Source organism: Phycodurus eques, chromosome 19 (assembly GCF_024500275.1).
Source record: "Phycodurus eques isolate BA_2022a chromosome 19, UOR_Pequ_1.1, whole genome shotgun sequence".
Classification (NCBI taxonomy): domain Eukaryota; kingdom Metazoa; phylum Chordata; class Actinopteri; order Syngnathiformes; family Syngnathidae; genus Phycodurus; species Phycodurus eques.
Window position 1 is genome coordinate 15,033,944 of NC_084543.1, and position 288,358 is coordinate 15,322,301.

Below are 288,358 nucleotides of genomic sequence, written 5' to 3' on the forward strand. Positions count from 1 at the left end.
TTGAAGCGGGCAGTGCAGCGGGAGACACAGAAGGAATACTGGAATAACACAAGGGGATCAGTAGAAGTGCAGATAGCCAGGTAATCAACTTACAAACACGAGTAGTTTCAAGAGTCGGCCTGTGTACCATGGACGAGTACGAATACTCTGGTGCTGGATCCCTGGATCAGGCAGGCATAAATACAGGCAGTGATGAGTGTTGATTGGGAACAGGTGCGCAGGCGAGGGGGTGGAAATTGCTGGGGAGAGAGAGAGAGAGAGAGAGAGAGAGAGAGAGAGAGAGAGAGAGAGAGAGAGAGAGAGTGGGGAGGGCGGGGCACAAAGCGCCACCCAAGCTCCAAAAGAGGAACTGCAGGGCACAGATCATGACACTAATAATGTATTGATTCAACAATATGATTACTTTTGTGATTCAATCAGACCATTATTTATACTGCACCTTTCATATTTAAAAAGCAACACAAAGTGCTTCACAAGACAAATGATAAAATACACAAACACATCCGTCCCACTCATCTGCAGTCTCTGACCCCCTGCGACACCCAAAACCTGTGTTTAAAAGTAGTCACCTAAAACAAAACAAAAAAAGATGGTGATTAAATACATAACATAGCTGCTGAGACATGGCTGAGCACAGAGTGCAGTGAAGAAACGCCGTCAGTAACAGAAACTGCAAGCTGACGGCCCCCTCTGTGAAGAAACACTGCTACATAAAAACAAATAAAAGAACAAACTAAATTAAATTTATCTAAGACTACTGCATAAGACAGAATAGCTAAAATAAACAAACAAACAAATACAAATATTAATAGCATACTTTAACAATACTAACACAAAGTAAAAATAAATAAATAAATGGTAATGACAAAAAGTGTTCAGTTAAACCCTGGTAACCTAAAAATAAATAAAATGCTATGTTGTTAAAAGAAGAAAATACAGTAAAAAAATAAATAAAAATATATATATATATATATAGACGAATTAGATTATATATTAGATAGATTAGATATAACAGAAGCGAGTCATAATCAATTAAATGCTGAACGAGGATGTCTTGAGCCTCCTTTTAAAAATATCAACGCTCTCTGCAAGGGTGAGTGATTTTCGTTTAGTGGTATCGAACTCCACTGTATCAGGCAGATTGCATTATTTTGACTCTGTTATGTAGTTAAAAGAATCAATCCAATTATTAGAAAAATCTCTCAGGGGAATGCAGCACAGTTTTACACCACTGCAAACTATATTCACAATAATTAACATTGTTAGAGTAATTGTCGGTGTGTATGTCCTTGTTTGGGCTTTCTGGACCAGTCTAATTGAACATAAAAACATATAGAGTTTACATGTACAACATACACTGATGGTTGTAAAAAGAAGGTTTATTTTTATGGCACTGAAACGGATTGATAATATTTTATTAGCTGTATGAAACACTTGCTAACAAAGTATTTTAATTAGACTGTGAAAGCTATCCTTAAATATAAGCACTAGATGACTGAACTTAATGTGATGATAGTTGAATATTTATTTGGCGCTTTCAGTGAGTTTAGCAGCAATAAGAGTTTATGTATTTAGCTACAGCGAATACCATATTTAGCATTTGCCAGCAGGCAGGACTCGCCCTAGAACATTCTCTAAACTGTCGAGTTGACTTGCAGCTCTGCAGCTGTCGTATCCAGAGTTGATGTCTCACTAGTGAACATAAACCAAGAGGACAGTTCAGAGCACAGCCTTTTTCAGTCAATAACTCAAACCAACATCTGCTGTCATATTTTCTGATTCAAATCAGCACTGCATCTTTTTTTCCCAGTTTGACTGAGACAACCTGCAAAATATGCAAATAAACTTATTACATGCTTTTTAGCTAACTTAATAATTTAATACATGTTACAATGAGCAACATAACACTTGGTGCCTTCCAACTAAAGCAAACCATATGCTGTTTGAAACAGCAATAATGCTGGGCGGGATGGGATAGTTTAAGTGTCCTGAAAAACTCCATTCAGTAGGGTCTGATTTTAAGATAGTAAGTAGTACACTCATTTTGTCCCGGTATTTCACAGCCAGAGCATGATCTTTATCTGACAGTTTAAACTTGAGATATGGCCCATATGTTTAATCGAGGCCTACATTTCAACCCAATCATATAATCTGAATTAATACTGGGCCTTTAATGCTGGTTAGTGCAATTTTTGACCTCTTTTAAATTCATGGAAATCTGTGTGTGCGAACAACAATTCACACAGCAAACACTGGCTAAATGAAATAAGCTTGCTTCTCCAATTCGCACTGATTCTGAACCCATCAGCATTTAAATGAAAATAAGAATTTGCCATCAAAGAGTATCTATCGAGGAGTGACGGGCTATAACAGGAAGAAGAGGTTGACAAACTTGTGACAGCCTAACAGGCACTGCACCTCAAAACATTTTTACATGGTATACTCAAACATTTTCCAATTGTTTAATATTCCACATGTCCCGTGATCCAATAACAATGTTATAAAATAACTTGATGGTACAATTTCATTACTCCCACTTTTAATGCAGACATGAAAATAAAAGCCAGAACAAAAACGTACAGAGAAGCTGCATTTAGCCACAATGGCCCGCGCCGTTGGAACAGCCTGCCAGAGGGCATGAGGACCACAGAGACCGTTGATGCTTTTAAAAGGAGGCTCAAAACTTACCTGTTTGGTTTAGCTTTTAACTCCATCCATCCATTTTCTACCGCTTATCCGAGGTCTGGTCGCGGGGGCAGTAGCTTTAGCGGGGACGCCCAAGACTTCCCTCTCCCCAGCCACTTCATCCAGCTCTTCCGGGGAGATCCCGAGGCGTTCCCAGGCCAGCCGAAGGACGTAGTCTCTCCAGCGTTTCCTGGGTCGTCCCCGGAGTCTTCTCCCGGTGGGACGTGCCCGGAACACCTCACCAGGGAGGCGTCCGGGAGGTGTTCGAATCAGATCCCCCAGCCACCTCCTCTGGCTCCTCTCGATGCGGAGGACCAGCGACTCTACTCTGAGATTCTCCCGGATGACCGAGCTTCTCACCCTATCTCTAAGGGAGAGCCCGGACACCCTGAGGAAACTCATTTCGACCGCTTGTATCCAGGATCTTGTTCTTTCGGTCACGACCTGTGAGGGTAGGAACGTAGATCGACCGGTAAATTGAGAGCTTCACCTTTCGGCTTAGCTCCTTCTTTACCACAACGGACAGATACAAAGTCCGCATCAATGCAGACGCTGTACTAATCCGCCTGTCGATCTCCCGTTCCATTCTTCCCTCACTCGTGAACAATATACTTGAACTCCACCACTTGGGGCAGGATCTCATCCCCGACCTGGACAGGGCACGCCACCCTTTTCCGACTGAGGACCATGGTCTCAGATTTAGAGGTGCTGATTCTCATCCCAGCCGCTTCACACTCGGCTGTGAACTGCTTCAGTGAGAGTTGGGGGTCACGACTTGATGAAGCCAACAGAACCACATCATTTGCAAAAAGCAGAGCTGCAATACTGAGGCCACCTAACCAGACCTCCTCTACGCCTCGGCTGCGCCTTGAAATTCTGTCCATAAAAGTTATGAACAGAATCGGTGACAAAGGGCAGCCTTGGCAGAGTCCAACCCTCACCGGGAACGAGTCCGACTTACTGCCGGATATGCGGACCAAACTCTGACTCCGGTCGACAGCCCGTATCAGGGGGTTCAGTACCCCATACTCCCGAAGCATCCTCCACAGGTCTTCCCGAGGGACACGGTTGAACGCCTTCTCCAAGTCCACAAAACACATGTAGACTGGTTGGGCGAACTTCCATGCACCCTCGAGGACCCTGCCGAGGGTGTAGAGCTGGTCCACTGTTCCACGGCCAGGACGGAAACCACACTGTCCTCCTAAATCTGAGATTTGACTTCCTGACGGGCCCTCCTCTCCAGCACCCCTGAATAGACCTTACCAGGGAGGCCGAGGAGTGTGATCCCCCTGTAGTTGGAACACACCCTCCGGACCACCACCCCAGTCTGACAATCCAGAGGCACTGTCCCTGAAGTCCACGGGATGTTGCAGAGGCGTGTCAACCAGGACAACCCCACAACATCCAGAGCCTTTAGGAACTCCGGGCGAATCTCATCCACCCCCGGGGCCATGCCACAGAGGAGCTTTTAAACCACCTCGGTGACCTTAACCCCAGAGATAGGAGAGCCCGCCTCAGAGAACCCACACTCTGCTTCCTCATGGAAAGGCGTGTCGGTGGAATTGAGGAGGTCTTCTAAGTATTCTCCCTACCGACTCACAAAGTCCCGAGTCGAGGTCAGCAGCGTCCCATCCCCACTGTACACAGTGTTGCTGCTTCCCCCTCCTGAGATGCCGGATGGTGGACCATAATTTCCTCAAAGTCATCTGGAATTCTTTCTCCATGGCCTCACCGAACTCTTCCCATACCCGAGTTTTTACTTTAGCGACCACAAAAGTTGCATTCCGCTTGGCCAGCCGGTACCCATAAAGTCCCACAGGCCAAAAAGGCCCACTTGGACTCCTTCTTCAGCTTGACGGCATCCTTTCGGGGATTGCCGCCACGACAGGCACTGACCACCTTACGGCCACAGCTGAGTCAGCCGCCTCAGCAATGGAGGCGCGGAACAGGGGATTCTGCCAGACGTTCCCAGCAGACGCTCACAATACGTTTGGGCCTGCCACGTCGGACCGGCATCTTCCACCACCATCGGAGACAACTCACCACCAGGTGGTGATCAGTTGACAGCTCCGCCCCTCTCTTCACCCGAGTGTCCAAGACATGCGGCCGCAAGTCAGTTGACACGACCACAAAATAGATCATCGACCTGTGACCTAGGGTGTCCTGGTGCCAAGTGCATGTGTGGACACCCTTATGCTTGAACATGGTGTTCGTTATGGACAATCCGTGATGAGCACAGAAGTCCAATAACATAAACCGCTCGGGTTCTGATTGGGGGGGCTGTTCCTCCCAATCACACCCTTCCAGATCTCACTGTCATTGCCCACCTGAGCATTGAAGTCACCCAGCAGAACGATGGAGTCCCCAGTGGGAGGGCTCTTCAGCACGCCCTCCAAGGACTCCAAAATGGGTGGGTATTCTGAACTGCTGTTTGGTGCATAGGCACAAACAACAGTCAGGACCCGTCCCCCACCCGAAGGTGGAGGGAGGCTACCCTCTCGTCCACCGGGGTGAACCCCAACGTACAGGCGTCGAGCTGGGGGGCAATAAGTATACCAACACCTGCTCGGCGCCTCTCACCGTGGGCAATTCCAGAGTGGAAGAGAGTCCACCCCCTCTCCAGAGGACTCGTACCAGAGCCCAAGTTGTGTGTGGAGGCAAGTCCGACTATATCGAGTCGGAACCTCTCGACCTCACGCACCAGCTCGGGCTCCTTCCCTGCAAGAGAGGTGACATTCCGCATCCCTTGAGCCAGCTGGATCGCCAATGTCCCTGGCTTCAGCCACCGCCCAGCTCGCACTACACCCGACCCCTATGGCCCCTCCCACAGGTGGTGAGCCCATGGGAAACGGGACCCACGTTACCCTTTCAGGCTGTCCCCAGCCGGGCCCCATGGGTGCAGGCCCGGCCACCAGGCGCTCGCCTTCGAGCCACACCTCCAGGCCTGGCTCCAGAGAGGGGCCCCGGTGACCCGCGTCCCGGCAAGGGAAACCTCAATCCACTTATATTTCTCCTCATAGGAGTCTTTTAGCCGTGCTTTTTCTGGTCCCTCTCCTAGGACCTGTTTGCCATGGGTGACCCTACCAGGGATGTGAAGCCCCAGACAGCTCCTAGGATCATTGGGACACACAAACCCCAAAATACTCTTAGTATACAATCAGTGTAAATTATCAGATGAATCGAATAGGAAAGAAAACAAATTACCATTTATGCGGTATAATGTTAATAGTCATGCATGCAAAATGTAGCAGGCTAGGTCTTGAGTGAGCTATTGCTTAATTATCTTAAATTGCAAAACCCAATGAAGATTAAGAGATTAATTCCTTTCTCTAAGGAACTACTTGTGAGGTGTCCAACACACACCGTAAACAGGAGTGAGTAGTTGCACCGAAAGCAGTCAGTTTCTTAATAAGCGTGTAAAGTGTCGATAATTGGCACAATGTTGCCTCAGTTTTTAATGCTAACTCATTCTCCTCACGGCTCCCACCCAGAAGAGTTGACTGTGACAGAACGACTGGATTAGGCCGCAATATTAGGACAATACACGCAGCCTGGGGTTCAGCCAGTTGAGTCACTGCCGCTGTGCAGACCAGCAGCGCAAGGAGCCGCTTTTGGCTGCGACTGGTGCCGGAGGTAATTAGCTTTGACAGAGATGATGAGTTACTAATTAAATGTTTATCCAAATCTGGCATCTGTCGTAAAACAAATGTCTGTTAGCGGCCTACAATCAGTGGATTATCACAAATAGCTCGGTTTGGGTCCTGCATGCGGAGAGATAAACTGCAAGACAACGGTGGATTCTGAGTACTTTTTAGGCACTCGGGCAGAAACTAGTTGACGGCAAAAGCACTTACTGCGTTCATGTTGGCAGCCTCCTGTGCCTCATAATGGCACTGATTATCTTTAGTCCACATTCAAACTGACACTCACTGGAAATTTTGTGTTGTGCTGTTGCAATTATTATTTTTTTAAATCTTGGAGTTATGACATCATCATGCATTTAAATATTAAATGCACGAATATGTCATTGGGACTCAGGAATCAAAATGTGTAGAAAGTGAAATAGGTGTGTGCATGTTGTGCGCTTGTGCCTCATCTGAGTCATCAGTATGATGTGTTTTTGCACAGGGAGACTGACTGATGATGTTGCTGTTTTCATGGAGGTACCAACTCATGGCCTTTTGTTGTTAAACCAGTCAGAATTCGGCAAGCAAATTTAGAGAAACAGTTATTGATTATATCAAATTTACAATTATTTAATTTTCAACAAATTTCTTTGGGGCCCCCGCCCTCTACCATAGAAATTCACAGGGTTTGTCTCAATATCAATCTAATAATCCTATACTAAAAGTCCATCCATCCATCCATTTGCTTCTCCTCACTAGGGTCGCGGGCGTGGTGGAGCCTATCCCAGCTGTCATCGGGCAGGAGGCGGGGTACACCCTTGCCAGCCAATCGCAGGACACATACGAACAAACAACCATTCGCACTCACATTCACACCTACGGGCAATTTAGAGTCTCCAATTCATGCATGTTTTTGGGATGTGGGAGGAAACCGGAGTGCCCGGAGAAAACCCAAGCAGGCACGGGGAGAACATGCAAACTCCACACAGGCTGAACCCCGGTCTCAGAACTGTGAGGCTGACGCTCTAACCAGTCGGCCACCATGCCGCCACTAAAAGTCCAACCAAGCTCATATCCTTGTTTTGTTTCTAAATACATTAAAAAAATTTGAAAATAAGTGCTGAAAAAATGCAAAGGCTGAGAATAATATAGTACTGTATTGTTGAGATATACTATAGTTTAAGGCTTTTTCTTCATCTCCTTTGGCCGAATTCTTTGGGGCGGGGCTAAAAACTAGCCCTGTGACATCAGTGGGCTGCAGCATATACTTTCTAGCATGAGGCCCTCCCCTACTATAAAAACACCAAGCGTCCTCATTCCATGCAGTGGTCATTCAACGGAATTGCCACTTCCTCATTACTTTTAACCTGAACCCATTACTACAAGTATACAGTGGGTACGGAAAGTATGCAGACCCCCTAGAAATGTTCACGCTTTGTTATATTGCAGCCATTTGCTAAAATCATTTAAGTTATTTTTTTTCCTCATTAATGTACGCACACCACCCCATATTGACAAAAAAAAAACAAAAAACGAATTGTTGCCATTTTTGCAGATCTATTAAAAAATAAAAACTGAAATATCACACAGCCTTAAGTATTCAGACCCTTTACTCAATATTTAGTAGAAGCACGCTTTTGAGCTAATACAGCCATGAGTCTTTTTGGGAATTTTTCACACCTGGATTAGGGGATCCTCTGCTATTCCTCCTTGCAGATCCTCTCCAGTTCTGTCAGGTTGGATGGTGAATGTTGGTGGACAGCCATTTTCTCTCCAGAGATGCTCGATTGGGTTTAAATCAGGGCTCTGGCTGGGCCATTCAAGAACAGTGACAGAGTTGTTCTGAAGCCACTCCTTCGATATTTTAGCATTGCCTTGTTGGAAGGTGAACCTTCGGCCCTGTCCGTCTGAGGAACTGAGCACTCCGGAGAAGGTTTTCATCCAGGATATCCCTGTACTTGGCCGCGTTCATCTTTCCTTTGATTGCAACCTGTCGTCCTGTCCCTGCAGCTGAAAAACACACCCACAGCATGATGCTGCAAACACCATGCTTCACAGTATTGGACAGGTGATGAGCAGTGCCTGGTTTTCTCCACACATACCGCTTAGAATTAAGGCCAAAAAGTTCTATCTTGGTCTCATCAAACCAGAAAATCTTATTTCTCACCATCTTGGAGTCCTTCAGGTGTGTTTTTATTTTTTTTATTTTTTAGCAAACTCCATGTGGGCTTTCATTTGTCTTGCACTGAGGAGAGGCTTCCGTCGGGCCACTCTGCCATAAAGCCCCGAATGATGGAGGGCTGCAGTGATGGTTGACTTTCTGACATCTCTGGAGCTCAGCCACAGTGATCTTTGGGTTCTTCTTTACCTTTCTCACCAAGGCTCTTCTCCCCCAATTGCTCAGTTTGGCCGCATGGTCAGCTCTTGGAAGGGTTCTGGTCGTCCCAAACGTCTTCCATTTAGGGATTATGGAGGCCACTGTGCTCTTAGGAACCTCAAGTGCAGCAGAAATGTTTTTGTAACCTTGGTCAGATCTGTGCCTTGCCACAATTCTGTCTCTGATCTCTTCAGGCAGTTCCTTTGACCTCATGATTCTCATTTGCTCTGACATGCACTGTGAGCTGTAAGGTCTTATATAGACAGGTGTGCGGCTTTCCTTATCAAGTCCAATCAGTATAATCAAACACAGCTGGACTCCGATGACGGTGTCGAACCATCTCAAGGATGATTAAAAGAAATGGACAGCACCCGAGTTAAATATATGAGTGTCACAGCAAAGGGTCTGAATACTTATGGCTGTAGGATATTTCAGTTTTTAGTTTTTTTTTTTAAGAGGTTCTGAATAATTTCCGTACCCATCCATCCATCCAAGGGTCGCGGGAATGCCGGAGCCTTTGCCAGCTATCTTCGGGCAGGAGGCGGGGTACACCCAGAACTGGTTGCCAGCCAATCGCAGGGCACATATAAACAAACCACCATTCGCACTCACATTCACACCTCCGGGCAATTTAGTCTTCAATTAACCTACCATGCATGTTTTTGGGATGTGGGAGGAAACCGGACCGGCGGCACGGTAGACAACTGGTAAGCACATCCGCCTCAGAGTTCTGAGGACCTTGGTTCAAATCCTGGCCCCAGCTGTGTGGAGTTTGCATGTTCTCCCCGTGCCTGCGTAGGTTTTTCTCCAGGTTTCCTCCCACATCCCAAAAACATGCAGGGTATTGAAGACTCTAAATTGCCTGTAGGTGTGAATGTGAGTGTGAATGGTTGTTTGTTTGTATGTGCCCTGCGACTGGCTGGCAACCAGTTCGGGCTGGACCCCACCTATCTCCCGAAGATTGCTGGGATAGGCTCCAGCACACCTGTGACCCTAGTGAGGATAAGCGGAATGGAAGATGAATGAATGAATGAATGAGAAAACCGGAGTGCCACGCAGGCACGGGAGAACATGCAAACCCCACACAGGCGGGGCCGGGAATTGTACCCGGGTCCCAAAGTTTAAACAATGATTCTACACGTGAGAGTACAAAGTCGGGAGTGTTTTAGATTGTTATTTTAAAACCTATTTACTCAAATTTGTGGACAAGATTCAGGCTGGTGGGCGTGGTCTTCAAGTCGGCACTCCCTCTTCCTACGCCCCGCCCCTGGGGTATTTAACTCTAAACTCACACCTTTCTCAGTTGAACTGGAGTAGAGTTGAGCTGAGTTGAGGCTACTTTTTCCTTCTGTGCTGGTAGCTCGCCAGCTGGGTGGCCTCCGGCCACCCCTCCCCCTTCTTTTGTTCCCTTTTTGTCCTCGGGCACCTCCGGGTGCCACCACGTGCGTGAATGCCCGCTCCCAGCTTGTTGGCGATCAAAGAAGTCGACCATACTGCTCCGATCGCTTTCCCTAGCCACGATTGTTCAGCGGGGCCTCAACTAGCAACTGCCGGCATCCCAGATGGATCCCGCAAGCCTCTGAGGGCCAGAGCTCGTCTTGCCACCAGGTCAACCGGCAGGGAAGTTATAAACGCATCCCAAACGGGACAACAACTTTCCTTTCCTATTTATTTTTCTTTTTGTGCATCTGATTTTTCTTCAACCGAACCTTCTTTGTTTCCGCCTGGACCACCCCAAAGACCGTGAGTCGACACTGCAACCCTTACTATGATGTACAACATCAGTGCGTAATAACTGTGGGGAAATTACTAGCTTCATACAAAATCACAACTTTGCCGCTTTCTCTCTGACTCAACACATTAAACACTCACACGCTCATTTAGTTTAGCCCAGCGACCACACACGATGTCCTAATTTTCATTTTCATACGCCTTATTTTCTTTCTTTCGTTTACCCTTTGTATTATTTTCTTGTTGTAGTTTGTAGTTGTAGTTGTGTGTTTCATTAAATATACCATAAAATTCCACTCGTGGTCGTATTTTGTGTGTTCTGAATTTAAGTAAACCTCTGTAACCTAGGACTCAAAATGTCATAGAGTGTAGCAACCTACAGATCATGAGACTGATTTAAAAAGGTTTGTCGTCGTTTCGCCTAAAGTTAAACTTTAAAAATTTGACGTGGTGCCCTTTTCGAGACATTACTTTGATTTTTAAGAATTAAATTAAACTTATGACAAACTGGAAGTAACACAAACATTGCTCCCGGCTTATTACTTTATCCTAAATTAATTACAATTCTTATTTCATACATAATCACTGCACTATTATGAACCAAAACAAAGCTTTTCAACCAACATAACCTCAAAAATGGTTCAGTTGTTAAGATTTGTTAACTTACTTTGTTATAACTTTATTTTTCTGAAGTTAAGCCGTTTATTTGAACATGTATAACTGTCTCTTTTTATTTACTTGCTCTTATTGTGAAATGGAGCCCTTCTTTAATTTACTAAATAATATATTGCGCGAGAGCAAGAGCAAAAATATTGTACAAGCAGTATAAAAGAGAGTAACAACTGCAATAAAAAAATCTGTAATATAGCAGGACCGTGAAGCAAGAATTGTGATATAGTGGAGGATTACTGTATCTGTATTCTGTAATCATATGTTGCAGGGACTCATCGTTCCAGGGCTGCGACTTATTGTTTTCATGACATGTGCATCCCGGGAATCACATCGTCTCAAGTGTAAAATGATCTATGATACAGTGTAGAGTATTTGCGAATTACCAAAAGCGCACAATTGAGATTGTTAGCACATCATTTTACTCAAATCAGATAATATAAAATGCAATTGTAATTGAATACACTGTAGCTATAGTTAAAAACATAACGGTACAAATAAATATTTATTGTATTATTATATCAATGAAGTTTAAATTTGCACCTGCGATGATGTGTGCAATAATTGGGCCTCGGGATGATGATCATCACCACCGATCACCCGTCATGTAGATTACATTTGAATTTGGCAAGGGCGCATTAATAAAGAGCAAGAAATCTCTAAAGGATTCACATTAGTGGCTTCACTGGACTGACCAGTAACCAAGCAACCGCCAGATGTCTCACACATACAAATGCTTAAGATGCCCCCCAACACCACACTCATCAGCGACCACCATGTATTAGGAGCAGGGGGCGGTCACCATTTTCATTCTCTACGATATTGCTTATACAGAGTTCAGAATCAATTGCATTAAAAATGAATGAAATGTGTGTTAAAATTCACTGCATGACGTTATTTGGCACAATGTATAAAATATTTAAAAAATAACACGGCTGACGCCACCTTAAAATAATTCTTTTGCATAACAATTAGTACTGTATATAAAGGTGCATGTCAATATTAGAATATCATAGAAAATCCATCCATCCATTTTCTGAGCCGCTTCTCCTCAGTAGGGTCGCGGGCGTGCTGGAGCCTATCCCAGCTGTCATCGGGCAGGAGGCGGGGTGCACCCTGAACTGGTTGCCAGCCAATCGCAGGGCACATACAAACAAACAACCATTCGCACTCACAGTCACACCTACGGGCAATTTTAGAGTCTCCAATTAACGCATGTTTTTGGGATGTGGAAGGAAACCGGAGTGCCCGGAGAAAACCCACGCAGGCACGGGGAGAACATGCAAACTCCACACAGGCGGAGCCGGGGATTGAACCCGGGTCCTCAGAACTGTGAGGCTGACGCTCTAACCAGTCGTTCACCTTGCCGCCATCATAGAAAATCTTTTAAAAACATTTTTTTTACACTAGTTCAACTAATTAAGGGAACCTGATACAGCTATGATATGATATGAAACAGATTCATTAAACAAATAGGGAAATACTTTTTCAATCACAATTTCTACCTAGTTTTGGTATTAAAAATATATATATTATAATGTTTAAATTTCTTGGGGTGGTAAATTTTGGGTTTTCATTAACTGTAAACTATATTATCAAATTATATATTGTATCATCAAAATTATGTAGATAATACAAAACTTCTATATTGTATCATCAAAATTATGTAGATAATACAAAACTTCTATCTGTGTGTCTGTATAGTATGGATTTAAAATTTTCAGTGGCGCTACCACAATACTGTAGATGCATATTGCTGTATATTGTATGTATATATAAAGGTAAATAACACAATGATTGATTTCGAATTTAAGGTTGGACTTCTGAGGTCGAAAAGCGATATTTCCTACTTCAAAAGGAGTCTTGAATGCAGGATTACTTTCCCATTCAAACAGTATAGTGCAGAGGTCACCAATCTGGTGCCTGCAGGCACCTGACCACAGGCCTTTAAAAAAATAAATAAATACCTCAGCAATGATGGTATATTTTTGAGTTCCTAGGAATGTTGTAGAAGTGATCATTGGAAATGTGAATGCAGATTTATAGAAATAAAGTGTTGCATCTTGATTTTTAGCTGTTTCCTACCTTGTTAAATCATTGTTGATAATAATTGTGTTTTTGTCTTCACATAGAGGAAAGCCATTAAATATTGATTATTACAGGTAATTTGAGCAAATTTGTCATTTCAGAAGTGTGTAAACTGGTCTTCACATTAACCATAGATAGCCTTTATTGTCATTGTTATGGTGCTGATACAACAACATTGTCCATCCATCCATCCATCCATCCATCCATCCATTTTACAAGCCTCTCATCCTCACAAGGGTCACGGGCGTGCTGGAGTCCATCCCAGCTCTCTTCGGGCAGGAGGCGGGGTACACCCTGAACTGGTTGCCAGCCAATCGGAGGGCACACAGAAAGAAACAACCATTCGCACTCACATTCACACCTACGGGCAATTTAGAGACTTCAATTAACCTACCTACCATGCATGTTTTTGGGATGTGGGAGGAAATCATCCATTCTCTTTACCGCTTATCCTCACTAGGGTCGCGGGCTGCTGGAGCCTATCCCAGGTATCTTCGGGCGAGAGGCGGAGTACACCCTGCAACTGGTGGCCAGCCAATCGCAGGGCACATATAAACAAACAACCATTCGCACTCACATTCACACCTACGGGCAATTTGGAGTCTTCAATCAACCTACCACGCATGTTTTTGGGATGTGGGAGGTAACCGGAATGCCCGGAGAAAACCCATCCAAGCACAGGGAGAACATGCAAACTACAAACAGGCAGAGATTTGAACCCCGGTTCCCAGAACTGTGAGGCAGATGTGCTAACCAGTCGTACACCGTGCCGGCACAACATTGTTTGTTTTAAAAAATAAAAAACTGAAAAATAAATATTATAAAAACAATACTTGGGCAAGACTACAGACTACTATGCAGTCAGCCACAGTAGAACACTGTTACATGTACAAGTAGCAGCAGAGTCAGGAATATAGTAAATGTAAAAGAATATCAGCAATATGGATTCAAACGGCATTACTGTGAGATCAGTGCAGTGATGGCTTGTGGGAAGATGCTGTTGTCCCTGAGTCTGTTTGTTCTAGTTCTGATGGACCGGTAGCGTTTGCCAGATGGCAGCAGGTCAAAGAGGTGATGGGCGGGCTGGGTGTTGACACCGGTGATTGCCCCAGCTCTCCTGAGGCAGCGGGATGTGAAGACATCCCTCAGGTTGGGGAGGGGGAACAAGATAATCTTCTGCACTGTCTTGACCACTCTCTGAACCCTCTTCTGTTCTGCCTCAGTGCAGTGGGAGAACCACACTGTGATGCAATTCATCAGAATGCTCTAGATCACAGGTGTCAAACTCAAGGCCCGGGGACCAGATCCGGCGCGCCACATGATTTTATGTGGGCCGCAAAGGCAAAATCATCTGTGTCAACTTCCATGATTCTTGTTAAAATCTGTACCAAAATTTCAAATTGTCATACATCTTAAATGATAACGTTGAGATATTGTAAGCATTTTTGTGTTACCAAACATTAATAATAGTTGAAAAACCCATTACCCTTGATTTCTGATTGCAAAACGAGTTCATACATTTATTAAAGATTAAAGATTTTTATGGTTTCACAGTCATAATGGACCTCTGAGGGAAACCGTAACTCCAATGTGGCCCGCGACAAAAATGTGTTTGACACCCCTGCTCTAGATCATTGGTTCTCAACTGTTGTCACCCTGGGACCCGCATTTTCCGATTGTCACTAAGCCACCACCCACTTTTAGAGAAGTGAAGAAGAATAAAGAACATGTACGGTGCAAAAATAGCCTTTAAAAGAACGAGTATATTTCTAAACTACACATGCTTATCTATTAAAAGCACCGTATGAAGAAGCTCAGGATGAACATGATCACTGCATGTACAAAAATTTATATCTTGGCATTGATCTCTTCTTCTTAGGAAAATGCAAGATCAATATTTTGTATTCATTTTAGGAAATGAAGGATGCAGACTAAATCAACCATAACAGCTTGACAGTCTGAATTGCTATAACAGCAACAATGTCATATACTGCCCTGCAGTTCCATTATCGGAGCTGAGAGGGCGCTTTGTGTCCTCTCTCTCCCCCCTCCCCTCTCTGTTTTCAGCACCTGTCTTCAATCAGCCTCATCATCACCGGTGTATATAAACCTGCCTGTTCCTGGAAATCCTCGCCTATGTATTGCAGCCTCTCCTAGCGGTACCATGGCCCACCTTATGTCAAGTAAGCTATACTGTTCCTCGCTTCTCTTGTTAACTCTTTCCTCTTTCCCAGGGCTCCCCTGTGTTCCTGACCCACATCATTCCTGCCACCAACCCAGCCGCCTGTTCTGTCCACTGCCTGCCACCTGTCCACGCTGCCACCTGCCAACACATCCAGGACCACCTCCATAACCTTTCCTCAATAAACTGTTCATCATTTTACATCTGCCTCTGCCTGCTCTTGGGTCCAGCTAGTCCCCCACGTGACAGAATACTTAGGCCACTATGGACCCAGCAACTCTGGAGGCTCTGCAGAACGCAAGAAATCCCTTCAAGAAATCACCGAAACGTTCCACTCCCTTTCGCAACATGTCTCCCTCCTTTCCCAACAGATGCAACCCATTCAACTCCCTGTAAGTACTCCTCCCGAGCCCGCAGCCACCCCGCTACCCGTACAAAGAACCTCATGTCCCTCCGCCCGAGCCCTACTCCGGGGACCAAGGTGCCTGTAGCCAGTTTATTCTTAATTGCTCACTCTTATTCAATCTCCAACCGCACAGTTATCCCACCGACCGTTCCAAAGTAGCATATGCCACTAACCTCTATCCATCCATTTTCTGAGCCGCTTATCCTCACAAGGGTCGCGGGAGTGCTGGAGCCTATCCCAGCTATCTTCGGGCAGGAGGCGGGGTACACCCTGAACTGGTTGCCAGCCAATCGCAGTGTCACTAACCTCCTCAGCGGCAAAGCAGCAAAATGGTCCACTTCATTATGGCAAAACTCCGCTCCGGTACTTCATTGATTCGATTCATTTTCTGCCGAACTCCGCAAAGTATTTGATCACCCAGTTCAGGGCAAAGAAGCCACCCGTTGCCTCCTCACGCTCACGCAGGGCGCTAAATCAGCAGCGGAATATTCCATTGAGTTCTGGATATTGGCAGGTGAATGCGGGTGGGACAACACGACGCTTGGGGGGGATTTTTTTCAAATGGCCTCTCCGACCAACTCAAGGATGAGCTGACGGTCCGGGACGAGCCCTCCTCTCTCGAGGATCTCATCGCTCTTTCCATTCGGCTTGATAACCGATTGCGAGAGAGAGCACGAGAGAGGAGGGTCCGCGTATGTAAGAATCCTCCCACTCAGAGCACCACGCCGTCGGCTTCTCACCCGCCTCCCGCACTGTCTACCGCACTTCCGTCACTCCCCGTAGCTACCACAGAGCGCATGCAAATTGGTAAAACGCGTCCAGACCCACAGGAGCGTCAGCGTCGAGTCATCCAGTGGCTGTGTATCAAGTGTGGTCAATCCGGTCACTTTATTTCCTCATGCCCCCTCCGATCAAAAGACCAGGCTCACCGTGACCCAAGAGCGTCGTTCACACTGCCTGCTCTCAGCTATACCGCCCTCTGATAAATCGCCACCCTCTTCCACGCCTGTTGACCTCTCCCGAGTTCCTGAAGAATACCATGATCTCGCGCCGGTGTTCAGCAAAGACCTGGCCATTTCTCTATCCCCCTACCGCCCGTATGACTGCACAATTAATCTGCTGCTGGGGGCCCCTCTTCCTTCTAGCTGTCTCTACAACCTTTCCAAACCTGAGAAAAAGGCAATGCAGGACTATATCCACGACTCTCTGACTTCCGGACTCATACGACCTTCCTCTTCTCCAGTAGGGGCTGGCTTCTTTTTTGTTGAAAAGAAAGACACCACTCTTCGCCCATGTTCACCAGTGCGCCCATTCTTCGCCACCCCAACCCCTCCCTCCAGTTGGTGGTCGAGGTTGACGCCTCGGACATGGGGGCAGGGGCTGTCCTTTCGCAGCGGGACCCCATGACCCAGAAACTTCACCCCTGTGCCTTTTTTCCCCCCCCAGTCGTCTGTCCCCTACCGAGAGGAACTGCGACGTAGGCAACCGAGACCTACTGGCCATTGTATGGGCCTTGGAAGAGTGGAGGCACTGGCTGGAGAGGACTGAACTACCATTCATCATTTGGACAGACCATAAGACTCTCTCTTACCTCCGGTCCGCCAAACGCCTTAACCCTCGACAAGCTCGCTGGGCTCTCTTCTTAACCAGGTTTAATTTCAGACTCTCCTTCCGTCCTGGGTCCAAAAACAGCAAACCAGGTGCCCTGTCTCGACTTTACTCACCCCCCTCCAGCCCTGACAAACTGGAACCCATCCTTCCTTCCTCGTGCTTCGTTGGAGCAGCAACTTGGCAGATCGAACAGGTAGTTTAGGAGGCCCAAAAGACTCACCCGGATCCCAAGACCGGGCCTCCAAACCGCCTATTCGTACCCGATTCCGCACGCTCTGACTTTCTTCAGTGGGCTCACAACTCCAAACTCACCTGTCATCCTGGCATCACTTGCACCATTCAGTTCATCCATCAGCATTTATGGTGGCCCAGCCTTGTTCAAGACACCCGGGAGTTCGTCCAAGCCTGCCCGCAGCTGGGCTGCTGCGTCCATTGCCTATCTTTAGCCGCCCTTGGTCCCATATCGCTCTGGACTTTGTCACCGGTCTACCTCCTTCTGAAGGTAACTCTATCATTCTCACTATTGTCGATCGCTTTTCCAAATCTGTCCATTACGTACCCCTCCACAAACTACCATCCGCCTTTGATACTGCTAACCTCCTTGTCCAGCATGTCTTTAGACTCCACGGTATTCCTATCGATATTGTCTCTTGACAGAGGTCCTCAGTTCTCATCCCTGGTACGGAAGGACTTCTGTAAAGCAGTGGGCGCAGCAGCCAGCTTGTCGTCAGGATATCATCTGCAGATCAACGGCCAGACGGAGCGGGCAGACCAATCCCTTGAGTCTGCCCTCCGTTGTTTTGTGGCACGCAACCCATCCTCCTGGAGCTCATTCCTCCCATGGATTGAGTACGCCCACAACTCCCTCACCAGTTCCGCTACCGATATGTCCCCATCTATGGCTTGCTATGGTTACCAACCCCCATTATTCAAAGAACAGGCGCAGGCAGTAGCCGTCCCCGCAATCAAGGATCATCTCCGGAGAATCCAGGCAGTGTGGAAAGATGCCCGAGCGGCGTTGAACCGGTCCGCCACACGCAATAAACAGCTCGCGGACCGTCATCGCTCCCCAACGCCCGAATACAAGGTAGGCCAATCTGCCTGGCTTTCTTCTCACGACCTCCCACTTCAGACAGAGTCCCGGAAACTCACTCCACGTTTCATTGGTCCCTTCTCCATTACCAAGATCATCAATCCCACTTCATATAAGTATGTATAAGAAGTCAGAAGTTCTTCTACTACCCGCTTTTCCTTAACAAATGTGAAAGTGCTTTACGTCGGCATTCATATTAAGGATGAATGATATTCAACCAATGGATAATTGAGCTAGAATTTACCTAGGAATCTAAAGTCATTAAGATTGAGTATTAATTATTGAGAGTTGTTTATGACAGAAATGTGAGGCTTTAGATGGACTGGGATTTGGAAGACTGAAACTAAAATAGTTAATTTTTGCTTGATAAAATAAAATGGAAAAAATGAAATAAATCAAGGGGGAACCAAAACAGAAGTACAACCCCAATTGCAATAAATTTGGGACATTGTGTTAATCATAAATAAAAACAGAATACAATGATTTGCAAATCATGTCAAACCTATATTTAATTGAACACACTACAAAGACACGATATTTCATGTTGAAACTGATCAACTTTATTGTTTTTAGCAAATAATCATGAACTTAGAATTTTATGGCTGCGACACGCTCCACAAAAGCTGGTACAGGTGGCAAAAAGACTGAGAAAGTGGAGGAATGCTCATCAAACAGCTGTTTGGAACATCCCACATGTGAACAGGCTAATTAGGAACAGGTGGGTGCCATGATTGGGTATAAAAGGAGCTTCCCTGAATTGCACAGTCATTCACAAGCAAAGATGGGGTGAGGTTCACCTCTTTGTGAACAAGTGCATGAGAAAATAGTCGAACAGTTTAAGGACAATGTTCCTCAACGTACAATTGCAAGGAATTTAGGGATTTCATCAGCTACGGTCCATAATATCACCAAAAGGCTCAGAGAATCTGGAGAAATCACTGCATGTAAGCGGGAAAGCCGAAAACCAACATTGAATGCCCGTGACCTTCGATCCCTCAGGCGGCACTGCATCAAAAACCAACATCAATGTGGAAAAGATATCACCAGATGGGCTCAGAAGCACTTCAGAAAACGAATGTCAGTAAATACATTTCGCCGCGACATCCGTGAGTGCAACTTGAAACTCTACTATCCAAAGCAAAAGCCATTTATCAACAACACTCAGAAACGCCACCGGCTTCTTTGGGCCTGAGCTCATCTAAGATGGACTGATGCAAAGTGGAAAAGTGTTCTGTGGTCCGACGAGTCCACATTTCAAATTGTTTTTGGAAATTGTGGCCGTCGTGTCTTCCGGGCCAAAGAGGAAAAATTGTGCAAAAAGATGCAAAAGGAAGTCCTCTAGCACTTCGAGCAGTTCGAAAGACTAATATTGCAATAGCCCGGTGCAATGACCATTGTGCAAAGGGCGCCGAGACTTCAAGCAAGAAGTGTGATAATCTGGGACAATGTTGATTGTGGAAATGTTGCAGATACTCCTCAATCAGTGTGCAATTGGAGCAGATGCTACTTTGGTATGAGTGGCCAGTATTGGTCACCAATAGATATGCAAATAGTGCAGCGTGACGAGACTACTACAGTGAGGGCACGAGTAATGTATAAATGGCCCCACAGAAATGTGACAACAAACTCAAGTCAAAAAATTGCCAGCATGTTGAAATGGAATTGTAGGTTAGCTGTTTAAGAAGTTGATTGCAAGAGGGAAGAAGCTGTTGGAATGTCTGCTAGTTCTAGTTTGCATTGATCGGTAGCGCCTACCTGAGGGAAGGAGCTGGTGACCGGGATGTGGAGGGTCCGAGAGGATTTTGCACGTTCTAGTCTTAGTTCTGGCAGCGTGCAAGTCCTCAAGGGTGGGTAGGGGAGGTACCGACAATCCTTTCAGCAGTTTTGATTGTCTGTTGCAGTCTGAGTTTGTCCTTTTTTGTAGCAGCACCAAACCAGACTGTGATGGAAGAACACAGGACTGATTTGATGACCGCTGTGTAGAACTGCCTCAGCAGCTCCTGTGGCAGGCCGTGTTTTCTCAGAAGCCGCAGGAAGTACATCCTCTGCTGGGCCTTTTTGAGGACAGAGTTGATGTTGGTCGCCCACTTCAGGTCCTGAGAGACTGTAATTCTCAGGAACTTGAAGGTCTCGACGGTTGACACAAGGCAGCTGGACAGCGTGAGGGGCAGCTGTGGCGAAGGATGCCTCCTGAAGTCCACGATCATCTCTACAGTCTTGAGCGTGTTCAGCTCCAGGTTGTGTCGGCCGCACCACAGCTCCAGCCGCTCCGCTTCCTGTCGATATGCAGACTCGTCACCGTCCTTGATGAGGCCGATGACAGTGGTGTAATCTGAAAACTTCAGGAGTTTCACAGCCAGGTGCGTTGAGGTGTAGAGAGAGAAGAGCAGCGGAGAGAGGACACAACCTTGGGGCGCCCCACTGCTGATGCTGCGTGTGGATGAGGAGGCCTTCCCCAGCCTCACCTGCTGTGTCCTGCCCGTCAGGAAGCTGTAAATCCACTGGCAGATGGCAGGTGAGACGCTGAGCTGGAGAAGCTTGGATGAAAGGCGTTCAGGGATGTTGTTGAACGCTGAGTCCACGAACAGGATCCTCGCCTAGGTCCCTGCACTGTCGAGGTGTTCAAGGATGAAGTGCAGTCCCATGTTGACTGTATCATCCGCAGACCTGTTCGCTCGGTAGGCAAACTGCAGGGGGTCTGGCAGGGGACCTGTGATGCTCCTGAGGTGGTCCAGCACGAGTCGTTCAAAGGACTTCATGACCACAGATGTCAAGGCGACAGGCCTGTAGTCATTTAGACCCGAGATTGTAGGTTTCTTGGGGACTGGAATGATGGTGGAACGTTGGAAACAGGATGGTACTTCGCACAGTTCCAGAGATCTATTGAATATCTGTGCGAAGACTGAAGCGAGCTGGTCCAGGCAGACTTTGAGGCAGGATGGGGACACATGGTCTGGGCCTGCCACTTTGTTAATCTTTTGTTGTTTGAAGATGCGTCTCACATCCTGTTCGCGGATGGTTAACGCAAAAGTCAGTGAAGTGATAGTGGTCGGTGGTGCGGCTGGGTGATGTGGGGTGTGAAAGTGTCCTTTTGAAATCTGCAGTAGGTGTTCAAGTCGTTGGCTAGTGTAATATTGGTTTCAGCTTGGGGGGATCGTCGCTTGTAATTAGTTAGCGATTGGAATGCATGCCAGACTGATTTCGAGTCGTTAGCGCTAAACTTTTTTTCCAACTTTGCTGCATAGTTCCTCTTTGCAATGTTAATTTCTTTAGCGTCCCACTTGGCTTGGCAAACCTGCTTCAGTTAGGCAGTGAACCACGGCTTGTTGTTGTTGAATGTGTGAAATGACTTTGTTGGTACACATACCTCTTCACAGAAACTGATATAGGATGTGACAGTGTCCGTATATTCATCCAGGCTGCCAGCTGAGTTTTCAAAGACACTCCAGTCTAAACAGCTTTGAAGTTCCATCTTTGCTTCATTGGTCCACTTTTTCACTGTTTTCCCCATAGGCTTTGCATGTTTAAGTTATCACCTATATGTTGGTATTAAATGAATTAAGCAGTGATCAGACGAGCCCAGGGCTGCACGAGGTATAGCACGGTATGAGTTTTTTAACGTAGTATAGCAGTGGTCCAAATTATTTTCCCTGGTGGGACAGTCGATGTGCTGCTTGTATTTAGGGAGTTCATGGTTGAGTTTAGCTTTGTTAAAGTCCCGGAGAATAATGAGGGGTGAGTCCGGGTGTTTTTTTTTTGTTTTTGTTTTTTTCCCAGACGAACAACCATTCATATTCATACCTATGGACAATTTAGAGTCTTCAGTGAACCTAACATGCAGAGTACCTGTAGAAAACCCACCCAAGCATGGGGAGAATATGTAAACAGAGGGAGGCAGGAGCCAAGATTCAAACCGAAAATGTCAGACCTATGAGGCCCACACATGGTAAGCATTCGGGCCACTGTGCTACCCACTGAGCTGACATTAGGAAGTAAAATACACTCAGACTAATCGTACAGTTGGGGAAGCAGGCTGGGAACTGTAGAAAAATAAAATAAGGAACAGGTTGGGGCTAACGCGTCAGGTGAGACCAATAACAAAATTCAAGAAGCTGAATAAAATAACAAAAAAACATGCCTCATGCTTGATTTATTAGACCACCTGTCATATACTTTAAACAAGGTAACAGGAATAGCATCATGAATTGCTTTAATGTGGACTGTTTTTAGTGAGCATGGTGGATCACCGGTTAGTACATCTTCCTCAGAGTTCTTAGGTTTCAGATTTGAATATTGGCTGAGTCTGCATGATTTCCCCATGCTTGAATGGCTTTTCTTTGGGTACTCTGGCTTCCTCCTACATTTCGGACACATGCATGTTAGGTTCTCTGAAGACTCCAAATTAAACGTTAAACTCATTGTAGTTCAGAGACCACATACAGCCTAATGTGATATCAAGCTTGCCAGTCCAATCAAATTATTATGAACAACAATCAGTTAATGTTTTCCTTTTGTTTAAAAGCAAGCAATACAGGTACATTAGGGAAATCTTCATATTTACCTAATGAGCTATCTTTTTACAAAACAGGAGCAACCAAGAAAAACGTAATTTCAGTTTATCATCTACATCTGCGCATTATAACTGAGCACAGTGATTGTAGTCTGTACAAAGACACAAAACTTCACAGGTATTAAAATTAAAATCTACTTTAGGAATTATTTACACTCCATTTCATTCATGTGCTGTGAGTGTGAATGTCTCTTTGCATACCTGCAATCTGATGTTCTATATCGGAGTGTGAGTTGAATTTCCCCTTGAGGGCCTATTATCAGTACAGTCCATAAAAAAAAAAAATCAAACCACAGAATATATATTTTCTAGCCTTGCATTACCTATAGGATTCCACTAAACCAAACTCTTTTGTAGTGAAGCTGTTGACTAAAATGAAATTGCACATTTTTAACTCCAATTACCACAGCAAGAACAGTATTCTTTAGAATGCAAAAACTGTCTGAAGCAGAATTTTACAAGTTAGTCAAGACTACAGTACTTTGTTTTGCCTGTACACATGCATCAATATCAAGAATCATGACCTGAGTAACAGCCAGTTTTAGAATTTCATTTCAGTGACTTTGCTTCAGTTGACACGGTGAAAGAGTGGTTACCACATCTGCCTCACAGTTCTGAGGACCTGGGTTCGAATCCAGCCTCGCCTGGGTGGAGTTTGCATGTTCTCCCCGTGCCTGCAAGAGTTTTCTCTGGGTACTCCAGTTTCTTCTCACATTCTAAAAACATGCATGGTAGGTATATTTAAGACTCTAAATTGCCCGTAGGTGTGAATGAATGCTTGTTTATATGTGCCCTGCGATTGGCTGGTAACCAGTTCAGGATGTACCCCGCCTCTTGCCCTATGATAGCTCGGATAGGCTCCATCATGCCTGTGACCCTAGTGAGGATAAGCGGTATGGGAAATGGATGGATGGATGGACTTTGTTTCAGCCTTGAGAATCTATGTATCATTTGGTCTTTCAATCTTCAAAAGTTTAAAAAAAAAAAAAAAAAAAAAAAAAAAAGGTGACTGATTATTGTATTTGTTTTTTTAATCTAACAAAAATATTTAAAATTTAGGATAGATAAAAAATACTACTTTTTTAAATATTTAATTAAATATTAATATTTAATTAATCTGGTTTATGTGACCCAGAAGTTTGCTATCAGGCATTTGTTTAGATATGTTAGCTCGTTACACAAATAGTCCAGACCAGAAACATGAGCCATCAAATTATCTATATCTATATATATCTCTATATATCTATATATAGATATATATCTATATCTATATATATATGAGGAGGAAATGAACCCTCGCTGCCCGCACCAAAGTCAGGGGAATCAGTGACTCCGTTCCAGCTCCAAAATTCAATTATACTTACCTTTTTTTTATCAGTGTAGTTAAATATAGTGCAATATATAAGTGAAAAAAAAACAGTTTTAAATAAATAAAACACTAAACTAAAATAGTTTATTGCTCATTAACTTAACTGAGGAGAGGACAGGGGAGGACTGTAGCTCCTCATTGAAGAAGAGCATTCTTCCATAATAATAGGGGGAAATTCTGATTCAGGTGTTTTTTTTTCTTTTGTCTGTTTCATTTCTAATTCATTGGTTGATTTTGGCACAACAAAACGATCCAGGGAGACTTTTCTTTTTCTGTTCAGAAAAAAACAAACTAGAAAGTGGGACGTCACTTTGTCATTTAAAAGATTAATTGCTCTGTTGGCCAATTTGCTGCACATTTCTTTTCATCTTTTTTGTAGTGCCTCGGTCACGCTATCACCAGTGAGCGCTTTCCCAGTTTTGTCAGTCTAATAAAAAGCAAAAAGATACAGTGCCTACCTTAATTGCATCGCATAACACACAGTCAATGACGGTTGCACAATGCACAGATCTTTCTGCTCATCTTTGAAACGTGCTTCCCGACACTATCTTTAGCAGTTTCTCTTTTTATCTTAAGTGCTATTCTGACTATTTGGCCCTTTGTTTATTGGGAAAAACAAAAACAAAAAAAAGTTCAGCGAGACGATAGCGCACCTCCTTCAGTCTTCATGCATAATGTGGCGGCTGCTGTTCACATTTCGATCTGGTGAATGTGTATAGGCAGAACTTGTCGAGTTGTTTTGACCTGATTACGCTAATATTAACCGTTTGTTGTTTTAATAAAAGAGACGTTACAATTCAATAAATAACAGCCATCCATCCATTTTCTGTACCGCTTAATCCTCACAATGGTCGGTGGCGTGTTGGAGCCTATCCCCACTATCTTCGGGCGGGAGGCGGGGTACACCCCGAACTGGTCGCCAGCCAGATGTGCTAACCAGTCATCCACAGTGCCGCCAATAAATAACATACATTCTGTAAATAGTATTTTTTTTTCATGAAAAAACAATAATTTCTGGACTTTTTATTTATTTTTATTTTTTATAATGTCAATCAGAAAATGAAAATCCTTGATCATTCAATCACAAATCTAATAGCAAGATTTGTGATTGAATGATCAAGGATGTGGAGGCAGAACCTCTGCCTGGAACAGATATCTGCCTTATGCCGCGGAGCAGACAACCAGTTTTCATCTTACATCCAAGTGTTATGCACAGAGTTAATGATCATCTCGCAGCCCGAGTAGAAGTGCAACATAGGTCCTTCCGTTCGTCCATACAAAGACCGTTCACAAACCAAAAATATGTAACGAGAGATACATTTTCTGTGAAAATGTTGTATGTAACCCGAATTGTTTGTAAACTGAGTCGTTCGTAACCCAAGGTACCACTGTACTCTTCCTAGATCAAACTTTTGACTTCCTGGCAGACCCTCCTTTCCGGAACCCCCAAATACAGTATATCTTACCAGGGAGTCTGACCAGTGTAATCCCCCTGTAGGTGGAACACACCCTTTGCTTCCCTTTCTTACATAGGGGGACCACCACCTCCTTCTGCTATTCCACTGGCGCTCTCTCAAACATTGCAAGGACATGTCAACTAAGACAAGTCCCACGTTCAAAAGTGTAATAGGCACAAGTCACTTTCGGATGGGGGGCATTTCTTCCAAACGCACCCTTCCTGGTCTCACTGTCATTACCGACATGAGCATTGAAGTCCGCCATAGTACAAGGGTGGCCACTCCAGCACCTTGTCCAGGAACTCCTAAAAGGGTGGTTACTCTGAGCTTCTGTTAGCTGCATTGGCAGAAACAACGGTTAGGACACATTGTGAACCCCAAATCGTGGAGCAATAAGTATGCCCATACCTACTTGGGGCCTCTCACTGGGGGCAAGAGCAAAATGGAATAGAGTCAAGCCCCTCTCTAGAGGCCTGGTTCCGGAGCCCAGCCATCGTGTTGAGGCAAGCTATCTGTAATCAGAACCTCTCGACCTTGCGCACAGCTCAGACTCCTTCCCTGCCAGAGAGGTGATGTTTCATGTCCCGAGAGTCTGCTGTTGGTCGGACTGTCATGGTCCCCACCTTTGGCCACCACCCAGCTCTGAGGGCACATGATCCTCTTGGCCCCTCCCCCTGGTGGTGAGTCCATGGGAAGGGTTACCCATGTTGTCTCTTCTAGCTGTGTTTCAAAAACATGTTCCAGTAATTTTGTTCTTCATAGGAGGTTCTAAGCCAGACTTTGTCTGTTCCTTCACCAACGACCTGTTTTCCCCGGGTAACCGTATTAGGGGCATGACATTCCCTGACAACTTAGCTCCTAAGATCATTGGGTGAGACACACATACCCCCCGCATCACTGTAAGTTGTCGGCTCAAGGAGGAACGTTTATCCATTCAAGTGCTGATCATAAAAATAAAATAAATCATGATGCAATGTGCCCTGACTCATAGGAGAAAAAAACAGAGAGGACATTTCAGAACTGCTGTCAATGAGCTAAAATGTCAACGTTTTTCAAATGAATTGAGTAGGAGCAGTATAAATTCTGGTTTACACATGGCTGCACATTATCCCCAGATACCAGTGTAGCTGGTTTTCATCATCAGGCAATGTGGCTAAGAGTAAGTAAACATGTATCAAAGGGCATCTTCTTGTTTATTGGGGAGAAATAAATCATGAAGCATTTGAATCTGTAACAATCCATGTTGATATATGACAAATGAAATTTTTTGACAGCATACAGAACTTTTTCAGAAAATGTGATGGAAGCTAAATACATAGTAAAAGAGAGAGAATATGTAACTATGTGAATAGGGGAAGTGAACCGATTTAAGTGAACTGACTTTCAATTAATGTGGAAATTTATGTGCTGAAGGAGGGGGGCATCACAAGAGCAATTGCATGATTTCATAATTTAGCATACCGTCAGTCTTGACTATTCATTAAAAACTTGCAATGCAATAGATTCATGAAAAGCTTTCTGAGACCTCAGAAAATGAGTGACTTTTTTGTCTCCAGAGTTTGTAGAACTTTTGGGAGAAAAAAAGTCTTTGCTTAGTGACCTCTGAAAAAAACTACTCATCTTTAAAAAAAATCTGTTAAAATGTGAGCTGATCCTTGACCCTGTTGTACCATCACTACCACAACCTTCACATTAAAGCTCCAGGAATTCTGCTAGATCTGCAAAAGCAAAGCAACTCCAGCCAAGGTCCACTTGGAGGGTTTTTCTTTGGTCTTCAGGTTAAAGGTCCAGACATATGTGGGCCCCCTTTGGCGGGTCTTGTAAACCGGACACTGATACATGTTACTGTTTTCCTGTTTGTCCATAGGAATGGCTCTGATGAAGATTACTGGCATGATGGGAGTGAGCTCTTTCAGGCGGGCGTCCACAATCAAGCCGGTCTGTCAGAGAAAGATGGGAGGGGATGACAATCTAGTAAAACACAGATTGACCGGTCAAAGAACTATAGGAAGTAATTAATTAGTGTAAAGTGCAGTGAAAGTAGTGTAGTAGTGATAGTTTTTCCTCCCCCTGAGTCTGCATTTAAAGGTTGGACTAATCCTGGTTGACACGATCCATGTGGGACACTCAGAGCACACAACATCGTCATACTGTTGAAGAATGTTTGAAAGTCAGCTGTGTTTGGGACAAAGTCAAAATGCCCTGCCTCAAAAAACATTCACTAAACACACTGAAACAGGGAGGTCTGTCTCGCTAATTAATCCTCCTACATTTAGTGCCTGACAAACTGAAGTTTCACCATGCATGCATAGAGGATTTCAGGGTTGTGTGTAAATCCTGATGACTTTGGTAAAGTCTGAGGACAAAAGCCTTAATTGAATCTGGAAATGATGCAAAACTTTATAAAGAAGCGGTAAATACCAGTAAGTCCATGTGGGGTAAATACAATCGATAACAATCTCCAAACTTGTGACTTGTGTCCTCACTGAAGTACTAAAATAAAATAAAATTGCATGGTCATAGAGAACCATAATGTATCTCGTTCAAATTGAACCCCCATCCAATGTCTTATGATTGGGATGTGGACAAATATGAATTGAGGCATCATCACAATTGTCCAAGACGCAATCAAACAAACTGAAAAAAAAAGCCTTAGAAATTGCAAAAATATCTATGACTTGCTTAAAAACTATTCAAACTTTATTTTACAAGCATAATTTGGCTTGGTAAAGCACTTTTCTGTTATGCGTAATTGATATTAAAGACCCTCTGCTTTGATTACTCTATAAAACTATTTGCCATTCATCTGTGTCCAATAATTAATTTGCAATTGTGACAAGACACATGTAACTTCCAAAATATAAATACTGACTTACTCTCCTGAAACAGGGGCAGGTTGTGACATGAAATGGTCTACCACCCTTGCCCCCTTCAGATTTTGAGACAGCCACAAGCTCCAGCCAAAGTATTGCATCTATTACATACAACTTGGCTCTTTTTAAGTCCATAATGACAGTCGTTGCCTTCTTTTGCAAATTCTTTCTAATTGTATTGCATCATAATTGGAATGTAATTGGATCGTAATCGCTTTCCGCAGGCTTAAATTTATCGTGTTGTTGCCAGTGTCTTGAGGTGGACTTTAGTGATGGAAATGTATGTGCACAATATGAACTGTTAACCCTAAATAAAACACTTAAATGTCTTTTGTATGACACTGACTTCATGAGATTATGTCAAACTCAACAACATTTCTTTTTTAGACCATGTTAAATGTAAACAAAATAAAATTGTAAATTAGTATGACGGTTCTCCACCATTTAGTTGTCTTTTACAAAAAAACATCTCGCGTCCTGGCAGAATTGAAATCACATTCAGTTACAGCACATTGCATTTAGTACTTAGCTTTCTTTTATGTGTGATACCCCTTTGAATAAGGGGTGAACTTTATAAATATATATGAGTAGGCTTATCATAAATCTTTGACTTTTATTGCTACACATCTGTGTCTTGTCGGAGTGCTGCTTACTCTCCTATTCACACTGTTCCCCGACACTGGCACAAGACTGGCCTTTGGCGCCGTGAGGAGGGCAGGGAGTGGATGAATAGTGACGGGAGCAGCGAGGAGAAGCTAACTGAGAGTCTATTTGCCTCCGTCTCTAACTTTAATGAAGAAAAAAGGAACCACTCAACTAAGGGGAGAGCTAAGTGTTCAAGTGCACACTCTGCACATTCCCCAATTAACAAGTCTACAGGGATGCAGCTTGAAAGCTGGTCAACACTCTGTACAGAGGTAGCATGCTTAGATAGACAGAGCAAAGAGAAGCAGAGTAATGCGCTGCAGCTGAATGCAAGCAGGATGAAAAATAGAAAATCAAGCCACAAATGGAGTACAGAATCCCTTAAGGGAAGAAACATCCAAGTTAATTTACTTGTGTAAGTTTAAGGTGCATCTAAAGGTGAATTCACCCTATGTCTAGTCAGACTTGCATACATAGTAAGAGTTTGGATGCAAAGAACAAACAGTACAAGGTATAAAGTGTGCCTCATAATCAATAGAATAATCAATAAACCCCTTAGCCGCGCAGATCGTCATTATTAATCTTACAAAAGACGTTATTGACAATATTATGTTTCCAATTTTATGGAAATCGTTTTGGGACGGACCCTAAAAAGGGTAGACTAAATCCATATTTTGTTTCATTTTGAGTTCCTGTATTGCAGCAGGTATGAAGGCAGATGTGAAAATACTTCTCTTCAGAAATATAAGCGAAACCAATGAACAACTTTAGCCTTACCTGTGTGTTCCAGCAGGCACCCTCCATGTATAGCCCATGAACATAAGCCCCTTCTCGAGGTGGTGATGTTAAGTCCTCACGGTTCTTCTTGGTAACATCACATTTCAGACTCATACTATCCAAAGCCCACTCATTCCTGTCATCCAAACATGGGATCACTGTATCACACCAATAATTTCAAGAATTCAAGCTGATATGCAAACAAGCCTTACAGTATAGTACCTGCGAGCCGTGGCTTGCATGATGGCGGTGAGGAAGGACTGAGGGTTGAAGAAGCCGGTCAGCCACACCGCGCAAGGTAAGACAAAGTCAGTCGTCCAGGCTTCTAGCTCCTTGATCCGTGCCAGCAGGTCAGTGAACCACAGAGTCAGGCCAGACATGGAGGGGTAAGCACGTTTGGTCCAAGTCTCTGGTACCATGTCCAGGAAAATAGAATTCTGGAGGTTCTCCATATCAATGGTCATGGTTAGTTCTCCCTAAAGGATCAATAAAAGACAGCAGTCAATAACGTCTGTGGTGATATCAATACAAAAGTGAAGTGTGATTGTTTTCACAGTTGAATTTGCATTGGTAGTGCAAGGGGGAACTGAGTCATAAGATGAAAAAGTTCCTGCGACTTATGCTACCAAGGCAGAATGTTTTCTTCGAGGTAGCAAAAAAGGGCCATGTTATTTAGCTATAGTCTGCAAACTGTCATAGTCAACAGGCTTTTTCTCAAGGCCAATCACATTATTTTTGTCCTTGCTTCTTTACTTTGCTGGCACGTCTGCGTCTGTGTCCCGTGAGCAGCGCCACCCACGGGACTTGGCCGCCCTGCAGTTCGAACTCTTTTTCTTGTTTTTTCTTTTTTTTTCTTCCTCCTTTTTCCATCAAAATCCACCAACTTCCCGTAAGGACCGGACCGGCCAAACATTCGGGAGATCTACCAACCTGCCTAAATTGTGTTCCACGAAACGCAACTCCAATTTGCGGTCTAATAAAATACAGATTGCTGCGTATTTGGGTCCCAAAAACATGCATGGTAGGTTAATTGAAGACTCTAAATTGCCCGTAGGTGTGAATGTGAGTGCGAATGGTTGTTTGTTTGTATGTGCCCTGCGATTGGCTGGCAACCAGTTCAGGGTGTACCCCGCCTCCTGCCCGATGATAGCTGGGGTAGGCTCCAGCACTCCCGCGACCCTTGTGAGGATAAGCGGCTCAGAAAATGGATGGATGGATGGAAATTAACGGTAATGGGAAACCCCAGCTCTATGCATTGTCACCGCGCATGCTCATTCTACCCTCAGATCACAAGTTCAGCGTCCTTTGCCCATGTTTGTTTGTCCTTTGTTTTGCTTTTCTCTGCATTGTTCTCCAGTAGATTCCCCTGTTTGATTTCATTAAATTTTCTATAAAAATCGATTACCTGTATCATTTGTGTGTTTGGATTTGACAAAAGACCTCTGGTTATCGAGAACTCTTATCTAATTCCTGTAGCAACCTTCAGATTATGAGACATAGAGGTTTTTCATCACCTTGTCCTGAAGTTTTACACATCTAAGAAGAGACGTTGTGCTCCTTTACGAGATAAAATAATTTGATTGCAAGGAGGAATGGCACAGGATCCCCAAATCCAGGTGTGAAAGACGTCTTGCATCATTCACAAAAAGACTCATGGGTGTATTAGCTCAAAAGGGTGCCTCTAGTAAATACTGAGCAATGGGTCTGAATACTTATGGCTGTGTGATATTTCTTTTTTTCTTTTTTAATAAATCTGCAAAGATTTCAACAATTCCGTTTTTTTCTGTGATTATGGAGTGTTGTGTGAGAAAAAAAAAGAACTTAATGACTTTAGCAAATGGCTGCAATATGACAAAAAGTCAAACATTTAAGGGGGTCTGAAAACATTCCGTACCCACTATATATATATATATATATATATATATATATATATATATATATATATATATATATACTGTGTCAGCATGTCACAACAGATAAGAGAATATGTAGTATGAGTAAAGAAACAATGGCACTAAAGAATAATGAGATAGCATGTGGGACAACAATGGTGTCCTTCATTGCTTCATTCCTTGCTGGAGCTGATCTATTGCTGATGTAAACATACCCACGTGACAGTCACAAAATGGTTTATGAGCATGATGAGGGTCAGGATATTTATCTACGATAGAGTACAACCATGAACATTTTTTTTTAAACTCATTCACTGCCAGCCTTCCCAGTTAACATGGATTTTTTGACTTCTAAAGCCGTTAATGGCAGTGAATGTTATACTAATCTTGATCTGCCAATTCACATATTGTATGAACACTATCGACCGACACACCACAGTTTATATTCTACTAGTCCCTGTTCATTTCACTATAAAATCAAGGTATGATTCCATTTGCTGGTAAAATAGACTCAATGGCTTTTAAATCACAGAGCGGATTTATTGGTGCTATTAATATGGATAGATCCTCAAAATCCCTGACAAATGGTTTTACACAGTTTTCTCCCTCCTTTTCTCTTTTAATTCAGTTGTTCAAATATGATTCAATGAGACTTGACACATATCGGTCTCAGATCTTGTTCCTTTGGACAATTTTCTAAACCAGGTCTGAGTCAGTGTTATCAGGAGCAATTCTTACTAATAATGTAGGAAAAAGCTTGGCTATGCTGGAATCGCAGATGTTAATGATCATTATTTAGAGTTTGGTGGTTGATATGGGTGGACAGTTCATATCTAGATCACTATTCATACAAATCATGAGCTCGTAATAATGTAATTTTTAAAATCAAATACTAGAGGTCAAAAGAGCATTATAGTGGACCCCCGCTATCTGCGGGGATAGGGACTAGGGCCGACCGCAAATAGCAAAAATCCATTAATAATTATCGCATATTATAGATACACACACACACACATATATATATATATTCTTGATTGAATTCACCAGATTATTCAATAAGCAGGGATATACAGCAAATAAGTGTTTTGGGGTTGGTCCACCCCTCCCCCCCCAAAGTAAAAATCATAATAATAATAAGTGTTTGAAAGTGTAAACAGACTAAATTAATACTTAACATTGATAGTAACTGCACACATTGTTCTTCATAGCTTGTTTTGCCCAGAAAAGCCTGCAATTGACTTTCTGTAATCACATGCGCCATTTTCCCCCAACTCTGTTCAATAATTTTTCTTTCAGTGGGATTATGCTGACTCTGATTTTAATAAAACAGTGGAGGGGCACAGGATAGGCCAAGGCTGTCTGTTTTTTCACTTAACATCGCATTTCTAAATGAAACCTAATCTCCTTGGTGGAGGCAACAACTGATTTTCATTCTATGAAATGCAAAACAACAGTGCTCATCGCTGTTTGCCTTTGCAGCAGAAGGAATTGATTGTATTTCACCAGAGATGAGCTTATTCATTATAACTATCAATAATTAATGTCTGCCTGCATTTTAATTATCTCACCTTAAGACCCAGGCTGAGCTCACAGAGGGAATGCCTGATTTCTTGGGTGAGAAGATTCATGCGCTCACACTCTTGCATGGCTACCACTTGATAGGGAGTCCTCGCCTCAGCCTTTCCGAGCAGCTCAGCCATGTTGAACTCCTCAGGGAGTTTCTCAATGATCTCCTCCAGCACTGTATGCACCTTAAAATATATGGACAACAAGAAATAATAACCATAATTAAAATTAGATGGTAATGAGAGAGCTTGAAGATGCTTGAGACATAACATTCACAAAAGTGAATGTTATGTGTCAACATTTTTCCAAGGCAACTGGCATTAGTAATTAGTTGGTGCATGAGGTGTTGAACAAAGGATACTAAGTCATGACATGATATCTATGGATTTTTCCAATTCAAATATCTGATCACAGTTTGGCAGCTAGCAAGCTCACTGAATACAAAAGCAAAGGCCCTCAAATGTTGAGACAAGCACACTTTTTTTTTTGAGGCAAAACGATCACACATTAGAATATGATGGTTAATATGAGAGCAGTGCTTTCGAGAACATTACAGGCATCATGAGCTCCAACTAAACCTGATTTACTTTAGTTAATCTAAGTAGACATGCTTCACCTGCTTATTTGAGAAATGGTTAACAATTGGGAAAAAACACTAGAGAAAAAGCTCTATGCCACCTCATATCAAGCATTTAAATATTACATATTATATAAAATTATATAATATTACTGAAGTACAAATAGTGGCATCAGGAATAATAAAAAAAAAAAATAGCATCGCTTTGACTTCAGTACTTGTTCATTCATTTTCTACCACTTATCCTCTTCAGGGTCATGGTTGAGTTGGAGCCTACCCAGCTGACTTTGGGCGGGGTACACTGTAGACTTGTACCCAATCAATCACAGGGCTTATATTTTAGTATGTTGACTATTTTTTTATTATTAGTTTTTTTAAATGAAAGTGCAGCAATAAATCAATGGTGTCAAGGACTATGTTGGGGGTATTTTTGACTTCAGTGAAATCCCTTCTACTGACACTTTTTTGTCAAAGAAAAAAATGACTCAAGTAATAAGTTTACATTCTCTGTCATCTCATATTTAATGCAAATGGTCTTGATTTTGGTAACGATGCAGTGTTAACCATAACGTCCATCTTGAAGGGAAGTGGAGGCAAAAAGACTGTCCAAACAACTGCCTGGAAGTTCATGTCATAATTTAGCATGGTCAGCTTGTCATGGAATTGAATAATGTATTTGATAAGATTAAAAATTTGAACAAATGTTGACAGGTAATTAGAAAAAAAAACTCTGAGCTCCTTAATAGTGTGGGAACAGCTAGATAGTCCACAATAATACACACTCTATTGCTTTTGAGGACAAAAACTTTATATCAGAGCAGCAGTGAACCAAAAAGGAGACCATAAAATGTCAAAATCCCTAAGCCCAAACAGCAGTTTTGCTGCTTTTTATTTCCCTTCAGAATGCAGTAACTATAGAAAATGTCACCTGTTGTCACCCTATATTTAAAACCAGGTGCAACTTAACAGAAACTAGCATGAAATTCGCATTTGTGGAGAACCATGCTTTATTTACGAGCTTAGGGTGACAGCTTGACTCTTCACATCAGAATCATTGCTTTTGTGTTTACGTTATCGTTTTATTGCCTTAAGCCTTACACACTGGAGTGGTGGATGAAGCGAATCAACTAAGGAGATATTTAACTGCAATTCATTATACTACAATTAGTTGCATTTTCTTTTCACATTACTTACTTTATTACTTACAATTACCTGTGGTTAACTTATTTTTATAACAGTGAAGAATGTTTCTGAATTTGATTATCTCTAGTTCCGTTGTTTACTACGGGCAAACTTTTTTTTTAAAATTGCCCAAAACAGACTGTGTTCCACTATATATGCAGTCGAAGTACAAATTATCCCATCTCTCATACAACATTTAAAATAATTAATCATATTTACCTTTTCCTCTCGTGTCATCCCTCCCCCCTCACTGACTCCTCCATCCCTGGGCTGCATCTCCAGTACAGTGTGAAAAAGGTTTTCGGAGGTTTCTGTGAGAAAGCCAATCTCAGCATTGGGGTGAAGGCCATACAGGTAGGGCGACTCGACAGGTAGTGTGTCATCAATATACTGGAGGACAATAAATCCATGTCAGAGCTTGTACTATAATGTACTACCTGGTAAATTATTCCAGACTGTCTGAATGTTATTTCCCAGTCAACATTCAGAGTAAAGATTTTTTCCTTGAACAGGATATAATTAGACTGATTTACCAGAACGGTATCTACTAGTTACAAAGAAACACATTTTTTCCATCTTTGACTCAGGGGTTTTTGCTTAACTATTGCTGACAAAGGACTGAAATAGAAACATGAATAAAATATCTGTCTGAAAACTTGACAAGCTGCTAATGAGGCAAGGTAAAAAGGCACTTTCCATCTGTTGGTCCATGATGAAGATCAATATGCTTTTTTGTTGGACGCGACATGAAACTAAAAAATCTGAACTCTGAGTTGTCAGTTTTTAATCATATTCTTTTGAAAAGAGGTCTTTAACACACAAACACTGTTGCCAGATTTTGATCAGCTTTGTATTTTTTTTGCTGATTGCATATACCGTCCTCTATATTTCTAAAATGAAAGTAAAGTAGCTGAGTCACTCCTTTCCTGTCCTGTGTCTCTTTCAAATATACAGCCCACGAAGTTAGCTCCAGATGGCTGTTTGACAGTGGATGGCCTGTCAGATGTATCATAAATAAATTGTATTTTCATTGAGTCTTTATTGTGTGCGGCAACAGTTGACAGAATGACCCAGCTCTATTCTGACTTGACCCCTGTCATTTATGGTTTATGCTCATAGATATATAACATCATACAGCAGGCAGGGTGAGGTCGGCTGAGGTGAGGCAGTAACTTTATGTAGTCTGCAGCTGTCACAGTGTGATTCTGAAGTGATATGAAAAAACGTTTGGCCTAATAACTAACTGTGTGTCGGTTAAAGTATAGATTAAGGATATAACCTTGAGGGACCTAAAAACCAATTGATATTGGTGTTTGGTTTAAACAATATGCATAACAATATGCATAATATATGTATACTGTATTTAAAGTCAAATTTAAATTTACAACTAAAATTAAAATGACTCTAGGATAATTGCAGAGAAACAACAAGACTGGGTGGAACAAGTAAGGCGTGTAGTTAAGAAGGCATAAAACACTGCAGTCTACGTCAGTAGTCTGGAATACTAATCACTGAAAAAGGTAATGATCTTTAACACAGTGTACTCGTTTACAACATGCAGGAAGTCCCAGCTTGGATATCAGTCACAGCGGTGTGGGGGGGGGGGGAAGAGAGAGAATGAAATTGGACATCCTCAGAATCAAACCAGGTCTCTATCATATGTGGATATGAAAAATCGGGAGGGTTTCCCACATTTATGTGCTTATAAATTAAAGTTATGCTGTCGTTACGTTAATCTAAGTACATCATATACATGAATGCCTTTTGTTATGCTTTGCTTTTATCTGAACATGCATGTTTCCATTGTCATTTATCCATCCATCCATCCATCTTCTACCATTTATCCAGGTCAGGTCGTGGGGCAGTAGCTTTAGCAGGGACGCCCAGACTTCCCTCTCCACGGCCACTTCATCCAGCTCTTCCGGGGGGATCCCGAGGCGTTCCCAGGCGAGCCGAAGGACGTACTCTCTCCAGCGTGCCCTGGGTCGTCCCCGGGGTAACCTCCCGGTGGGACGTGCCCGGAACACCTCACCAGGGAGGCGTCCGGGAGGCATCCGAATCATATGCCTCAGCCACCTCATCTGGCTCCTCTCAATGTGGAGGAGCAGCGACTCTACTCTGAGAGTAGGGGACCGAACAGCCCGTATCAGGGGGTTCGGTCACCCCATACTCCCGAAGCACCCTCCACAGGACTCCCCGAGGGACACGGTCGAACGCCTTCTCCAATTCCAGAAAACACATGTAGACTGGTTGGGCAAACTCCCATGCACCCTCGAGGACCCTGCCGAGGATGTAGAGCTGGTCCACTGCTCCACGGCCAGGACGAAAACCACACTGTTCCTCCTGAATCTGAGATTCGACTTCCCGACGGACCCTCCTCTCCAGCACCCCTGAATAGACCTTACCAGGGAGGCTGATGAGTGTGATCCCCCTGTAGTTGGAACACACCCTCCGGTCCCCCTTCTTAAAAAGGGGGCCCACCATCCCAGTCTGCCAATCCAGAGGCACTGTCCCCGATTTCCACGCGATGTTGCAGAGGCGTGTCAACCAGGACAGCCCCACAACATCCAGAGCCTTTAGGAACTCCGGGCGAATCTCATCCACCCCCGGGGCCCTGCCACCGAGGAGCTTTTTAACTACCTCGGTGACCTCAAACCCAGAGATAGGAGAGCCCGCCTCAGAGAACCCACACTCTGCTTCCTCATGGGAAGGCGTGTCGGTGGAATTGAGGAGGTCTTCGAAGTATTCTCCCCATGACTCACAACGTCCCAAGTCGAGGTCAGCAGCGCCCCATCCCCACTATACACAGTGTTGGTGGTGCACTGCTTTCCTCTCCTGAGATGCCGGATTGTGGACCAGAATTTCCTCGAAGCCATCTGGAAGTCTTTCTCCATGGCCTCACCGAACTCCTCCCATACCCGAGTTTTTGCTTCAGCGACCACCAGAGCCGCATTCCGCTTGGCCAGCCGGTACCCATCAGCTGCCTCAGGAGTCTCATAGGCCAAAAAGACCCGATAGGACTCCTTCTTCAGCTTGACGGCATGAGAGGCACTGACCACCTTACGGCCACAGCTCCGGTCGGCCGCCTCAGCAATGGAGGCGCGGAACGTGGTCCACTCAGACTCGATGACCCCGCCTCCCCCGGAACATGAGCAAAGTTCTGTCGGAGGTGGGAGTTGAAACTCCTTCTGACAGGGGATTCTGCCAGACGTTCCCAGCAGACCCTCACAATACGTTTGGGCCTGCCACGTCGGACCGGCATCTTCCCCAACCATCGGAGCCAACTCACCACCAGGTGGTGATCAGTTGACAGCTCCGCCCCTCTCTTCACTTGAGTGTCCAAGACATGCGGCCGCAAGTCCGATGACACGACCACAAAGTCGATCATCGAACTGCGACCTCGGGTGTCCTGGTGCTAAGTGCACGTGTGGACACCCTTATACATGAACATGGTGTTCGTTATGCACAATCCATGACGAGCACTGAAGTCCAATAACAGAACACCGCTCGGATTCTGATCGGGGGGGGCTGTTCCTCCCAATCACGCCCTTCCAGGTCTCACTGTCATTGCCCACGTGAGCATTGAAGTCCCCCAGCAGAACGATGGAGGCCCCCAGCAGAACGATGCAGCACCCCCTCCAAGGACTCCAAAAAGTGTGGGTACACACGTCCACCGGGGTGAACCCCAACGTACAGGCGCCAAGCCGGGGGGCAATAAGTATACCCACACCTGCTCAGCGCCTCTAACCGTGGGCAACTCTAGAGTGGAAGAGAGTCCAACCCCTCTCGAGAGGACTGGTACCAGAGCCCAAGCTGTGTGTGGAGGCGAGTCCAACTATATCTAGTCGGAACTTCTCGACCTCACACACCAGCTCGGGTTCCTTCCCTGCCAGAGAGGTGACATTCCACATCCCTAGAGCCAGCTTCTATAGCCGGGGATCGGATCGCCAAGGTCCCCGTCTTCGGCCACCGCCCAGCTCACACTGCACCCGACCCACTCCAGTGGGGGGCCCCGGTGACCCGCGTCTGGGCAAGGGAAAACGAAGTCCATTGTTTGTCGTCATTATTAGGGGTCTTTGAGCCGTGCTTTGTCTGGTCCCTCACCTAGGACCTGTTTGTCATGGGTGACACTGCCAGGGGCATAAAGCCTCAGACAACTTAGCTCCTTGGATCACTGGGACACACAAACCCCTCCAACACGACAAGGTGACGGCTCAAGGAGGGGCATTGTCATTTAAAATTATATAAAATAAATTACCTGTTTCGTCAGCCACTGCTTGTTGCAGACAAACTTCATTTTCAAAGTAAAAGACTTTGCATATTTAACTCGAGTCACTGTCAATCTTTATTACATAAAAAGATACAGTATGGCAATTACGTTAGATTACACACATCATGCATGGTCCAGTGGAAAACCAATGGAAAAGTTAGTGTTAGCCTTGTGTTTTATTTTACATTAATAATTAATTATTTATTTAATTAATTTAAGTAATTGTATTTTTCTAAATGAAATCAGAACCAGAAATCAGAACCAGAACCAGAATCATCTTTATTTCCCAAGTATGTCCAAAAAACTTTAAAATTTAGCACGCTCTTGTCTTAGTTCTGGCAGCCTGCAAGTTCTCAAGGGTGGGTAGGGGGGTACCGACAATCTTTTCAGCTGTTTTGGTTGTCCGTTGCATTCGGAGTTTGTCCTTTTTTGTGGCAGCACCAAACCAGACTGTGATGGAAGAACACAGGACTGATTCGATGACCACTGTGTAGAACTGCATCAGCAGCTTCTGTGGCAGGCTGTGCTTTCTCAGAAGCCGCAAGTACATCCTCTGCTGGGCCTTTTTGAGGACGGAGTTGCTGTTGATCGCCCACTTCAGTTCCTGAGAGACTGTAATTCTCAGGAACTTGAAGGTCTCGACAGTTGACACAAGGCAGCTGGACAGCGTGAGGGGCAGCTGTGGCGAAGGTTGCCTCCTGAAGTCCACGATCAGCTCTACAGTCTTGAGCGTGTTCAGCTCCAGATTGTGTCGGCCGCACCACAGCTCCAGCCGCTCCACTTCCTGTCGATATGCAGACTCGTCACCGTCCTTGATGAGGCCGATGACAGTGGTGTCATCTGCAAACTTCAGGAGTTTGACAGCCGGGTGCATTGAGCTGCAGTCGTTCATGTAGGCAAGAGGAGCGGAGAGAGGACACAACCTTGGGGCGCCCCAGTGCTGATGCTGCGTGTGGATGAGGTGGCCTCCCCCAGCCTCACCTGCTGTGTCCTGCCCGTCAGGAAGCTGTAAATCCACTGGCAGATGCCAGGTGAGACGCTGATCTGGAGAATCTTGGATGAAAGGAGTTCAGGGATGATGGTGTTGAACCCTGACCTGAAGTCCACGAACAGGATCCTCGCGTAGGTCCCTGCACTGTCGAGGTGTTCAAGGATGAAGTGCAGTCCCATGTTGACTGCATCATCCACAGACCTGTTCGCTCGGTAGGCAAACTGCAGAGGGTCCAGCAGGGGACCTGTGACGCTTTGAGGTGGTCTAGCACGAGACGTTCAAAGGACTTCATGACCACAGATGTCAAGGTGACAGGCCTGTAGTCATTTAGACCCGAGATTGTAGGTTTCTTGGGGACTGCATACTTTATAAATAAATAAATACTAAATACTTTAATTTATTATAAGATATTCAGTCAGTGTTCATTTAACTTTAAATGATAAACGCCGGATAACCACCACCACAAATAGATTCCAATCCTGTGGGAAACACTGACAGATATGAATCAGATGTCTACTGATGTGACTGCTGTGTAAGCGCATATCAGAAAATGGATACTTCATCAAAATGCACTAAACAATGATGTTCACATATTTTTTGGGACCTTTTTACATTTTGTGGTGGGGATGAATCAGTTGCCAAGGATTGAAAATGTATGTAATATTTTAGAGAACTGTAAAATAATACAAAGAAGCCATTACCTAACTGGCATTAATTCATTGCAAGAGCTGTTAAAAAAAACCCCAAAAAACTCCTGAATTACAAAGACAAAAATGTTTCAATTTAAGTGACACTGCAAGAAAGTTATTACTTTTGACAGAACTGCAACTACTTTATTGAGTGATTTTCTTATTCAGTTATGTAAGAGGGTAACAACTCACAAGGACTAACACATTCAATAAAAAGTCTTTTGACATACCATTAATGTTAAACTATTATTAGTACAGCGTCTCTGAGTAAATTTCTGCTCTGCAGTGCATTGCTGTTACGTTATGCTGTTTACCCGAAGGCATAATCAGATCAATTACTCCAACACCAAATGAGAATGAATACATTGAGTGGTGAATACAAATATTATCACACGGTATACTCTGTATATTACTGGATATTAATTTTCAAAATTTGGTAGCTAGGTAACTCTACTTCTGAGAAATATTTTTCCGGGACCCTTCTGGGAGTTTTATGCTATTGATTTAGTACTCAAATTTGGAAAAGGAGCTGATTTACAATTAAATTAGAGCAATTCTTGGCCATCATTAGTGTGTTGGATGGAGCTCTTGGCCATTCATCTACCTGTGTATAGCTGAGAAAACCCAAGGAATTCAGTGGTACAATTAACTTTTTAATCTAATCAGTTATAACAATTTGAGTGGAAGCAGCTCACTAAGAGTCACAGTGTTTGCTTTACCTGGTGATAGCTGTTGTAGTCCATGTTTCCAGGTAAAGGGAAACCCGGTGCTAGACACAGGTCTCCTTCCATCATCTCAGGCTTAATGAACTCCGCTAGGTAGGTCCCGCATAGATGGCGGTCCCAGTGATCTGTGATGTGACCCCCGTACATGATCTCACCAAAGAGGTAGCGTAGATCATCATAGGGGACCTGGGAATCAGACACACGGCAGGGTCATTGCTAATGCTTTCCCAAACAATAACAAATTGATTATGTTTCTTTGCAAAACCAACCCACACCTTGGGATTAGCCTCCAGGTAGTTGAAGAGGACATTGATTGAAATTGTGAGGTCTCCTGTGTTGAAAGGGTATGATCTATTCCATCCTTGAGGACCAAACTTCCTTCTCTCTGCTACCACAGCATGGAAGTAGCAGAGCGCAAAGACAATACTCTTAAACTCACTCTCCCGTGCACACGTTTCCAGCGTGTCCTATAAAAAAAAAGTATAAAATATTGTCACTTAATTGAAATCTACAACCTAGTATGAAAACGTCAGACCTCCTGTCAGGCTAACTATCAAAATTTATCAAAATTGTACTGAGACCATCCATCCATTTTCTGAGCCGCTTCTCCTCACTAGGGTCGCGGGCGTGCTGGAGCCTATCCCAGCTGTCATCGGGCAGGAGGCGGGGTACACCCTGAACTGGCTGCCAGCCAATCGCAGGCACATAGGAACAAACAACCATTCGCACTCACAGTCATGCCTACGGGCAATTTAGAGTCTCCAATTCATGCATGTTTTGGGATGTGGGAGGAAACCGGAGTGCCCGGAGAAAACCCACGCAGGCATGGGGAGAACATGCAAACTCCACACAGGTGGGGGCGGGGATTGAACCCGGGTCTTCAGAACTGTGAGGCTGACGCTCTAACCAGTCGGCCACCGTGCCACCTGTACTGAGCCCAATTTAATTTAATTTAATTTACAATAATTGAAATTCCTTACTGAATTTTTCAGTTTGTAGTTTAAATACTTAATTTATTTATTTAAAAAAAAAAAAAATTTTTAGGCCTGTCCTCATCCTGTCAGGCATTTTGAAAATGACGGCATTGTTGGATGCCTGTCAGAAGCCTAGAGCTGTGACTGAATTTCTTGCTATGGAAGGGGAACCACCATGAAACATTTTACAAAGGTTTCAAAATATGTATGGGGAAGCTGCACTAGGCTAGAGCACAGTCAAAAAGTGGGTGTCCAGGCTCAAAGGCAAAAAGACTAGAGCCTGCTTTGAGTGACCTCTGTGACAAGCAAAGGAGTTTGTGAAGTCATCAATTCCTTTGGCTGAACAACCATAATCCATCCCCCATACTCACCCAATGTGACAGATTATTGCCTTTTTGGACCTTTAAAAGAAGGAGTTAGTGGTCAGCACTTCTCTGATGACACAGTTTACGAGGCTTTTTATGCCTTTGTTTATCGATGGACTGTCAATATTGAGAAACATGTAGATTATATTGAAAAGTAGTGATGAAATCCCTACTTTTTGGGCTTTACTTCTATGTGTATATTGCCTTTCTATTGCAATAAATGAAGCTAGAGGAAAAGTGGGCTCATTACTTTTTGACTGCCTTTTGCACAAAACTGTACACATTAACAACATATATATATCTACATCCAGCATGGACCAGGATTATTGTACAAATTGTATACTGCATTAAAAAAAATGCCATCAAAAATGCTTGCAAAATTGCCCATGGAATTTGTCAAACCCATGTAATTTACAATGAAGAAATTACAATGGTGCCAAATTACACACCATGAAAGAGACGCACATCCTGCTAATTTATTGGTCAAATTCCAATTAACTAACTAACAATTGAAAATAAAAAACAATTGAAAATGAAACAATCAAAGAATGAACAAAGAATTCAAATATAAATTCAGTGGATACTCTCAGACCTTACCCCTTCAACCGAATTTGGTTGAAAACAGTTAGTCGCAGTTATCGCATAAACCTGCTTGTTAGCAGACAACACAGCAGCTATAAAAACAATAATCTTCTTGGCACAAGAAAGACCAGTGCTCTGATTCATTTTGTCATGTCACCAGCAAGCGCAAACCAGTTTTTGGGATGTGGAAATAGCAAAAAGCATGACAATGCAGAGCTGCCAAACAGTAAAAATTCACTTCCAGAACAATTCGTCCGAATGACAGTGAGACCTGGAAGGGCGTGATTGGGAGGAACGGCCCCCCCGATCAGAACCCGAGCGGTGTTCTGTTATTGGACTTCTGTGCTCGTCACGGCTTGTCCATAACGAACACCATGTTCAAGCATAAGGGTGTCCACACGTGCACTTGGCACCAGGACACCCTAGGTCGCAGTTCGATGATTGACTTTGTGGTCGTGTCATCGGACTTGCGGCCGCATGTCTTGGACACTTGGGTAAAGAGAGGGGTGGAGCTGTCAACTGATTACCACCTGGTGGTGAGTTGACTCCGATGGTGGGGGAAGATGCCGGTCCGACGTGGCAGGCCCAAACGTACTGTGAGGGTCTGCTGGGAACGTCTGGCTGAATCCCGTCAGAAGGAGTTTCAACTCCCACCTCCGACAGAACTTTGCTCATGTTCCGGGGAAGGCGGGGGTCATCGAGTACGAATGGACCATGTTCCGTGCCTCCATTGCTGAGGCGGCCGACTGTAGCTGTGGCAGTAAGGTGGTCGGTGCCTGTCGTGGCGGCAATCCCCGAACCCGTTGGTGGACACCAATGGTGAGGGATGCCGTCAAGCTGAGGAAGGAGTCCTATCGAGCCTTTTTGGCCTGTGGGACTCCTGAGGCAGCTGATGGATACCGGCTGACCAAGCAGAATGCAGCTTTGGTGGTCGCTGAAGCAAAAGTTCGGTGAGGCCATGGAGAAAGACTTCCGTACGGCTTTGAGGAAATTCTGATCCACCATCCGATGTCTCAGGAGGGGAAAGCAGTGCACCATCAACACTGTGTATAGTGGGGATGGGGTGCTGCTGACCTTGACTCGGGACGTTGTGAGCCGTGGGGAGAATACTTCGACGACCTCCTCAATTCCGCCGACACGCCTTCCCATGAGGGAGCAGAGTCTGGGTTCTCTGAGGCGGGCTCTCCTATCTCTTGGTTTGAGGTCACCGAGGTGGTTAAAAAGCTCCTCGGTGGCAAGGAGGGGGATGATGAGATTCGCCCGGAGTTCCTCAAGGCTCTGGATGTTGTCGGGCTGTCCTGGTTGGTTGACACGCCTCTGCAACATCGCGTGGACATCGGGGACAGTGCCTCTGGATTGGCAGACTGGGGTGGTGGTCCCCCTTTTTAAGAAGGGGGCCCGGAGGGTGTGTTCCAACTACAGGGGGATCACACTCCTCAGCCTCCCTGGTAAGGTCTATTCAGGGGTGCTGGAGAGGAGGGTCCGTCGGGAAGTTGAATCCCAGATTCAGGAGGAGCAGTGTGGTTTTCGTCCTGGCCTTGGAACAGTGGATCAGCTCTACACCCTTGGCAGGGTCCTCGAGGGTGCATGGGAGTTCGCCCAACCAGTCTACATGTGTTTTGTGGACTTGGAGAAGGCGTTCGACCGTGTCCCTTGGCTGGTCCTGTGGGGGGTGGTTCGGGAGTATGGGGTACCAAACCCCCTGATACGGGCTGTTCGGTCCCTGTACGACCGGAGTCAGAGTTTGGTCCGCATATCCGGCAGTAAGTCGGACTCGTTTCCGGTGAGGGTTGGACTCCGCCAAGGCTGCCCTTTGTCACCGATTCTGTTCATAGCTTTTATGGACAGAATTTCTAGGCGCGGCCAAGGTGTAGAGGGGGTCCGGTTTGGTGGCCTCAGTATTGCATCTCTGCTTTTTGCAGATGATGTGGTTCTGTTGGCTTCATCAAGCCGTGACCTCCAACTCTCATTGGAGCAGTTCACAGCTATGTGTGAAGTGGCTGGGATTAGAATCAGCACCTCCAAATCTGAGACCATGGTCCTCAGTCGGAAAAGGGTGGCGTGCCCTCTCCAGGTCGGGGATGAGATCCTGCCCCAAGTGGGGGAGTTCAAGTATCTTGGGGTCTTGTTCACGAGTGAGGGAAGAATGGAATGGGAGATCGACAGGCGGATCGGTGCAGCGTCTGCAGTGATGCGGAATTTGTATCGATCCGTTGTGGTAAAGAAGGAGCTAAACCGAAAGGCGAAGCTCTCGATTTACCAGTCGATCTACGTTCCTACCCTCACCTATGGTCACGAGCTGTGGGTCGTGACCGAAAGAACGAGATCCCAGATACAAGCGGCCGAAATGAGTTTCCTCCGCAGTGTGTCCGGGCTCTCCCTTAGAGATAGGGTGAGAAGCTCAGTCATCCGGGAGGATCTCAGAGTAGAGCCTCCTTCACATTGAGAGGAGCCAGATGAGGTGGCTGGGGCATCTGATTCGGATACCTCCCAGACGCCTCCCTGGTAAGGTGTTCCGGGAACGTCCCACCGGGAAGAGACCCCGGGGACGACCCAGGACACACTGGAGAGACTACATCCTTCGGCTGGCCTGGGAACGCCTCGGGATCCCCCCGGAAGAGATGGATGAAGTGGCTGGGCAAAGGGAAGTCTGGGCGTCCCTGCTAAAGCTACTGCCCCCGCGACCCAACCTCGGATAAGCGGTAGAAGATGGATGGAATGATGGCTTGGCAGCTGGGTGGGCGTGTAATAAAATAGCATGCACAGAACAGCTGTTCAATGTGGACTCACCGGTAATGTCAGAAGCTGGATTTTTTTTTTCCAATATCCGGAACAATCAGTGTTACGGCTGTAACGAGTCAACGTTGAGTGATTTTTTTTTAACAAAATACGGACGTCCCCTAACATTTGGCAGCTCTGACAATGGGATCGCCTTTTAATTGTGACAACTTGTCAGGCGCTTCAAGCCCCCATTAGTCTACTGGGATCATTATTCTAGACAGGCTAATATAAAACTTGAATGGCAATGTAATCTCTGGTGGGAAGAGACAGTTAAATAAGCATGCCACTAAAGCCTATGGAACCAAGGGTGCTGCATTCTAATAATTCCAGCAGTATGTCGTGGAGAGAGTGACGGTGAAGGCCACTGCGGCAGTGCCCAGGGGAGCTGACTCCCACGATGCACATGCTTGCCCACAACTACAGTGCATACTGACTTCTATCGCTACTGCATACACACTCCTTCTGGAGCTTTAATTAACATTCTGCACAATACTCCCTTTGCTAAACATAGCTGAATGAGATGCAAAGCATCCCTTTTCATGACCTGTGTACTCAAGAAAAATAACATGCAGTCAGATAATCAAGACAGACAGACCGATCACAACACACTGGCACACAAATACATGCAATGAAGAAGACACCGTTATACCTTTGACTCGACACAGATACGAGATTAAAATCAGAATGCATGAACAGCCTGCAATTCGACAGATACCGTATTTTCACGACCATAGGCGCACCGTATTAAAAGGCGCAGTCTCAGTTACGGGGTGTATTTCAGTATTTAACACATACATAAGGTGCACTGTATTATTGGGCGCAGGCATGGTAAAACATACGCTAGCTTAAAACATACGGTAGCATGCATGCACGCTAAAACAATGTTTTTAAAAAGGCAGCGGGAGTAAAACTGAGTTCGGTTGTACTTTATTGAAGTATTTAACAATGTACTCACATTATTTTTTGATCAATCCTCATCCACAAATCCATCAAAGTCCTCATATTCTGTATCCGAAATGAACAGCTGGGGAAGTTCTCGATCAAACACGGGAGGTTCGAGTCAGTCTCGTTGCCGTGCGAAAGCTCGAACAACACTCGAAGCAGACACGTTAGCCCAGCATCCACAATCCATTCACAAATTGTGGTGTAACTCGCCCGCCGCTGCCTCCTAGTCTTAGTAAAGCTGTGTTTGCCATCTGTCATCCATGGCTCCCACGCCGCTCACTCCACTTTGAATGTCCTGTTTACACGGATGTCTACCGGTTCTTCAAGCCTCCCGGAATGATGGCAAGCCCCGAGTTATTGCACTCTGTCAAATGGTGACTGTAGAGAAGTTTCTCCCGGCTGTTCTTTGCTCATTAATCTATTGTTCAAGTTGGTCTTCCAACTCGGGCCACCTCGCCTTGTTTCCGCAGAAACTCAGCTTCATCTTCTTGACTTGGCGAAGCTCGTTTTCCTGCTTCCTTCACTTGCAAACCATGGATTCGTTGATCTTGAATTCTCTCATGGCTGCTCGATTCCAATGTTCCTCCGCGTAACTGATAGCTTGCAGTTTACACTGTGCTTCGTAAGCGTGTCTCTTCGTAGGTGACATTTTCGGGGGTCCTTAGCCAAACCGATGTTGTTTTTCACAATGTAACACCCCGGAAATTCTCCCAGTCAGTCAAGCGATAAAAAAAAAACAAAAAAACAAAACAAAAAAATAACACCCCGGCGCTATATACCTACTGGGGGTGTGGCTTTAGCATCCTACTTCGCGCACCCTTCTCCTGTCCTCAGCCATGTCCGCTTTTCTTCTGTGTAAGCAGCGTGGCGGCAGGAAATGTTTAAAAAAAAAAAAAAAGTCAAGCGGAGCGCTCATCACACAACATTTAAAGATGTTGGAACTCGGTGCACACATAAGGCGCGCCGCATTATAAGGCACCCCCGTCCATTTTGGAGAAAATGTAAGACTTTTAAGTGCGCCTTATGGTCGTGAAAATACAGTAAATTAAAGTGATTAGTTCCATCAAAACCACATACCAGGCATTTTATCAGACAATAATAATCATTTTAGTCTGACTCTTTTGATATGAAACTAGTTAAAGCAGACATGCCCAAAGTCCGGGCCCCGGGCCAAATCCGGCCCGTGTTCATATTTCCACTGGCCCGAAGCCTCTGTCATAAAACCAATAATATGTGGCCCGGCAGTACAAAATACACGCGCAATTTTATATTTCACCACAGGATGGCAGTAAACTTGTGGCTGAACTCTCGCAGGGCCGTTTTGCGCATGATCTGTGTTTTGCCCATTTCTAAAATGGCAACTGGAAGTAAGAAAAGGAAAGTTGATAGCGAGGGCCGACGTTTCCAGGACAAATGGAAGTCTGAATATTTTTTCACTGAGTTTAGAAACAACTGCGTCTGCCTAATTTGCCAAGAGACTGTGGCTGTGTTCAAGGAGTTCAATATAAAGAGGCACGACCAGACGGAACATGCTAATTACGACAAGCTAACTGGGAACGAACGCAGTGAAAAATTGAAGCAACTGGAAGCTGGTTTAACGGCACAGCAACACTTTTTCACAAGAGCCAGTGAGTCGAATGAAAATACAACAAAGGCAAGCTATGAGGTGGCAATGCTGATGGCCAAGCACTGCAAACCTTTTACTGAGGGTGAATTTATTAAAGACTGTGTGATGAAAATGGTGGAGAACATTTGTACTGAGAAAAAGCAACAGTTCGCCAATGTTTTCCTGGCTCGTAGCTCTGTGTCACGAAGGATCGAAGAAGTTTCTTCTGATATTAAGAGACAGTTGGACGCAAAAGGAGTGGAGTTTGAATTTTTTTCGTGAGCCTGTGACGAAAGCACGGATGCATCCGACAGCGCTCAGTTACTGATTATTTTTTAGAGGAGTGGACAGTGAAATGAACATGCGTGAAGAACTACTTGACCTCCAGAGCCTTAAGGACCAAACAAGAGGGAAAGATTTATTTGCTTCTGTTTGTTCCGCCGTACATGACATAAAATTAAAGTGGAATAAAATCACGGGGATTATTACGGATGGCGCACCTTCCATGGTTGGCGAGCACAGTGGATTATCAACCCTAGTGTGTCACAAAGTAAGCGAAGAAGGAGGTAAAGCTACAAAACTCCATTGTATTATTCACCAAAAAGTTCTATGTGCCAAACCGTTTCCGTGGATCTCAGTGACGTTCCAGCCCACCTGCAGCTGGAGCTCATTGAGCTGCAGTGTGACACAGAGTGTCGCAGCCGGTACCAACAACTCCCTCTTGTCAACTTTTACCAGCAGCTGGATAAAGACAGGTTCCAAGAGATTCGTACATTTGCTAAGAAAATGTTGAGCTTGTTTGGCTCGACATACTTGTGTGAGAAGACATTCTCAGTCATGAACATGAATAAGAACCGCGTGAGGACAAGACGAAGTGACTCCCACCTGCGTGACATCTTGCGCATTAAAACCACCGCTTTTGAGCCAGACCTGCCCCATTTACTGCAGTCAAGATCTCAGTATCACCCTTCACATTAATGCAAACATGTAGTTTGTTGATTCTGAAGAATAAAGTTTGAGGTTGAGTCAAATTTCATAAAAATACTTTATTTTCCATTTCATTAATTTTTATTTTAACCTTCATTTATCCAGGTCAGGCAGTTATAAGATCTACCTAGCAGCAGACAGCATAGTAAAATAGTAAAATAAAAATATAAAAAAGCATTCCCCTCGTCGGTAGCATGTAAAATTAATGCTGGCCCGCATGACAATTTTTTTACGGCAATGTGGCCCCTGAGCCAAAAAGTTTGGGCACCCCTGAGTTAAAGGAACAATATACACCTTCCAGTGAAAAGGGCAACAAAAACAATGTAATTTCTCTGTCTTACCAGTGATTTTAGCCATGCGGGTGGGCTATTCCAGAGTTGGGGTAACATTTATTTGCTTGTGCAGAGCACACACGACCAGAACATTCCTTCAATCTTACATCGGTGTACTGTACATTATTTCAATACTACTTAGGGCAGCGCTCACAAGCATGTTGCCCTTGTTAGGCAGATAGTCATCGAGAAGAAGCTAAAGATCGTGAAATTGGACAAGGAGAAAGCTGAGCAATGACAGCAAAGACCTGAAGTGGAGAGCAATACAAAACTGATAAGGAAGAAAAAAGCTATAGGTCGAAGCAGACTGAGCACTATGAGGGATACAAGTGCCAGAATTAGAAAAAAGTGGGAAAGTGACTTTTGTTGTGTTTAATGTTCACATGTGCCACATTCACATCTGTTCTCCACGGATATGAACTGTTCCAGATTGAATGAACGGGCCATCTGCTCAAGGCTTCATTTTGGCAAATTGGCATCTTGAGGGCAAAACTGGAATAAGAACTGGCATATGCTATCTCACCTGCTACTCCTCAGAATCAGAATCATCTTTATTTGCCAAGTATGTCCAAAAAACACAAGGATTTTGTCTCCGGTTGTTGGAGCCGCTCTAGTACGACAATAGACAGTCAATTGACAGAGAACACTTTTGAGACATAAAGACATTGACAAAAAAAAAAAAAACAGTCACTGAGCAGTAAAGGGTTGCCAGTTATCTGGTAATGCCGGTACATTTTTTTTTTGACAATTGTGCAAAAAGATGCAGAGTCCTCTAGCACTCTGAGCAAACAAGTAAATACCTTGAAGAAACGTGGTGTATATCATCAATATTAAAGATGCCACAACAGTCAAAGGTTCCTCTCATATTTATTTGCTATATCCACTGCCTCCTGTGGCCAAGATTGACAGAATGATGGCAATAAAGAAGAGTTGTAGTGTCCAGTAAATGTGCTGAAGCAACCTAAATTCACAGAGGAGTTGAAGATAGCTTACGATAACCCAACTATTTGAAGACCCCTAAATAGCCAAAAACTTGAGGAGGAATACATTTGGGGGATAAGGACCTTAATTTATTTTTGATCAATTCTAAAAATTATACTATAGGTTTTATTTAAAGCCATTGAACCCCACTGTGTACCATATATATGGCATATTTAGTTGACACCCACATTGTTCCTGAAATATTTACTAGAACACAAATTGTTATCTTTTGATGTCATGTGCACATTTATTTGATAAAATAAATAATACAGTGTACCCCTCCTTGAGCTGTCACCTTATCGTGGTGGAGGGGTTTGTGTGTCCCAATGATCCTAGGAGCTAAGTTGTCTGGGGCTTTATGCCCCTGGCAGGGTCACCCATGGTAAACAGGTCCTAGGTGAGGGACCTAACTGTTGTTTGTGCCTATGCACCAAACAACAGGAGTCCTTGGAAGGGGTGCTGGAGAGTGCTCCTGATGGGGACTCCATCGTTCTGCTCGGGGACTTCAATGCTCACGTGGGCAATGACAGTGAGACCTGGAAGGGCGTGATTGGGAGGAACGCCCCCCCCCCCCCCCGATCAGAACCCAAGTTATTGGACTGTTATTGGACTTCTGTGCTCATCACGGATTACCCATAATGAACACCATGTTCGAGCATAAGGGTGTCCACACGTGCACTTGGCACCAGCGCACCCTGGTCGACTTTGTGGTCGTGTCATTAGACTTCCGGCCGCATGTCTTGGACACTCGGGTAAAGAGAGGGGTGGAGCTGTCAACTGATCACCACCTGTTGGCTCCGATGGTGGGGGAAGATGCTGGTCCGACGTGGCAGGCCCAAACGTATTGTGAGTGTCTGCTGGGAACGACTGGCGGAATCCCCTGTCAGAAGGAGTTTCAACTCCCACCTCCGATAGAACTTTGCTCATGTTTCGGGGGAGGCGGGGGACATTGAGTCCGAGTGGACCATGTTCCGTGCCTCCATTGCTGAGGCGGCCGACCGGAGTTGTGGCCGTACGGTGGTCGGTGCCTGTCGTGGCGGCAATCCCCGAACCCGTTGGTGGACACCAATGGTGAGGGATGCCGTCAAGCTGAAGAAGGAGTCCTATCGGGCATTTTTGGCCTGTGGGACTCCTGAGGCAGCTGATGGGTACCGGCTGGCCAAGCGGAATGCAGCTTTGGTGGTCGCTGAAGCAAAAACTCGAGTACGGTGAGGCCATGGAGAAAGACGTCCGGACGCCTTCGAGGAAATTCTGGTCCACCATCCGACGTCTCAGGAGGGGAAAGCAGCGCACCATCAACACTGTGTATAGTGGGGATGGGGCGCTGCTGACCTTGACTCTGGACGTTGTGAGCCCGTGGGGAGAATACTTCGAATACCTCCTCAATTCCACCGACACGCCTTCCCATGAGGGAGCAGAGTCTGGGTTCTCTGAGGCGGGCTCTCCTATCTCTGGGGTTGAGGTCACCGAGGTGGTTAAAAAGCTCCTCAGTGGCAAGGCCCCAGGGGTGGATGAGATTCGCCCGGAGTTCCTCAAGGCTCTGGATGTTGTAGGGCTGTCCTGGTTGACACGCCTCTGCAACATCGCGTGGACATCGGGGACAGTGCCTCTGGATTGGCAGACTGGGATGGTGGGCCCGGAGGATGTGTTCCAACTACAGGGGGATCACACTCCTCAGCCTCCCTGGTAAGGTCTATTCAGGGGTGCTGGAGAGGTGGGTCCGTCGGGAAGTTGAATCCCAGATTCAGGAGGAGCAGTGTGGTTTTCGTCCTGGCCGTGGAACAGTGGACCAGCTCTACACCCTTGGCAGGGTCCTCGAGGGTGCATGGGAGTTCGCCCAACCAGTATACATGTTTTTTGTGGACTTTGGAGAAGGCGTTCGACCGTGTCCCTCGGGTGGTCCTGTGGGGGGTGGTTCGGGAGTATGGGGTACCGAACCCCCTGTTCGGTCCCTGTACGACCGGAGTCAGAGTTTGGTCCGCATATCCGGCAGTAAGTCGGACTCGTTTCCGGTGAGGGTTGGACTCCGCCAAGGCTGCCCTTTGTCACCAATTCTGTTCATAACTTTTATGGACTGAATTTCTAGGCGCAGCCGAGGCGTAGAGGGGGTCCGGTTTGGTGGCCTCAGTATTGCATCTCTGCTTTTTGCAGATGATGTGGTTCTGTTGGCTTCATCAAGCCGTGACCTCCAACTCTCCCTGGAGCAGTTCCCAGCAGAGTGTAAAGTGGCTGGGATGAGAATCAGCACCTCCAAATCTGAGGCCATGGTCCTCAGTCGGAAAAGGGTGGCATGCCCTCTCCAGTTCGGGGATGAGATCCTGCCCCAAGTGGAGGAGTTCAAGTATCTTGGGGTCTTGTTCACGAGTGAGGGAAGAATGGAACGGGAGATCGACAGGCAGATCGGTGCCCGTCTGCAGTGATGCGGACTTTGTATCGGTCCGTTGTGGTGAAGAAGAAGCTAAGCCGAAAGGCGAAGCTCTCAATTTACCGGTCGATCTACGTTCCTACCCTCACCTATGGTCATGAGCTGTGGGTCGTGACCGAAAGAACAAGATCCCGGATACAAGCGTCCGAAATGAGTTTCCTCCGCAGGGTGTCCGGGCTCTCCCTAAGAGATAGGGTGAGAAGCTCGGTCATCCGGGAGGATCTCAGAGTAGAGCCTCCTTCACATTGAGAGGAGCCAGATGAGGTGGCTGGGGCATCTGATTCGGATGCCTCCCGGACGCCTCCCTTGTGAGGTGTTCCGGGCACGTCTCACCGGGAGGAGACCCCGGGGACGACCCAGCACACGCTGGAGAGACTACGTCCTTCGGCTGGCCTGGGAACGCCTCGGGATCCCCCCGGAAGAGCTGGATGAAGTGGCTGGGGAGAGGGAAGTCCCTGCTAAAGCTACTGCCCCCGCGACGCGACCCGGATAAGCGGTAGAAAATGGATGGATGGATGAAATAATATAAATATTATATAAAAAAATGTGACCAACCATTATATGGTTTTACCTGGTTGAAGTTGTCCAGGGCCTTGTGCAAATTGGCACGCATACCGGTTGGGGGCTCATTGGTTATCTTGACAGAGTTCTCCAGGATGCCTTGTGGAATGATGTGCCCCTCAGGGGTGGAGGAAGGCTCAGCACTGACAAAAACCCGGAAGTTCTCATGGCTTCCCTCGCCTTGCTGTTCTAGAAGTTTTTCCAGAGTACCCAGCCAGCGAGCCACCAGGTGGATATTCTACAGTAAGAGGGGAAAGAAACAGCAAGAAAGAAGACACCAGTTCAGAGAGTGAAATAGCAGTATGACATACTGGGTGTAAGCTAAAAAAAAAAAAAAAACACAAAATAAAGTTTTAGGCTCTTGATTGTGAAACTGCACATGTAACTTATATTTGTAATGACAACGAGCAAAAATGAGAAATTAAATTTGGTCAACTAACCCTATCACTCTGACTTTGAAGTGGCACTAAATTAAATGGTACACAGCACTTCAAACCAATTTTCAAGATGCTGACATGAAGCAACCGTTCTCGGTTGATACTTCAGCCTGACTTTTCTGCAAATTCATCTTGAGAGTACAGCCAGGCAGCAGAGCTGACTTGTACGATCACACAAGCTTGGATGAGCTCAATTTTCCATCTCAACTGTCTTGACACTTACAGGACATCCTGTGAATGATAAGCAGTCAGCCATGTCCCCTCACCCACCTCCCAACACGTTTAACCATGCAGCACTGCCCATTCCCTAAATCTAATTACAGCACTAATAACTCCAGTCATTAATTCATAAGCCTCTTTACTTTCTCATTTCCATTTGCTCTTCATATTTAATCTTCCTTATGATGGCTGAAGTTAGCCCTTTTTCCAGGCGAGGGGACACGACAGAAAGGAATGGCAGTTTGTCAGATTTTTGAGAGACATTGAACAAAAGGGGGTTAGCGTAAAGTTAGAGTATAGTATGAGAGAAAGGGTGTGGGGGCGTCAGGGACAATAGCTGAAGGAGACAAAGTGATAAGTAAATTTTTCTCTTAGTGTCTTAGAGAATATTGAATGGGTAGACAAATTAGAAATCTAAATTCAAGCACTTTTTCATCAGACTTGAGCACAACCCCTTCCTCTTGGCATGTAAATAGTAAATAAAGACGTCGACAGTAGAAGTGAGAAAGGGCCTCACAATTTGTAACAGTAATGAAACCATTCATCCTCTGGCTACAGGGTGTAGAAGTGAAGAAAGACAGATGCACTAGCGGGCCGACTACCAAACAAAAACACGCAAAAAGAGCAGCCTCTATTTTACAGCTTTTAAATTAAGTGTGCGTCCAGATGAAACGCTTTTGTTTCACCTCTTGATACTGCATCAAACAGTCATCTATTTACATACTGTAAAATTAATCTTCAAATCCCATCAGCAGCCACACCTGGCAAGCTATCTGATACACTGCTATCCAACGCAAACAGAGGGAACATAAAATCATGGATGCAACGGCTCGTCACACAAGTGAAGATCACAGAAAGGAAAAACTAAATGTATGTAGGTAACAAACTTGCCAAGGACCAATGCTATGGATAACTGCACAGCTGAGCTTCAGGACTAAGAGGGCAGCCCTGCATGGGCATAGCCGTTAGATATTGGACTTACACAAGAACACCGCGGTTGGTGCTGGACAGGATAAATTGGATTGTGGACCTGATGCAAGAGCTGTCAGAATGACTGGCATCGTCGTCTCAATTTAATTGTGTTCACAAATTTACAAAACACAGTACTTCAAGTGATATTTGAAGTACCATGACGACCAGGGGCAGAGCTAGGGGGTGGCCACTTGAACTCAAGCCCCAGATGTTTTTGAGGCGACAGTCTGAATTTTATTGTTAAGCACAACCAAGGACCCATAAGGACAATAAAAGCTTTGATTTGGTTTTTACTAATGTATACAACAAATCATCACCAAATGTGTGTGCCCAACACAAATGCCATCACAATCAACAGTGATGTCAATCGATTGTGTCCAAACAATCAGGCACATTTAAATTAAACAAAACAAATACAGTTTACTATAAATCTGAATGGCTTTCTTAAAAATATATTTTCTGACAGCTCCCAAAAATTACTTGGTTGTGTTATTTTGTATTTGATGGATGGCGATGGAGACCCAAATGTGTATAAAAACAATTAAAAAGTCACATTTTCATAATAGGTCTGGGAATACATTGAGACCATAGGTGACTGCCATCTCATCATCACACAGAGGAATGAGAAAATCTACCATGGAGAAAAAAATAACGAGTGAACATCAGGTTCATCATCAGCTCAGGAGACTTGACTAATGAATGCTAATGTTGGTCTGTATGGTCAGATGTGTAAATGAACATACACCAAAGCTACATACCAGAATACTAATTCAATTCTGTTTAAAGTGTTGGTCTTCCATCAACAGTAAAATTAAACAAATCTTGCCTGAAATTCAAGACCATGACGATTAGCAATGAGTGGATCACTTTAAATTCCAGTGTCAACAAAAGGTTTCTTGGTCTTCCAAAGTTGAGCCCAGAGACGAAATTGTGGAAGAGTGCTTTTGTAAACGTATTATTTCCATACTTTTTATAGCTCCACCTCTTTCTGCTACTGCCTGCTAATAGGGGGTGTTTAAATGCGCAAAAAAGCTGGCCAGTTTAGGCCACTGATTCCCACCGGCTGTTCTGTGTGGGATATTCAGCTCCAATCTGCTGGACTGATTGCCTCCCTATTGCCCCCCTACCCCATCCCCAAGAGGTTGCTTTCAAGGCTTCTGCATTTCTGTCTCTCTGGCCCATCTCAGCGAGAGCTGGTGTTCTGCAGAATAAATACCCAAATGTTGAAGGGTAACCAGCCAATGACCCAGCACTGCCCTTACGGACCTGCCCCTGGCATCAGGTGAGAAAAGGTGGAGTGTGAGATGAGAGCGGGGAGGCTGTAGACCTGGTAAGATGGACGACTAGTAGGGAATGGATGAATAGCAAATTGGAGGTAAAAATCAAAATCATCTTATACTGTAAGTTACATGAGGAAATGAAGTGGCTGTGGGTGTAGGAAGAGAAATCTGTGAAAAATCCAATATCAGGAGATACAACTGGTAAAATAAGTGAGATAATGACACCCCCGATGTTTTTCTTTCTCTGCTGGCCAGTGCCATGGATCTAGCTCTCAGCAGGCCGAAAGATATTTGATGATAAAGCGAGTGGGTGGTTTGTTGCCAAGGGGACAATCCCTTTTTAAGCCTCTTGATCTTGATTCTTATGCAAAGGTAATTAAACAACTGCTTGTCTGTGCTATTCTGATTTAATGGAGAGTTGGGGCATCCCATTTTTTCTCCTTATCTATCATCTGTGCATATAAATATATATCGTATTAAAATAAACGGTGGGTAGGGGGATAGGCAGGCGGTTTTTATCCGTCGATATTTCCCATTATAATTCCACCAAGATTTCCACTTAAAATGCTAACGCGAGCCTTACCCTCCTGACAAGAGGCGAACAGTTACCATGTCTACAGATATTGTACAACCCCAGACGCGGGTACTAGACAGACAGGCCAGTCTAGTACCCGCACTCTTTTACTACGACGCCACGCTGTTGTAACAAATGCAGAATGTGGTTTGGCATTGACTGAAAAAAACAGGGACGTCTATGAAAAAGACGTTGCGTGGATGGCAGCATATGTTTCTCCAAAACCTGGATGTACCTTTCAGCATTAAATGTGGACTCGGCGGACCACAGAACACTTTTCCACTTTGCATCAGTCCATCTTAGATGAGGTCGGGCCCAGAGAAGCCGGCGGCGTTTCTGGGTGTTGTTTATAAATGGCTTATGCTTTGCATAGTAGAGTTTCAAGTTGCACTTAAGGCGGCGAACTGTATTAACTGACATTGGCTTTCTGAAGTGTTCCTGCATTGATTTCTCCAGATTCTCTGTACCTTTTGATGATATTATGGACCGTAGATGATGAAATCCCTAAGTTCCTTGCAATTGTACGTTGAGGAACATTGTCCTTAAACTGTTCGACTATTTTCTCACGCACTTGTGCACAAACAGGTGAACCTCGCCCCATCTTTGCTTTTGAATGACTGAGGAATTCAGGGAAGCTCCTTTTATCATGACACTCACCTGTTCCCAATTAGCCTGTACCCCTGTGGGATGTTCCAAACAGGTGTTTGATGAGTATTCCTCAACTTTCTCAGTCTTTTTTGTCACCTGTCCCAGCTTTTTTGGAACGTGTTGCAGCCATAAAATTCTAAGTTCACAATTATTTGCTAAAAACAATAAAGTTTATCAGTTACAACATTAAATATCTTGTCTTTGTAGTGTATTCGATTAAATATAGGTTGAACATGATTTGCAAATCATTGTATTCTGTTTTTATTCATGTTTAACACAACGTCCCAACTTCATTGGAATTGGGGTTGTACTATTGAATGCCAGAGCCCTTCTTGTGATAGAATTCCCATCGACAATTTCATTCACTTATACATGTAGATGAACCTATGACAAAGGCAATGTCATCATATATGCTTTGTAAAGCAATAAGATAATACAAGTAATTAAAAGTGAATTAAAATGACAGGAAATCCTATATCATTTAAAAATAGAGTTTACTGTATGTACTGTATGTATGTGCATATGTACGCACGCATGTACACTATGTATGTAAGTACAGTGGATATATAATGTTTACACACCCCTGTTCAAATTCCAAGATTTTGTGATATAAAAAAATGAGACCAAGCTAAATCATTGCAAAACTTTTTTTTTACCATTAATGTGCTCTATAACCTGTAGAACATTTATTTTCAAGAGTGGAAGTCAGAATAGGCAACTGAGATAATGAATGTGGTTGCACAAGTGTGCACACCCTTTTATACGGAAGTGGCTGTGTCGTGTTTGCATGATTCATACCTGTTGGAATGTTGGCCATTAGTTTAACCTTGGGTTCATCGGACAATAACAAACTCTCCCAAAACGTGGGGAAAATGTGTTGTTGTCTGATGAAACCAAGGTTAATATTTTGGCCATAATTCCAAAAGGTATGTATTGCGCAAACACCAAAGCACAGGCCGTTTTTCTTCAGCTGGTACAGGTTATATTTAGGTCACATTAATGGTGGAAAAAGGGTTTTGAAATTGGTGTAATTTTTTACATCACAATAACCTGGTATTTGAACAGATGTGTTTAAACATTTTGTATCCACTGTATGTATGTACAGTATGTATGCTCGCTACTGTATCTGCATCAGCTGCCAACATTTTGTGTATGTAACAAATAAATAAATAAACTCACATTGCTGAAAACATCACAGATGTAAATATTCAGTGTGGTGATAGATGGGGTCACTTAAAAGTAGACCATTGTTTCAATTACATATTAAGAATATAAGACTGTTATACTGTACCTGTAGTATGACCCAATGGCCTTTCTTAGCTGCCAAGTCAAGGACTTGTTCAGCCATTACCTCCTGACCTTGACCTAGAGACACATTGTGGAAGTTCTTGTTGTCAAATGTGAAACCAAGCTTCTTTCCTGAAATAAATGCATACCAACATGTAAATAGGTGGGTAGACCTGAGGTAAATCCCACTAATCCAATGAGCTATTAAGCCACTTCCTGCTATCGCCCCAACAAACACAGTCACGCTTTACAAAGAGCGTAATAAAAAGCAGCAAGCAAAAATAAATAAAATAATCACTTCACGTGGAAAGTACCAGCGTTGTGCTGATAATAACCACACCAACATGGCAGTGAAATTGAGCTTCTAATCTAACTCCCAGTAAGACATTAAAAACTTTAATTCAAGCAGAAAGTAAATGGCTTCTTACCTGTGTTGTTAAGATTGAACAATGCAATTAGTTACCTACTAGAAGACAGATAGTGAGGTTCCTATCTCAGAAATAGTAGTCCCCTACTGAGGCCAAAATCATCTCATCAGCACCAGTATATTTAAAATGAAAATGATTAAAGACAGAAGCTGTAATAAAAATATGTCATTGTGGCGTGTAGTTCTGTTACAACCACTGTGATCTTTCTATAGCAATGATATGATAACCACACAGCATGAGGCTGCTGATATTCAATTAGCACACCTCTTACAGACAGTTTCAGGAGAAATCCTTCCGGTTATTACATTAGGGAAGGATTTCATAAAGGTTCAAGGTCTGTTTGCTTCATCTCGAGCTGATTCAATCTGATATGGATTTGTTTGTTTAACAGTGGCTTTGAGGATGAACCAAACCAAGGAAGTCAAATGTAATAGAAATGGGCTTGTGATCAGCATGTTGAATTATTGTAATACAAACACAGCAGACACATGGACAGCTTTCTTCAGGGAATCTGTCCATGAAGCTGGCATTAATATCCAGACTAGTATTTGGCAGCCAATACAGATGACAGTTGCTTTTAATGCAACATATTCCATGTCAGTACAACGGCTTTAGACAATATGTTGGCTAACATGGCTATAAAGTACATCCACATTATTCAGAAGTGTAAAGTAACTCTGAAGCCAATGGCATTTACTTTCTGCTAGCCCTTTTCAGCAGTGGTGTCATCTCATAAATATGTGACCTTTAGTATAATCCCTTCAATCTACCCAGTTTGATGGCCCTGATATAAAAGAAAATACACAAGGCAGATGTGATGGAGCAACTGCTCTTTCTCACTGATAATCTTCTGGAGTTGCAATCAGGGTAGCAAGTAGGTACGCCTGCAATCCAATGCAATTGCCTGCTTCACAAAAATCTCACGTTTTTCCCACAATATGAAGAAAGGACAGCTGTGTTCACAGTATGTATGCTCTGATAAAGCACCACATGCTGTGAAGAGGAATTTTACGGCTTATTAAAGATAAATCAGTGAGAGCATTACCGTGGTTCTCCACATCCTTCAAAGGATCAACTCCAGGAGAGAGGATGAAGAACATGGGCGTCGTCGGACCTGTCTCTTCAAAGGACAATGCAAAGTCCAGAGATCTGCCAATCACATACTTGCTTCCTAGTTTCTCCTCCACAAAGTCCCTGTGGAGACAATGGAACTATGTTATCGCCAGCACCTTTTGCTATCTTTGACAGATAAGCTCAAATAATAGTCAGTCTTCTATCATTTGGATATACAGTTATTGGAAGGTAAACCACAATATTAACTCTCATCAAAATTGGGCTGTCAGCTCCCCCCCCCATCTTTCCTGGAGGAAAACATTTCAACATTACAATGTGTTTACTGCACATAAAAAGATAGTCCATTTTGCCATTGGTCTTTGTTGATAGCAGTGGTTTTCAAAGTTTTTTTTTTTTTTACACCAAATACAACCCCCCCCAAAATACTTAGCGCTTCAAGTACCACCGTATTGACCAGCATCAAAATACAATAGCTTACGGCTCAAGTGTTCATAAAAAACGAGGCACAGTTTGTGTTCCTAAAAGTTTTATTATTGTAAACTACTTTAACATAATGCCCAGTTTGAACATTAACACAGAGCTTTAAATATACTGTGTGTATGTACAGTATATATATATATATATATTTATATATATATATATATATATATATATGTATATAAACTGTATAAATGTAATGATTAAATTTAAATGTATTAAACACACACACATTTTTTTTTTTTACCAAAACACATGTTTGAAATCAAGTAGTCATAAAAGATTGAATTCAAACATGATGAACTGACAAGTTAAATAAAACTGAACTATACTTAACAAATATACTGTCCCTAAAAAAAAAAAAAAAAGTCTAAAGTCTAAAGTCTCTTCCTGGCAGAGAGGTCTTTCAGCCCCTTCTGGTGCAGTACTCGTTTCACTGTGGATAATAACACACTCTTACCAGCTTCAGTCAGCACCTTCACAAGTTATTTTGTTATTTTAGAAAATGTGTCCTTCCTGAGTGGTATGATGGTTGGACATTCCCACGGTGTTTATATTAATTGTTTGAACAGATGAAAACCTTCAGGCATCTGGAAATTGTACCCAAGGATGAACCAGACTTGTACAAGTCCATAATTCTCTTCCTGATATCTGGGCTGATTTCCTTTGACTTTCCAATGATGTTACAGAAAGAAGCAGTATGTTTCAGGTGTAACTAGTTCAAATAAATCCATGTCTCTAATTAACTTAAATGCCAATAAATGACATCATCATCTCGATTATCCCATATTTTTGAAAGGCATTTTACTGTAAACGTCTGGCTTTGAAGAAAGTAGTTCAACATTGCTTAAAAACTGCCTTCTTTCATTATTCTGGCATTTAGCAAATGGAAATAATTTTGGTAATCCTAATTGAGCTAAAACAGGAAAGGTTTAGTTTTATTGCATGTCAGACTGAGAAAAAAAAAGTGTGAACTTTTATACAGTGTATGTAAACATCGCGGCACGGTGGGCGACTGGTTAGAGCGTCAGCCTCACAGTTCTGAGGACCCGGGTTCAATCCCCGGCCCCGCCTGTGTGGAGTTTGCATGTTCTCCCCGTGCCTGCGTGGGTTTTCTCCGGGCACTCCGGTTTCTTCCCACATCCCAAAAACATGCATTAATTGGAGACTCTAAATTGCCCGTAGGTATGACTGTGAGTGCGAATGGTTGTTTGTTTCTATGTGCCCTGCGATTGGCTGGCAACCAGTTCAGGGTGTACCCCGCCTCCTGCCCGATGACAGCTGGGATAGGCTCCAGCATGCCCGCGAACATACTGAGGAGAAGCGGCTCAGAAAATGGATGGATGGATGGATGGATGGTATATAAACATCTGGTTTCAACTCTCTTTGGTGTCCCTGGCACTATGCTGCTTCCCACGCAGAAAACAGCAAAGTAGATGACACTTGCTGCTAGCGACTGATAGAAGTCTGCTCATTCCCTTCTTGTACACAATGTCCATGTTGGTATTCCATTCTGGTCCATTGTTAAAGTATACTAACAAGTAGTGCACCAGCTCAATGTCCTCCCCCATGATGGTAATAGGCTCAGTGGTGGTTCACAATTTGCTCTTTAGTTTTGTTTGTGTAGAGGACTAGATGATTCCTGCTGCACCAGTCCACAAAGTTGTCATCTAGCTGTCTGTACTCCTTCTTTGATCCATCCTTTATTACACTTTACCACCAGTCATCAGAGAACTTCTGCAGGTGGCATGAGCTCGAGTTGCATTGGAAGTCCGAGGTGTACATGGTGAAAAGGAAACAAAACAGTCCCTTGTTGTGCTCCTACATCACTAACCACAAGCTCCAACAACCAAACTCACCAAGTGCACAAAAGAACATTTTGGTTGGTCACCACTATGGTTCCAGTTCTCAGTTCTTCATACCAAATATCAGTGTGGTATTTGCTGTATCTTATGAAATGCTCCTTTTTAGTTGCTTGGTTAAATCCTTTTAGGATATATATATATATTTTTTTGGCACAGCAGAGCACAATAAGGGTGACCATGGTCAGATCACATTAGTCTGTTACTTTGTGACTCCCTCTTCATTTAATGAGTTGTCATGATCAAAATTATTCAAACAAGGAGGACTTTCATTTTACATTCTCAATCTTATAATGCAAAACTAACAGGTTACTGCAGTTAGACGAAATGTTAATAACCCTTTCTAATTTATTTTTAATGCAATTTAATTTGTTGGGTGGGGTTGATGACTCACATAACAGTGCCTGCGATGCGAAATAGGATACTAAATGACAAGGATGGTGGTTGTTGCTTGTTATGGTAACATTACTTCTACTGGAAGTACAACAAATAACAATATTGGGCAGGTGAAAAGCTAGCTAACACTCCATGACTGTATGTCTTACAGATTGAAGTCCTAAACAACAATCTTGAGAAAGTGTATGCCTTTCACAAAACAATGATATGTTATTACTAACATAATAATATTCTACAAATTATTGCCATTGCGTAACATATAGAAATTCCCAATCTATATATCTTCTTCAAACTTTGGGATTATTCTTTTGTGTCAAAGCAAGAACATTGTTGACACATGATGGCCAAAAGGCTGAAGTAACATGTCATGTTAGTACTGATTATTAGCACTGGACTGCATACTACTGCTCCTAATATTCAAATCTGTTTTAAAGATTATTGTCCAACATCTAACAAAAAACATTTTTTGGCAACATTTTTTCTAGCAATGTCCTGCGTACTACTGTCCTTAAATTTCAAATCAGTTTCAAAGATTATTATCCAATATATAACAAAAAAATTGTGTACTTTAAACTATACTTTTGGCAACATTTTGTTGTGAAACAATGTACTGTAAATTCATTGGGAAGCCTGATAATGTTCAGTGATTAAGACTTCAAGATGTGCTGTTGAAGCTAATTATTGTGCAAGATACAAATGGGGTGGCAGTCAGAGGTGAGAAGGGGTATTGTATAAGTTCATACTTGGTGGCAAATTTCAAGCTGTAAAACCATTAACATTTTACCAAATAATGCAGGTAATTAAAAAACAACGCAAATTGGAGAGCAAAGGCCAAGGGATTATTGCACCTCTCACCTTACAGCATACGTCATGCGGTCAGGCCTAAGAGCCCTCATAATGCACAGCCTCTGGAGAGAGGTTTTGTTCTTCCACTCTTGTGGGAATTTCTCTTTTTCTGGACACGCAGACTCCACAAACTTCTTCCAGCGTTTGGCCGAGCCTTCGATGTCTCGGTCGAGGTTCCTGAACTCATCCATTAAACACAATGACTGGTAGTTTATGGAGGGAAGGGACAGAAAAACAAAAGTTAAACATGTTCAGACACATAGTGAAAGTTCAAAAGATAGGGTAAGAGTTTGTCATAGACTTGTCAAATTCTAACAGAATATCTTTGTGTGAGCACACGGTCAAATAGTCTCTTATAATGGATAACCTTTAAATTCCAAAGATATACGGTATTGTGATTATCCATCCATCCATTTTTCACTAGTGTTTATTAGTGTTAGGGGTAACTGGAGCCTATCCCAAGTGATTTTGGGTGAAAGGTAGGGTACAGCCTGGACTGGCTGCCAGTCAATCCAAGGGCACATAATCAACAAAAAAAACATTCACACTCACATTCACACTTATGGTTTTGGAGTCTTCGTTTAACGTACCATGAATGTTTTTGAAAGTGGGAGTAAACCGGAGTAAACCCACTCAAGCAGTATGAACATGAATACTCCTAACAGAAATGTTCCAATTGAGATCCAAACCCTATGATGTGTTAAACAATCAAGACTAGAGGTGTCACATGTCCATATGTCTCTAAGCATGACACGGTTTACATAATTTGAGTGCTTTCTAAAGCGGGGTATACACAAACTGATGTTTAACATCCTGACTGATTTTTAAAATGTGAGCGACTCCCACACATGACGAGGAAAAGCTTACTGCTCTTATAGTGTCTAGTGTACGTGAGTGTACGTATTCATTGTTAAAAAACTCCACACCACAGGATACGTACTCAGGATTATTTTTCAGAGACATCCAAGAATCGGGCCTTATCTGACTTTGATCCCAATGGTGGGAATGTGCTCAGATTGTGGCCGAATTATCGGTAGGTGTATACCCAACTGTACTTGCAAAGGGTAGACCAACTCTATTAATTCTTCAACTATTAGTTCCTCTAGGTGTAGTTGCCATATGTAACAATGTTTTTATCCGTATGGTGTAGCTCAGTAGCAGTACCATGTTTTTTCTCTCAACACTTCAGACAAACGGCTGATCTTATCTGAGAAACCACATGACACCATTCAAGCAAATTTAACCACTAAACAAGTCGACAAGCACTCTTTATGTTGATTGTTGCATACTGAGATCAGTCATACCACTTGGGACTTTCAATAGAGTGAAGTAAGAGGTAAGGCTGTATATGAAGAGGAAACATCCATACATTAATAAAATGGGATAATATTGGTGCACATAAGCAAAGGCAGTTGAAAACTAACCTTGAAAGTTCTCAAGGGATTCCTTGCCTACTTGTAGTATATTATCAATAGCATTAAACAAGCAAAGGATCAAGTTCAAGAGAGAATTCCATCAGTTAGCCCTTGGGCAGCCACATTAGGCTGAGTGCAGTTGAGGAAAGCTGTCTCCGAACCCCGTAAGTGGAATTTAACTTAAGATACAATCCATGGAGTCAAGATTGAAAAATTCATTAGCGTAAGAGGCCAAAGACGCATTCTACCATTACATTTAGTTTGCTGCTAAACAAATGTGACAAGACAGACAACCCATGCTCTTTAGGGCTAAATATGGAGTTTTTTTCTGACCTTCAACAGTGTAAAATTATTAAATGGGTTGACACAGGGCTACAAAGATGAGCAATGGTGAATCTGTCATGGTCTGTGTTTTGGTTTGGGTTGTGTTTCGTTTTGTTCCATGTTTTCCTGTGTTCCATGTTTGTCGTGTGCTCATTAAGCTGTTGTGTCCACCTGTTCTCGTCTGCTTTGTGTCGACCAATCAGCTCTCTCCAGCCACTCATGTCTTGTCCAGGTGTTCCTCGTTGCCTCGTCTATCTGTTTGTATTTAGTTCCCTGGTTTCTTTCATTTCTTGTCGGTTCATTGTCGTTGTCACATGTCTTTGCCATGTCATAGTCGTCAGTTGTCTTTATCATTGTGGTATGTCATTGTCAGGTGTCATTTTCCCTTTCTATTCCACGTCTTACTCACAGGTCATAGTTTGTTTCCAGTTTTAGATATTCGAGTGTTTCTTTGTTACTTTGATTTGATTGGTATCTGTTGTGGGACTTTGTTCAGTTTTCCCTTTTCTAAGATTAAATATTATTTTGAGACTCCCGCACTCCTGCCTTGCCTCCCTGCTTCCCTGCAATTGGGTCCACCATGTTCTTACCTTGTGTTACTCGCCCTCGCCCTAACCACGTACGTGACAGAATCACAGGCTGTCAGAAGAGACGTTAAGATGATATGGAGAAAACAGACTCCAATTATGTCCTATACGCTTACATAATTGATAGCAAAGGCAGCTGCAACAGATTTGATCATAGGAAGCAACTCTGCCTGGTACTAAAATAAGGTCTTGGAAAATTGTAGATTTCACTCAGAATCGTGCTAGGCTGTATGTTTTGAGAATTTCAACCTAAAAAGCATCTATGATGGGACCTCGAAATTCACAAATGTTAGTGTAGCCTTTAAATTATATTACATTAAAAAAACATTTTGTGCCAGTCTTTATGATAGAGTGATAATGACTTCTACCAAAAGGAAATGAGATTCAGAGCCCACGAGATATGATCAGTAGCATGTGGATTTAAGCAACGTGGCTGGTAAGATTTTTATAATTTAAATAACAGAGTTGAACTTTCGGACCAACTAAATACCTAATATGCCACAGTAGATGAGACCATCATCTTTTTTTACAATGCACCATTATATTTGTATCAATTTATTCTACCTGGAACATAGAAATGAACATGTATCTATGTACTGCATCTTATGGTACCTTGATCCCTCCCCAGGAGTGATTGGAAAGAAACTCCACTGGTGATGTTTCAGCAGGTTGGACAGGGTATCGCAGAAGGAAATCTAGCTCAACTGGATGTATTTCTTTGTTCCTTAATAGGATCTTCAGATACCACAAAAGAAAAAGGAAATGTTGTACAATATTTTGAAGTACACGCTGCTAGTTGATTTGGGTCTTAGGAGCATTCAATCAGTATAGATGAAACAATCCTTTTCTTACCTGGAAGGCGAGCTGAGCAATATATGTGAGTTTGTCACACTCAAATAGGCCTCTGGTGGTGTACTGGAAGACTGAAGAAGTGATGCTGTCAATTAAGTTGGACACCCGCTGCTTCAGATCATCGTCAGGTTCAGCCTTCACAACTGCTTTCTGAAAGACTACACTAAATGCCTGCAAAGGCAGAGGAGCAGGCACAGTCAACATTAGCGCAGTTCCTGAGATAGTGCTGATTGATCAAGTTATTTTTCTCAAACTTTTTATATAACTAATAAATTTAATACCAATCAACTACAATGCAGCATTCACCTCAGACATGAATAAAGAAACAGTGAACCCTCGTTTATCGCAGGTGTTACGTTACTGAAATCCGCTAAGTGGCGACCAATTATTTATTGTATAATTACATACGCTTATAGGTTTGATATATGCAATTCAATGCCAAAATGTGATACTTTAGAGAGAGACTTTATTTTTCTGTCAACTTGACGTTACCATCTACACACTCGACACAAGTCCATGCCTCTTCAAGGCGTGCTTTACTTGCGTGACATGAACAACAGCCCATGCGGACATGGTGCGAATAGGCTGTTTCCTTCCTAATTCATTGGCATCGTCAGTCCTGGCAATGTAGTAGGCGAAAAGCATTATAGGAACCCACAATCTATTGCGGTAATGTTTTTAACTACAGTACTGTAGTTGTAGAAAATCAAGCTAAACTTTGCTCTTTACTTCCATTTGTTCCTGTCGATATTGTTATGGGTGTGTGCATTAGTTATTTGTCGGGCCGAAGTTGGTAGTTGTGGATTTATTTAATAAAACTCTGATTGTGGCTTGTGTTTTAAAGAGTGGCAATCCAGGCATGTTCTTAGTATCCTCAAGCAATTTGATGATTTAGATGATTTCAAATGTATGAGTTAGGATTACTCAGCAGGGTTTCTTTTTCTGCTAAGAATAAGAGGTCAATGTGAGTTATTGCTGCCACATTAAAATCATGTAGCCAATAAAGCTAACTGTATCAGAGATGTGCAGGTGAGTAACTGACCTATTAAGAAAAATCAATCCACTGACTCTGCAGTAGGGGGACCGCAATATAGCGAGGGATTACTGAACAGTTGGCTCACATGTTCGACATTATACATGACATACAAATTAACCATTAATTGCATCCAAATAATTGAAGCACACAATATACTGCCTCAAAATCTCATTTTCCTTGTGTACTTCCACAAGAAAAATATTTTGATTTGGCTAATGTGTATTAGAGTGTGTAAGTTCATCGAAGAAACATTTCACTGATATGTTTCTGTATTGATATTTTAGATGAGATTGGGTCCCAATGACAGTCGTCTGATTTTGTGGAAGGTGAGCACCTTTACAAACGGAGAGCCATTTAGATGGAATTTTTTTATTTTTTGTTCTTGCTAAAGAAAACCTCACTTCAACAGTCTGTATTTTATTGGATTTCACCACAGTTCTGAAATGTGATTAGAAGTCAAACAACAAACAAACAACAAATCACTTGCAACAAACTGTTTGGCACTCGTGTCTGGTATTTCTCTGGAAAGTAGGATGTTTGCACAACTCTTGTTATTCTCTTCTGCTCTCTGTACTTTAAAGTAATTTCTATCAATTTAGCAAAGATAGATTTGGCTCTAACCTGGTATGATAAACCCACATCATAAAGTGTTTCCTTCTATACAAGTTGTCATACAGACTCAGTGTGTTTTCATTTGATTATGTTTGAAAATAAACTGAGCAGGGGCAGCAACTGTACTGGTGAGAGTTAAGGGTGATTGCAAGCCATATCTCAGACTGCCTCCTCTTAGAGGTTGCTGGCTGACAATATGAAAGACGTTAAGCTCTACATAACCACATTAGGGAGCCACAAACACAATAAAAGAGGGCAAAGAGCATAAAACACAGTGAGCAAATGGAAGGAGGAGGGTAGGAACAGAGGAGTGAGTGTTAAGAAGGTATCTCACAGGAGGGCCCTTGAGGGGTGTGGGAACATGGCCTGTCAATAGATGGGCTACCTTGAGAGAGAACTGGTACATGGGGTGGATTTTATTGAGGTCGTTCATTATGAAGTATAATAACGAAGCCCGTGCTGCTGCCGGTCTGTAGTGCTCCCGAGCCTCATTGATTTTGGCTTCTGTCACCTTAGATTCTTTTACCTACAGTAAAACAAAATCATACCCATAAACAACAGCATTAATCAACACACAAGAGCACACTTCGGTTTAAGAGATCAGCAAAATGATTTTTTTCACTCTCCAGTGAAAACACCATTCAGAGAAGCTTTTCCAATTTCACGGTTTCAGCCAAAATGATCTCATGGAAAGTGACAATTAGTACAACATTTGTTTTCAACACAAACAAATGTCTGGGCAATGATGCTTGGGAATTAAAATCCTCATCATGTCCTTGACAGAAAGTACACACTTACGTCATCATACAATTCTCATGCCCAGCAAAAACAAGTACATAGTACATTCAACAGTTAAAATTTCATAGTTTAGGAATACATGTACTGCTCTGGTAAAAGACCCAGTAGTTAACCTGAAGTCCAATAATTAGCCCGAATGAAAACATTACTGCGGCTTTCAAATTACATTGTTGTGATGACTCTGCCGTAATGTCTGTGCATGGGTTCAATTTCTTGTTTTATTTATTAACATATATCACACGAACATGTGCTTTAATTGCCCTAACCTAAAATGTGCTCGAAGTGTATCAAATACGTAAGTACACACACACACACATATATATATATATATATATATATATCTCCATCCATCCATTTTCTGAGCCGCTTCTCCTCACGCGGGTCGCGGGCGTGCTGGAGCCTATCCCAGCTATCATCGGGCAGGAGGCGGGGTGCCAGCCAATCGCAGGGCACATACAAACAAACAACCATTCACACTTACAGTCATGCCAACGGGCAATTTAGTCTCCAATTAATGCATGTTTTTGGGATGTGGGAGGAAACCGGAGTGCCCGGAGAAAACCCACGCAGGCACGGGGAGAACATGCAAACTGAGGACCCGGGGATTGAACCCGGGTCCTCAGAACTGTGAGGCTGACGCTCTAACCATATATATATATATATATATATATATATATATATATATATATGTATATATATATATATATATATATATATATATATGTATATATATATATATATATATATCTGTCTTGTTGAACACACACGCACACACACACACGTATATACACACAGCGACTGACTGGTTAGCACATCTGCTGCACAGTTTTGAGGACCGGGGTTCAAATCCTGGCCCAGCCTGTGTGGAGTTTGCATGTTCTCCCCGTCTCTGTGCGGGTTTTCTCCGGGTACTCCGGTTTCATCCCACATCCCAAAAACATTGCAGCCAAGGTTGATTGAAGACTTTAAATTGACCTGAGGTGTGAATGTGAGTGTGAATGCTTGCTTGTTTCTATGTGCCCTGCGATTGGCTGGCGACCAGTTCAGGGTGTACCCCGCCTCTCGCCCAAAGATAGCTGGGATAGGCTCCAGCATGCCCACGACCCTAGTGAGGATAACCAGTACAGAAAATGGATGGATGGAGGGATAGAGAGAGAGAGAAAGAGAGAGAGAGCGAGAGAAAGAGAGAGAAATTATAGAAAGCAAAGTAAAGAAATGGATTTATAAAAAAAATTGCATTGTTAGTGACAGTACTGATGGGGCGCTATTCTGAATTAATAAATTCTTTAAGTATTACCCAAGTACTACTACTGTCAGAGATTAAAATGACATTCCGTTGGGGATACAATAATCATAATTTAGATCCCCACCCAATCATACATCTCAATAAATACCTGCATATTTCTTATGCTTAAAATTTATTGTTGAGGTTAATTTAGTATATTTAGTGAGATATCAAGTTAATAAGGCAGCCCTATGGGGGCACAAGTCAGTGCAAACTGTAGGCCGGTCCCAAGCCCGGATAAATGCAGAGGGTTGCGTCAGGAAGGTCATCCGGCTTAAAACTTTGCCAAACAAATATGAGCGTTCATCCAAAGAATTCCATACCGGATCGGTCGTGGCCCGGGTTAACAAGGTCCGCCACCGGCGGCGTCAACCTGCAGGGCGCCGTTGGAAATTCAGCTACTGTGGGTCAAAGTCAAAGAAGAAGAAGAGGTGGAAAGCGGGTTCTTCGGCAGAAAGAGAAGAGGAAAGCACAGAGCCTAGAAATGAATGTGGGGACTTTAAATGTTGGGACTATGACAGGAAAATCTCGGGAGTTGGTTTACATGATGATTAGGAGAAAGGTTGATATATTGTGTGTCCTGGAGACCAGGTGGAAAGGCAGTAAGGCTAGAAGTTTAGGGGGAGGGTTTAAATTATTTTACCATGGTGTAGATGGGAATAGAAATGGAGTCGGGGTTATTTTAAAAGAAGGGTTGGAATGTCTTGGAGGTGTCTTGGAGGTGAAAAGAGTATCAGATCGAGTGATGAGGCTGAAACTTGAAATTGAGGGTGTTGTGTGTAATGTGATTAGTGGCTATGCTCCACAGGTAGGATGTGACCTAGAGGTGAAAGAGAAATTCTGGAAGGAGCTAGACGAAGTAGTTTTGAGCATCCCAGACAGAGAGAGAGTCGTAATTGGTGCAGATTGTAATGGACATGTTGGTGAAGGTAATAGGGGCGATGAAAAAGTGATGGGTAAGTACGGCATCCAGAAAAGGAACTTGGAGGGACAGATGGTGGTAGACTTTGCAACAAGGATGCAAATGGCTGTAGTGAACACCTTTTTCCAGAAGAGGCACGAACATAGGGTGACCTACAAGAGCGGAGGTAGAAGCACGCAGGTGGATTACATCTTGTGCAGACGATATAATCTGAAGGAGGTTACCAACTGTAAGGTAGTGGTAGGGGAGAGTGTGGCTAGACAGCATAGGATGGTGGTGTGTAAGATGACTCTGGTGGTGGGGAGGAAGATTAGGAAGACAAAGGCAGAGAAGAGAACCATGTGGTGGAAGCTGATACAGGACGAGTGTTGTGTAGCTTTTCGGGAAGAGGTGAGGCAGGCTCTCGATGGACGGGAGCAGCTCCCAGAAGACTGGACCACTGCAGCCAAGGTGATCAAAGAGGCAGGCAGGAGAGTTCTTGGTGTATCTTCTGGCAGGAAAGGAGAGAAGGAGACTTGGTGGTGGAACCCCACAGTACAGGAAATCATACAAGGAAAAAGGTTAGCTAAGAAGAATTGGGACACTGAGAGGCCCGAGGAGAGGCAAAAGGAATACATTGAGATGCGACACAGGGCAAAGGTAGAGGTGGCAAAGGCCAAACAAGAGGCATATGATGACATGTATGGCGGGTTGGACACTAAAGAAGGATAAAAGGATCTATACAGGCTCGCCAGACAGAGGGATAGACATGGGAAGGATGTGCAGCAGGTTCGGGTGATTAAGGCTAGAGATGGAAATATGTTGACTGGTGCCAGCAGTATGCTAGCTAGATGGAAAGAATACGTCGAGGAGTTGATGAATGAGGAAAATGAGAGAGAAGGGAGAGTAGAAGAGGCAAGTGTGGTGGACCAGGACGTGGCAATGATTAGTAAGGGGGAAGTTAGAAAGGCATTAAAGAGGATGAAAAATGGAAAGGCAGTTGATCCTGATGACATTCCTGTGGAGGTATGGAAGCATCTTGGAGAGGTGGCTGTGAAGTTTCTGACCAGCTTGTTCAATAGAATTCTAGTGCGTGAGAAGATGCCTGAGGAATGGAGGAAACGTGTACTGGTGCCCATTTTTAAGAACAAAGGTGATGTGCAGAGCTGTGGGAACTATAGAAGAATAAAGTTGATGAGCCACACAATGAAGTTATGGGAAAGAGTAGTGGAGGCTAGACTCAGGACAGAAGTGAGTATTTGCGAGCAACAGTATGGTTTCATACCGAGAAAGAGTACCACAGATGCATTATTTGCCTTGAGGATGTTGATGGAAAAGTATAGAGAAGGTCAGAAGGAGCTACATTGTTTCCTTGTAGATCTAGAGAAAGCCTATGACAGAGTACCCAGAGAGGAACTGTGGTACTGCATGCGGAAGTCTGGAGTGGCAGAGAAGTATGTTAGAATAATACAGGACATGTACGAGGGCAGCAGAACAGCGGTGAGGTGTGCTGTAGGTGTGACAGACGAATTTAAGGTGGAGGTGGGACTGCATCAGGGATCTGCCCTGAGCCCCTTCCTTTTTGCAGTGGTGATGGATAGGCTGACAGATGAGATTAGACTGGTATCCCCATTGGACCATGATGTTTGCAGATGACATTGTGATCTGCAGTGAAAGCAGGGAGCAGCTGGAGGAACAGTTAGAAATATGGAGGCATGCACTGGAAAGAAGAGGAATGAAGATTAGCCGAAGTAAAACAGAATATCTGTGCATGAATGAGCCGGGTGGTGGGGGAAGAGTGAGGCTACAGGGAGAAGAGATAGCAAGGTTGGAGGACTTTAAATACTTGGGGTCAACCATCCAGAGCAATGGTGAGTGTGGTCAGGAAGTGAAGAAACGGGTCCAAGCAGGTTGGAACGGGTGGAGGAAGGTGTCAGGTGTGTTATGTGACAGAAGAGTCTCTGCTAGGATGAAGGGCAAAGTTTATAAAACAGTGGTGTGGTCAGCCATGATGTACAGATTAGAGACAGTGGCACTGAAGAGACAACAGGAAGCAGAGCTGGAGGTGGTGGAAATGAAGATATTGAGATTCGCTCTCGGAGTGACCAGGTTGGATAAAAGTAGAAATGAGCTCATCAGAGGGACAGCCAAGGTTTGATGTTTTGGAGACAAAGTTAGAGAGAGCAGACTTCGATGGTTTGGACACATCCAGAGGAGAAATAGTGAGTATATTGGTAGAAGGATGATGAAGATGGAGCTGCCAGGCAAGAGAGCTAGAGGGAGACCAAAGAGAAGGTTGATGGATGTCGTGAGGGAAGACATGATGGCAGTTGGTGTTCGAGAGGAGGATGCAGGAGATAGGCTTACATGGAAAAGGATGACGCGCTGTGGCGACCCCTAATATTCACCTACATATAACCGCCACAAAGTTTTCGAAGAACCGGTTAAGTATGGTAGTTTTGGGTAATCCATCTGACAAACAAATATACAGTGATAGAAAACTGAATAAATGAGAAGCAACAATTGCCCAAAGAGTGAATATTTATTTAGATTGTTATTTACAAAAAATAGTGAGGTTTTTGTACTCCATAATTATTATTGGGTAGCCCTTGTATACGGTATGTATATTAAAAAAAAACTTCTTTCTTTAGTATGGTTTTTATAGCAACATCCATTCATCCATTTTCTGTACCGTTTCACCTCACGCGGGTCTCGGGCGTACTGGAGCCTATCCCAGGTATTTTCGGGCGAGAGGCGGAGTACACCCTGAACTGGTAGCCAGCCAATCGCAGGGCACATACAAACAAACAACCATTCACACTCACATTCACACCTACGGGCAATTTAGAGTCTTCAATCAACCAAGCATGTTTTTGGGATGTGGGAGGAAACTGGAATACCTGAAAACCCACGCAGGCACAGGGAGAACATGCAAACATCACACAGGTGGGACTGGATTTGAACCCCAGTCCTCAGAACTCTGAGGCAGATGTGCTAACCAGTACACCTAAAAGCAATAATATGAATTCATTAATGTAGTACTCATCATTTATTGTTAATTATATATTTGTCACAGTAAATATGCCCAGAATGTCTTTCAAGTAACTGAATAATATCAAATATTAATACCATTTTATTTTTGTGATAAAAATGAAAAAAGTAACTACTTTTTCCACAATGTCTGCAGCAGTGTGTTTTGTTGTCTCCAGGTTTTCCACGAGCTCGGTATCCCCCAGGAAGTTCCCTGAAGCTGACGACAAGCGAGAAAGCAGGTTGTCTTCCAGTGTCTTCAGAGTGATCTTGAAACCATTTTGCTGTTTTGTCAGTTTGGACTAAAAGAAAAAGAAATGTAAAACACATTAAATCATGTCCTTCATTACTGAACCATTATGCATGTTGTCAAGGCTCTTTTTATGTCCAATATTATCTGAAGTGGTTGTAGATGTTGAAGGTTCAAGTCAATATATGACATGAATACTGAAGGGCATGTCAAAGGCAGAACTAATCAATATCCTCGTCATTGCTTGCCAGATGCAAAGAGGGAACGGCTCTGGGCCAGATTAGCCAGCTTCCCGTTGGATGCGTATATCAAACGTCTGACAACCTCTGCAATCTAAACCTTGGTGTGACAATTCCAGCGAGAGTTAGTAAGGAGCTTAGGTTGTGAACCAAACCATATGCTTCCTGTAAATTTGCCAGAGAGAGACATGATTGTGATTAATTAATATGCATATAGAAAAATACGGCTTGGTCAGAATTGGCTTTACTCTGTACAACATTCACATTAGAGCTCTGTCCAAAAGTTTTTTCTGTATTTCTTCAAGCAAAAAGAATTTCAAGTTAGAAAAACTTTGACTTTTCAAAGTAAGGTGCTTTGTGTAGAGAACAAAGTCAAAAGCGAAGGGTAACGTTCTTTAATGCTTCATCCTTCTTTACCCTTCATTATGGTCGGTTGGAGCTTCTGCTTGATAATGACTGTGTTGTTGAAGTTTTCCCTTATATAGGTCTTTCCGAACTTAACATAATTGTATTGACAGAATGGTGGTCTACACCTTTATTTGGAGATCCATCCATCCATCCATTTTCTGAGCCGCTTCTCCTCACTAGGGTCGCGGGCATGCTGGAGCCTATCCCAGCTATCATTGGGCAGGAGGCGGGGTACACCCTGAACTGGTTGCCAGCCAATCACAGGGCAGATACAAACAAACAACCATTCGCACTCACAGTCACACCTACGGGCAATTTATAGTTGTCAATTACCCTACCATGCATGTTTTTGGGATGTGGGAGGAAACCGGAGTGCCCGGAGAAAACCCGCGCAGGCACGGGGAGAACATGCAAACTCCACACAGGCGGGGCTGGGGATTGAACCCCGCTCCTCAGAACTGTGAGGCAGACGCTCTAACCAGTCGCTCACTGTACCGCCGTATTTAGAGATTTAAAAGAAAAAAGAAAGAAAAACATTGGTTTTGACTGGCAACTGACTGAAATGGAAATTCCAAAATACAATTCAAAACGTGACATTTTTCAGAATGCTTGGTGTCACATAAGTCAGCCTATCGTGCAAGAGACCTCTGTTCAGCAAGCTTCAAAGGAACATTTCTGTGGCCTTATTATTTTCCTAAACTCCTGCTCCACTGAGCCAAATAGTAATCTTTAGGGCATGACCGATTAATTGGCTGGCTGATTTAATTGGCCGATATTAGCCCTTTTCAAATCAACAAAAATCAACAGATTTCCCCCCCCACCCATTAAACATTACAACATAACACAAAGAAAATGACATTCAAACAAACATAAAAAACAGCAAAAATTGGCCAATTCTTCCAGATTTTTCTGTTGTCAAGTAAAAAAATATTGTAAAACAATAAAAAATTTGTGCCTTTAATTCATGTCTTGATTGTCGTCAGCGCTAATGGATGCAAAAAGAAGTTACTTTAGTCATGTATTTTTTAACTTAATCGGCCGATTAATTGTTTATCTGAATTTTATTCTGCCAAATATGAGATTTGGCATCAGCCTCAAAAATGCCATTTCGGTCAGACCCTATTAATAATCAATACAATTAAATGCCAGTAGCTTATCTACGAGTTTTTTAGATTATGCTGCTTAATTGTTCTCTTTATGACATACTTTCCTCCTGTGGTGACTCAAGTTATTTTGCACCATTCCTAAAGCTAATTTAGCTTCGGCCTTGTATAAGCATCTGAATTTGTTATGACTCACTGCAGGCAAAAAGTTAAGCCTCTTAAAGAAGGGCATGTGATACGTGGCCTTTTAAGGATGGACCTGAATATGCTGGACAAAATTGGTTTGAATGGAGGACATTTAACTCGATGATATTGGCCTGTGTGAGTCAACAGTGACCTCCTACTTGCCCACACTCATTACTTCTCACGGGAAAATGCAACCCTCTCCCAAAATATGCCCAAAAATATCCAATTACAAGACTGAATTTAGCGATTATCTTGCCTCTGGCACTTGTAATTACCCCCTGCCAGGCAAAGAATAAACAATTAACCAGTCAGCAGAACACCCTAATTAGGATTTAAATATTTTGTAGGCAATCTATCATCTTTTAGGCAAATGAGTGCCACAGAGCAACCCTGTGAAGGTAATTTGGGAAGCGGAGCATTTTAACTCTCATTAACGAACATGGTCTTCGGTAAGAATTATGTAGGAGCAGAACAACACATAGGCACGCTCATATGCGCAGAAGGGAAGACCAGAGGAAGTAGTAGTTGTGGCAAAAGGTTGTGGACTGATCCCCCTGAGCACCCTCCAAAAAGCCAACTTGATATTTTAAGCTCCTTAGCCCATCTTTGGCGGGGTTAAATGAGTGCGCTTATGGCTCAGTAGCAACACAAACCTCATTAAAGGTATAATGGTGCAAAGTCATTCAAATGGATACAAATAGGTACAGCCAATTTGTACTTCACTATCAGATGATTTTTATCAGTCCACGTCGCATACACACAATGGCATTTCATTCTGCAGGCTGTGTTTTCATAAAGGTTACCCCCCGTTGCCACCCTTCTCAACTTTCAGTGTTAATTAAAATGATGAGTGAGTTCTTTATCTTTTTTTCCCCTTTCGCCTTCCCTTCCTAGTTATATGCTAATTAAACAAACTTCATTAAATAGCATCTCACTTCTCCACTTGATTTTTGCTTCGGCGATACAGAGTTGAACACCCCAACACATACACGCACAAGTGTATGCTTCAATTTATTAAAAATGCTGATTTATCCATGGATGAAAGCTTTGGGCTCAGAAAATTGCTAAACATACAGCTGCTCAACGCAAATACAATACGCATGCCTAAACAAAAAAACGGAATGACAGGATGGCGGTGTTAGCGGGAGGGTATATTTACATACAGTATACTAAAACCAGGAAAGTTTTTCCTGGTTTTCCCCATACATATCGTATATTGGGCGCCCAAAAAATATGCTGTAATTTGCATGTCACATCAATAGCTCGGAATCAATCATTGGTCTATAAGTAAAGAAGTACACGCACACACCGTCCGAACCATTACCCGAGTTCCCCATTAACTTCTGATCCCTCCAACATTTTAGCCACAAATGTTATAAGCGAAGACAAGAGTTGTCACACTTGTCTCTGCAACCGTGGAAATGTTTCAGCGATTTGTCTAATTGCCAAGGTACTGTAAACCCACCAGCCAATCCATTTCAAACACACTGACATGAATTGAGCAGGTTTGTTGATGAGACATGCGTGAGGCATCATTAGGTGCTGCAGCTTTGATCAAGTGAATTCTCACTTAATCACTTGCGTTTACATTCAATCCATGGACTACGCTGCAGACATCGTGACTATGTGCTTCTCATTAATCCTCAAAAGTACACCAGCAGTGACAGCTTAAAGGTACAGCTGGTTATCAACTGAGTGGAACCACAGTGTGTTACTGTATCCTCCTCTCTGTTCAAGGGTGCATAATCAGAACAGCCCCTTACATCCACAGGCAGATACACCTTCAATTATCTCAATTCATTTTGAAGAATTATACACACATATATGACTATAAAACATCTCAAGTCAAAGATGTGACAAGAACTCTGAAGGCTAAGATGTATTTTCATTTAGGGTTAAGTATTGGTTGATAGACTATATGATTATGTCATTTCTTTTATAAACTATTGGATCACATCACAGAGCCTTGCAGTTGTACTGGGTGAAATAAGGCAATGAAGAACACTGCATTATTTTGCCATCACAACCTTTTGCTGATGAAAATAACACTAATGCAAATCAGGTGTTACTTTATTTTTCAAAATATTGTCTACTTTTCTGAATAAATGATTTTGAAGCTGGCGAAATGGACTGCCATAAAAATTAGATTCCTGCTTCATCCCTCCTTGACCATCCATTAATTTTCTATATCATTTATCCTCAGTATGTATGTTAGATCAAGTGAAGACCAAGTTGTGACTGCAGTCCGCCTATATGTGTTAGCCCTGTGATTGACGTGATTTTTTTCCCCTGGTGTATCCCTCCTCTTACCTTAAGGCAGTTGGGATACTCTCCAGGCTCAATGACCATGCACCACATATGCCGTGTGTGTGTTTTTTAAATATATATATATATATATATATATATATATATATATATATATATTTTTTTTTTTTTTTTAAATATATATATATATCTATATATATACACACACTTACATACAGTGGGTACGGAAACTATTCAGACCCCCTTAAACGTTTCACTCTTCGCTATATTGCAGCCATTTTCTAAAATCTTTTAAGTTCATTTCTTTTCCTCATTAATGTACACACAGCACCCCCAGCCATAAGTATTTAGCCCCTTTGCTCAGTATTTAGTAGGATCACCCTTTTGAATTAATACAGCCATGAGTCTTTTTGGGAATGATGTTTTTCACACGTGGATTTGGGGATCCTCTGCCATTTAAGTCAGGGCTCTGGCTGGGCCATTCAAGAACAGAGAGTTTTTCTGAAGCCACTCCTTCGTTATTTTAGCTGTGTGCTTAGGGTCATTGTTTTGTTGGAAGGTGAACCTTCGGCCCAGTCAGAGGTCCTGAGCACTCTGGGGAAGGTTTTCCTCCAGGATATCCCTGTACCTGGCCGTATTCATCTTTCCTTCGATTGCAACCGGTCGTCCTGTCCCTGCAGTTGAAAAACACCTCCACAGCATGTTGCTGCCACCACCATGCTTTACTGTTGGGACTGTATTGGACAGGTGATGAGCGCTGCCTGGTTTTCTCCACACATACTACTTAGAATTAAGGCCAAAAAGTTCTATCTTGGTCTCATCAGACCAAAGAATCGTATTTCTCACCATCTTGGAGTCCTGCAGGTGTTTTTTGGCAAACTCCATGTGGGCCTTCATGTGTCTTGCACTGAGGAGAGGGTTCCGTCAGGCCACTCTACCATAAAGCACCGACTGGTGGAGGGCTGCAATGATGGTTGACTTTCTAGAACGTTCTCCTATCTCCCGACTGCATCTCTGGAGCTCAGCCACAGTGATCTTTGGGTTCTTCTTTACCTCTCCCACCAAGGCTCTTCTCCCCCGATTGCTCAGTTTGGCTGGAAGGCCAGCTCCAGGAAGGGTTCTGGTCGTCCCAAACGTCTTTCATTTAAGGATTATGTAGGCCACTGTGCTCTTAGGAACCTTTAAGTGCAGCAGAAATGTTTTTGTAACCATGGCCAGATCTGTGCCTTGCCACAATTCTGTCTCTGAGCTCTTCAGGCAGTTGCTTTGACCTTATGATTCTGGTTTGCTCTGACATGCACTGTGAGCTCTAAGGGCGTATATAGACAGGTGTGTGGCTTTCCTAATCAAGTCCAATCAGTATAATCAAACACAGCTGGACTCCAATGAAGGTGTAGAACCATCTCCTGAGTTAAATATATGAGTTTCACAGCAAGGCGCCTGAATACATATGGCTGTGTGATATTTCAGCAATTCTTTTTTAATAAATCGGCAAAAATTTCAACAATTCCCTTTTTCCCCCCTCTCAATATGAGGTGCTGTGTGTAAATTAATGAGGAAAAAAATAACTTAAATTATTTTAGCAAATGGCTGCAATATAACAAAGAGTGAAAAATTTAAGGGGGTCTGAATGCTTTCCGTACCCACTATATACATATAAATCCACAGTACAAGATTAGTAATAAAAAATTTACATTTCACAATTTACAATGCTTTCAGTTTTGTTTTCATTAATTTATTATTTTATTTATTTTGGGTACTGATTTTCGGCCGAAATATAAGATACACCTCAAAGTGTCAGTGAAATTCTGTACCACTGTGACTACATCCACACTAATGAACATATTGATACAGTTATTAAGTATTAAAATCCATTAAAACAAGATGATCTCTTGTCTATGTGCACAGTGTTGTGTTTTGTATACTTGGAGTGGGACAAAATATCTGAACTATACATTATCGATGCACCTTAATTCAACCTTAAAATTGTCACTGTCCGATTGCTGTAAAACCAAGTGAGTGATATTGTTTTGTGAATAACTCTTTTTTTCTTTTTTTCTCATCCCCACATTTTCAACCTAATACAGTATTATGTCACAGAAGAACTGCTAATTTCAAATATGCTAATTTTAGTATCCTTACCCTATTTTTGGATGTATTCCTTCACTCCTACAATATCAAAACTTAGTTTAAAAGTCACGCAGCACTAAATCAGTCAGTTGAGTTCACATTTAATCCATCATATAAAAGCAGCACAATCGACAAGCATTGAGTAAAGCAGCAGCAATTTACCTCAGCGATAGACTCACGTCCCAATAATTATCACACAAGTACTTTGAGAGCCATTAATCAAAGGCACCATCTGAAAGTTGAACATTCAAAGAGACTGAACCTTTACCCTCTTGTGATGCTTTATATGATATACTGTTTCTTTGTTGATGAATTCGTTTTCAGATGGGTAATGAGATGAGCATGAGCGCTAGGTTTAGTTTTAGGAGGACCTTGGAGCCCCTCGCCAAATGCCTCTTTTCATCTCCCCATAGCAGACAGTCTTATGGGAGAGGAGCTCAAGGATGCCACTGTTGAATGTTTTTAGTTCTGTGATAGCTCCTTGTGACTGTGACAGGTACCACTTTCATGTCTGAACACTCTTATGTGGCTGCGACATTTCACGTATTAGTGCTCTGTCAGGAACTCCACTTTGCAGCTAGATGGTTTGAGCTTACAGTGTTTTTCTGTGCCCTCACTGGCATCCTCACCTTCAGCTCCTCCAGGTCAGGTCTCTCCATGCTAACCACATCTGCCAGCAGCTGGTCCTCCAACCCATCTCTTGTCACCGTGAAATTTATCAAAGTGCATTGGGCCTGCAACTCCGGCTGGTAATGAGGACTGGCAAGTTTGGTGTGCAGAATGAGGCGGAAGCCTGGGTTGTACTCGCACTCCTTGTCCCCAATTTTTATATACCTGTTTAAAAAGGTGAGGTCTGTTAAATTAAAGATTCTGAAAGACTGATATGAATGTGACTTGTCTCATATCAACCGCTTTAAAGATGGTCATGTCCTTGACATTTAAACAACAGGCCAAGCAACATTCTTTTTTATGAGCCAGCAGATGAAAAATAAAAGAATAATCTTTAGCCCAGCAGTTAAATAAAAATACATGCACTTTGTTTTTTTTTTAAAAACAATTATCTCCTTTTTCACTTTAGCTGCTTCCACTCCTCTACTCGAAATGATCACTGTCAAAAACCATAAACTACAAGTTGGATATGTAATAGCCAAAAATCCCAATTTATGGTTCGTAGCTGGGTACTCTGCAATATAACGCCATTTACAGCGAGATGTCTGTAAAGTTAAAGTGTCACTGAAGCATTCATTGTCTTTTGATTTGCTGCTTTCCGTTTAAAATGTATGTTAGTATGGCTTCTCTGTCCTCCCCATCTCAGTGTGGGCCACCTTTAGTTACTCCTAGACCCTTTAGCGCTACTGATACTTGTAATAACTGTAGTTTATTTGCCATTTCAGAGGCAAGTATTAGTAGCACTTAGAAGAGCGGCTTGGCCCCACAGAAGGTATAGAAATTTTTTTTTAACCACTGTAACTGGACAGCCGCCTGTCGCCAGTGAAGAGCCAGTGAGCGCAGAACTTTGCCTTTCCTCGGCGGATCCCAAGCATCCATGGTAAGGTTGCTGGGGGGTGCAGCAGAATTATTATGGTATGAAAAAAACAGCGGGACGGTGGGCGACTGGTTAGAGCGTCAGCCTCGCAGTTCTGAGGACCGGGGTTCAATCCCCGGCCCCGCTTGTGTGGAGTTTGCATATTCTCCCCGTGCCTGCGTGGGTTTTCTCCGGGCACTCCGGTTTTCTTCCCACACCCCAAAAACATGCATGAATTGGAGACTCTAAAATTGCCCGTAGGTGTGAATGTGAGTGCGAATGGGTGTTTGTTTGTATGTGCCCTGCGATTGGCTGGCAACCAGTTCGGGGTGTACCCCGCCTCCTGCCCGATGATAGCTGGGATAGGCCCCAGCACGCCCGCGACCCTAGTGAGGAGAAGCGGCTCAGAAAATGGATGGATGGAATTTCCCAGTCAGCCCAAAACTAGATGTTATTTATTATTATTAAAAAAACAATGGTGAGAGCCCGTTTAAATGCCACTGGCAGTTGTTTCCACCATGCTACTTTTTGCTCAGCAATAGGCTGAGTCATTTACCGTAGTTTAAAGAGTGTACCATATAGCTAGAGCATGAGGCAGCTACACTTCGTGTGCCTTATCTAACATATTCCTGGTGTGCCTCTGTACTGTACTAAATGCTCCGTGCTCACATATCAGAATATGAATATATTTACAATTACACCTTGACTACCAGGCACTATTTCCTGCATGCACTGGTGACATGGTATGGGTAATAAACCACGTCTGTTGCTCATTGTTTTTTCATCTTATCTTTATTTATCAATGACAAAAATATATATATACACACAGGCTCATGTTAGCTTACCCTGTTTCTGTGCCTTTGCACTGGACAGTGCAATATTATAGTCCACAGTCTCCACTTTGCTGCTCCATTTTCCTGCTGCCCCTAGACTCCTATCTAATATAATTGGTCTTCTTATTGTCGCCAACAGCCACATGTCAAAAAGTAAATAAAGTTGATCCTTATTTCCCTTCTTTTTTGTTGTTATTAGTGCATCTAATTTCGACTGATGCATCCCATGAGGCATGCTTTTTTTGCAGTTTTCTGATGGAATACTGTTAAGTGGAATGCTTCAAACTGAGGCATATAGAAGCAATTACAGACGTTGCAAGCCATGTAGTAACTGTGCAATTGAAAGTGGGACTATAGCAATTAATTTGCAAGTTATGGTTTGATGGAAAATGTAATAATCATATAAATGATGATATTATGTTAAAAGGCTGCATTGCACATTTACAGCATACTTTGACTTCTCTATCTGCTCTTCAAAAAATAAAAAATAAATTCTTACCTGCCCTTTTTAATAGTTTCTCTTCCCAATAGAGGTCCAAGAACAGGATCCAAGTTTTCTTCCAAGTTCTCTATCAGAACTACATCGCCCTGTGCCAGTGCTCTCTCTATAGCATCCAGGTACCTTTCAATGTAAATAAATAGCAAGGTAAAACAACCTGTGAAGAAAATGACACTTGTTACTTTCAGCAGAAGAGCTACTCACCCTCTCTGTCCAATGCGGACGACATGCAGATGGTCACCGTATTTGTTCTTGATCCACTTGATGCCCTGCAGCTGAGGGTCCACCATAAGGGGCCAGCGCTGACAGGAAGTTAGAATGGTGGCATTCTCAGTGGACATCCTGTCTGCAGGTAGTCCCTCATTCTGCCATGTCGCAATGTCAGCATCGTCAGTGAGCATTGTTATGGGATCCAAGCCAGGTGTTACTGGTATGGGAACCTTCGATAAAAATATTATATAGAGATACATAGCGTGTAATACTGTAAAATAGGAGCAACACCAATGAGGAAGCTTTTACTGTCTAAATAAAAACACTGCTGCATGTTTAAAGTTTGCTAAAGACCACTTGATGTTCCACAGCACTACTGGCAAAATCTTCTGTGGACATGAAATGAAGTTGAATTGTTGGGGAGAAACACACAACGTCATGCATGGAGGGAAAATGGCACAGCACACCCACATCAAAACCTGATCCCAACTGTGAACCTGGTGGAAGCAGCGTGATGGTATGGTCGTGCTTGTTGCCTCAGGGCCTGGACAGCTTGCTATCATCAATGTAAAAGTGAATTCACAAGTTTATAAAGCTATTTAGCAGAAGAACTTGAGGTAATCTTTCCAACAGTTGAAGCTCAAAAGATGATTGGTGTAGCAACACGACAATGATCCAAAACACAGAAGCAGGCTAAAGAAGAAAATACATGTGATGGCATGGCCCAGTCAAAGTCATGACCTCAACCCAATTGAGATGCTGGGGAATCTTGCAGAACTGCTACAGTTTTGTAAAGCGTAATGGTACAAAATGGACCCTGATCACTGGGCAAGTCCATCCATCCATTTTCTGAGCCACTTCTCCTCACTAGGGTCACGGGCGTGCTGGAGCCTATCCCAGCTATCATCGGGCAGGAGGCGGGGTACACCCTGAACTGGTTGCCAGCCAATCGCAGGCCGCATAAAAAAAAACAACCATTCGCACTCACAGTCATGCCTACGGGCAATTTTTAGAGTCTCCAATTAATGCATGTTTTTGGGATGTGGGAGGAAACCGGAGTGCCCGGAGAAAACCCACACAGGCACGGGTAGAACATGCAAACTCCACACAGGCGGGGCCGGGGATTGAACCCGAGTCCTCAGAACTGTCAGGCTGATGCTCTAACCAGTCGGCCACCGTGCACTGGGCAAGTATGATATGCAATTACAGGATTTCGTTGAGGTTATTGCTGCCACAGAAGGGTAAAAAAAAAGCTTCTGCATGTTTAAGTATTTGAGACTTTGTCATTTATGGGGGGTTTTTGAAGGCAAGGCAGCAGTCTCAAACATTATATTTAATTCCAAAAACAAAGGAAAACAAGGACCATGGAAAAATCTAACTAAACAAAGTCCCCAAACTGATAATCAAAGTAACAAAAAAACACGTAAATAAACCTAAGACTGGAAACAAGACATGACAAGTGAAACTACTGGCCACTACGACGTGACACAGACAGTGACAATACCATTTGATAAATAAACGACAAGGACTTTAATAACCAGGATATTAAATACACACACGTTGATGAGACAATGAGGAACACCTGGACAAGACAGAGTGGCTGGAGGGAGCTGATTGGTTGACACGAGGTAGAAGGTTGACGAGAACAGGTGGACACAATAACTAAATGAGCACACAACACATGAAAAACATGGGACACAGAGAAAACATGAAACAAAACCAAACACAATCCAAAGCAAAACATAGAACATGACAGACTTATCTTAAAGCTCATTAAGGTTTTGCATTGTTGTTTGAGTGCTGTTGTATGTGTGTCTGACTAATAGTCTCAGAAGCTGGATAGCAGTGAGGCGATCCATGGCTTGGCTCTTGGGAAAGATGACCCCTGGGCAATAGACTTGGAGGTGGTTAGGGCACTATGGCGATTGAAATTGTGCATTTGAGTGGGAGATGGCCCATTTCTGAAAGGGGACGGTAGTATTATGATTGCCATCACTTGTTGTGTATGCAATCTCGGGCTATAATGCCAAAAAGCCTGGTTGGTTTTGTGTGATGGTCAGAGAACACATTTTTAAACCATAGCAGGGGTTCAAATCCAGGTTATGGGCATTACCCCTTAGAGTTACATTGCAAACGGTGTTACAAATGGAACCATATGCCGTGTAGCCATCTATTGTACGTCCAGTCGGAATGACTCTCAGGACAGGTGATACATTATATGATCAAATGTATGATGATATGATCAAAATATTTTTAATTAAAATGGAATTGCATGATTAAAAAGGAATTGCATGATTTTTGACAATAATAAATTAGACAGGTAAAAAAGCTACTCACTGTCAGCTGACTAAGATAAGGCCTCCAGGTTTCAGCCATTAGTTGTAACCTGTAGCGTTTGGTGAAGTACCCCAGGTAGGAAATGAAGGCAGTGATAAGGAGGACATCTCCACACAGAGTCCTTTCCTGTTTTCTGAAACTCTCAATAGCGTCTGCCCACCGTATGTTCTCTGATGCAAGACCTCCCACCTGAAATACAAGACACATTGTGACAATATTTCCAAAGGGTTTCCAGTAATTTTCTTCAATAAATTAATCTGTGGGACCTATCACGTAAGAGAGGAAAAACATATCCTCACAAACAAGTTTGCCACCTTCAGGTCCACTTTTAATAGGCTGTTATATCCTTTACTGCCTCTCTGCTCATGTAACAACACCTTTACTCTTTACTGCAGCAGCGATGCCATACACCTCCAGGGATCAACAATATTCAACTTCATATCCGAGCTTTTCCAAACTTAAGTGACGCTGCCCTTGGGCATCAACTGTAACTTCTCGACCATACATCACAGAAACACTGCACACTTCAGCATGTTTGCATTGATATTCGCGACTGACTGGAAGAAAATAAAAACACTCTTCCATTATTGCAGCTGTCAGGCTTTCCGGTACCAAATAATCATTTAGATTAACAGCGGCAACAGTCCTCTTGTTTGTTTTGTTCCAGTCAGCAGATTTACAAAAATGCATATGTGAGTGAGAGAGATACTCAACATATGGATTTGCATTTGAGAAACAGACAGTATATGTGTTAGCTTGTTTGAATGTATAGGGATTAATACAAATTTGTGCAGGAATAGCATGGCACATTGTAACTGTTAATAAAAAAATAGGGATTTGAAGGATGAAGGGGAAAAGTACTACTGCTACTTCCACTATGACTCCTTCTATTTAGAACAGTATGTATTTATGTGGCGGCACGGTGGCCGACTGGTTGGCGCGTCAGCCTCACAGGTCTGAGGACCCAGGTTCAATCCCCGGCCCCACCTGTGTGGAGTTTGCATGTTCTCCCTGTGCCTGCGTGGGTTTTCTCCGGGCACTCCGGTTTCCTCCCATATCCCAAAAACGTGCATTAATTGGAGACTCTAAATTGCCCGTAGGCATGACTGTGAGTGCGAATGGTTGTCTGTTTCAATGTGTCCTGCGATTGGGTGATAACCAGTTCAGGGTGTACCCCGCCTCCTGCCCGATGACAGCTGGGATAGGCTCCAGCACGCCCGCTACCCTAGTGAGGAGAAGCGGCTCAGAAAATGGATGGATGGATGGATGGATGGATGGATGGATGGATGTATTCATGTTTTAAGATTTTGCACCCGCCAACATTTTGTGCCTTGGGTGACTCGCCCTCTTGTCCCCATGCGCTATACCACTGCATGGCTAAACCCTGATTTGTAATGACATCAGGACAGCGATACTTATTAATACGATACTAATTGTGTGATCTCGCTGTAGGCTGCTAAAAATATTTACATAGAAGAGGTGACACCATAAACAAAGCCTTATCCTTATAATTATTTTGAATTTCAAGTGGAACAATGAATGTTTAACCAAATCCAATTATGACTGATCCCAGAATAACAAACAATTCTGCTTAGTGAGAATGGTACTGTGCAATATTGAGCTGTCGCTTTCCCCACATCTACACTGACTGACTGATTGCATCAGTTTGCATCCTTATTGCATAGAAATGTGTTGGACTCATGCATTGAGCAAAACGGATATGCTCACCAGGCGGTTTGCCAGGGAAATGGTGTGTGCGGTCGATTCTGCTTCCTGTTGGCACTTCAATTTTTCTGCAGTGGCTTTCTCAAACTTTGCTGTAAGCTTGGCCAGGTTCTCATTCAGGTGCTGGTTGGTATACCATCAAACACACACACACACACACACACACACACACACACACACACACACACACACACAACCACACACACACAGAATAAACATCAGCATTTGTTAAAAGTACAGCATAGACATACAGAGACAAATAGATCACTGTAGTCTGTAAGTGACACAAACTAGTGAGCGAGTAAAAAGTTGGGTAAAATTCATCATTCTATCCGCAATGGATTTATTTGTCACATGGAGGCAATTAGCACAAGGACAAACAGGATTATTCGGTGGAGGCACACTGGTTCAGAAGATTAGTTTGAGGATTGCTTATTCCCTCTGTATTCACTTTTTAGCGCAAATGATCTGACAGGGGGCTGAGAAATGACAAACAGAAGTCATGCTGGATCTTATTAACAGTCGTCACTGTAAACGCTGCAGGATTTGACGCAAGCAGCAGACAGTGCTGCAGCATCCCGGGCCGCCCAGAGCTTCACGCTCTGCTGGGGCTCTCCGGCACTCTGAGGTGGTGAATGTCAAGCGCCATAGAGAAACAATTATTTACAGCTGCTATTATCAATAGGGGTTTTAGGCTGATGGATTGAGTTTTGATTAATGAACAGTAAAAGCCTTAATAGCACTTGCACCAGCTTTGTATTGATGAAATGCTGGGAAGTATATAATTATTGGTTGAGCTCATGTGTCAACTGTCACTCAAACCTTGATAAAATAATTCATCTCCTGAATTGTTTCTTCAGTTTATTGCCTCTGGTTGTTTTGGTTTCATTTCTGTGGAATCAAATTCTTATTACCTCATATATCTACAGGGTTCATCTGCGTTTACGTATCAAGAATATTTATGCATACATTTCACAAGTCATTTTTCAGCCCATTTTTTGTTAAAACATCCACTCGAGACATTTGAGGAAGAATAGACTTTTTCTAAACACATTCCTGCCTACTGACGGTTCGCTACTCACAAATTCACCTGTTCCATATTTTTTCAGTTAAACCTATCCTCGGTTATTCACTGAAAAACTCACCTACGTATTTGTATTTTTTGTGCTCTTTCCATAACACCCTAATGCCACAAGATCGGTGTCAAGGAAGTATGTTTAAGTGATGCATCTAAATTGTTGTAAGATCTTTGTACGTCAAGGAAGAGCTAAATTTTGCTGAATTTTGTGAGCGGAAGTTAAAGAGAGTCTTTGTCTTGTCTATGTTTTGCTGTGCTGAGTGCCTATTAAAACGCTCAAGCTAACAAACGACAGAGGTCTCATTATTGCTTGACAGTTGGTACATGGAAGGGTTTTCAAAATCAAATAATCTGTAAACCTATTTTTAAGGGCAATGCTGTAAATTGATTTTTAAATTATATCTACAGTAAGTGTTTTGGGATCATAGTTTGTGGTATATTTACGGTTTAAACTATTAATACAGGTATTAGTCAACATTGTCGCATCATTTACTTGCATTTTTTTCCCTATTTCCCTATCACCCGCGAATAGCGGGGATTTACTGTAATACATGCTTTGGATTTTTCCTTTGCAAATCTTGATTTGTTGTCGTCATATACTAAAACGACCCAAATGTGCTTATTTGCTGTACAAATGTCCAATGCCAGGACTTACATTGATCTTGTTTTTGATGGTGACGAGCTTCCCTTGAGCGGCAGCCAGCTCTGCGTTGGCTTTACTCAAAGCCTGGCGCTTGGGCTCTACCTCGCAGTATACTTTGTAGAACTTGACTATGTTCAAAACCCAGGAGCAAAGGCCTGCTGCTGCGTTCGACTTTGAGGCAATGAGTTCTGGCTGAAACTCTGGATCCTGAATGGGTTAAAGACACACACTTATCAAATACAAAAAACAAATTGAATTTAGGTGACGAGCAAAGTATGTCAATACTGGATTGTGATGAGATGGGTGAGGTACTTGGCTGGCTACTGGCTACCATGCTAAAGAGCTGGTGTTGTGTTCTATCAAGGATAATGATAATAATGTCCCTTTGAGGGATTATAATGAGTATAATAGATGGACAAATAACTCTCAGAGGTCCATGACGAATGGTTTCAGAAGTGGGATGGTTATCTGAGAGGCCATGGGTGGCATCACTAGTTGACTGTCTCCATGCAACATTTCAAACTGGTGGTTTTCAACGCCAAACTAAGTTACAAATGTGGTCCTTTGCCCAGTAATGGGTTAAAGCTGCAGGTTCACATCAGAGAACCAACTAGCTTTATATATCATTATTTTGCACTAAATGGCTCCCACAGCAGTTTGAAGCATTACATAATTTTAGTTTGATAATGACTGCATTTGTTACTAAACACCTCATACAACTGGCTAAACCATCTATATTGGATATTAGTTTTACATTAATTATTAATTTGCTTAGTTCCAAAGTATATTACATTTCCAAGAGCCTCTTAATTCCAGAAATATGAAGCATCAAATAAATTGTCCAAGTAAAAGAAACCAATTAATTTTTATGCTTAAATCACTAACATGTCGCTGCACTGTATTTTCTTATCATTTTTGCATGTGGAAGAGGGAAGAACAGGAAAAATCCATACAACTCAGGACAGTAACATTAGAATCCATGCTAGTGCTAACAAACTGTTACTGTACCAATATTGCAGACCACTAACAAAGTGTGACATTATAAAAATACAAGTTGCTACTGTATTTTTAGGTTAAAGAAACAGAGGTTGAAGCTAACTGACGACATATCCCTAGACAGTCTCAAAATTGTAAATTAAAGTAGACATAAATAATACATATAAAGTCAACAGTAAAATGTAAATTACAATTATGTCAAGCAACAACTGTAACCAAACAAGCTGATATAACAAGCCAATTGCAGCAACAAAAAAAATACCGTGCATCAATTGATTTTCTTTATTTGATTTGATGCTAGGGTATGATATGATATGATAATTTTGTACTCTAATTGAGTGAGCTGCCTCATGCTATTACTACGACTGTGTATACAAATTCAATATTGGCTATGTCCAAAGAAAAAAACATACTCACCTGCAAGTAAGGCTGAATAGTTTTCAGACAAGCCTCTGGGATGTTTTCCTTTTTGAAATTTATGAGGGAATCAAGGAACGAGTCCACTTTTGCCATCATCAACTTTGCGGCCTTCCAACTACGATCCTTTGGGACTTTGCCACCAGACGACATTAAGACCATGACAGCCGCTGTGACATTGCTAACTGCTGCCACTGGAGAGCCAAATGACTTTAACTCAGTCAGATTGTTCTAAAGTGTGGGGTGGGATAAAGGGAATCATTGTATAATTAAAGAGCCATGAATGGTCTGTATGGTCTACTTGGTGGAAAAAAAAAAACAATGTGAAAAAGTAAAGGGTTGAGAAAAGAAGGGGATTAACCTGTACTGACTTCGAGAAGACAACAGAGAATTAAAATTAGGACATTTTACAGAGCTGCAGATAGTCTGTTCTGGTTGTTTGAACAGAAAGAACCTTTTAAATGTAAAGGGTGTTTTTAAAAATCCCACAGGCGGGACATAAACCTATATGGGTTTCAGGGGATGAACTAAAATGCCAGCAGAGCATAGAGAATACATTATTTTAGCAAAGATAAGATTCAATAGTCTTTAATCTCAACCTAAAGGCATGTGTGGACTAAACTAAAAGATAAAATGAAAAATGAAAACAAGTTTGAGTGCAGAGAAAAGTAAAGAACCAGTGAAATAAAGGAGAGTGACGCACTTTATTGAGCGTGTTAAGTGCGTCCTGTGCAGCGATGAGAGCTGGTTCAGCCTTTGTCAAGTCCTCTTCACAGTCTTTTTGTTTGCCACAAACCACAACAGCCATGGCTGCCACCTTCTCCTCTTCATCGTCAGCCACTGCTTTCTCCTTGGACACCTTCTCAGTTTCAACTCCAACCACCTGAGGGCGAAGACATTGTATTTCAGCTGAGTTACTGGGCGCACACTTTTTATAGCATGGCTTTTCATATGTTTTCAACATGGAGTTTCAGATTTCAAATAACACTGTCTGCACTGACAGAACACAACACACTCTGTGCAAATCGAATTTAAATCTAAATCTAATACTGCGAAAATTGACAAAGGTCCGCATAAAAAAATTCCCACCAAAATAGACTCAGTAGTAATTTTTGGCTTCCTTTCTGATGACAGACTTTGATTGTCAGCAAGACTTTGGCCCGCCTACTTTTAGGTCGAAAATCTGCCTGATTGACACATCAGCCTACAACAAGCACATTTCCTTGTTCCGTCATATTGCACGGTTCTTGGTTTCTTCACAAATTTGGTCTGTCCCCACTTTCGTCTGTGATTTTACTAATTCAAAGTGGTGAAAATAGTTTACAAACCAATCTATAAATCCTCTTGAATGCTCAAAACATCTGAGAAGCGTTGTAAAATTGCCTATTTCCTCATTCTGCGGAAGCGGTGCAGCGTAATTATCGCCTATATTGAAAGTCTGTATTATTATTTTTTTAAATAATAGTGAGGTTAAATGCATCTGAGTAGGCTTGTTTTGATTGGTTAAAATTGATCACTGTAATGCTTCGTTGCCGAAGGAAACTGCATGAGCCACGTAGGTAAGTGTCAGTGTCTGCTGTTTCAGCACCCCGAGTCCAGCCCATATTTGTGTGTGTGTCGAGTGCTTTGCAGGGTTGACGTGTTGGAGTCGAGCAGCTGCACCTTGTCATCTTAATTACACCTGACTGCTCTTAAGACGCTGTGGGACTCCAACTCATCCCCAGACTATCAACGCTCTACGTCGAGTTTGTAGCCTAGCCACCTTGCCTATATTTATGCTTCCTGAAAAACCTAGTGAGTTACCTCTACCCAATTCTTGTTCTTTTCCCCCAGTCTGTCATCTGCCCACCGACAACACAGACTCCCACCCTGCCAGACCGGTCCTCGTTGGAACCCTCCCAATGCCGGATTTAGTTCTCCGAGTTCCTATGTTTGCTTCCAAGATGCAATAAACTGTTAATACAATACTCGCCTCCCTGTCCTCTCTGCATCTGGGTCCAACTTGGAACCTGAATCCTGACAGGTAAGTGTGTGCAGATTCAGTTCTGCTCATTGTTGTATTTGGTGTATTAAATCACTCATGGCTCTAAGACTTTTGAGAGCTTGGGAAGATGACATAACACAGGCATTTGCTTGTGTTATGTCATCTTAATTAAAGGCTTTTTGTACCGTCGGTGGCATCGCGTGACGGTGTACCATTTTAATGACATCAAAATAAATTAGCGATCTTTTCTTTTTGTAGCTCATTAAATTACGGATTGAACATAATTTTGGGGTGCTGGTGTGTTGATGTGAGTGTGCAACGGTATATGATAGCAATATAAGGTGTAATACCAACTTGAACAAAGCGGTTTGGAAACTCAAACAAGATGACATTTTTGGGGATTTCCTGGAAAGTTGTCATCTTGGAGGTGGGGGGGATTCAGCCGGACAGCGACAATATGTAAAAGATGAGGAAATACTGCCATTTCATAGTATAGAACATTCCTTTGTCCACACCAGCTATCTGGTGAATTTGGTCTCTAGTTCTGTCGACGATGTCACACCAAGAGATTGCAGCATACAGGTATCGATTTTGGCAATATAAAAGGGGCGTTCCCAGGGCAATAAGTTGCTTACCAATTGCTCCAAAACGGAATGATATTATTAGAAATGACTGCCAGTTTCATTTTAGTCAGCAAAAAATATAGGCCATCTGGACGTTATAGGTCTTTTAATCGAGCAGTTATACACTATGCTCTGTGTATGATGCTGTGCAGTTTTATAGCCATTCAATCTACAACAACAATCATTACATTAGTTAATTGGTACAGGTTACAAATAGCGTGCACTCGTTTGTATGGTGGTGTAAGAATCCATTGTCACGTTGCACAAAAAGGGATGCTCAGTTACCACACTTACATTTCATTTACTTCCTTCATTGTAATCTGAGGACTCGCTGCACATCTTTTGAGTGTCAATCAAATGTTGTCTATCACAAAAGCCAAATAGTTGGATGGATGAATGGAGTTTTTTTTTTTTTTTTAAAAAGCAGTGGTTCCAAAAAATGAGCTGGAAAACTAAGCAGCAAACAAGTGAAGGGAGCAACAGTGGTGCCCTTTATTACTTGGCGCGCAAAATGCCATTTACCCTCTTCGTATTGGGGTCAGTGCAGAATATCTCAGGACAAATGCAACCAGCTAGATGGTACAAAAGGTTCTGCAAATGTGAAAATATCAACATCTGTGATGTTTCGCTGGTGCGTTGAAGTTGTGCGAATAATGTTCTTGCCTGGATCAGCTTGTCAGCATCATCGTTCTTCTGCTTGAGCTCTACTTCTTGAGCCGCGAGCTTGGCCTTGAGGTCATCAACCTGTCAAGACGATGAAACATGGAAATGATGAGGTCAGGAGGTGGAGATCGGCTGATGCTCCAACGGAAACTGGTGAGTTATGGATGTGTAAGTAGCTGATCTACAGTAGCTACCAAACATCTTGGAGTAGATTAATACCAGTCATACCTTTCTTCATAAAACATTATGGAAATCACAATTTAACATAAAATGTTGGTAATTAAAGCACAAATGGTCAGGAATGTTTCAAAGGCCAAAATGTTAGAGCTATGTTCTCAATCTGTCAAGTGTGGAGGGTATAAAAACAATATATTTGAGGTTATCAGGGGCCAATGCGCTTTTTCTATGCGGAGAATGTATTTTAACCTTTTATATAAAACACTAATGCAGTATATTAAACGGGCACAACATGAACATTGATCAAAAGGAAATCTTTCAGTGGGTACAAAGGCACAAGCAACATTGTTTTACCCATTTGCAATCAAACATGAGGGCTCCATGGTACCAAAGCGCAATTTGTACACTACAAATAGCAGCAGACGCATTGCATTAATAATAATAATTTTAAAAAAAAAACACACCCCTGACTCATGTCTATGATCACAATCAAAATTATACCCCAAGGTTGTCTTGTTCGTAATCATAATTATATTTCGTGTGGGCCTGGCATGCATTTTAATTTTGATTGTTGCAGTTTCCACTTTATAATGTACCAAAACTAGGATAGCCGATTCTATAGATTTTGTATTTCAAATAAAATTTGTTGCCATGTTTTCAGTGTGTAACTGTGGTGTCTTTTATTGTTTTGTTATATTCATTTCAGAGTGAAAATACTGATAATTTTGGCAACGATGACATGAAATGTTCATACTAATTAATAAACTATATAGTGTCAATGATGTTTCAGTTATGTATAAAGAACACAAAATAACCAAACCCACCTATCAGTGACATGTTCCTGTACTTTCGCTCACATGAAAAATTATTGTGTAAAATAAGTGTTTTTTTTTTTTTTTTTTTTTTCTTCCCTTCTCTCTCTCTCTCTCTCTCTCTCTAAGTTGTGTATCCAAATGGGATGTCCATACGTGGGGGGAAAAAAAAAATCCAAAATGTTGGTCTCTTGTTTTATGTTCATCATTTGATGACACATCGAAGACAATAGGCCTTACTGTTCCAATACATTTTGAGGGGACTTTACATCCAGGCAGCGATGGCACAACTTTGAGTGGTATTTTTCTGCTCATCACAACACTGGCATGCAAACAGGAATCCAGAACATTCAGGGAGTGATTCCCTCGATTACCCCATTCAAAATATAATTGACCATCCCTAGTGGCATGTCCACGAATAGCGTATTAAGGGAGTTTTGCTATCATGAAATTGAATCCATATTATTTGACAGTGTGGTCATTTTATTTTTGTTTGTATCAATGTTGGATTCAAAGTTATAGTGTCAAGGGATTTGCATGAGCTAGATGACAGGAACCTAAACATCTTTCCAAATCTCTCAATGCAACAAAGATGATTTGGCATTTTCGGGATGCTGGACAAATGAGCTTAGACAAAGGGGCTTCACCCTTTGCGGATAACATTTTGTGCCCTACAGGATTTGGCCCGGCACCATTCATGTGACCTTTAAGCTTATATCAGGACAAATCTTATTCTGTGCAAGAAGATAATGGGAAAAGTAGGAATGAATGGCATGCATATCTGGAATAAAATGGAAAGATTTGCGATATGAGCTGCTATCAGTACAAACACAAAGACACAATCAAACACACGTGCTCAGACAAAGGACAGCCATAAGGAGAAATTAAGGGGATTACAAAGTCCTCATAACTCCTCGACAAATAGGGTTTGCTTTACCATGTGACTCCATCAAAATGCTGCACCGGGGAAATAAAAACAGACTGTTTTTCATGCTTGTCTTTCAGCTAATTAAAAAACAGGAAATCAGTCCGCAGGCAAGACAGCCTTTTCAGATTGTGACAGTACTATGCAATGGATTCAGTCAAACAGAAGAGCACCAAGTGAGCCATCAACATGATGAATACGCTGGAGGAAAGTGTGAGGGGAGGTGGGGAAACAGGCCCAACTAATTGGCGCATGACATGGGTGATATTCAATACATGTGAGAAGGCTTTGTGTTTTTTTTTTTTTTTATACTATAGAATTTAAGCCTCTCCCCAGTTTTAACAAACAGCTTCAAACATCAATTTTCCGTCCCGCTTATACTCACTAGGGTCGCGGGTGTGCTGGCGCCTATCTCAGCTGACTCTGGGCGACAGGTAGGGAACACCCTGAACTGGTCGCCAGCCAATCACAGCAGGTTTCAAACAGTTCTCATTTTTCCATTCCTTACAACTAGTCCTTGACAAATACCCAAAATCGACACTTAGTAAGCAACAACTGCACCTTCTTATCAAATCAGATTCAAGATGTTATCTTACTGAGGGGTGTTTATAATAATTTAAGTAGTTCGCAAACTAAGTAAAATGTTAGATGATTGGGGCCTTTCAGTAAAATGTGTTTTAAATCTACACATCTGCCAAGTGCAGTTCCAGTAATAAAAAATATATTGTTCAGGTCAAATCTGCCATTTGCCCATCTGTTTATGGATTTACTACTGCTTCTGCTGTTTGGGTCGCAGGAGAGCTGGAGTCCATCCCAGCTGACTTGGGGCTTGTGGTGTCCGTTTAGTGAATTCATTTTGGTAACTGTTAGATATTACTGTATATCTTTAACCATTGTCTTAAACATCGCTTCAGCAACAGTTTTCACACTTTACACCAACCAAGTGCTACAAATGTGATCAAGGTCAATTTTCTTGAGAGATAACAGGTGGAATTTCCCTACAATTTGTACAAACGTGGGTGATTTGAGAAATAGGTTAAAGGGGTTAGACAATTCATCCAGCGAGAAGGCAGAATGTTTGCTTGATTTGTTCGGCTGAATTCCAGCATGCTGTAAAAAGATGGTTGTATGACTGATCATTTGATTCATATGAAAGTGAACTTATTTCTTGGTCTGATCATTGACTCCCTCCACAAGCTTAACAACAAAAGAACTGGAAAAACTATGTAATTTATGCCTCTCTTTCTTTTTCTTATCGACCTGATTGTTTGGATCCCATGCCCTATCCAGTGAATTAAATGGTAGGTATAGACAATAATAACCTACCGGTAGTAAAGATGGCAGGTTTTGTTTCTTTGCATCTTTAAAACATTTCACCTACAGGCGACATCAAAACAATTGCTGTTCACAGAGTTGAAAGTGAAAACACTGTATCATGCATGCCAAGTACGTACCATTCACAACAACGGCTTTTCTTTTTTTGCAGTACTTTAACCTGTCGATATTTGGGTTAAAAAATTTCGTTATGGGCATAATGTGTCTCAGCTGAATCAGTAATCAACACGTCACAGTAGATGCATTATCAAGGTCAGCCGCACACACAAACACAAGCCCCATGTTCCACTGTTATGGTTCTGAATGTGACATCCTTACATTTCTTCCATTTTGAAAGATGGGTGATTTACAGTGTTTAGATGGCAATGGTAACACAACCATTTTTAAAAATGTTCATTTTGAGTTTGTTTTCACAAGTTAGCATCCCCAGGTGCCAAAATGCTGCCGTTGTATAAACAAGGGAGCAAAACTGTCTTATTTTCCCCCAGCTCTAATGGGTCCTGTGTGTTCTCGGACCCTAAACCACCTCCTTTTCCTCCCATGTGAGAAATTACTTGTCACTGCTTGTGTCACACTTCCTGCCTTTTCTTAATGCTTGTGATCTTGTAACATCTTTTTTAGACTTTTGTATTTTGCAATTACGTTTGTTTGTTTTTTTTTTCCTTCTGTGGTGCTCTTTGGGTTGTATGGACTGCTTTCTTGTGAATTTAGATCATCAGTACTAGACTTTCCTGTCTTTGGTCTACACATATGGACTTGTTGGTGCCTCTTAAGCCTCTGTCTCAGTCCTCTGTCTCAACCCAATAAGTTCCAGCAGAAGGATGCCACGCATTTCATGGTGTACGCGGCCTGGCATTGTGAGCTGAGATTGGCTCCGACTCACTCGTGAGCATAAAGAGGACACGTGGTATGGTATAGAAGATGGATGTATGGAAATGAATGAAAATGAATAAAAACGGTGTTTGGCCGCCAACACTGGAAAACCAGTCTCAAGAGAAATGTTTTTGAACACCGTTTCTGTTATCGTTTGCATGTAAACACTGAAAACAAATGTCTGCTAAACACATACATTTGTTAGCTGTCAAAAATTTCGAAATCTATGCATATGAAGATTAAAAGGCATTCAAACAATGATATTGGGGGCAAAAAAACTTCAGCATGCAACAAACAATTGTTGCTGTAAACTTCCTATCTCCCGATGATGTAACTTCTGGCGATGCTGCTTCTGCTTGCTATCTATGCTGATTTTTAAGTGAAACCAAAAATTACAACGGTATTTAACATTTGTCTTATAATTTAGGAGACAAATGTTTATTATAAGATATTATTATATTATTATATATTTTATTATAGTTATAAATAATATCTTACCCTAACTAAAATGCATACACCAACTCCAAGTACAAATACGCACCAGAACATCTACAAAAAAAATGAATAAATAAATAATCAGAACATTTCCGATCTACAGTACAAATGGGACCGTGCTGTTTTTCTCTTTTCACATCGTGGCTCTTATTACATTGTGAGTATGTAACACATAAAGTAATGAATTCTACTGCCTGTAAGCTGAAATCACTGCAGCATTTTCCAATGTTATCATATCAATATTGTGTAACATACATTTCTTAAAATACTCCTATTCCTCTTATTTATTAAATCTACAATCCCAATTCCAATGAAGTTGGGATGTTGTGTTAAACATAAAAACAGAATACAATGATTTGCAAATCATGTTCAACCTATAATTGAATACACTACAAAGACAAGATATTTAATGTTCAAACTGACAAACTTTTTTGTTTTTAGCAAATAATCATTAACTTAGAATTTTATGGCTGAAACGCGTTCCAAAAAAGACTGAGAAAATTGAGGAAGGCTCATCAAACACCTGTTTGGAACATCCCACAAATGAACAAACTAATTGGGAACAGATGGGTGCCATGATTGGGTATAAAATGAGCTTCCCTGAATTGCTCAGTCATTCACAAGCAAAGATGGGGCGAGGTTCACCTCTTTGTGAACAAGTGCGTGAGAAAATAGAAAAGAGTTTAAGGACAATGTTCCTCAATTGCAAGGAATTTAGGGATTTCATCATCTACGGTCCATAATATCATCAAAAGGTTCAGAGAATTTGGAGAAATCACTGCATGTAAGCTGCAAGGCCAAAAACCAACATTGAATGCCCGTGACCTTTGATCCCTCAGTTGGCACTGCATCAAAAACCGATATCAATGTGTAAAGGATATCACCACATGGGCTCAAGAACACTTCAGAAAAGCAATGTCAGTAAATACAGTTCGGCGCTACATCCGTAAGTGCAACTTGAAACGCAAAAGCAAAAGCCATTTATCAACAACACCCAGAAACGCCGCCGGCTTCTCTGGGCCCGACATGTACACATCTAAGATGGACTGTTGCAAAGTAGAAAAGTGTTCTGTATCCACATTTCAAATTGTTTTTGGAAATTGTGGATGTCGTGTCCTCCGGGCCAAAGAGGAAAAGAACCATCCGGACTGTTATGGATGCAAAGTTAAAACAACTTGATGGTATGGGGCTGTGTTAGTGCCAATGGCATGGGTAACATACACATCTGTGAAGGCACCATTCATGCTGAAAGGTACATACAGGTTTTGGAGAAACATGCTGCCATCCAAGCAACGTCTTTTTCATGGACGCCCCTGCTTATTTCAGTAAGACAATGCCAAAACCACATTCTGCACATGCTACAACAATGTGGCTTTGTAGAAAAAGAGTGTGGGTACTGGACTGGCCTGCTTGCAGTTCAGACCCTGTCTCCCATTGAAAATGTGTGGCGCATTAAGAAGCGTAAAATACGACAACGGAGTCCCCGGACTGTTGAACAGCTGAGGCTGTACATCAAGCAAGAATGGGAAAGTATTCCACCTACAAAGCTTCAACAATTAGTGTCCTCAGTTCCCAAACGTTTATTGAATGTTGTTCAAAGAAAAGGTGATGTAACAGAGTGGTAAACATGACCCTATCCCAGCTTTTTTGGAACGTGATGCAGCCATAAAATTCTAAGTTAATGATTATTTGCTAAAAACAATAAAGTTTGAACATTAAATATCTTGTCTTTGTAGTCTATTCAATTAAATATGGGTCGAACATGATTTGCAAATCATTGTATTCCTTTTTTATTTATGTTTAACACAAAGTCGCAACTTCATTGGAATTGGGGTTGTAGTACCACTAGAGCAATAGAAACTTGTACAATTAGTATAATCATGCCTGCCTGTAGAAGTAGCATTCTTACTTCTGTAAAAAATGCGCACATTAATCACCAAAAACATAATTCACTTTTGAAGAAGCTAAGACACAACCTCCAAACAAATGTAGAGGAAAACACACAAATAATGTCCTCTGGGAAGTGGATGAATCACACACTCACACAGCATGTCCTACAGTCTTTTAGTGTTGTTTTTAACCCAAGTGGTCCTTGTTTATCATGACCACAGCAGCCCCTGGTGAGCTGCACAACCTCCTGCACTGAATGTTAAATAACAGTGCTTATGGTGGTATGGATGCGTCAACTGGCACAGTGTGCATTACTGGTGGCTTGCTACAGCAAAGAGTCTGCTCTCTAATTAAAAGGCTTCTCCATTAACGAATCCTCATATACTGTATGTGTGTGTGCGTGTGGCTGGGGTGGGCTGTTCTCATTCCTTGTAAAACTGTAGGGCATGAAGACAGAGGACTCTCGCTTTAAATGCAGAGACACCTCCACTTTGTACGTACTATACATATTTTTGCAGCAGTGTTATTTTGTTCAGAAGGACAGATTCTTATAAAACAATTAATGGAAAACTAAACTATGTGCATGTCTGTGCACTGCATTGCACAAACAAGCTTACTAAATTAAAGATTGGATTATCTCTCTCCTGCAAAGGTGCTGATATGATAACCATTTTTTTAAAATGTATTTTTATGCCCATTATTTTTATAGGGATAATTAATATGCATGTGTGTGTGTGCGTGTTTGTGTGAACCATATAGGCCAACATCTTTCTGCTGAGGAAACTTTTTTGCAGTAACGTTTTTATGCTTGCATAAAGATTGTCCTTTTTATGACAGTTTAAGTTTCTCTTCCTGGGTGTCTTATAACATTTAATGCAACAACAACATTACTGCATGCATGGAAATATGTATTTATGATTGAAACCTTCCTCTTTGCTTTTTATTACAATGCCGTATAACAGACTACTCACAATACTGCACATAATGTTGTTGTGGCTTTGATAAGGTGCATTCATCATCTCTTCCTCTGCAGGTATTTAATCATTTTAAATCACACACCCCTTTCAACTGTACTGGAAGAATGAGGCAAATTCTTCTATTTTTGCTGCAGACTAGAAAAAAATTGGATTTGACATTAAAAGATGAATACGAGACAAAAGAGCAACATATATTTGATTTCTGGGTATTTACAGCTACAAAATTTTTGTATTCTTCTTTTGTGATGGTTTGTTGTTACTTCTTTCCTCTGTAGTCTCTTGCCTTATGTGTGCTTAAGTCAACCTGTCTTTCACCTGCATGCCACCAAAAAACAACTGACCACCGTGACAGCAGCTTCATCCACAAAGTATTCACAATGATTCACCTTTTCCACATTTTGTAGTAATGACCTTATCCCAAAATGGAATAAATGCATTTATTTCCTTTAAATTATACAGTCAACACCCCATAATGACACGTAGATAAACAAATGAAACATTAAAATTTTTGCCAATATTGATTGTCCTTGATGTTTCTATAGCTTGCTGGGAGTCCACCTGTGGTAATTCAGTTGATTGTACACAATTTGGAAAGGCACACACGTCTATATATAGGATTCCACAGCTGAAAGTGCATGTGAGAGCACAAACCAATAGTGAAAGCAAAGGAATTGTCTGTAGACCTCTTAGACAGGATTGTCTCGAGATACATATCTGGGGAAGACGACAGAAACATTTCTACTCCTTTGAAGGCCGCATTGAGCACAGCGGCCTCCATCATCTGTAAATGCAAAACAATCCGAAGCATCAGAAATCTTCCAAGAGCTGGCAGCCTATCTAAACTCAGTGATTAGAGAAAGGCCTTTGTCAAGAAAGTGACTAAGAACCCAATTGTCTCTCTGTCAGGTGTCCAGCATTCCTCTGTAGAAAGAGGAAAAGCTTCCAGAGGGACAAATATCTCTGCAGCAATCCACTAATTGGGCCTGTACGGTAGAGTGGCCAGACGGGAGTCACTCCTTAATAATAGACACATTGGGTTTGCCTAATGATACCAGAACGACTCTCTCAACCATGGGAGATAATATTCTTTGAGACAAAGATTTAACTGTTAGGCGTGAATGCCAGGCATCGTGTTTGGAGGAAACCAGGCACCATTTATCACCTAGCAAATACCATCTCTCCAGTGAAGCATAGTGGTGGGAATATAATTTTTATTTTTTTTTCAGTGGCAGGAAAAGGGAGACTAGTCAGGATTGAGGGAAAGATGAATGCAGGAATGTACAAAGACATACAGGACAAAAACTTGCTCCTGAGCCCTCTTGATTTAAGACTTGGGTGACTATTTAACTTTCAGCAGGACCAAAAACCTAAGCACATAGCAAAGTTATCAAAGGAGTGGCTTCAGGATAACTGTGAATGTATTTGAGTGGCCCAGTCAGAGCCCAGACTTGAATCCGATTGAATATCTCTGAATAAAATTGACAATGGCTCCAACCTGGTTAGGCTTGAGAGGAGAGGATTGGGCAAAACTGCCAAGATTGTGGCATAATATTCAAAAAGATGTGGCTGTAATTGTTGCCAAATGTGCTTGACCAAAGTATTGAGCAAAAGCTGTGAATAGTTATGTCCATGTGGTTTTGTTCTTGTCACTATGTGGTGTTCAGTGTAGAATTTTGAGGGAAAATGAATTTATTCCATTTTTGAACAGGGTTGTAACTGTCATGAACGGAACAAAGGACAGCACCCAAAATGCACGACTCCAATTCAAATGGACAGTTTCAAAAAGAGAGGTTTAATAAACGGGCAGAGGTCGGTACACAGGTAGGTAATCCGAAAAGGCAACAGTATCCAAAAAACGTGAGGCAAAAAGGCAAGGTCAATAATCAGAAAAGGGTCTAGGCTTACTATAAGTTGGTGACGTGGAAACAAGGAATGCTGGAACGTGACAACAAGGTACAACGAACTGGCGACCAGAAAGAATGAGACACGAGGTTAAATGCATGGGGTAATTAGGGTAAACGAGGTGCAGGTGAGGAAGATGATCTCAGGAGCAGGCGTGTACGAGACAGGGGGAAGACAACAACCAGAACACACACCCATGACAGTAACATAACAAAATGTGGAATAAGTGAAAATAATTTCTAAATGCACAGTATGTGTTGATACCATCACCAATATAAAGGACACACCTAAGCAACAAAACACACCTGTCTGTCACTCATTTCCAATACGTTTTCTAAAAACAAAAATGTGTAGGTTAAAACAAAAGGTGCTATCTTCTGAAATGTGCATTAGATGCAGATGTAAATATCTGGAAACAAAACCTGAAAGGTTGATCTCTCGTATGCATCTTTTGATGTCAAACCCAAATGTTTTCGGTCTCCAACAAAAGTAAAGGGATCGGCCTCATTGTTCAAATGATTTTAGAGGGAAGTGTATATCGATTTTTTTTATGATGTTAAAAAATTGATCAGGTGCTGTAGAAGTGAAAGTGCATGTAGATAATATTGACAATATTGAGCTACCGAAGCTGTCTCCCATTTCTGTGCTTTATTGATGAAATACAATCTCACTTTATGAGCAACAAAATAAAAACCATAAAAGATCATGTAGAAATAATGGTTGTTTTGTGAAACAAAATAGAAGCTCTCCATGTTTTATATGAGAGAAAGATACTCTATTAAGCCACGTTTCCATCACTTGGTACTGTTCGGTTCAATACCGTTTGTTTAAATGGCACTTTTTGTCTTTCCATTCCATTGTAACATGGACAATGGCAGAGAATTCTGTCGGCCAGTCAGAGGACAGCAATGTGTTCACCCTCAGCAAGGATAACAAAGTGTAGCACTGCGACCTGTTTTTTTTTAAAACAAAGGGGTTCTGAAAAATGGGATGTTTCCCATCAGATATTGTGGGACCTTTAGCCATTGAAGATTAGTAAATACCGACCTGAACCGAACCAAAACATACCATTTGGCGATAGGGCTTGTACAGACTAGTCAAATTGTCGACTTTACTACTCCACAATACCGTTAAGAGCATGACGTCGACTAGTCGCTAATCACATTTTTGACTTGAAGAGGAAGCAGAGCACTTGCAGGAAAAGATGAGTTTGCTGTATGAAATTAGTCCGAGTGAGTCTGAATGTGCAGTTTTGTGAAGTGAGAACAAGTAAAGGGAAAAAGCCAGGCTCCTGCAGGACTTTGAAAAAGTGTTTCAGATGGTTTATGACGATAACATACATTTAGTCTTGTGACTTCATCACAAGGTTAATGAAACAAGAGGAATATTGGTAATGTACCTGAGCAGAGGTGCTGTTGAGCCTCTGCAGGCCATTCTCCAGCCGCTCCATTTTGCTGCTTAGGTCTTTACTCCTTTGGCCCAGCAGACTTTGATACAGTTTGATCTGCTCCAGGAAAGACTTTGGTGTGGTGTAGTTGTAGCGCCGCTCATTGGCCAGGTACTCTTTCGAGGTCTGATTGACACTCGTGTGAATGTACGCCATAAATTTACTGACCGACTCCTTCACTTGGGGCTGCAGACATGAGGACAAAGCACAAGCAACAGTCCCTTAGAAATAAATACAATACATACTACAATATAAGCAGTTCTTACTTCAATAGTGTCCACTTCCTGCAGGAACCTGAGGCTGACTGACTCCAACGCCTCCCGTGGCCACTCGTGGAACCAGTCGATAGCTGTACAGTTGACCAAGGCAGGGAACTTCCTGCTACGAACCCTCAATTTACTTCCAACTGGAGAAAAACACAAAGCCACCTAGCAATCGCACACAGAAAGACAACACACACACACACACAAAACGTATGACGTTGGATCCACCAATGATTAGTTCTTCTCTACAATCAACATGATAAATGGGAAACCGAGAATAAATTATTCTGAGTTGCATCATTAAGCAAATATACCCTCTGGCAGGCATGTGAATTAAAAGATTGTAGTGAGCTCTGGGCTATGTAGGACTGATTGGCGACTAACAGCTGGCTTGTTGTGAGGCCCAAACAGATGCTCCATCACGCTAAAGAAACAAACATACTGTACAGAAGGCAAACTCAAAGGACCCTCTGTTCATCATCAACTCGGATAACTGCAGACAAATCCTACATTATCTGAAACATGTTTTTGACACAGCGAGGCGCTTCAATCAGGAGGGAAGCCACAAGTTGCACACAAAGCATAAGAATATATAACCAATATCATTTTGTAATAATACATTGCTGGCTCCGCTGCTTGAGCTAACATTTTGAGGAAAAAAGTAAAGATCTAAATGTATGCTTTTTCTCATGTATTTATTAGTTTTCACTTTGATCATTTGCTATTCTATTTAAAAGGACATTTCATTAAGACAAAGTACACCTACAAAGTTTAGGGAGAGTGGAGAAAATAGCAAATATACATGTATGTAGAAGCTCTTCAATTTGAATTATATTTTCATTCTTGAAATATGATAATTATTGTTATCCATGAATTACCAAAAAGTAATCAATCCCTCTATTTTCTATACCGCATGTCCTCATTAGGGTAGTGGGTGAGCGTATCCAAGCTGACTTAGGGCGAGAAGTGGGGTATGGTACACCCTGGACCAGTCATCAATCAATAGCAAGGTTTCAAAGATAGTAAAGCACATTGTTATTTCTTGAATTAAGATGTAAATCATAGTTATTTACTTCCATTCCTGAAAAGAAACATTTCTTTTAGTTGACTGTTTTGGCTCACTGTTTTGCTTGATTAATTTCCGACTGCTTAAATGTGGGTATAAAAGGTTTAATTTAGTTAGCAATTCCTCATTACTGCAGTAAGTATTGTATTTGTTTTTATTTGACAACCATGAGTCCAAGGTAAGGTGTTTACAAAAATAACATCTAGTTTTGGGCTGACGGGGAAATTCCATCCATCCATCCATTTTCTGAGCCGCTTATCCTCACTAGGGTCGCGGGAGTGCTGGAGCCTATCCCAGCCATCTTCGGGCAGGAGGCGGGGTACACCCAGCCAATCGCAGGGCACACATAAACAAACAACCATTCGCACTCACATTCACACCTACGGGCAATTTAGAGTCTTCAATCAACCAACCACGCATGTTTTTGGGATGTGGGAGGAAACCGGAGACGCGGAGAAACAGCTGCCCCCTGCTCCAGTGTGTTCCACTAACATGTATATGTGTATGTGTTCACTGTGATGGGTTAAATGCAGAGAACAAATTTCGTGTGCATGCATGCATGTTCATGACAATAAAAGATGATTCTTCGTAAAAAACCCACGCAGGCACGGGGAGAACATGCAAACTCCACACAGGCGGGGCCGGGGATTGAACCCCAGTCCTCAGAACTGTGAGGAAGACGCTCTAACCAGTCGTCCACCGTGCCATGTTCCATTTACATTATGAAATTCTGTGAAGGACTGCCGACAAAAATACATATTGGTGGTTTGACTCTATACTCCCTGCAACATGTAAACAGGATTACAAACAGAATACAGAGTCATAGCTTTTTTTCCAATCTTTTTACATTATAAGAGCTACTTTAACAACATGAAGGCAACCACGACCCACTTGTAAATTGTATAGTTATATGACTGGTATCATTATTTTGTACTGGTTATTTACTACCTATTTATATAGTATATCTATTTTTAACATAGCAGTATATCTATTTTTAACTTAGCAGAATTCTTCTCAAACACTGGTTATGTCTATTCTATTATGTGGTAATTGGTTGTTCAAAAAAGGCAGAATGTGAATTTACTTATTTATATAGTATAATTTAATTTGTCAGGTTATTGTCTGCACAAATTAGTTAAACAATACATAATCTTGGCACAAAGTCAAGCACACAGCACATCTGAACTAATCACAATTACAGTTAAGGTCAAAATTATTGTGATGCTCGCCACATTTAGTAAAAGTACAATTGTGAACAAGTGAAAGATTGATTTTTTTTTTTTTAGCTGAGAATGAGGTGGCAAAAAAGGCAGTGAGAATTGGCTATTTTCAGTGTGTTTTACAGTTCAACAAAAATTACATTGTCCATATCCTGTCTCAATGCATGCATAGACAATGTTTAAAATGTATAGTTGATTAGAAGGCTCTAGATGACACGAGAAGTTACGAAGAGCCTTTAGAATGGTGCAAAAGATTGTTTCGTCAAAATGTTCAGGTAAGATCAAAATCTTATTAATATCCCAGCATCTTTTGCCACTTCGAGTCATTTCTAGCTATAAGCTACCCATACACCAAATAAAAATGCACTTTAACCCACAATGTGTTAAGGGTATGAAGATTTTTGGTCTTTTGAAAATTGTACAACAGAAAATAATTAGCTCCTTATCTATTCTGCCTTTGGTCAAGGAATATTTAGTATTTTGTAGTATGTTCATTGTTAGTAATGATTATTGTGCATAATAACTACTACTACAATACATATCTTTTGTTCCAACGTATCGCAGAGTTACACACCCATCGTATTGTCTCACTAACATTATTTTAAACTGTTCCTCCCATGTATTCAGACAGATCGTTTCACAGTTACAGATCCAGTCTTTACAGGCATGAGCCTGACAAGTGGGATTGCCTTCCTCATTTATTCACTCCTCTACCTCTGGAGTGTAGAGAGCTGGGAGTGAAACAGGGAAGTGGATATGGATGGTGATGGGGCTCCATGATAATACTGACAGGATAAGCAACTCCCCTAGAATTCCCGAGGCCCCGAGGGGGAACAAAATGGTTAAACGTTTGTGAAATAAACTCCAGCTAAACTGCAACTTTTTCTGGTCACACCAGTGATTTATGACAAAGACCGCCGCTTATGAAAGCATTTTGAAAGATCATTAAGGGAAAATTGTCTGGGGAGAGCATCTTGAAGCAAGACGTTTACCTAACTATGAACATGTTTTTATTCTGCAATCATAAATTAGGTGTGAGTTGAGATGCAGCATACTGAAACTATATTGGGAGGTGATAGAGATCATACAGGTTGTGGGTTCTGAGAGACAAATTAACGGCAAAGTTTCCCCAGCCTTCCCCGAGGAGAGCCACTAAGAACAACTTTCTCTGGATCATTAGTTGTGAAATGCACAGTAACAGAACACCCAGCTCTTTGTACTGTACGTGTCTTAGTATCTGATTAGTTCACCTTGAGCTGTCTGCGAACCCGGTCGATGAAGAACTTCCAGCAGTTTTCTCTTGTATCCATCAATCCTGAGCTGCGTACCTCTGGCCTCACGCTGCCAATGATGTTCTCCACCTCATCGTCTGGGAACAGGTCAGGAATCTCTCCTTGAATAACAACAGGATGCATATTAGTACCACAAAGACCACCAGAACGTATGTTACTGATTTTTGTATGAGCGTAACATTAAGAAATATCTTCCTCCTTTGTGGTTATTGTTTCAGTTGTTTCGACAATTGAAAATATAAATATAATTATTTTCCATGTACATGCAAAATTGCTTACCCCTATCCATGGATTGCCACTGCATTGTTCTCTGTGGGCTAGTTAGTTATCAAGACTATACAAACAGTTTCTATGAAACCTTTTTGAGGGGTAATACATGCTCCATGATTTTTTTCTTTCTTTAGCAACCAGCTTAACCTTGGAAGATGTCTGCACTCTCCTGAGAGCAGATGCTTGTTGTTGTTTTTGTAATATTTTTTTTTTTTTTTTTTATTGTAACAGAGTTCAACTCTCTTCTGTTTGGCTGCAGCAGCTGCAGCGCCACAGTACCTGAAGGGTGTACTATCGATACATTCACTGCAGTCTGTAGATGGGCTGACAGAGAATTGTCGCTTCCAGGAATACAATGGTAAGGACACAAAATGCGCCTTTTCTTTAACAAAACCTTGTCTTCTTAGTGAAATGTAGAGAAGAAAGAATACAAAATGAAAATGTCAGCATTTCCACAGTATTTGCTATGTAATTCAACACTGGAAACGTTGACTAAGCTTCAGTGTATATTTTTCAACAGATGACATATTCCATTTCATTCTCCTCTCTCTCTAGGAATACTCTGGGACACAATACGACTGAAAGGGACCGTGGCGATTATTGTTCCGTTTAACATTGATGGATGATAAACATTTTAGAAACTAGATGGATGGTTAGATGGATGGATAGTTAAATGATACAAATCCTCTCAGGTGTAGTTTAAAATTCACAGAGCTTTTTTTCCCTCCATAATATTGTCATATTTTCATTGTCGATGCATGTGAAGCAGTTAATGGGATTGGGAGGTATTAATATTGTCTTTATTTGTGTATAAATTGAACTTTTAGATTTGCTTTTGCATTGTTTTGATCTGATTTGGGATTATTTCATGTTATTCAAAATTCTGTTATCTTTTGTCATGTTTGCGCCTTCCTGTCTGGTCATAAAGCCATTGTCTTCACCTGGTCTTGTTAGCGTTGTTCCTCATGTCAGCCAATCAGCTCTCTCCAGCCACTTTTGTCTTGTCCAGGTGTGCCTTGCTGTCTCGTCCATGTCACACACACTATGTCGCCCATGGTTTGTGGTGGTGAGTGCGTCTTGTTTCTTTTTTCACTTTTTATCTCAGTTGTTTTTGGACTTCGCATTAAGAGCATAGCTAATTTTTCTGCTAACCCATACCTCTGTTTGCCTTTTTTTTTGTAAAGAATTACATTTGTATATCAGATTGCTGTGCACCCTTGCTTTGCCTTCCCTGCTTTCCTGTGCTTGTGTCCACCTACCATTTTTGCTCCGCTTCGCCACGACTCCTACTCATGACAGATGCACCGTATGATTCATAACTATAATATATTATTTGGCTTCTGATCAAGTCTTTGTATAACAATAATTTCATGTTCACTCTGGTGATTATATTTAATGGTGTTGTAAAGGTAAAAATAAAAATAAAATAGATGTATCCTTTATCTCAGTCCATACAAATTAAATGGGTTATTTTTTGCCCATACATTACTCCTCTACAAGTTTTTTTTAAAGGAAATTAGTTCTTTTTGTATTATTCTGCTGGCTAACAAACAAATGGTAATAAATACATAACCTTTTACTTTAAATGGTTCATCCACATGAAATCTGCTTGCCATTCCACCCAGTAACATGTTGTGAACAGTGTTGGAGAAATGGCACCACAATTATGTTTGCTGTGACATAGCTAAAGCCTTTCTCTCCTGCAAAACGTGGCAGATAGTAATTAGCGAAGCCTGCCGTTACCCGATGCCAAAAGATCGTTGACCAGAACGAGGAACCTCTCGTCTGCCACTTGGGCATCAGTCATTAGGAGCACGGTGCCAATATTCTTCACACCAGCTTTGATGTAGAGCAATGCCAGGTCACTCTGGGTGAGAGAAACACACAGAGTGTGTGAGTGACACATATAATGAGATTCTGCAGAAAGAGATTGTTAGGTTGTTATGGCAGGCATGCCATGTAAATTCTGGGCATGGGGTTTCTATAATGCAGGGATTACGTCTATAATTCCAACAGCAAATCATCCAATTTTAAATGTAAACAAGGCAAACATGAATGGACTGCATGTACAATATTATTATGACTTAAATTGTGACTTCAATTTGTTGCGCAGTAGCGCACTTACTTTGAGGTCTGTGATACCATAACCTTTCCTCAAGGTGATTTGGAAAATCTCCAGATTTGATATGAAGGCAGCCAGTCGGGTCAGACTCTGCTTGCCACTTCCGCCTACTCCGACCAGCAGTGCGTTACCCCGTGGAGATTCCAGGATTCGATTTATGCGGCAACTGCATATGGTGGTACAGACAGTCAGATGAGTGTAGGGGCGGAATGGGTGGAAGTGGAAGATAAAATGTAAGGACAAGGTATCCTGTAAAAGCAATCTGACTCATAAAGGAAAATGCAACGCAACAATTGAACATTCTGGTTCCTGTATTTCTCTTGGCTTTTCATGTTGTCCCCACTGTCTGTATTGGTCTGTCATTCACATTTACAAAGACAATCCTTAAAAAAACATTGGTCTGCCCCCAAATAGTTAAGTCAAACTATAGGCTTTTATTTGCACTTGTTGCAAAATGATGTAAACTAACGAATTGCTCTGTTCTCTTTTTTTAAGTTTTCCATGTGTGTTATTACTCCATCTGAAAATACAACTCTGTTTATTTTCACTGCATCCTAATAAGAATTATTTTTACTAGGACCCGACTGAAACTGACTTTTTGAGGCCAATGCCAATTCGGATATTTATAAAATTCCGATAACTGATTAAACGGCCGATTCATTTAAAAAAAAAAAAAAAAAAATATATATATATATATATATATATATATATATATATATATATATATATATATATATTATTTGTAAAGAGAGAGAGAATAAAATAATTTATTTTTTAGCCCCTTATTGCTTACAATATAGATGAATTACAGGCAGAACATTTGACTACTTTACAATACTTTGTCCTTTAGTATTTGTTTGTCTGAATGTCATTATCTTTTTTATTTTATTTTTATTATTTTATTTGTTAATGTGTAATAAAAAAGGGCAAAAATCAGCCGATCTTTGCTGATTTTAAAAGGGCTAAAATCTGCCAATTAAATATCCTTCTTTTGTATTATAATGCTGGTAAACGCCCCTGAGCTTGTACAATTGAAGAGCCTAAATATTCACTGAACTACCCAGGCAGGATCAGCATATGGCAGGCTGATGACAGGTTTATTATACTTGCATTAAAATGTGAAATTGAAAATTGTGAAATTCTGAAATGATGGAATTTTGTCCAATGAAGAACCAACTAAATGCCAGTAAGGGTGCAGATCAAGGTTTTCTTTCATGCCTGTGTAGGAGGCGGCCATCTTTGAAGGTATACAATTTGGCACTGATTCTGATATGCAACTTAGCCTGTGGCAGTCTCTACTGAGTGACATTCTAGCTTGCGTTGACTTTTTGTCAGCCATTGCAAATAACTTCTGACAGACCCATGTCTGCTTTTGACAGTCTATAAAACAAAATGGACCTATTCATCTTTAAATACCTGCAAAACCAGTCCATCTCCTTGACAGACAATTGAGAAAGTGACAGAAACGCTTTATCTCTATGCTTTTATTTATTTATTTATTTTTTGAGTCTCCCAACATTGTCCCTGGGGTTTGTAATCTTCCACTCACATGTGAGCCATGGCATCCTCAAACAACACCAGGTTGAGTGTGGCATTGACCTCATTGTAGCTGTCCAGTACCTCCAGCAGGCTTTTACGGAGGCTGCTCCAGGATTCCACAGCCATGTACTTGGCCTCCCCAAGGCTCCGGGCAAAGTGACAGTACAGATTCATCTTCCGGGTCTTTTCCAGACTCTCCTCCATGTCCTTAGGGAGGGACGCACACAGGCACACACACGACCCATGTCAGCATAACAGTAGTGTTAAGCTTAAATAGTCTGGACAGGGGCACCGCTGAATATCGCAGAGGGTGACCTAGTTCATTTTCACCGCAGCAACTAGTGGGCCCCTGAATATTTCACTGGTGAGATTTGGTTTTGTTTTTGCTGCAAAATTCTTCTGGTGCAATGCTTCCAATTCACATCTACAGTATATTGTGCTCTATTGCAAACAGCATTTACATAAATATAAATTGACTTCCTTGCTGCCCAAAGTGTCTCTAAAGAGTTGCTTGTAAAAAGAACTTGAAAGTAGGGTACATATTGCTCTCTAACAATGTCATTCATTTACAGAGGTTTCAAACTGCTTCATTGTCTCTTTCTGTGGGTGTGTGTACACATATACTATCAAGCTCCCTATTGTGGTAGGACTAGTGTGCATGTGATGGACCCAGGGAGTGAAGTGAGGCGAGCAGAGGACAGAAAACCATTAAAATGTTTTCCAATTTGCTGGGCTTGACAGCACAGGCCCTGACAGCCAGACCCCCCTACCGCCCTGATTAATATTCTCTACAATGCTCTCCTCACTCTACACCCCCTCACCCATTCCTTGAGCATTATTTTCACTCCTCCCATCTCTCTTCTTCGGTGTTGCTCACCGATGTCAAGGTCCAAGCCGCAGAGCAGGTAGCCTAATGACCTCCCCTCCCTTGTCTTGCATTTCAAAACTTTGTAAAAACTTACCTCAAAGAACTTTTTCACCGTGTCTGCCTGCAGCTTATCAAAGACTTGGAAGTCCTGCTCCTCAACAAGCTTGTCTCTGTAGACACGATTGGACTCGTGCAGGTAGATTTTCAACAGGTCCAGAGGGGTTTTGAGACAATCGCCAGTACTGAAGAGAATGCCCTGGGCAGGAAGGTAGAGAACGGAGCTGAGTGTTTCATTCCAATTTAAACCACAAAAAGGTGGGAAATGCACTAAAGGTTAGGCTTGTCAGAGAAGCTGCATAAATAACGGTGGTTCTTCGGTTTATTTATGATTATGACTCAGCAGTACTGCATGTGAAGATAGTTCTACAAGCAGGTGTCAAAGAACGTTTTGGAGGAGTCAAGCATCTCAAAGAGTGCAGTGACTGAGCTAAATGCAAACAACTCTTCAGTTAAATGCCAACAACTCTTCAGTTAAATGCCGATGAGCCCTGCTACCTATTTGATTGGAATCAATAGATTAATCAATAAGATTCATACATATATATACAAGCAATAAAAAACAATTTTTAAATGGTGATTTTGCAAGACCACAGAGACATTTTGGCTAACTCCCAGAGAATGGCAAAAAGGCAATGGTGAGTAATGTTGGGTTTAAATGCTTAATTGAGCGCATCTAGCCTCACTGCATTACTCCTAACCGCCACTCAATTGTCGATAAAACTATACCCCAGATGCATAAAGACGTTCAGAAGTGCATTGCTTATTTACTACTATACTTATTGGATTCATTGAGGGTTTTTTTTCAAGGTCTTCTAGTATTTTATTTAATCTATTGAATTGTTGAATATTTGTATGCTTAAGTTAAACATAATGGTTATTGTGCACTTTAAATATTTTTTGTTTTTATTAGATTTATTGAGGGTTTTTTTTCAGGATTTTCTAACCATAACTACAATGTGGCCCGCGGCAGAAATTAGTGTGGTATAGGATCAATATTGATATCTGTGGGCTGAAGCATGTGGCGAGAGCACACACAACCAGAGGGTGAACATGTGAACTGTACACAGAAAACCAGGGTTTGCTAGGTTAGACCCCAGGAATCTCTTTGTCAACATCCTCTTTTGTAATAATAAATGGCAAAACTGTTTCTCTCAGACCTAGAACAATTCCAATCAACAGAATCATCTCTAGGGAGGGCCAAGCCACTTGGGTCGGATCTGTCTTCATATTTGAGCCCACTAAATGTGACAAATGGGTGCTAAATCCATTGTGTAATGGGGCAGATGGAAGGTGTGTTTGTGTGTGTGTGGCAATATGTGATGATGTGTGTCCTGAAGATTCACACTTAGCTGAAATTATTGCCACTACTTGAGATCTAGATGTTTTCCTCGAGTATTGTATGAATCATCCATCTAATACTTTGACTTTTAATAGATCTTTTTTTATACATCATTTCACTGCCTAATGGTGTGAATAACTAGAGCCCACACTTTTTAGGTGTGCCTGAGCAAAACAAATAATGGTATGTTGGAAACGGTGTAATCGTCAAAGAAAAAAGATACCAACCACCTTTTGTTTGCAAGATTATTACAAGATGTGAAGGGAAAAAAACAGATTTATACTATACTTGTTTTTGGCATTTTTATTTTTGGGCACCAAGTAAGGGTGGGATAACATTGACATTCTGATATATTACATCGAAATATGTAAACACCACCTAATGCCAGATGTGACTACATGACATGTTATTATAAAAAAAAAAAAGAAAAACTAACCCTATTAAAACATAACTTAATATTTGGCAGCACAATTTTGTAGGTTCAAGATTTCTCCCAGCTGACCAGAAAACAATATGTAAAAACACATGTAGAAATACGTAATAAATAATTGATATTGTAGTGGTTGGCATAGCTGATGTCTGTGGAACTGGTGTGTACTCAGTTCCCACTCATTGCCCGGCATTGACTGGTGATCAGTCCTTGGTGTTCCATTTGTACGTGTAAATTGTACACTTGTATGTATTAAGACGTTTAAAACTTACGGTCCCATGTGGCGTGGCATTTCTGGATAGCATGTCTACCTCAGTCGGCACGGTGATTGACTGGTTAGCACATCCGCCTCACAGTTCTGAGGACCGGGGTACTGTGTGGAGTTTGCATATTCTCCCCATGCCTGCGTGCGTTTTCTCCAGGTACTTCGGTTTCCTCCCACATCCCAAAAACATGCATGGTAGGTTAATTGAAGATTCTAAATTGCCCTTGAGTGTGAATGGTTGTTTGTTTATATGTGCCCTGTGATTGGCTGGCGACCAGTTCAGGGTGTACCCCGCGTCTCACCAGAAGATATCTGGGATAGGCTCCAGCACGCCCGCGACCCTAGTGAGGATAAGCGGAACGGTAGATGAATGAATGAATGTCTACGTCACAGTCAAACGTACTTGTTCATATCTCATATTGGATGTCTGTGTTAAGGTTGCATGTTCTGTCTGGATTTTACACTGGTTTCCTCCCACATTCCAAAAACATCCAATCAGTTATGTAACGATTCCAAATTGCCCATTGGTGTGTTTGTCTGTACAGCGTATTCCATGTGATTGTCGTGAAAAAAAACACTGTATCATAGCTTTGATTCATAACCAGATACCATTACTTATGAGACAATGGGAATAGAACAATATAACTAATCACATAGTCTCGTGGATTTCATCTGACATATCTTGTTTGCAACCTGCAAACAATTTTCATTTTTAGGGCTCAAAACAGTGAGATGGTGAGCAGAACTGAACATCATAGAAATAGTGTCTGCATACTGTACAGTAGAGCACACATCTGTTTGGTGCAAAAACTGAAAGACAGCCGAAACACGAACAAAAAGAGAGAACTTGTATTCTTTCCCTGCCTTCCTCTTCTGAAAGCTATCTCATTCTGTTCTGTCCTTGATTCCTAAATGCTGGTTTCAATTCAGGGGAGGTGTGTATCTGTCTGTTTTTTTGCGCTGTGAGCACACTTAAATTCTAGCCTGACAGCATATCTGAGACCCCTCCGGCACCCCCACAACAACTACACACAATTGCCTCTCTACAAGTCATCATACAAATGTCTTATGTAGTCAGTACTGTTCGGTGACTGTGACTCTCCTACTCTCCTCTTTGCTCCCCATCTCTTTGAGGAGCTCATTTAAGCTAATGTGGACGAGGCTTTGGATATGACCAACTGTCATGACAGAGAACAAACAAACCTCTTTGTTCCCAGGTGAATGCCAAACTGTCTCGACTCTAAATCAGTCTGGAATGCATTACAATCGCTAACCAATTACAAGCGACGATCCCCCCCAAGCTGAGAACAATAGTAGACTAGCCGACGACTTTAAACAGCTTCTACTGCAGATTTGAAAAGGACACTTTCACACCCCAGACCCACACAGCCACACCACCGACCACAATCACACCTCTGACTACTGCGTTGACCAGCCACGAACAGGATGTGAGATGCATCTTCAAACAACAAAAGATTAACAAAGTGGCAGGCCCAGACCTTGTGTCCCCATCCTGCCTCAAAGTATGCGCAGACCAGCTTGCTCCAGTCTTCACACAGATCTTCAATAGATCTCTGGAACTGTGCGAAGTACCATCCTGGTTCAAACGCTTCATTATCCCAGTCCCCAAGAAACCTGCAATCTCGGGTCTGAAGGACTACAGGCCTGTGTTGGATTTATCTCACCAAACATTATAATGAATAAACACAAAAGGAATGAAGACGTTGGTCATTTTACTCATGAGGAGGGCGCATGGGAGATTGTTCAGGTTACAGCCTCTCAACACGCTCTAAACAATCTCCCCCGTCGCTCCTACATTTATTTGAAAATAGGAGGGTTCTACAAGACATAATATTCTAAGCATTAAGACACAACACAAAACATAGGACCAGACGACACCTGTCCCGTCCCCGACCACATCCGATCACGTCCTTGGTCAAGGCGCCCTTCCATCAAATGTTGCTGAGTCATCTTCTTGAAGGCGAGACATCTTTCTATCTAAATATTGTCCATAATACTAATGCAAGCTACTAATGCAAAATACTAATGCAAGCTAAGCAAATAAATGATAACTACTAAAATATATCTAACAGCCTGTCACCTTGATATCTGTGGTCATGAAGTCCTTTGAACGCCTCGTGCTGGACCACCTCAAGAGCGTCAAAGGTCCCCTGTTGGGCCCCCTGCAGTTTGGCTACTGAGCAAACGGGTCTGCGGATGATGCAGTCAACATGGGACTGCACTTCATCCTAGAACACCTACGCGAGGATCCTATTCGTGGACTTCAGCTCAGCGTTCAACACCATCATCCCTGAACTCCTTTCATCCAAGCTTCTCCAGGTCAGCGTCTCACCTGGCATCTGCCAGTGACTCTGCCAAACTCCTAAAGTTTGCAGATCACACCACTGTCATAGGCCTCATCAAAGATGGTGACGAGTCTGCTTATCAACAGGAAGTGGAGCGGCTGGAGGTGTGGTGTCAGCCACAATCTGGAGCTGAACACGCTCAAGACTGTAGAGATGATTGTGGACTTCAGGAGGCATCCTGCGCCACAGCTGCCCCTCACGTTGTCCAGCTGCCTTGTGTCAACCGTCGAAACCTTCAAGTTCCTGGGAATTAGTCTCTCAGGACCTGAAGTGGTTGATCAACATCAACTCCATCCTCATAAAGGCCCAGCGGAGGATATACTTCCTGCGGCTTCTGAGGAAGCACGGCCCTGCCACAGGAGCTGTTGAGGCAGTTCTACACAGCGGTGATCAAATCAGTCCTGTGTTCTTCCATCACAGTCTGGTTTGGTGCTGCTACAAAAAAGGACAAACTCCGACTGCAACGGACGATCAAAACTGCTGAAAATATTGTCGGTACCCCCCTACCCACCCTTGAAGACTTGCACGCTGCCAGAACTAAGACAAGAGCGTGCAAAATCCCCTTGGACCCTCCATATCCTGGTCACCACCTCTTCCAGCTCCTTCCCTCAGGTAGGCGCTACCAAACAATGCAAACTAAAACAAGCAGACATTCCAACAGCTTCTTCTCTCATGCCATCAACTTCTTAAAAAGCTAATTTACAATTCCATTGCAACATGATGCCAATTTTTTGTCTTGAATTTGTTGTCACATTTCTGTCGGGCCAATTATATATTAATCGTGCACTCACTGTAGTAGTCTCACCACGCTGCACTATTTGCATATATGTTGTTGACCAATACTGGCCACTCATGCAAGAGTAGCATCTGCCCCACTTGCACACTGACTGAGGAGTATCTGCAACATTTGCACAATCGACATTGTCCCAGATTATCGCACTACTAGTCATTTTAAATTGCATACATTCCTTTAAGTCTCTGCGCCCTTTGCACAATGGTAATTGCACCGGACTATTGCTATATTAGTCATTCAAACTGCTCTAATTTCTAGAGGACTCTGCATCTTTTTGCAAAATTGTAAAAAAAATAAATAAATAAATTGTACTGGCGTTACCAGATTACTAGCAACCTTTAGCAAAGTATTCTCTGTCAATTGATCGTCTGCTGTCGTACTAAAGCAGCTCCAACTACCGGAGACAAATTCCTTGTGTGTATTTTGGACAATACTTGGCAAAATAAAGATGATTCTGATTCTGAAGTGGTGTTGGCTTGGGGTACATTATCTTGAGGTGTTTTACATGCATACAAGTTAAAAATAATTGGCCAATAATGTAATTATTTGACATTATTTGTCTCTTTATGGAGATCAGATAGTGCTGTTAAGACTGCATTAATAAAGTTACTTGAGTTGGGAATTCATTTGACTTATCACAGGACTTAACTTGTGATAACTTGTGACTTGACTTGTCGAAGAGAAAATGACGAGGCTTGCTTGAGACTTGAAGATCACCGCTTCGAGACTCAGTTGAGACTTGCACATGTGTGACTTGATCACATCTCTGGAATTTAGCAACTGTACTTCACTTATGGTATATGTAGTTTAACATCCACAGGGTGAAATAGTCGCAATCATGCATGGAGGAAGCACCAGTAGTTTGGAAAAAGAGTACAGAGAATAAAGTAAATAAGCAACAGGGGATAGTGCGGAGAGTGTTGGATCACCAGCAAATAATAAATAAAGATATAGATGCTCCGTGTTCTCACCTAAAAAAAACTTTTTTTAAAAAGTCCCCTAATTATTTCAGCCAAGGCAAACATCAGACATGCTAAACTACAAAACTGACTTTCAAAATTAAGTGGTGACTTGAAGAAACTCGGGCAGCCTTTTGTAGTGTCATTGCAGATGCTTTACCTTCCTACCTTGGAAAGTGCAACAACAGTGGTACTGAAAGGGCAATTACTGCAGAGGCACTGATGAGAGCTACGAGGGTGCCAACCTCTTCTTATCTATCCAGAGGCATTAGAGCCAGAGGATGAAGAAGTACAGGGTTTTTGCAAAGTCACTGTGGACTTTTGAGCAGACATATTTCAAGATAGAATACATATAGTATCTACGTCATGTACAGGTTGTCTATATTGAAAAAATTCTATTTATAATAATATAAGTCAACTGTGACTTTCCAAACATCTTGTATGACAGAAAAACTGAGAACAAGTGGAAGTTTTCTGTTTTTCTTTAAGCGTGCAGAGAGGGAAAGTGAGAGAAGAGTAAAAATACTGGACTCTGTGTTATTTGGTTGTCCAGTCGCATGGAGCAGACTCATTACACCACTCAACTAACTCCGTGATCCAAATTTTTGTGGGGTCATTTGGGCTTAAGCTTTTGGATACTAATTATGTCAAATCTCAAAGTTTAGCATCGTCAACTTTTAAACATATGAACTCATTATCTGACTTAACTTTTCCATTTAATTTGCACCTTTTACAACCCCAAATCCAATGAAGTTGGGACGTTGTATTAAACATAAATAAAAACAGAATACAATGATTTACAAATCATGTTCAACCTATATTTAATTGAATACACTGCAAAGACAAGATATTTAATGTTCAAACTGAAAAACCTTATTGTTTTTAGCAAATAATCATTAACTTAGAATTTTATGGCTGCAACATGTTCCGAAAAAAGCTGGCGTAGGTGGCAAAAAAGACTGAGAAAGTTGAGGAATTTGGAACATCCCACAGGTGAACAGGCTAATTGGGAAAAGGTAGGTGCCATGATTGGGTGTAAAAGGAACTTCCCAGAATTGCTCAGTCATTCACAAGCAAAGATGGGGCGAGGTTCACCTCTTTGTGAACAAGTGCTTGAGAAAATACTCGAACAGTTTAAGGACAATGTTCCTCAATGTACAGTTGCAAGGAATTTAGCGATTTCATCATCCACGATCCATAATATCATGAAAAGGTTCAGAGAATCTGGAGAAATCTCTGCATGTAAGCGGCAAGGCCGAAAACCAACATTGAATGCCCGTGACCTTCGATCCCTCAGGCGGCACTGCATTAAAAACCAACATCAATGTGTAAAGGATATCACCACATGGGCTCAGGAACACTTCAGAAACCCAATGTCAATAAATACAGTTCGGCGCTACATCCGGAAGTGCAACTTTAAACTCTAGTATGCAAAGGAAAAGCCATATCAACAACACCCAGAAACGCCGCCGGGTTCTCTGGGCCCGAGCTCATCTAAGATTGACTGATGCAAAGTGGAAAAGTATTCTGTGGTCCGACGACTCCACATTTCGAATTGTTTTTGGAAATTGTGGACGTCGTGTCCTCGGGCCAAAGAGGAAAAGAACTATCCAGACTGTTATGGACGCAAAGTTCAGAAGCCAGCATCTGTGATGGTATGGGGCTGTGTTAGTGCCAATGGCATGGGTAACTTACACGTTTGTGAAGGCACCATTAATGCTGAAAGGTACATACAGGTTTTGGAGAAACATATGCTGACAATGCCAAACCACATTCTGTATGTGGTTAGGATAAGCGGTTAAGAAAATGGATGGATGGATGGATTCTCCACGTGTTACAGCAGCGTGGCTTCGTAGTAAAAGAGTGCGGATACTAGACTGGCCTGCCTGCAGTCCAGACCAGTCTCCCATTGAAAATGTGTGGCGCATGATGTAGCGTAAAATCTGTAAAAGAAGCTGTACATCAAGCAGGAATGCCAGCTTTTTTTGCAGCCATAAAATTCTAAGTTAATGATTATTTGCTAAAAACAATAAAGTTTATCAGATTGAACATTAAATATCTTGTCATTGTAGTCTATTCAATTAAATATAGGTTGAACATGATTTGCAAATCATTGTATTCTGTTTTTATTTATGTTTAACACAACATCCCAACTTCATTGGAATTGGGGTTGTACTTTGAACAATTGAATGAGTTGTGACATTTCTCAACTAATCAAGAACATATTAGAAATGGTGTTTAAAATGTTAAATGTTGCCACCTAGATGGAAAATATGTAAGAAAATCTAGAATAGTATGATATTCTTCATCAATTAGGAATATTATTATGATGACAATGTGATCATTATATGATTATTATGATTAACATTATTGGTACCAGAAATAGTAGTAAATAAGTAGTAGTAGTAGTGGTGTATTTGTTGTCGTCAGCCTTTTTGTTTGGTTGCTTATACACCATTAGTATATCTTGCTCTTTTATGCTCGTATTATGGCAACTTTTCAATCTATAAATTGCAGTACTCAAGTTTCAGCTATTTCATCACCAAATGTTAATTGGGGCATTAAAGGGATTATTATAGTATCGTGCACCTATATATTATATTATCATGATAAGACTTCAGAGCTATCTTTGTAAATTCCCTGGTGGATTTATGAAAATTGAAGCCCCTATAAGCAAGGGGCTTGAGGCATTAATTATACCATGCAGTGTGTTAAATCAAGGAGCCTGCCCTCCACGAAACCGTGGAATATTTTGACTTCAATATTGCCCTGAAAACGCCTCCTTTGTTGAGTTTTCATGCCCTGATATTCTTTTAATACATTAAGTAGTCAGTAATACCCGTGCGAGAGCAAATCCATTATATATTTCAGACTTATTTCTGGCTTTCAGGGCAAAACTATTAAATCAATAATCATTTAAATGAAAAATTTGTGACAGTTGCTTGGCTCTTTCTATGTGGGAAGTGGAGCCATAAAAATAAAGAGAGAATAACTTAACAATAGTGAGTGATTTCTAATGTGACCTCTGACATTATATGGTGACTAGATTAACCTGAGATTGTTCTTCTACAGGAATTGTCACATGGATAATTCCCTATCCTATACAGTGGTCACTGTTCATGTGCCACCTGGAAGATATTGGAGAGGTCTCGCAAGTTGAAGATGTAGTGGAACTTGACTGCAGTGGGGAGGAAGGTGGAGGCGACACACAGATGCAGAGCCAGGGATAACTGGACCAGGGTGGAGCAGCTCTTCCGTATGGTGGCTGTGAAACCATCATTCTGCAGGTGCTGCGACAAAATTGAAGTGTATATGGTTGCAAGGGCGTCGGGTCCAGGGAAAGACAAGGCTATGACCGAGAAGTGGCGCTGTAGAGAAAAATACAGTATCAACACGTTGCAATGAAAAATGGTGGCAATAAACATCTAGCAGTTTGTTGACTAGTTGACATATAATCATGTTAATTTACATGTGCTTGCAAATACCTGCAGCCTGGGATTAATGGTGAAGCTTCCAGCTGTGGGGTTCATACAGGATACATACTGAACACGTTGTATTTCCTTCAAAAGTAGCTTGTTACGGTCATACCTTGAAGTAGACAAAACAATCATAAGCCACCCATCACGCAAACCAAAACTCTCATATTATCAATGTTGGGTGGAAACCTAGGTCCAAATGTGGTCAATTTGATATTTTTTCACGAATCTATAATATTGGTGAGTCCCTAGATAAGTCTGTTATTTCTACGAATTATTGCCCAATCTAAAGAGTTGAAAAAAGCGTCCTCTCTTTGTCTATGTCATTTTAATGGCTCAATATACAGTTTCCTGAAAATACTTTCTTTTTACTACGGCGCAGACACCAAACATCTTCAATATGCTTTTGTCATTACATATTCCTGCTGAGGAGGGATGAGGGGGCATTCTGAATTTTAAAGAAAAAGAAAAAATGAACGTCCTCTGAATTACTTCGTATTACACCCGTCAAGCCACTAACATTCCATTATCTAAATGAACCCTCTATGTGTTGCTATATATGGGAAAACTGTCATCTAAGAAATTTAACTGGGGGAAAACACCTATGCTGATGTGCTACCTCCTGAAAATTCCTCAGAAAAAAACAGGTGTAATGAACTTTTACTTTTGACTTCTATGGTATGACTACGTTAAAGTATAAGAGCTGTACCAGTGGTTGTAGTCCATATGTTGTCGTATGAGTGTGTGAGGCTGGACTGTGCCATATGTATCCACTTCAGGCATATTTAAGTCATCTAAGAAGTAGATCAGTCTTCTGTTGCCGGGTGGTCCGTAGTTGCGTCCTGCCTTTTTCTCAAGGGGCTTTTCCAACACAGCTATGATGAAGACGAATGTTAGAGGAGCACCATGAATGTCAAACTTGACATTCTTATTCAGTTGTCATTAGGATTTCGGAGTCATGCTTGGCCATCATGCATGGTCATGCAGCTGAACAGGGCATGTGTTTGTCTGCACAAATATAATCTATATTATCTATATTAAGGTAAGACACAATATTTATATTAAAATTATTTAACAAAATAATGCTCATCCACCACAATTAGCTGGCAACCAGTTCAGGGTGTACACCGCCTCTCGAGTGAAGCCAGCTGAGATAGGCGACACCACACTCGCAACCCTGGCAAGGATAAGGGGTTAAGAAAATGGATGGATGGATGGAACGCTCACGAAATATGCAACACAGAAAATACCTAATGTCATGTTGTTGTTCTTTAGACCTCAAAATAGTTGAGACTGAATCAACAGCTTCGATAGTGCAATCCATTTACCTCAATTGCTTCAGGACACAATTTATCAATTCCACCTAATTCTTAAGATTCATGACATCTTACATCATCAATCACATAGAAAAATATATTATGCTCATCCCTAATATTCATTGCCACGAAATACCAGTTTGGGTGATTCATGAAAGTACTGTATCTTCCTGTGTGAATAACTAAATATTTAGTCTACTATACATGGAAAAAAAGGCACATAAAGAATGAATGTGGATGTTGCAACTGTACAAATGTGAACGGGGACTTTATCCATCCATCGATTTTCTGTACCGCTTACCCTCATGCGGGTTACGGGCATGCTGGAGCCTATCCCAGATATCTTCGGGCGAGAGGCGGGGTACACCCTGACCTGGCCAATCGCAGGCCACATAATAAACAAACAACCATTCGCACTCACATTCACACCTATGGCAATTTAGAGTCGTCAATCAACCTACCATGCATGTTTTTGGGATGTGGGAGGAAACCGGAGTACCCGGAGAAAACCCACGCAGGCACGGGGAGAACATGCAAACTGTACACAGGCGGGACCGGGATTTGAACCCCGGTCGTCAGAACTGTGAGGCGGATGTGCTAACCAGTCGTCAACCGTGCCGCAAAGGGGACTTTAATGAAGCAAAAATAATTAACTGAACATAGAACAGAGAAACAACAATACACTATTACCTTAATGGTATAGTTTTGGTGGAGCAACATTTAGCAATGAGCATTGATTCTGAACTGTCTTAATCTGACTTCACAAATGTAAATCCAATATTTTCTCTACTTGCCCGTAAAATTGTCTGTGCGCTTGAAAAATTATTTGACAATTGGTTTATTACAGCAACTTTTAAGCATCTGTGTACTCAAGATGGAAACTGAAAAAAAACACAGCAAATTGACTGACGAGCCAAATATATATATTTATCAGAGGTGTAACAAATAATCGATTAATTGACAACCAATCGATTATCAAATGAATCGACAACTATTGAGATAATCAATTAATTGTTTAGAGACATTGTTTAACTTATAATTGGCCAAATCCTCGGAATTGCAGCCTGTCAGCAGTAAATAATCTCAGACTTCTGCAGCCCTCTATGAAAGATGACTCATTATCTTTGTGTTGAATCAGAATATGACGCTTGCAACATATGCTTTTATTTTGGGATTTTGTTTTTGTCGAATTTCTGACATTTTATGGACTAAATCAGCAATTGATTTATAATCAATGTATGTTTATGCATTTTCTGCACTGCCAAATTTCAATAATGTCCTCGACAGATTAATTGTTTATTAAAACAATTAGTTGCAGCCCTGGTATATATACTGTGTGTGTGTGTGTGTATATATATATATATATATAAATATATATATATATATATATATATATACACACACATATATACATGTATGTGTGTATATATATATACACACACACACACACACACACACACATATATATAGCAAATGGCTGCAATATAAAAAAGAGTGAAAAATTTAAGGGAGTCTGAATACTTTCCGTATCCACTGTTTAAAATATATATATAATATATATAGTGGCATACTCATTCCAGATATCAATCATCACTGCATCACTACAAAATGTGGTATACCCCTTTAAAAAAATAAGACGATGATAGGCCGATCTTAGATCACCTTTGATTGTTTCCACTGTAATTCAGAAAATAAAAACTGTTAGTTTTCAGCAGATTTAACAAATAAATGAGGGTTTGTACCTTGCAGCATTGCGGATGTGGTATAATAGTTGAAAGGAACATTTGTAACCACATATTTGTCAGGGTCCAGTGAAGTAAGTTTGTCCCCAACCAGAACAGACTTCCCGGTGCCAGCATTCCCAACAAGCATGACGGGCCGACGGTGCTCCAGCAGGCAGTCCAGGAAAAAACGAACTCGAATGGTCTCTGCTGTGTGAACCAGACAAGCCTGAGTAGAGGAAACATATGTAATGTATGTGGGATGCACGCCTGTCCAATTATTTTATTGAAAATGTGATTGTTAACTGATTCCTTAGGAACCACATCCATCCATCCAGCCATTCATTTTCCATATCGCTTATCCTCACTAGGATCGCAGGCATGCTTGAGCCTATCCCAGCTATCTTTAGGCGATAGGCGGGGTACACCCTTAACCGCAGAGCACATACAAACAAACAACCACTCACTTACATTCACACGTACGGGCAATTTAGAGTCTTCAACTAAACTACCAAGCATGTTTTTGGGATGTGGGAAGAAACCGGAGTACCCAGAGAAAACCCAAGCAGGCAGGGAGAGAACATGCAAACTCCACAGAGGCGATGCCACATTTGAACTCAATTACTCAGAACTGAGAGGCAGACGTGCTAACCAGTCGGCCACAGTGCCGCCCAGGAACCACATGATGATGCCATATTTTATCAATGTAACAGAACAACGGGACACAAATCGTAATAGTCATACTACTATTTTTCAAAAATAATGTATTCATATGTAGTTCGCAATTTTTACCATGTCCGCAAAATATATCTCGATGACGTCAACCCCTATCATAGCCTCTGAGGAACATTCTGGATATCTTGTCAGAAACATTTTGATTTAGTCAGGAACATTAGCGTTTCAGCCTAAAAAAAACATCCCACCACAAAAAACTTTGAACAACACTCATATCCTCTCCCATATATTCTTCAAACTCTGAGAAAAATGAATTATAATAATAATTTTCAATCATGACATCTACTTTCTTTGATACTGCAAGTATGTATCTCATTGCATGTATCATACTGCCCAAGGAACGGCAATTGTCGATAAAACCAAAGCCCAGTTGCATCTCGAAATTCTAAAGTGTATTTCTGCACATGTGGAGAAAGCAAATGATGTTCCCACCAAAAAAAGGAACTGAATTGAACTTTAATTGTTAATTTGCACTATAAACGTATAATTTGTATTTATTATTTCTTGAGGTTATTTTTCATGGATTTCTATTTCATTTTTTAATCTATTCAAATGTAGAGTATACTTATGTTTAAGTTAAGCAGTGGTTATGTTGCAATGTAAATATATATTTTATTTTATATTTGTTTATATATATTTTATTTTCAGGATTTCCTCATATAATTTTGTGTAGCACATTTATACGTGGGCTGGATGAGCTTTGCGACTTACTAAGGTAACGTGTTGTTGTTGTTGCTGTTTTAATACTTATTAGCCAATGTAATATACCCTACAATCACTGGTTATAACTGAGAACGTACTGTAACACTACCATCGCTACTTGGAATGTACGTGTTTGCCTGCAGACAATGACATATTCATATATATGTACAGATAATTAGTAATAAGACAGTACAGTACTACTTCATAATCGATTCTAAAAAGAGTGGATAGTGACAGACTAAAAGGGATTTCCCAACGTCATCGGCCAGAAAAAAAAAACAAGGATGTCGTTTGTGGGAAACAATGATTTGGTGGCCCTCTGCTAAATCCAAGTGTGGGAAATCCAGCAGAGATTTAGTAACATACAGTACCTGCTTGGCATCTGTGCTCAGTCGCAATGACGCACTACCAAATGAACTAGAAACACTAAAGTATTCAGCTGAAACACACTAAAGACCACCGTTTAAATGTTTAGGCAAGTTTCCTCCACTGTTGGGCCAACATCTTAGGTTGTCATTACATTTAATACCTGAAGTGGGGTCTCTGCATCCATCTCAAACGTGGGCACCATTTTGGACCAGGGTTCAAATTTCTTGCTGCCCGAGTCAATGCAGTAATCAAACACGGTGCCTTGGGATGGGAACTTGATGGTTTTGAACTCTGCCACCCACCACTTGCTGAACTCCACTCTGTAGTCGACTAGCTTTATTCACACAGAGACACAAGATTCAGTCAATATCCTAAAATGGCTTCCTCTCTGTGCTATTTAGTAGATATGGATAACATGTGTTTCATCCAATCAGACGTGAATGCAAACCAGAATGCAAATAAAAGCAATGAAGAAAGAGGCACAGCCGCAGAAGTTAAATAGTGAAAAATGATAGATGGAAGCCTTATGCATCTATTTGTCTGCTTCAGACTGGGAGTTACAGTAGCCTCATCACCTTCTGACTGACAGTTCCCTGCCTTCCATTTTTTTGGTCAACTACTTGGTGCTGTGTTTCTGTATTCCCTTCCAACTTTCCAGTCAATAAATGCATTTAAATGCATCTGTGATGGGGAAATAAAGTAGCGTACATTTGTCCAACAAGAGAGCAGTTTTATCTTCTAACTTGTATGTATGGAGCACTAATTTTTTTCAAGGGCTGCCAATGCTTCAATTCAAAATACATTTAAAATTGTTTTTTAATCAACTGAGTTGGATAAAAGCCATATGGGCTTGAATAATATTTTTACAATTAAACCACTTAGGATATTTAAAATATGCATAGATGCATGAGCAGCACCTGGTCCTGGAACAAGGCTCCCCCAAAGGCCCAGACAGCAGCAAAAACAAAATAAAGCTCATAGAGTTCCTTTGCGGAGTCAGGTGGGGCATTTTCTGGTGTCAGCAGACATTCAAGCAAATAGCAAAGCATCTGGACCATGCTCTGGTCAGGGATAGGGATGATCTTTTTAAACCTGGAAAAGAAAAAAAAAGAAATATAATGCCAGCAGATTGAAGGACAATCAAAATTATACCACATAGTCATGGTTCAGCATTGTGTGTTCAGATAATCTCAGATTTTGGGGGGGAAACCTATACTCCAATATTTGCTGAAAAGCTCACCTATTTGCTTTTTTTGTTTGTTTTGCTCAGGTATTGCTCTGGCGCCATCTTGTGGCATCTTAATGTCAAGCAAGCAAAGCAAATTTATTTATACAGTATAGCACATTTTATGCACAAGGTAACTCAATGTGCTTTACATGATAAAAAGCATTTAAAAACAGAAAAAAACAGTTTATAAACAATGAGTACAATTAAAACATCATCAAGTGCAAGAAATATCTAAAAGTGGAAATGCTCTAAAAAGTATGAGAAAAAAAGTTAAATTGAACTTAAAAACATTCACACTTGGGGCTGACGTCACTTCTCTTGGCAACTAATTCCATTTGTGTGCAGCATAATAGCTAAATGCTGCTTCACCATGTTAGCTTTGGACTCTGTGCTCCATCAACTATTTGACCTGAGTCTGTCGATCTCAGAGCCCTTCTGGGTTTATATACCATGAGGCATTTCTTTCATGTATTCAGGATCTAAACCATTTAGTGATTTATAGACCAGTAGCAGAACTTTAAAATCTATTCTAAAGCTATGTTAAAGTGAGTTGAGTCTTTTCATGGACTGCTTTGCTGCTATCTCATGTCATTTCGGTGCCAGGGAACTGTGATCATTGACATCATGGTACTGTGATACATTCTTGATATTTTTGACAGCAATAAAATATTTCTGCCTCTGTTTTTATTATGTACAAAGAGAATCCCAGTGTTGTGAGTCAGTTTGTTTGAGTCCAACATACTAAATCTTGCACACTCCCTGCACATGTAATGCCACATGCTGATCTCCTGGAAAGTAGGCCTGCCATTTTATTACAGCAATCTCTCACCTCAATCTCTGGACATCCAGGCACGGGGGGAGGTACTTGTCAAACAGAATGGTCAGGTTAGCCTTCTCTGATTGCACTTCCCTCGTGTCAATCCAGCTGGACACCAACGAGTTCCAGCCTAGGTCTGCTGGGTTTATGTAGAGGATTCCTGGAGAGACAGGTTAATTTGAAGCTTTAATTCATGGAGCAATCATTTACCTGCACCCTATTTGGATTTATGCTCAAGGAAAACAGTTGCTGTTGATCCTCAGTGTTTTTTCAACTGTTGAATTGTTCTACCTGCGATAAAACAGATTGAAAGTCAGCTACGTAAACCACTACAGCATCAATGGCCCCTTAGGATGTATTCACAATCTTATTTACACCTAGTATCTTCATACAGTATGACACTAAGCTACTAAAGTTCTACAGCATGTTTATTCATTACTATAGTATACATACTGTAGCTGAATGACTAATAAAGATCAATATGGCTTGAAAACCCATCCAGAAAAAAAGGAAGAAAACCCATTCACAAAAACAAGCATCTATATCAGTGATTCACAACCAGTGTGCCGGGGCACATTAGTGTGCTGTGAGCGCTCTTCGGGTGTGCCGTGGGAAATATCAAATTTGACTTAATTGCTAAAAAAAAAAAATTTTCAAAGAAATAATGCATCGTTATTCATCTATTTATGCCAGTGAGGCAAAGTGACAGGCAGAACGAATAAGTGCTCTTCTATTAAATGACAGGAAGTAGATACAGTAATTAATATATCCATGTAATTAATATATCCATGCATTTTTGTTTGTTGGTGTGCCGTGAGATTTTTCAATGGTAACATATGTGCCTTGGCTCCATTAAGGTTGGAAATCACTGATCTATATGCTAATGGTGGAAATTATTTGTGACCTCCCATTACACTTGAGCGATAGCTTAATAGTGTAGCAGCTAAACATACTGTAATTATTTTATTTTGAATGCTAACACCTTGTTTCTAAGATTGATTGTATAGGTTCTACTAGTGCTGCTGAAATTGTGTTTCATCTGTAATGACAAAAGGCCATGTAGTTGATTTAGGAGCTTAAATCTTATGTCATTGTATTATAATTTTCAGATTGCAGTTGGAATATTGACATATCTGTCTCTTTTGTCTCTTATCAAGTACACAGTATTCAAGAAGATCTATACCTGCTCTGGATACAGTCGCAGGGGTAGCGGTCTGAAGGTGGCTGATCTCAAATACCAGTCTCATGGTTGAGTTCAGAGGGATCCGTTCATTACTGGCCAGTGTCAGAACCTGATACAAAAAGGAAAAATATTTATACATGGTATATACACATACAGTACATTGTACTCAAATCTGTGTCCAGATATATTTGCTATGATTTGCTATACATCATTGTCTGCAGGTTAAGATTAGTTACTAGTTACTACTCCAACAACAGGAATTGTTTTAATGTAAAGTCAGTGCCATCGGCATATTGACATATGTCACACCTTGTTGTCATCCATGACTGTGTTGAGTGACTCAATCCACATTGGGTCAATGTCGCCATCCAAAACTATCCACTTGGGCCCACTGTGACTGATGTTGGACAGTTCACGCATTGTACAAGAAAATAGACCTGTGAGATACAATATACATACATTTTGGTCAGATAAGGTTATTAAAAACCTCATCTTTAACAAACATTTCTATGAAATAATCCCTGGTCACCGTCTTTCCACTCTCTGGTTGATGGGTTGATGATGCCAAAAAGCTCATCATTGGTCACAGCTTTTGGGTTAAGATCTACCCAAATGGGCCGACGTTTCATGTTCCGGTAGGTTTTTTGGAGTGACCTCAGCACCTGACTCTTTCCAGTACCGGCATTCCCAATCACAAATACTGAGTGGCGCACGGCCAAAAGTTCTTCCAGCTGCACCACCTTGCACAAAAGACAGAATGAATGCTTTTACCCAACAATAATGGCTGAGGCTTTGTGTTGTGCAAATAGACATAGACTTAGAAATAGAGTTAGGTACTGATTTATGGAACACATTATCTACCACCGGTTCATCTACTCAGCCTTAACATTTTGTCTTTCAGTGAAAATCATTTAGAACATAATGACAGGCTACTCTGATGACACAAAACGCATATTCACTGGAGTACACTGGACTAGAAGAATGACGCCAGTGACTCTTTTTGCCTCCAAAATGAAAAGGACAGAGTACTGCTCTGTTCTTTAATATAATCTTGTTTCTGAGGCAGTGCTTCTGTGGTCTGACACCGAGGTACGTGTTTTAATAATTTATTAGACTGTTTTACAATTGAATGGTTACTCCTTTTTTTCCCATATTCCCTCCACACATGTAGTTGTTCAGTACTGAACACCTTTGGTTAACATATGCTGCAGCAATCTGTGGGAACAATCATGAGCTCATCTTAAACTTGCAATGCATAAGTTAGGGAACCCAGAAATGCACAACTGGGGAACAGAGAGCGACTGAGACTACTAAAGCTTTGGTTATATCTGTAATCAGTAAATAAGCCTCACATTTAATATTCGTAAAAAATAACTATAAATATTACAGGTGGTACTTTAAATTAGTTTACAATTTTTTACTCATTTTAATCGTATTTTGTGTTCAAAAACAACACAGAACCTTTGTCAGTGCTCCATATCCTGGTACACCGATTATACGTACACGTCACAGCTCGGCTACAAAAATTAAGGAATTGGATGAAACAGCATTGCTAGGAGTGATGGGAGGACAATTTCATTAAAAAAAAAAAAATTAAAAAACTACCAGATGGAAGCCTTGAAAAGCGTAGTTTTGTGCAAATTGTGAAAAAAATGAGTTTTCATACCACCAAAGCGACGTGATCCAACGTTTTACATGCCATGCAGAAATCATTTAAAGGCAATATTGTTCTAAGAAAAAGAAAAAAAAAAAGACCTAAAATGGCACTTAACTTAAGATCTGTTTAATTTTGCTGGGGGATATTTTCTATTACTTTTTCTACAGTTTTGTATTGAAGTGCAATTAAATGCATTATTTTATTTTATATATATATATATATATATATATATACTACAAAACTAGATTTGTGTTTTTGTTTATGTTATTCTGGACAGAATCTAAAGGGTTAAAATTGTCAAAAGTTTGGAAGTTAACCATTATATTGAAAAACATTTCTTGAATTGTTCTGCTGATTGTGAATTCAGACGTGACACTTCAGCATGTGCAACAGAGAGAGAATAAAAAAGGGATTTCTCCCCCATTTCTACTCAAACATACAGATGGCGAGCTCAATCAATGCCATCGACGTTGCTCCTCGGGGCTCCTCATCCCCTTCTATTCAGCAAGAGCCCAGGTGGCTTTACACTCTCAAAGGTCCCAGGCTGATTACGACTTTGATGTGAGTGGGACTAATGCTAGCTTGGGCTAATGCTAAAGGCATGCAGTCTCTCTCACCTTGCTGCTTTCCCCTATGTTGCCTGAAATCAAAAGGTTGGCTGCCCAAACAAAGACAGTAAAAGTTCACGCTCTGGGGGTTGATGGTTGTTATTGATCGCTCGACCATTCTCTCTCTCTCTCTGTCTCTCTCTTTCTCTCTCTCTCTCCTCTCACTTTGTTGCTAGTTTTTCTTTTTTTGTGTGTGGCTGTCTTACACAATGCCAGGGTTAAGTTGTATGGTCCAGCCCCAGGCTCCATTGATGTTCTGTTATTATGTGGTTTCCGTGTCTATTTGACCTGAGGCAAATTGCGCTTATTTGCCGTGGTGCTGTGTTCATCCGTCTCTGACATAAGGTGCCTTATTTTAGCCATGTGTGTGTGTGTGTGTGTTTGTGTGTGTGTGTCTGTGTGTGTCTGTGTGTGCGTATTAGTATGTAATATAACGAAAGGAATCAGATCGGCAGCTCAGGAACCTGATGCCTCATTGCAGCCAAACAATGGCGTCTCCAATATTTCCACAATTCATCCAGAACCTCAGACATGTTGGACACTAATGGTCCTTTCCCATCGGAGGATTAGGGTGAGGAGTAAACAGCTTTTGGTGAGAACTAAGATAAATCTGAATGAAAGTGCCACAACTGTAATATCGGTCTAAATTGTTAAAGATGAAATCCCATTAAGGGACTTTGTTGCTGCTTCCCAGACAACTTTTGATTGCATTTTCCTATGTCCTTGGTCTGACAAACACCTTGCACTCTTGTACGTTTTGAATTAGCTGTAAACATAATCAAATCCAGTGTAGCAGGCAATCAAGAAATAGGGTTCACTGTACCTTGAGCACAAAATTGTCCTCAGCCTGCAACTTCATGTCAAGAATAGATTCCTTCACATGCTTCTCAAAGTCCAGGTGTCTTTTCCTGGGTACATCTAGAGCTGGGAATAGGTCACCTATCAACCCCATGAACACTGGCATGTCACTGGTCACGATTTTGGGGATGTTGAAATCTCTCAGGGCTCTCATCAATACTTGGTCCTCAGCTCGGCTGGTATCGCCTCTCTTTAGAGAGCCAGCAACCACCAGTACTGACTTGATGGCACGGAGGCCCCAATCATAGTGGTCCTTCAGAGGAAGAAGGAATACAAAATTATACGTTAGTATCTACCACTGATAGTGTAGGGGTTCACATTGTTGACATACAGCTGGAGTGGGATCACTTACAGTGGGTACGGAAAGTTTTCAGACCCCCTTAAATTTTTCACTCTTTGTTATATTGCAACCATCTGTTAAAATCCTTTAAATTATTTTTTTCCTCATTAATGTACACACAGCACCCCATATAGACAGAAAAAAAACGTAATTGTTGAAATGTTTATTAAAAAAGAAAAACTGAACTATCACACAGCCATAACTATTCAGACCCTTTGCTGTGACACTCATATATTTAACTCTGGTGCTGTCCATTTCTTCTGGTCATCCTTAAAATGGTTCTACACCTCCATTGGAGTCCGGCTGTGTTTGATTAAACTCATTGGACTTGATTAGGAAACCCACACACCTGTCTATAAGACATTACAGCTCACAGTGCATGTCAGAGCAAATGAGAATCATGAGGTCAAAGGAACTGCCTGAAGAGCTCACAGATAGAATTGTGTGTGGCAAGGCACAGATCTGGCCAAGGTTACAAAAATATTTCTGCTGCACTTAAGGTTCCTAAGAGCGCAGTGGCCTCCATAATCCTTAAATGGAAGACGTTTGGGACGATCAGAACCCCTCCTAGAGCTGGCCATCCGGCCAAACTGAGCAATTTGGGGAGAAGAGCCTTGGTGAGAGAGGTAAAGAAGAACCCAAAGATCACTATGGCTGAGCTCCAGTGATGTAGTCAGGAGATGGGAGAAAGTTCTAGAAAGTCAACCATCACTGCAGCCCTCCACCAGTCGGGCCTTATGGCAGAGGGGCCCGACAGAAGCCTCTCCTCAGTGCAAGACACATGAAAGCCCGCATGGAGTTTGATAAAAAAAAACACCTGAAGGACTCCAAGATGCTGAGAAATAAGATTCACTGGTCTGATGAGACTAAGATAGAAATTGTTGGCCTTAATTATAAGTGGCATGTGTGGAGAAAACCAGGCACTGCTCATCACCTGTCCAATAAAGTCCCAACAATGAAGCATGGTGGTGGCAGCATCATGCTGTGGGTGTGTTTTTCGGCTGCAAGGACAGGGAGACTGGTTGTAATCGAAGAAAAGATGAATGCAGCCAAGTACAGGTATATCCTGAATGAAAGCCTTCTCTAGAGTGCTCAGAACCTCAGACTGGACCGAAGGTTCACCTTCAAAAAAGACAATCACCCTAAGCACACAGCTAAAATACCGAAGGAATAACGTGAGTACATTGTTAAAGACTTCAATAAAGTACAATGTTGTATGTTTTACCATGCCTGCGTCCAATAATACGGTGCGTCTTATGTATGTGTTAAATATAGAAAAAGTAACTGCGACTGCACCTTTTAATACGGTGCGCCTTATTGTCGTGAAAATACGGTACCTTGATCGTCAAGTAATCTGATTTATTTTAGGCACACAAAACAGCAATATACCTGTAATGGAACTAATGAGGTATGGTGCGGGAGATTTTTACAATTTTAACTAATTATAAAGCTGAAATCAAATCCTCCCACAGGTTTTTTTCTTTTACCAAATATGACAATTAAGTTGCAAAGTTACGTTGGAAAAACACCATCAAATAAAAACGAGTTTTAACAGTTTCATTACTCAACTTTGAAGGATAATTACAAAGATTTCAGTAATCATGTCACTTTTATTATATATCTTCGTTACTACCTGTTTTGAAAGAAGTTCTTTGCACAGTGTATAGAGCGTGATAAACTTCCTAGCAAGGAGCCGGGCACCGATGAATCCCTCAGCCACCAACATGATTTCACAGATCAGCTCAAAGTCTGGCACCACCATGGCACATGGTCTGTGAAAAAATGGAAAGAACACGCTGGAATCCCACAACAGGATTAAATTGCATGACGTTTTAGTGAGGCATGCATTGTCTGATCAAATTCTAGAAAAGTTAACTTAACTTTCTTGAAACATTAATTTGATATTTCTATGGCTGTCTGTATTCAATATTGTTCAAGTGGGCCTGCTGATGCTGGTGTGGTGTGGCAGTGTTGATTAAGAATAGACACACATAGGAAGGACTATCCACAGGGACAATGTGTATGCACTATAGAGAAAATTGCTGCCAGCAGTGCTGCTTCAGCAGTGCTGCCTGCAGCCATTAGACTGACCTGAAAAGGGCCTTAAGGTTCTCAGGAAGCTCAGTCCTACCAGCGTAGCCAGGATTCATCGTGATGAAGATGCCCACAGTGGGGCAAAGGTTTATGTCTTCGCCCATGAAATTAAACCTCAGTTTCTTATCTCGGATGGCATCCTGAATACTTTTGACCTGCACAATAGTACAAAGCAGAGAAATACAACCCAATATACATCATAAAGAGGATAGTCATGCCTCACTTAGCCTAATGTATGTATTTTGAAATAGGCTAGAAACACTTGGGGAAATGTAATTAAGTAATGTAATTTAGGTTGTGATAAGTTATGTCAAAGCAAATGGTGTTGTCTGGGTGGCAAATATTTGAGCCTCCCCCCCATTCCATCAGTACTACTCCCTGGGTCCACCAGTCCAGTACGGAGCCCTTTTTACCCTTTTATGGCCGCTGGAATTATTGTCAAGGTACTCGTTGCAAGGCTGAAATTGTACAACCCCAATTCCAATGAAGTTGGGACGTTGGGTTAAACATAAATAAAACAGAATACAATGATTTGCATATCATGTTCAACCTATATTTAATTGAATACACTACAAAGACAAGATATTTAATGTTCAAACTGATCCACTTTATTGTTTTTAGCAAATAATCATTAACTTGGAATTTTATGGCTGCAACACGTTCCAAAAAAGCTGGGACAGGTGGCAAAAAAGACTGAGAAAGTTGAGGAATGCTGATCAAACACCTGTTTGGAACATCCCACAGGTGAACAGGCTAATTGGGAACAGCTGGGTGCCATGACTGGGTATAAAAGGAGCTTCTCTGAATTGCTCAGTCATTCACAAGCAACGATGGGGCGAGGGTCGCTTCTTTGTGAACAAGTGCGTGAGAAAATAGTCGAATAGTTTAAGGACAATGTTCCTCAACGTACAATTGCAAGGAATTTAGGGATTTCGTCATCTACGGTCCATAATATCATCAGAAGGTTCAGAGAATCTGGAGAAATCACTGCATGTAAGCGGCAAGGCCGAAAACCACCATTGAATGCCCGTGACCTTCGATCCCTCAGGCGGCACTGCATCAAAAACCGACATCAATGTGTAAAGGATATCACCATATGGGCTCAGGAACACTTCAGAAAATCAATGTCAGTAAAAACAATTCGGCACGACATCCGTAAGTGAAACTTGAAACTCTACTATGCAAAGCAAAAGCCATTTATCAACAACACCCAGAAACGGCGCCGGCTTCTCTGGACCCGAGCTCATCTAAGATGGACTAATGCAAAATGGAAAAGTGGTCTGTGGTCAGACGAGTCCACACTTCAATTGTTTTTGGAAATTGTGGATGTCGTGTCCTCCGGGCCAAAGAGCAAAAAACCTTCCGGACTGTTATGTGCACAATGTTCAAAAGCCAGCATCTGTGATGGTATGGGGCTGTGTTAGTGCTAATGGCATGGGTAACTTACACATCTGTGAAGGCACCATTAATGCTGAAAGGTACATACAGGTTTTGGAGAAACATATGCTGCCATCCAAGCAACGTCGTTTTCATGGACGGCCCTGCTTATTTCAGCAAGACAATGCCAAACCACATTCTGCACGTGTTACAAAAGCGTTGCTTCATAGTAAAAAATTGCGGGTACAAGACAGGCCAGACCTGTCTCCCATTGAAAATGTGTGGCGCATTATGAAGCGTAAAATACGACAACGGAGACCCCAGACTGTTGAACAGCTGAAGCTGTACATCAAGCAAGAATGGGAACAAAATACATCTACAAAGCTTCAACAATTAGTGTCCTCAGTTCCCAAATAAATAAAAAATAAAAGGTGATGTAACACAGTGGTAAACATGACAATGTCCCAGCTTTTTTGGAAAGTGTTGCAGCTATAAAATTCTAAGTTAATGATTATTTGCTAAAAACAATAAAGTTTATCAATTTGAACATTAAATAGTGTCTTTGTAGTGTATTCAATTAAATATAGGTTGAACATGATTTGCAAATCATTGTATTCTGTTAGTATTTATGTTTAACACAACGTCCCAACTTCATTGAAATTGGGGTTGTAATTTAGTTAAATTAGAAAACTATTTACTCCAACTAAATCTGAAAACGTGAGTCTTTGACCACATTTCCGTGATAAAAATTTGCGGATACATCAAGCCTTGATATCCCCAGACACTTTTAGTCTACAATAAATATGTAATTTCTAAAGTTTGGTAAACTATTTTTTCTCAAGATATCAAAATATATAAAAAGAAAGACAAGAAAGCAATCACATGAGATGTGGTGTACCAGATAAATTTTGCTTATATATAACAGCAAAACATACAATTTGTAAGGCAACTTGAATCATTTTACAAAATATTCCATTAAGATGTGTGCAACAGACAACATGGTTTGCTAGATTAGTATCCATATCTAAATTATGATTGAATTTAGCTGAGGAAAACTTCAAAGATCACTCCAATTGTAATTAAATTCAGCATGTCTACATTTATGATAGCAGACGAAAACCCTGTCATGCCAGCCAGATCATGTGATCTGAACCCGACTAAAACCTCTTGAATGCCATCAAGAGAAATATGGATGTTCACAAGACATCAAACAAAGCCGAGCTATTTCCATTTGTTGTGCCAAATATAGCATGATGTCGCCCAACTGCAATGTGAAAAACTAGTGAGGAGGATGCTAAAATACATGAAAGCTGCAAATCAGGGTTATTCCACTAAATATTGGTTCCTGAAGTCTCACAAAGTTAAAACATTAGTATTGTGCTGTTAAGAAATGAATCTGAACTCATTATTATTTGAAATATGAAACTGCACTGAAACTTTTAGTTTATTTTGACCAGCTGTCATTTTCTTTAAAAAAAAATGCTTTAAAACTTACATACTGTTCAGGTCAAATTGGCCCCCTTTTGACATTTGCTAGCAATAAAAATACCCTAAATGTAATTATTTCACATGTACATTTGATGACTTTTCCTAAAGTGACCCAAAATACACGACAATTAAAATAATTTAAAAAAATCATACTGTCGATAGTCACTGCACGTGCCAAATGAATCTACTTATATACTGTCTCCTCCCAGAAGGCACAAAATGAAAAGTGCAGCGAATTCATGCGTTTTATACATGTAAACCTTTAGAAAATCAGGCCCTATTTGTGCATGGAAAATTGTCAGTATGTAAGAATTGACAATTTGTACTTGGGAATAATGTCAGAAGTTTATAAAATCCAAGAAAATATAAGTTTTAATCAAACATAGTACAGTACCTATAAAGAGTAACAGCTGAGAAATTATCATTTTTCAGCAGTTTCCAAAGTATCTATATGCATTTTTTTTCCCATGGGGTTTGAATACTTTCCTTAAAAGGGTACTTTGACTTTAACACTAGCGTGGTAGAAGAGTGTAACGAAGTTGACAGCTGGAAAGAGGAGGAACATCCCTTCACGGATGAGTACTCGGCAACAGATCACTCAGTCGTATTAACACGAGAGAGAGAGAAACAGAAAATGAAGAAGAGGACATCCGTGTGGCTTATTTTTTATGGGAAATGATTGTCTCACTCCTGGTACACTTTAAATATAACGAAAGACCTAAAGCATCACATTCAAGTGGGTACTCGTTAAAATGTAAGGAAATTATAAATTGTATCCCCAGAGAATTTGTGTATTATTTATCATAATTATATTTCAGTATAGTGTACTCTATTTTCAATGGATGTTATTTAAACAAGAACATTATTTTCTGATACATTGGAAGTGGTCACAGGGTTATACTGCCTGATAGTAGGTTTTGAGCATTTATTCAGATTTCAGTTAAGTTTGGTGCCCGATAAAAGGCTACAATGAGAGCTCTCACAGGGCACAGACACCTGCCAATAGCAACATGACAAGGCCTCCAAAAAATGACAGTCTGTCAAAATGCCGAGTCTGGTCGGAATGACCACTTCAACCTGACTACAACGCACCAAGAATTTAAAAAAAATCAGGTGATGGATTTGCAGAGAAATTTGTTGTGTCAGTAAAAATTGCCTTCTGGGGAATGTTTTTGTATGGTATCGCCTATAGATAATTTGCTCGAAAAATGCCTTCAAATTGAAGTAAAACTATAAATTCATTATTTCTCAACATATCTCATCAAACCTTTTGTTTTGTCTGCTACTCTGGGAAACGTTTCTCTGATTGGCTGATAAGTTTTACTTAAAAATATCTGGCAATAAGCTCGTACAGGCCAAGATTCTGAGGGGTTCTCTAAGTCAACATGTCAAATTTACCATGGCATTTCAAACTGCATCATTTGCCCTAAAAACCCGACTTAAATACTGTAAGTGGAACATTATTCTTGAGAAGAGCAGTGTGGGCAACATAATAGGTCATGTACTTTAGTAATCAATAGTTGTTTTTCATGAATTTATTTGTCATGGAGGAGTTTAAAAGCCTATGAAGTGCTCAATCCATGTTTTTACAAAATTTCACAAAGATGGCTGCCACTTGTCACGTTGTTACTGCCAAGGCTTTATAATGTGTTCCATGCAAAACAATGACTGATCTTTCAAGTGTGCAACATGGACCTATTACAGTTTCACTCAAAAATAGGAGCATTATAGGAAGACCAATCATAAAAAATACAAGTTGAAATAATGGTGTGGAGAAAGGCAGTTACTCACACACACACACACAAAACAACAGATGAAATACTAATGTCAATGAAAAAGGTTTAAAAAAATAAAAATAAGACACCATTCTGAATAAATGTGCATACAGTTAGTGTGGTACGCCTTTATAATATTGACAGCGCAAGCCTGTGTTGGCTGAAACAAAGTTCACATTTAACCAATTTATCTTCATGATATGACATCTGGTGGGGTTCTGTTTGCATATGCTTTTTGAATACAGGACTCACCCCACCACCTGCGTCCTGGCAGACCCAACTGGTAATGGAGGATGTCACCCTGCGATGGTAGCTGTTCCCACTTTAAGAGGATGGATTAGTTGTGCCGGTTTATGCTTGCTATGGTGGGGGTTTGCTCTGTGTAGCAGGCTCCACTGATGCCGGCCAAGCAGTGAAACAGGCTGCCGACTGTCACAGTACAGGTTTGATGCTTCTCTCTCAAGGTCTACTTCTCCACATATAAGGCACCGTGATTTATTATTCATTAAACCTTGCAACACCTAGTCATTTCTGTGGCTCTTTAAAATTCTCTACGCTCACTTGCAGGGTCTTGAAGAGAAGACTGCTTGACTTTCATTGCAGCTATAACAGAAAGGCAAGGGCATAGCACTGACTGTTTTATAGAGTAGTGACTAATGAGCCACGGACTAAGGAGCACTATCATCACCATTATCAACACGATCCTAATCAGCATCTTTATCAGTTGTACTGTATATGCTCTTCCATGACAGTGTTCCACTTGTATCAAAATAATTTCAAAATGGGCAAAGGCAGGATACGAATGCACGTGAGACCACAACCACACAGAAAGGCTTCTTTTGATGCAGGATTGCAGAATGTGCAATGACAGAACAGCGAGCATCAGCTGAAACACAGACACGGCCTGACTTCTAACGGGCTAGCTAGGTCAGATGCGTTTATAGTTCTGGTTCTTCTATGCGTTTCTGTGTGTGAAGTGGAGGATGGTGAGGACTGGAGCTGACTTGATCATTGTGACAGAGAGCATGAAAGATTGAAAACCTATCCGAGACTTTCCACAGTAGCTGGTACTGATGTTGTTAAGAAGAAATGTGTTTTCACTTGTGATGAGCATTTGACCATGTTTGACTATGGAAATGAACACTTATTTATACATTTATTTTAGATGTAATTTCAGAATTTTCTGAATGTTCTGAATTTCCTTTTGTTACATTGTGACAATGCTGCCTGGAGGAGTTTTTCATTGCAGAGGCCTAATGGCACCTACGAAGAGACACACTTACGAAGGACAATTTAAACTGCAAGCTATCAGTTACGCAGAAGAACATGGGAATCGAGCAGCCGCGAGAGAATTCAAGATCAACGAATCCATGGTTCGCAAGTGGAGGAAGCAGGAAAACGAGGTTTGCCAAGTCAAGAAGATGAAGCGCCGGGCGAGTTACGCCACCATATGTGAATGGATTGTGGATGCCTGGGCTAAGGTGTCTTCTTTGACTGTTGTCCGAGGTTTCGCAAAAGCCGGCATCATTGCTGAACAGTCCCCCGGCACTGAGACTGACTCCGACAATGACGAGAGGGAACCCCGCATGTTTGATGTAGAACTTGCCCAGCTGTTCATTTCGGATACAGAAGATGAGGACTTTGATGGATTTGTGGATGAGGATTGATCAAAAAATAATGTGAGCCCATTGTTAAATACTTCAATAAAGTACAACCAAACTCAGTTTTGCTCCCGCTGCCTTTTTAAAAACGTACGCTAGCATGCATGCTACCGTATGTTTTAAGCTAGCGTATATTTTACTATGCCTGCGTCCAATAATACGGTGCACCTTATGTGTGTTAAATACAGCAATAGACCCCGTAACTGAGATTGCGCCTTTTAATGCGGTGCGCCTTATGGTCGTGAAAATGCGGTAGTTCAACTTCCCATAGGTGAACTCATGTTGTTGCTGAAACCGAAAAACTAACAGACAGCAATTGCACAGTTGATTTGGTAGTGCACAACATTTTGCTTCAGTTGCTTCAATTGCTTGAATGATTAACCAATGTTTACTTCCACATAATCAACAGAATTCATAACAATGAATTAATCAATTATCACTGTCATCCGTGGTTTTCAGCTTAATTCAATAGGAAACTACATCACTTGAGTTCCAGTGTTTCTATTTTTCAGCGCCACAATTAAATCGAGCAAAAACTGTGGAATCCTGGGTGAAAATGCAATATGTTGCCATATTTTCAATGAAATCAGGGTTAGCAGATAGGGTTATAGCGTATTAATTTATCAATCCATCCATCTATTTTCTATACCATTTCGCTTGTGGGCTGGAGCCTATCATAGCTGACTTCAGGCAAGAGACCTATATCCCCATACTTGGCTGCCATTCAATCACAAAGAACATATAAACAGACACACATTCACACTCACATTAACACCAATGGGCAATTTAGTCTTCAATGGACAGAATGTGAAATAAGGAATGAAGCCTGAAAACACAGAGAAAACCCCTACAAACGGTGGAAAATGCAAACGCCACACAGTGAAAGATGACAGCTTGAAGTTGAACCACATCATCTGCTAAAAGTAGAGACTCAACGCTGAGGGTTCCAAACCGGACCGAAAATCAGTGACATAGGACATCCAGTACTCCAGTTGTACCCCATACTGGGAGTCTCCCCACCACCACCCATCCCCAGGAATCTCAAATCCATTTTCCATACCACTTGTCCATATTAGGATGGAGCCTAGCCCAACTAACTTTGGGCAAGAGGGGGCTAAATCCTGCACAGGTCGCTAGTCAATCGCAAGGTGCATTCACAGCTTTAGGCAATTTAGAGTATTCACTTAACCTAGCATGTATGATTTTGGAACACAGGTGGAAGCCAAGTACCAAGAGAAAATCCACGCAAGTATGGGGAGAACATGTAAACTCGAAACAGGAAGGCCGGAGCCGAGATTTCAACCCCAAAACTCAGTCGATCACAAATTTGAAGAGCGTATTGAGCTATAACAAATCCTAGCCCAGCACGATAGTCAGATATGTGGATGGATGGATGGACAGACAAATGGATGGAGGGTTCTACCATTCCTGAGAGTACGTAAAAGATTAGATTTTTTTGAGTGAATTCACCTGAAAGGAATCTAAGGTTGTATTCAAAGACATATTGACATCAAATGTTGATTTAACTACAATATTGATTAGATATTATTTATGAGTACTTTTTTGAGTGTTTAATCAATTAATACTGCAGACATGCAAAAGAGCTTTCCCATCCTCGACTCACATCAGATCACCGAATGTTCCAATTACACATAAGCCCTGCGGTGCAAAGGTGCGGTGTGGGTTTCCCTTACACCTGAGCCAATTACCCGTTTACAGGCTTTTTGTTTTTTAACCATCCGCTAATTAACACAGATACCTTCACAAACAAGATTGAGAGGAAATAAATAAACACGGTGGGGTGCAAAGGCGAATTCTCAGAATTTACAGACTTGAGTCGAATAGGGATTCAAGTTAGAACAGGACATTTTCTTACCTGTACAGCCACCACAGGACATTTTCTTACCTGTACAGCCACCACAGAGAGCACCTCCACTGAGATCCTATTGAATTCATCAAAACAGCCCCATGTCCCTGTCTGAGCCAGACCTTTGTAGATGTTGCCACAGGACTGATGGACAGAACAAAAAGAGAACCAAGGAGACAAATACTCAAATGGACAGTCAGGTTAGACAGTGACAGTGCAGTCAGACTACGGAATGCAAATAAATTCAATATGTGATGAATATACAGTATTTTTTTATTTGGACAATGTTGAACATGTCCCTTTACCATGTTTATAAACAGTTCTCAGTTTAATTTTAGTATTTTCATTCGTTTCAGTTAATTTGAGCAATTGAGCAATGAGTAGCAGCTGACAAACCAAACAAAATGCCCCAAAGGAGGGGGCAGAAGCAAAGCAAGCACAGTAATGTTTTGTATATCCTACCTTAATCAGACACAGAATGATTTTAATAAATAATAAACCTTTTAATCCTCCTCAAATTTACTACCTTTTGGACACCTTTGTTGCAAAAATGTACACACACAAACTACTATACAATCATCATATATGAATATTTTTTTCCCAATTTTTTTTCTTTTCTTTTTTTTCTTTTCATAAATCATTTGAACAACTTCAGACTTGCTCAAAACTACTAAATGTGCACCCCCCCCTCCCAATGTAATAAATAGTAAGGTGATGATTAGTGTTATATCAAAGATCCATCAATTTTCTGTGCCGCTTATCCTCTCTAGGGTCGCGGGCGTGCTGGAGCCTATCCCAGCTGACTCTGGGGGAGAGGCGGGGTACACCCTGAACTGGTTGCCAGCCAATCGCAGAGCACATATAAACAAACAACCATTTGCACTCACATTCATACCTACGGACCATTTAGAGTCTTCATTTAACCTACCATGCATGTTTTTGGGATGTGGGAGGAAACCGGAGTGCCCGGAGAAAACCCACCCAGGCACGGGGAGAACATGCAAACAAAAATGCCTGAAGAGAGCACAAGGGGTTCGAGGGTGCTCAAATCTCACTTGCCTCAATGGAGTGCAATGGTACTTAGTGGCACCAAAGACCCATTTATGGCTGACTAAATGACTGGATCAGACTACAGACTGTAGTACACTCTTCACACCTTCATTCCTGCATTATTCAACGAGGAACACGGGAAAATGGTCCAAAAAAATACTAACTAAAAATCCTTAAAAAAATAGCTCTTTATTTGGTTTGACACCAGTATTGGAAATAATATTAAATAGACCTGTCCTTTGCCAATGCCTCAGCACTTCAAGATTCAGGGACCCTGCTAGTATGAACAAAAGGTGAAGATGTGAATGCTAAATAATATAGATAGAATAACAAGGTAACAAAACGAAAAAATTGTTGAAGTGGAACCCCCGATAAATAGTTGACCTTGGTTTAACTCCATGTTGCCCTTTTAGTATATGACTCTCCCCAAGATGGCAGCCACCGTTAGGTGAGCTTATCTTTAATATTACAACTCGAGAGCCAATGTCAATTCATTGCTGGAACACAGAAACAAATAGGATGATATAAAGCCAGAGTCCCCCTAATAAAACAAGATAGTGACAGCAAAATGAGTGGCCAGAATGCTACCCACCCACATTTTCTAGCAACAACTTCTGAGTAACGAATTGTCCTCTCGGGAGTAGCTGGACCAAGATGAAGGAGGCAGCTGACTTCTCTCCAATTACAGGCCAAAAGAATCCTTCCCTGACGCAAAACAGAGCTGACTGGAGTATTGAGTCAACTTGTGAGCATATGAGAATGTGTATGTGAGCGCATAAGTGAATATGAGCAACAGTGTGTGGGCTCTGACACCAGTTTGTTGGGCCTGTGTTCCTCCCGGAGTATATTAGCACTTCTCTTTGACACCTTGCCGGGATGTGTATAGGCAGGGGTGCTATATGCCTGGATACTGTAATGATGCACCTGTCTGGGAAAGCAGGAGGCAGCGGGATTGCAAGATTATGTTTATGCCTCTTTTGACCACTCTATATGCAGAAGGTGTGCAAGAGTATACATGAGTGAATAATAAATCAGGTTGCAGCCAGGGTGCAAGGCGGGCATTTTGACAAGGCACAGTGAAGAAATAACTGTCAGGATGGAGCAAATCAGCTCTTCATCCAAAGGGAGGAGGAAAAAAGATGAAAAGAGGGAAGATGAAAAGAGATGGCCGGGAAGATGGTTGACACCTTGAATGACAAATGCATAGCATACTGCTGACAAAGATGCAAAGATATACAGCATGGGTTGGAGTGAACACACCAGTTGAACTGTAAAAGCTTCTTTATGCATTTGTTGACTCACCTTGTAGTCCATTTGCTCAGAGCAGTTAAATACGTAGACCATGATACCGAGCGCTCTGCCCAAGTCTTTGGTTGTCTCTGTCTTCCCTGTTCCTGCAGGCCCTGCTGGAGCTCCACTCATGGTCAGGTGCAGAGACTGAGTCAGGGTGATGTAACATCTAAATGTAAAGAAGATACACATATCACCTCAAAAGACTAGAGGGAGCCAGCCGCAGTGAAATAAAAGAAGAAAAAAAAGAGCCTTGGACTGATTGAACTGACTGTCGTTTGATTCAAAACAAAGAGGAGCAGTAGTCCCTGTTTTCAGCAAATTATCTCCAGGGTAAATTATCAAAGGGAGATTAAACTAAGTCAGTTACCAATGTGGCTGCGAGAATAGTACTCAGAAGAGTGATCCGTGAAAACCTTTTTTATTTTTTTTGTAATGGTGGTAATTGTGTTTGTTTTATTACCGCTTGGTGTATTTGATTCTGTAATTACCCTTGCACACCTTCACTATTTTTGGTAAGAAATACCGTAACTTGACTGGCCCATCAAAACACTTTTGAAGTAAATTAGAACAGCAATTGAAAGCCAACGCCTCTTGTCCAACATCAGTTTGAAGTAGGAATTCACAAATGTTCTTCTGGATGATTGGACAACACACCACAGTCTTTTCAGAAGAGTGGAAGGACGAGGGGACCAACTCTATATAAAGCCCATGAATTTAGAATGGGATGACAGCTTCTATAAGTGTACAGCACCATTCAACTGTCCCGATTTTTGTCGTAAAATGTTGAGGTCCTTTCTAAAGCCTGCCGCACACTGAGCGATGCGGTAAAACTCGACGGAACTCCCACGCAGTGTGCAGAGTTTAGGAAATATTCCATGATTTCCATGGTTTTGTGTCACCGGGGCACGGCATCGCAACATCGCAGATTACAGCCAATCAAAATGCACATAAATTTTCACTCACGCTAAAAATACATTTACGGGTTTTAAGCGAGTGAGATCAAGCCATACAAATACCATATGTACCTGTGGATGAAATAGCAAAGCTTGTGGCCAAAAGGTAAGCGATCGGTACATACCGCGCTGGGTACATTGAGGTGAATGGGAGAAACTGAGCCTTTCTTTTATCCCCCTCGCTTTTCTTTATTCTCTGCCACGTTCTCTATCTGTAGCAACCCACTTGTTCCTTAAATATTACTCTATATTTTTACAGTTTAATAAATGTGATTACGTGCAATATACTATATATCATAAGCCTATACAGGCTTGCCGTTCATGGCGTCCATACAGTATATGAAATCGTGCCGTGTGATGCTGTGAGTCGCCAACTGTAATTCTTTCGCGATGGTCCGGTCCAAATTGGGTTGGACCGCATTGTGCGGTGTGCAACGGGTCTAAACACTTGACAAGATACAAAAGAAAATGCAGTCATATGAAGAAAAAACATCCAATTATACTGTAGCCATGCCAATACAAATGACAATTGTATTCTTATGAGTGGAATAATTTGTCTGTGTTTGCTGAGCAGTCATTGTGCATAACATCATTATATGATAATTGAATCAGCTCCTGTGCTTTGATTAGCATAGATGCTGATTAGTAATACCAGTGATTTCTTCTCTACTAGGACTAACAAACAGTCAACCAATTTAACATAAATAAAACTAGCAGAAGCATGGATGTGAACTGATGGTAACAATCAAAACTATCGATCAGAGTGATAAATATAACGGTTTGCCTTCAATGCCAGTGGAACAGTGATTTTAATGAGTTTCTGGTTAATAAATGATGTATGGATGAGGGGAAATATTGGAAACCATGAACAGAGACAGAAAATAGGAGAAGACAAATGATCCCATCTGTAAACAGTGTATCAACAAAATATGAGTGCCAACAGGCTTTGTGGCAATCCCCTGAAATATAATATGCACAGAAAGCTCACATTCTGTCATCTCAGAAGTTGGAATTCGTCTGATTTTAAGTACATTGCCTTTGTGTGTTTAAGTAAAATATTCCTGCCATCATGCCGCAGCTCTCAAACTGCAGTAAATATTGATGCACTTTGCCAATATCATTCCTTCTTCCATTATCGATGGAAGAGTGATTCCTTTAGTCTAATGATACTGCTGCAGCACACTGAACATACAGTAGTCTGCTTGGCCAGTGTGGTAAATAAGTACAGTACATGAAAAAAAAAATATTTATTATACATACTCATACATAGGTCAGAGGTCACAGACACATGGTGTCTGTGGGGACCTGGTTGCACCCAAGGACCACATGAGTAGCCCTTAGGCCTGTTCTAAAAATAGCTTAGTTCGTCATTGTAAAAAAAATGGAATATTGTGATTTCATATGACTGTTGTAGAAGTGATATTTTGGAAATGTAAACACTTGCAGAGATTTATAGAAATAACGAGCTACAGAAATTGACTTCAAGAACAATTTCTCTGAATGTTCTTATTTTTTAAATTATGACAAGAACATTACCACGGGACAGTTATTGCAGTATATAATGTATTAGGGGAAATAAATCTGCATACTGTCCAATTGCACAACATAATCATTACTCTATAATCGGAATCGTGATTAAGTAGAGTGAAACAAGTGACACTTTTCATCACCAAGATGTGCTTATAAAAGCGGTTGAAATGGTAATTTATATTAAATTAATGTTCTTATCAATTAAAGTAAAAATTATAAGACTTGTTCGATAATAATCCTCAAAATTGATTTTAAGGACTTTATCTAACTCAGGAAACGAGAATGTTCTCAAATTCAGATTTTTTTAGTTCATGATAAACATTTATATACAAAATATTTGGTTGTAAACATTAGTAGGCTAATTTTAAAGATTTTAAAAAGAGGACAAAGTGACTTAAATTATTGAAATCCCCTTTTGTCAAAATTGAAATGAAGTATGGGGTGGGGGGACTGGGGGTGTGACTGTGTTTGCCTGGGACCCCCAAATGACTAGCTATGGCTCAGGGCTGAGCCAGCGATGTCGCCAGCCGGCATGACAACCAAACTGGGATTAGCGGCTTGTGCTTTAATGAAGAAGGCAGCTAGCAAGAACTAATGTGAATAGGACATATTTACCATCGACACTTCATATGCTTCAACTCGGCACCTAAGTGGCGGCCTGGCCGCCGCACGCTGCGCAGAAATGCGGTCTCCCCCAGCATCAGAGCTTCTCTTCCCTGATTGGTTATGTGGGACCCCTGGGGCTGCTTTGATTCCCACAGTTGGGAAAGCATGTGAGCATGTCTGCTCAGCCCAGCGCGAATGGGCGGCGGCCACTCCCAAGTCCACCTTTTGGTGCCGAATTGAATCATTTTACAAAGTGGAGATAAAACTAAACCCTTTGGTAGAGGCAACCACCATGAACAAAAATGAACTGCGCACAGGCAGTCAAATTCATCACTGGCGAGGTGGCGGGTGGACAGCGGGAACACTTGGAACAACTCCGCGTCTGCAATTGACGTCAACTACTTTTGCTTGTTTTCAACCTGTTTGAGTAATTTGATCCATGATTTTTAAAATGTCGTTGTTTATCTCTATGGTGGAAATGTCTTCACACGAAAGCGGTCAGTGGCGCTAAAATGTCTGGGAACTGCTACCCGAATAAAAAATATATATATATATTGAGGTAATATAGTGCTAAGTAAATATTTTAATAATTTTGTAATTGATTTATTATTTGAAGCATAAGAATGCATTTGTGCAATTGCAATTTGCCTTGATTTTAGCAAGGTTGGTACACAGTCATAGCCACGAATGTAATTGTACTAATAATTTCTTAAAGGGGCTTGAATCATACAGTATAAAGACACTAAATATGAAATAATCACTAAAACCTAATGTATTACATCATGCGTATACGGTGCCAGTACCGGTTTTGACAAGGCCACCACAACTTGGCTCACTCTGAAAGGCTTAATGTCGGACCGTGATAAATATCATTCTTTATTCATAATAACATAGAAGCAATGTCATTTGAGCAAAAAAAAAAATTATTTCAGAAGGGTGTATCAAACCGGTAGCCCTTTGCATTCAAATTCCTTGTGTGTTTTGGACATACCTGGCAAATAAAGATGATTCTGATTCTGATTCTGATACCTAAGAAGTAACTCTCTGCTTCAAAATGGTCGATGACCCCTGGTTTAGGTTATATTTATGTTTAATCATGGGATGCTTCTGTATGACAGTGTGAAAATATTAAATGCAAACAATACCAATGTTTCAACTGACCTTTTCCATCATGGCTTAACAAAGAACTTTAATACTGAGAGAAAATGACAAACAAATCCTAACTACACTTACTAACACTACATCTAAAGGTTGCCATGAGATAAAATGCACTTATTTTGTCAGATGGTCTCACAAAAACTGCAAAATTAATGCATACGCACAATAGTGGTTGGATACCATTAGATATTACGAATAAAACTAGAATGCCTTGTCTGACATAAAAGATAATGCTAACCCTAAGAAACTTGACAAAATCATTAATAACTTCGACAACTGGAATCATTTTATTTCCAACCTGATAAAACCCATAAGACAAAATGCTGGGGTGGAAGTGCAAATGAGCTTGCTCAAGAGCTCATATTTATTTTTGTGTGTGTGTGTTCCATGTGAGTCTTTGTTTTGAGAGGTTCAAAATTATCACTCAAATTTCTCTTTTCTCCTCTAGAGCATTCTTGTCACCCACAAAAGAGGAGACTGAAGGGTGTCAACCCCAACACAATCAACAGATGGAGACTGCAGTGAAAGCCAATAAAAAACATCACAAAAGAAGAACATCAACTGATCACAGGCTTCATCCAGTTATTTCAAGCAGTTGTATTCACTATAATCTGTCCCTTTCTGTTATTCCAACTTAGTCTGTTTTAATACGTTTGCTCACTTAAAAATTTGATTAAATACATGCATGTAAAAGCTGAACTGTCTATTGTCTCTTATTCATCTTTTGATGTCAAACTGAAATGATTTCAGTATACAGCAAAAATAAATAAAATACTTCACTTCAAAATAAATAAAATACGTTACTGTTCCAATACTTGTATAGGGGACTGTATACTATAATTTTCCATTTTTAAATGGCTGATAGATTCTTTATGATCTTAAATCTGTTGAAGATGCTGGCCTCGTAGGAAAAAAAAAAGGTTAAATGGATGTACTGTATGTCCAAATTTTATAGGTTGTCAGAAGAATTATTATTTTGGAGGTACATGGTTTTCAATGGCGAGCAATGCACCAAACAAGCTTTTAGCCATTTCCCAAATTATGGATTAAAGCTTGCAGCAAAATGCCCCCGAACCTATGGTCCATTTTCAAAACGAACACTGTGGCTCCCAGCAAGGACATGCAGCATATGGTGAATTCTTGCTACTACAATGCCTGCTGATCTGGCCATCAAAGCCTATTGTTTCTGCTTTGTTCTGGCTTCAAATGGAATACCGGCCAATCTTGCAGATCTGGAGATTCATAATCACACTCTGCAGTTTGCCAAATGGCTCTGCAAGACAGGTATTCATCTCTGTGTAGTTCAATTTTATCGGGAATTCTGTGGAAACACATGCTTGGGAACAAACAAAATGTTGGTCCAAGTTCCCCAGGTGAGTCAGTCCACAAGCATTTGCTTGCCATGGATGTCCGCTATGATCCAAACGAAGATTACTGGAATCTACAGTAGTTTCTTTTCATAATGTATCTCCCAAAAATTACAAATTATCAGAAACTATAACAGTAACTACAGTATATCAGAGCCCTGTGATGCTGTAAATACCTTAGGAGAGGTTTCAGACTCATTTATTCTGTGATATTTGAAAAATGCGCCAAAGAGAAGCATAACAATAACAACAGTATCCTCTAAAAAAAACATTGTTTGTAGATGTCAGATGTAATTGCAATTTTTGTATGTTGAGATAATGTTTCAATGGTTTCAAAGGAGCTAAAAATACAATAAATATATTTGTTAATGGATGTCACTAAGGATGAACAATTGTTTTGGGGTTCCTTTTCTTGTTAAACAAGTATTTGGGTATTTGTGATTACATTTGCATAACAGCTTGAGCAGAAAAATATTCTTGCTCCAGATGCCAAATATTCATACCCTGTGTTAAATCTATCATCTGATCATGGTTTACGTTCGTTTACCTCCACAAAGTTCAAGCTGATCGTGATTTAATGAGAGTGGGAGGATTTGTTTCTTTCCTTCTTACTTTCTTTTTTTCTTTCTGTCTTTCTTTCTCTGAAACATTGTGTAGTGTTGTGGCATTTATTTTCAACTTTTGTTGTAACAACTAAACCATACTAGACAATTTTATGAATCCAAATACACTTAAAATAATATTGGATTCTCATTCTGAAACAGCAATTAAAATGAAAGATAATCACTTAGAATACCATTTTCAATAGTATATTTATTTAAGCTGTAGTGCATTCTTAGCAACAAGTATGAATATTTCAATGTGTTTTTAGGATGTTCACAGGGTGCTTATTTGAAGCAAGTAACTGAAATGAAATGGTCAGTCATTTTTAACATTGGCTGAACAGTTGAATTGCATTTTCACATTACTGTCAGAAACAACCATTAGATGTTGTTAAGACTGAATAAATGACACAAATGTACCTGTCTGTAAGAGGCGTGATGACTAGTCGCGGCGTGTTGCCCAGATACTCATAGGAGTAGCGGAACTGGGCATCACAGATATTTGCAAAACAATGCCTCTCCTTCTCATCCCAACGGTGTCTTAGCTGTGAAAGCCACACGAAGGCCTGAGAATTCTCCACCTGAAAATCGAGTGAAAAGAAAACGCCAAGGTTAGCAGAAATGCCCAATGTAATAGTTTATTTTTCCTCAATCTAATTATGTTAATCACATATTGCACCTTGCATTAATATCTTCGGGGCATTATTCACTGGTAAGAGCTAAGAAATATATATTATATATGGGAATAAAAATATAATACAATTTAGTAGGTAATTAGTGAATTTTGGTTTACAAACTCAAACATAGACCATAAAAAAAATACATCTCTGAACTAATATTTACTTCTATAACCAACGTTTCTGAGAAGTTCTCTTTTGGATTCCAGACTCCATAGCATTAATCTTGCTGGTCTGTAGCCAAGATGCTGCTCGTTTATGAGTGTGTTTGGGTTGTTGTCTTGTTTAAAGACCCAGTTGAAAGGCATTTCCTCTTTGGAATACAGTGAGGCAACTTTACCTATTATTATTATTATTATCCTGTTATTCAAACAGATCTATGACCACTGGTATGCTATAAAATATTAAAAACAACGCTATATCATGATGCTTGGCTCCATCATGCTTCACAGTGTACTTTGATTTGAATTTAGTGCTTTGGGGGTCTCTCGTCTGTGGCCTCTAGATTTCTCTTTCAGCCAGTTCGTGACATCAGGTGTGAGGTGGGGTACACCCTGGACTGTGCAGGGAACCTATAGAAAAACAGCCATTCACACTCACGCCTAAGGATAATTAAAGTCTTTAATTAACAAATGTTTTTGGAATGTGGTACAAAGCCGGAGTATCCAGAGAACACCCACGCAGGGAACACTTCAAGATGTAAACTCCACAGCCCTATTCTGAACCCAGTTGTATTAGAATTCATAGTTGGATAATGGAGTGTGGAAAGTTCAGCCTATTCATCCAGAAGTGAAGCCAGAAGTCACATATATTGGGCAAGGGGGTCATCCTCACACTCTTCATTCTAGTTTCTCCCATGGTGTTTGAGATAATGTGCAGATCCACTTGTTCTTGGCCAAACTTAGCCAAACATGCCTTTATACAGTAGATCTTGCTAGTGATGCCGCAACAGAAAATACCCTTCAGCAAATCTAGAATTCTCCAAAATGTCTTCACAATCCAGTGGGACCTCTGTAAGGGAACACCCGAGACTGTACAATTTTGAATTTGAGCAAATTCTGAGGATTATTATACCCCTATTGTCGCACAGAATTTCATGCCTGGCCAGTGACAAGGAATGTTTTATTTTTACTTTTTGACTATTAACGGTAGTTTTCCCCTGGAACTGACATTTCTTATTTGCTAAGGAAAACATTAGCATCAGCTAAACAAATTCGAGGTTGACCAGTGTCCTACAATAGATTGTGTGATAGGTTCCACTGTGTATGTAGCCTATTCTGAAAATGCAATAATCAGGGGAAAATTACAGTAAGAAGTCTAACCCAAACCTTCACTGTTAGTTAGATGGGGGGGGGACCATAATGCATGTCCTAATACTTTTGTCCATAAACTGGATAAGGTTTGTTTTTTTAAATCATTGTATTCCCTTCAGCCAGTTTCACTTCACCTTCTGTGCAATCATCTTGGCAACCACATCTCTGGCGTGGACGTCGATAGTGCAGATGGTCATGACCTTCTGCCGATCTCCAGGCGAAAGCTGGCCAATCAGCATGGAAATGAGGGTGTTAAGCTGAGACACCTGTTTCTTGTAATACTCCTTGAGAGCGCTGTCATAGCCTTCTTCCAGACGGGCGAAAGCCATTCCCACGTCGGATGTCCACCAGATCTGAGTGCAGGTAAGTGCCACCTGAAGTAGACATTAAAACAATTGCTTTGAGGGAAAACTGCATTTGATAAAGCATTGCATTTAAGATTACAATGATTCTCTCTGTATGTCTACTTGTGATTTTAAAACATAGCAACTGAAGGTGAAATATAAGTGTGAGGTTAGCCAAAAATAGACAGTTTATATGAACATAAATACAGGTCCATATGCTTCACATATAAAACTGGTGATTTTACAACTTCTCTTCATTCCAGGCAAAGGTAATGGTACCCAGTCATGAGGATTTTTAATGTTCCTTTTGGGAAGGTAGCCTCAATAAATATCACCACATGGTTTACGTTTGACCCAACATGGTATTTAATTTCCTTCGGGCTGATCGCTCAAAGGAAACATTTGATTCCTGGTATATCTAATTAGAAAAAAAGTAAATTGATTTGTCGCCCCACTGTTTACGTATGATCCATGATCATGAGAAAGCTCATTACCGCTTTTATGATGCATTCATTTATTGCATGTCACACTCAAACCAACCAAACAAACAAGGACTACATTTGTCTACTACTTAGGATACAGGCTTTGATGCATCACAGGGTTGGAAAATGTCATTTCTTTTCATGCAAAAATAAGTCATCTGATGTAAATTTGTATTCACAAATCATGCTCTCCTGAATTGTAAATGGGCCAAAGAAAAGGGCAGAAGTGCTCTTGTTAGTAAGGATGAAAATTAATCACATCATAAAATATTTGCTAGCTCATTTTGTTTTTTCATGGGGTCACATAATTAACTCAGGAAGCCATTTCTATTTTGGGGTCAGCATTAAAATGTAAAGCTTGATGAGCGCTTTACATGACTAGTTTATAGATTAGTCTGGGGAGTACATATAACATGTCAGACAGACATTCATCCTTGGATAAAACAATTGTGTTGTTCTTCCAGCAATATAAAGATACAGAACATATGTGCAGTACAATGCAATCAAAAGCCAGTAAGGTTACAGATAAAAGGCAATATAATGCAGTAGCTGTAATTATAACTGAAAAGTAACGAGACACCAATTTGGCACTTCTCCAACAGGGTGCCCTGATAAGATGACACCTTAGCAAACCCAATAATAGAATGTTTCAGATACTTGAAGTATCAATATGTTGCGGCGAATGGTGGTATTTGTTGACGAAAGCAGACACCCAGAGCTACCTACACACACAGGACCCTTTGTCGGACACTTTTTGATATACTCTTACTGAAATTCAAAATGGTAACCAAAGATAATTACTGTAGTAGACTTTAGCTCTTTCAGCATGTTTATTTATTATCATTGTGTATGTGATATATATATGATTTGGTCCAAATACACCAAGAATCAAACTCTACAGAGCACCTTTCATACTGTTTTACAGATTTCTTGAAATTTGTTTTGATGAAATTGCTCTGTCTCATGCAAATTAGCCATTACTCTGGCCTCTTTTAATTAAAATTTTATATTTATAATCTCCCCATTTCAACGAAGTTGGGGTTGTCAATTGTCCAATTCATTTTTATCAAGTCCGAAGTCATACATTTCTTTCTTCCTACTTTTCTGGAACACTACATGAATTTAACTTGTGAGTCCTTGACCTGAAAAGTATAAGGTAGTATAGTATAAGTATAAGGTGAAATTTGATGATAAATTTTGCTAGAAACCCATCTGATATGGGTTAAATGTAAGGTCTGAGTATATTTTATCATAAAATAACGTCATTAGCCACGACAAATCGATAACACCTTACTATCTAATAAGATGTAATACAGAACGGTTTGTCTGGAAATCAATACCTTTCTGGCACTGACCATCAAAACGTAGCTTTGCAAAGGTAGAACTACACTTGTATTTGATTCTATTATGCAAACATCCATTTAATTTAATCATTTTACCTGAGCTGGATAATCAAACAACCATTGCTCTCTGGGTTTATCCTCATAGGTGGTCACTGACTCGGTCATCTCGTGACGAACAGTGGAGCGCATGGTGTCCAGAACTTGGTTCAACCAGACCTCCACCTTAAACAACACACACACACACACACACACAAAATAGTGTCAACTCTTTGGAATTACCTGGCTTTCTGAATAATTGTTCCTAAAATGTGATCTGATCTTCATCCAAGTCACAACACTAGATAATTTTCATAAACTTATACCACACAAAGTAGTACCGGTATATGTTTCCATATTTTTCTGAACACAACAGATAAATGTCACAGTGCAGGGTGGGAAAAAAATATGATAACCTTTCGACTGAATGACTGTTTAAGCCTCCTTTGTCAGCAATAACATCAAACACACATTTCCTGTTCCAATGCTCAGGAGGAATTTTGGAACATCTTGGGTTTTCAGGTGTAAATTTCTTTCTTGAAGTCATGCCACAGCATCTTAATTGGGTTGAGGTCAGGACTCAGACTGGGCCACTGCAGAAAACATATTTTATTCTATTGAAGCCAATCTGTTGATTCACTTCTGTCCTTTGGTTAGTTGTTCAGTTGCATCACCCATCTTCAAAGCTTCAATTGGAAGACAGAAGGTCTTAAGCTCTCCCGCAAAACGTCTTAACAAACTTGATAATTTTTTTCCAACAACAATATCCCAGACCACCAAGCCCAATCATGCATCACAGTAAGGATGAGGTTTTCATTGTGGTGTACTGTGCCTTTTTTCCCCCACAAAAAGCATTGTGTCTTCCTTTCAAAGAACTCCACTTTGGTTTCCTCTGTCCACACCATAGTTTGCCAGCAACGCCATGAAAGACAAGGCTTTTAGAGATAATTTTCTGACCCTTTCCTGCGTCATGCAATTTTTAATTGTAGGTATTCTGAGAGTTCGTATGTGCCTGGCATGGTTCACATTCAGCAATACTTTTTGAGAATGGAAAACTACAAACTGGTGTGTGTGTTTTTTTTTTAGGGCAGGGCAGTGTTAACAAACACCTCCAGTCTCTTGACATTGATTGGGGCCTTTGGTTGGCTGACTTTTGACTCTGATGAGCTCTTGGAGAAATCACAAGCCAAGGGGTCCACATACTGTACGAGGGTGTGAGTGAGATTCAGTACGTGTGTGTATATATATATATCCACAGTGTGTGTGTGTGTGTGTGTGTGTGTGTGTGTGTGTGTGTATATATATATATATATATATATATATATATATATATATATATATATATCATCATCATCAGCCATTATCTATCCAAGATGAAGGCCTCTTCTTCACATTTCCAAATACTATGACATTTTGCAATTTGTTGCCAGTGTATTCCGGTGTGTTTAATGATTTCATCTATCCATCTACTTTTAGGTCTTCGCCATGGTCGCTTTGCATTCAGTGGTATCCAATTGATAGTTTCTGTGGTCCACCTTTTGTCAGCTCTTCGGGAAACGTGGCCAGCCCATTTCCATTTAAGGCTTTTTATTGACGTCGGTAACTTGCATCTGCTGTCTTATCCAACTGCTTCTTTTCTTGTCGCGAATGCTTATTTTCAACATTTGGCGTTCCATGTTCCTTTGGGTTACACGTAGTCTTTGTATAACTTTGGCATTCGTAGTCCAAGTTTCGCTACCGTAAGTGCAATTGGTTATATATGCAATTGGTTGGCGACCTGTTCAGGGTGTACCCCGCCTCTTGCTCGAAGATAGCTGGGATACGCTCCAGCGTGCCCGCGACCCTTGTGAGGCTAAGCAATACAGAAAATGGATGGATATATAGTGTATTAAAAATGGCTATACCCAGCTGATATCGATAGCTGGTCAGCTCTTAAATTAAACTCTTCTGAGCTAATTCTTTTGTCATCATAGTTGTCCAAACAAATGTACCTTTAGTTGTACCTGCCATAAAAAAAGGTAACAAGAAACTGAAGAAAAATGGTGGTATCATATTTTCCTCCCCATGTATGCAATATTAAGTATTACCATGGATGGATGGATCCAATGGGAAATGAATGGATTAAAGGCTTCTTATATGCAAACGAACAGTAAATACTAGCAGTAACACAGTCAGCCTCATTTGGGTCTTTTTATTGCAATTTATATATGTATTTTTCCCCCATAAAAACACAGGTTTGAGAGTTTTCTCATTTCCGCATTCAGTTACAGCTACAGTAATTCTGTAGTAATTGCATAATCAAAATTTTAACTCAGCCTAGGAGCAATTTATAAGACACAAAAGAACACTAGAAGTCAGTTTTACCTGTCCAGAGCAGTCACATGACTGATTAAAAGGGACATACTCCTCTTCTTTGCTATACATGCCCAGACCAGTCATAGTAGGATTTCGATTTGCATCTGCATCAAATCGCATTTTAGCCATGTTGTCAAACAGCTTAGACAGATGCCTCTGTACCTGGGAAAATACAGACAAAACAAGCCAAGGTTCAAGGTACAGACAGCTGACAATTTTACTAATATTTTATGCAAATGTTTTACAGTTTTGTTCAGGTTTTGAAGAGAAAGGTTGCTGCATGCATCCATTTAGAGAGATTTGAGGGAAAATAGTGTTTAAGAGACATTCATGTCTGCTGTACGGGAATGGGTTGCACAATTGTCTTGACGAGAGTGGAAAAAGCAAGCTGCAAAACCATGAGCAACATTGCCTCAGCGTGGAAGCTAGTGGTACTACAACAAACAGAGTTAATTTCAGAGAACTGCTGAGAAACTCTGCTGGGATAAAAGCCGAACCAATTGAAAATACTAATAGAAAAGGAATGTCAAAATGTCAGGTGAATAAGTTTAAAGGTTTAAGATGTATTCATTTAACAATGGTTTATTGTAGTTATGGTGTATCATATTGTAAGGTGTTTCTAAAAGAACAGATTCATTTTTGGAAAAACAAAAACTTACAAAGTATGGCTTAAAATGCAAGTAAAACATCAATAAAACATAAAGAAGACATCAATAAAACAAAAGAAAGAGTAAGCAGGGGGAAAAAAGCACAGACAACAACATAAACAAAATAAACAGGTGTAGTGCAAGGGTCCGGTTAGTGTGAGGATGCAATTTTGACTTTTATGAGTTTTAATTTCGGTTTTAAATATTTTGAGGGAGTCTGTCTGTACTATGTGTGTGTGTGTATGGGGTGGGTGGTCATTATGGGTGCCAAGCAGCTGAAAGGGCACCCATGGTACTGAGGCAAAAGGTGGGGGTGGTGAGGAGACCAGCAGAGGTTCAGCGGAGGGGGCAGGAGGTAGTGTATTCCTGCTGGAGGTTGCAGAGGTAAGTGGGAGATGAGTTGTGATGATCTTTGTAGCTGAGGAGGAGGTTTTTGGAAAGGATGTGGTATTGTACAGGGAGTTAAGTTGGATAAGAACAGGGGTGATGTGGTCAGATGATTTGGTGCTGGTGATAATTCGGGGACCTGAATTCTGGAGGATTAGGAGTCTGTTGCGTTTGGAAGGGAGAACAGAGCGGAGGGTTCTCCAATAATCGATACAGAATGTGACAAAATATTTGCACTAGAATTTCAGGGCTGGATTGGGACCTTGATGATCAGTTTGGAAAAGTTGCGGAGGTGTAGAAAAGCAGTCTGGGTGATGTGAATGTGAAGTGCAAATGAGAGGGTGCTATTCAGGGTGACGCTGAGACTCTTGATGTGGGAGGAAAAGAATACCAGGAAACCATTAATGAAGAATGAATGTCCTCCACCACACTTTCCCAAGTTTTCATTGTAGGGCTCATCAACTTAATTCCGATGTAGTAGAAAGCAGTTCAACTGATTAGCCCTCTGCAGGATGACCCCCTGCTGGCAATGGTCCGTTGTGTTGAGGCCTGTTATCTGCCTTTTCCCTCACAGGCCAGACCCCATCTTGGCCTCCATCAGTTTCACTTTGGATTGATACTGTATGTTCTTCAATTCTGCCATGCCTCCAGCCCTAAAGACCCTCTTCTTTTGATTGAGTAGGTCCTTCAAGTCAGTGGTGATACAGCGCTTTTTGTTAGGGAATATCGCAGTCCCGGCTGGAATGTGACATCCACACAAAAGTTTATATATCCAGTGATACAGTCACCTAACTCTACTTCCTAACCATTGTGGTGACACCAAGCATTGGAACTGCATCAAGTACAAGTGTTAATCATCATTTCTTGGCTCACCAAAACTACCATTTGTAGGGCAGTATTATTTGCTTCCTTAAATTCTTAATTGGAGCAGTGAGGACTCAATTGGCATAGTTGAAGGATGCCGTTCACAGTTTGCATTTCTCCACAGTCATACCTGAGAGCTCAATTACCAGCATCCTCTGTCTGGTATATCCAGTGTCCCTCCTCTGCAAATGTCCTTTATCCTTGCTTTGTTTAGAGTTAGCCAGTCTTTCCTGTTTAGGTTTGAGCCTGGGGGCAGTGTTTTGTCTAGGTTTGGAAGCGCTCCATTGTGTTGCTCACTGTTGTACTCCAGCCAGTATTCAATCCTGTAGAAAGCGACTTGGCTTGGGTCGATTTCCTTTACGGTTATAAAGCTTTTGCGAGACTCAGGTCTTTGCCTCACTTTCTGGTGCCCCAATAGTAAGTGCCTGGAATCGTTCAGCTGTTTGTATCATTCGATTTTAGTCACTGTTTCTGGTCAGATGTGTGGTGGAATGCTGGTTATACGCTATAGAGCTGGCAAGGTTTAAGAGCGCCCGTTATTATTTGATATGCTTTATTTAGCTCTGCACTTATTTTGTAGGCATGGCATGAGCTTGGCCACAAAGGGGCACAGTATTCAGCAGTGGATTGGCACACTGGAAGAGCCGTCTGCCTCAGTGTTTTGGGGTCGGCTCCCCAACGGGTGTTGGTAAGTTTACTGAATAGGTTTGTCCGTGATGCAAGTTTTCTTTTCAGTCTGGAGACATGCTCTTTGAAAGAGAGTGTTCTATCGAGGGTTACTCCTAACACTGGGAACTGATGGTAAGTCAGTTCATTGTTAACAGCACAAGACTGTGGTTAATCCAAGTGGGTGTTCACTGAAGCATTGTATGCATTCCTGATGTTTGCATACAGCATGTCCATGTTTTACTGTCCAGTGTACATACCGGTGAAAAGTGGACAGCACAGTGTCCAAACTGCAGTGATTAAAATGATGATGAAGAGAGCCTCTGGGTTCAGGCTCTGTAACCTGGCAACGACTGCTTGAATTTTATCGCAGGCCGCACCCCTGGAGCAGATTGTGGAATGTACACTGTGATGATGATATACAGTAAGACAATTCCATTGGGAGATAATATGGATGCATTCTCACAGCTAACAGTTCAATGTCAAGTTTACAGAGACCTTGCTTAACGGTAACATGTCCGGAATTGCACCACCTACAATTACAACGCTGCCTTCCTTCTTTTTACTGCTCAGAGTCAAATCGTCATCTGTCTACACCATCTTTAAGTTAGACACCCACTAACATGAGTGAAGTTCTGCTGTAACCACGGCTCAGTGTTCTTGTGGTACTCCCACTGCGTTCTCAGTGTGCCAAGCTTGTCCATTTTGTTTGCCAAATACCTTATGTTCCCCATGCCAATAGCTGAAACAGACGACTTGGACGTTTTCTTGCTCACCTGCACCTTTACGCCTGCTTTACATCTGCGTCACTGTTCATCTCTGTCGAATCTGCATGTTAAATACCCACTGGTGCTCTGAAAGTATTCAGGCATGGGGATGGCGAAGCCATTGATTGTATTGATTTTTTGCAACATTTCCTCAGCGGTCATGAAAACCTCCACTGATAATAATGTCCACAAATGTCTGTTAGAAGTTTTGATTATTGTTACAGTATACTTACTGGAAAAGGTTTAAAAAAATAAAAAAATCTCTAAAGCGGATTGAGGTACCTGGTGCCTAAATGAGGCATGTTGTATTTTATAGAGATGGCCGCCATTACAAATATAGTAATGAAAACACTTTCAACAAAACAGCTGCGTAATTATCTGATAATGTCACTGAGCTCAGTTTGAGGTCAGTCATAACGCTAACTGCTGCAAAACCGGCGTGAACTGCAATGTTTGCTATTTTTTTTAATACTTCGAACAGATTGAACTGAATAAACAAATAATTGCTGCACTTCAGACAAAAATGAATGTAGCCACCTGGTGTGGGTTGGTGCCATTAGAAAGAATGTCTAAGAGATCGGCTGAAGAGATGAAGTAAAAACGAGGGAAGGCCAGTCGCTTGATGTCCAGATACTCTGCCAGAGCCTTTTCACACAGGGACAGCCTGGAAAGGCAAACACAATGCAGTGAGCATGTTTGCGTATGCATGTGGGGACCTTAAACAGACTATGCATCGTAACAGAAATAAAGGTTTAGAAAAGACAGAAAAATTCATCTCGGCTTAACCCTCACCTGCACTGTATGTTCTCCAGTTTGTTCAACAGACCAGGTTTATTGGTGGCCTCCACAACATTGGGCGTTTGATGCACTGAGTTAGCCAACTCTTTGAAATCGGCATCAATCCCTTCGAAGCGCTTAGAGTCCTGCAGACAATTCCACAAGGGAGAACAGCCAGGGGATTTAGCTTCCCACATGAGCGAGGAAGAATTAAAGGTATAATAATAAACATCTGGGTAGAGGCTCAGCCCTTACATCATGGGAGCAATTAACAAGTCAAGTAACCACAGCTCTAAAAGTAGCAGTAGTGTGCCAAGTTTGCCAACTAATAGATTCTTGGTTAAAAGCCACAACAATCACTTTATCTGGGTTTACATGACAAAAACAGAGGTAAGAATTCAGGCCTTAGGTAATTCATACATTAAGTATAGTGAGATTTTCTGTTGAATAACCCATGCAAACATGTAGAGGGATCTCTTAATAACCTCAGGTAGCTGTGAGCGAATGTCCTCTGAGCCAATGAAGATGCTCTCCAGGTGGGTCCATGACCGTTGCACCGCAAACCAGATCGAGAGGACAGAGTCGGCCACAGACAGCTTACTCTGCCAAGATGACACATCATCCAAGAAGTGGGCGATGTACTTAGAAGAAATGAGGTTCTGCAGCTGGACCTGGTTGTCTTCAAGTGTCTCGATAAGCTCTTCGTCAGAACGCAGGAGGGAGATTTGGGTACGATGGTGGGGCTCGTATTGGAACTGCATACCTGCAACGGATCATTTGGCATATCAATGGAGGATATACTTTGGAACGCAGGCTAAAACACCTGTAGTGAAAGTTTAGGCTGGACCTGTCCATGTGGAATTGAGCTCAGAGAGAACTTTCTCCATTCCCATCTCTTTGACAGCCTTGTCTACGATCCCTCTCACCTCCTCTTCAAAACAGTGCAGCTTCAGTTGCAGCAGGTCAGCCAGAGTCGTTTCCTGCACACAAAAACAAATAATGGATCTGGATCGATCTGATATATGAAAATAAAACAAATGGTGAATGCCTGGTGTGTATGTACTTAAATAGAATTATTGGCTTATTGTGAGCAGGACGAGTTTCCAGATACTGTATTAAAAATCCAACTGTTTGTGCTACTCATAAACTGAACACAAAAACATTCGCTCATGAAGGAAAACAGTAGCTTTATACTGTTTATCAAATCAGCATTCATCGTAAAAAAGAGCAGACTGCAAACCTTGTCCATGGTGAAACAGTCTCCAGTAGTAGCCATTAACTGATGCCAGTGTCTGACTCGTATGGCTGGGTTCTGAAGCTCTCCCGCTGCCCGCAGGGAAATGAGGAGGTTCTTTACCCTGTTGTCCAAACCTCTGAAGGCCTCCCACGCTCTAACCTACAAATCACACCAGAAAGCAACAAGTATAAGCGCTTGTCATGTTCTGAATCTGATTTGGTTTTGTTTATCCATGTGAAATTGACAAAGCCTCTCGGGATGGCCTGCTTTAAAGTCCCTTTGCTTAATTCAGCTATAAAAGCTCCATGAGTAACTAGACATCAAACATGGTCATCTATTGATTATCTGCGTGAAGAGCAAGAAAAAAACCTTTATTCTTCTGGTGATGTTGCACCACTCAAGTTACAGAGTGCTAAGGAATGAGGGAACATTAGTGACCTCAATTTATGTCTTTCCGTACTGATATTATTTCTTCTTTCAACCCTTTTCACATGAATGATTTTGGTGTGATGAGTAGAATTTGGGGCGGTACGGTAAAGCATGTGGTTAACACGTCTGCCTCATAATCAAAAAGATCCAGGTTCATAACTTGGCTCAGGCTTGTCTCTGTTGAATTATCCCTGTGGATGTGTGGGTTCCTCCCTGTGACTGGGAGTGTGGATGGTTGCTTGTCAATATGTGCACTGAGACTGTCAGGCAACCAGCTGAGGCTGTAGTCAGTTGGGATAGGCCCCAGCTCACCCATGACCCTGAACAGCATAGGCAGCAGAACATGGATGTATGGATTGTATCGTTTGCATTTCTAATGCTTGGGTTTGAAATGTGTAGCATGTGTAGACTTTAAAATCCAGCAGAAAGCTGGATGAATAAATCGTTCAGTAGCAATTCTGCTCCCAGTGCACGTTTTTCAGTTTTTCTAAGTAGCATTTTAGATTTAATAAAGAGCAATGATTTACTTGCAATGTTGTATATAGATAAAGTTATCTCTGTGGTTATTTACTTAACTGACTTCCTGTTCCATCTGGTTCTCTGCCATGTGCCAATTTTGTCATTCACCTACTATGGGGTTGTTGCGATTAACCTCATGAATAAGTAGCTGCATAAATGTGAAATGATGAGGAAAAAGGGAGTCCAAGTAAGTCTGGTGCACCTGCTAGATGACTAGTCAAAAGATTTGTGGTGTTTGTGTGATTTATAAAAGTTCTGTTGAAGGACAAATCGGAATAAAAAAAGCACTTGATACAATGAGATTCTGTAGTTTTCATGGTAGGCCATGGTTGGCTACTTTCTTTGAAAAGTAGGATTTTATACATTTTAATGTATCAACCATATTTATTTTTCCCCATGTATTCATTCATTGATTAATTAATTCATTCATTTATTCAGTCATTTATGGTGGGTAGGTAATATTCTAAAGATCTTAAAATATTTTCCATGTAATCCACACACCGATAACGTTATGAAATATGTATCAAAATATATTTTAAAAATAAATATAATTCAATTATAATTTAGATTCCGATATGGCAGAAATTTAGATTTAACGCAGTGCTTCTCAAATAGTGGGGCGGGACCCCCTGGGGGGGTCGCGTTGCAATGCCGGGGGGCCGTGTGAGACCCTGAAGAACATGATTTGCCGTACTAGAATAAAGTGTAATTGCACATCCACTGCAGTAGATGGCAGTGGTGCTCTCGTTGCGCTCACTCTTTTCTATTTGAGGGAAATTGATGCACTTTATTTTCTGTTACAGCCTGAAAACATTTATTTTAAATTGATCTATATCTTTCTTTTGTACTTTCTTCAGTGTTTATAAGGATTAGATTAGATTATCCTTTATCTACAATGTTATATAGAGGTGTACTCACAGGGGCTGCGGGGGGGGGAAGTCGCAAATTGTTTTCTTCTTGCTGGTGGGGTCGTAACAGAAAACAATTGAGAAGCACTGATTTAACGCAAAAACTCATCACCTTACAATATATTTTGTTCCCACAAAACCAGAAGAAATGGAAAAATATTTTATATTATATACTACTATATACTACTACTACTAATAATAATAATAATAATAATACAAAAAACATATATAATTTTACTACTGTAATTACATTGGGGAACAATTTTTGTTGAGTTCGGACTCACAGCTGTTTTTAACTAATTTTTGGGTGCGGAATCCAAAACCGATCTCAGTTTTTCTCTAACATGGTTTTTCTATCAGGTTTTTTAACTATAGATCCCAGTTTTCTTAAAAAATATGAAAAATCCTTTACTTAACAGATGTGCTTGTTTTATAAAAAAATTTAAATATTGACATACAATGAAAAATGAAAGAAACATGGATGACTGCAATGTTTATTTAACTCTATTATGTTTTACAAAGGGCGGCACGGTAACAGACTGGAGCGTCAGCCTCACAGTTCTGAGGACCGGGGTTCAATCCCCGGCCCCGCCTGTGTGGAGTTTGCATGTTCTCCCCATGCCTGCGTGGGTTTTCTCCAGGAACTCCGGTTTCCTCCCACATCCCAAAAACATGCATGAATTGGAGACTCTAAAATTACCCCCAGGTGTGAATGTGAGTGCGAATGGTTGTTTGTTTGTATGTGGCGTGCGATTGGCTGGCAACCAGTTCAGGGTGTACCCCGCCTCCTGCCCGATGATAGCTGGGATAGGCTCCAGCACACCCGCGACCCTAGTGAGGACAAGCGGCTCAGAAAATGGATGGATGGATGGATGTTTTACAAAGGATATGGCACAAATCATTTTAATTCCTACTATGCTAGCTTTCTGTTTGCAGCTATTGCTAGTAATGACCTATTGGGAGCTGCACACACCTCTCACCGCACTGTCTCAAACAAGTTGCCACGTACCTGTAGATGAATACAATCGTAATCAGCTGGCAAGTCTTACTTCAGCTAATCAGTGGAATGTTGCTTATCTGAGGGTAAGCTGTGGAGAAAAAAACTTGACGTGCTAGAAAAAAACTGACTGGAATTTTGGAATCAGCATGCCAATTTTAGTTTTAATCAGTATAAAAATTTACCTCAACAGATTTTTTTTTTCAAATTGTTCCCCAGTTTTTTTTTTATCGCCAGTTTTATTTATTGCCTTTACATGCTAAGTAGAATATCTTACTATAGCCTCATGTCCATTATTTTCTGGTAACTGCACCACCGAGCAATGGAAGTAATTTTTGCTAGCCTTCTTTTTTCCACACCTTTAGGTTACATTACCCGTCCGATTAGTCTCACAGTCTTATGGCCCCCCTCGCTCTCTGTACCTCACCTCCTTATCCAGCCCTCGAATATCTTTTGAGAAGTGTTTGCACTCCAGCTCCATGTCCTCCACATGAATCTCCCTCCAGGGAGTCATTTTCCATGCCGCAATGCTGGATTCCACCACAGTGATCATGTCCCAGAGCTCCTTCAGCAGGCCCACCTCACGCCTTAGGGATGAATGACAGGAGATAAAATGATTTCAACCATATTCAAAGTGTGAATATAAATAAGGGTCACTGATTTAATTGCTCATTAGTGCCACACTTGGCATAACTTTGTGCTTTTCATTCTCCTTACTTTACCTGCATTGGCAGAGCTGTTTGTATTCAGAGACGGTCACCTCAAACAAGCTGGCGGACTGCACCAGGGAGGCCATCACTGCCTCCTGTTCCTGGATCTTCCAGTGAAATGCGTCCAACATGTGGTAAGGATTCTTGCTGTCAAATCTGGATGAATGCAAACAGGTTCGCATTAACCCTAGTGGAGGTCTTATTTTGGTAATGACGGCCTGTATGCCTGCCAAACCCAGAATCGTGTGCAGCATAACAAGACCAGTTTTCTCATCACGAATTGCAAACTACAGTTAAAAATGACGTCCAAGACATAAATGGGATGTAATCACTATGCTATTAGGAGACCGATTACACACATAACTAATGCGACAATTAGATATGACTAAGCGCCTCAACCTGAGAATTAATTATCATTATTGTAAGATTCAATTAGCCTTGTCAGATGTGAGAGCCTCAAGATAACAGTCCTTTATGAAGGAGAACACAGCGAAAGGTGACATTCCTGCAAAGATACTCTGTAAATTAAACTAAAAGCTTTACCACAAGATATATCACCATATTTTTCTCAAACATTACATTTACAGTATACATGTCCTCTCTATCATGTCACAAATGTACAGTATGGAGCATATGAATTTATCATTATTAATATTATTGACTGAGATGAAAGGACATTTGACAAATATACTGTAGAGTGGACCCCACATACCTGCGGTCCGGCATTCATGGAGTCATTTATCGACAAATTTTTTTTTCTTGATTTTGTTTTTTAATTTGCATTCTTTTTTTGTGGGGGGGGGGGGGGGGGGGGGGTCAACCCGAAATTTGTCTATTGGCAGTTTATCCCCGCTTATTCAAGAATTTTATAAAGGTCGTCAATTATCATCAATCATTTATCGTCCCTATTTGCGGTCCAGTCCAGTCCCTATCCCCTGCGAAAAGCAGGGGTCTATTGCATATAACATATCCATCCATAAATTTACCTGTATACCCTGGAGTGGCAGTATATTTTTACATTTGATTTCCATTAAATCATAAATATTCCTTCAAATTCTCTTTTAATTTTCTAAAAAAAAAATGCTACTAGTGATCTCCATGCAAGTTGGAGGTCTAGTGCAAAAGCAATAAACTTTTAAACCACAGCAAACAATGCATGTGCATTATCTAGGAGGACACATATTTTTACAAAAGTAGTCTTTCTTACCTGAAGGGCCCATTTTTGCTAAAATGTTCCCTGAAGGTGTGTTGCTCCACTTCAAATGAAGCACACTTTCTTCGCAAACTCGCCACCTCCATGGCCTGCAGAGGTGCCACCTGATGTTTAACTAGCATAGCCTTCTTTTTCAAATTGCTCCACTTTTCTGGCAGCTCCTGAAGAAACGAGACAGCAAAGATGGATGGGCATCCAGGATGTATGAATAATTAAGTATTTTAAGAAAGAGTGTTGCATTAAAACTAAAAGACAGCACCATATAAATCTGAGGTGACTGAATAATGGATTCTTACTTCTAACTGCTTGTGTACAACATCAGGGAGTTCCTGCTCATAGTCCTTTAGCAAAGCAATCGTTTGTTGGAGTGGTTCAAATATGATATCTGTTGTGTGTTGTCTCTCTTTGACAGCCAGCAGTTGGCCCATGACTCTCACCAGGGTTTCGTAGTCCCCTCCCTCTACTTGCTTGCCCAGGCCAGTCTCAGACATGATGATGAAACTCTCAAGATCAGATAAACTAAAGAATAGATTACAATAATCATAACATGGGAATTTACCAATTGTTAGATCAATATTACGATCACAACATAGAACACTGAAGCACTGCAATCGTTATATTTATGAGTGATATCACAAATACTGTATATACTGTAACTGCATAATGACTGACATGTAGACCACCTAAATGGTTGTCTGAACTGTGACTAACAAGACGGCCAGGTATGGTACAACCAGAGATTGTGCAGGAAAGCTAAACTCAAACAGAAACAACCCACAACACAGTGGTATAATACATGACAAAATAAATGTATTATTGTTGAATTGTACTGTATATTAAATTGTATTCCACCTGTTAGTTACATGGTCAATAAGGTGCTGTTTGAACATGAAACTCCATTTCTTGATGATGTTAAGCAGGGCAATCTTCATGCTGCGGCCATTTACACGCATCCAACCATGGAATACACGTACTGGCTCCAGACTCTGCACTTCCTCATAGATCTTTTCAAACCTAAATTAAGGTAAAAATGGAAAAGGATTAAATCTGTACATATGGTTTGCCTTTTCAGGGCTTTAAGGTAACACTTTTAATGTTACTGCTACTTGCGACTTCATTCATCTATTTGCAGGGTTTCTTTTAATATATATTCCGTTATTCGCTGAAAATATAACCTATTTGTTGTTTTTGTGCTCTTTCTGAAATGCTCGAAGATACCAAAAGATGGAACCAAAGCCCTGTCTAATGGAAAAGTATTACTATTTTTATATTGGGAGCATTTTTTTCTGAATCAAATCATTTGTAACCCATTTACTTTTAACGGTATTGTAAGATGAATTTTAAATTATATGAAACTGTTTTGCGGTATGTTTACGGTTGGAATTATTAATATAAGCAGTATTTTTGGGTGGGCGGGTATTCACCACAAGGCTTGCCCCTCACCTGCCACCCATCAGGTGTGTATATTAAAACAGATATTTAATAACCTCGTTAATCTTTTGTTAATTCTTATGTCAGAAATGTGTCTATGAGCAAACCGCATTGAACACCCCCCCCCCCCCCCCCCCAACCCCCCACCACACTGTTACGTACAGTGGTACTAATTCACATAAAAATTGCCCCCCAAACTGAGTTTCTCCGCCCATGACTTGGCGGCTAGGCTGAACGAAGATCAGAGACACTTTCAATCAACTACACTACACTGTCTTAAACACTACATCAAAGCCAGAAGTAGGAAGCTTCACTGAGTTATATTGCATGCACAGATTAGCTTTAGTTTACAGCATTACCCATCCATCCATCGATTTTCTGAGCCGCTTATCCTCACAAGGGTCGCGGGAGTGCTGGAGCCTATCCCAGCTATCATCGGGCAGGAGGCGGGATACACCCTGAACTGGTTGCCAGCCAATCGCAGGGCACACATAAACAAACAACCATTCACACTCACATTCACACCTACGGGCAATTTAGAGTCTTCAATTAACCTACCATGCATGTTTTTTGGGATGTGGGAGGAAACCGGAGTGCCCGGAGAAAACCCACGCAGGCGCGGGGAGAACATGCAAACTCCACACAGGCGGGGATTGAACCTCGGTCCTCAGAACTGTGAGGCAGGCGCTCTAACCAGGCGACCACCGTGCCACTTACAGCATTAGCTTCTGATAATTGCCACATACTTGAAGTAAACCCCTCCCCGAAAAAAAAGCACTCACCCATCCACCTGCTGTTTAAAGTTTTCTAATGTTGGTGGAATCTCTGGGATACAATCTTCCGCTTCAACCGCCATCTCCTGGCTGGTAAGAACGTGGCCATATCGGAGGAACTGGCGCAGGAACTCCTTCCTGTCATTTACATAAAGGTAGCTAAAGCGTTCCAATGAATTGCGGAACACGCAGCAATTCGCCATGACACTCTGCACACGATCCATGAGGAGATGACGTATATCTGCCAAATCGGCCATGTCTTCCATTTCAGCCTGCGAGAGGGTCAGAAACAGTTAGAAAATATGGAAGATGAAAAACACCAACAAAATTTAAGAGACTTCAATACCTGGTAGTGGAGGAACGAACTGTGCTGGGAGACACGTGGCACCAATGAACAGACTCTGAACACATCATTGATGAGATTCTCAACCACATCAAACAGATTTTCTCTTTCTCCCAATTCCAAAGATGGGATGAACACCATATCAGGAACTTTGAGATCCAGTTTGGCCTCAAAGAGGGGCACTGTAACTTCTTTTTCATCTGAACCACAATAGAAGGAATGGAATGCTTAGGTATACAAAATAAGAGACACATTTCTATTGTACATTTTCACAATGCAGAAGATAATGGTTGCTGAGACTATTTTTAGTATTCCTATTTATGAAGAAAAAAGGCATAAGAATGGAAGTTTTATTACTGTTAATAAATTCAAAGTTAAGAAGCCTTGGTCCCACTAATTTGGAAGACATATTTCCAAATTTGCAGATGAATGACTTCATAAATTATCAATGAGATGAAGCAATTAAGCCCTACACTGGATAAGGAGACGGTTTGACTAGTCTTTTACCCATAGAAGAGTTGTTTTGCCAAAGCTAGAATAGTAGTTTGTTCCTGTTCGAAATAGCAGGGAATAGCATAAGATTATTGTCAAGTATTATGTTTAAGGTTACTATAAAAATGTATATACAGTCATGAAATTAATGAATCAATGGAAATGATGACGTTTTAAGAAATGTGTATTTCGGCTTAGATGTTTTGAATTTGGATTGCAAATTGATTTAGAGTGAAATAGAATGTTAACACGTTGTAAAGCTCTTGCATGGAATTTATTTAAATAAATGATAAAGATTAAACATTCATATGCATATTATGGTTTCCTATGTAGACAAGTTATTGTAGGCAGATTTGAGGTACAAAAGTAGTTTCTCAGCATTTCCAAGGTGGATCTACCCATGTCATAATAAATCACTGACACAATTAAAGGTCAGTTTATTCAATTCAGAAATATTCTAAAGTCACTGCAAGCATATTTAATCCTCACTTTTTGCTGACAATGCTGTCATATTGTTATGTGATTCATTTTACGGCATTCTCGAACTTAACTTGAAATGAACCGTCGCCCAAAATTCTAAAAATGCCCAACAATGTCGCTGACTTGGGTCATGTTTGACTACAGTTTCAGCACAATACATGTAAGCTGAGAGGAGAAGCAGGAAATGATTAGAGGGGAATGATAGGAAGGACACAGCAAGCGAGTACAAATCTATTCCATGCCTGCAGCAAATATAACACCCAAGTGACACATAAAATCCCCAAAAAATATGTCTTAATAGAAGCTGTCCAAAGTAGTGATAAGTTTCGGCTAGTCGATTATAGTGTGTAGTAAAGATAGACATTTTAATTTTACATTTTGGTTTGAGGAAGGACAACATGCTTGGCACAGTTGGTTGGTATTGTTACCTCACAATAAGAAAGTAGCATTTTCTCCCCGTGCTTGTGTGAGTTTTCTCCTAAGTTAATTGAAGATTCCAAACTGTTCATAGGTGTCAATGGTTGTCTACCTCCATGTGTAAGCCCTGTGATTTTCTTGTGATTGTAGAAATTATACAATGGTGGGTTTGGTGTTTGGTGGCTACACTGGGCCAATGTCGGGGTTTGGTATTTTTTCAGCCATAATTGTTCTGTGTATGGTGTCACTGTTACAGTCTGTGCCTTCGTCCTGCATGTAAAAACTAGACTACAAGAATTATGCATATTTGGCTGACCGCTAGAATGGTTAGACATGTATGGTATTCCACTACTCCTCTCGCCACAAGACCTCAAATCAAGTTTATGAAGTCTTCAAGGGTCTTTTTATACTTGCTGTGTCTTTTGATTTGATTGCTTAGAGCATGACCCTCATTTTATTTTACTCTAGAGTTACTGACTTTCAACAACTTTCAAGAAAGTCAACAGAAGATTTTAGCTTGGGAATAGCACATCTGCCTCACACTGAAATGGTGTAGGTTCAAATCTTGTTTTTTTGTGTGGCGTTTGCATCTTCTCCCAGTAGTGGTGTGCTTTTTCTCTGGGTATTTCTTCCCACATTCCCCTAAAACACATCTGTTGGTAAAATACAGACTCTAAAACATCGGTGTGAATGTATGCGTTAAGCTTGTCTGTCTCAATTTGCTCTGTGATTGTCCTGGGTGTACCCTGCCTCTCGCCCAAGTCAGTTGGGATAGGCTCAACCCATGGCCCTGAACAGAATAACTGGTCGAACAGAAAATGGATGGAACGATAGCTCTCTTAACATCTCAAGCAATAAGTAATTTTCCAGAACCTCACCATTGTGGTATACTGTTTCCATTCCTGCTAGACATGTGCACAGAATTTTTGGGGGGACAGGTGCTATAATCCCATAAAAGGGCAACCATCAAAAATATTATTCATACAATTAAGAAAATACAGTAGTACTGTATGTATTTAACGTATGTATTTATTTATGTTACCACAATCAACACAGTCAATAGTACAACTATTAAAAAAGTCAACACACCCCTGTTCAAATGACAGATTTTTTGGAAGGAAAAGGAGGGGGGCTAGGGGCAAGGCAGGAATATATGTATAATTCTCCAAAGGAATCAAATAAATGCTCATCAGTTTTCAAAACACTGGTTAAAATTGATGACAGAGAGGGTAACTTTTGTTTTAAAGGTTTGCAGCAAAAAGATCACTTTGTTGGGTCATGGCAAAAGGGGAAGTGCTTGAGCACCACCTAGTGGCTATGTGTGCATGTGACTGTTTCCTGCAAACAGAAATGTAAACATTTGGACATGGACAGCAGTCAATTTCTAAACTAATATACCCCATAGAGAAAATAAGGGAAAACGCTGGTAATTTTCCCTTTCCCAGGACTAAAAAGGAACTGATATTCTGTTAAGTTTTAAGAGTCAAGTGTCTAAGCTGTGGTAAAATCAGTATATTTGAGGTTATGACCGGTGTGATGAGCAACTGTTACCTAAAGCTGGAAATACGTTGTAATAATGAAGCCTGTTTCAAGCCAGATTCGGAGCTGGCTGATTCACTTATAATTCTGGGCCAATGTCCAATATCATTAGACATTGACATTCCTGCATTGTAGTGGGGGGAAGCTGTTGGCAACTCCAGCTCGGTCGTATAACCCTCGGATGACTAAGGTGTGTAAGAAATTTGGTCGTCCGCTACAGTGATCTTGCACACAGATATGACGAGATTTAAACTCTGCGTAGTTGAAACGGTATGTACAAATCAGGTTGGGACTTCTTGTATATCTTTATGAGCTTGTCTTTTTGGCACAGATTAAGGTACGCATTTTAAGGGAAGCATGCTTTGTTATTTTGAGCATTTGCATGCAAGTCCTCATTTGGAAAAAACAGCATCTTCTCCCTCAGTTTCTTTTCACAGTTGGCAATAGTTTAAAATGCACAGCTTCAAGCTGAGCATACAGCCTGTGCAGTGAAACTACGGCTCTGAGTTGCTCTCTAATATAAGCGCTTCAATCGATAGCTTTGACTTTCTGTTTTATGGGATTCAGCCATTTAGTGTGAATTGTTTTCCAAGACAACCTTTTCAATAATCGTAGAATGTTTGCCCAGCTTTTAAGTATGATCATGTACTTTTTTCAGGCATGTACTATGGATTTTTTGGGAACAGGTTACCTGTGTTATCCAGGAAAAATTTGAGCGAACACTCTATGCAGTTATAGAATCCATCGATGACCATGTCGTCAATGTATTCCACATATGCTTTCCACTCATCTGAGGATGGTTCTGACATAAAAAGCTCAAGATTGCTCTGAGGGCAGGACATTGGAAAATATAGCACCAAGAAAATGAATAATGTTGACTAAGTTGTTAACCACTTCAGTACAGTGGACCCACGCTATTCGCAGGGGATAGGGACTGGGCTGAGCCGCAAATAGCGAAAATCCGTCAATAATTGACGGTCATTATAATTGCACTGAACATAAAAAAAATAAATAAAATAAAATACATTCTTGAATAAGGGTGAATAAACCGCCAATAATATTTTTTGGGCTTGGTTCCTCCCCCCCAAAAAAGAAAAAACAAAAAGAAAAAAGAGGAAAAATGGAAATAAAAATGGGAAAAAATAAAAAAAATTTTAATAAGAAAATGAAAAAAATCTGCAAGTGCTGAACCGCGAGTATGTGGGGGTCCACTGTGTTTCAAACAGAAAGAAAATTGTTTAATTACCTTCATGAGGAAATGAATCTTATCTCCGGATGATCGTATCATACAATAAAAACGATCCAACCTTTCGACGCGATCATCCAGACTCAGCAAAGTGTCTTTTTTCCCTTCCTTCCTGTCAAACAATGGACTTGCCCAGGACTTGATACAGTTCTGGATCTCATCCACGTTGTCTTTGGTCTTCTGGAGTCTGCTCTCCAAGTCACAGATACAATCCCGCAACTCTTGAATATACTGCCAAATGCCTAGAAATAGGAAGGAAGTTAGTTAGAGTTTCAGTAAATGTGATTGTTGACGATTTGAATTTCCAGAGTAATAGTGTAGAATGTCTTAAAGGTCACTGGCATCCATGGATGCACCAAAGAAAAATGTCATACTATAACTGCAGCAGACTTTCTGCTAATCACAGTACGGACATGTCTTTTCAAGTTTTCAAGACATTTGTGGCTGTGCAGATTACAAACTACAAGGTTTTACCCATGGTAGCCTCAAAGAGAATAACCTGGATGCTATATTACAGCAGCAGTTTTGTAATACGTGGATCAAAGAAGAAGAATCAATGTTTTTTACCCTGAGCAAGAGACTGACTGCTCCTTTCAGCTAGCGGTATTTTATTTATTTTACTGTACTACTTTGATTGGATTGACCCGTATTGTCTGTGATTTGTTCGTCCATTACCCTTTCAATTTTGTTATGTTTAGTTCCTGACTTATCATTGTGAACTTCATATCATTCTGGTTTTGGATCTGAAAATCAAGGAGTGCAAAAACACAAACATGTCTGCCAGGACATTGCCTATTTTCTGCCATTAAAATGAGAAAGATGGGGCCAAGAATAACTAAAGGTGTATTTTTTCCATAGTCATTTCGCAGCGCTTATTATTCTACAGCAGGGGTATTAAAAACATTTTTTAAAAGGTCCAGATCGAGAAAATGTCTTGAAGCCAAGGTCCGGAGATCATCTAGTGTTTATTTCTTGTGATATATTTTTAAGTAGCCTGCTTAGTCGTGTACATCTGCTTGTAATCAATACTTCAGTCAAATCCCAAAATCTTTTGGCATTTACTATTGTCAAGTAACACAGAACTAAACAAATATGTTTGACTGCTGATATGTACAGTTTTGCTCATACGTTTCCATACAGAAATATTGTTGTTGTTGTTTCTTTTAAATATCACTGGTGACTGAACAATGACCATCATTTTCTTTATGGTTATGTTTTGTTTAATTGATTGTGCTATTCTGAAATGCCTGACAGTTTAATTTGAATCCCATTAAAAATAAAATTTAATGTGTTTCGCCTGGTCTTTCGTGCTTTCTTTAAAGAATTGTCCACATTGTACAAATTCTGCAAAGGGTAATCAAACACCAGCACAACTGTGTGTTCACTCATTTACTAAATAAAAACAGGGCTTCGCATTTCAAAATAAGAACATGTAAATAAAAATATAAAGTTATACGTGTTCAAATAAAGTGCTTAACGTCAGAAAAACAAAGGATTTTTTCTGTTTGGCATCGTAATTAACGAAACAGTGAAGTCTCAAACAATTTTAGATATTTTAATTGAACAAATCTTTACAACTGAGTCATTTCAGAGGTTTTGTTTATTCAAAACCTTTATGTTTTGTTTCACAATGGCATTTCTGTGTCTATAACTCACTTCCACACTGAGTTTCTTTCTCTCTTTCCTGCTACGTTTCTCCTCGTCTCGGGCTGGGCCGCACGCAGTCAGTGATTACCACCTAAGATCTGATTTGATTGGCTGAAGGGGTGGCTGAATGGCGTTTGACTGGTTGGTACGGTTCGTCGCTACCGTAAAGCCTGTAATGCTGTGCCACTTAAAATAGAAGCTCCCTGTTGGTTTTTAATCATAAGCTTTCTTTTTTTGGGTATGGTGTGGGTCCGTATGGGACTGCTTTTCTGGGTCCAGATCCAGACCGCGGTCCGTCAGTTAGTGACCACTGTTCTACAGTATGTTTACTCCATTAGTTGTTGATGTGCACTCATGCATGCCTATAAGAAAGAGCATCCACACCTTGACTGTTCCAGCTCAGGCTCTCTTCGGCCTTTCTTAGCTGGGTGTCAATATCCTTGAGCTCTTTCTGGAGTAGCGGCCTTTCCACGGCGAGAACAGACTGAATCACCTAAAATTTGTGGTCGAGGGCAGACAATAAAAATACAGTATGTGATTTCAAACTGTAGTACATATAATAAAATACCCAAAAAAATTTTAAAAAACACTAAAAAGTCCAACAGAGGGCGAAAGGGACATGAAGAAAAAAATATATACAGTACTTCTGCATGCACGCTCTTGGTTTTCTTTTCTTTTTCGTCTGCACACAGACTTTGTTGAAGCAGTTTCTTTCTGCTAGATAAGAGCTGGTGAAATTAATACATAGACACAATCACACAGAGTACTGCGAAGCAAAGCCTTGACAAGCTTCAGAAAAAACAAGTGAATAATAACGAAACTTGGCTGCATGCGCCTAAGTCCACCAGCGAGAGCTCAACGGATGCCAACATCGACACTTTCCAGGGGTTCCTAGTAGCATACTCATTTGCACATTTCACTTGCTTGGGGGCCATACTGAGGGCGACGATACTTGAAATATGTGACGAATGGAGCGAATGATGTTTATGCTGTGTGAGAGAAAGCACAAGTGAGCCTTCCATGCGTTTGCCAAGAAGCACAGTTTTGCTCGTAAACGATTTGTTAGTGATCCAAGATTCCAAGAACCTTAATTACTTGTCAATTGTTTTCCTTGCATCCCAAAGCAAAACCCAGAACCTCTCAACTCAGACAATGACGTGCTAACCACTAGTCCACCGTCCTGCCTTCCCAATACATTGTGGCAAAAAAATGTGTTCTTGATGTGAGTCCCTTCATGTCAAATCTTTAATCAGAATGTATAATAACCTTGTTGTATCGTCCTGCAGCAAGTTCCAGGCTGGCCACCAACTGCCCCAATTGACATCTGGTTGTATAAATCTGCACTGCAGTTTCGGGAATCACTTCAGTCTGTCTGGCCTCCAGGTACTTGACTTCCCTCAACACGGATGCAAGCTAGGGAGGAGAGGCATATTTTAAAGACTACTAAGGCAACTGTTCCACCGTATACAGTAGTATAATGTACATAATGATTCATGTAATGAATGAATGTAATGAACATAAAAACCTGTGTGTGGAAGTTGACTGAAATCAGATGAGAGGATATGTCTCTGCAGATTAAGGGCAGACTGAGGTAGTGATGACAGCTGCTGTCAACAGTCTTTGTCCATGTCTCATATAGGTTGGCACAGTATCTGAAATAGCAGACATAGGGAATGTATACAGTAGGCACAAATAAACTGCTATTATCACAACAACAACGTACCAGAGGGGTTTAACATTGTTTCACATTCCTATTAAAATAGCCACAAAAGTGCAAATGGGCTGGGAGAGAGCACGAAATGGAGATCCTTTTTGATGGGGCAGCCGGAGGTTATATGAGGATAAACACTGATTTATCTGGAAGACGGTGGGGAACAGAGAATATGTCAGGCCTCTGTATGGCTATTTCAATCTGTAAATAGCAACTATTATGATGAGTACTTCAGCGCACACTGTGTGCCCCTTATTGGATTTCTGCCGTGAGCTTCATTTCCTGATAGTGGCATTGCAGACGCTGAGGCAATCCAGTGTATTAGTAATGGTTATAAATCATGCAGCGTTTTGTCATTGGGGAGTAATGAGTAAGGATGCCCATCCCAATCATGACTGGAATGTTTATAATGATGATGGCAGCAGTAATGATTATAATATAACAGGAAATCTTAATGGGAGTTAAATAGGATGAGTATAGATCTTCACTTCATTTCTCCGCAAAGTGAAAAAGAAATTTTATTTAAAAAAATTATACTTTAATTTAAAAAGACTGGTCCAGTTTAAAATGTTTTTTTTTTTTTCTAAAGCTAAAACATGAACATGTACAAACCCCAACTGGAATGAAGTTGGGATGTTGTGTAAAACATAAATAAAAACAGAATGCAATGATTTGCAAATCCTTTTTCAACCTATTTTCAACTGAATACAGTACAAAGACAAGATATTTAATGTTCAAACTATGAATGTTATTGTTTTTTTGTTTTTTTTTGCAAACATTCTCTCACTTTGAAATTCAGGGTTCTCACACATTTGAGATTTCAAAATTACATACTTTTTCCAGACGCTAATTTCCAGCGGGTGCGACAAACCGGTCATTTGCAAGCTATCCACCAAAATTGCTTCATGTGGAAAAATGTAAATGGAGTAGGAGAAATGCAACTAATCTTAAAGGGCATCATGGATAAATAATGTTTAGCCAGTAACTTGTCTGTGTCTATACAAAATCTAAACTGGTTAAAACCAACCAAGCGGGTGACTCGCTGTGGCGACCCCTAATGGGACAAGCCAAAAGCCAAAACAACAACAAGAAATAGAAATATCAACCATCTATACAGCCTATCGCAAGTTGTGGAACCCTTACGGTGTAGGAAATCATTATTTGATCCATTACTGATTAAATTTACCCACTGACAAAGACATGAATGGTCCATAATTCTAATGGTGGGTTTGTTTTAATATTGAGAGACAGAATATCTAAAAGAAAATTCTGAAAATCATATTTTCAAAAGATAAACACTGCATTCCATTGAGGGAAATACGTTTTTTATCCCCCTACCAACCAGCTCTCCTATCTCTGGGGTTGAGGTCCTTGCTCAAGAAGGCACATATACAGGCTCATATGAAGTTTGCCAATGAACACCTGGATGAATCAGAGAATGATTGGGAGAAGGTAATGTGGTCAGATGACACCAAAATTGAGCTGTTCTGAATCAATTCGACTCGCTGTGTTTGGAGGAAGATAAATTCTCCAAGAACGACATCCCCACTGTCAAGCATGAAGGTGGGAGCATTATGCTTTGTCTGCAAAGGGGACAGGTCAACTTCACTGCATCAATGGAAATATGGATGGAGTCTTGCACTGTCAAATCCTGGGCGAAAAGCTCCTTCTCTCAGCCAGGACACGTAAAATGGTTCCTAGATAGGGCTTCCAGCACAATGTTGACCCAAAGCACACAGCCAAGGAAAAGAAAGAGTGACAAAAGAATAATCTCCTGGAGTGGCCTCGCCAGTCTCCAGATTTAAATCCCATTATAAAATCTGTGGAAGGAGTTGAAGTTTTGAATTGCCAAAGGACACCCTGGGAACCTTGAGGATTTACAGAGGATCTGCAAAGAGGAGTGGTCCAAAATTCCTCCTGAGATGTATGCAAACCTCGTGTTTAACTACAAGAAATGTCTGACCTGTATACTGGCCAACAAGGGGTTCTCCACCAAGTACCAAGTAATGTTTTGATCAGGGGTAAAATACTTATTTCACTCAATGAATTGAAAAATAATATTAATATTTTGTTTTATGTCATTTTTCTAGGTTTTCTTTTTGATATTCTGCCTCTCCCTGTAAAATAAACCTACCATTTAATTTCTAGACCATTCATGTCTTTGTCAGTGGATACATTTATAAAATCAGTGAGGGATCAAATAATTATTTCCTCCACTGTATCAATCTGCCTTGGCATGTTTTCTACTTATGCTGCTATCTTGCTTTTAGGTTAGCATACGAAGAAGCATGTTAGAATTGTTCTTATTCTCATTAGAAACAATGGCCAACGACAGGGCAACTACGTAAAGTCTTCATCAATACAGTTTTCTATCTTGCTGGGATGATGAGGATGCTACAATTTGTTAACATGATGTGTTAAGCATTATAAGAATTTCCATTTTGTTGAGGCCAACATCAAACTAGTTCTATAGGGCAATCACAATAACTAAATCACAGGGTTACAGATTTGATTTTAAATGCCAGCAATTTTTCCCCCAAGTTTTATTATTATGATATAATTTTATTCTCACAGTGTGGCCCAAATACACCTTGGGACATTACAGTTAGCCTGGCCAAATATCAATATTGAAATTATATCTAAAAAAAGGATACTAATATTTCTCGACTCTGTCTGGTATTTGTTGTTTTTATAAGTAATATCTGGAAAAAAAATATGTGCATTGAAAATCTCAGGCCCCTCATCAAACTAGCTTTGCAATGCCCAGTTGCACAATAGACCACATTTATTGGCCGTTTAATTTAAATCTCCAATTTCTGAGTGCAAAATTTGCATTCAAAAGTGAATCCCGAGAGTGAAACATGCAAAGTTCTGTTGTGATACATTCCAAAAATGGGCATTTCATCTAACAATGCAACATTCCAAAAATGGGCATTTCATCTAACAATGCAATGTGTCACATTGTAGAGATGTAGCGATTACAGTAAAGTCGCAGACATAAGGTCATCTCTGAACAAAACCAGCTGAAATGTTAGTGCAATGACTAAACCTCGAGACATTTCAAGCTTTAAGTGGCGAACGTAAAGGTGAATTGTATTTGAGAGACGGCAATAAAGGAACAGAAGACCTCTTTCGTTCCCTTATTGGCTCCTTCATAATTCCAAGCAGCAATGGTCCCCCTCAATGAGATGATTTATCTTGCAAGTTTTGATGTTAAATGTGATCTAAAAGGCGATTTCTCACTTGGCATCAGTGAGTGGCGACAGGGCAAGTGAGATTATTAGACTCCTGTGAGATCATCTACAGAGCAGTGCCACAGTAATGAGAACATCAATCATGCCGGGAGCTGCATGTCTACATTGCATTCCACGTGGGCTGCTTCATAAACTAACTAAATCACGTATACTTAGCAGATGGGGCTGTTATCTGATATCTCGAAAGCAGGAGTCTGGCTGACCCAACCCTCGTGACACCGAGGGATACGAAAGTGTAACGAGTCTTGTGGAGCGTTACTTGTTTGACTTCCTAAACTTCCTAAATAACTATAATTTGTATATAATTACAGTGTATAATCTGTGTAATTTAAATAACATATAAACAACACTTTACTGTCATATATTCATATGTATGTTTGGGTTATATTCTTAACCCAAACATACACTAATTAGAATAGTAAATTTACGCTTTTAGATAAGACAGAGAGGACAAGCAGTTAATGTGTGCGTGCGTGACATGGTAGTTTTTTGACGCGTCTTCAGGTGATTTGTTGCTGTGTGTCAATAGCTACATTTTTAATAATGTGGTTATCTATTGTACTATTGGAACTTTAGAAAAAAAACAACCAAACAAGGAAACAAAACTCCACTCCCTTCCCTGTGCCCACATGCGCAAAGCGTGTTGAAGTCATCCTCATTCCAGCTTCATTTACGTTTGCCAGTTCGTTTTGTCAGTTCTTGACTAATTTTATTGAAGGGGCCTAGGCTTGGGGCAGGGTTTTTGTCAGACTAGGCACAGTTTACCCGTTTCAAGCTGACACAAAACCAAGAAATGCCTCAATGGTAGAGAATACATTTTGTTTGCTCAAATGGTACATATTCCTTTCCATTGCTTTTTGTCAAAAGTTAAATGAAGAGAATAAAGGATATTACAACCTATTTCTGCACCGCAAAGAAGAATAACAATGAGGCAGACATTGAGACAGAGCCAGATGATGGTGTTGAGAGAGCGGAAGAGAAGTTTAGATTGCCAGAGAGAGAGAGCCAGAGGACTTGGTAGAAACTGGTTTTTAGAGAGGGGTCACAGAGCAGGAAATAAAGACAGATGGCAATCATGAGAGTGAGCAGGCTGAGAGTGACATACAAGAAGAGTGTGAGACACAGATAAAGAATATACAGATACGATATGTGCATCCACAAGCACAACATCATCAGGTTTGTGATGTTGATTTTTTTCTGCTTAATGTATGCATGTTACTTTTTATTTTGATGGCATTAAAGGGGAAGTTTTCAGTCTTAACCTCATTAATCTGTGTCCCCCCCACAAGTCTCTGACCAAAGCCGACCGATATGGATTTTTTTTAGGCTGATGCCGATCCCAGTATTTGGCAGAAAAAAAATCCAATAACCGATTAATCAGACGATTAATTAAAAAAATATATAATGATTAAAATTACTTATTTTTTGGTCCCTTAATATGTACAACAACAAATACATGAATTATAGGCAGAACATTTGACTGATACTTAAGTCCTTTAGTATTTGTTTAACTTTACAACAGAGAGGAATTTCCAAGTACAAAACATGTAAACAAAGTATTAACTGATGAATTTATCTTTAGGTTTATGCCATAACTATAAGTATCGTAATTTATCGTGTATAATGCGCATTTTTCCCCAAAAAAATTGTCAAGTCAATAGTACGCATTATACATAGGTATAGGGGCAAATGGAAAAAACTTTCACATTTTATAAATGTATGACGCCATCTAGTAGTTATGAAAAAGCTGTACACTTCCATCCATCCATCCATTTTCTTTACCGCTTATCCTCACTAGGGTCGCGGGCTGCCGGAGCCTATGCCAGTCATCTTTGGGCGGGAGGCGGGGTACACCATGAACTAGTCGCAGGCCAATCGCAGGGCACATGGAAACAAACAACCATTCGCACTCACATTCACACCTTTGGGCAATTTAGAGTCTCCAATCAACCAACCACGCATGTTTTTGTGATGTGGGAGGAAACCGGAGTGCCCGGAGAAAACCCACCCAGGCACGGGGAGACCATGCAAACTGGGATTTGAACCTCGGTCCCCATAACTGTGAGGCAGATGTGCTAACCAGTCTTCCACCGTGCCGAGCTGTACATTTTCACTCCAAAATGCCACCAACGCCTATAGGTTATAAGAAAGGTGTACACTTTCATTCAAATATGCCACCTAGTGGTTATAAAAAAGGTGTAGCCTACACTTTCATTCCAATAAGACAGTATATATACAGTTACATAAGTTTACATACCCTGGCAGAATGTGTGAATTTTTTTACTTTATTTTTTTAAATATGACTGATGACTGAACAACAACCTTCATTAATTTCTTTATGGTTATGTTTTGTTTAATGATAATGCTTTTCTGAAATGCATGACCGTTTAATTTGAATCCCAATAAAATAAAATAAAATGTGTTTCGCTTGGTCCTTCGTTTTCTTTAAATAATTTTACCCATCTTACAAATTCTGCCTGGGTAATCAAACATATGAGCACAACTGTGTTTTTTTTAATTTAAATATAACTAGGGCTGTGAATTTCAAAATAACAGCAAGTAAATTTTAAATAGTATTACGTGTTCAAATAAAATGCTTAACTTCAGAATAATTATTTTTAAAAAGTAACAAAATACAGATAATATTTCATGTTTTGATCATATGGGAACAAGCAAAATCATGCATTGTAAAAATGCATTATACTTGTACATAGGTAGAATGTTTTTCCAGAATTGTTTTTCCAGAATTTTGAAGTCAACTTTGGTGGTGCGTATTATACATGGGTGCGCATTATACACAAGAAATTACAGTAGTATAGAAGCAAAATAATGGGTGAAGTTACTGGCTAAACATTATATATCCATGATCCCCTTTAACATTAATCAAATTTCTTCAACTCCATTCTTTATTTATTTTTATTTTTTTATTTTTTTATTTTGCCATGAAGTGATGACCTCAAAATAAAAATCAGAGACACCTTTCTCAGATAGACTGTTGTCCAGCTCCACTTATCACACTCACGAGCTTCTGCAGCAATAATGTAACGTGGTTATCCTCCATTGTTGTAGAAAATGTGGGGAGTTCGCACACATACACGTGATAACTGGCCAACCAAGTCATTGGTCATTGTCTCAGGAAAGATGCTTATTGGATTGGAAAGAGTTAGGGCTCCATTTAGTGGACAAATTACACAAGGACAGTGACTCCAACACTAAACAGAATTTACTGTTTCACGAGAAAGTAAGAATATATCACCATTTAATCACCAAAACTCTGGCTGATTATGATTATTTTTCACAGCTTTGCTGATTTGTGGCATACCACTCACCCTTCTGTTTATTTCTGTTGTGATAGATGAGGCGGATATCATATTACATGGCAGGACGAATGTTCGCCTTAAATAAACAATGCATCCACGTCAGGTGAGTGTGAGTTCTTGCACGAAAGTCATCGCCAGGCAAGTTAGTGACCCAGCCAAGTTAGTGACCTGGCAACATGTAGGAGACTCTGTTCGAGACTTTCCTCATCTTAACAATACTGTAAATCCATACCTTCATTGTCAATTCTGTTCAATCTTATTATAATAATGTTGTAATTTTTTTTAGGCCTATATTATGTACATAGGTGCATGATGACATGTCATGCAATAAAAGCAGATAAGATGCTCCAACCTATCAACAAGTTGCATCAGCTCCTCATACTTCTGGATGACCCAAACTCCTTGTGCAGACTCCAGGCACCTGGCTCAGAGAATATGTTTTTCACAGGATTAGATTCTGGAAAGGTTTTTAAAGCTTCTTCAGAAAATTTAGGCAACATGGATATTGCAATATGTAATACAGAGATGCATCCATCCATCCATTTTCTGAGCCACTTTTCCTCACGAGGGTCGCGGGCATGCTGGAGCCTATCCCAGCTATCATCGGGCAGGAGGCAGGTGACACCCTGAACTGGTTGCCAGCCAATCGCAGGGCATATACAAACAAATAACCATTTGCACTCACATTCACACCTACGGGCAATTTAGAGTTGTCAATTAACCTACCATGCATGTTTTTGGGATGTGGGAGGAAACCGGAGTGCCCGGAGAAAACCCACGCAGGCACAGGGAGAACATGCAAACTCCACACAGGCAGAGTCGGGGTCCTCAGAACTGTGAGGCAGACGCTCGAACCAGTCGCCCACCGTGCCGCCACAGAGATGCAAGTATTAGGAAAACAATGAAGGAAAATCCATCCATCCATCCATTTTCTCCCGCTTATCCGAGGTCGGGTCGCAGGGGCAGTAGCTTTAGCAGGGACGCCCAGACTTCCCTCTCCCCAGCCACTTCATCCAGCTCTTCCGGGGGGATCCCGAGGCGTTCCCAGGCCAGCTGAAGGACGTAGTCTCTCCAGCGTGTCCTGGGTCGTCCCCGTGGTCTCCTTCCGGTGGAACGTGCCCGGAACACCTCACCAGGGAGGCGTCTGGGAGGCATCCGAATCAGATGCCCCAGCCACCTCATCTGGCTCCTCTCGATGTGAAGGAGCAGCGGCTCTACTGTTGAGATCCTCCCGGATGACCGAGCTTCTCACCCTATCTCTAAGGGAGAGCCCGGACACCCTGCGCAGGAAACTCATTTCGGCCGCTTGTATCCGGGATCTCGTTCTTTCGGTCACGACCCACAGCTCATGACCATAGGTGAGGGTAGGAACGTACATCGACCGGTAAATCGAGAGCTTCACCTTTCGGCTTAGCTCCTTCTTTACCACAACGGATCGATACAAAGTCCGCACCACTGCAGACGCTGCGCCGAATCGCCTGTCGATCTCCCGTTCCATTCTTCCCTCACTCGTGAACAAGACCCCAAGATACTTGAACCCTTTTCCGACTGAGGACCATGGTCTCAGATTTGGAGGTGCTGATTCTCATCCCAGCCGCTTCACACTCGGCTTCAAACTGCTCCAGTGAGAGTTGGAGGTCACGGATTGATGAAGCCAACAGAAACACATCATCAGCAAAATGCAGAGATGCAATACTGAGACCACCAAACCGGACCCCCTCTACACCTCGGCTGCGCCTAGAAATTCTGTCCATAAAAGTTATGAACAGAATCGGTGACAAAGGGCAGCCTTGGCGGAGTCCAAACCTCACCGGAAACGAGTCCGACTTACTGCCGGATATGCGGACCAAACTCGTACAGGGACCGAACAGCCCGTATCAGGGGGTTTGGTACCCCATACTCCCAAAGCACCCCCCACAGGACCCCCCGAGGGACACGGTCGAACGCCTTCACCAAGTCCACAAAACACATGTAGACTGGTTGGGCGAACTCCCATGCACCCTCGATCCTGGCAGGCTCACCCATGGCAAACAGGTCCTAGGTGAGGGACCAGACAAAGCACGGCTCCAAAAACCTCTATGACGAGTACAAAAAATGGTTTCAGGTTTCCCTTGCCCGGACACGGGTCACCGGGGCCCCCCTCTGGAGCCAGGCCCGGAGGTGGGGCTCGAAGGCGAGCGCCTGGTGGCCGGGCCTGGACCCATGGGGCTCGGGCGGGCACAGCCCGAAAGGGTAACGTGGGTCCCCCTTCCCATGGGCTCACCACCTGTGGGAGGGGACATAGGGGTCGGGTGTAGTGCGAGCTGGGCGGTGGCCGAAGGCGGGGACCTTGGCGATCCTATCCCCGGCTACAGAAGTTGGCTCTAGGGATGTGGAATGTCACCTCTCTGGCAGGGAAGGAGCCCGAGCTGGTGTGTGTGATCGAGAAGTTCCGACTAGATATAGTCGGACTCGCCTTCACGCACAGCTTGGGCTCTGGTACCAGTCCTCTCAAGAGGGGTTGGACTTTCTTCCACTCTGGAGTTGCCCACGATGAGAGGCGCCGAACAGGTGTGGGTATACTCATTACACCCCGGCTCGGCGCCTGTATGTTGGGGTTCACCCCGGTGGACGAGAGGGTAGCCTCCCTCCACCTTCGGGTTGACCTGGAAGGGTGTGATTGGGAGGAACGCCCCCCCCGATCAGAACCCGAACGGTTTCTGTTATTGGACTTCTGTGCTCATCACGGATTGTCCATAACGAACACCATGTTCAAGCATAAGGGTGTCCACATGTGCATTTGGCACCAGGACACCCTAGGATGGAGTTCGATGGTCGACTTTGTGGTCGTGTCATCGGACTTGCGGCCGCATGTCTTGGACACTCAGGTAAAGAGAGGGGCGGAGCTGTCAACTGATCACCAGCTGGTGGTGAGTTGGCTCCAATGGTGGGGGAAGATGCCGGTCCGACGTGGCAGGCCCAAACGTATTGTGAGGGTCTGCTGGGAACATCTGGCGGAAACCTCCGACAGAACTTTGGTCATGTTCCGGGGGAGGCGGGGGACATCGAGTCTGAGTGGACCATGTTCCGCGCCTTCATTGCTGAGGCGGCTGACTGGAGCTGTGGCCGTAAAGTGGTTGGTGCCTGTCGTGGCGGAAATCCCAGAACCCGTTGGTGGACACCAACGGTGAGGGATGCCGTCAAGCTGAAGAAGGAGTCCTATCAGGCCTTTTTGGCCTGTGGGACTCCTGAGGTAGCTGATGGGTACCGGCTGGCCAAGCGGAATGCAGCTTTGGTGGTCGCTGAAACAAAAACTCGGGCACGGGAGGAGTTCGGTGAGACCATGGAGAAAGACTTCCGGACGGCTTCAAGGAAATTCTGGTCCACCATCCGGCGTCTCAAGAGGGGGAAGCAGTGCACCATCAACACTGTGTATAGTGGGGATGGGGCGCTGCTGACCTCGACTCGGGACGTTGTTAGCCGGTGGGGAGAATACTTCAAAGACCTCCTCAATTCCACCGACACACCTTCCCATGAGGGAGCAGAGTCTGGGTTCTCTGAGGCGGCTCTCCTATCTCTGGGGTTGAGGTCAACGAGGTGGTTAAAAAGCTCCTCGGTGGCAAGGCAGGGAGTGGATGAGATTCGCCCGGATTTCCGCAAGGCTCTGGATGTTGTAGGGCTGTCCTGGTTGACAAGCCTCTCCAACATCACGTGGACATCGGGGACAGTGCCTCTGGATTGGCAGACTGGGGTGGTGGTCCCCCTTTTTAAGAAGGGGGACCGGAGGGTGTGTTCCAACTAAAGGGGGATCACACTCCTCAGCCTCCCTGCTAAGGTCTATTCAGGGGTGCTGGAGAGGAGGGTCCGTCGGGAAGTTGAATCTCAGATTCAGGAGGAGCAGTGTGGTTTTCATCCTGGCCGTGGAACAGTGGACCAGCTCTACACCCTTGGCAGGGTCCTCGAGGGTGCATGGGAGTTCGCCCAACCAATTACGAAAAATATGGAGTTTAATAATACAATAAAAATAGACAATTTTAGAGTGCGTCCATGGGAAATGTTGTTTATTTATCCATGTTGGAAAAGACAGTCTGCATAACAATTTACGTTACAATATTTGTTAAATCTGTTGTCTGTGGAGACAAGAGAGGAGACTCACGGGTAGGAGAGGTGTCTGAATTTGGAGAAGGGCATCTGGATGCGCTGTTGCAGCTCCTGGGCCCATCTCAGCCCCCCAGCTACTGCTGGCATATTCTTATTCACTGGAGCAGAACCTTTGGTAAAATAGTTTTACTGTTATACGTACGCTTACCAGAAAGTCAGGGACTAAGCTCAATTATGCGTGCATTGTTTAATACGGGTATGCATTATTGATTACATTTTCATTACTGTGCACTGACTGACTGGAGACCAGATCAGGGTGTAGTCCGCCTTTCGCCCGAAGTCAGCTGGGATAGGTTCCAGCACCCCGCGACCCTAACCAGGATAAGCGGTGTTGAAAATGGATGGATGGATGGATTTTGATTACTTTTCTTTATTTTGAATGAATTGCATCAACGGGACCCTTTGATGTTTCCTCTAAAAAGTGTATCCTAAGCATAGATCATTATTTTGAAATTAACCACATATTTGTTCTTAACCAATAAACTGATTTAAAAAAACATGACGAAATCCATCCATCCATCCATTTTCTGAGCCGCTTCTCCTCACTAGGGTCGCGGGCGTACTGGAGCCTATCCCAGCTATCATCGGGCAGGAGGCGGGGTACACCCTGAACTGGTTGCCAGCCAATCGCAGGGCACATACAAACAAACAACAATTCGCACTCACATTCACACCTACGGGCAATTTCAAGTTGTCAATTAACTAACATGCATGTTTTTGTGATGTGGGAGAAAACCCACGCAGGCACGGGGAGAACATGCAAACTCCACACAAGCGGGGCCGGGGATTGAACCCCGGTCCTCAGAACTGTGAGACAAACGCTCTAACATGACGAAATGTAAATACATAATAAAAATTGGTTTGTTGCATTATATATGTTCATCGTGGAAAACCACCATACCTTGCCATGTTGACCTAATGACAAATGTGCACAATTTAATAATTGTTTACATATCGCATAAAAGTCCAAAATTATTACGATTAATGTGTTCAAAAGTGTAACTATAGTCTAAGATTTTCAAAATCTCAAACTAATAGATTGCACCACAAGGTTTTTGGAATAATGTCATGTTTGAGGCTAATGTCGAATGGCACATGACCAGAGTGTCAGTTCCAGATGGAAGAAGTGATATGAAAGCTATTTTTGCAGCTATTTTTCAAATGTACTTCAACCAAAATTGTAAACATGGACATTTCTAAAACCAAATATAATTGAATTTCATATGTTCTCCCAGTAATGTAATGTATTACAGTTATGTAAATTTTGGAATTAAATTACATAATCCAGTTGCATGTAATTAGGTATTTCCCAACACTGATGGTATTGAATACAAAAGCTGTTTCTAGTCCTTGTGTTCTTGAAAGGTGTATAAAAATCTATCTATCCATCCATCCATCCATTTTCTATACATGAAAATTATTCGGGTCACGGGTGAGCTAGAGCCTATCCCATCCTCCTCGCTGTTATTTTTATGCCACTTACTTGAGCAGACTACACGCTTTTTGGATCAATGTTTGTTTGGCTTTCAACAGTGCATGTGCATTCTCATCATAAAACTCACCCATCTCATTTGCAATGTTAATATGTTCATGGTAGAGGAGTTTGCAGGTGTCCAGATCCTTGTCAAACATGCTTACTAAGCGAGGGTATCTGTCCAAAGCATATTTAGCTACTAAAGGACGCTCCAACAAGCCCCCAAACATATCCAGAACCTGCAGGCACAGAGACAAGTATATCAAGTGAATGTGCATGTGATGTGTTTCAAAGAGCGGGTTTAAGTTCCAATACCTTGAAGGCATGCTCCAATCCTGAAGCGTCGTCAAAGGCCTGACAGAAGATAGCTCCAAGTCGCCGGTCTGTGTCATCCACTATCAATTTGAAGTCCCACACATCTTTCTCAAACTCCTGCAGGGCAGAAAGCACAGTGAGGCCCACAGCCAAGACACCACTGAGCAGCGAGATCTCACATTGAGCCAACATACGTACAACATACGTAGCATATTCCTTTTCACACCTTACTAACTCAAAGCCGTCCGCCAGGAATTCCCTACTGGGTCTTACAAGTAAAGTGAATTGCTTTTCCCGCTGTTACTCAGGAACAACTTGGTTGAGCAACAAGATGATATTTGGGCCGCAATACTATGTTCTGGAGTAACCCGCCTTTTGTGTGCAGTGAAGTGTTCAGGGTTGAAATTGTTTGTGGGATTTGCAACTCAAAAGCTGCACTAAAAAAGCGGGGAAGGCCAAGCAGGAACATGATACGCAAAGTACTCCTCACCTTGTTGTTGAGGTCCAAGCAGTCATAGGGCTTCTCTGTTAAGACCTGGAAATGATCCACAAACTCCTGGTGCAGTAGCTGGACCTGTTGACTTAGCGCTCGACCTCGAACACCTCCAATCTCCAATTTCAGAAGCTTGAAGAAGCCCACTGCTGTCAAAAGGATGTCCTATATAGTAGATAGAGTGAAACAAGAAGTGGATACAAATATTAGACTCAGAATATGATCATTTTTGAAGAAATTGTCTTAAAACTCACTTCAGTATTGTAACACACTTACCTCTGTGGACTTGACTCTGTTGATAAAGCTATCAAGTCCAGAGAAGACCAAAGTGGGGGAAAAATCCCAAGGCTTCACCAAGCTTCCATTCCTCTGGTACTGGCCCAGATTAGTCCGGCAGTCCTCGAAGATGCTCTTAAAGAGTTCAAAAATCTCCAAGCTTATTTTCACCTTCAGAAGACTCTCTGGAACCTCTCCTTTGAGAAGTTCCTCTGGTTTCAAATAAACCAGAGCCTGTTTTTTGGAAAAAAAAAAAAAAAAAAACGGAGCAGTTTATTCAAGCAGGCATATGAGATTCACCTACTAGTCATTTCATTAGGGTACAGCAGCACATTAAAAACATTAGCGCGTCAAATATTACAATTACATCATATTCCATGGTAAATGGGCTTTTGCTTGTATAATGCTTTTCCACCTTCAAGGCACTCACAGCGCTTTAACATCCTCTCCTCATTCACCTACTGATCACGCAGCATTAGCAGCAACTAGGGGTTCAATATCTTGCTCTAGAAAACTTCAGGATGGTCACAGGGGCTAAGGATCGAACCCACAACCTTTGAGTTGGGGGACCATTTCTATGTATACATAGAGACTTCAAACTACAACCATGATAATAAACATCCATCCATCCATTTCTGTACCGGGCGTGCTGGAGCCTAACCCAGCTATTATCGGGCGAGAGGCGGGGTACACCCTGAACTGGTCGCCAGCCAATCACAGGGCACATATAAACAAACAGCCATCCGCACTCACATTCACACCTACGGGCAATTTAGAGTCGTCAATTAACCTACCGTGCATGTTTTGGGGATGTGGGAGGAAACCGGAGTGCCCGGAGAAAACCCACACGGGCACGGGGAGAACATGCAAACTCCACACAGGCGGGGCCGGGATTTGAAACCCGGTCCTCAGAGCTGTGAGGCAGATGTGCTAACCAGTCGCCCACCGTGCCTCCTGATAATAAACATATTGTTACAATATACCTCACTGCCAATGCCAAACAAAACTGAGCGTTATTTTTGTACAGGAAGATGTACAGTGTGCACGGTATGTTGGGACAGGGGTGCCTGACATAAGGCATTCAAGTGGTTTCTTCTTATTTTTGGGCTAAAAGTCAAAACAAAGGTATTTCTTTAAGGAGTAATGTCCAACAAATCTTTGAAATTGCCTAGAAATACTGGAAGAAAGTTTTAATGATGCTTTTATTTTAAGCAACTTCGGGGAGAAAATACACTCAACTTGTCTTTAATTGACTAATCTAGCACTCCGTTTTCACGGGCCACCCATCTACTGACAGGTGCTTATTTCAGAAAAAGCTTTTGCAGTGGAAAAAAAAAAATTCTTAAAATGTGTCTATGGAATACTGTGTGCCAGAAAGAAATTACAGCTGACCTGCTGTATGAGGAGGTTGCAGATCTTTTGCAGTACAACAGTGAGTCGTGCTGGAGTGTTGTAGTGTCCCGAGTTGGCCCACACAAGACACACTGTGTGCATCACGGGGCCTATCTGACCTTTGACATCGGAAAACTCTCTATTCTCCATGTCCTCAAAAAGGCGCTGCAGTGGCGTCAAGTAGGTACAGATGTCCTTTGCCTCCTCCAAAGCTGGCAAGTCAAGAGTGGAATAGTCACTTGAGTTAAGTAAACATGTGTAGAGGTCGACGGTAAATAAAGTATGTGTGTGTGAGTGTGTGTGTGGTTTCTAAAACACACACACACTCACACACAAACCCACACACACACACAGATCCTTTTAAACTTGAGGCTATGTGAGTCCCGGGATGCACATGTCATGGAAACAATGAGTCCCTGTAACTTTTCATCACGGAATACAGATACAGTAATCCTACGCTATATCGCGGGTCTTGTTCGTGGTCCCGCTATATTGCAGATTTGTATTGCAGGAGTTACTGTATTTTTTATACTGTTTGTAGAATATTTTTGTGTTATCCATTGCTCTTGTTCTCTCTCAGTATATTATATGTGTTTAGGCCTGCCATGATAGCATTTTTTTTACGACAATATATTTTCCCAATAACTATCACGACAAACGACGGTATCGTTGATGTTTTCTATGCCACTGATATAATGATATTAGAGTGTAATAATTCAAGTACCTCCTTTTGGAGAGCAATTCACTTTTAATTATAATTCTAAGAATAATTAACATTGACAATGTAATGTAGAACAATAAATAAAATATCTTAGATTAAAAAATAAAAAATAAAACAGACTCAGGCTCAGTTCCCAAGAATTGCACTTCTACAAACATTCAAATTTGGCATGAATGTATAAACAGTCATTAATGCCTTTAACAGGCAATATACTGCCAATCAAGTTTCCAGTTTGTTAAGAAAAAGTTTCAAGTAGTAACATTCATGACAACACAAGTAGATCAAAGCAACCTGTTTTGATTCAAAGTGTACTACTTTTCAAAAGTCTGCAGCCTTTCTTTAAACGCTGCTTAGTCAACATGTTCAATAGCTACATCTCTTTACAATAGTAACGCTATACTGTATATAATGTGAGCCATACTCACGTTTGTATTTGCATTGTTGAACAAAGGGTTCCCTGACTGTAAACTAACGGGGAACAAGAGCTATCCCACTGTGTTTTTTGTTCCCAGCTGAAGAAATTGGGTGGGCTGGTTGTATTTAAAATTGATTTTGCACTATGAGGTTTTAAATTATGTTGTCTTTGTTGAGATTTCATACAAATTCGACATAGCAGCTCATTGGTATTAGCGGGATGGCCGCATTCGTCTGGCTTAAATCCAAAATCTTCCCACATCAAGGGAGGGTGAGGCTTTGTAACTAATTCCATTAATTCCATTAACTGTGCAGCTATTGCCTTGCAGTCAAAAAACTTAGTTCCTTGTACCCGAGCACCTGCATTGTCAAACGTACGCATGTGCATGCACACAGACACGCACGCGACCAATCAGACAGAGGGTCCCTGCTCTTCACTATCTATCTCTAATTGGTTTCGAGACCACAATGAAACCCATCGTGTGTCTGCTTTCAAGGCACGGAATTGTTTTTTTCTTCCTCAAATTACAGGCCACCTGTACGCACCCTCTGTTTTTTTTCTTCTTTTTTTTTGTTCTTGTTTTGTTTTGTGTTTTTTTTGTTTTGTTGCACCATTCAGAAATTTGGGCGCATATGTGACCAAATTAGTTGCACTCTAAAGTCCTGTCTCGTCACCCCACCCCTAAAAAAATCATACTCCGGATTTCCAGCACCATGCCCGAGTACTAAGCTATGCGTCCGAAGACGCAGATTGATCGTACTTTATGCGTCCCTGCTAATTTTTGTGTGTCTGACACACACACACACACACACACACACACACACACATATATATATATATATATATATATATATATATATATTTTCATTCCCTTTCTTTTGGTTATATCTTAACACTCCAAATTATAAAGCCGACTTCACTTTCTTCTTTTACACTTCAATTTTATTGTCACAATCTGTAATTACCTGCAAGGACTTCTCGTCGGATGTTTTGAAAAGCAGGGGAATAGCTGCTCTCAACAGCATCAAGCAGCATCTCCATTTTGTTCCCTTTGTGTAATGTTAACTGGGAGTAAATGCAGTCCAAATCAGCATATCTTAAAAGAGAAAGTAGATGCAGAACATAAAAGGTCACATTTGTCTGGCTTTAACTCCTTCTGGAATTTTAATAATTTATATTTCTAAAGGTCTTTGTATGAAAGTATTCGTAAATGTAATAATGAATGCATTTACTGATTCAAATGCCTAATCATAGCATCAAAATAGGTACTCATCTGTCTGCCCCTATCTTCTGGCTACAGTGAACAAAGCTACAATTGCAACAATATGCACACTGCAGAGATATATTATACAAATCTGATATTTCATTAAACGTAAGGTGTTAATGTAAGACATTTTTCACCCATAAATAGAACAATTTGTAACACAACAGTAATACTTTAAAAGTGTTATGAGTCTGTTATTGTTTCTTAATTAAACAAAGGTAATTTAAGAAGTCTACAAATGCAAATAAACATTGAACTACAGGTCAATATCTTTGTGAGCCTGCATGGAAAACTATTATTTGTAATTAATACGATTGCCATTCCAACTACTAATATATACACCGACATGTTATTGCACATGTTGTAATACTAACTATCTTTCTTGGAATTGATTATACTATGACATGACATGATACTATATTGTGTTTATACGGAACATGTTGAATTCTTAAAATCTCAGCATTGTCTCTCAATTTTCTTCCACAGCAATAAGATGGATAATTATGTATTTAACCTGTTTGTATACAAAATAAAGCTAAAAAGTCAAAAACAGTGTTCACAGATATTCGGGTAAACATAATAAAGATTTGAATGTGTAACCAGCTCCATAGGAAATCATTCAATTGCGTTTTGAAATTTGGACAAGTACAATATGAGTAATCACCTGAGTTAGCTTGTGGAAGCATACTGTATGTTGTGTAAAAAAATAACAGCTATCCAAACAGCTCTAAGTGTGTCCAAACATACATTAAAATAAGCTAATTCTTGAGTCGGACTTATTAGAGTAGGTTTATTTGATTCATCCATCCATCCATCCATCCATTTTCTGAGCTGCTTCTCCTCACTAGGGTCTCGGGCGTGCTGGAGCCTATCCCAGCTGTCATCGGGCAGGAGGCGGGGTACACCCTGAACTGGTTGTTATTTGATTCAATCAGTCTGTATTTATCAATGTGAAAAACAACAAATGGGTTTTTGTGAAAGAAAATTAAAGCATTTTTACATGTGATTGGGCAGATGTTACGAAACATTTATTGTTGGAAAAATAACAAGACGTTAGACAATAATTTAACTGTGGAGCTCTGTGACACACCATTGTAACGTGTTTGTTAGAGGTTGCCAGTGTGGATGTTTAGTATCCGTAGACACAGATTTGCTGACCTGTTCTTCCAGAAGAGCAGCTCTGTGTGCGGTGTGGGGGTTTGGCCTTCAAGCAGAGTCTCTGCTGAGTCTTTTATCAGCACTGCACGGATCTGATGGCTCCAGTCAATCACTGTTGACTCCAAGGAGTGAATGATGCTCTTATCTATTGTTTCCCCCCTGAGGAATTAGGTTTGAATGTAAATGTGGTGTGGAAAGGATGCATTATCATATAATCCAGTTTGGTTGGGTTACCTGTTGTCTGTCTCTGAGGCAACTTGCTCCACACTCTCAAAACCAACAGGAAGGGGCAGCAGTGTCTTGCCTTGGACTTGGCCCGACATGACAAACATGTTGTCCTTAAGGGAGTGGATGAGGTGCTTCACATCTTGGGCTACTACCTGAGGCCATTCAGTGTGGTTCCTGCTGTTGGACAGCAGTGGGGCCACAACCTAGATGAAGGCAACAAACATGGGCACCGTAAAAGCCAATGACTGAAAAGAGCTATAGAAGCAGCACTGACGTTGAGGAGCCCAAAGTGATTTTTTTTCACATGCCCTAAATCCACGAATACAAGACAACTGTACTTTCCTTGAGTTAAACACAATGTAGTCAAGTCTTTTCGTAAAAGTGCTAGAATACACTGCATGCAACAAATATGCTAAAATGACAAGGAGAACAGTTGGCAAGAAATTTCCATGCACTGAAGTTACTAGATAAGCTAAGAGATAACTTTGATTCTCCATCATATTCTGTGTATTCTCTAACAGTCTGCATGCCCAGTGGGGCATTGCTGTGTCCCATACGTCAGTCTGGGGACTATTTCAGGTTATGACTAATGGAATACTAAAAAGTGAGATGCCCGAGGCTCATCATGCCCTATGGCCTATGTTGGGTCTGAGCGAGCTCTATGTATTTTGCCTAGCGACAAGCAGCCAGGCCTAGGAGTGATGTGACGAGTAACATTTAATCTGCACACTTTTCTCATCAACTGTAATTTGTCTCCAACAGTTAAATGTTTAAATTCAGTTGATATAGAGCTTGTACAGTTTTAAATGTTTTAGAATGCAGAAGCCATTAATTTGTGTTGCCTGTGCGACTAAACCAAATTAGAATTTTCAAAAGACCACATCAGACCATCACTATAACAGAGACTATTGTCATTTCCTTGGTATATAGCCTACCTAGGTGGTTGGTGCCCCACCACTTCGCTTTAATATGAAAACACCACTGGTTTTCAAGTGTGGATCATACAGTGAGCATCTGCCACACACACCATCAAGAGCTTCAAGCCCCAGGCTCACTTTGTGCTGATTAGTTAGGTAAGGCAATTACTTGCAAATTTTGGTTATTACTTTATAAGCACCTCTAAAATACATTCGATTATTTAATGTCTTGAAGGCCACACCAACACTAATTTGGGGGTTCAGTCAAAAGTGGAAGTACCATTCCGATTCTACAAAAGCAATATCATCAATCAATCAATAGCAATATCATCATGCCCTTTATGAATAACAGGGTCTTGGCGTAACCAAAAGGCGCAAGACACTCCAAAAATAATTATGTGAAAATGTATGAAAGTCATATTGTGGTCAAACTGGACTATGCTCCTGCATATTAGAGTCACACTGAATAATGTGTATAATTTTCTACTACAGTCTATGCAATACAGTTTCTTCATCCATCCATTTTCCATAGTGCTCATTAGGGTCGCTGAATCCTATCCCAGCTGACTCCAGGGTGTGCAAGAGCCAGGTACACCCTGGACTGCTCCTTTAGTGAACATAACTTGCATGTTATTGTAATGTTGGAGGATGACAAAAGGAAGGCCGAGATTCAAACCCGGTATCTCTCAAGTGTGAGACAGATGTGCTATCCACTGTCACTATGGAAACAAATGCAGTTCTTTTAATACAAAATCCTACTTAATTCTTTTGAAAGTGCCTCATGTGAAAGTGATACGAATAAGCTCCTATCGAGCTACGGTATAATATTAATGTTGCGCAACTGATATTGAATGAAATTGATGCTGCGGTGTTGTCATACGACATGTACCACCAAACAATTATACTCCATACAGTTATATTAATTAATTGGTTAAATCAAGGGTATATAATTTTTATTTAAGCATAATCTGTGTATAGATTTTGCTGTGCCTTAATAAGATGTTTGTATAATGTGCTGCAAAACTCCTTTTCATTGTTTTGCAACAATGATAATAGACACTACGGTGACCTGGAAGTGCAAGACAATAAAAACAATTGTGAAGTAGAGAACAAATTTTAAAAAACCAAAAAACTTTTACATTTCAGAAAACAAATTAACAGAAACCAAAACACTTACATTTTGGAAAACACATTAATAAAAGCAGAAACACTTTTTTTGGCTTTTGCTAATTTGTTTTCTGAAATGTAAAAGTGTTTTGGCTTTTGTTAATTTGCTTTCTGAAATGTAAAAGTGTTTTGGCTTTTGTTCATTTGCTTTCTGAAATGTAAAAGTGTTTCCTAATTTGTTATATTGTTTTGCACTTTCAGGCCACCGTAAAATACCAACAGTATTTCATTTTACTCTATTCAATACTATTGATGACAGTATTGAGAAACACCTCTTCCTACATTAACTACGTAACCAAGGGTATTATAGCCGGTATACTGTCCATTTGCACTACCTATAGACAGGGGTAAAAACGTTATGACAACTCTTCAGGCCCATGACTACCAGGGGCCCTAGAAAAAAAGGATTTTCAATTTGCGGCATTGAAGTGGTGAAGCAAAAATGTTTTTTTGTTTTTTTTTCACTGGGCCCCACATCCCTGGCAGCACGTCTGCCAGCAGGTGTACCTTTAAATCAATGACACACACACCAGTGGTTCAGAATGCCCATTTGAAACACATTGGCTTATGTAATTGCGATGGATGGATGGATGGATGGATGGATGGGTGGATGGGTGGGTGGTTGGATGAAGATAGCAGAGAGGCAGCAAAAGTACTCAAGTTCCAAAGTATTTAAGTAGAAGTACAGATGTGTTAAAAAATAATAATAATTTTAAAAATCTGGGAAAAGTAGATGTAGGCCTATTACTCCTTTACTATTACTATTACTCCTTTACTTAAAAAAAGTACAGACCCTGAAATGTACTTAACTACAAAAGTTAAGTTGTTTTCAAAATGTATGGGATAAAAGTACTGTACAGTAAGTACTAAGAAAAATAAGTACTTACAGCACAGATATCTACTTAAGTACAGTAACTAAGTATTTGCATAGAAGCTACTTGGTTACTTCCTAGCAGTGATGCCGGGGTCCGGTGACATCATAAGTAATCTAATGCGCTATTTTTTACATAAGTATAGTCAAATCACAGTTACTTTGATATCTATGCCGATAGTTAATTTTTTTGTTTATGAGATCCAGAGCTTGATTATGATATGCTTTTGAAATATGCTATTACAGCTAAGACAACTACAGATAATTATCATTAACAAACTACAGTGCTTGGGAACATGAGGCAAGTCAATAACCAGGACACTTGATTCAGTCACAGTGCATGTCACGTGTAGCCCAATTTTCAGCCTTTGTTTTCGTAATGACTAATAAAACAAAGGAAACACACTGTATTATTAACTATCCCTAATAAAATGCACACCACGACTAGCTACAATATTGAAAAGCGGCATGTCAAGTCTGCACGAAGCTGCTCATTTAATGTGGCTTCAACTACACTAATATTTAAGTTATTTGTTCATGTTGATGACATCATTCCGTAACTTGTGTGGCGTACATTACCAAGTAATGGATGCGGTTAAGCTAATGCACGGTGCATAAGTGATATTCCTGCCACTTGACAGCTGCTGAAAGTAACTAAAAAGTTACTTCTGAAATCAAGTAATCAGTAAAATAACTAAGTTACTTTTAAGCTCAAGTAATCAGTAAGCTACTTATTCAAGGCAACTGTGGCAACAATGCTTCCTAGCACTAGAGCGAAAACTAAGCCTGCCCCATCCACATAATAATCAACACCTTTCACTAACGTCTTACCTCATGAACCAGGGCAGAAAACTGGTCCAATAGAGCGTGAGACAAGTCCCCACAGACCAAGTTACCCTCCATGTGTTCTGCAGTCAGTGTTGTTTTACTTCGTTTCAGAAAGTACACTGCTTTGTTTTTGGAGTGGAACGTGAAAGTAGTGGCGGGCTGTAGCAGTCCGGTCACGGCCACACACACCACCAATGTCCCCCGCTGCGGTTTGTCCAGGAATTCCAGCAAAATCTTCAAGTTCTCTTCGCAGGACACACATTTTTGCCAGCGGTCGTGTTTTACTTTCAGAGTCCTCTGCACGTAGTCTCCTATAAAGTCCAGTCTGTGATCTTTAGCAGGTGACTCGTCCATGTCCGTGGGGAGTTCTTCTGTCGGTGGGCCAACACCGCGTAAGTAGGAACTAATTGTGTGCCTCCATAGCAACTCTGTGTTTGCATTAATGGGGCCGTTGCTAGGGGAGCTGCCTCGGGACCATCCCTCTCTCGGCTTGTCCATGCACCTGCTGACCGGTAGCCATTGTTTGCTTGGGGAATTTTGTGTGAACTTTTATGAGGTGGCCTAAGTATTCATAGTCTGTACTTAAGTAGAAGGACTAAAAAAAAACATTACCAATTGCATTCATTTACATAAGTCATAGAATAAAAAAAATAAAATAAAAGTACAGACTGCAATGTATTACAAAAGTCAAAAGTACAAATGAATTCAATGGCAAACTGAAAACTTCCCTGCACAGAAAATAATTTCCCTCTTTGGGAAATGGGAATTATGGGAATAAATGTCTATGGGAGTAATACATTAATTTAGTTCATGTTCACTGTTCATGTTCGTGTGTGTGTGTGTGTGCGTGTGTGTGTGTGCGTGTGTGTGTGTGTGTTTGCTTCCGTCATGGCATACCTGTTTTTTGAGGGTGTGTGTGTGTGTGTGTGTCCAACCCCCATAGGTCTTTGTCAGCCATTTGGGCCGTGGGGGAGGGTGGTATTTGCTGATTTGAAGCACCCTTCAAATGACTCCCAGCGCCCCTAAACCTCTTACGATAGAATCGCCCCTGTTCTGCACCGATTCTAACGTGAATTGGACTTTTGAAATATGACGTTGTGGAGTCACATAATGAGAGCAAAGTCATGTGGATAAGTTGACCTTTGTTTAACTCAGCCATCCAGAAAGCACTTACAGTACATTTGCCTCAATATATATTTATGTTCCTGCTACAGGGTTCCTAGTATAGAATTTGGCAGGAAACCTGTGTAAGAGTAAAAAAAAAAAAAAAAAGGTTTTCAAGATATCTTGGAATTAATTTATTATTATTATTTTTTCTAAATCATCATCCAACAATGATTTAACTTCGCAAAGAATACCTGCAGTAATCCCCTTGGTGCAACATGAAAGGAGCAGCTTGCGGGTAGTCCTATCAAGTATTCTGGTGTGGGATCTAACAACATGACATCAAATGTGTCTTTTTATGTCTTTTGTCACAAAGAGGAGGATAATGGATCATAGCATGGTGGAACTGCAAGGAATAGTGTGTGTATGTGTGGCATCGCTGTGCTGTGAGTTATTTCGATTGTGCAGAAGGAGCAACTGAGGAAGTTGAGTTCCTCTGAATGACTTTGAAGATTACGATGACAGAGCAGAGAGGACACTGGCTTCCACACTTCCTGCTCAGACTCAAAGAGGCCACCTGGTTACTGATTTGATGAGCGTGCTCGCTTCTTCCATCTAGAGGCTGCACACTGAAATGCAGGACTGAAGCCTGACATGTTTGAGTCACCAGGTTTTTTTAACTGCCAAAATCATCCATCCATCCATCCATTTTCTGTACCGCTTATCCTCACTAGGGTTGCGGGCGTGGTGGACCCTATCCCAGCTATCTTCGGCGAGAGGCAGGGTACGCCCTGAACTGGTCGCCAGCCAATCACAGGGCACATATAACCAAACAACCATTCACACTCACATTCACACCTATGGGCAATTTTAAGTCTTCAATCAACCTACCACGCATGTTTTTGGGATGTGGGAGGAAACCGGCGTGCCCGAAGAAAACCCACGTAGGCACGAGGAGAACATGCAAACGCCACACAAGTGAGGCCAGAATTTGAACCCCGGTCCTCAGAACTGTGAGGAAGATTTGCTAAGCATTTGTCCACCGTGCCGCCCTGCCAAAATCAGCAAGAAGGATTAGCGTTAGACAACTACAGTGAGGTGGTCAGACAGAAAAAAAAAACGTTGGTCACTAATAAAAAATCATATGGAAACATAGATCATAGGCCTTTGTCTGAGTCAGGTCCATAAATGCAAGGTTGGAAGAATTTGATGTGGAAGAACCGCATGCAGTTCTTCTATGTGTAACTTGCGTCGTCAGGTGAGGAGTCGCAAAACTTTAGTCCATATTGTGTTTTGTTAACTTGGGTGTGATTCTGTTTTGTTTCACTGTGCATCACTTTAAACCAGAATGCTGTTTTACTTTCATCTATACCCACTTACATCATTATTTTTCAATGTGGATTATTTACACTTTCATCCCCTTAATCTTGATTCTAGGACCACAAATGATCATGGTAAATAATAAAAAGGCAAACAAAACTGAAAAAAAATCATTCCAAATGCTATCGTGTGACAGACAGTTATCTTCAGATCTCCTCATACGGTACTTGGTTTGAATCCATATTTTAAATCCTTTTCAGAATCGGAATCAGAATCATCTTTATTTGCCAAGTATGTCCAAAAAACACAAGGATTTTTTTTTTCCCGTAGTTGGAGCCGCTCTAGTATGACAACAGACAGTCAATTGACAGAAAACACTTTTGAGACATAAAGACATTGACAAAAACAGTCACTGAGCAGTAAAGGGTTGCTAGTTATCTGGTAATGTATAAATAAATAAAAAAACAAATTATTTATTTATTTTTATTTTTTTACAATTGTGCAAAGAGATGCAGAGTCATCTAGCACTTAGAGCAGTTTGAATGACTAATATAGCAATAGTCCGGTCCAAGATAAAAGAACTGGCAGCATGTTGCAATGGAATTGTAAATTAGCTTTTCAAGAAGTTGATTGCAAGAGGGACGAAGCTGTTGGAATGTCTGCTAGTTCTAGTTTGCATTGATCAGTAGCGCCTACCTGAGGGAAGGAGTTGGAAGACTGGAATGTGGTGGGTCCGAGAGGATTTTGCACGATCTTGTCTTAGTTCTGGCAGCCTGCAAGTCCTCAAGGGTGGGTAGGGGGGTACCGACAATCTTTTCAGCAGTTTTGATTGTCCGTTGCAGTCAAAGTTTGTCCTTTTTTGTAGCAGCATCAAACCAGACTGTGATGGAAGAAAACAGGACTCACTCGTTGACCGCTGTGTAGAACTGCCTCAGCAGCTCCTGTGGCAGGCCATGCTTTCTCAGAAGCCGCAGGAAGTACATCCTCTGCTGGGCCTTTTTGATGGTGTTGAACGCTGAGCTGAAGTCCACGAACAGGATCCTCGCGTAGGTCCCTGCACTGTCGAGGTGTTCTAGGATGAAGTGCAGTCCCATGTTGACTGCATCATCCGCAGACCTGTTCGCTCTGTAGGCAAACTGCTGGGGGTCAAGCAGGGGACTTGTGACGCTCTTGAGGTGGTCCAGCACGAGACTTTCAAAGGACTTCATGATCACAGATGTCAAGGGGACAGGCCTGTAGTCATTTAGACCCGGGATTATAGGTTTCTTGGGGACTGGAATGATGGTGGAGCGTTTGAAACAGGATGGTACTTCGCACAGTTTCAGAGACCTATTGAAAATCTGTGTGAAGACTGGAGCGAGCTGGTCTGCGCAGACTTTGAGGCAGGATGGGGACACATGGTCTTTGTTAGTCTTTTGTTGTTTGAAGATGCGTCTCACATCCTGTTCGTGGATGGTTAACGCAGAAGTCAGAGGTGTGATTGTGGTCGGTGGTGTGGCTGGGTGGGTGTGGTGTGTTAAAGTGTCCTTTTCAAATCTGCAGTCGAAGGTATTCAGGTCGTTGGCTAGTGTGCTATGGTTTTCAGCTTGGGGGGATCGTCACTTGTAATTTCAATTGAATAAAAACATTACAATCTTTTCACCACCCCAAATTCACAGGTCCTGCTTTATCTTTGTTTCAGCATTTTAGATGTGAACATGTACCACTGTAAATCAGAATCAGAAACAGAATAAGAATCAGAATCAGAATCATCTTTATTTGCCAAGTATGTTCAAAAACACACAAGGAATTTGTCTCCGGTAGTTGGAGCCGCTCTAGTACGACAACAGACAGTCAATTTACAGAACACTTTGGAGACAGAAAGACATTGACAAAAAAAAAACAGTCACTGAGCAGTAAAGGGTTGCTTGTTATCTGGTAATGCCGGTACATTTTTTTTTTTTTTTTAATTATGCAAAAAGATGCAGAGTCCTCTCGCACTTAGAGCAGTTCGAATGACTAATATTGCAATACTCCGGTGCAATGACCATTGTGCAAAGGGCGCTGAGACTTCAAGGAGTGTATGTGGTTTAAAGTGACAAGTTGTGCGATAATCTGGTACAATGTTGGTTGTGCAAATGTTGCAGATACTCCTTAATCAGTGTGCAAATGGAGCAGATGCTACTCTGGCATGAGTGCCCAGTATATGCAAATAGTGTAGCATGGCGAGACAACTACAGTGAGTGCACGAGTAATACATAATTGGCCCTGCAGAAATGTGCAAGTAAAAAAATTGCCAGCATGTTGTTATGGAATTGTAGGTTAGGTGTTTAAGAAGTTGATCGCAAGAGGGAAGAAGCTGTTGGAATGTCTGCGAGTTCTAGTTTGCATTGATCGGTAGCACCTACCTGAGGGAAGGAGCTGGAAGAGCTGGTGACCGGGGTGCGGAGGGTCCGAGAGGATTTTGAACGCTCTTGTCTTAGTTCTGGCAGCGTGCAAGTCCTCAATGGTGGGTAGGGGGGTACCGACAATCCTTTCAGCAGTTTTGATTGTTCGTTGCAGTCGGAGTTTGTCCTTTTTTGTAGCAGCACCAAACCAGACTGTGATGGAAGAACACAGGACTGATTCGATGACCGCTGTGTAGAACTGTCTCAGCAGCTCCGGTGGCAGGCCATGCTTTCTCAGAAGCCGCAGGAAGTACATCCTCTGCTGGGCCTTTTTGAGGACGGAGTTGATGTTGGTCGCCCACTTCAGGTCCTGAGAGACTGCAATTCCCAGGAACTTGAAGGTTTCGACGGTTGACACAAGGCAGCTGGACAACGTGAGTTGCAGCTGTGGCGAAGGATGCCTCCTGAAGTCCACGATCATCTCTACAGTCTTGAGCGTGTTCAGCTCCAGGTTGTGTCGGCCGCACCACAGCTCCAGCCGCTCCGCTTCCTGTCGATATGCAGACTCGTCACCGTCCTTGATGAGGCCGATGACAGTGGTGTCATCTGCAAACTTCAGGAGTTTGACAGTCGGGTGCGCTGAGGTGCAGTCGTTCGTGTAGAGAGAGAAGAGCAGCGGAGAGAGGACACAACCTTGGGGCGCCCCACTGCTGATGCTGCGTGTGGATGAGGTGGCCTCCCACAGCCTGACCTGCTGTGTCCTGCCCGTCAGAAAGCTGTAAATCCACTGGCAGATGGCAGGTGAGACGCTGACCTGGAGAAGCTTGGATGAAAGGAGTTCAGGGATTATGGTGTTGAACGCTGAGCTGAAGTCCACGAATAGGATCCTCGCATAGGTCCCTGCACTGTCGAGGTGTTCTAGGATGAAGTGCAGTCCCATGTTGACTGCATCATCCGCAGACCTGTTCGCTTGGTAGGCAAACTGCAGGGGGTTCAGCAGGGGACCTGTGACACTCTTGAGGTGGTCCAGCACGAGACGTTCAAAGGACTTCATGACCACAGATGTCAAACCGACAGGCCTGTAGTCATTTAGACCCGAGATTGCAGGTTTCTTGGGGACTGGAATGATGGTGAAGCGTTTGAAACAGGATGGAACTTCGCACAGTTCCAGAGATCTATTGAATATCTGTGTGAAGACTGGAGCAAGCTGGTCCACGCAGACTTTGAGGCAGGATGGGGACACATGGTCTGGGCCTGCCGCTTTGTTAATCTTTTGTTGTTTGAAGATGCTTCTCACATCCTGTTCATGGATGGTTAACGCAGAAGTCAGAGGTCTGATTGTGGTCGGTGTTGCGGCCGGGTAGGTGTGGGGTGTGAAAGTGTCCTTTTCAAATCTGCAGTAGAAGGTATTCAAGTCGTTGGCTAGTGTGCTATTGTTCTCAGCTTGGGGGGATCGTTGCTTGTAATTAGTCAGCGATTGGAATGCATGCCAGACTGATTTTGAGTCATTAATTAGCACTAAACTGTTTTCCCAACTTTGCTGCATAGTTCCTTTTTGCAATGTTAATTTCTTTAGTCAGCTGGTTTCTAGCTCGATTATACAGGGCCCTGTCCCCGCTCTGATATGCATCCTCCTTAGCTTGGCGAAGCTGCTTAAGTTTAGCAGTGAGCCACGGCTTGTTGTTGTTGAATGTGCGAAATGATTTTGTCCATCCATTTTCTGAGTCGCTTCTCCGCACTAGGGTCGCGGGCGTGCTGGAGCCTATTCCAGCTATCATCGGGCACACCCTGAACTGGTTGCCAGCCAATCGCAAGGCACATACAAACAAACAACCATTCGCACTCACATTCACACCTACGGGCAATTTAGAGTTGTCAATTAACCTACCATGCATGTTTTTGGGATGTGGGAGGAAACCGGAGTGCCTGGAGAAAACCCACGCAGACACGGGGAGAACATGCAAACTCCACACAGGCGGGGCCGAGGATTGAACCCCGCTCCTCAGAACTGTGAGGCAGACGCTCTAATCAGTCGGTCACCGTGCCGCCCAATAAAAACTAAGAGGAATTAATTTCAGGAAATGATGCCGAATTTAGAAATTAGTACTTTACTATGCTAGGATTTGATAGGATTAAGATGCCAATTTATTTTCTGCGATATGAGCAGTAGAAAATGTGTACATTTCTCAGCTTCCAACGTTACCCTCTAAATGATGCATACGGTATTCTGGAAACTTCCAGACACCTCACAAGGAAACCCTGTTGTCTGTTGTGTTTGTTTATTCTTGATTACATGTGAAAGATTTAGGTTGTTCACACAAAAAAACATTTCCTGAAACTTCTAACTTCCATCAGCTCTGCATAGGGGACATATACAGATATTTACTGACTGACTTAGGCCACAGCCTGTTCGTGGAAAAAGAAAGATAAGACATCTGATGAACATTCTGTTACATCGCACTGAACAGGCAGGAGTTTGAAATCATAAAAATATTGGCGACGTAATGGAAACTCACCTGATGCTTCATAAGATAAATAGCTGCACACTATAACGTAATCCAATAAAGGAGGTGTATTCAAATCAGCATTTACAAAATAATAATGCTCCATTTTGATTGACGCCGCCAGATATCTTTTGACCAAAATATTTGTCGTCAAACTTATAGTTTTCAATCAAAACTGATCATCACTGTCATCTTCATAAAGACAGAATATTTGGTATGTTGAATCTAATTAGATTGTGTAAACAAACCGGAATACACAGACAATACATTTTGACTCCTGTATTACATGTTTAGAAATAAATGAACACATTTTATTGCAAATCTCACACAAGAGACAATAAAAATGTAATAATGCCCCTGTTAGCCTAAAAAATGTTACATAGGGGGTTTCAATATTAATTGTTGTAGCCTGAAGTTGACAATATATCATTTAATATAAGATACATTTCAACTGCAAACATTGTGGAGTTGGATAGTGTGTTCTTCTGAATCCCTGTTAAGTTGTTTGTGGAAGATCCTGCTGAACTGTTGGATAAGTAAAAGTGTAATATGCCATCAATTTACAACCTATACTGTACCTATTTATCCGGGCTGGTTTCATTCCAACTTAAGCCACTGCATCGGCACTCTCAGCCACCACGGGAGGGGGCTCCAGTACAACTAATTGACAGCTCAGTCACTGCAGGTACACTACAGTTAGTCGGCTGCATGCGCCAACAGTGCAATGCCAAGGAAAACTAGTCCTTGCAATAATGCTTATTAAACGACACAGAGCCAAATATTTGATTTAGTAAAATAAGTGACTTCAGTGACCAGCCATCGATTGCTGGAAAACACTCCAACCACAGGGAGACCGCATGCGGAGAGAGAATATGTGATTCATTTTGCATCCGGTTTCATCTCACATTCACATTTCCCCCCCCCCCCTGTCACAAGTTGTCTTGGAGTTGAAAACTATTATGCAACATGTGCCAAGTCATTCCTGGCAAAGCTGGCTAACCAACAAATGTCCTGCAAAGTCTGGAACTGAGGATCGCGCCACAGTTCATCAAAGCAAGAGTCGGTTTTAGTTGAAATCTGTTTCCTGGTGCTGTTTGGCACTTGCTTTTTTTTCTTTTTTTGGGGGGGGGGATTACTGTGTAGCAAACCTGGTGTTGTTACAGATCTGTTCTTCTTTGATATGGATGCCGCTCTGCTCCTGCCAAAAAAATATTACATTAAGTGTTGTTTGGTGTGGTTTACCTTAAGGTCGTGTAAAGTAAGAAGAAGAAAAATTCCTTCCTAATTTGTGTCGCAATGCAAATTGGGACGAGAGCTTAATTAAACTCTTGATGTCAATGTACAGTATTATTATACAGCCCCTTGAAGTAGTCATTGCTCTCTTGTGACTGTCTGAGCTGCCATAGCCCAAACCTAAACTTTTAAAACAATCCTCGACAAAAAGAGTTATAAAATGTCAAGTTATTTGTTCATCCAGCAGGCCAGTGAGTGTATGAGAAAGCTTATTTTGAAAAAGGGGAGTTGAAGCCAATACTGTATTATCTAGGTTTTATGTGCAGCTATAATTGTCAAGTCATGTGGTCGATGAATTGCATGGCCTTACAAAGGGTTCAGAATGAACCCCCCTTTGTTCATCATCAGGGTGAAGGGTGTAAAGGGGGTTTGGATTTGGGGGCCTTGTGGTTTGTGGCAGAGGTTGATGTGGAAGTCATGTTCTGCCAGTCTGGTCTGGCCTCGCAGCCATGCAGAGTTCTGTTAAAGGCACGCTGATGGCTTTTAAAGAACTGGATGTTATTACTTGATGGGTAATTTTCATACTTCAGCAACTTGGTCAGGGGCCAAAAGCAACATGCTGCAGACTCGCGCTCTCTGAAACAGGATATTGGGTTAGAAATAGCTATCTGGGGACCAGCTGAATGACATAAACGTATGTACGTACTGTATGTGATGCTTACTTCACATGTATTACTCAGCATTAACCATTTAGTTGTCAGTAGTATTGTCTGAACCATCATTATTTTTAGTTTATCTTTTTTTTTTTATTATTATTATTTATTTTGTCACTAATAATTTTACATCATTGCTTTACATTTCTGGTTTCATTCGGGCTTGTTGAAAATACTGTGTTAGCCTGTTGGGATTTTACACCGACCAGCGACAAAAAATGTTTAATGTGAATAATCTAATGAGGTCCCATGAAAGAGCTGTATCAAAAAATCTACCTTTTAAAAAATAATAACGGTTGTTTTTTATTGCCACTGTCAAACAGGCATTAATAGTGTATAACAATATTTTTACTATGGCGGTAGTTAGTTACAGTCATGGTACAGTGAAGTGTGTATCTGCTTCACAGTCAATAGGTTCTGGGTTAGAATCTCGGCTCAGGCCCTTTTGTATGGAGTTTGCATGGTTTCTTTGTACTTCGGTGTTTTTTTGTTATGTTTTTTTCAGGAACTCTGGCTCCTTCCCACATTCCAAAAACATGAATGATGATGTTAGGTAACTTGAACCCTCTAAATTGGCCTGAATAGGATAAGATGCAGAGCATAGGTGTCAAACTCAAGGCCCAGGGGCCTCCACATCATTTAATGTGGCCTGCGTAAGCAAATCATGTGCGTCGACTTCATGTTTCTTGCTAAAATACCACATCTGATTGAGAATTCCAAGCATTTTTTGTGAACAGTCCCCCTTTTAAAATAAAGTTAATAATAGTTGAACAATTTTCATTAGCTTCTGATTTCAAAACTAGTTATCCATCAATGTGTTTTGTATTTCTCATAATATAAGATGATTATACATTTATGTTGTTTCACAGTCATAACGGCCCTCTGGGGTTTGAAACCATAACTACGATGTGGGCCGCCTCAAAAATGAGTTTGACACACCTGCTGTAGAGGATGGATGGATGGTAGTTTTTTTAGTGATATATAACTGCACTTTATCATACTGGGAAACATTTCAAATATTTTGACCCTCTCATCTGGCAAAAATTGTCAAAATACAATTTTAAAAACACCTCCTGGAACGTTCCAGTGGCATTTTACTCAGACCGAGGCCGCCACCTGCTAATCAAGGAAAGCCAATAGCAGCGCATGCCAAGCCCACGAGCCTAAACCCACAGGCACTAGAGAACATCCCCAGCAGGGCAGTCCAGAGCCCACTGTGACGTCCAAGAGAGACGTTGCCAAGCAAATGCCCTAACGCCATCAGAAGAGGAACTACCCCTGGTGGACAGAGTGAAGAAAGCTCCAAAGAGAATCCTAGCCTCTTGGTGTCCCAGCCAAGAGCCTACCACCCACTGTGGCCCGACTAGGCCCAACACTACGCAGAGAAGCAGGCCACCATACACAAGTGTCAGCCTCACACCCACAGTAAAATCTGCATAATCCCCAGGGTGCTGCTACGAATCAAGCTTCACTTGTAGGGAATTTCCTCAATGTCTTCTGTGTACAGTTTAATATAAAATAGTAGTGTCCGTAAGTCCACACATAGGTAGGATGTATGTTTTCAGTTACAGATTTACATTTTAACTGTCATAAAAGTAAAAAAAAAAAAAAAGTGATTAACTGTGAAGAATAAACCATAAAACCAATAAAATGTGCACTTATCCTTGACTTTGATGATGAGGGGTAGATGTAGTGATGACCATGAAGCAGTAATTGTCTTTATTGCTAGTATTTGGGAGCTTTACATAAAGACTAAAAATGTGTTGTAAGTTTTCTTCTTCTTTTGTTTATCTGTTGCTGACTGAAAGAGATATATATGTGTACTGCATTAACATCACAAATACTGTAAATCACAAAACCAAGCACTGGAATCTGTGTTTTTGTGCGACTGTAGGGGCTTACCTTTGAAAAATTTTGGTGAACAAACTCAGACTTTTATAACTGCTGGAGTACTCAACTTTAGAAGTTCCAGTGTGAAGTTCATGCAATGTATGGCAGAAGTGATCTTATTTTTTTTCTACTTCTGGGACTTCTAAAGGTCAGAATAATACAATGAAAAGAAGAAGCTCTATCTTTTTTTCTTCTGCTCAACGTGAAAAAATTCACCTTGTAAAACATCCCTGGAACAAAGTGGTCATACAATGTGTTCTGTTGAGCTCTTTTGAGTTGCAGATGTAAATCAGACTGGTAAGTTTTGTAGGTTTCAAAACAATTTGGGTGTCTTGTCATGTCCCGCAACATTTACAAATCTTCGTCGAGGCCACCAAGGCGTACAATCATAGGCTTTTCAAGGAAAGTGCTTGCTGTTGACAAAAAGACACGCCATGGCATTAAAAGATGCTGTTTCTGGCACGGCTGGTGAGTGTCCTTTACCTCACAGATTCCTGTGATACGACTAAAGTAAATTTGGGCCTTGTTGTATATGCCTTACCAAAGTATACTGTTTATTTAACATCTACAGTGTGCTGAGTTATGACTAGTAATGATAACTCAAATGCCCAGTGTTTGGCCAATTGTACCAGCAGTGCCTCCAAACAGGCACACTGATGTTTATTTGAATTTTCCATTTTATATTGCCACATGTCATTAGGCTGTTTACAGTTTACTTGGAGTGATAGATCATTTCCTTCACCACTATGCGCTCACTGAAAAAAGTCAGCATGATGGCACTTGCTTGTCCCAAAGGTGGTGCAACTTAATGGCTCGCTGAGAGCATGGCAGATGTCTTATTTCATCACAGATAAGACAATAGCTAAACAGTCAGTCTGTATCAGAATCTCAGAGGAACATAAGCTTAAACTTTAAAAAGCCTCTTTCCCAATTTTCAAGAGAAGGTGGACAAAATATCCTCACAATGGTGTACTACACCTTAAAAGTAAGTCACGTTTTAATGCGTGGCGCCGAAAATACCTTGGCAAAGACATAATGAAATAATGATAGATAGCACTTCGTAGTGCTGTACCTTAAAATTTGTAGTTTGTGTGTAAGACGTTTGTTTCGATAGATACTACCTATACTAAAACCAAAATAATTAAATTGTATCATTAATATATGATACAATTGTTCATCATATTATTTAAATGCAAACTGTTTAATAAAAGTCAATTAGGTTTAGTATTTGAATGAAATTTAACATAGTATAATAGTATTCAGTTTTATCATCAATTTGATTTGCTGCACTTGCTGATGACATAATAACCATATTAACATTTGTCAAATCATGGTAGGTACATTAGCATTTTAGATTAGCAAATCCAATACGGTACAATCTCAATTCACGACAATCTCATAAAATGATTGTTGTGTTTTAGGAATATGGAACTAATGGCTAACTGGCCATTAGCAATTGAGGCACCTAAACAGCTGGTTGTGTTATATTAGTATTTGAGTCGATATTTTTGTACCTTCTTTATAAAGCTATACTTAAATATTAATATGTGGAATTAATAAATCTTGGTGGTATCCACAGTCTCATGTCTATGACAATTAATTCAATTTAATTCAATCACTCAACAGATATTTCTGGACACTTTCTATAACTAGTAGGCTCAGGATCATGCTTATGGAATACTGTACCTAAAGCAACCATTTGGTATGAGAAAGTCAGTCAGACAGAAGAAACATCCATCCATCCATTTTCAGTACTGCTTATCCTCAATAGGGTTTGTAGTGTTCTGGAACCTATCCCAGCTGACTTTGGGCGAGAGGCAGGGTACGCAACTGACTGGTCACCAGCTCATATGGACAAACAATCATCACACTTATGGGCAATTTCAAGTATTTTATCATCTAATGTACATGTTTTGGAATGTGGGCCAAAGCTGGAGTACCTGCACAAATCCCATACAGGAAAGCTGGAGACCAGATTCAAAACCCCAGTCTCAGAACTATGTGGCAGCTGTGCTAACCACTCATTCACCATGCCGCCCTATTAAAAATAAACTAGTGTAAATAATGTACATAATTTCTCAGTGTTCATATCAACACATTCGGCTTATCTCCAAGCAAGATGGGTCTGGTTTGACCCATTGTCCTGCTTTGAATATTTTCAATGTGTGGCGTTTCAGATTTGCTACCTAAAACACATTGTTAAGAACACTTAGTCTCATTAAGCACTGATAAATTAACATTTGAGATTATTTGCAAGCAATGTATTAAAATGTGACCTTTCCAGGTGGTAATGGACCTTTTTGACATTTAGTAAAAAGATGACGAGGATCACCACTCTGTCATCTGTCTGACTCTTTGACTGGTACAAAAGTTTAAATTCAACATAATATTTAATTAATAGATGGTGTTCAAAGGTTTGGGAAATAGCAAAACACCAATAATTTCATCTGCAGGCTCAAACATCTGGGGATTTGCAATGTTTCTCTTCAATCCTGAAACTACAAGTCAGATGAGAAAGGCAACATAATTTAGTTTTCCCCTCTGTAGTCTCTGCACCCTGGCTGGCTGTCCCAACACGTCCTTCTTGATTTAAAAGCAACCGTGTAATATTTGTGTTGGCTGAGAAACAATATGCACCAAACTGATTTGATGTATGAAACACACTCTTCGGATTTTTGTTTTGTTTTGGATTTTCACTTGTTGGATGGCGGCACTTTGAAGGCTAAGTTGATTCAAGGTTTTTCTGTTCAGGGCTTTTGGACTCACTGCATATCATTTGTGGGAGGAAATACGTGTTTTAAATATTTGATTGGGATTTGACTTTGACTGTGAACTCTAGCTTTATTCTAGCGGTCAAATGCAAGTCAGAGAAGACGGCAACTGTCTCCAAAAATTGCTTCTGAATGAGTATATTTTATATTGTTAATTTAATATTTATATTGTTAGTTTAACACTTTTCTCATACAGGGAAACCAAGGGGTGGGTTTCGAAGATTGGTGGGAACCGTTCCCAAAGTTAACATTTTGAACTAGCTATCTGGATTTTCTAGTAATTCTATTTGAATTGATAATGTCATTATGGATTATACTCAGTATGCATTTTCTCAGGCCACGCATTAAATAGATTAGTCAGCATTTAGTCCAAGAGGTACAACTAATATTAGTATGCTACATGACACTCACTATTCTGAGACAGTTAGGGTGGCAGATTTCCACCAATAGCAGCAGCAAACACATGACTAAAAACAATAACAATTTAACTATAAACCACTTGAAACGACACCACTTTAACTAGCAAACCCTGTCTGTACAAAATAACACATTAAAGAAGCATTTTAACGGAGTCAAAACTTGACAGTAATTTGAACTGTAACATGGCATTCTGGGAAAGAGCGCAGGTCATTGTGATAAAGCCATATTGTTTGTATTTCATTCAATTGTTCAATTAAAAACAAAATTTAAAGGATGCATTCAGGATGCCGAATTTGTACACACGTTCCGCGCCACGGCACATTATTCTTCTATTATTACGTTTATATATCATAACGAGAAGCCTGGATATAATATGCAGTGGGGTTTCTTTTATTTTATTAATGTAATTGTTTTTTTTAATGTATTTAAAGTCCCCTGATGTTTTTTTTCCTCCCCCAAACTACAAATATTACGAAATAATCAAATTGTTAAGCACTATTGAAAATTGAATAGGAAATGTAAAAATCTTAGCAATTCCCATCCCTGGTGAAACCTGTTGTCAACTATCAAAACTATCCATCCATTTCCTGAGCCGCTTCTCCTCACAAGGGTCGCGGGCGTGCTGAAGCCTATCCCAGCTATCATCGGGCAGGAGGCGGGGTACACCCTGAACTGGTTGCCAGCCAATTGCAGGGCACATATAAACAAACAACCATTTGCACTCACATTCGCACCTACGGGCAATTTAGAGTTGTCAATTAACCTACCATGCATGTTTTTGGGATGTGGGAGGAAACCGGAGTGCCCAGAGAAAACCCACGCAGGCACGGGGAGAACATTCAAACTCCACACAGGCGGGTCCGGGGATTGAACCCCGGTCCTCAGAACTGTGAGGCAGATGGTCTAACCAGTCGTCCACCGTGCCGCCCTGTCAAAACTACTCAAGGTGAATGCAGTGTTGCAGCTGTCAGTGTACAGTATTAGGTGCACGAATGTTAAAAACCATGCTAAGAACAGAGCGATGTGCTTCTCTAATTGTACGTGCTTTGATCTGTGCCAAAAACACAAGTCAAGTACATATACAGTAGTACTGGAGATGCAGTAAATAACAAGATGAGGAGACTAGAACCAGTCATGTCACTTTGCTCTCCTTATACAAACTGAATGGTCTCACATCAAACAGCCAACCACCCTCTTTGAAGCCAACAGTTCCCTTTGTTTACGTTCGAAAATTCACTCCAAGCGCGCTCTCTACACTCTGGAACGTTCGGAAACTCAGAGCGTTGTTCAGACCGCCATACTCTGGGAGTGCTGGAGCGCACTCCCGCTGCTCTAACTGAGGGGACAGAGCTGCTGGAGTGTGAGGCAGGACGAGATGCTTACAGGCAGAACTGACACAGTCAATATGGCGGACAGACTGACGTATCTTTTCCAATGGCCAACACGCTTGTTTGTAAATTCATAGAAAATGGAGCGTGCTGTGCCTCTCTGAGTGCAGTGAGAGCGTTAGATGGAATTCAGGAACATATCCATTGATTGATTCATCTCCTGTCCCTCCCTTGAAGCTACATGTCCCTGTGAATGTCTCCCACTTGTGGGTCACCACAATACAGTACATACGACACGCAACATTTTTGAAGCCTGTTCATCCAATTTGCACATGGTCAATGACAAAAACAAAAACAAAAAAACGTTGGCTTGAAACTGTGAACCAATGTTCGTTTCTTCTTTGTTTTTGGAAAATGTGAAGCACATTTAGAAAAACGTATAGGACTAGTATGCTGAACCTCCTCTGTTCCATGTATGTCTCACATCATCATCATCATGTAATGAAATGTACTTTGAATGCTGCTTGTACGAATGAAATATTCATGTTATGTGTGGAATGTATGAACATCGATCTTTCTCTTGTTAAAAAAGTAAACAATTAAATTTGCGTGTCTCAAATTCCTCCCACGGGATCTCAAGTAAAGGCCAGAACTGTACACATCACATCTTTTACACAAAGAAATTGGCATCAACATTGTATCATTGTCAAAATCAACTCAATTTCTTTCCAGCAAATTTAAGAGTTGAACAGTTGAACCTTATTGATATGAACAAACAGTGATTACCACATTCATAAATCTAATTTCATGTGCAGACAAAACATGTAAATATGCTTTTGTTATGCATACATCTGCTCTATGTAAGTCTAATGGGGATTGAAGCCTTTCGTCAATAAATGACTATATTATGCATTATTAAAAGGTATTTATTTTATACTCTAATCAAATTACATGAGAGAGGTCAGGTGGAATCTGAACATTTCCAGACAAGAACATCAACTAATAATTGTGTATATAATCATATATACAGTGAGAGTTCTCCTGGGGTTAAATGTTTTATTTTTCAGGGATCTCCTTGCTTCTGTTCCCAGTGTGATTAGATGACTGCTTACAGTGCCTGCAAATGTATTAAAATCCACTGTCGAGTGTTTCTGGCATCTGTTTTTAGTTAGTCTGTGGATTTTGGGTTGACTTTGTGGGATGCAGTCTGGTTCAGCCAGTGTGAAAAGGATGATCAGGGGTTTGAGTACACACAATTTAAAAAAATTATTCTGATTAATTACATATACCTTTACTGTTCTTTTAGTAGCTTGGGCACCATATCTATTAACACAAATTAACAAAAATCATTGCTGAAAAACTGCATTGTAACAGAGTTTAGTGAGGGAAAATAAACACAAGAAATACAACTTTTTTGGTCTTGTCACTTGTTCAGGTAGCAGACAAAGCTAATGGTTTATTGTTAACACTGTAACCTGAAAGCTGCTCCATGCATAGAAAATATGTCTGGTATGAAACAGTGCACCTTTCTCTTTTACACAAGCGTTTCTCCATCTCTGGTCTGATATTACCTCTGAAGATGGAATATTACTGTCGTGGAGTGCCATCTAGCCGTTCATACATAACAGTGAGGTGGACTAAAGTGCATTGAACCTGCACTTCCAGGGGCTTCTGATTGATACAATGTTACAGCCGACGGTGCAAACTTCTGCGAGATAACACAAAACCTTTTTCATAACTTTTTTTTTTCAAATAAAAAAACTTGTATTTATGTGAATGTACTGTACTTCCAGGTAAATGTGGTCATTCTAGCATCAGCTCAAGCTCTGTGTAGTTAAACTGACTTATTACGAGTGACCTTTCTCTCTCTGACTCACTCCTCTCTCTGAAATAACAAAACATTTTTTTTCCCTTCAGCTTGTTCCCCTTTTCATGAAGCAGCAAACCATATTTGATACTTTATATTTTAGTCCAATATCAATGTAAAAGTTGTATCTTTTCCCATGGAGGTGGGGGATTGGAGAATTTTAAGCATCATTGTTGTGTTTATTTGCAGTCAGGTAGGTCAATGTGCCAAACTGAACCAGAAGTGCATTGTTAATGAATGAAAGTTTTGCTTTATATCGCCAAAGTTTGTCCCTTTAGCTGTGACAATGTAGCATTCAGAATCCCCTGGCAGTCATTCCATTTTGCTGTTCTATATGTATTTTTATTTATTTATTATTTCCATGTCCCCTTACGGTCTCCATAGCTCTGTGTTCACACATGATGAATACATATTATGCACTACAAGAGTTTTCCAGTTTTACTTCATCTTGAACGTTTAGTCCAATGAACCTGCTTAATCACAAAATTTTCCCTGACATCACACATACTTTAAATGATCTGAATGCAGCATTCTCTGTCCAGTCATGTTAAAGTGCACTTGGTCACAGTAACATCCTGCTTTGCTGTTATAAATGCTAGATCAACTTATATGGTGCCACCCATTTCTGAATAAGGCTATTATTAGCTCAGATTTTTCTGTACGAAGATGTTCTCCCTGTACTAGTGTAACAGGAGCGAGCTAGGCTTTGCGGATATACCGTACGTTAAGAAACCTCACTCTCCAATTCTTAAATTCTCGTCTCCCAATGCAAGACACAGTGGTGGTGTGAGATTGATCGCTGGAGATATTGATCAATGAGTTCTTTAAGTCGCCAGGGGTTTCACCAGCTCATTCTCATGAAGGGTACATGCTAACATTCAATGTGCCAGTCATGCATAGATCCCTGCGTCCTCTTCCGCGTATAGAGACGTATCCATGCAACTATTGTGCCATTTTTAATGGGAATAAAAGAAGCCGCTTCAATTGGACAGGATCGAAGTCAGCTGTGGTGACCCCCACACCAGCCCAGGCATTCCAATTTTAAATGCGCTGGAGGAAAGCCAGTCCACAAAATTAACAAAACCCGGTCTAACATACCTCCTCTTAAGAGTTACGCCAAGCGCAGCACTGGATTGATACTAGTCATGAAAATTTGAGCTCAGATAGTTGCTTTTTTACACATAATATTAGCAGATAGCACTGTAACATGTTGTGTTTGTTTACTTTACTGGCGATTTACAAGCTGTGTCGCTGCAATGATGTAACACTATTTATGTACTGTAGCTGATATGGCTGTCACCATCCCACCTACACATCCTGCTGTGGAAACTTAAACCTGATCAGAATTTACTGATCCGAACTCTACAACGGCATACTGTATCAACAGATCTGGACTGCTTGCTGGTGTTGTGGTTCAATAAGTGCCCTCTCAAGTCAAGTGAACAGTTCGGGTTCTACTATATGTTGGCTGTTATAGGCTCCAGCTTCCCCGTTACCCTTAACAGGATAAGCAGTAGGAAGAATAGATGGCTTGATTGCTGGATGGATGGTTTCATTGAAAGTTTAATCAACATAATTGCTTGTCAGAATTCAAGGGTATATGAGTGAAAGGCTTTGAGAGAATCCAGACCACTTGGTTCATTCAGCCCACTTTACCTCCCAGTGTGACCAGGCCCATACTAACATAAGTACTTTTTATGTTTTCAGTTTGCAGCAATGGGAAGAATACATCTGAGTGTGCACAATAGAGCTTGTTTAAGCCACAAGCTGAAGAACAGCTGTGCTGAATTCAACATGCTGAGAGTTGCTATTACGACTGGATGACATTGGCCTTCCTGCCCAGTCTTCAAGCACACAACACTTGCTCAAAGCAGCTGAGGTAATGCCTGAATCACAGGCCAGAACTCCCTGTTCACAACAGGGATACAAGATCAGATCCAAATTTAGAGCATTATTAAGTGCTCTCAGTAACAATTCCATCAATCAAAGGGTCTGCCTTCTCCTTCTCAAGTTTTATAAATAAATATTTTCTGCATTTTATTACCATTTCTAATGGATTACATCACATGGCGGTTCATACGGAAAGAGTTCTACGGTGTCATTTTTCACATGCCACGCTTGAACGTCACATTTATTCCTCAGTACTCAAATGTTTTTGTTTTTTTGTTTTTTTTTTGGCGGGGGGCTTCTTTGTAGCCTTCCTGACCAATGACTGAACCCCTCACTGGTTAAGTAAGTGAGCCTTATCCTCAGAAGAGAGATGAGAAGCTGCTTTATTGGTCATCCTCAGAATATTATGATACTTTGTGTCTTGATCTGAAGTGAAGGATACAAGCTTCTGGCAAATACCAGGCTAACTGTAAAATATTAGCCTTTCTCTTGCAGGATATAACATGAGCCTGCCTTGGGGCATCACTGAAAGCTCTTAATGCCCTCCAACCTGCTTCAATGCCATTTTTCTCAGGAGTTGATCTGTCTATCAAACTAGTATCTCTCAAAGACAGTTACATCTCAATAAATTAGATTATGGTAGAAAAGTCCATTTGAATTCAGTTCTCATACTGACATTATACATGCATGCATTATACTGTATACAGTATATTCATTAAACACGTATTATATAACAATTATTTTCAGAGGTCAAATTCTTGCCTAATTTCTACATTAAAAATGATTTTCACTGGTTCTTGATTGTTGTTTAACGTAAGATTGTAGTTTCTAGAGATATTAAATTTTGTTTGCTGCAATATATATATACATATACGTCAAAAGTATATATATTCAGTATATTCTAAAAATCATGAAGCTCTCATGAACGGAACAAAGGACAGAACCCAAAATGCACGACTCCAATTCAAATGAACAGTTTCAAAAAGAGAGGTTTAATAAACAGGTCGGTACACAGGCAGGCAATCCGAAAAGGCAACAGTATCCAAAAAATGTGAGGCAAAAAGGCAAGGTCAATAATCAGAACAGGGTCTAGTCTTACTATGATTCGGTGACATGGAAACAAGGAATGCTGGAAAGTGACTACAAGGTACAACGCACTGGCGACCAGAAAGAATGAGACATGAGGTTAAATGCATGGGGTAATTAGGGTAAACGAGGTGCAAGTGAGGAAGATGATCTCAGGAGCAGGTGTGTACGAGAAAGGGGGAAGACCAGAACACACACCCATGACAGAAACATTTATGTTTAGTGCATCTTTATAATAAGTTTCACTTTTTGAATTGAACTACCTAACTAAATTAAGCATTTGACACTACTGTTAATTAATTGAGATGTATTCTTCTTTTCCTTTCGGCTTGTACCTTTAGGGTTCGCCACAGCGCGTCATCCTTTTCCATCTCCTGCATGCTCTTCTCGAACACCAACTGCCCTCATGTCTTCCCTCACGACATCCATCAACCTTCTCTTTGGTCTTCCTCTAGCTCTCTTGCCTGGCAGCTCCATCCTCATCATCCTTCTACCAATATACTCACTATTTCTCCTCTGGACGTGTCCAAACCATCGAAGTCTGCTCTCTCTAACTTAAAGCAGACTACTCTCCAAAACGTCGAACCTTGGCTGATGAGCTCATTTCTAATTTTATCCAACCTGGTCACTCCGAGAACGAACCTCAAAATCTTAATTTCCGCCACCTCCAGCTCTGCTTCCTTTTGTCTCTTCAGTGCCACTGTCTCTAATCCGTACATCATGGCTGGCCTCACCACTGTTTTATAAACTTTGCCCTTCATCCAAGCAGAGACTCTTCTGTCTTCCTCCACCCGTTCCAACCTGCTTGGACCCGTTTCTTCACTTCCTGACCACACTCACCATTGCTCTGGACGGTTGACCCCAAGTATTTAAAGTCCTCCACCCTTGCTATCTCTTCTCCCTGTAGCCTCACTCTTCCCCCACCACCCCTTTCATTCATACACATATATTCTGTCTTACTTCGGCTAATCTTCATTCCTCTGATTTCCAGTGCATGCCTCCATCTTTCTAACTGTTCCTCCACCTGCTCCCTGCTTTCACTGCAGATCACAATGTCATCTGCAAACATCATGGTCCACGGGGATTCCAGTCTAACCTCATCTGTCAGCCTATCCATCACAACTGCAAACAGGAAGGGGCCCAGGGCTGATCCCTGATGCAGTCCCACCTCCACCTTAAATTCGTCTGTCACACATACAGCACACCTCACCGCTGTTCTGCTGAAATCGTACATGTCCTGTATTAATCTAACATACTTCTCTGCCACTCCAGACTTCCGCATGCAGTACCACAGTTCTTCTCCAGTCATAGGCTTTCTTTAGATCTACAAAGACACAATGTAGCTCCTTCTGACATCCTCAAGGCAAAAATAATGCATCTGTGGTACTCTTTCTAGGCATGAAACCATACTGTTGCTCGCAAATACTCACTTCTGTCCTGAGTCTAGCCTCCACTACTCTTTCCCATAACTTCATTGTGTGGCTCATCAACTTTATTCCTCTATAGTTCCCACAGCTCTGCACATCACCCTTGTTCTTAAAAATGGGCACCAGCACACTTTTCCTCCATTCCTCAGGCATCTTCTCATGCGCTACAATTCGATTGAACAAGCTGGTCAAAAACTCCACAGCCACCTCTCCGAGATTCTTCCATACCTCCACAGGAATGTCATCAGGACCGACTGCCTTTCCATTTTTCATCCTCTTTAATGCCTTTCTAACTTCCCCCTTACTAATCATTGCTACTTCCTGGTCCACCACACTTGCCTCTTCTACTCTCCCTTCTCTCTAATTTTCTTCATTCATCAACTCCTCGAAGCATTCTTTCCATCTAGCTAGCACACTGCTGGCACCAGTCAACATATTTCCATCTCTATCCTTAATCACCCTAACCTGCTGCACATCCTTCCCATCTCTATCCCTCTGTCTGGCCAGCCTGTATAGATCCTTTTCTCCTTCTTTAGTGTCCAACCTGCCATAGGTTGTTTGGCCTTTTCCACCTCTACCTTTGCCCTGTGTCGCATCTCAATGTATTCATTTCGCTTCTCCTCGGTCCTCTCAGTGTCCCACTTCTTCTTAGCTAACCTTTTTCCTTGTATGATTTCCTGTACTGTGAGGTTCCACCACCAAGTCTCCTTTTCTCATTTCCTGCCAGAAGATACACCACGCACCCGTCTGCCTGCCTCTCTGATCACCTTGGCTGCAGTGGTTCAGTCTTCTGGAAGCTCCTCCCGTCCACCAAGAGCCTGTCTCACCTCTTCCCAAAAACCTGCACAACACTCGTCCTGTCTCAGCTTCCACCACATGGGTCTCTGCTCTGCCTTTGTTTTCCTAATCTTCCTCCCCACCACCAGAGTCATTTTACACACCACCATCCTATGCTGTCTAGCCACACTCTCCCCTACCACAACCTTACAGTCGGTAACCTCCTTCAGATTACATCGTCTGCACAAGATGCTTCTACCTGTGCTCTTGTAGGTCACCCTATGTTCCTGCCTCTTCTGGAGAAAAGTGTTCACAACAGCCATTTGCATCCTTTTTGCAAAGTATACCACCATCTGTCCTTCCAAGTTCCTTTCCTGGATGCCGTACTTACTCATCACTTCTTCATCACCCCTATTTCCTTCACCAACATGTCCATTACAATCTGCACCAACCACGACTCTCTCTCTGTCTGGGATGCTCAGAACTACTTTGTCTAGCTCCCTCCAGAATTCCTCTTTCAACTCTAGGTCATATCCTACCTGTGGGGCATAGCCACTAATCACATTACACATAACACCTTCTATTTCAAGTTTTAGCCTCATCACTGGATCTGATACTCTTTTCACCTCCAAGACATTCTTAGCCAACTCTTCTTTTAAAATAATCAATTTCTCTTCCCATCTACACCATGGTAAAATAATTTAAACCCTGCCCCTAAACCTCTAGCCTTACTGCCTTTCCACCTGGTCTCCTGGACACACAATATATCAACCTTTCTCCTAATCATCATGTCAACCAACTCCCGAGATTTTCCTGTCATAGTCCCAACATTCAAAGTCCCCACATTCAGTTCTAGGCTCCGTGCTTTCCTTCTTCTCTTTCTGCCGAAGAACCCGCTTTCCACCTCTTCTTCTTCTTCGACTTTGACCCACAGTAGCTGAATTAGCTGAATAAAGCCGGCAATTTTTTGACTTGAGTTCGTTGTCACATTTCTGTGGGGCCAATTATGTATTACTCGTGCACTCACTGTAGTTGTCTCGCCATGCTGCACTATTTGCATATACTGGCCACTCATGCCAGAGTAGCATCTGCTCCATTTGCACACTGATTGAGGAGTATCTGTAACATTTGCACAACCAACATTGTCCCAGATGATCGCACTACTCGTCACTTTAAACCGCATACACTCCTTGAAGTCTCACCGCCCTTTGCACAATGGTCATTGCACCGGACTATTGCAATATTAGTCGTTCGAACTGCTCTAAGTGCTAGAGGACTCTGCATCTTTTTGCACAATTGTTTTTTGTCAATGTCTTGATGTCCCCAAAGTGTTCTGTAAATTGACTGTCTGTTGTACTAGAGCGGCTCCAACTACCGGAGACAAATTCCTTGTGTGTTTTGGACATACTTGGCAAATAAAGATGATTCTGAATCTGATTCTGATTTCAAACGGCACCCTGCAGGTTGACGCCGCCGGTGGCGGACGTTGTTAAGCCAGGCCACGACTGTTCCGGTATGGAATTCTTTGGATGAACGCTCATATTTCTTTGGCAAAGTTTAAAGCCGGATGCCCTTCCTGACCTCAGCATTTATCCGGGCTTGGGACCGGCCTACAGTTTGCACTGGCTTGTGCCACCCATAGGGCTGCATTAATTCATTTAAATGTACCTGTACATAAATAATAGACATGTATGATCTGAGAGCCGCATCTTTATAAATGGAATTAATTAGGGCTTCATCCGACTATTTCAAAATGTATCAACTTGAAAAGTCACCCTCCAAGTTCTATTTTCCAGATATTCCGCTACAGCTATATTAAAGCAACTATATTCACAAAGCATTTTAACCATGCTTTCCTAGTTCGTTAATATTTTTCGGTCAACCGGGTTTACCAGACAAAAATGCCCTACGAGCTTGTAAATTAAATAAATAGGCCTCTCACTCAATATCAGATTATTGACATTGTAGTCATTTTGAAAATCATATGTAAAGAAGTGATAAAGTTTGCCAGCATTTAAACTGGATTTGTTTTTGTGGCTCTTTGTGACATTTGTTCGAAGAGAATGAACAACATCAACATGAGTAGCATCTGCAACATTATCACAATCGACACTCTCCCAGATTATCGCACTACTAGTCACTTTAAACTACATACATTTCTTGAAGTCTCGACGCCCTGTGCACAATGTTCATTGCACCGGACTGTTGTTCTATTAGTCATTTCAAACTGCTCTAATTGCTCGCGGACGCTGCATCCTTTTGCATAATTCCATCCATCCATCCATTTTCTGAGCCGCTTCTCCTCACTAGGTTCGCGGGCTGCTGGAGCCTATCCTAGCTATCATCGGGCAGGAGGCGGGGTACACCCTGAACTGGTTGCCAGTTAATCGCAGGGCACATACAAACAAACAACCATTCGCACTCACATTCACACCTATGGGTAATTTAGAGTTGTCAATTAACCTACCATTAATTTTTTGGGGATGTGGGAAGAAACCGGAGTGCCCGGAGAAAACCCACGCAGGCACAGGGAGAACATGCAAACTCCACACAGGGCAGGGCCGGGGATTGAACCCTGGTCCTCAGAACTGTGAGGCAGACGGTCTGACCAGTCGCCCACCGTACCGCCCCTTTTGCACAATTGTCAAAAAAAATAAAATAAATTGTCCCGGCAATACCAGATTACTAACAACCTTTTATTGCTCAGTGACTGTTTTTTTTCCCAATGTCTTTATGTCGCAAAAGTAGTCTCTGTCAATTTATTGTCTGTTGTTGTACTAGAGCGGCTCCAGCTACTGGAGACAAATTCCTTGTGTGTTTTTGACATACTTGGCAAGTAAAGACTCTGAAACTTGCTGATTCTGACAACAAAAGTGTGTGAAAAGAGTAATATACATTGAGGGGTACGTCAAGTACTGTATATAATATTGCGTATAGGTAGTACTGTATATGTAAATAAAACGCATTCAAAACATTAAGGGCACTAGGCCTCCAGTATCACCCAATACATCATATGATTATCAGTCACATTTTAGGCACATTTTAGGAGTTTGCATGTTCTCCCCGTGCCTGCATGGGTTTTTTCCGGGCACTCCGGTTTCCTCCCACATCCCAAAAACATGCGTGGTAGGTAAATTGAAGTCTCTAAATTGCCCCTAGGTGTGAATGTGAGTGTTAATGGTTGTCTGTTTATGTGTGCCCTGCAACTGGCTGGTAACCGGTTCAGGGTGTACCCCGCCTCCTGCCCGATGATAGCTGGAATAGGCTCCAGCACTCCCACGACCCTTGTGAGGATAAGCAGCTCAGAAAATGGATGGATGGATGGATTACTATTTTCTCAAATATTTGATTAATTGTTTAATCAAGTGTGATATTCAGCAGTAAATCAAATCTCTATATAATCCTCTTGCCTCAGTTTGCCATAACAAACTGTGTTTGTCTTTCTGATAAATATGATGGTGCAATTCTTTAGGTTTATTTTTTATTTTTTAAAGGGGTACAGTAAGTTGAGACTGTTTAAAGCATGACTCCACACAGTGCACAGTTGTAAAATTAAAGCTTGCAGCGGGACTGGGTGAAAACCACCTGTTCATTGGGTCAGGATTACGTTGTTGCTGTATCGAGCCTCATCTGACAACAGCCCACGTGAGTTCTGCCATTTATCTTGTTGTTTGGAAACAGCTAACTGACAACAATCTGACAATCCCATACATTTTTGGCAGCTGTTTAGGCAGAACCTAAGTTTCACAAAGAGAAACAGTCTGGAATAGCAGAGAAAAAACATAAATAACAGTGAAATAATATTGTGTTCTGTCATTCATAAAAGATTGCAAAATTCACGTCCTTTGCTTGACTGGTCCAATTTCAGTACAAGTAGTTTTACTACTGCACTCCTTCGTAGTGATCAAAGTATGGTTGAAAAGGATGAAGATAGTTCACTCAACTATGCATTGTGATACTGACTTCAAAGGCAGAGTTTAAGATTCATAACTGTGGGCTTTGGAAGGTAACTTAAGAGGATGATTAGAGACTGAGCAGAATTTTTGGGGGTGATAATGCAAAGTTTGACTTGTTTTTCTAATTTAAGGGGAAATGTGTTAAAGTGTTTAAACTCAAAGATTTAGGTAAAGAGAAGTTAAAAGTACTCAAAATTAATGGCAGGAGCACTTGTTGAAATTGAATCATTTAGCCCTCTGGCTGAAATATGATATATTATTAGTCAATTTAACTTGATTGGCTTTGTAATTTTTCTTTTAACCGTTCTGGAATATTTTCATCAATACAAAAAAACAAACAAAAAAAAAGATTGTGAAATGTAATTGTAGAATTGTACTATAATCACCATGCAGTATGATTCATAGAAATAAAATGTTTATCCTGAAAAAGCTCATTTTCTACTAACGGTACTATTATTACTTTCTACAGTTATTGAATTAGATTAAATAGAACCATGGAAAATACTCCTGTTTGAGATACAACTTCATGTATTTATTTATTTATTGCAAATTTCTTCTGGATTCACATTAAAGAAGCCTACTTTGCACAACTCATATGGGTTTATTTATTATTTTGTTGGGGGGGGGGGATTACACATTTTTTCATCTTGAAGATATGCTGAATGTTACATTTTAAACTGCAAGATGTTGTTATTGCCAGAACCAAGTGTTTGATCAAACTTCTTGACAAAACATTACAGCAATAAATATGAATTACAGTTTGGTGTGAACTCTGAAGTCATTACCAATGTCCTTTTGCATTAAGCATCAAAAGGTTATGTATACACATATTTACTTTATTTCATTCCAGGACTTGCACCCTATTATCTCATCCAACGGGAGAGTGATTGAAGACAGTAGATGATTTTTGTCAACACCACTTGCTACCTTTCAGACAATCATACCAAGGTAAGTAATACCTGTGATGTCTTATTGTACTGTGCTCCACTAATACACAAGTGTTGTAAGCTATTAAGCAGCAGTCATACGATTATAATTATTATTATTCCATTATTAGTTCTCATGCTGAAATTCAACAAAACCTTATGTCTGTTGTCGTGGCATAAGTTAGAAAATATACAGTCAAGTGCGTTTGTGCTGGTGTTGGCAACACTTGCACTGGAACCTGAACATAGAGGACGATTATGAGGCTCTGACTGTTAAATTAATAAATTGCCAATGTGTCTTTTTTTTTTTTTTCAATCTTATGTTCCAATTTTTCAGAACCAATACTTTTTTGAATAAGATAAATAATAAATTAAAAACGATTAATAAGCCACGTAATTTGGTCTGCTTTTTCAAGTGGATACAACATCAGAGAAACATTGTTTTCACATACAATAACATTTGTATCATAACACCCATGTTACATCAGCCTTCACCTCACACAATCACCATTACTAGACAGTGCAGTAGCAATCAAAGGGGCAGATGTTAGCAGATTTTCGGGTGTAGGTAATTGTCAGGAACCAAGGATTAAAGCCCCAGTGAGGTCAACATGAGGAGGAGGGTTTTTTACAGGAGCCACGTTCAGGAGGACCATATCTTCTGAGTTGATCCCGGGAGATGCACCTAATTAGAAACAACTGGTTGGAAGTTCACTTCAGTGGCTACAAAGGCTTCTCTTTTTATGTTGCTAGCCTGGTGCAGTTTAAGGCTCATCTCCATCTTTTCAAGTCACCACTACTTGCAGTATGCAGTGTTAGAGGATTTTATGGATTACTAAAATGATAATAATGACAAGCCTCACCAGGTAACTCCCCAGTTCGTTTCTGGTCTTCAAAAAACATGCTACAATCACACTTGTCAGGTGAAATCTGTTTCCAATTGGCTCTGGAATTTCATGTGTTTAGACCCAGGCCCGATTATTTTGGGAGGGAGCGATTACATCATGTACCTGGTTTACTGTAGGTGCCTCATACTGCTTTAATCCCTCACCCTGCTCGTGTTTGGAGTTGAGTCAGTTATCATTAGTGGTGACATCACCAATGGATCGCGCTTGAGAGTGCATTTGTGGCGTTGTCTGATCCAGATAGCTGTTTCCAATGCCTGAACTTTACCACAATGCGGCATGATTACACGTCTGGCAACCTCAGTTTTTGGCACACATCAGCCCAGACATGAACCACGACTCCAAACTTTCAAGTCAGTCTACGCCTGACATCTTATGATCTCGTAATGTAGTTCCTCATTCAATTGGCATCTGCACATTCGCCTCCAAACGAGCACTGTTAGGGTCTCATATATGAACCAGGTGATGGGGTTTCATGTCAATATTTCTCAGAGTATAGACTAAATAATCACAAGCAGATATAGAACTCTTTTATAGGTAAACAGATGATGTTACTTGTAAATGCTTCAGATCCTCACCTGAAAGTTTCATTAATGAAGTCTGTAGAAATAAATTCTGAGTGAGATTGACAGAAATTGAGATTGTGCAGTGAAATTGATGGAGAGGTGTGCATTGTCCATGAAAATATGAAATTGAATTGTACATATATACTCAGGCAGCGTATAACAGAGCAGTTCTGTGTTGATGGTCAAACCGGACATTTGAGGGTTATTTGAGACAAGAAAGAAAATAAATTAAACCTCAGATTAAAATAAACTAATGGTATGGACTACTGAATAGGTTTGACGATTGTTCGACCTGGACTTTTCCAATTTCCCTCCAGTCTTTTCACTCTCTAAATTAATTAATGATGTATATGACGGGGTGCCTCGGCTGTAAAATAACACTGCATGAGTGTTACGATATAATCATAATTAGTGCAATATTCTGTATTGTAAAAGGGTATCATAAATGGCTACATACTGTACGTTGCCATATTCAGCATTATTTTTTTCTTGTCTGTCTGTAAAAAAAGTTAATAATAAATAAGCAATACCATTATTAGTCTAGAAAACTGCATATATGACTAACAATTTCAACGTTTAATTGAAAGTGTTTCACGTTGATTAGCAATCTAACAATTGATTGCCCGAAGATGTAACCGCCTCTCTAAATTATAATACAAGTACTAAACTACTATGTAACATCAACATCAATATAATAATTGAAGATAATGATACATATAATGATTAACGTCGAATGCCAAATGATTGCTTGAACAGAGACTAAAACGCTGGCCAATGACAGTCGAGTCAGATTGTGCAAGAAGGTGGGACTTGAACAGAAATGCAGAAGCATAGAGAAAGAATACATGTTGAATGAGGTAGTGGAATCAAAAAAACAAAACATGGCCTTCCAAGGGTTCACTATTGTACTGAACAGCTCATGATTAGTGATTCATCAGAAGAATTTTGGTTTGGAACAAAACTCTAAACCCAAAGAACAGTGCTTGTAGTTTGTACACACTGGATTTTTCTTCCTTTTTCCTGACTGATCTTCCTGTGTGCAAGGTACTGATTATAGGTGGGTTGAAGTTGGTTGCAAAATTTAGATCTTCTGAGGTGGTATCAGAAGCCTAACAAAGGTGGATCACTGCCAGCATGGCGCAAGCAAAGCGTAGTATGAAGTTTAACACCCAATATTCACTGCCCAGGCCGCTTTCTGTTGAAAACAATTGTTGCTGTCTCGCTGACGTCACTAATTATCATCATCTAATTATGGCAATGTATTGAGCCGCAGCAGCTGTGTAAACGCGCATTTCAGACAGGGAAATCTCCCGCTTCAGTACGTTCTTCTGAAAGGGACGTGAATAAATCCTGCCTCTATTATTCTACGCGTCTTGATGCGTCAATTTACCGAGAAGTCAGGGTAAAAGAGGCTAGGGATTGTAGCGCTGTTGTTTTACACCCCCACACACACGTCACTCGCGTTGATCGTGTTTTGTAAAACACACATTCCTCTATACGTGCGGTGGAAAAAAGACTACGGGAAGTTCTTGGAGCGGAAAAGGCATTTAAAGGCAAGCCAAGCTAAACAGGAGTTCTTTAAATATGTGTGGAACAGAGAGGGTGAATGGGATGATCGGTATGGTATTCAGGTTAAATCGAATGCAGAACATATTGATATCATTCACAGCCCTCAGTATTCATAGTGACTGCACGAAAAGAGACAAATTGATTAATTATATAATTCTTGACCCTGTTGGTAATCATGTGACACATCAGTGGCTTTACTGTGATCTCCTAGACGAATGGTATCGATTTGCTTCCAGTCATTACAGCCCATTGTTGAGTGGGGAGTAGGGGATACTGTCGAAGCTAACATAAACTGCAATCTTAAATCAAGGGACAAGCGTTCCCCAAAGAGAATGTTCTTCAGAACTAATGTCTTACTAGAAGTTACAAGACTGCGGGATAGATGGAAAAGGTTTGCTTCATCTTTCCAATAAATCCCCTCCTTTTAAAGGGGGAGGAAAAAGAATGAAAAACAAAACATTGCAATCTCTCCCTTCTTCCTGCTCTCCATTGCGAGCATGCACACCCTCCTACCCCCTCGTCCCCCGGAGAGAGCGCACCAGTGGCTTCCAACAGAAACACCAAATAGAAATAGAGCTGCTATTTCAGTCTGAACTGACTGTTATTTTTAGAAATGACTTGCTCTATGGTAAATTACAAGATTAGGTCACTCCATACACTCCTTACTCCTCCTTTTTAGCCGTGTGGCTTATGACTCATAGCAAAGTATGCGGTGACGTTAACTCCATACTGTCCACCTTCATGTTCACATCAAAATTTGATACCTGGCTCATTTACCTGATTCAATCAAAAGGGGTTACAATAACTATCCCTCGTCTGCTTCTTGTTTAAACAGATGCTTGGATATTACAATGTAGGTACAAACAGATCAGGATCAGGCCTCATATTGATTCCTTTCATGTTTGCCCATCATGGACCAGTTCCACGATGGCCACCTGCCTTTGATGGCACGTCATAAGATTAGTTTGTGGCATGAGAATAAAACACAATGCAAACATGTAACAGAATATCACAGTTGTAGGTGTGCCAGCCCCAAACTTAATGAAATGAGCAAAAGACACATGGTTCCAATTTCTTACCAATTCTAGTACGCTACCCAGCGATGTAAATTAAAAGGTGGGTTAAATCTAAAACCTTGATAGGAGATCAACATGCATCACAAATCAAAAACAGAACAACCTAAGAAACATGACTATCGCTCCTTAACTGTAAATTTGGTTTATGTAGCACAGAGTCTATTGCATTGTACAAGCACTAGAAAGAGGGATGAAAATTGGATTAGGAGGTAAAACCGAGGATTATGACTGACACAGTCATAAACATACTTGAAAAAGTAGAAATAAAAGAGGATGATCCATTGTTCTGACAATTCTAAAGGAGGATAGTACAAAAAAATGGATGTAAGGTTGATTGTGGACTTTTTAGGTGTGAATTTAAGTGTAAATTTGGATGTTTGTCTCGATGCGAGCTGTGATTGGTTGGTGACAGAATCTACCCTGCAGGTGGAACACCTTTTATTCAGGTTGCTGGCCAACCACTAATTTGTTCATATTTTGATCATTTTTCCCCACTGGAAATTACAGAAATTAATCAGTTCCGTGGTTGTCATCATAAAACCAACACCGTTTGGTGTTGGTTTTGAAAAATAAAAATAAAAAGAAGTTGACCGTTGTGTGAAACACTTCAAAAAAATATATGTACAGTACCCTTACCTTTGTTGATAACAAATTTGCAAAGAGAGGATTCATGTTTGGGAGGTGCTTCACCTAATGACTAAACACTGTTTTTTTTTTGTCTACTGAATTGCCGTATTATACTGAGCAATCAGGTCATTTGTGCGTCACAATAAAAAAAAAATTCTTTGTCTTTGCCATCACTGGTACCTTTCTGTGGAAGCATCGCAAAAGCTCAGACAGCTCAAGAAAAAAACTAAATGCAATTGTGAGTAGCCTTTAGAACAGGGGTTGGGAATCTATGGCTCGTGAGCCAGAAGTGGCTTTTTTGATGACTCCCTCTGGCTCGCAGATAAATCTGACATTTCGTAACCCGATAAATATTGAATTATTCTGCCCGATAAATATTGAATTATTCTGCTGACATTTTAAAGTAAAACATTACAGAAATCACAGTGTTAAATGTTCACCATATAAAACTTTCTTATGCATTTTAATCCATCCATCCATTTTCTACCGCAATCCCCATGGCTGGAGCCAATGCCAGCTGCCATTTCGCGTACAGTAGGGGCATACACCAAAACTCTATTTTTATTTGATAATGCAGTAGCCTTAGCCAAGAAGTAAACTTCGCTCCTTTTACTCAAATAGTAAGCTACCGTAGCCAATTCTGCAGAGCAAACCCTTTTGACAAAGATTGAAGACTATGGCAAAAGAAGGAAAGATGAGGAGTACCGTACAATATGATTGGACAGAGGAATTTGCCTTTGTGGAGAGAGCAGGTGCTGCGGTGTGTCTTATATACAATGCTAAAATGTCATCGATGAAACAGTCAAATATAAAAGACATGCCTCTTGTCAGCAGGAACTGTTCACAATTGTACCAATTGTAGGAGTCAACGGACGTAAACCATTTATTGCAGTTCAGTGTTATTGCAAGGTATGCTGCCGATGACACACTGTGTGTGGAAAGCCTGGCTGTTTTGTCAATGAAAGGGTCAACAAGAGGGGAGGATTTATTCAAGTCTTTCATTAAATTACCTAAAGAAAAAAAATCTACCAATGGATAAACTTATTTCAGTGTGTACTGATGGTGGGCGTATATGGTGGGGAAATACAGATGTTTTGTAATGCTTCTTCGTGAACATTTATTGTATCAAGAGGTGCTTTTTGCTCAATTTTAAAAGACTTGTGCAATAGCAAGCAGAGCTGGTGAACAAACACAAGACGACAAAAATGAAAAACCCGCAGACCAGCTGATTATCAAAACTTGAAACACTGCAGCGTGTGAGTATTGCTGTATCGACCATGTTTGGCTCTACGTATGTGATGTGATGTAAAAAATGTCAAGACCAACCTACAATCACATTTAATGGATGGAAGCCTCAATGCTTGCGTGAATCTTAACCTCACCATGTATCAACCAGACTACAAAGCCATTAGTAAAACCATGCAGCACCAGAAGTCTCATTCATTGTAAAAAGTATTTTATTTATTATTGGTTAGCGTCAGTACAGTATAGCAACATTTTTAAAAAGAATACATTCAGAGACTTAACTATATTCTAAAATTGTTGGTCTTGCTTAATGCATGCATTTAGTTGTATTCAGTGTTGAAAAATATATGCGTCTCACGGAAATATATTTATCATTTTGAGTCTGTTATTCACATGTTATCCAACAGACACTCTCTTTGTCCATATACAGTAAAGGCAGAAAAAGGAGGAAGTCACTGTCATATCTGCATAATGTAAATCCATTGCATTAGCATTCTGTGTAGTGCGAAATGGGAGGAGGTTGCAGCAGAAACTCACCTTGTCTTCTCTGGATAATTACTATGCTTGAACCTGGACAGAAAAAGTCTCAACATCTGTGAGTGGAGTTTCAATGGAGACTACAATAGAGTGGCAAATTCAAATAAGTCAATCCAATTGTTGTTTACGGAAAGCAGCTGGCCAAGCAGCACATGTTGGTAAGTGGACATTTGAGACTGTTGCTGAGTGCTCTATTTGTCTCTGTAACACAATGTCTTTCATTTGTACTGTAAAAGCCCGACATTTTTAAGAATCTGATGCCATTTGTTGTGCTTGGTGGCAACATCATCCATCTGGAGGGGGTGGGCATGCACCCCGTTTTCAGTCTTGGTTGACTCCATGAAGCTTCTCTCATAACCGCAAGATAACTAGGCTCTATGGGTTTACTGAAAAAAAAGGTTAGTGTTTGCTTTCAGTCATGTACAAACCCTGTTATCCGTGTATTTATTTACATGCACTGAATCAATTCATTTGTAATGCAGCCAGCAGTCATATTCTGGATAAGCTTTCATTTAAAAACATTTGGATTTAATTATCATGGGGATATGATATCCAAACAATCTGGTTTCTTCCATTAATAACATGATTGTGGCATGGCAGCATGAGCTAAAGCTGCTGCCCTTTCATATATTTTCATGGATTTGGAAATTGTTTACTCACTATTATTGGCATAAGGCAAAACTTAATTTAAGTAATGACACAGTTGATGTTGGAGGGTTTTAAAAGATCTCACAGAGGAAGTATCTGGCTCTACAGCCAACCGAATCACTACTAAAAAAAAATGTACTCGTAACTTGCGAATAGAGCTCCAGGATCTTGCAGAAACACGCTGTCAACACAAGGAAGGCACAAAGGTTTTGTGTCGCTGATAACTAAAAACTGAGGAAACCTCATGCCACAGCAGTCTGTGCTGCTCAACAGATAAAACATGTGAGAGCATGACATCCTATTTATAGGACTGGGCCATAATGCAATGGTTGAGCGACAGACTTTTTGAAAAGTTTGTCCCTCCTCCTGATGACAGATATGGACAACTTGGCTGAATTGTTGGAAGTTTTGAACACTATTATTTAAAAATAATTGCATTAGCTTTTTTTAATTATTATTTTTAAATATTATTTATCATATTAATTCTATGTCAGTCAATTGAGCATAACACATTGTAGTGAAGTTTCAGTAATCAGATGTTTCTCTTAATGTGTTACAAGTGTGAATCATACATTTCCATTCAGAACGGTACACATTTTCTATTGTGAAACATTGTGAATGTTAGTAAGTTCTAAAGCTTGTGTGATGTTACTTTTAATGTTATCTATACTACTATAGTACCACTAATAGTATACTATTATATGTATACTATACTATAGTACTATAGTAGTATAGTACTCTATACTACTATCTATAATGTTATCACCCCTCCTTGAGCCATCACCTTATCGTGGTGGAGGGGTTTGTGTGTCCCAATGATCCTAGGAGCCAAGTTGTCTGGGCCTTTATGCCCCTGGCAGGGTCACCCATGGCAAACATGTCCTAAGTGAGGGACCAGACAAAGCACGGCTCAAGGAGCCCTTATGATGACGACAAAAAATGGACTCAGGTTTCCCTTGCCCGGACGCGGGTCACCGGGGCCCCCCTCTGGAGCTAGGCCTGGAGGTGGTGCTTGAAGGCGAGCGCCTGCACCCATGGGGTCCGGCCGGGCACTACCCGAATGTGTAACGTGTGTCCCCCTTCCCATGGGCTCACCACCTGTGCGAGGGGCCATAGGGGACGGGTGCAGTGCGAGTGGGCAGTGGCCGAAGGCTGGGACCTTGGCGATCCGATCCCCGGCTACAGAAGCTGGCTCTAGGGATGTGGAATGTCACCTCTCTGGCAGGGAAGGAGCCCGAGCTGGTGTGTGAGGTTGAGAAGTTCCGACTAGATATAGTCGGACTCGCCTCCACGCACAGCTTGGTCTCTCGTACCAGTCCTCTCGAGAGGGGTTGAACTCTCTTCCACTCTGGAGTCGCCCACGGTGAGAGGCGCCGAGCAGGTGTGGGTATACTTGCGCCTGTACGTTGGGGTTCACCCCGGTGGACAAGAGGGTAGCCTCCCTCCGTCTTCGGAGGGAGGCTGACTGTTGTTTGTGCCTATGCACCAAACACTATTTTTTGGAGGACTGCTTTTTACTTGAGTAACATTATCGTCAAGTAACAGTACGATTACTTGAGTACAATATTTGGCGACTCTAACAACCTCTGCAGCAGACATACTCTATTGCTACTCTTACGTTTAAGCAAAATGTTTTGCTCATCAGATCAGCCAGTGTCGTATTTGTTGCACTGGTCTTTTGTATTTTCGGGTTGTGGTTGTGGTCCCAGCAGATCCGCAGAATAAGCCAAGGAATTGTTATAACAGTACCAAATAATTTGTTTGGGTAATAAATCATATATTTTTTTCCAAAAATAATCCATCCATCCATTTTCTGAGCTGCTTCTCCTCACTAGGGTCACAGGCGTGCTGGACCCTATCCCAGCTATCATCAGGCTGGAGGCGGGGTACACCCTGAACTGGTTGCCAGCCAATCGCAGGGCACATACAAACAAAGGACCATTCGCACTTTATTTGGAGCAGAAAAGAGGAAGCGCCCAGGCTGCAGTGTGTGGTAGGTGGCGAAGTAATTAGCAATTAATGCATGAAGCTATTTTGGCACCTACCACACAATGCTTTTTTCGAAAACCTGAGGAACTGAAGCAGTCAAAGTCCACCTTTCAGTCCTATGGTACACCCATAGCAGTGACATGGGGTAAGGTTCATGACTGGTGAGGCACTGACTACGTCACGTGACGTTTGGAGCTCGATTAAGCTCAACTCAAGACTGCCACATGCTGGTTGTGGCACTGTACATACCAGACTCCACTGTGCACTTTCAGCGGCTTTTCTGGACGATAAGAAAGACTAAATGTCACAGACTTTCATTACATATATTAGACAGTCTGTTAAACGTCAGTTAGTGCAGTACATTTGTTATAAAACGTATATTATTGCCGATGTAATGAGGAGACACCAATGACGGAACAATCACAGCCTGCCTGAATGGATGTGTGCGTGGTCTCTTCAAGCATCATGGGAGCGGTGACTCAACGTGACTCGCGCTTCCTATGCATTCGAACAGGAAATATGAAAATTCAGCTATTTTAATGATGAAATCATTGAAATTATTGGATTGAAAAAGAAAATCGATGTAAAGCACTGACCATAGAACTAAAATGGAATTTAATTTAAATATAAGGTTATATTTTCTATTCACATAGGTTAGATTTTCTATTCACATGCAGTGGAAAGGAAAGACCACCAGGACGCAGTGAGGCTCTGCCTCACTTGCCGACCCTGAACACGTCACTGACCCATAGCTACAGCATGAAAAGCTTCATAATTATGGTTATTTTCCTATTTATTATTTATTATTTAAGCACAGTATTAACGTTCGAATTGTGTTGGCCATTGTGTTGGCTATTCATGCACTGAAGATTTCATTTCTCAAGGTACAATTCAGTTATTCCAGCATGCTGGCCGACTCTACCTCACATTTCAAAGGTTGAGGGTTAAAATTCTGGCTCTAGCGTTCCTGTGTTGAGTTTGCATGTTCTCCTTGTGCCTGCGTTGGTTTTCTCCTGGTCCTCTAATTTCCTCCCACATTCCAAAAATATGCATGGTTGGTTTATTTTGTTCTATTTAAGTGATTTATTGATTGAACAGGTCTGGGGGTAATCTGGCTTGGGTGTGGTCAGTGAAAATGAGCTCACCTTTCCATAAAATGTTATTAGCCATTTTTAATTCACGATTTAACAAGGTTAAAGGCAAATACTTTTATACACAGGGCCAGGTAGCTTTGAATATTTTGTTTTCTTCATTAAAAAAACAAAAAACAAATCCCCATTTAAAAACTGTATTTTATATTTACTTGGTTTATCTTTATCTGATATTTACATTTTCTTTTATGATAAAGAAACTTTTGTTAAACTGAATTTTGGTGGAGATTTGCTTTATTACATGACAGTTCAAGCATTTTAATAGCACACATGTTCCCATTTTACCGTTCGATGCACATTCATCGTTAGCTGATGAATTATTACTTGAACACATCCCGCCACATGCCCAATTAGAATCCAATTTAACTGTACTGGCACACAAATTCTACATTATTTGTGATGCTGAAAAGCAACAGACTGGTTTTCCTGTGATGTCTAATTCCATGGTAAGACATGAGTAATTGTAATAATAACTTTTGTGTTTCTGTTCTGTAGAAGTCCTGCCAGATGTAAAACATCTGGTTTGGTACTGCTGTTTCTTATTTTATAACACTCATGCAGTACATCTACATTTCTTTTCGACCTCGAGTTGCTGCTTGCTTATGTGTCTTCAGATTAGGCAGGTGAATGATCATTAAAGAATATGCCACATTTATTATAATTTTTACAGTTGCTTCCATAGTATTGTACTTTTTTGGGTCATTATTGATCTCTTGTCAGTTCAGCTTTGTAGCATTTGGCTGAATGTGAGAGAAAGATATCTCCCCATACACATCACAATTTATCTTACGACTTCTGTCAGAAGTCGCATGGGCAATAAAGTGAGCCCTTTTTTTTTTTTGTTGGCAGTCATACATGGCCATTCCTTAGCACTGCCTCCCTCATGATTGACATATGATGTCGTATGCTTTGAATTAAGGCTGAACGATATATCGTTTCAGCATCGTCATTGCAACTTACGTGTGCGCAGTCGTCACATCGCAGGGGCCTGCACAATGTTGGTGTATCGATATGCAATCAATTAGCTAATATTAAAAAGTGACCAACAGAGGGACCTGGTTGGACTTGCTAATAAGATGAGCACCGAGGTCATGTAAGTTACTAACCATCAAACAACACATACAGAGCAGCCCAAAGTGTTATCATACAAAAATAAAATAAGTATATAGCTATTAATGATGACATGGGAAACAATTACATGCCTGCATTTACTGTATCGCTCTTGAGAATGTGATGCACGAATGCATGTTGCAACAGACTACACTTTGGGGGAGGGGAAGAACCACAACATTATTGAAGGGACAAACTTTAGATGTACACAACTGTTTTTACTTAAACTAATGCACTCAAATAAAGAAATACTTAAGCCTATGGTAAAACAGGTGTACAATAACAGATTGATTAAAAACAAAAGAAACATGTTAAAAATGTGCTAATAACTACAGTATAACTGGGCATGAAAAGAAACAATTTTAACTTCGTGTCTGGCTGGACTATTGCTCAATACTACAGTGAATTTAAATACAGGTAGACTTCATACAAATTACTTATATCGTATACATTTGTGCTCTAACTGAGCATAGTTTTTCTTGAGAGGGAAAAAGATAAATGTGTGCTGGTTTTCAAGTTACATGTATGTTATCCTGTATTTTTTAACATAGCAATATATATCACAGGGTTAAAGAAAATCTTAATCTTATTTTTTTCCCAGTATAATGCAGCTATACTTTGAATCACAAGGTGTACCTATATTCCTCCATGCTTTTCTCTTATTTCACATTATTTTAATACAAGTTGACCATTTCCAGTTTCATACGTCCAAAGAATCCGATTCCACAACATGAAAGCATTTTGTAGTGTAATCTTGGGTTCCTGTTCTCGTATGTTTCAGGTGTATCTTGTTGTAAAGCCTTAGTATTTACATTTATCAACGTTTCTCTTGATTATAGATTAGAAAAAATATATATTTGGTTGTCTTTATTGAGTAATCTTAAATTGTTTGGTCATTCAGTGCTAGGCGGTGAGTTGGGATCTGGGCATTCAGTGACTTAATCCACTTCTGAATAACACCATCACGTCACAAAAATAATGTACAAAAACGCACCACATCTAAAACTACTGTATAAGTGGCATTAAAGAAGAGACAGAGGCATTCCCCATATTTGAGGATGAAAACAATTATTACTAAAACAAGAAACACTGTTATCTGTATCTTCCAATACATAACCTCCAAGCCTCTGTAATCAAACTACAATATAGCAGTTCAGAATTAGTATTTATCTAATAACATGACAAAAAAAAAAACTCTAAACAAAATACACTGTACTCACCGGAGATGCTGATGGAGTTTGTTTTGGCCCATCTTTTTCTGACATAATATGTAAGGAAGCAATCTTGTCTCTGTGGGTTTTATTAGAACTAAAAAAAGACAAATCTTTGCAAATAGAGGAAAACGTACAAGTTGTCATGAGTTGTCACCCCTTACTGAAACGCAAGCAAATATAGAATATATATAGAAGTGAGAGAGAAAGAGAAGAAAAGGAAAGCAAAATAATTATCTTTGTCCAGCTGCACTCAACTTATCTTTATCAAAAAACAGCTAGTAGTCACAACATGGCTGGGAACAACTCGTATGTACAGCATGGCCGGTAAACAGCTAGTAGTCACAACATGGAATAATAAAGCATGTGAAGGTTGTATAAACCAAAAGAAGTAATATTTGGTATATATGAAACATACATTTTCCAACTCAGCTCCCCCCTTTTGATTATATCACACAATCTGCTATTAATCACATAACAAAAGGAAATTTACGAAACATTATTACATCCTAAGTACCTAAAAGTTAACACCAAGTAATCAAAGGATTAAAAGTTAATCAAACTAAATATTACTAAACACTAAGTAATCAAAAACATTAAAAGTTAATCCAAAACTTTAAAAGTTCATCAAAAACATTACAAGTTTCTAATTATTGCTAAACACCAAGTGATCAAAAACATTAAAAGTTAATCAAAAACATTAAACAATCAAAATTATATAACAGTATAAAATGTACAACAACCCTACAGTAATCCAGAAATTCACACCTCAGTTTTAAGAAAATCCTTCATAAGCGGGCTGTAAATCAGTCATGCAACAAAATTAAGACTGTGGAAGGTAACTCATGGTCATAATGTCAGTCGTCGCTGTCATTCAAACAGTCGGCTTGAGGGAAATGGTTAGAAAAATGTTCATCAGAGACTGAATAGTGAAATCGTGAATAGTGGGCAAAGGCTGTGTCAACCATGCGAGAGACTGAAGATTTCACCAAAGGGACCAAGCAACAGGACATGAAAAAGAGAAGAACCAAAGCGATCCAAACCACAAGCGCAAAGCAATACAGCCAAGCCTGTCATCCAAATCCAGTGAACCAGCTCAAATCGAGCATCTCCTCGCGGGCAATGACATCGCGGAGTGTAGTAAGCTTTTTAATGCCACCGGCTATGTCGCCTATATCACCAGCATTGTCAGGAATGTATGTGCAAAAGGTTTGGTTCAAGAGAGTACAAACACCGCCCTGAGAAGCCAATAGTACAAGTAGATCAAGTGGCATTCGATTTTGGATGTCTACTTCATGAATTGCATTAATTTCCACACGTGAAGCCTCAAGAATGGTCAAGGAAGTGTTAACAAAACTAGAAAAACTTATGAAACTTATAGTTTCATATCGTAACATCAATTTTCCCACCCCAATTTGAGGGAATAGTGAGTCTAATGAGCACCTGTACTCCAAACCTTGTGATCGGTGGGGACATCTGTACCCCAAACTTGATCGTGTTCTTTATATTGGGCTTGTCTGCGACGATGGGAACGAGTTGTGGTTGAGATAGCACAGTGGGGCAAAAAAAGTATTTAGTCAGCCACCAATTGTGCAAGTTCTCCCACTTAAAAAGATGAGAGAGGCCTGTAATTTTCAGCATAGGTATACCTCACCTATGAGACAAAATGAGAAAAAAAAAGAAAAAAAAAATTCAAGAAAATCACATTGTCTCATTTTTAAAGAATTTATTAGCAAATTATTGTGGAAAATAAGTATTTGGTCACCTACAAACAAGCAAGATTTCTGGCTCTCACAGACCTGTAACTTCTTTAACAGGCTCCTCTGTTCTCCACTCGTTACCTGTATTAATGGCACCTGTTTGAACTCATTATCAGTATAAAAGACACCTGTCCACAACCTCAAACAGTCACACTCCAAACTCCACTATGGCCAAGGCCAAAGAGCTGTCAAAGGACACCAGAAACAAAATTGTAGCTCTGCACCAGGCTGGGAAGACTGAATCTGCAATAGGTAAGCAGCTTGGTGTGAAGAAATCAACTGTGGGAGCAATTATTAGAAAATAGAAGACAAACAAGACCACTGATAATCTTCCTCGATCTGGGGCTCCATGCAAGATCTCACCCCGTGGGGTCAAAATGATCACAAGAACGGTGAGCAAAAATCTCAGAACCACACGGGGGGACCTAGTGAATGACCTGCAGAGAACTGGCTCCAAAGTAACAAAGGCTACCATCAGTACGCCACCAGAGACTCAAATCCTGCAGTGCCAGACGTGTCCCCTTGCTTAAGTCACTATATGTCCAGGTCCATCTGAAGTTTGCTAGAGAGCATTTGGATGATCCAGAAAAGGATTGGGAGAATGGCATATGGTCAGATGAAACCAAAATATAACATTTTGGTAAAAACTCAACTTCTCGTGTTTGGAGGAGAAAGAATGCTGAGTTGCATTCAAAGAACGTCATACCTACTGTGAAGCATGGGGGTTGAAACATGCTTTGGGGCTGTTTTTCTGCAAAGGGACCAGTTCTGTGTAAAGGAAAGAATGAATTGAGCCATGTATCGTGAGATTGTGAGTGAAAGCCTCCTTCCATCAGCAAGGGCATTGAAGATTAAACGTGGCTGAGTCTTTCAGCATGGCAATGATCCTAAACACACCGCTGGTAGACCGCTCAGAAAATGGATGGATGGATGGATGGATAGGTGAGGTATACCTACGATGAAAATTACAGGCCTCTCTCATCTTTTTAAGTGGGGAACTTGCGCAATTGTTGGCTGACTAAATCTTGCCTCACTGTATGAGTGGTCTATCAAATCAATAGGGGGGCCTGACCAATCGGGAACGAGTCTAGTGGTGACACTGTGTCCACAAAGGCAGTACACACCCTCAAAAGGCAATGTGCCCAACTGGTCAGGTGCTGAAATATAAGGCAGACAAGTAGTACCAAGAAGAGTTGGGAATTGTTCAGAGAGGAGTTAGAGACAAAGGTTGTGCATGGTACAGATATAGATTGGCAATAAGATTTTGTTACCCTCCCAACATACACACCCTGGCGAAATAGGCACTTGTTCATAGCAAAACAGCGGAATTTCACTCTGGGGCGAATGTGAACTTGGCCAAACAAAGGCACCATACCCGAGTCATTAGTGGGTTTAAAACCATCAAAATTTTGGGTCACATAGATGTAGGGGAGAGGAGAACCTGTTTCAGCAAGGACTGTTTGATTAAGGTATTGTGGACTGACAAAAGAAACTAAGGTGCGAGGAAAGAGTGATGATGCATTAGGATGTGGGGAATGCACAACATGTGGGTTTGCGGCAGCATGCGCCATGAAAGACCAAACATAGCAGTAAGAACGATTTTGAGGGCATACAGAACCCAAACATTCATGCTGTAGGAGCTGCAATTAGCAGAAGTAGTGGCAATCGTATGTAACCAAAGAAGCTCGTCATAGTTGTCACGTCTCGTAAGGTACAAAATTGTGTGTGTGTGTGGTGTGCGCGTCAGTTCAGACAGATGACTGGCAGTTGCTCGGTTTTTATGACCTATCTTCTGCTCCTCTATAACCTACAGTATCAACTTGCAATCAGTTACTAGCACTGATTGTAGCTAAAAGTGTATGCTAACAGTGAATCCTCTTTCTTCGAGGTAGTTACTTAGCCTTATTAGGCCTTTACGGTCATCCGTCGTAGAAGGTGAGGGAAGTGGAGGAGTCGGGACCAGAGGAGGCGCTGGGGCCTTCTTGCAGTGTGACGCATTAAAGCACGTAGCTCTTTCAGCGACTTTCACTGCGGTGTTGGTTACAAGGCAGCAGACCTCTTTTCCTCTTCTTCTGCCTGCCTGTATAAGCTGGCTCATACATTCTGCTCTGAAAGTGCCCCAAAATTCTTTTCCGGGTTGAAAACCAGCCAGACAGTAATATGTTGGTTGACCTAGCCCCACAGTTTATTTTTTTTTAAACTGGCCTTGAAAATTAATTTTTAATCATCTGTCTAATTCACATACAGTATTCAGCTCAACCAATCAGATGACGGGAAAAACACCAACATGTCTCAGCCTACGTGAAGGCACAGAGTGATGAATCTAAAATCTGATTGGTTAGACCATCTCATCGGTGTGTGTGTGTTTGTGTGTGTTCGACTTGGTTGACGCCAGCACTTGGCATTCTGAAGAAATTATTACAGAGTACATTTACATGGCAAGACATAGAAACTGAAATCAAATTGGACAAAAAGAAATTCTACATATACACCACTGTACACAATTGGAAGCTGAGCAGACCACGTGTAGACGTTATGAAATGAAGACAAAAGACTATATATATAATAAAATAACAATTTCATTAAGTTGTAATTGTCAGGCAGAGAAGGGTCTGAAGGCCCTGGCGGCACACCACTGAGGTCATTTGTTGGATTGCATTTGCACCATCACCAAATGGAAATTGAGCCCATAGTGATTCTGGATACTCAGCATAAAAAGTAGCAATTTCTTGCTTGGTCTTAGTTTAATCACTGATGTGTTTCTATTGTGCACATGTCAGTAAAACAGATTGTCGAACAAATTGCCTGCGTTGCCTCGATAGTAAATGCCATATTTTTGTCAAACTTTGTAAGCGGACATTCTACACAATCACAAGTTTTTAAATACATTGTGGAGGTCTTTGAAAGGCAAAATCATAAAAAAAACATAAAAATAAAAAAAACATTTGGCCTGAATTGTATCTTTGTCTGTTTTTGTTTAGTTTCAGTCAAGTTGACATGCTAATATTTTTGATTTGGAGTATATTTTAACACACCTTCAAAAGGTTATATAATGCCTTTGCAAACTCAAATGACTTTATTCTATAGTGATGCATTAAACTGGTTTTAGGATATCACTGTGAAATCGTACTGGAGAATCTCTCAAATACCTTTGTGAGTTTGTGACAAGGCTTAGAGGGATGGAGTTCATGAGATGGAATCCTTGGCCAGATGCTTTATATTCTTTCAACCTTTATCTGAATGCTCAGTGTTGCCCTCACAGCACGATATATGGGTGTTTATTTGATTACGGGCCATTTTGTGTCCTTAATGTAAAATTTAAAGAAAAAACCTATTTAAATAGATTTTTTTTCAATAACCAGCAGTGCCTAATTATAAGTGCTGTCTAAAGTTTCATGTTAATATTAGTATATTTGACATTTTTTGAGCGGTTTTATGGTGGTATTTTACAGTTTTTTACTGTAAAAAGAATTTTACAGGAAAAAATTTTGTCATTCTACAAAAATTTTAAGTAGAATGACTTTCTACTAAAAAATGCTAAAATGGTGTAACTTTTACCATAAATTCCTTTTATATAATAAAATTAATGATTTCTCATCATATATACAAAGCATTTCAAATTCTGTCTTTTATTTTTACTAAAATATGTCTGTCCCATCACTCAAGCACATACATGCTAGGGCAGAGATAAGTCAGACATTGTGATAACTGGAAAAGCAATTTTTTTCTTGTACCCTTAAGTCACATAATATTTTTATTGCATGTAATTACCAAATTACTTGTAGTGTTAATATGTTTTAAGATTTCATATAAAATGTTGTACAGGACTAGCTAGCTAAAAGAAACATTTAGGATAACTCTACCAGCATAGCACAGTTAGCTAAAAACTTTGAAATGTCATTTCCACCATTACCATCACATGTCATTACCATCACAAGATTAATAATTTCTTTAATCAATATGCCATTGTGGCGGTCATGACATTTCTCTAGGGTATTTGACAAAAAGACCAAATAAAAAAAATATTTTAAATCAATTTATATGGACATGAACAGATTCTGAGTTGCAGAAAGATGACAATTAAGGTAAGGTCATCTTATATAGTTTTTGTGACATTGAATTTTTGAGAAAAACAAAAATCAAAAGTCCCCGAAATCAAATAAACTCCCATATACGGTATGCTGTTGACTTTTCAAAGGATCAGATGGAGTGAGACATTATGAGATCAATACAATTATCTCAGTTACAGTCAGCTCTGAACAAATAAATAGTTTAAGGGTTCAAAGTTAGGCAGTATATCATACAGGTTCCACTTGGCCATGTCTTTACTAAACTTCTTGTTTGCATGCCGAAGCCCCTATTTTGAAACAATTAAAATGCTTCTCTCCTTATGAAGTCACAGCGACAGAAAATGACTAAATTACAAAGGTCATGGCTCAGTCCTTTCAAGTGATTGATTGTTAAACTCACTCATTCTAATGAGGTACTGTATAGGATACAGATTATGGAAACTAAACCATAAAGTTATGAGTAACAACTTGTGCAGTCATAAACTACATTCCAAATTATTAGGTATATGCTGTTTTTGCATTTTGCATTTTCTTCATAACAAGGATTATATTGAACAAAATAAAATGATTCCATCCATCCATTTTCTGAGCCGCTTCTCCTCACTAGGGTTGCGGGGAAATACAATTATTATTATTTTTTATTATTATTTTTATAATTAATTTTGTCAATTAAATTTTTTAATTTTGTCAATTAAAATCAGAACAAATTCTTCCAGGTTTAAGAAACTACTATTTTGTATTTCTGTCATTACATAACTATTCTTTTTTTTTTTTTTTTTTTAAATACATTATTTTAAGCAGAGAAGGGCTGGCTGTTGGTGACCTTTCATCATTTGGTTACCAAATTGGCAACTTTTTGTGCTGGAGGATGAAATGATCTCACAAATCGTGCAGATGTGTCCAGTCTTTCTTCTTAATGTGAAAGCCTATTTGTGTACTAATTACATGTTCATAATTACACACCAATTTCCTTTTTACAGAGTTTACATACGAGAATCTTGAAGGGCTTCCAAATATTTTATGTAACAAGTGTTTGGCTAGTGTACTGTATATATACGAACAGATCCTGCCAATCACATAGCGTATATATTCATGGCCTTCACAAACACACACAAACAGAATATTAGCAGTATCCCGCCCTAAACAGCTTGCATTCCCCACCAATGACTTGGTCCTAGTAAACAATTATGTATCTGCTTGTCTGGCAAATCAACAGTGTGGTCGTGCTGTTCGTTTGTAGACATGGTGGCCTCATTTAAACAGCTATTGACTTTGTGTCAGGAAAGCTGTGATTTCGAAATGTGAAGAGTGGTTTTGGGCTCAGTTTGAATTAACACTGCTCTCGTGGCCAAGTGGGTGGCGTTAAGATCTGGCATGATGCTAGTACAGGGGTTGCTCTGTTTACACTGGTCCTGAAATATAGTACAAATGGCACGCAGTGTAAGAATACCTCATCAGGCAGCACAAGAAGGCACTTTCAGTTTTACCATCCATCTATTTTCTTCCGCTTATAAGGAGTTGGAGCATCAGCCTATGGAAGGAAGCCAAGACTTCCCTCTCCCCAGCCACTTCATCAAGCTCTTCCGGGGGGGGGGGGCGGGGGGTGGGGGTCCTAAGGTGTTCCCAGTCCATCTGTGAGATAATCTCTCCAGTGTCTCCTAGGTCTTCTCTGGGCTTCCTCCTGGTGGGACATGCATGAAACACCTCACCAGGGAGAGGTGCAGAAGGCATCCTAAACAGATACTCGATAATCTGGCTCCTCTAGATGCGGAGGCGCAGTGTCTCTACTCTTATCCCCTCCTAGATGACACGTTGTAGAGAAAGCCTGGTTGTATTTATGATTTTGTTCTTTCAGTCACGACCCACAGCTCATAGCCAAAAATGAGGATGGTAACGTAGATTAATGGGTAAATCTTTATTACAACAGACCAATGCAGAGTCTGCATAGCTGCAGACGCTACACACATCTCCTTGTCGATCTCTCGCTCTATTCTTACCTCACTCGTGAAAGAGACCCCAAATACTTCACTCAATTATTTAATTCAGGACTCTGTAGATGGCTGCCTAAATTGGGGCGGCACTACCTCATCTGTCAGGACTCAGGCTTAAGAGCCGATTCTCAATGCGGACAAATGTAAAAATGGCAACTAGTTATTGGAGAGATACTAACCTGCTTCCTGGCTACTATCGAGGTGACTTTGAGCATGGCACTGTCCTCACGCTCCCAGATCAAGAGGTGCAGCACTGTTTGCATGCCCTTTTTAATCTGACATCTCTCCTCACGAGCCTGCATGTACGTGATCTCATTCGCTGTGTACTGTGCAACACAAAATATATAGCTGTGTGTGTGGACGGATTATACAGTGTAACAGATTAAAATAGAAATGAAATGACTGCTATTTCAATTAAAACAAAGTTTAACTGAATTTTTAACTAAGTGTTGTACAACCCCAATTCCAATGAAGTTGGGATGTTGTGTTCAACATAAATAAAAACAATACAATGATTTGCAAACCTATATTTAATTGAATTCACTACAAAAACAAGATATTTAATGTTCAAAATGATAAACTTAATTGTTTTTAGCAAATGATCATTAACTTAGAATTTTATGGCTGCAACACGTTCCAAAAAAGCTGGACAGGGTCATGTTTACTACTGTGTTACATCACTTTTTCTTTTAACAACATTCAATAAACGTTTGGGAACTGAGGACATTGTTGAAGCTTTGTAGGTGGAATTCTTTCCCATTCTTGCTTGATGTACAGCTTCAGCTGTTCAACAGTCCAGGGTCTCCGCACTTGTTCACGAAGAGGTGAACCTCGCCCCATCTTTGCTTGTGAATGACTGAGCAATTCAGGGAACCTCCTTTTATACCCAATCATGGCACCCACCTGTTCCCAATTAGCCTTTTCACCTGTGGGATGTTCCAAACAGGTGTTTGATGAGCATTCCTCAACTTTCTCAGTCTTTTTTGCCACCTATCCCAGCTTTTTTGGAACATGTTGAAGCCATAAAATTCTAAATTAATCAGTTTGAACATTAAATATCTTGTATTTGTAGTGTATTCAATTAAATATAGGTTAAGTATAGGAACATGATTTGCATATCATTGTATTCAGTTTTTATTTATGTTCAACGCAACGTCCCAACGTCATTGGAATTGGGGTTGTAAATACCAGAAGACCTAATAAATGTCGTGTGGTTTGCTCAGCTCGTGAAATTGTATTCACATATCATGCCTGCATCCTGTCAACTTTGGTATCTGCTGTGGGTTTTTTTGCTCAATGGACTATCATTAAATTGCCTGTTGGCACATAGTTACAAGCTCATTTAATGTTTTTTGCTTGTGCATTTCAATACAAAGATGTTTAGCTTAGAGACTTATCTATCCCACTTTTCAACTTTTTATTTTGTGAAAAAACTGGTATGTAATTCTTTGAGCATTTTTGGAGTATGTCTCTTGGGAAAAATATGGTTTTCAGATGACTGATCTGGGAAATATATAGATATACTCCATCTACAGCACATGCATACTCCAAACAGCTCCACCCCTGGTCATGATGGTAAAGCAAAGCAGTACTCGTATTACCATATCACATTGTAGAGGGTGTGGGGTGACCAGTGCTGCTGTGGAGCTAGAACTGGGGTCTTGAACTGCCACAGAGCCGGAACTGGTGGTGCATCAGCCTGAGGTTAAGAGACACCAGAAACAAGGAGAGCACAGCACCGGGGAGGACCGCAAGGTGCAACATGTGAACAGACACCATGGGAGGTGAAGTGACAGGTGCGGAACAAGGCGGCGTGGAAACAGGTATGGATCGAAGCAGTGAAGAAACGTGTCCTGGACAACATAATGAAGATACAGGTTCAACATTACTGTCCTTATTGGGTGCCTCTGTTGGGCTTTACGGTACGGTCCTGTATAAATGGCTAACGAGGTACCCAAGTAAAGCTCAGAGAGAAAAAATTAAGTGAGGGCACAGAAGACAAATAAAAGCTCCAGTCGAGACCCAGTAAGATTCTGGAAAGAGGTTGTTTAATTCGGGGCTGTTAAAAAAAACAACCTGAGTCAAGTAGAATGTGATGTGGGGAAGGTAAAAGAAAAGGACGAACAGATAAACTAATCATACAGGAAACACTACAAAGACTGGAGGACAAGAGTGAGAGTGACAGAGAGGGAAGAACATTTCTTTTCGCTCTGATCCTATCAATATTGAAGCACAACTAATTCTAAATACCTTACATCGAGAGAGGATCCACAGCTGGACGTGCTGGCATTCCCAGAAGAATTTCTGATCAAAGAATATTGCGATTAATCAAGCTCAATCATGTATCTTATTAACAGTCTGGGAGTCTCTGTAAAAAATTGAAGATGCAGAGGATATTGGAAAAGCAACAGTGTCTCGGCGGTGAGCAAAGTCACCCGGTAGTTAAAAAAAAAGTATGGCCGGACGGCCACATTTGGTCCCTCCATTCTTTAATGGGGTGTAACAGAGAACCCAAATGCAGTGCACCTAACAACAGAAATAGTTAGTAATGACTTTTAGAATAGTCACTGACGGTGTAGTGGTACACTCCCTGACTTTGGTGCAGGCAGTGTGGGTTCAGTTCCAGTGACGGTGTGAATGTGAGTGTGAATGGTTGTCCGTGTCTATATGTGCCCTGCGACTGACTGGCGACCAGTTCAGGGTGTAGTCTGCCTTTCGCCCGAAGTCAGCTGGGATAGGCTCCAGCGCCCCGTGCCCATAACCAGGATAAGCGGTGTTGAAAATGGATGGATGGACTTTTAGTATCAGCTTTTACAGGTCCAGAGACAATCTGGTGAGTAGCTACGCAGTTCAATTCCAAGTTTTGATAAAGCGCATCTGCATGTTTGTGAAGGGTTCAGGGGCCTACACAAGTAAGAGTCTCAATGCTCAAGAATACCGGAAATTATCTATTCATTCATTTGTATTTTTTTTTTATGACGACATCTCGTTTAACAAATGGTTAATTTATTTTTTGTGAATAAAATAAAAACAATACACACATTACAATATACATATATTTTATTGTTTATTTTATTAAATAATAGGTGAATTTTTAAACTAAAGTATAGCAATACAATTAAAAACTGACACTGAATAAATTTATTAAAATAAATAATGTTCACATACACTATTTTTTTCCACCTCAGCTACAAACAACTTATGCCCATCTGTTCACTTAAGAAATAAAATATGGCCCTTGAGCTCAAAGGTTTTCCCACACATGGTCGATTTTGATGTGATTTTGGAAGGCTTCCAATTGTGTAGATGGGACACATACCCATCACTCCAGCAGCAGAAAACTCAAACGTGAAGCTCTTTTTTAAAATTAAATTCTTATAGTCACACTTTAGTCTACAAAAAATGACACAAATATGTAAATTGTACACATAATTTACACAAACATGTAAACACTTAACATTGTGATAAATATTTATGATACTGTATGTTGAATATTGAATAAATATTTACATTGTTAATTAGTATGAATTTGTAAAGGGGAGTTTGTAATATTAAAATAAACACATTTTCTCCTATTTGTTAAAACAGTTATTGTGTATTGACAGTAATGCTGTCATATTACTAATTACTAGCGACGATCCCCCCAAGCTGAGAACAATAGCACACTAGCCAACGACTTGAATACCTTCTTCTGCAGATTTGAAAAGGACAGTTTCACACCCCACATCCACCCGGCCGCACCCGCGACCACAATCACACCTCTGACTTCTGCGTTAACCATCCATGAACAGGATGTGAGACGCATCTTCAAACAACAAAAGATTAACAAAGCGGCAGGCCCGGACCATGTGTCCCCATCCTGCCTCAAAGTCTGCGCGGACCAGCTTGCTCCAGTCTTCACTCAGATCTTCAATAGATCTCTGGAAATGTGCGAAGTTCCATCCTGTTTCAAACACTCCACCATCATTCCAGTCCCCAAGAAACCTCCAATCTCGGGTCTGAATGACTACAGGCCTGTCGCTTTGACATCTGTGGTCATGAAGTCCTTTGAACGTCTCGTGCTGGACCACCTCAAGAGTGTCACAGGTCCCCTGCTGGACCCCCTGCAGTTTGCCTACCAAGCCAACAGGTCTGCGGATGATGCAGTCAACATGGGACTGCACTTCATCCTAGAACACCTCGACAGTGCAGGGACCTACGCGAGGATCCTGTTCGTGGACTTCTGCTCAGCGTTCAACACCATCATCCCTGAACTCCTTTCATCCAAGCTTCTCCAGCTCAACGTCTCCCCTGCCATCTGCCAGTGGATTTACAGCTTCCTGACGGACAGGACACCGCAGATAAGGATGGGAGAGACCACCTCATCCACACGCATCATCAGCACTGCGGCGCCCCAAGGTTGTGTCCTCTCTCCGCTCCTCTTGTCTCTCTACACGAACGACTGCAGCTCAATGCACCCGGCTGTCAAACTCCTGAAGTTTGCAGATGACACCACTGTCATCGGCCTCATCAAGGACGGTGACGAGTCTGCATATCGACAGGAAGCGGAGCGGCTGGAGCTGTGGTGCGGCCGACACAACCTGGAGCTGAACACGCTCAAGACTGTAGAGATGATCGTGGACTTCAGGAGGCATCCTTCGCCACAGCTGCCCCTCACGTTGACCAGCTGCCTTGTGTCAACCGTCGAGACCTTCAAGTTCCTGGGAATTACAATCTCTCAGGACCTGAAATGGGCGACCAACATCAACTCCGTCCTCAAAAAGGCCCAGCAAAGGATGTACTTCCTGCGGCTTCTGAGAAAGCACAGCCTGCCACCGGAGCTGCTGAGACAGTTCTACACAGCGGTCATCGAATCAGTCCTGTGTTTTTCCATCACAGTCTGGTTTGGTGCTGCTACAAAAAAAGGACAAACTCCGACTGCAACGGACAATCAAAACTGCTGAAAGGATTGTCGGTACCCCCCTACCCACCCTTGAGGACTTGCACACTGCCAGAACTAAGACAAAGGCGTGCAAAATCCTCTCGGACCCTCCGCACCCCGGTCACCAGCTCTTCCAGCTCCTTCCCTCAGGTAGGCGCTACCAATCAATGCAAACTGCCTCCAAACCGCCTATTTGTACCTGATTCAGCACGCTCAGACGTTCTCCAGCTTTGTCTCAGTCACAGGTTGTGAGTCTTCCAACAGGATAATGGTCCAAAACACCGAATAATAACTACAAGCAAAAAATTGGACAATTCTGAAGTGTACTTCTATGAGCCCTGATCTAAATCCAATTGAACATCTGTCTCAAACCTGAGACAACTGGAGCGGTTTGCTCACAATGCGTGGGCCAAAATTGACAGATGCAGAAGTCTCATTGACAGTTACAGAAATCATTTGATGGGATTGATTACTTCAATAGGTTGTGCAACAAAATATTAAGTTCATGGCACCATTAACTTAATTTAAATTAATTTTTGACCAGGCCTGTTTCATTAATATTATTATTATTATTTAATGATTCTGTTGAACAACAATTCAAAAGCAATGTCTGATTTTCACTGGTTAATTTTCAGTGTCGGTGACGATTGCGGGGTACCAACAATTTTGTGTGTAATATAGGTTTATGATGGTACCAGTTTGAAAATGAAAAATGTGTGACATTACTTCAGTCATACAGGAGTTTAGAGACGCTATATGTGTGTAGAATTTTCACTGGAAAGATATGTTGTAATGCAAAGCCAGTAAGATGTTCGACTGGATGAAGTCACAGCATTTGTTGCAGATGTGTTAATTATCTTGTTGTCATATAAGTAAAACATATCTGTGTACATTAGAGGAAGTAGTGATGTCAAACTTCCAGGTGTCATCCCAATATAATAATGAGGATCAGTGGCTTAACAACACAATATAACTTCACAGTGAAATGTCTGGCTGTTACAAATGTAGACATTATTCATGCTCTGCTAGTTCGCCAGTTGACCTCCGTGATGACGGCACACGTGACTCCAAGATTTGTGGCACGATTGGTGTTTTACCATTTTTTTCCTTTCCAGACAGCAAAGTGCAGCATGAGCCTCTTGACTCTTTATGCTTTCATTTGTGTATATTGTTCATTTTTACGCATATGCGCTCATCATTCATCACCGCATGCACTGTAGTATTACATGGATCGCAAGGAATGAAACATGTCAAACATCAGGCTGTAGTCTCCTGACTGTTCTGTATAAGTTGGAAGTGTCATCGGTTAGATGAAAACCATGGAAAGAGTCTTCTGGAAAGTGTGTCTGGGAAATGGGATTTATTAATTTAATGTCTTAAAGGTATGATTTTAAATGTTTTGCTTTGTATGTGTACTTTTGTCGACATTCTGGAGCATTGTCTTATGTACCTTTGCTGTACTGGTGGGATTTTAGATATATTTCCCAGACAAGTCCTCTGGAAAATTGACAATAACTTCATTATTTGTTTGGGGTTTTTTTTTGTATTCAAAGAAATGAACATAAAAATGGAAATACTTTCAATAAATGTTTTTTTTCTAAGAAACATGTTCAAACAGTTCTTAAAAACTGCACATAAATACTAGTTTTCAAACAAAAGGGAACACAAAGGGACTTTGCAAAACATTTTCATATGGAAATGCACAGGCAAATAATATTAAATATCAGATCATAAATGTGACAAAAGCCGAATGATAGTTCATCCAGCAAACAAACCCTCAGGAGATACAGTACCAACGTTCAAGGATGCTGGCATATTCATCCCTAATTTCACTAGCTAAGGGAACCATTCCCTTTCCACCAGTTTAATAAGGTATTCTGATATTTAAGTACATTATTTTAAGATTGTTAAAAATGGAGTTTCAATTCAAGCAGCAGTCGTTTTGACAGTAAACTAGAGGGATCTGAATTAATTTTGCTCCGTGTTAGTTGCTGTGAATCAGTAAATTTGTACACAACATACTGTACCCGTGTTAAAGGTCCTGTATTTTGGCTATTTAGACCTCCAAAGAGTGACTAAACTTGGAATTAGTATAAAAGTGTCAATTTCATAAAAAAAAAAAAAAACGCCTTGGTTTTGTCATAAAAGTGGCCAGAAAAGGCCCCTCTGACAGCTACTTCTGTTTGACCCAGTTTTGTATCCGCTTTGTCCATATTTGCCCAAGACTGCCCTTTGATCTGATTGGTTGCCTCCGTGCAGGAGACCCACTTTTGAGAGCACATGTGTTTATGTTGACAGCACTGGCTCGGGAGTAAAAAGAGAAGGCAAAATATGTCCCCTTTAATACTTATTGGTCAATATCCAGAGTGACAGGATTCCCTGAATTCAAAATTATTACATTTATTACACTTTCTTGGTGCATGCGACACAAAGTAAATGAGCATTTTATGATTGCCGTGTTAAACCCTTACCTCTTTGTCAGCCACTCTTTGACTCATTTCATTTAGTGGATGCTGAACGCTGATCCAGCCCTCAGTGAGGTGACCTCTCGGATTAAAAGGCTGTTTTGGCAACATATGAGCTCATGGGTAATTGGCTGAGGCGATATTTCCTGTTGAATGCTACCAAGTTCTTTTGTGGTCGCCTCTGTGGTTGGCCGATCGTGGCTCAGCTAAGACTGGTAATTGAGCAGCACTTTGGTCTCACAGGCTGTGAACCATGGTGAGGAACTTTATATACAGTATTCTGACCTTTTCCCTTCAATGATTCAGTGAATCAATTGACAAAAGATGTCACCTACTGTATAAGGGTTTTAGGTTTGACGGTCGTTTTGTGTTGCGTTTGCATGATTGTGTGAGTTCTCTGTGGATACACCCAGTCCAAAATCATATGCAAAATGGTATGTTAAATTACGTGAAGACTTAGCCTTCTGTGAATGGCTACCGTTCTCAACTGTATGTGAGAACAGCAACTGGTGAGCCTTGAAACATATGATAAGTGCAACTGTATATCCATCCATCCATTTTCTGAGCCGCTTCTCCTCACTCGTGTCACGGACGTGCTGGAGCCCATCCCAGCTATCATCAGGCAGGAGGCGGGGTACACCCTGAACTGGTTGCCAGCCAATCACAGGGCACATACAAGCAAACAACCATTCGCACTCACATTCACTCCTACGGGCAATTTATAGTTGTCAATTAACCTACCATGCATGTTTTTGGGATGTAGGAGGAAACCGGAGTGCCCAGAGAAAACCCACGCAGGCACGGTGAGAACATGCAAACGCCACACAGGCAGGACCGGGGATTGAACCCCGCTCCTCAGAACTATAAGGCAGACGCTCTAACCAGTCGTCCACCATGCATTAACAACATAAAAGCAAACACTTTTTTTACTACTTTTTTTACTACTGTTGTAACACGTACAGAATGTGGTTTGGCATCGTCTTGCTGAAATAATCAGGGGCGTCCATGAAAAAGACGTTGCTTGGATGGCAGCTAATGTTTCTCCAAAACCTGCATGTACCTTTCAGCATTAATGGTGCCTTCACAGATGTGTAAGTTACCCATGCCATTGGTACTAACAAGCCCCATACCATCACAGATTCTGGCTTTTGAACTTGGCGTCCATAACAGTGGATGGTTTGTTTCCTCTTTGGCACAATTTTCAAAAACAATTTAAAATGTGGACTCGTCGGACCACATAACACTTTTCTACTGTGCATCAGTCCATCTTAGATAAGCTCGGGCCCAGAGAAGCCGGCAGCGTTTCTGGGTGTTGTTGATAAATGGCTTTTGCTTTGCTTAGGCGAGTTTTAAGTTGCACTTACGGATGTAGCGCCGAACTGTATTTACTGACATTGGTTTTCTGAAGTGTTCCTGAGCCCATGTGGTGATATCCTTTACACATTGATGTCGGTTTTTGATGCAGTGCCGCCTGATGGATCGAAGGTCACGGGCATTCAATGTTGGTCTTCGGCCTTGCCGCTTACATGCAGTGATTTCTCCAGACTCTCTGAACCTTTTGATGATATTATGGACCCTAGATGATGAAATCCCTAAATTCCTTGCAATTTTACGTTGAGGAACATTGTCCTTAAACTGTTGGACTATTTTCTCATGCACTTGTTCACAAAGAGGTGAACCTCGCCCCATCTTTGCTTGTCCTTGTAAGGACTCAGGCTTAGGAGCCGATTCTCAATGCGGACAAATGTAAAAATGGCAACTAGTTATTGGAGAGATACTAACCTGCTTCCTGGCTACTATCGAGGTGACTTTGAGCATGGCACTGTCCTCACGCTCCCAGATCAAGAGGTGCAGCACTGTTTGCATGCCCTTTTTAATCTGACATCTCTCCTCACGAGCCTGCATGTACGGGATCTCATTCGCCGTGTACTGTGCAACACAAAATATATAGCTGTGTGTGTTGACTGATTATACAGTGTAACAGATTAAAATAGAAATGAAATGACTGCTATTTCAATTAAAACAAAGTTTAACTGAATTTTTAACTAAGTGTTGTACAACCCCAATTCCAATGAAGTTGGGACGTTGTGTTAAACATAAATAAAAACAGAATACAATGATTTGCAAACCTATATTTAATTGAATACACCACAATGACAAGATATTTAATGTTCAAACTGATAAACTTTATTGTTTTTAGCAAATAATCATTAACTTAGAATTTTATGGCTGCAACACGTTCCAAAAAAGATGGGACAGGGTCATGTTTACCATTGTGTTACATCACCTTTTCTTTTAACAACATTCAATAAACGTATGGGAACTGAGGACATTGTTGAAGCTTTGTAGGTGGAATTCTTTCCCATTCTTGCTTGATGTACAGCTTCAGCTGTTCAACAGTCCAGGGTCTCCGCACTTGTTCACGAAGAGGTGAACCTCGCCCCATCTTTGCTTGTGAATGACTGAGCAATTCAGGGAATCTCCTTTTTTACCCAATCATGGCACCCACCTGTTTCCAATTAGCCTGTTCACCTGTGGGATGTTCCAAACAGGTGTTTGATGAGCATTCCTCAACTTTCTCAGTCTTTTTTGCCACCTATCCCAGCTTTTTTGGAACATGTTGAAGCCATAAAATTCTAAGTTAATGATTATTTGGTAAAAACAATAAAGTTAACCAGTTTGAACATTAAATATCTTGTCTTTGTCGTGTATTCAATTAAATAAAGGTTGAACATGATTTGCCAATCATTGTATTCTGTTTTTATTTATGTTTAACAGAACGTCCCAACTTCATTGGAATTGGGGTTGTATGAATGCTGCTGCCCGGCCATGGAAACCAAACCTGCATGAAGTTTGGAGGTCTGTATCGATTGAGTGCAGAAAATTGCGCTTTAGCATCTGCTGACCAAGTTCCATCATTTTAGGTCGCCTAACAGTTCGTAACTGAGTTGCTGTTGATCCCAATTACTTACACTTTGTTATAATACCACCGACAGTTGACTATGGGATATTTAGGAGCAAGGAAAGATCATGACTGGACTTGTTGTACAGGTGGCATCCTATCACAGTATTACGCTGGAATTAATTGAGCTCCTGAGAGCGAACCTTTGCTTAACTTTTATACACGTATATGCCATGGAAATGATTAGAACATCTGATGTTAATTATTTGGATGGTTGAGAGAATATCTTTGGCAATACAGTATATACTGTATCAGATATAAAGGTAGATTCATCACAGTCAGTGGACAAGAGAAAATAATGAAATTGTGGCATCCATAGAGGCGAGCTACAGGAATTCCACATGCTTAAGTAGCAGAATGAGAGTCCAAGGCTTGTGATGTTTAGCTACCTGATGTGCCTGTATTGACAATATACGTTGTAGTTGCAAAAAGGTATTGAGTTCACCTTCTTTGAAATCCCTCAGTGTAACAATCCATCCATTAAGCAGTGTGCATACATAGTTCAAAATAACAGGGCTGAAATAGACTGAAGTCAAAGTGTCCAGAAAGGGCATTGGTCTGGATGAATGGAGCTGGATGAGGCTGTGAATTCCTTCACTGAGTTACAGCCTTGCTGTTGGTTTCATGAAATAGATTTTGTACCGAAGCCATCAATCAAGGAGGAAAAGATGAGCTCGATTTAAAAAATAATAATACAGAACTCACTGAGAGCAGTGACACATATTCTTTCTTCTGATATTCAAAACGTAAGGAGATGAACAGAGAAAAAAAACAGGATGTTGGTGTTGGCAGTTTGCTCTGATGAAATGGTTGATGTTGTCATAGCTGAGAGAACTCGCATGACATCATGTCAGCATAATTTCAGTGGAAAAGCTTTATAGTCCCCTTATCACATGGGAAAGAATGATGTTTTCAGCAAGCATCAAGCAGGGTTGCATTGTTTCATTTGTGATTTGTAAACTTCCTAATAGTTCATTTATTTTTCCAAAAGGTGAAAATTGCAGTATTTCATTATCTTTGCTTGGGAAAGAATAATATATGCTGTGAGTACATGTATTTATTGGTTTTCTTAATGTTTTGCATTTGCCTTAAAAACATTTTTAACCTGTCCGGTTCGGCTGCTTGCTTATTCAAAATGCTGCATCGGTATTGCATTTTATGCCAGAACAGTACCTATATTATGTGGACTGGGACGGTAGTGTGAAAGGGACGCAAGGGATAGCAAATAGCACTGAACGGGACAAGACAGGGCAGTTGAGCCAGGTAACGCTGCTTTGTGGTGGGGGTGCCTATGCAGTACCTAAACATCCGTAGAGATGAGTGCAAATGAGAAGACAGTCCAGGATATTAACATTACTATATTGGCTCCACACCAAGCCACTAAATCCCATAGGTGTGGGTCTAAGGTGACATGCTAGTGAATTGACACCATAATACATGCATGTTAGCCATCAGGTGTAATACAGTTGCTTTGCAGGCACAATTAGTACGGGCAGATTCAGCCTTACCCATCCAAGAGGGCCAGGATTCCCACCCAACAGGAATCTGGTCGACGGGACGCCAACCCCACAGAAGCACCCCTACCGGGCCCTAGGAGGTGGATGTTGAGACCCCACCACCACCTCCTATACCCCAGAATGTACGGTATGTACAGTACAGTGTTTTGTCCATTTGAAATAGTGGGAGATAGGCAGGAGGGGACAAAGGGCGGCAGGGAAGCAAAGCCTACCTGGCCTCGTGTCCTCTTAGGCCTGCCCCCACGTATCGAGTGTACAATGCATTAAAACTGGAGAATAGCACTTTAATGCTGAAAATCCAGTCTGCAGGCTACATCTCCACGACCCGCATCAGCCCACCACAAAATCCTGAATATGAATGTACCCAAAAGTCCCTTATGAGGAATATTTACTGAACAGTCTACAATGTAGAAACATAATGTGCTGGCTGAATGATGTAAGAGGCTCGAGTCTTTCAGGGATGGGACGCCGTATCCAGCACCACACCTTTGACTTTACAAAGTACAGTATTTAAATGACCACCTGCAAAAAACTGTTCCAGTTAGTTATTTGAATAATAGCCTATATCATTTATTTCCTATGGGAAATTTGTTTCAGTCCAAACAAATGGGTGGTCGACCAGGATCCCGGGACGACCGTAGAAGTTCCACTTTATATAATATTCATTTGCACTTAACCTCAACTATTACAATTCCATTTTCCAGAGGCAGCATTGTAGTAGTCATTTGTGATTTCTCTGCAACATGGTAGTCATATTGATCAAGCGTAAGTTTAAATAACATACAATATACAATATATCTAAAAAATATATATACTCTGTCATATGACGTGTAATATTTAAACAACACCAATACTTCTTGAAACGGACAATGTAATTGTTTCCACCCCATAAAATCTCTCCACCCCTTCAGCATGATACATATCAATCTGCAGGAGCTGCTTGTTTACTTTGAAAGCATTTTTGCAGGCTCTCTGTGTGTGCTAGCTGCTGACGCTGTGTCTAGTGTCTGCATGAGACTGAGTTTGTACTTTTGACATTTATTACAAAGCTGTCATAGAGTAGCTTATGGTGTCTTTTTACTGTCATGCTCCTGCAGCATGGGCGTATTTCCAAATCGCCTGCGATGTCAAACTAGTGTCACTTAAGCATCCCTCTGGTTTATGTGCTTTAGGTCATTTTGTTGGCTCCTGAAAGCATGTGTTGTAAATAAGTTAAGAAAACATGCAGTGCGACATCTCCTGACACACAAACTCAAAAGTCATCTGACACTCCAAATCTCATCTCCTAAAGATTTGTAGGCTTTTCTCTGATGGGATCTCATGCCAGCATTATTTCATGACCTCGTAAAGGTTAATACCTTTTACTGGCAACCGACTTCCTTTGGATCAAAGGTGAACACAGAGGTCAGTTTGGAGAGTTACACAACATGCCATGCGTTCTATAAATCTTGTGCTTATTATCATTTTGTGTTGGGGTATATAGAGAGAATAATTGACCAATGAATTTAACAGTCAATGCTGTTGGTCTATGTGGCTTGTCTAGGCATTTGTGAATGCTATCATCGGACAGCTGTTGCACACCAAAAAGTAGACTGAAGCTGCATTTACACTTGCATCCTTTGGTCTGTTTTAATCTAACTTGAGTTCATATTCTCCCTCTGCGAGATTGGTTTGGTCTGCTGTCAACACATTAAATGAACAATCGGATCCAATGAATCCTTCCAAGACTGTAGCCTGGTAGATTTTTCTGAAAATTGTTAGTTGTCAGAAAAGGTCGATTTTGCGCCATGTTGTGTTTATTAGTGTTATTTCACTCACTACTCTGTACACCAGACTTTCTTGCTGTTTACATTCCTGCATAAATGCTGCAAGGCCAAAGATGTGGACTAGTGTTTTGGTTCTACTGATCAATACATTAATAGAAATACATATATAATTTGCAAATTATAAATTGTGACACCCACTGGTGGGTAATATTGCTTTCCTTATTTTTACTGATGTGTTGTTGAGTTTAAGGTTTTAAGAAAGAGGTAGTGTTATGTGGAGTTACTGTAACTTTTCCCATTAGTTCACCACTTGGGGGAGGGGCCAAGGGGGTCGGGTACAATGGGAACTGGGTGGCAGTTCGATCCCTGGTTACAGAAGCTGACTCTAGGGATGTGGATGTGAATACCATTAGTATATTAATTATAATTTCAATCCACATAAATTTTAGTCAGGAACTGACACAAATATTTCCACCATTGCTTTAAAATGCTCAAACTGATTAGTGTGTCGATGTGCCAAACATTGATTTCATTTACTGTAAAACTTGTATGAATGTGTACAATGTATATCTTCAATAGCCCTCAGCTTCATACTGCATATGTTTATGTTTGTAAATTGACAAATTTACTCGAATAAAATCAGTTATTTTCTTGTAATAGTACCATTATTTCTTGTAAAATGTTACTTTTTTCTCATATTATAACTTTATTATTGGTAAATATCAACTTTAGTCTATCAAAATTCCAACTGCCTTCTCATAATAGCTTGTGTTTTTGATTACCTAAAAGTGGATAGCACAGTGCAGTGAAGACTCTTTGGTCCTGTTTAATAGCCCCTTAGATCAATGACCCACTTCTAACCTCACAACCTTTTGTGTGCACCCTAAAATCCCCCCAAGCTCCCCAGATGGTATTCAAGAGGAAGGCCTCTTCATCTGTGTTTTGAATGTATTGCTATTTTAAGGATGAAGGTTGAAAAGGGGGAGTGGAGCATTGTAATGAAATTGACCTTTTTGTCACAAATTCATTTTATTTGTCTTTTGCATTAAAATGAGGTCAAGATTTTGTTACACGGGTGGATGAAATGCTGCCCACCCAGAGAGGACTTTCTTTTTGCAAAAGAGGCGCACGTGTTGTCTTGTTCCTGGATCTCTAAGTTCTCCCCATTGTAAACAACCTCAGTGTGATGGGGGGAGATATCAAACTCTATGACTTCTCCTGACATAGCCATTCCACCACACATGAATGCAGATAGCATGTACTCACTTTGCTTTATCACACCAGACAGAGTTAAAGGGAGGATTATTTAAAAAATCTACAGTGGAAAAAGGGTTATGCGGCCAAGTCAAAGTCCCTAAAATAGAGTGCAGTCTGAGAATGAATTAAGGAAAGGTAAGCGGTGCTGTTTGGTGTCCTCTTATTCAGCTGAATCTGCTTCAGCTACCCCCACAACACCCTAAACCAGAATCAGTTAAGTGGAATCCTCACTTGTTCTTCTTCTCTCTCTTCTCTGGCGGACAGACTCTTTTTGGCCTTTCAGAGATGCTTCAACTGTGTAAGTTGTGAGGCATTATTGTTTTCTTTTAATAAGTGGTCTTTTGCGGTGCGTTTAATGTCAATGTTTTTGTTGAAAAATGCTCAGTTAGCATGTGTGTGTGGCTAGCATGCCCCCCCCCTTTTTTTTTTACAGGTCTTATTGGCTCTTCGCTCTTACTCTTTTAATGCAATGAGCTTATTCCTCTGCTCACTCACCATGTTTAAGACGAGTCAAGAAGTCATTTAAAGCTACACATGTCAGAGCTGAAGATAAGCCTGGCAGTCACGCAGACACACATTAGAAGTAACCTCCAGTCCATAACATGCTGAAGATAATTGAGCATTTGTATTTTAGTGATGTAAATAAGGGGAATTTGGGGATGGCTGTTTTAAGTGTTCTGCTAGAATATCTGCAGACAGTTCTACATGGTTCCCATGATAGGGTCGCACCAGTGTTGTGGGTGGCTCCTGCCAGCCCCCTTTATTTTATTTTAGACCAGAAACTCATGGGAAAGCTATTTCGAGACCTTTCTCCTGTTGAACTTTTCAACAAATGCAAGTCGTTTGTTAACAGGTACAATGAAGTGAGGTTTTGTTGAAATTCAAATCAGTAATGTTTTCACTGTTAAATGAAAACAGTTTATTTCCTTTTTTTTTGAGAACCTAAATACAAATATTTAGAAATCTTTGGGAGCAGGACACTGGCTGCCCCTCTTTGTGTTTCCCACACATTCTGACATGACTGGAGCTACAGCTACACCATCACATTCACAAGGGCCCCTATTTAAAAATGTCTTATGATTCATAGGTCAGTGGAGGTCACTGGTCACTTTCAGTGCTGCCAGCTGCACATGGTATCGTCCAGCGCCGAATATTTAAGTCACTAAATTAATGAGTGACTAATTGAAGAGCTGACATTTAAAAAAAAAAATTCTCATCATGTTATTGATTACATTACCATTTTACAGATATATCCATCCAACCATTTTTACTCCTTTTTAGGTTCACAGGGAAGATGGAGCCTATCTCATCCGACAGTGGGCAAAATGCAGATTAAACATCTGTTTGGTCACCTGTTAATCACGGGGGTTTACCTTGTTAATGATTTAAAGCGATAATTTGCCATTTCTGGCGCCCACTAATGCTGGGATTCAGCATTGCAACAAAGCAGTCCATCGCTTCAATATCACGTAGACTGCGCCAAGTCCAACTGTCTCCGTCTCCCCCTCTCCCAACCCCTCGTGGGTATATATACACCAACGTAGTGTAAAATAGTGCTGTTGAACCCTGCGAGGTAAATCAAACGGGTGTGAGAAAATGTCAATAGTTCAATATCCAGTGTACATATATGTTCTCCAACATTGCGGTGTTACAGTACCTGTTAATGTGGAGACATACACATACATTTCCAGGTTCCCCCTAAACCATGGTGTCAAACTCAAAGCCCGGGGGCCAGATGCGGTCTGCCACATCATTTTATGTGGCCCGCGAAAGCAAATCATGCTCCTCAACAACTGTGATTTTTGCTAAAATCTGTACCCAAATTCCAAATTGTCATAATAAACAATAATGTTGAGATATTGCATTTTTCTGTTACCAAACCCTTCTTCTACAGTAACTTAAACAATACTTGAACAAACTATTATTCGTGTCTTCTGATTTCAAAACTAGTTATCCTTCAATTTGTCAATTTTGTAATGGTAATAATATGATTTGGTGATTAAACATTTCACTGTTCTAACGGCCCTCTGAGTGAAATCATAACTACAATGTGGCCGGAGACCAAAATTAGTTTGACACCGCTGCCCTAAAGTATTAAAATAATTAAATAATAATTACAAAGAAAACATAAATATAGTTAAGTATTGTTGTAAAAACACAATAATGTACCTGTGGATAAAAAAGTTAAGCCTGTGGCCAAAATGTATACGGGCGGGATACGTACGTACCTTTGTGCCTCACACTGGCCGTTCAAATAAGCAAGCATCTTTAAAATTTGTCACGAACGTGGTTAGGGCGAGGGCGAGTAACACAAGGTAAGAACATGGTGGACCCAATTGCAGGGAAGCAGGGAGGCAAGGCAGGAGTCCGGGAGTCTCAAAATAATATTTAATCTTTAAAAAGGGAAAACTAAACAAAGTCCCACAACAGATACCAATCAAATCAAAGTAACAAAGAAACACTCGAATATCTAAAACTGGAAACAAACTATGACCTGTGAGTAAGACGTGGAATAGAAAGGGAGAATGACACCTGACAATAACATACCACAATGATAAAGACAACTGACGACTATGACATGGCAGAGACATGTGACAACGACAATGAACCGACAAGAACTGAAAGAAACCAGGGAACTAAATACAAACAGATAGACGAGACAACGAGGAACACCTGGACAAGACATGAGTGGCTGGAGAGAGCTGATTGGTTGACACAAAGCAGACGAGAACAGGTGGACACAACAACTTAATGAGCACACGACAAACATGGAACACAGGAAAACATGGAACAAAACTAAACACAACCCAAACCAAAACACAGACCATGACAAAGATTACTGTATTGTTCCCACGTGCTGATTCTGTAGCAACAAATGTGAAAGATGTTTGTTGCCTGTCGTCCTGCTCTTCTTCCTCTTTTCCCATCTTGATCATGCTGATCATGTCTCCAGGCATCAGCTGTATATCACTGGTGATCAATGTCCGTGGGGAGATTCAGGAAGTCGCGGCAGCCGGCTGGGACAATCTCTCCACGTCATGACAGTTGGAGACGCTGCAGCAGCGTTACGACGCTCAAAGTTCTAATCAAGTGGATCAAAGTTCTCGCAAAGCACATTGCTGGGTCACTAGCAAGTTAACTTACAGACGTTAAAAGAAATGAGATCAACAAAAACAATACAAAAGGTCAGTAAGGACGAGAGGAGTACTGGGTCGTGACCACGTGACCACCCACACCGCTGCTGGCAGCCAACGGCTCCTCGAAAATAGGTAGATGTTGTTAATTTGCGGCAATTTTTATTATTGTACACAGTAATTATGGTATGACTATTGTATGCTCCAGAAACACAAAATAATACTTTTCGTGTTGGCAAAATGCCTCATTTCTGTGCCGTCATTTCCTACTACGTCATTTTCGGTGTAGATTGATAGATTAAAAATAATTAACATTCCAGTTTGATCTCTATTGATTACATTACTGTGTAATTTGTTGAGAATTAAATAACATAAGAATGAACAATGGAACCCAAAATCAACAACCCACTTAAGGTCTGGATTCAGAATCATTTTAACAATTACAATTCAACAATAACTGGCATACTGTACATGAAAGTGACTGATCCATCTATTCATCCATCCATTTTCCGTACCGCTTCTCCTCACTAGGGTCGCGGGCGTGCTGGACCCTATCCCAGCGGACTCTGAGCGAGAGGCGGGGTACACCCTGGACTGGTTGCCAGTCAATTGCAGGGCACATACTGTATAAACAAAGAACCACTCACTCACATTCACACCTACAGACAATTTAGAGTCCTCAATTAACCTACTATGACGTGACTGATTCAACCTCTGTAAATTTAATGGAGAGATCCTGCTACACGGCTCAGTAGTGTGTTTGGCCTCCATGCCTCTGTATGGACTTCATACATCTGGGCATGCTCCTGATAAGACAATGGCTGGTCTCCTGGTCCTGGTTCCATTTAGCTTTATACGACCGCTTTATTGCAAGCTGTCTGATTGAAATATTGGGAGCATGTGTGACTATGACCTCATGTTACTAATGGCAGAGCACCTTAGCAGCATTAAAGTGGCATTTTGGGCATGCTTTTCCTGCCGTCCTGCCAAGGCAACATGGCATTTTGGCAAAATCTCCTCCCCTAGTCATTCGTTCCCCCAGGACTTCTCGAGAACATGAACACATCTTGTTTCCCATCTGCCAGTCTACAAACAAACTCAAACAAAGAATTTTGAATAGTGTTGCCAAAAAGGCCCATCACGTAACATCGTTCGTACAAACAAGCACAACTAGTACAGCTGTAAGGCTATCAGCAGGATTGTGACCAGTGTCCCACAATTTATAGGGGCTTTCCCTGTGGTCTGCAAAGCTATTTCTATCTATTGTAGTCCACACCCCCACACTAGCAACCCCTGGGAGTCCCTTATATTGCCATCAACTGTTAAGCTTTAAAAAAAAAATTTAAATATTTTTTCTGGTTGTCACAGAATCCCAAAACAAAATAATTGGAGAAGCCCAAGCCTTGAAGGGCCATGTAAACAGACAGTGTGAAAGTTCACATGGAGCCATTGCGCATCTTGTTGGATTGAAAAGGCTCATGCTAGCGGATGTGATTTGTGAGTCCCAAGCCTCTTGCCCTTTCTGACACCATCAACCATGTCTTCCTGAAAAAAGCATGGATTTCCCATACAATCAACTGGCTTTGTTAGCAGCTCTCTGATAAAAGAATAGTCATGTCTCTTATCAAGTATTAAGTGCCTCAACTTTTTACACATATTTCAGATGAAGTCAACTGACACCAGGAAGCATGTAATCTGTAGTTTTCTCAGTGATTATATTAGGGAAATGATTTGGAATTGAGTGTAATATGAGGAGAATTGTGATACTGCTTTCGCTGTTGGCTTTCTATGTCTAACAGAAGAAGTACATCACATTATCACATCCAACAGTTTGTCGCACAAATCTTGGTATTATGTCAATACCCTTTGCCAATCAATGTCTTGCAGCAGGCCAGATCACAACTGCAGCTCCCAGTCGACCTCGCTGAGACACACATATAAACAGCCCCTCTTACAGATGTTAGAAGTACAGGCAGATGCACAAGTAGAAAGCCAGAGTCTGTAGAGGGTCAAATTGGAGACCCAGCCAAAGAAATAAAATGATGCATGAGAAGATTCTTGTCAATGTAGTTAAGTGGAGGTATTCTGAGTATAGGGAAACGACATAATCAGACCCCCCTCCTGTCTATTTTATACTCAAGAGGGTCTGGGGATGGGAGAGGAATATGGGATGTTAGATTTCCCAGGCTAGGGTCCAGAGCGGGGAAACTTCCCTGCATTTCTTGGTGGTCCAGACCAAACAGAGTGCCTGGCACTGACCCACCTCAAGCCCGTCATTCCTCCCACAGACCTTTGGTTCTAGAGACATGACACAATTGCTAGAACTCCTCAGATTTAAGGGTTATGATTCAACTTTAAAATTGAAAAATCCATGGGTAAAGTTTGTTGTTGTCATGTATCGCAATAGTCCAGATTTTAATCAAACGGCTTGTTCATGACATGCATGCATGTTCATGACAATAAAAGGTGGTTCTTCTTCTTCTTCTTAAGGATTTGCCAGATGTATTGTCAAATACCGTACAGTACACAGTGAAACAAAACTGCACATCTTTACCCATTGCAAAGACTTGAGCGCTTAAATTTTGATCAAGACTCTTAAGTAAACAAGACTGTATTTAATACTTAGACATAAAGATAAGCACAAATCGGATATTTTATTTTTTATTTTTTAGTTTTAGTCAGTAAAATGATGGGAGCCTTCAATCATGGTTTAAATATGACTATTAACTCAATAATAAATGAATAATACAAACCATAAAACAGGAAACAGTGATGTATCAAGTTTAGTTAATTATTCATTTGTCTACTTTTCTGAAGTTTAAAGATTAGCACATACATAAAAGTATATAAATACTTTGGTTTGTAAAATGTTTACATACATACAACTCTACACTTGCCTGCAGTTACTAATTGAAAGTTCATTGTGGGTGAGAAGGATGTACTGTACCATCCAGAGGTCAAGAATGGCAGAATATGTAGAAGTGCAAGAATGTGTCAATAAAAAAAAGACCAATGGATGCGTGGCTTCTTGAGTTCAAAGCTTGGGAGAAAATACAAGATGTTCAGGGCATGTAGAAGGCTAACACAAGACAGGGAGAGAACTTGGTTGAAAAAGGGTTTAGAATCTTTCAGAGCAAACGAGGGATTAAAGCAGATGAGGCTCTGGAGCGTGTGCTCCATAATTGAATTTCACGCCTGCTGCCTCCTTCTGAAGTAGTGTAGCAAAGCAATCATTTGAAAAGAAAGCTGTTAGTCAGGCCCTTTACTAAACTCAGAGTCGGACCATAGGAAATCTGGGATTACCTAGCCAGTAGTCTGTGATCTACTTCGTAAAAACACGAATGTCATATTTTGCCACAGGAACATAGGAACAACAACAGTATATTATGGCCTGTGAAGACAGTAATCAGTACAAATGTCTTCTGTTGGTTATTATTAGGACAGGGATTATGCTTGATTGATGGACAGAGAAATAGAGGGCTGTATGGATATGCAGATAGATGTTAGATAATTTGTGTAGATGGGCAGATGATTAAATGAATAGATGTGTGGCAGATGGTTGGTTGTTTTTGTTGGTTGGATGATTTGTTTGTGTTGATGTGTGGATGAATGGAGAATTTGGGTAGAGGAGTGGTAAATGATAACAGATAGACTGATTAGGTAGAGGAATGTACAGTATTTGTGGCAATGGATGGTTGGATGAATCTTTTGATTGATAGAATGATGAAAAGGGTAGAACTGTAGAACATGAAGCAAGAGAAAAAAAGGGTAAAACATATTTTCTTTTATTTGGTGGCAAAACTGACTCTTGTAACATAATTGTGGTATGAAGCAGAAACATTTCTTTCCATCAAGATTGCCTCGTTTATTCAGCTATTTAGAGACCCCATGTTCACGTTCACCGCGGTATGACGTGACATGCAATTATTTGAGAGCTCGTATGAAGTGAATTGATTCTGAAAATAAACAGTGTGACGGTGCCTGAATCGACAAAAGTGGTTACTTTTCACTTCCACTGTCCCAGAACCAAAAATCACTGTTTATATTGCAATCACCTGAATGTGTTCCTTTCAATTCAGTACAATGTAAGAATGCAGTTTTCAAAAGAAATATAGGATAACACATTACGGTACATTAAAAGAGAACAATACATACCCACATTAGTATGGCAGTATTGTCAAATAGAAATGTTGCAGGATATTAACTTTAATCTGTGGTGTTACCCACAAAGGCGTTTGTAGCCCATTTTTGTGGGTGTTGAAGCACCCCCTAAAATGAATCCCAGGATATATTTTTTTGTGTGTGCTGTTGTTAAATAGGCAGCACGGTGGACGACTGGTTAGCACATCTGCCTCACAGTTCTGAGGACCGGGGTTCAAATCCTGGACCCGCCTCCAGGCACTCCGGTTTCCTCCCATGTCCCAAAAACATGCATGGTAGGTTGATTGAAGACTCTAAATTGCGTGTAGGTGTGAATGTGTACGCGAATGGTTGTTTGTTTATATGTGCACTTGCAATTGGCTGGCGACCAGTTCTAGGTGTATCCCGCCTCTCGCTTGAAGATAGCTTGGATAGGCTCCAGCACGCCCGCGACCCTTGGATGTTGTTAAACACCCCAGAAAAGTGTAAACCATCCAGTACTTCATTGTTAGATAATATTTTAACAACAAAAATACAACACCCCCCATTGCCTAAAAAAGGGTTTGTTTCATCCAATCCTTCCCACATCTCCCCAACTGGCCTCTGAGCACTCTACCTGCACAGAGCAATACACTGTCTTCCAGTGATATGGTGTAAGTTACCTGCCTTAAACCAAGATATGTGGCACATTTGTTAACTTCAACCACTCAGTACCAACACACTGTTATCATTATCAGTGTTCATCTTTTGCGGTATTTTATTTTCTTTTTTCTTTTTCTTTTGTCCCGTTTGGCTGTTAGGTCAAGCAGAATGGAGGATATGTATCCCTTTTATGCTGGAACAGTTTTACTGTGTCACAGTAGTGTTTTTAAGCTGCTGCTGTGGTTTCTTAGTATTGTAATGGATCTTTATTGAGAATCAGTCGATCAGTCGAACAGAACAAAGTTTCTAGAGGTGAGTGAGAAAGGAAGACAAAAGATAAAGCACTAACTGTTAACAAGATGAGAAAAGTAAATCCTTATATATCTAGAACAATGAAACATTAGATATGAGTGTTGTATGGGGCAGTAGTGCTACACCCTGTGAGGGAAGGACAGGACAAGATTGGACAGGACAAGGACAGGAGAAGTATGCAGGACAAGGGTCGTGAACCCGGCTGTACAACTGAAGTGAGGTGGGAGTGACTATGTAAATTATAAAAGTCTATAGGACAAGAGTGTATGTGAGGGGATACCCAAGGAATTCACATATTCATGAGTTATTTGTCACAATAAGTGAGTGGCCCCACACCCAGCGAAACGAAAAAGTCTGGCGTGTGTGCCTGTGGACACATGCAAGTGAATTGACACTGTTTTGCATCCACAATGACTGACAGAAGTGTCCTGAAATTGCTGTGCCTGCACTGCGGTGGCTGAGGACCCCACCCAATCACACCGAGGGACCCAGGGAGGTTCGCTGGCCCCACCGAGGCGCCACGACAACCGGCCACCCGGAGGAGGCCGCAGGGACCCAATGTCACCCCCGCAGCCAACCCACATATAGACAAAGAATCATTCGCACTCACATCTACGGACAATTTAGAGGTTTCAATTAACCTAGCATGCATATTTTTGAAATGTGGGAAGAATGTGGAGTAGCCAGAGAAAACGCACGCAGGCACGGGGAGAACATGCACACTCCACACTGGCAAGGCTGGATTTTGAACCCTGGTCCTCAGAACTGTGAGGCTAATGTGCTAACCAGTCGTCCACCAAGCCGCCAAGACAGGTTTACTCTAGAAAAAAATTATATCGTTAATGTGTATGTAGAGGTGCAGCTGTATCAAAATGAGTTGTCTACCCCCAGAAATTAGGGTAACAATATCTTTATGTTATGATTCCAATCCATTCCTCTTTTTCCGTGGCTCAACAATTAAAGTACGTTTATCAGATTTGACAGTTTAGTCACAGACTTTGCCAAAAAGTGTTGTACTTTTCTTTGATAAATGTGGAAATGAAATTGTGTTAAATTGTATAAAACAGTAACATTTATATTGCCTGGCCGGGGGCCAACCACTCCTAAACCTCAGATCCCCGAATCGCCCTTGGTTAGCCACCTAGTCATGACTTAACTTTCGATAAACTTGAGTTTGACCAAAATTTTCAGGAAACAATATAACTTCAATATCATACAAATTCTGGACATCTGCGTTGACCTAATTTCAGCCAGTATCAAATGATTAAGTATGGACATATGATTTTAGAGACTCTTTTCCAAAAAGACATAACTAAGACAAGATTAGCCAATGCAAGTGTAAGCAGACTCAAAAAGACTCTGGCTGTTTTGGAGTATTTTTGTCCGACAGTTTCCGAGTGTTTCAGAGCTATGCCAATTGGAGATTGTAGCCTTGTGGGCCCAAGGCATGTTGATACTGTTTAGTATGTCACTGGTTTTATGTTGATGGTTTCTACTTCATGTTTTTTGTTCCTGATACAGTGGGCTGGTTTCATACATTTGGGCTGCATCTGTTTTTGCGATAACACATTTGCACTTACATAATAAATTGTGTTTACATTACCGCCATCTCCAGACCTGTTCGCTCGGTAGGCAAACTGCAGGGGTCCAGCAGGGGACCTGTGACGCTCTTGAGGTGGTCCAGCACGAGACGTTCAAAGGACTTCATAACCACAGATGTCAAGGCGACAGGCCTGTAGTCATTTAGACCCGAGATTGCAGGTTTCTTGGGGACTGGAATGATGGTGGAGCGTTTGAAACAGGATGGTACTTCGCACAGTTCCAGAGATCTATTGAAAATCTGAGTGAAGACTGGCTCGAGCTGGTCCGCGCAGACTTTGAGGCAGGATGGGGACACATGGTCTGGCCCTGCCGCTTTGTTAATCTTTTGTTGTTTGAAGATGCGTCTCACATCCTGTTCGTGGATGGTAAACGCAGAAGTCAGAGGTGTGATTGTGGTCGGTGGTGCGGCTGGGTGGGTGTGAGGTGTGAAAGTGTCCTTTTCAAATCTGCAGTAGAAGGTATTCAAGTGTGCACTAGTGGGCTAGTGTGCTATTGTTCTCAGCTTGGGGGGATCGCCGCTTGTAATTAGTCAGCGATTGGAATGCATGCCAGACTGATTTAGAGTCGTTAGCGCTAAACTGTTTTTCCAACTTTGCTGCATAGTTCCTCTTTGCAATGTTAATTTCTTTAGTCAGCTAGTTTCTAGCTCGAGTATACAGGGCCCTGTCCCCGCTCTGATATGCATCCTCCTTAGCTTGGCGAAGCTGCTTAAGTTTGGCAGTGAACCACAGCTTGTTGTTGTTGAAAGTGCGAAATGACTTTTGGTACACAAACCTCTTCACAAAAACTGATATAGGATGTGACAGTGTCCGTATATTCATCCAGGCTGCCAGCTGAATTTTCAAAGACACTCCATTCTGTGCAGTCTAAACAGCTTTGAAGTTCCATCTTTGCTTCATTGGTCCACTTTTTCACGGTTTTCACTGTAGGCTGTCATTAAGCCTCTCACCCTATCTCTAAGGGAGAGCCCGGACACCCTGCGGAGGAAACTCATTTCGGCCGCTTGTATCCGGGATCTTGTTCTTTCGGTCAGCAACAGCTCGTGACCATAGGTGAGGGTAGGAACGTAGATCGTCCGGTAAATCAAGAGCTTCGCCTTTCGGCTTAGCTCCTTCTTTACCACAAAGGATCGATACAAAGTCCGCATCACTGCAGACGCTGTACCGATCTGCCTGTCAATTTCCCGTTCCATTCTTCCCTCACTCGTGAACAAGACCCCAAGATACTTGAACCACTTGGGGCAGGATCTCATCCCCGACCTGGAGTGGGCACGCCACCCTTTTCCGACTGAGGACCATGGTCTCAGATTTGGAGGTGCTGATTCTCATCCCAGCCGCTTCACACTCGGCTGCGAACTGCTCCAGTGAGAGTTGGAGGTCACGGCTTGATGAAGCCAACAGAACCAAATCATCTGCAAAAAGCAGAGATGCAATACTGAGGCCACCAAACCGGACCCCCTCTACGCCTCAGCTGCAGCTAGAAATTCTGTCCATAAAAGTTATGAACAGAATCGGTGACAAAGGGCAGCCTTGGCGGAGTCCAACCCTCACCGGAAACGAGTCCGACTTACTGTCGGATATGCGGACCAAACTCTGACTCCGGTCGTACAGGGACCGAACAGCCCGTATCAGGGGGTTGTCCCCGATGTCCATGCGATGTTGTAGAGGCGTGTCAACCAGGACAGCCCTACAACATCCAGAGCCTTGAGGAACTCCGGGCGAATCTCATCCTCCCCCTCCTTGCCACCGAGGAGCTTTTTAACCACCTCAGTGACCTCAACCCCAGAGATAGGAGAGCCCGCCTCAGAGAACCCAGATTCTGCTCCCTCATGGGAAGGCGTGCCGTTGGAATTGAAGAGGTCTTCGAAGTATTATCCCCACCGGCTCACAACGTCCCAAGTCGAGGTCACCAGCGCCCCATCCCAACTATAAACAGTGTTGGTGGTGCACTGCTTTCCTCTCCTGAGATGCCGGATGGTGGACCAGAATTTCCTCGAAGCAATCTGGAAGTCTTTCTCCGTGGCCTCACCGAACTCCTCCCATACCCGGGTTTTTGTTTCAGCGACCACCAGAGCCGGATCCCGTTTGGCCAGCCGGTACCCATAAACTACCTCAGGAGTCCTACAGGCCAAACAGGCCCGATAGGACTCCTTCTTGAGCTTGACGGCATCCTTCACTGTTGGTGTCCACCAACGGGTTCGGGTATTGCCGCCACGACAATTGCTCGGGTATTGCCGCCACGACAATTGCTGAGGCGGTCGGAAAAAAAAATTCTGTCGGAGGTGGGAGTTGAAACTCCTTCTGACAGGGGATTCCGCCAGACGTTCCCAGCAGACCCTCACAATACTGCCACATCAGACCGTCATCTTCCCCCACCATCGGAGCCAACTCACCACCAGGTGGTGATCAGTTGACAGCTCCGCCCCTCTCCTTACCCGAGTGTCCAAGACATGCGGCCGCAAGTCCGATGACACGACCACAAAGTCGATCATCGAACTGCGACCTAGGGTGTCCTGGTGCCAAGTGCACGTGTGGACACCCTTGTGCTTGAACATGGTGTTCGTGATGGACAATCCGTGATGAGCACAGAAGTCCATTAACAGAACACCGCTCGGGTTCTGATCGGGAGGCGTTCCTCCCAATCACGCCCTTCCGGGTCTCACTGTAATTGCCCACGTGAGCATTGAATCAGAATCAGAATCATCTTTATTTGTATGTCCAAAACACACAAGGAATTTGTCTCCGGTAGTTGGAGCCGCTCTAGTACAACAGACAGTCAATTTACAGAACACTTTGGAGACATAAAGACATTGACAAAAAACAAATGTGCAAAAAGATGCAGAGTCCTCTAGCACTTAGAGCAGTTTGAATGATTAATATTGCAATAGTCCGGTGCAATGACCATTGTGCAAAGGGCGCTGAGACTTCAAGGAGTGTATGCGGTTCAAAGTGACGAGTACTGCGATCATCTGGGACAATGTTGGTTGTGCAAATGTTACAGATACTCCTCAATCAGTGTGCAAATGGAGCAGATGCTACTCTAGTATGAGTGGCCAGTATATGCAAATAGTACAGCATGGCGAGACAACTACAGTGAGTGCACGAGTAATACATAATTGGCCCCACAGAAATGTGACAACGAACTCAAGTCAAAAAATTGCCAGCTTCTTGTAATGGAATTATAGGTTTGGTGTTTAAGAAGTTGATCGCAAGAGGGAAGAACCTGTTGGAATGTCTACTAGTTCTAGTTTGCATTGATCGGTAGTGCCAACCTGAGGGAAGGAGCTGGAAGAGCTGGTGACCGGGATGCGGAAGGTCCGAGAGGATTTTGCACGCCCTTGTCTTAGTTCTGGCAGCGTGCAAGTCCTCAATGGTGGGTAGGGGGGTACCGACAATCCTTTCAGCAGTTTTGATTGTCCGTTGCAGTCGGAGTTTGTCCTTTTTTGTAGCAGCACCAAACCAGACTGTGATGGAAGAACACAGGACTGATTCGATGACCACTGTGTAGAACTGTCTGTGTAGAAGTCCCCCAGCAGAACGATGGAGTCCCCAGCGGGAGCGCTCTCCAGCACCCCTTCCAAGGACTCCGAAAAGGGTGGGTCTTCTGAACTGCTGTTTGGTGCATCGACACAAACAACAGTCAGGACCCGTCCCCCCACCCGAAGGCGGAGGGAGGCTACCCTCTCATCCACCGGGGTGAACCCCAACGTACAGGAGCAATAAGTATACCCACACCTGCTCGGCGCCTCTCACCATGGGCAACTTCAGAGTGGAAGAGAGTCCAACCCCTCTCGAGAGGACTGGTACCAGAGCCCAAGCTGTGTGTGGAGGCGAGTCCGACTATATGTAGTCGGAACTTCTCGACCTCACACCAGTTCGGGCTCCTTCCCTGCCAGAGAGGTGACATTCCACGTCCCTAGAGCCAGCTTCTGTAGCCAGGGATTGGATCGCTAAGGTCATCTTTTCTTCGATTGCAACCAGTCTCCCTGTGCCTGCAGCTGAAACACCCCCACAGCATGATGCTGCCACCACCACGCTTCACTGTTGGGACTGTATTGGACAGGTAAAGAGCAGTGCCTGGTTTTCTCCACACATGCCACTTAGAATTAAAGCCAACAATTTCTATCTTGGTCTCTCTCATCAGACCAGAGAATCTTATTTCTCACCATCTTGGAGTCCTTCATGTGTTTTTTAGCAAACTCCACGCGGGCTTTCATGTGTCTTGCACTGAGGAGATGCTTCCGTCGGGCCACTCTGCCATAAAGCCCCGACTGGTGGAGGGCTGCAGTGATGGTTGACTTTCTTGAACTTTCACCTATCTCCCGACTGCATCTCTGGAGCTCAGCCACAGTGATCTTTGGGTTCTTTACCTCTCTCACCAAGGCTATTCTCCCCCAATTGCTCAGTTTGGTCGGACGGCCAGCTCTAGGAAGGGTCCTGATCGTCCCAAACGTCTTCCATTTCAGGATTATGGAGGCCACTGTGCTCTTAGAAACCTTAAATGCAGCAGATTTTTTTTGTAACCTTGGCCAAATCTGTGCTTTGCCACAATCCTGTCTCTGAGCTCTTCAGGCAGTTCCTTTGAACTCATGATTCTCATTTGCTCTGATGTGCACTGTGAACTGTAAGGTCTTATATAGACAGGCGTGTGGCTTTCCAATCAAGTCCAATCAGTGTAATCAAACACAGCTTGACTCCAATGACAGTGTAGAACCATCTCAAGGATGATCAGAAGAAATGGACAGCACCCGAGTTAAATATGAGTGTCACAGCAAAGGGTCTGAATACTTATGGCTGTGATGTTTCAGTTTTTCTTTTTTAATAAATCAACAAAAAGTTCAACAATTATGGTTTTTTTCCTGTCAATGTTGGGTTGTGCGTGTACATAAATGAGGAAATAATTAACAAATGACTCCAATAGAACAAAGAGTGAAAAAATTAAGGGAGTCTGAAAACTTTCCGTGCCCACTATACATACTGTATGTTCTCAAAATCTATTTTTGAACAATAGACTTTCTTTATTGGTCTTAATTTCTATAAAAGTGGGTTGCAATTTATCCCTCGATAAAAAGATCTTAGCCCCATTTTGACTCCAAAATGAAAGTCTAGGATGTTTCCTTTTTTTTATATCTTTGCGTCGACCAATAGGATTGCGTCTTGCAACGTTGTCAGCATTTGTCCGCACAAACCAATGTTCACTGCAACTTTCGAGCATGACTTTAAAGAATGCCAGTATCGTGTTTGTGTACAAACATTACTACTAACACTAGCTAGCTACTGTATCTTACTAGCTACATAACGTTACATTGCCTGCTTGCTAATTGTATTTAAAGTACATAACCATTACCTCAAGTTCTCCTTGAAGAATGCACAGCTCAAACCGTCCTCTCCGGAGCACCCAGGGATGACACCAGACGTTTTTTTCTTCTTTTTCTTCAGTTTTTCAACACAAAACATTGCTTCAATCAAAACTTGCGCCATGGTAGCGGTTGTATCTGGTAGCGTTCACATGTTTTTCCGTCCCACCAACAGCTTGATTTGACGTAATTAGCCCAATTATCGTAAAAGACAAGATAACGTGATATCGTAATATGTCGTGTAGTGTTGCCAGGATTTTATGGTAGTAGTCTGACAGAGCCATCATTCAAGACCAAATTTGTGTTGTAGTTTGAACCAGGCATTAGCAACAACAGGCAAATGCGGGCAGTGTTGTACCCGAACGAGTTCAATAAACAAACGTTCATATTTTGGGTGAACGTGAACTGAACTTAGAATTTTTTTTGGGATAGTGACAGTATTAACTGCGGAAGTAATTATTCCAAATATAATTAGAATTTTGTTTTGAAAGTCTACCACAAAGCTTGACCAGTACCTTTACACTGTACAAGTCTCTTTCACATTGGTTCTTCTCCCTTTTTATTTTTAAGGGAATTTAATCGCTGGTAATTAAAAATGTTTCTTACTCACTGCTCCGGTTCATAGGAATCCCGACCTTGAACTGTTAAACACAGCATTCCATCACACAGAGTTGCTCTTTAGAAATTTGGCTTCCAATTGCTTCCATCAGAGCCAGATATGTTAGTTATAAAGTTGTTTAAATAATGTGTCCCCAAAGGAGGCTTTGAAATGTATCGAAGAGTAAACATATTCTGTTGTATATCTGCTGTGTTTATTTCCGTGGTATGGTATCTAATGAACAAAATAATTAACTATCTCTTTACAGCATCAGAATAGAACGTTAAATCTCTTTATATTTCCTCACAGTCAAACTGGTTTGGGATTCTTGGCAGAATTCTCTGAATCACATAAAATGTCAAGGAGAATTTTAAATGTCACAGACACTGAATGTTTAAATTTTTCGTGCCAGCATTATGTCAACTCAGATGACTTTTAAATCTTAAACCGGTTATGAACTTAATGACACATTTAAAATATTGGTCCATGCCATCCATGAGAATTAGCACACTCCTGAACATTTAGTCAAACAGATTCATTAATGATTGATTGATTGATTAATAAATAAATTATTCAAAACTACATATACATATGATGTAAGCGTGAATGGTGTCTGTCTCTGTGTGTGCCCTGGAAATGACTGGCGACTAGAGCAGGGTGTAGTTCGCCTTTCGCCTGAAATGAGCTGTATAGAAAATGGATGGATAAAAAATATATAATTATCTGAGGCAGCAAAGTATAGTAGTTGTCAGCATGTCTGCCTCATAGGTGAGAGACTCTGGGTTCTGTCTTTCCTCAGGTCCTCCTGTGTGGAGTTTACGTGTCCTCCTTGTGCTTGCTTTGGTTTTCTACAGGTACTCCAGTGATTACAACCGATACCTTTCTGCCAAATAAAAATGCTTCTTCCCTCTTGCGATCAACTTCTTAAACACCTAACCTATAATTCCATTACAACAAGCTGGCAATTTTTTGACTTGAGTTCGTTGTCACATTTCTGTGGGGCCAATTATGTATTACTCGTGCACTCACTGGAGTTGTCTCGCCATGCTGCACTATTTGCATATACTGGCCACTCATGCCAGAGTAGCATCTGCTCTATTTGCACACTGATTGAGGAGTATCTGTAACATTTGCACAACCAACATTGTCCCAGATGATCGCACTACTCGTCACTTGAAACCGCATACACTCCTTGAAGTCTCAGCGCCCTTTGCACAATGGTCATTGCACCGGACTATTGCAATATTAGTCGTTCGAACTGCTCTAAGTACTAGAGGACTCTGCATCTTTTTGCACAATTTTTTTTTGTCAATGTCTTTATGTCCCCAAAGTGTTCTGTAAATTGACTGTTTGTTGTACTAGAGCGGCTCCAACTACCGGAGACAAATTCCTTGTGTGTTTTGGACATACTTGGCAAATAAAGATGATTCTGATTCTGATTCTGATTCTGATTTAAAGACCCCAGCTACAGCTTGAATTATCTTGTATATCATGCAATATCCATAGGTATAGGGAGATCAGTTGCAAATTTTAGAAGTGATCACAAAACTTTGACCTTGACCTCATTCACTGTATGGTGACTATCATATAAAATCACGGGATCTTTGGAGGGGATCAAATTGGTGAGGTTCTAATACAGACACATACAGTATGATAATGGTAAATACACAGTCGTCATTAGTCCCAAAAACCTACTAGCACTGTGCCAGGACTAACATATGCTTGTTTATGTGCGCATGTAAGTGTGCAGGTCAGACTAATTAGCCAATTAGGAACCAATTTGAGGGTTCAAACTGACACCATTGTGTTTGTTTCCTGCTCTGGAGTGTGCAGCAGTCAACTGACTGACGCTGTTTCCGTTCAACATCACCACTTGGTGATCCTGTAAACATAGAGGGTCTTTAAATGGGGGCCGTTCATATATTAGAAAGATATAGACTAATGTATACTGTACCTACAACTTTAAATACAAATTACAGTAAAAAGCTCATATTGACTAGTGTTTTTTGCCCTTTCTATTTCCCCTGAGTATTATTACTCGATTGTCAACACTGCAAAAGCACAAAAAAATCTTACCAAGAATATTTTTCTTACTCCGAGCCAAAAATAATCTGATCACACAAAGTAAGACTCATCACACTTAAAATAAGACTCATCACCAAATGAGTAACTTTAGACAATTTTTACTTAGAATTTTTTGTTTGAACCAAAATTTGACTTGAAATAACTAAAGAAAAAAAAATAATTGTCATAAGAAAGAAAAACTTAATCTACTGACATTTTTTTCGATTTATTTAATTTAAAAGTCATCTTGAAACAAGTGAAAATTGTCTAAAAAAAAGTTACTTGTTAGGCGGTGAGTCTTTTTTTAAGTGTAATCAGATTAGTTTTGACTAGAAATACAACAAATATTCTTGGTACGATTTTGAGTTTTTTGCAATATTTAATCTTTTTTTATTATTAGGATTTGCCATCTATTCTTTCACTCATTTGTAAATAAAGTTCATTCATTGTCCTCTTCTTTTGCCTATTCTTCAAAATTTTCTTTTATGTAAAAGTTCCCTGATACCACTGCTGTTTGCTGTTTGGTATGGAATGTAGCGTACTTATAAATTTGATATAATTTACTGAAGTTATCTAATAAATAACACGCGTATCTCTCATATCCTAAATATCATCTCCATTTTTCATGAGGTGTTGTACTCAGATAATAAGTCTCCCCTCATTTCAAAGCGTATTCATCTGATCTCCTCTGTCTTGTCCTCCCTGACATTGTCTCAGCGTATCTCTAAATCTTCTCCTTTCTCTTCCTCCCAAACCAATCCCTGGCCAAAGTTCTGCCACCTCCATGCTCCAATAACTTATTTGGATGCCGACTCCTAATGGTGTCAGATTCCACTTTCGCTGTCTTTGCTTGTTTTGGAAATGTAACACAAATCGCAAAGCGAACAACAAAGGAGATAAGATGCTGCACGTCAGGATGGTTTGTTTATTAGAGCAAATAACTAAAACTTGTGACAATGTCCCCCTTTTGTTTTTATGGTTTGCGTATATGAGATCTTTCCTTACACCTTTTCTCAAATGGCTCTTCTAAAGCATATTGGTATCAGTACTCTACATTTAACTATAGTGTTACGGTACTGTTAGTGATGGACATAATTATTAATGAGTGTTGATTCGCAGCATTATTCCGCTCATATCAAATCTGTATCCCTGTATTACTCCAACTGTGTTCACATGTGTTCGGATGACTGTCAATAGACTGCGAACATGTTGGAATGTTAATATTTTTCTCCAAGAAACAGTAACCTGCAGGTGCTGCTATATTACATGTAAAGTGACAGTTCGATTTGAAGTGTCATAGCAAAAGGGGTGAATATTTATGCTTTGTCACTGTTTTCTGTTTTTGCTACATTTGCGAAAAAGCGTAAAAAAAACTTCATTATATGTCATTGTGTCTACAACTTTCGAGATTTTTTTTTCATTTCATCTATTTTGGAATAAGGCCTAGCATAACATAGGAAAAGGCTCAATTTTCTTTACAACTGCAATTCTGCTTTGCCATTTCATTAGCCTAATGGCATATTTGCCCAAGTCATTATTAATCTACTGTTACCAGATCAATAATACCAAACTGCTTGCTGAAAAAAGTTTTTTCTTGTTTTTAAATATGTCTGAGGCAACTATGCTACACACAATAGAAATGCAGACCCATTTGACCTCACTACAAAAAAACAGAAGCATCACGATATTCTGTTGTTGGAGTGTTGACCATTAAACCAAACACATTTGTACTCATCACAAATTCATGTTTTTCTCAGCTTTTGTGTTCAATTTGAATGAAAACATACATTCATGTCGAACTGATCTCGATCTCTTAACTCCTACAAATGCAGCAGTCTTTCCTTTTAAACAAAAATAGCAAAATGATCCAATGATTTTATTTGGACTGATCTGGATACTCTTTGGCCCATCTGACTCAATGTGCAAATGGTGATGTTCTGAATATTTGAGGAGCAATTATTGAAATGTTTCTTTAACAGTGTATATTCACAGGGTTTTTATGATCAAGTGAAACTACTCAGGCTAGATTCATCTGAGGCCATGAGTTTGGAAAAATGCTCTCCTGCCTGTCTGCCTTACAGAAGGTGGGGTGTTTTGCGTGATGTGACTGGCGTTGCATACTCCAGAGACACAGCAGACGTTTCCATTTTTTACTGTTTGCAGATTTTTTTTTTTGTTCTGTTCGGCTGTTAGTTCAAGCAGAATGGAAAATCTGTATCCCTTTCGTGTCGGAACCGTGGAGTTTTTAAGCTTACGCTGTGGTATTATAATTGAGGTTTATTGAGACTCAGACTTGATCAGTCGAACAGAACAAAGTTTCTTGAAGGGAGAAAGAAACAAAGACAAAACACAAAGCACTAATTGTAAACAGAAGAGAAGTAAATCATTACATTCATCATCAATCATCTACATCAATTAAACATTAAATATGAGTGTTGCATGGGGCTGTAGTGCTACACCCTGTGAGGGAAGGACAGGACAAGATAGAACAAGACAAGGACAGAAGAAGAAGCCTGCAGGGCAAGGGTCGTGAACCCGACTGTGCAACTGAAGTGTGGTGGCATTACGTGAATTATAAAAGTCTATAGGACGAGAGTATAAGTGAGGGGATACGCACGCGATTTGCATAGTCATGAGTTATTTGTCGCAGTACGTGCGTGACCCCACACCCAGTGAAAGAGTCCCAGGGGTGTGTGTCTGCGGATACATGCAAGTGAATTGAACCGTTTTACATGCACAGGGACTGACAGATGTGTCCTGTAATTGCTGTGGCCGCACCGCGGCGGCTGAGGACCCCACCCAATCAATCGAGGGGCGGGATCAGGCCCAGGGGTACACCCGAGAGCAGTCCAGCGGACGGGACACGTCCCACACTGAGGGACCCAGGGCGGTGTTTGCGGATTGTGAACATTTATTTTTTTTTACCCCAAAAAATCCACATGTCCTGTGTCAAACTCCAGAGTCGGAGTCACTGTGGCGTGTCACGTTTAAATGTTTGGGTGGAAGAACGTGCTGCTGTGTCTCTCCTCTGCTAAGTGTCTGATAT

General features: G+C 41.2%; 1 protein-coding gene across 11 annotated transcripts; it reads right to left on the reverse strand.

Annotated features, from left to right (window-relative positions):
- Positions 1–27,055: 27,055 nt before the first annotated feature.
- On the reverse strand, positions 27,056–204,937 carry dnah9 (dynein, axonemal, heavy chain 9). 11 transcript variants are annotated; one of them, XM_061705523.1, is made up of 78 exons: positions 204,547–204,937; positions 200,767–200,963; positions 200,533–200,691; positions 199,076–199,206; positions 196,975–197,186; positions 195,583–195,816; positions 195,304–195,471; positions 194,814–194,930; positions 194,587–194,737; positions 193,020–193,134; positions 189,237–189,305; positions 182,125–182,251; positions 181,866–182,012; positions 180,984–181,092; positions 178,953–179,194; positions 178,398–178,533; positions 174,782–174,978; positions 174,445–174,707; positions 173,084–173,245; positions 172,528–172,750; positions 172,226–172,392; positions 171,031–171,174; positions 170,736–170,895; positions 167,459–167,614; positions 167,066–167,198; positions 166,704–166,981; positions 166,234–166,364; positions 165,979–166,105; positions 162,120–162,272; positions 159,816–159,941; positions 157,685–157,924; positions 155,981–156,141; positions 149,354–149,510; positions 147,041–147,145; positions 138,831–138,988; positions 138,373–138,511; positions 136,365–136,652; positions 133,806–134,016; positions 133,586–133,713; positions 133,277–133,385; positions 132,106–132,253; positions 130,966–131,140; positions 130,209–130,382; positions 128,264–128,471; positions 125,915–126,080; positions 125,215–125,317; positions 124,858–125,097; positions 115,612–115,773; positions 114,660–114,856; positions 113,114–113,276; positions 112,732–112,855; positions 110,677–110,819; positions 107,144–107,305; positions 106,830–107,063; positions 96,045–96,125; positions 93,478–93,657; positions 92,775–93,005; positions 91,374–91,568; positions 89,644–89,763; positions 87,916–88,104; positions 85,610–85,808; positions 85,369–85,525; positions 83,141–83,345; positions 76,068–76,232; positions 70,302–70,442; positions 68,269–68,439; positions 68,029–68,151; positions 65,100–65,293; positions 61,481–61,629; positions 60,012–60,139; positions 54,601–54,828; positions 42,327–42,518; positions 42,046–42,237; positions 35,596–35,766; positions 33,620–33,802; positions 30,382–30,635; positions 30,160–30,295; positions 27,056–27,804 (listed from the first exon to the last, which is right to left on the reverse strand). In XM_061705523.1, exons 1-78 carry the CDS (start codon positions 204,895–204,897, stop codon positions 27,577–27,579), a joined length of 13,392 nt encoding a protein of 4,463 aa, XP_061561507.1. In that variant the 5' UTR covers positions 204,898–204,937; the 3' UTR covers positions 27,056–27,576. The 11 variants fall into 11 exon arrangements, with proteins under 11 accessions (XP_061561507.1, XP_061561508.1, XP_061561506.1 ...); XM_061705524.1 differs by having other exon boundaries at positions 60,012–60,085; positions 85,369–85,491; positions 85,573–85,808; XM_061705522.1 differs by having other exon boundaries at positions 85,369–85,491; positions 85,573–85,808.
- Between the last annotated feature and the right edge of the window lie 83,421 nt (positions 204,938–288,358).

What these genes read in the sequence shown, in the direction of transcription:
- dnah9 (XM_061705522.1), bottom strand. Translation starts at nt 204,897, where the DNA reads ATGGACGAGTCACCTGCTAAAGATCACAGACTGGACTTTATAGGAGAC. An exon ending in CAGTCAACTTCCACACACAG is followed by an intron (nt 182,013 to 182,124) that starts GTTTTTATGTTC and finishes TCTCCTCCCTAG; the next exon opens with CTTGCATCCGTGTTGAGGGA. An exon ending in TTCGAGGGCTGGATAAGGAG is followed by an intron (nt 167,615 to 170,735) that starts GTGAGGTACAGA and finishes TGTGATTTGTAG; the next exon opens with GTTAGAGCGTGGGAGGCCTT.